This window comes from Lemur catta, chromosome X, assembly GCF_020740605.2.
Source record: "Lemur catta isolate mLemCat1 chromosome X, mLemCat1.pri, whole genome shotgun sequence".
NCBI classification, from domain to species: domain Eukaryota; kingdom Metazoa; phylum Chordata; class Mammalia; order Primates; family Lemuridae; genus Lemur; species Lemur catta.
Window position 1 is genome coordinate 43703521 of NC_059155.1, and position 223803 is coordinate 43927323.

At 36.7% G+C, this 223803-nt stretch overlaps 2 protein-coding genes across 7 annotated transcripts; one reads left to right on the forward strand and one right to left on the reverse strand.

Moving 5' to 3' along the window:
* Nucleotides 1-26925: 26925 nt before the first annotated feature.
* UPRT (uracil phosphoribosyltransferase homolog) lies at nt 26926-51530 on the reverse strand. Of its 2 annotated transcripts, XM_045538060.1 has the most exons (7): nt 50976-51530; nt 42121-42163; nt 39014-39083; nt 37410-37472; nt 35361-35522; nt 34243-34341; nt 26926-28133 (listed from the first exon to the last, which is right to left on the reverse strand). In XM_045538060.1, the coding sequence occupies exons 1-7, from the start codon at nt 51341-51343 to the stop codon at nt 28027-28029; spliced, it is 912 nt and encodes a 303-aa protein (XP_045394016.1). In that variant the 5' UTR covers nt 51344-51530; the 3' UTR covers nt 26926-28026. The 2 variants fall into 2 exon arrangements, with proteins under 2 accessions (XP_045394016.1, XP_045394017.1); XM_045538061.1 differs by lacking the exon at nt 35361-35522 and having other exon boundaries at nt 50976-51506.
* A 63209-nt stretch (nt 51531-114739) lies between these two features.
* Nucleotides 114740-214646, forward strand: ABCB7 (ATP binding cassette subfamily B member 7). Of its 5 annotated transcripts, none has more exons than XM_045538918.1 (16): nt 114740-114969; nt 159263-159343; nt 161393-161479; nt 170372-170491; nt 194713-194845; nt 195683-195951; nt 196581-196669; nt 196762-196849; nt 198918-199092; nt 200307-200464; nt 201035-201198; nt 201351-201480; nt 205115-205286; nt 208125-208228; nt 210167-210274; nt 214332-214646. In XM_045538918.1, the coding sequence occupies exons 1-16, from the start codon at nt 114802-114804 to the stop codon at nt 214545-214547; spliced, it is 2262 nt and encodes a 753-aa protein (XP_045394874.1). In that variant the 5' UTR covers nt 114740-114801; the 3' UTR covers nt 214548-214646. The 5 variants fall into 5 exon arrangements, with proteins under 5 accessions (XP_045394874.1, XP_045394875.1, XP_045394876.1 ...); XM_045538919.1 differs by having other exon boundaries at nt 114747-114969; nt 159266-159343; XM_045538923.1 differs by lacking the exon at nt 114740-114969 and adding an exon at nt 149458-149621.
* Nucleotides 214647-223803: the final 9157 nt, after the last annotated feature.

Sequence of the window (223803 nt, forward strand, 5' to 3'; positions counted from 1 at the left end):
ATAAACTGTTCTAATGTTTTTCTTTTATTAATGGTATAAAGAACATCTTTGTACATGTGTATTTAGGATTTGTGTATTTCTGTAAGACGGAGTCCTAGAAGTGAAATGTTGGATCATATGAGATGTGCATTTTTAAGTGATCATTGGTTTGTCAGGTCCAGTCACCCTAAACCAAATTCTTGAGCTGCAAGAAGAATTAGAGGGCTTGTGACCCAGTGTGCTTTATAACAAGAGAGGAAAATTTGGAACAACAATGCTCCGGTGGCAACTAGAGATAAAAATGGAAGTAGAACAAGAGGACGGGACTGAAGATGCTGACCTTACTCCCTCAGGGGTGCTGGTGTGGGCTGTGAATCTTCTAAGAGTACGCAGATCTAGAGGAAGAGCCACCCTCAAGGATTGGGAAGGGGAAGAGGAGCACTTGAGGGAATGAAGAGAACCAGGGCAGAGAGAGTATCCAGCATAGCATGGTGCCATCAGCAAAGCCAGGGGCTGGAAAAATGAAGGAGAATTTGGAACACCTATTTCTAAACTTTATTTTTAAATACTTTAGTCATAAACTTATGAAGTTTTCTACCGTTTATGCACCAAAAGTTTTGAACAACCTCAGCTCAGCCAAAGTCATCAGAAACAACTTTGCATTCATATGACTGTTTTCAAAAGGTATAGACACTACAGTCCTTGTTGATAAAAATGTATATATTATATGGAGTTTTTCTAGTGCTGCCCAACTAGCTTTTAAATCTACTTTTTCATGATAGTAATTCTCACTGCCATAAGCTATTGTAGGGGCCAAGGGAAAGCCTTTCCTTCACCCTCTGAAGGCTCACTGAAAAACCAACTGACAAAAGGCAGATTAATTGGAGAAAAGACATACATTTATTAAAGTGCACACGGGGAGAACCACAGAGTGACTACCCCAACCTTCCCAATGAGGTTCAGAAGGTTATATACCATCCTGAGGTTACAGAAAGAATGGGGGCTTGGATCTTGGCAAAACAAGTCATGGGAGGGGGAGAAGAGAAGACCTGCCTAGCAAAAGTGGTCTTGTTTTATAGATGAAATCTCACAGGTAGCAGCCCTCACAGAGAATAGATGGTAAAAGTTTCTTTAAAAGTGTCAGACTCTCAGTTAATCTTTCCTATATATGGACCAGGGAAAGCCTGCGAAAACTTGGCTACATCAATGCAAATTTTCTCTACAGCTGCAAATCTCCCCCACAAAAGGCAGCTTTGCAGGGCTACTTCTGTTTGTAGGCCCTCTGAACAGCCATCTCAAAATATGTCAAAGAAGTATAGTTTGAGGTGAAATATTTTGATTTCCTACACTATATCATCTCTGTGAACACTGTTGACACGAATGAAAGGGGGAATAGTAGGAAGGGAGAAAGAGAGGGACAGTGTTTGAACTCATTTGAGGTTGCCTTAAACCTCATTTTGGTCATGCACCCCTTTCAGAATCAGGAAAAAAACTATGGAAACTCTTCACATAAAAATATATACACACATAATTTTACAATTTCAGAGAGATTTAAGAAGCTCTGAAATATATTCACATACCCTAGTTAAGAATTCCTACCTTAAATTGTGTCCTGTCTTTATAGTGTGAACTAAAATAAAATTTTAAGGCTCACCCCCTTCCCCACTGGCTGACTGAATGGACCCCCTCGTGGCCAAAGGAATATCCTAAAACTAAATTCCCAGACAGGAGAAAACAGGTCAGACATGCCTCATCATGCCCCCCCTCCCTTGGGGACATCCTTTATAACCCATTAACAGGACTAAGGGTATGGGAGACAAACCTACAGGCCCTCAATTTACACAACAAATCTATGTCTGGTAGCTTATCTCTGATAAACAGCAACTATGTTAACACATTCCAAGCCTTTAGACAAAGCTTCATGTCTTTAACCAATTACAAGCCAAAAAATCTTTAAACGCACCTATTACCTGTAAGCCCCCCCCACCCCCCTTTGAGATGTCCCACCTTTTTGGGCCAAACCAATGTATGCCTCCCACATATTGATTTATGACTTTACCTGTAACCCCTGTCTCCCTGAAACATATAAAACCAAACTGTAACCCAGCCACAGCGAGTCCACTTGCTCAAGGCATCTTGGGCATGGCTCCGGGTCATGGTCCTCAAATTTCACTCAGAATAAATCTCTTTAAAATTATTTTACAGAGTTTGGCTTTTTTTCCATTGACAATAGACTCATCAAATCTAATAAGTGCATTTGTATGAGACCCTGTGCTACATTATCAAACTGGGCTACAAGTCACCAATTATTGCAGTCTATTACTGAGTTTATTATATTTTCAGAATTTGCTATTTCCATAATCCTCCACCCCATTACCTGAAGCTTTGGAGCAGTTGGATGAGCAGCAATATGGCCGTTGCTAAGGATATCAGAGACATGGGCTGTGTACACAGCAGGTACTATATAAAGTCTTCTCTTCAGACAACAGGGGACCAAATGTTTCTCATCAAATTAAAGGAGTCTTAAGATGACAGCTGTTGGAATATTTAGCTCATGTCAGTGTTATTTTTAGTGACATTGACATTGGTTTTTAAATGTCAGAAATGGATTTTTAAGGAGAATTTTCTATTATAAGCATTATGCTCATTTTTACTCTCAAACCCTCTGTCACTTATTGGATCTTAGAAATTGCATGCCTAAAGTTTTAATAGCTCTTTTAATTGTGTATGAATTAATACTACATGGAAGTTATTCTTAGAGTGGGGACCCTAAAGAACCACCCAAAAGAATCAGGGGAAACAATCTCTAGATCTCATACATGGCCACAAACAGTTCATTTTACCTTCAGTCAGTGTGGAAAAAAATCTGGTACTACATGGACGATAGGCTAGAATACGCAAAAGAGTTTTATGTAGTGCGTAGTAGGGAAACATGCCTAGACTAAAGGGTGCTCTGGACCTGCCCAGAAAAGCTTAAAAACAAACCTTATAAGGATCAAATTATTCACAATTAACTTCACTGCATCCTAGAACAAAACTCAAGAATATTAATGGCAACAAAAATATCTAGCACCGAACATGGTGAAATTCACAATATCTGGTGTCAACGGAAAAAAAGCCAAATTCTGTAAAATAATTTTAAAGAGATTTATCTGAGCCAAATTTGAGGACCATGACCCGGAGCCATGCCTAAGAGGCTTTGAGCAAGTGGACTCGCTATGGCTGGGTTACAGTTTGGTTTTATACATTTCAGGGAGACAGGGGTTACAGGTAAAGTCATAAATCAATATGTGGGAGGCATACATTGGTTTGGCCCAGAAAGGTGGGCCATCTGGAAGCAGGGGCTTGCAGGTTATAGGTGTGTTTAAAGATTCTTTGGCTTGTAATTGGTTAAAGACATGAAGCTTTGTCTAAAGGCTTGGAATGTTTTAACATAGTTTCTGTTGAGGACTGAACTCTGATTTTTTCCTTTTGCTCAAATTCCTTCCTAAGGAGGCCAGATGAGTCAGGCTCACAAATGGTAAAATCCCATGAAGCAGGTTTTTGTTAACCAAATATAGTGTGGTTTACTTCCCAACCTGATTCTGGTATAGCATTAACATCACCTAAAAGATAGAAAGCCCCCATCTTAACTCAAGCATCCCAGCAGATCCTTATCTTAACTTGAGAGATTCTCCTGTCTGGACCTCCTCGAGTGCTTGCACCTTTATCTTAAATTTAGCATTTCCTTTCTGGTCTTTTAGATAAAGCCTACCTCTCTCAGCCAAAGAATCTTCAAACCCACCTGTAAGCCTCCCTCTTCGAGATGTCCCACCTTTTTGGGCCAAACCAATGTGTAATTCCCAGGTATTGATTTATGACTTTACCTGTAACCCCTGTCTCCCTGAAATGTATAAAACCAAACTGTAACCCAGCCACAGCGAGTCCACTTGCTCAAGGCCTCTTGGGCGTGGCTCCGGGTCATGGTCCTCAAATTTGGCTCAGAATAAACTTCTTTCAAATATTTCGGAGTTTGGATTTTTCTGTCCACACTGTTTATCAGAGATAAGCCACCAGACATACATTTGTTGTGTAAATTGAGGACCAGTAGGTTTGTCTTGCCTAGCCTTAGGCCTGTTTTTTTTTTTTTTCTTTTTTTTTTAGACAGAGTCTCACTCTGTTGCCCAGGCTAGAGTGAGTGCCATGGCGTCAGCCTCGCTCACAGCAACCTCAAACTCCTGGGCTCAAACAATCCTCCTGCCTCAGCCTCCCGAGTAGCTGGGACTACAGGCATGCGCCACCATGCCCAGCTAATTTTATATATATATATGGTTTTAGCTGTCCGTATAATTTCTTTTCTATTTTTAGTAGAGATGGGGTCTTGCTCTTGCTCAGGCTGGTCTCGAACTCCTGAGCTCAAATAATCCGCCCACCTCGGCCTCCCAGAGTGCTAGGATTACAGGTGTGAGCCACCTTGCCTGGCCCCTTAGGCCTGTTAATGGGTTACAAAGGATATCCCCAAGAAGGGAGGGGGGAATGATGAGGCATGTCTGACCTCTTTTCTACTAGCAGGCAATTTAGTTTTAGGATATTCCTTGGCCACGAGGGGATCCATTCAGTCAGCCAGTCGGGGGCAGGGGTGAGCCTTAAGATTTTATTTTAGTTCACACTGACATCCAGTAAAAAATTCCCATGCATTCAAAGGAGCAGTAAAATACAACCAATCAAGAAAAATCAATCAGTAAAATCACACCCAGAAGCAACAGAGATAATAGAATTTGAAGAAAATAATTAAAACAGTTATTATATCTACATTCTATATCTTCAAAAATGTAGAAGAAAATATAAACATATTAAAGAGAAACATGAAAAATAATAAAATGAACTTCTAGAGTTAAAAAAAATGACAGAGATTCAAAAATATGCTGGATGGTATTAACAGATAATTAGACACTGCAGAAAAATGATTGGTGAATTTGATTGTTACAGCAAGTGTTACAGCAGGTGGTCCAGAGGACAAACCGAGCGGCACAAGGAGAGTCGGAGAATCAAGGTTTATTCGCTGGCAGGTTCAGAGGGGCCTCACTGTTATGGTACAGAGCGTGAGAAAATGACCACTTGAAAGCGGAATTGAGTCAAATTAGGAGTCTTTATTAGCTGGCCAGCGACTACCCCAGTGCTGTAGAGAGACAGACACAGAGAGCAGCCTGGAGCCGAGAAAGCAAGGAGGTTTTATACTAATTTGAGTTAGGACTACGTGACTTCTAACACAAGGGTTGGGATAGCATTACATCATATTTTCCATTGTTGTGAGGGCCAGGGATCAGCCTTGGACCACCTGTTTCAATAACAATCTTTAAGCAAGCAAGTTTACAGAAGCAGAAAGCATTAGTCTTAGTCAAAGTACATTCTTTCGTAGATTGTGCAACCTAAATGGTCCTAGTAAAATTTAACTACATCTACACAATATGGTTATACAGATTGAAGCGATTAAAACAATCAGTTAAAGGTTACCCAACGATTTTTCTATTGTCTCAAGGAACACACAGGTGAAGGGCAAGCTGAATGTTAAATTTTCCCTGGGGGTCCTTTACATCACCACCAAATTCTGAGCCCCATCTTCCCGATTTTTCCCACTTTAATTAAGCTGGGGTGGTCCGAGGGGTGGGGGGGTCTCAGGTGGCTAACGAGCCAGGTAATAGGTTAGTATTATGCTGATGCGGGTCTTCTGTGAGGGGTGGGGGGGTCTCAGGTGGCTGATGCACCAAGTAATAATATAACAGACGGGGTTTTCCTTATCAGATCACATAGCAAGTTTAGATAGTTTAGAAACTACCTAAAATTAAGCAGAAAAAAAAGAGAAATCAAAAAAACAGACAATCAATGAGTTTTGGGACATCCTCAAGCCGCTTTATATAAGTGTAATTGTAGTCCTCAAGGGGAGGGGGCATAAAAACATTTTGGAGAAATAATGGCCAAAGGAGACTAATTCCAGAATGGCAGTGAGAGGAACTCCATAGATACTCTCTCCAGAAAAAGAACCATAACTGGTGAAAATTATTTTTAGTACAACAATTTCAAGTCTCTGGGAATTGTCCTAAGAGCATATAGCAAATAAAGAAACAATGATTCAAGAAAATCTACCAAATCTTACTATGAACAGTGAAAATCCATAGCATTTAAAATGCACCCTGCTCCCTCCATTTGCCCTGCCCCTACCAGCTCAGAAAGATTCATGCTCTACCCCAATTGGACACAGGGGTCCCTCTTACCCCCAGTTACAAATGAAGGCTTTGATGTCCACCCTGGTGTGGCAAGCCACCAACATTTCTCCCTCTCCCCCTCCAGTTCCATGTGGCAGAAACTCAATCCAAGGCAAGAGTGACTCAGAACTTTGGGATTCTTCATTCACCAATTCACAACCATGGGGCAGAATTCTACCCCAGGCAAGGCAATCTGAGAATACAAGTGCCCCAACACCTTTCATGATAAAACACTCAGAACATTAGGAATGGAAAGGAATTTCCTCAACATAATAAAGGGGATTTATGAAAAACCCACAATATCATACTCCAAGGTGAAAGAGTAAAAGTTTTCCACCTAGGATCAGATACAAAATGAGTATTCCCACTTTCACTACTGCTATACAACATTATACTAGTCTAGGGAGCAAAGGCTTTTGCCCCCCTAACGTTTGCTGAAAAATCACTGACATGAGGCGGATTGATTAATAGGAGGAAGAAGATGCAAATTTATTTTAATGTGTATGCAAGGGAACCCTCAGAATGAAGATTCAACGCCTGAATAAGGTACAGAGGTTTTTAAAGAATGGGGGCTTGAAAGCAGAAAAACAGGTTTGGGAGGGAGGGAGGAAGAGGCTTGACTAGCTAGCAATTCTGGTCTTGATAGGTAAATGAAACCTTACAGGTAACAGCCCCCAGGGAGAATAAATAGTAAAAGTTTTCTTGTTTCAGATGCAAAGTTACAGAGTACAGGAAATTAAGAGAGCAATTCCATTTATAACAGCATCTAAAAGAATACAATACCTAGGAATAAATTTAACCAAATAGGTGAAGACTTACACACTGAAAACTACAAAATGTTGTTGAAAGAAATTAAAGAAAACCTAAATAAATGGAGAGACATCTTTGCTCATGAATAGAAATGCTTAATATTGTCAGGATATCAATGAAACTGCCCTTTACAAATCAATAAAGGGGTACAAGGTGAGAACTATGGTAAGGGCCTAAAACTCTTCAAAGGCACAGGCCTAGCTAAAAATATTGATGATAATAATCAGCCACTGTCCCCTTGTTTGCTTCTCTGTAATTGCTACTCTGGAGTCACATGGCTGGTGGTCATAAAGATTCTTAACTTTCTCCATAGATAACATCACCTCTTCAAAATAAAAAGGTAGTTTCTGAGGTATCTTTCAGGTCCCACATTCCAGTGGATTGGTTGACCCACCCAGACTGGTGGCCAAAACAAAGAAACTAACTCAAAACACAAGAAGATAATTTCTACACCCCTATAATTTTGCCCCAAACCTAACCAATTAGCAAATTGCCTAATCCTTTGCCCACTAAACTATCTTTAAAAACCCAGTCTCCCAAATTCTCAGGGAGGCAGATTTGAGGAATTCCTCCCATCTCCCCACCTAGCACTCTGTGGAATTAAACCCTTTCTCCATGGCAAACCTGACTGTCTCAGTGTATTAGCTCTTCTCTGTGCTGTGGCAATACAACCTGGTTGCATGGCAACAAATTGGGGGCTCCTCTGGGATTGCCCATGTGGATGTTTGCCTGCAGTTCGGTGACTTCTAACCGGTGGCATGGATTTAGAGGTGCACCCTAGTGGCCACTCAGTGAACTGAGGGCCATCCCTGGCACTGTCCCTACCAGAGGGATGTTGTCAACCCACAGTGCTTGGAGCTGTTTGGGGTGGAGAAATGGTTTTTGGAACTAGAAGATGTCCTGGTATTTGAAGTGCGCACAGCAAGCCCTTCCTTCTCTGGATTGCTTGGCCTCTCTGGAGGCATTGCGGCTCTTTTGTGGGTCTTGGTTGGCTTTCCCTATATTATAGGAAGAGTGGAGTCTTGTAGAGATTTTTCCCTAATTTGACAGAGAATAGGGAGTCTGTCTAGAAGAATACTCTTGAATTTTTGCTTTGACTTGTTTTGGAAGGATTTTTGCTTTGATATTCTCGTTTGGTATTTGTGTTGCATTAAAGTACATCATTAAAAAGTAATGGCCAAAACTGGATGCTTTAAAGGCTCCTCAATTTAAAAAAAATAGATTTTTAGAAATCTCTTATTCTAAACAATTACCTTATTTGTATTTATGAAAACATCAGAACTGAAAGAAGAACATGTTTCATGGTTAGTCCTAAAAATTCTCTTGACAAAATTGAAGAGCAAATATCTGACATAAAACAAAGATAAAAATCCTTTGAACACTACCCATGCGAGAATAATGGCAGAGGCCAATTTACCTCATAGCCTAATGATTACAGTTCTATACTTTTTCCTTGGCAGTCTATGTTCAATTCTTGGACAGGGAATGAGCCTGTTCTGGTTTGGTATTTGTGTAACTTGTATCATTTGTTGATTCCTTTCCCTTCAGTGCACAGCTTTTGATTTCGTGTACTCTGTGGGGACATATGAGGCTTTTAGACATTTCTGTATACATGTTCAGCTGAGAAGCTGAGACCCTAGAAAATAAGGCCAGACAGAAGTGTGGGGCACATCTGGTTTATACCTACTGAAATTTTCCATTCTTTGAGCCATTTTTGTGACCTTTTTTTGATCTCATAAAAACTGTTTTCCACCTCTTTGGAGACACCTCTTGCTTCCTTAAGTTATAACCTGGGTTAAGACTTACTGGTTTCACTTAGAAGGGTATGTTTAGTTAAAATGTTCGAAAGCAAAATTTCAGCTGTTTGTCTTGCCTAGAGTTGGCTCCATTTACTTTCACTCCTCCCTACTCCTTCCTCTTTGCTGATCACCAAGTCTTGGGCAAGCAAAGGCAGCCAATTGTTCAAGCTGTTTAAGGCAAATGCTGAACTGTACTGTCTGTGACTCTTTAACCACATGGCAGTACTGGAGTCTCTCTGGACTTCTGGTTTGGCTGCCTGATTCGTGAATTGTTCTTTGCTCAATTAAACTCTGTTAAATTTAATTTGTCAGAAGAGGGTTCTGAAATAGAGCTCCCAGAGACCGCCTGCCAGGAGCAACAAGTGGACAAGCAAGGTACCCACCCAGTCATGTCCATTACTCTCTCAACACAGCTGGGGCTCGTGGATAAGTTCTTTCTTGGATCCTGAAGCTCCACAGATTTGTGTTTTGAGCTATCTGAGTATGTTTGAGCAAATTTTTGATCCTAACTGGTTTGAAAGTTGCAAGGGAAACTGCACTGGGTCTGCGATCAGATTGGATCTGATTATTAACTCGCTTAGCGATCCTCCTGCCTCAGCCTCCCAGGTGGCTGGGACTATAGGTGTACACCACCATGCCCAGATGATTTTTCTATGTTTTTGTGGAGACAGGGGTCTCACTTTGTTCCTCTGATTGGTCTCGAAGTCGTGGCCTCAGATGGTGCTCTCACCTTGGCCTCCCAAAATGCTGGGATTACAGGTGTGAGCCACTGTTCTTGGCCCTTAATCAGGTATCTTTAAACCTTTTCATTAAAAAAAGTCTATGAAAACGGAAATTTTTGTTAATAAGAGTGTCTTAGAGGGAGGACTGAGTCACTCTTGCCATTGTTCTAAAATTACATGATACGTCTTACCTATTTTTAAGGTACTTTTCCTGTCCATCTTGTCTTAACTGGGAGTTTACATACAACTTTTTTCCTTGGTATGAGCAAATGATGGTACAATATTTAGGCCTAAAGTCATAGCTCTGGGCTTTTGAAATATAAATTTTCTGCCTTGTTTCACCTAGGAGTCATCTTTTTAAAAGGCAAATTGTTACCTAGCTAATGATTGCTTAGGGCAATAAAACAGGTAATTAAAAGATTGATAGTCTGACTATATATATTATATATATTTATTTAAAAGCCAGCAAATAAAAATTCTTTATAAAAGCTACAAGATCTGCTTCTGTCTGTATGTCTGTGTGTCTATATATGTCATGTGTATGTGATATTTCACTACCAATATATATAAAAGAGCTCTAATTAATTTGCTTAAAAAAATTAAGCACTTAAATCAAATATTTTATCAGGAAAATATGAAATAACTCAAATGCCTTTTAGTCCACATGACTTTGGTAATCTTTGGTAAATACAACTAGTTTTAAAATTGTTATCAAAGTTTGGATATTTTAAGGTCCTAAAACTGCTGCTTCTGTAATTTATTTTTAAAGGTTAATGGATTTGACTATGAACTTATGTTTTTGGTTTTTTGTTTTTTTTTTTTTGAGACAGAGTCTCACTCTGTTGCCTGGGCTAGAGTGTATGTGGTGTCAGCCTAGCTCACAGCAACCTCAAACTCCTGGGCTCCAACGATCCTCCTGCCTCAGCCACCCGAGTAGCTGGGACCACAGGCATGCGCCACCATGCCTGGCTATTTTTTCTATATAGATTTTAGCTGTCTGTATAATTTCTTTCTATTTTTAGTAGAGACGGGGTCTCGTTCTTGCTCAGGTTGGTCTCGAACTCCTGAGCTCAAACAACCCGCCCGCCTTGGCCTCCCAGAGTGCTAGGATTACAGGCGTGAGCCCCTGCTCCTGGCCTGTTTTTGGTTTTGAGCCTCTGGATTCCGGGATCTGGATAGGTGGCCATGGTGAGGCCGGGGGACATATCCTCAGTATCTAGACCAGCAGCTACAGGGCACAATCTAGCCCAATATGGCCCCTTCTTCCCTGCTCCAGCTTTGCCTCCTGGCTATTCTGGAAGGATTTTGATCCTCCAGGCATCCTGTTTTCTGTCGTGAACTCTGCGCTTGGTATATAAATTGACGACACAGATAGGCCCTGTCCTTCATAGCCACCTTTGATGCCACATGGCTACATGAGACCTAGGAAAACTGGGAAAGACATTAGGGATGGTACTTACGTTGTGGTTTTAAAATTCTTTTCAGTAACTTAAACCCTTAAAGTTTATGTTATGTTAATTTTTTATGTTAAAGAGGATAATCATAAAATATCAGTCATGTATTAATATAAAATAAAATACTAAAACATTAATTATTAACCATCAGTTTAAGTTTATATACCTTGACATCTTATTTTTATATGATATAGAAAACTAATATATTTAGGTGTGCTAATAAATAATAAAAATTGGGGACTGATAACAAAGTTACTTTAACTTCCTAGGTTTTTCTAAGAGTTGGGATTATGATTAATATATGTAATTAAAACTTCTAGACAGAAGGGAAATAACTATATGAAAGATATTTTTATAACAAAGGTTTTAAGACAAAGAGATACAGCATTTGTTTTTAATAAGATAATCTTGTCTATTTTATAGCTTTTAAAAACTATTTTAAATAAATAAATGATAATTAAAACTAAATGGATATAAAAGTTTAAAAAATGAAGGTTATGGCCGGGTGCGGTGGCTCACGCCTGTAATCCTAGCACTCTGGGAGGCCAAGGCAGGAGGATCACTCAAGGTCAGGAGTTCGAGACCAGCCTGAGCAAGAGTGAGACCCCGTCTCTACTAAAAATAGAAAGAAATTATATGGACAACTAAAAATATATATATAAAAAATTAGCTGGGCATGGTGGCACATGCCTGTAGTCCCAGCTACTCGGGAGGCTGAGGCAGGAGGATCACTTGAGCCCAGGAGTTTGAGGTTGCTGTGAGCTAGGCTGACGCCACGGCACTCACTCTAGCCCCGGCAACAGAGCCAGACTCTGTCTCAAAAAAAAAAAAAATGAAGGTTATAAATGGTTTATAAAAATCTTAACTTATGGTCAAATTGATTAAAGTTAGATGGATTTGTTTATAAGATTTTATTAAAATTAGCTTTACCATTAATGCACTAATGCAAAGGTAAAATTTGGTTTTCTCTTTTGAATAAGATGTTCATATGATATTAATAGGAATAACAGAAGATTTTTGTTTATCTTTTGAATAAACTGCAAAAAAAGGAGTGGGGAGAGGAGAGAGAAAGAGAAAAAGATTCAGTTTGCCTTCTTATTAACTTGTATTTCAGTTTGTCTATATTAGGTCTTATGATTGTTGAAGAAACTGAGTTTCCTCTCTATCAAAGAGTAACATTTTTTGCTTTTTAAAATCTTTGAATTGTCAGTTTGGCTAAATGAATTTATAGTAACCTGTGATCTTGTTTTGTGACAACAAGTATTTTATGACAGACAATTAATGACTTCCTGCTTCTTAAGTTATCACTAAAATTTAAAGTTACAAAAAATAAGAATTCTAGTCAGTACATGTGATTTTATATATAAACGGCATAAGAGAATAAGATATGTTTTTAATAAGAAAAATTGTACACCTGCCTGGGCCTCCCAGCGTGCTGGGATTACAGGCCTGAGCCACCACGCCCGGCCCTCAGTAGGTTTTAAAGAGCCCCCAGCTCCCTTCTCCCCTTTCTACCCTGTGTCCTGCCTGCCAGTGTTGCAGGGAGACCCTCACCCAGGCCCTGGGACCATGAGATAATGTGAAATACCGACTGTGGACCAAAAGCAATAAAAACCTCTCTTTTTAGGAAAAAAAAAAAAGAAAGAAAAATTGTAAAAGAGGTGTAAAATGTGTTCTTATTAAAAATATACATGCAATCTTGTCTAATTCACAGGTTATTTAAAGGTTGATTCAAAATATAGATTTAAGAAATAAAAACAAGATAGAAAGTATTTAGTGAAATAAAAGAAAGATGTAAAACAGGTATGAATATAGAAATATATTTTTGGTAAGAAAGGTTAAACAGAAAGGAGGATAATATTGTATAAGAAAGAATCTTGTATGGTAAATATTTGTCCTAAAAGAAAATAACTGGTTATTTAAGAAAAGGGAAAGTTAGGACATACAGAAAGTTTTAAGTATGTTGTAGATGGTCTGTGCAAGTCAGGATAAAGTTTATGAAGGAATTTTGTATGGGATACAGTTGGCTATAATTAAAAAGAAAAATTTTGGTCTAAATAAGGTTTTCTTAAAATATTAATTTGCTATCAATGGAATTACAAAATGTATTAATTTTAATTCTATAACCTGTTTCCTTTTTTAATTTAAAAAAAAACACACACTACAGAAGGTTTTTCTTTACCTTTTCCGTAACTGGCCTAAAGGAAACAAAGGTTATATACTTTATCAAGGTGATCCCTGTGTTGTCTTTATTAGGTTTTTGACTAACTAGAAAAACTAAACTTTAAAAGGGTTAAGGTTTTCACCCATATAACTTCCTAAGTCACCTTTAGAGTCTTTTGATGACTATCACTCTTGATTAAATAAATGACCATTATTTTATAGTGACTTATGATTGTATTTGAACAAATGTTTTAAGCCTTTGATATCTGACAAACTTTCCAAAATCCAAATTCTAAATCTAGTCTTTTTGACCTCAAATTAGCTTTTTAAGTATTAGGGCAACTGAAAGTCTAAGAGAGACATATTAGCCTTATTTGGTATGTTAAAACTGTACAGGAAGCATTGTCAAATATGAAATTCTGTTTAACTTTCTTTGGATTATATTTGTATAAACATGTTATTAATATGTTCCAATATTGTAAAATATTGATATGTCTTGGTGTATGTTATCAGTAATCATTATAGTTATTATGTTAAATTGCTCTATGCCACAAAATTAACCAACTTTGTCAATTGTCTCTCTACCCATAGCTATTCTAAGACTTTTGTCATTCATAGACAATTATTATTTTACTTTGATTCATCTCAGAAAGTGTTTATTTCAAAATATTATGGGGTTACAAACATTTTGGTTACATATAATGACTGCCTCACCCATGCCAGGGCTAGAAGCATGCCCCTCCCCCATACAGTGCACTCTGTCTCCATTAGTGGTGAGTTTACCCATCCCCACCCCCGACATGACCAGCACCCAATGAGTATTACTACCATGTAAGCACCTTAGTGTTGATCAGTTAGTACCAATTTGATGGCGAGTACATGTGGTGCTTGTTTTTCCATTCTTGTGATACCTCACTTCGAAGGATGGGCTCAAGCTCTGTCTATCCAGGATAATATAAGAGGTGCTAGATCACCATTGTTTTTTGTAGTTGAGTAGTATTCCATGGTATACATATACCATATTTTATTAATCCACTCATGTATTGATGGGCACTTGGGTTGTTTCCACATCTTTGCAATTGTGAACTGTGCTGCCATAAACACTTGAGTGCAGAAGTCTTTATTACAGAATGTCTTTTTTCCTTTGGGTAGATGCCTAGTAGTGGGATTGTTGGATCAAATGGTATTTCTATTTTTAGTTCTTTGAGGTATCTCCCAATTCTTTTCCACAGAAGTTGCACTAATTTGCAGTCCCACCAACAGTATAAGAGTGCTCCTATCTCTCCACATCCACACCACTATTTGTCGTTTTGGGACTTTTTGATAAAGTCAATTCTCACTGGAGTTAGGTGATATCTCATTGTGGTTTTGATTTGCATTTCCCTAATGATTAGAGATGTTGAGCACTTTTTAATATGTTTGCTGGCCATTATTCTGTCTTCTTTTGAAAAGTTTCTGTTAATGTCCTTTGCCCATTTATTGATGGGTTGTTTGATTTTTTTCTTGTTGATTTTCTTAAGTTCTATATAGATTCTTGTTATCAGCCCTTTATCAGATGTGTAGAAAGCAAATATTTTCTCCCATTCTGTAGGTTGTCTATTGCTCTAATCATAGTTTCCTTGGTTGTGAAGAAGCTTTTTAATTTGATCAGGTCCCATTTATTTATTTTTGTTCCTGCTGTGATGGCCTTTGGGGTCTTCTTCATAAATTCTTTGTCTAGGCCAATGTCTATAAGAGTTTTTCCAACATTTTCTTCTAGAATTCTTAAGGTCTCACGCCTTAGGTTTAAGTCTGTTATCCACTGTGAGTTGATTTTTGTAAGAGGTGAGAGGTGGGGATCCAGTTTCAATCTTCTGCATGTAGCTATCCAGTTTTCCCAGCACCTCTATTCAAGAAAATGGTTTTTTTAAACTGGCTTAGTCCAAAGTTTACTTCTTCAAGGAAAGTCATGGGAAGTACTCACAAGTTCTCTTGAATACAGGTTTCTGATAACTTAAGAGATGATATACCATTGGACTAAAACAAACAAACTTCCAGGACTTTAATTAAAAAGCTGAGATGCCCATGAGTATTGCTAACTTAACCTCAAACAGAACACAAATTAATTACATGGGACTGAACTAATATTATTATAACTTTTTGTATGAAACATTGCTGATTCTTTTTGTGTTTTGTTTTTCAGAAGTCAAGAAAACTTTTTTCCTTTTTTTGAGCTATTTACAGCGTACAACAAAGCATATATTTGTAAGCAAAATTTGAAGCATTTTTCTCTGCACTTAATTTCTCCACAATTTGAAAATTATTTGTGAGTATTCTTAATTTATGGCAATATTGTTATTTGCATAAGTTCAATAGGAAATCTGTTTTCTTCTGTAATAGGACACAATGAAAGACACTGGTTATTTTAGCAAGGCGTTGACTGGATGGCTTATTTTCAGAGGTGCCCAGACTGCTTAAGGAAGTAAGGTTGACTTTTTAAGGCCGATAAAAAGCTCTTTGGAAAAGCTGGCCAGGTAACTCATCAATAACATTTCCTGATCTCTGGTGAGTAAAGAATGTCACTTTCTGGCAGGTCCAGGACCCCAAGTTACTTTGGGACCTCGAAGGCTATATATCTATAAATTAACTGCAGCCTTGAAGTAATCTCCTGGTGGGGGTCTGGATTGTTTCAAGACTCAGTCTCTGGAATTTCTAAATGAGAACATAATTAGACAGGGGAAACTTGTGCAAGGGAGTGCCTGGTGGAAAGAAGGAGGGTAAAGTTCAGTATTTTCTCATTAAGAGCATAACGAGAAATAGGGAAGAAAATTTCAAAACAGGGTACTGAAAAACAGGGCACTGTTTACACACATACAAAAGAATGAAGTTGGACCGCTACCTTACATGTACAAAGTTAACTAAAAATATATCAAAGACCTAAATATAAAGCTACAACCATAAAACTCTTAGAAGAAACCAGGGCGATATATTTATGACCTTGGCTTTAGCAATGGATTCTTCGATATATCAAAAGTACAAGCAACAACAACAAAAAAACATAAATCGGACTTCAAATTTAAAAGCTTTGTCCATAAAAGACATTAACAAGAAAGTGAAAAGATAATCTACAGGATGGGAGAAAATATTTGCAAATCATACAACTGATAAGCGTGTAATATTCAGAATATATAAAGAACTACAACTACAAACAACCCAGTTTAAAAATGAGCAGGGGACTAGGATAAACATTTCTTCAAAGAAGATATACAAATGGACAATAAGTACATGAAAAATGCTTAAAATCATTTGTCATTAGGGAAATGTAAATCAAAACCACAATAAGATACTACTGCTAACCTACCAGAAAGGTTATAATATACATATAAAATTAAAAACCTAGAAAATTACAAGTGTAAGGAGTGTGGAGGAATTGGAACCCTTGCACATGGCTGTTGGGAATGTAAAATGGTGCAGCCGCTGTGGAAATAGTTTGGCAATTCCTCAAAAAGATAAACATAGGATTGTAATATTTCCCAGCAATTCTACCCTTACATATATACCCAAAAGAATTGAAAACAAGGACTTAGATACTTGTATGTCAATGCATATTGCAGCCTTGTTCAGTGTAGCCAAACTGTGGAAAGAACCCAAGTGTCCATCAATAGATGAATGGATAAACAAAATATGGCATATACATACAATGGAATATCATTTAACCATAGAGGAATGAAGTTCTGATATATGCTACAACATGGATGAGACTTGAAAACATTATGCTAAGTTAAATAAGCCAGACACAAAGGACATATATTGCATGATTCCACTTCTATGAAATATTCGGACTAGGTAAATTCATAGAGACAGAGAGTAGATAAGAAGTTACCAGGGCGTGGGGGAAAGAGAGTGGGGAATTATTGCTTAATGGGTACAGAGTTTCAGTTTGGGGTGGAAAAAGTTTTGGCAATAGATATAGTGATGGCTGCACAACATTGTAAATGTAATTAATGCCACTGAACTGTACAATTAAAAATGGTTAAAAATCACAAAACTGTATGTATATATATTTTATCACAATAATAAAACAGAAATAAAGACATTCCTAGACAAATAAAAATGAGAGAATATGTTGATAGTATACCTGCCTAATAAGAAATATGAAAGGAAGTTCTTTGATATGAAAAAAGTGACCCCAGACAGTAATACAAATCCACACACACAAAAAATGAAACACCACTAGTATGTTATTATGATTATATATAAATATATAATTATCATAAACATATATTATGTAATTTTAATTATATGTAATTACAATTATAATTTATAACATGATTATAAATGAACTTATAAATGCATATTTCTTTCCTTTCTTATCTTAACTGATTTAAAAAGCCATTGTACAAAACAATACATGTATGTATATAATGCATTGTTGGACCTATAAGATATAGAAATATAATACATTTGGCAATAACAGCACAAAGGAGGTGGGAGGGAGCAAAGCCATATCAGTCAATAAGGAAATGATGTAGAAATTACATAAAACAATGAAGAAAAAAACAGAAATGGTAAATAAGAAGGTTAATATAACAAATTCTGTGAATATATACTTGTTCTATTTTTTCATTTCTTAGATCTTTAAAAGATATAAAATTATATAAAGTAATAATAAAAGTATATTGCTGGGTATTTAACATATATAGATGTAATATGCATAATAATAGTGCAAATAGGAGGAAGAGGAAATAGAGCTATAAAGGAGTAATGTTTCCATGTCATTGGAAATAAGTATGAATCTGTGATATTGTGATATGCTGTACCTTGCCCTATGCATCTCTTTCATCTGGCTGTTCATCTGTATCCTTTATAATAAACCAGTAACCATAAGTATCTCCCTGAGTTCTGTGAGCCATCTAACAAATTAATTGAACCTGACGAGGGGGTCTTGGGAACCCCCAACTTATAGCTGGTCTATCAGAAACAAAGGTAAAACCGGTTGGTGCTTGTGACTAGTACTTGAAATGGGAGGCCATCTTGTTGGACTGATCGCTTAACCTGTGGGATCTGATATTATCTCCAGGTAGATAGTGTCATAACTGAATTGCATTAGGGGACACCCAGTTGGTGTCCACTGGAGACTGATTGCTTGGTGTGTGGGGAGAAATCCCCATACATCCAGTATCAGAAGTGTTGTGTTGAGCGTATGAGAGTAGGCAAAACATTTTTTCTATCATTTCCTATCTCTAACAGAATCTAAAGTAGATTCTGGTAAGTTGAGATGTATATGGCAAGCCCTAGCATCTAGAATAACCAATAAGAAAATAACTCAAAACATATAGTAAAAAATAAAATAATTAAAGTGCAATATTGTAAAATAATCACTTGATGCCAAAGAAAGTAGGGAAGGGGGAACAGAGGAATAAGAAATATATGAGATATACAGAAAAGAAAAAGTAAAATGGTAGACATAAATCCAACTATAGCAATGATAATATTAAATGTGAATGAATTAAGCAATTGAATCAAAAGTCAGAGGTTGTAAGAATAAAGTAATATCCAACTGCATCCTGTCTACAGGACAGACACTTTAAATTCAAAGATGAAAATAGATTGAAAGTAAAAGGATGGAAAAAGACATATTGTACAAAGAGCAACCATAAGAAAACTGGAGAGACTAGACTATTATCAGCCAAATCAGACTTTAAACAAAATATGTTAATAGAGATGAAGAGATATGTTTTATAATGATAATGGTGAAAGTCTAGAATTGTTTTCCCTAAGATCAGCTAAGACTGGTAGCAAGACAAGGATGTCTGTTTTAACCACTTTTATTATGCATGATAATGGAAGTTCTAGCTATAGCAATTAGGCAAAAAAGAAATAAAAAGCATCCAAGTTGGAAAGGAAGAAGTAAAACTATGTCTATATGATAATGACATGATCTTACATATGGAAAATCCTACAGAATACACACACAAACAAAAAAAACTGTTAAAGCTAGTAAGCCAATTAAGCAAAGTTGCAGAATACAAGGTCAACACAAAAAATCACTGCTATATCTATCTATACACTAGTAATGAACGATCCAAAAGGAAATTAAGAAAACAATTTCATTTACAATAGCATCAAAAAGAGTAAAATATTTAGGGATAAATTTAACCAAGGAGGTACAATGCTTTTACACTGAAAACTACAAAATATTGTTTAAAGAAATTTAAAAAGACCTAAATAAATGAAAAGACATCCTATGTTCATGGATTGAAAGACAATATTAAGATGTCAATACTACCCAAAAGGACCTACAGATTGAATGCAATTCCAATGACCCATTTTGCAAAAAGGAAAAGGCTGATCCTAAAATTCATAAAAAATTGCAAGAGACCCCCAAATAGCCTAAACAATCTTGAAAAATAAAAAAACAGGAGGACTAATACTTCCTGATATCCAAACTTAATACACAGCTATGGCAGTCAAAACTGGCATTAGGATAGACACATAGAGCAATGAAATAGAATTGAGAGTCCAGAAATAAACCCTTACATTTACAGTCAATTGATTCTTGACAAGGGCATCAAGACAATTCAATGGGGAATGAATGGTCTTTTCAACAAAATATCCACATACAGAAGAATAAAATCAAATCCTTTCTTATACCATATGTGAAAAATTGACTGAAATGGATCAAGTATTGTATGATTCCATTTATATCAAATGTTCAGAATAGGCAAATGCATAGAGACAGAAAGTAGATTAGTGGTTGCCAGGGACTAGGAAGGAGGAGTGAAAAATGAGCATGGAGTTTCTTGTTGGGTTGATGAAAATGTTCTGGCATTATATTGTGGTGGTTGCTCAACTTCGTGTATATACTAAAAATCATTGAGCACTTTAAAAGGATTATTTTCATGGTATGTGCATTATATCTTAATAAAAAAATTGGCAGGAGACAAAGGCATGAAAGCTTACATACCTTTATGAAAATGTGCTCATACTCGACATGAGGGGGACCAAAGAAAGGTACCCAATAGATAGATTCTTCCACTTTTGTGGGGGATTTGGGGTAGCAGAGATGGGGAGGGTACTGTTACAACTATACAATTATTTCCCACATCACCTCAACTTTCTTTTTTCCTACCTGATACAGTGGTTTTGGAACCAAGGCTACCATTGTGTCTGCCAGAAGCAGTGATAATCCCTAAGCAAGAAACTATAATCACACCTTTAAACCCTTATGCCAGAATTTCTAAGGGCCTTTTGGTATGAATTATACTTTCACCCAATCTTGCAAAATTTGGATTACCAATGACTTCAGCTGTATTGCCTAGTGGCCAAGAGAGCCTACTATATACATACAGTAGGCTATATGTACATCTGTGTAACTCTACACAAGTAGAAATGAACTGAAGGGGAAGCACTTCCTAGACTCATATTGCTGCTGCCAGCAATCTGGGCCAGCACTGTCACTGAATCTTCCTTCCAAAGGTGAAAAGGTTTAAGTTAAAGTCAATGACAAATACAAAGAAAGAAAAATAGTAACTGAAGGTAAAAGACTGAATAAATGGATTGCACAATGAGGGAAATCCAACATTACATTGGTTCCTCAAGAGAGGCTCGGAGAAAAAGGATAATACTCTCTCTTAGCACAATCATGCCAGAAGCCCAAAAGGGTGAAGCTACACATTTACCCCGAACACCCCTACTTTTGGACCTTGACAAGGTTAAATGGAAGCCTGCAAACCTGAGTGGTATTATGCTGGGAGACATTCTGGTCATGTGGTATGATGATGGACAGGATCAACTGTGATAAATGAATGGAACCCTAGTAATTCACCAGTATCTTTTGATTCTTAAATTTCAAATTACATCTACTATGAAGGGTATCATTTGGGAAGAAACTTCCAAGAATTAGTCCCTGCTGAATCATCAAACCATGCACAACTGGAAAACTGGTCACTGGGTAGTGGTAAACTTTGATCACCAAATACTTAGAAAGCTTCTTGGCTATTAATGAACAGAATGTAGCAGCTGCATGCCTGTGATGCCAAGTGTGCTGTCTATAAATACAAATCACCCTTGTTTCTGTGGGTATAAAGCTATTAAATAAAATAGAAACAATGGGTTTCTGATGGGCATAAGGTAGTAGGTATCATGTAGTGGGCTCAAATTTTCATGGGAAAGGACTCCACTTTGAGACAAGGAAGGCTAGGGGAAACCTTTACTCTGTATGACTCAGTAAATTACATCTAAGTTTGACTACTACCCATGAAGTCTTAGTATGGGTACCAAACATTTTTAAGTACAAAACACCTATCCTAATTGCACTCAAGCAATTAGTACATGATGGCAACAACATGCTCAGTGGATTAAACATTAGCCCACACAACAAAAGAGAGCTGTAGAAGAGACAGGTGCCAGTTTGAGCATCAAATGACAAACTGAATTCTCTTTTAATAAGTGGCATTCAGAGGAAAAATATATGTTTGGTAGAATAGACCAATTAGAAGAGACTCTTCCAAAAAAAGGAAAAGGATGGGAACCAGCCTGGAAAGACAGTGAGGCTTTAGTAAACTGGGTCAGGCAGATTCAATGAATAATGCTGGAAAATTCTAGGACTTGGTGTGGCAAAGGGCTTATACCCTGACCCAACACAATCTCTTGACTATTTTAAAACAGATGGAGCCTTACATAGCAATGGAGCAATGACCCTTCAACACTTCTGGAAACCTTATAGACCTCCAAACTTATATGCTCTCTGGGGGCAAGAGTAATTTATATTGATGCCCTCTGCCTGTCCTCACCCCAAGAATGGATCAAAATAAATTGTACCCTGTAGTGAACTTAGCAGGAATAGGAACCATTCTGATTACATCCTTATACTTGCCATAAGAAAGAGATGGGCCCTGCTACATAACACCACACAATGGAAACAGTTTCAGTAAAACCATGTGAATTGACAAGATGACTAGCTTTTCCCGCATGTTATGGACTGAATTGTATCTCCCCCCCAATTCATATCTTGAAGCCCTAACTCCCAGTACCTCAGAATGTGACTGTATTTGGAGAAAAGTCCTTTTTTTTTTTTTTTTTGAGACAGAGTCTCGCTCTGTTGCCCGGGCTAGAGTGAGTGCCATGGCGTCAGCCTAGCTCACAGCAACCTCAGACTCCTGGGCTTAAGCAATCCTCCTGCCTCAGTCTCCCAAGTAGCTGGGACTACAGGCATGCGCCACCATGCCCAGCTAATTTTTTCTATATATATTTTTAGTTGGCCAGATAATTTCTTTCTATTTTTTTAGTAGAGACGGGGTCTCGCTCTTGCTCAGGCTGGTCTTGAACTCCTGACCTCGAGTGATCCACCCGCCTCGGCCTCCCAGAGTGCTAGGATTACAGGCGTGAGCCACCGCGCCCGGCCGAGAAAAGTCCTTTAAAGGGTGATTTAGTTAAAATGAGGCCTTTAGGGTGGGCCCCAATCCAATCTGACTGGTGTCCTTATAAGAGAAACTTTGGACATATAAAGAGACACCAGGTGCAAAGGAAAGACCATGCCCACACAGCTAGAGAGTGGGCATCTGCAAGCCAAAGAGAGAGGCCTCAAAAGAAACCAAGCCTGCCAACATCTTGATCTTGGACTTCTAGACTCCAGAACTGAGAAAAAAACAAATTTCTGTTGTTAAAGCCATCCAGTCTGTGGTACTTCATTATGACAGCCCTAGCAAACTAATACACCATCTGACTTGGAACCCGGAAAATATAACCGAATCTTAGTCACTTGTGAGAATACCTGTCCATAAGAACATCTAGTTTATGGTCAAGGGCCAATTATGTTGGGAAGGTATAATAAATAGCTAATTTTTACTGACTTGTGCAATGAAACAGAACTGTACTATAACCATTGTATGATATGGTATAATGTTAGCATTGCTGGTAAGATTCAATTACCTTATGTAAATAAGTCATATAATACAGATATTGGTAATTGTATGTATTGGGAAATATGATTAAAGCTTCCTCAGGATGTGATATCAATGAAAATATGAATGGCTTGAAGAGGAACTAGATCTAGTAAACCATCGGCTAATTAATATGCTAAAAGTTCTACATAAATTTATCATAAAGCATAAATAACAGTAGACCAAGGGAAGAAACAATCAAATTAATACAAAAATACAGAGATGTATATAGGATGGATTAATTATTTCTTCCAATCTATCCCTATCTTTCACTGGCTCCTCCAAGTGTTAGACATACTCATGCTAACATTATTACTATATCTATCATAAAATACAATTGTTTTCTTCTAAGAGAACCCCAGCCTAGGGCCAGGAAAGTAGACTGTGCAGGAAAGAGTTGATTCAGCAGGTCTGAGTTTCTCAAACCTTGTACATTCCCAGAAGGGTCTGTTTTCATGAATAGCCCTTATCCAGCTACTGGGAATTGAGGTTTTGGAATGTTCTGGTAAGACTGTTTTGCATACTTGGAGCTTTTAACCACACTGTACCAATTTGTCAGACAGTATGTGTAAACAAGGTGATTTATGGGGAACATCTGCTTTTCTTGTGGTGGTCTATTTTGGTAACTGCAATCAACTATGCAGTTACCATGTGCCTATGTGACCAAATGCCACTAAAAAGTTGAGAATTTTAGGCTCAAGTGAGCTCTCGGGTAGAGCACACTTCACACATGTTGCTACAATTTATAGATAGAGGAATTAAGTGAATCCTGTGTAATTCCACTGGAAAAGGAATCTTGGAAGCTTGCACCTGTCTGGTTTCCTCCAGACTTTGCCACAAGTGCCTGTTTCCTTTGTTGATTTTACCTTGTATCTTTTTGCTGCAATATACTATACCCATGAATATAATGACTTTTGGGTCCTCTGAGTCCTGGAGGTGGTCTTGGGCATCCCCAACACAGGTACACTAGAAAACATCTAATTAACATAAAAGGCAGTAATGGTAATAAAAGGCATCAAAAACAAATACCAAAATGGCAGATGTAAATCTTGCCTTATCAGTAATTATATTAAATGTAAATGGAAGAATAACAGCAGACTTCTCATCAAAGAAATGCAAGAAAGACAGTGAAGCAATATTTTTAAAAGTACTGAGAGAAAAAAAAGCTGCCAACCTGAATTCTAAAACTGAAATGTCTTTCAAAAGAGTAAGTAAAATAAAGACTTTTTTAGATACATTAAGTTAAAATAAATTCATTACTGGGAGACTTACAGTACAAGAAATAGGAAGTCCTTCAAGTAGAAGGAAAATAATACCTGATTGGGAATCTGGATCTACACAAAGAAATGGAAAACACCAAAAATGGTAAATATACGAGTAAATAAAAACAAACTTTTTTTCTTAATGCTTTTTACATATCTTTAAAAGATCAGTGTTGAAAGCAAAAAAAAATAAGGATGTATTATGAGGGTTAACATGCAGAAGTAAAATGTATAATACTACCACAAAGGCTTGGTGGTGTGGGAAGGAAGTACATTAAGTTCTTACCTTATGCTTGGACTGTGGTAAGGTAAAACTGTATACTATAATATGAACCCTAAAAGAGCAAAGCACTGTATCTAATGTTATCAAAATGGAATCACAAATAATATTCAATCCAAAAGAAGGTAGAAAAAGAGGAAAAAGTGAATAAAGAACAAATAGAAGGCAAATAGCAAGGTGACAGATTTAAAACCAATCATATCAATAACTGCATTAAGTAAAATTGGTCTAAACATCCCAATTAAAAGGCAGAGACTGTCAAATTGGATAAAAAACTAAGACCCAACTCTAGGCTGTCTATAATAAACCTAGATTAAATACAAAAACACAAATAGGTTAAAAGCCAAAGATATGCCATATTAATACTATTCAAAAGAAAGCTGGAATATTTATATTAACATCAGCCAAAGTATATCTCAGAACAAAGACAAATAACAGGGATAGAAGGGGACATTTCTTAATGATAAAGGGTCAATCTATCAAGAGAATATAACAATCCTCAAAGTTTATATACCTAACAACAGAGTATCAAGACACATAAAGCAAAAACTGGTAGAGCTGAAAGGAGAAACAGACAAATCCAAAATTTTAGTCTGAGATTTCAACACTGTCCTTCCAATAACTGATAGAACAAGTAGACAGAAAATCAGTAAAGAAATAGAAGACTTGAACAATATTATAGTATCAACCAACTTAACCTAAGTGACATTTATAGAATGCCCAATCCAACAACAGCAGGATACACATACTTTTCTAGCACACATGGAAGATTTGCCATGAGAGATTATATTCTGGTCCATAAAACAAATCTCAATAAATTTAAAAGGATTCAAATAATACAAAGTTTATTCTCTGATCAACAATGGAATTAAATTAGGAAGCAATAACAGAAATAAATCTGGAAAATCCTATAAATATTTGGAAATTAAATGATATACACTCTAAATCAGGGGTTCCCAACCTATGGTGAGTTGTATAATTATTTCATTATATATTACAATGTAATAATAGTGACAGAAATAAAGTGTACAATAAATATAATACACTTGAATCATCCCAAAACTACCCTCCCCAGCCCCGTCTCCAATCCATGGAAAAATTGCCTTCCATGAAAACGGTCCCTGGTGCCAAAAAGGTTGGGGACCACTGCTCTAAATAATACTAGGTCAAAGAAGAAATGAAAAGGCAAATGAGAAAGTATTTTGAACTGAATGAAAATGAAAATATAGTATATCAAAATTTGTGAAGGACACGTAAATCAATATTTATAGGAAAATTTATATCATTAAATGCTTCTATTATAAAAGAAATGTCTAAAATCAAAATGTGGTCTGCAGAACAGCAACATTAGCATCACCTGGGAACTTGTTACAAATGCAAATTCTTAGTCCCTGTTCCTCTTGTGTCAAATTTAGAAAATTTACAAAACGTCCTACACCCAAAGAATCCTGCAAGTGATTAACCCTACAAATAATGCTTCATTTGCTAAAAAGACCCAAATTACAAAAGATGTAGGTACAGTTTTTCTTGAGATCTGCAGAAAGGTAGAGGACAAACATCAGTGGGGAATCTGACCCCACTGAATAATTTCCTTCTGTTTATGCTAGGCCCTCCATGTGAGAACCAATCATGTTCACTGATGAAAAGGAACAAAGACATGTTAAATCTAATTGGCTGATATAAAGATAATTTGCTGGAAATATAGTTTTATACCTACACTTGAATATGAATTTGTCTGATGTTGTGGAAAGTCACTTCAAACAAAATATTGAAGCCCTAACATAAGCACTAATTCAGAAGCACTAACTCCTATAGTGGTAGGCATCATCTTTCCAACTAATTCAATGCAACAATCTCAAGCAGATCTGGTCTCTATTGAAATTTGCAGGCTCACATTTTTCCTGCTAATCAAGATTAAACAAATTCCACATGGCATCAAAATAGTTAACTGACAAGTTATAGATGAGAATTTCAATAAGAACCTAAAAGCAACATTTGCCATGGAAGAAATATAATATGGGTAATCTATCCCGTTTAGTATATGACAGTCTCCAAAAATAAAGAGAAAAATATAGTGAAGTTCTTCCAGTATTCTAGGCTCCAGAGGAAAAATATAATCCATTCTACACCAGGTTTCCTTCCTCTCCTCCAATCTTTGCTGACTTTCATCAGCTTTGGTTCTTTCTAAGACACTGCCTTTTGCGCTTTTCTGTGCTTTTGAACAGAGGCCCACAACAGCTGCCTATGGGGCTATGAGAGTATAATTAATCAAGTAATCAGCCAGCCACCACTGTTAAAATGTTTTAATACCAATGCAAAATAAGATCGGGGTTTTACAAGCAGATTTTAGAATGCAAATATTGATTCCTAAAATGGTTTCTCTCCCTTTCAGAAGCTTAAAGATGAACACATACAAATCTCCAGGATATTTTTTAAAGCATGGTATGTTTTTTTTCCATTTTAATATATCTACAGTTGACAAACATGCAAAATAACTAATTTCCAAATCAAAGCCTCTAGTAGAAACATCAAAATTAAAATGAAGCATTTTAATTTATTTATTGGACATGAAATCCAGTGAGAAGCCTCCCTTTCCCCCACATCTCAGAAAAACCACCACCAATTCCTTTCTAGAGGATTGATAGCATTAACAGTACTTGGCTCTCCCTTGTCAGCATCCAGACATCCCTGGTTCAGGCTATGTGCATTAATATTACAGTTCCAGTTACTGAAAATGCCCTGCCATCTTCTTCACTGCATTTCAGCTTGGCAAGACACCTACAACAATGCACAGTCTGGAAAATGAGCCATGAAGAACATAACAGCCTGACTGAAGAATTAACCATACATCCTGCGTCTGCCAATTGAGTGAGGATATTAATGGAAATGTAAAATTCCAGGAGGAATTCTTTTTTCCTCCTCTCCAAGTTACTAGCACGTACATGCCAGGAAGTAAAAAGTAGAGGAAGGTGACAACAACTATATACATGAAACTTCCCTAGTGCTAAAAGCAAACTAAACAAAATGCATACTATAGTAGGACAAAGAACTGACTCTCATTTGTGTTTTATCTGTGGCTGCAAGCAACTTCCAAACTAAGAGGCTCATGAATTAGGGAATAATTTTAACACACTGAGGGTTCAGCAATTTGCATTAGGATATTATTAAAATTTCCATTTTTCTCCAAGAGTTGTATGTGCTTCATTGTTGAATTTGGTGCCAACAGTCAAGAAATAACCAAATAAGATAAACTTCAAATATACCCACTTCCAAAATTAAAAAGCATCTTTAATGCATTTTCTTTGCCATTCCTCAAGCAAATTAGTAAAACAAATAGAAACTCAAAACATAACTATAGTATTAAATAAGATAATTCATTTTCCTTCAATAACTTAGTCTGTTCCAAAGTATTTCTGTCCAAAATGTGTAGGTGCAGCAGGATGAACTTCAGTAGTTAAAATTGTGATCTCCGGAAACTCTTGAATGATTGATTTGGCACCTTCAAAAAATAAAGGAAAAATTATTTTTATGACAGGATATTTTTTTAACACCAGTCAGAATTCAGGGATTTTATAGTCATTGATCACTAGGTCTAACATTGACCAAGGGAAGAGAGTAATGACCTTTAGATATCTAGTCATACTTGGTTAATCTCTGTTCATATAATGTTTATATAATGTCTGATGTCTGAAAGGCTTTGATAGCAGTCAGACTATGTCCCCACCCTCTAGTACATTCTTAAAATCAGATTGTTTTATATCCAAGATTTGAAAAATACAGTTATTCTGTTGGGAGCGGTCTCTGATTACGGGTGAGCACATAGCCAATAGAATCATTGCTGGGAGCCTTGTCAGGGCCCTCTACCAATCACTTCCCGCCACGACTACCTGCAATGGTATATAAGCCCACGGTCCTTCCTGTTCGGGGTCTCTCGCCATGTAACTAGACTAGATGCCTCATTAAACTGCTGTTGGAAGAACTCCAGTTTGTTGCGTCGTCCTTGCAGGCGAGTGCGGCGCGACAAGTGGTGCCGAAACCCGGGAACTTCTCGCACCGGCGGAGACGACCTCTTTGGAGGTGAGTTCAGAACCACAGCAGCTGGGGCGGCTTTATTTTGGACCCCTGCCCTCTTCTGACGCCGGCACCGGGTGCTTGTGACCTACCCCATGGGGAACTCTCCTAGTTATCCCTGACCGTGTCCTGCGCCATTTTGTGCAGGACGTGGACCGGGTGGCCCCATGGTTTCTCCACTCGGGGTCTTTAACGATTCCGAGTTGGGATAAGCTAGAGCAGGACCTTCGCCGTGCCCGAGAGTCTGGTCCCCTTTGGGAGTGTGCTCTCCCTGTGTGGGCACTGGTGCGCTCCTGTTTAGAGGACGACCGTTGCAGCGGTCCGGTCCGGGAAGGTCAGCAAGTACTCAGTGATCATCAAGATAGTATGTCTGAGAGAGGCAAAGTGGGTCCGGCTCGGCCGGGGCGGCCGAGGAAAAGGCCGGAAAGGAAACGTAAGTCCGCGGGTAAACAGGAACGGCGGGGACGCCCGCCGCCTGAAAGGGACACGGAGGAGGTGGCTCTCAAAATGGCCTCCCTCCACATGTCGGCTTCCTCTTCTTCCTCTCGTCCTTCTTCCTGTTCTTCTTCATCGTCTCGCTCTTCTTCCCGTTCGCGTTCTCGCGAGGCGGAGGAGGGGCTGTCTCCGCAGGAGAAGGCGGAGCTGGAGGCGGCGGCGGCTAGATATGAGGCGGAGCGTAATCGCCCGCCCCCGTACGCTACTGCCCCTCCTTTTCCCGTTGCGGGATCCGCCCCTCTAAATATGGAGGGCGGAACCTCGTTTGTGCCTCCCCGAGCTAGAAAGAAGATACAGAGGGAGTTTGCTTTCCCCGTCTTTGAGGACGCTAATCAACATCGCTTTCACGAACACCTAGATTACCCTAAACATCCCCTTCTTCAGTTTGCACTTCGCAATCAGCTTATCTTTCCTCATCTGACTTCCCCTGAGCCTCTAATTGGGGCTACCATTGTTTATACTGACGGGTCATCCACAGGCACCGGTAGCTATGTAATCAATGATCAGGTGTTTACAGCCCGCTTCGCTTACTCTTCTCCCCAGCACGTTGAATGTGCTATCGTTGAATTGGTTCTCCGAACCGTGCCAGAGCCCCTTAATATAATCTCTGATTCTGCTTATGTTGTTCAGGCTGTCCGTCACTTGGAAACAGCCCATTCTCTTAACTCTCGCAGCACGGTGTTCTCCTTATTCTGTGCTATCCGTGCTGCCATCCATTCGCGCCGGTCCCCATTTTTTATAACGCACATTCGGGCCCATTCCCTTTTGCCGGGCCCCATGGCGCGCGGCAATGCCCTGGCGGATCATGCCACTCACGCTTATTGGGTTGGCTCTCCGTTGGAGGCAGCTCGCCAGTTTCATTCTCTATACCATACTCCTTCACTGACGTTACGTCTCAAATTTGGCCTCTCGCGGGCAGCCGCACGCGATATTGTGCTGCAGTGCGCGGCCTGTGCACCCTTTCGTCCAGCACCTCATGTAGGTGTCAATCCTCGTGGTCTTCGGCCACTCCACTTGTGGCAAATGGACGTCACTCATTACTCCTCCTTTGGCACTCTTTCTTATGTCCATGTTTCTGTTGATACCTGCTCTGGCATAATTCATGCCACTCCCTTGACAGGTGAAAAGGTAAGTCATGTCATCACCCACTGCTTAGAGGCTTGGGCTGCCTGGGGTAAACCTCAGGTTATCAAAACTGACAATGGCCCTGCCTATACCTCACAAGCTTTTCATCAATTCTGCACACGCCTAGGCGTGGAGCACCGCACGGGCCTTCCCTATAACCCCCAGGCCCAGGGTATCATAGAGCGTGCCCATGGCACCTTAAAGGCCTATCTCAAAAAACAAAAGGGGGAGACGGGGACGAGCCCTTTGGGCTTACGTACCCCTAAGCCTGTGCTCTCTCTCACCTTGTTCACTTTAAATTTTCTTTTGCTGGATGATCAGGGGCGCTCTGCTGCGGACCGCCACGCCAACCCCGGTTCCCCTTTATCAGAGCAGGTCTTGTGGAAGGATGTCCTGCTTAACAAATGGAAAGGCCCGGATCCGGTTGTGAGCCGGTCCAGGGGAGCTGTCTGTGTTTTCCCGCAGGACACTCCTGATCCAGTGTGGGTCCCGGCACGCTTAACGCGGCGAGTGCAGCGGTTGGCGGATGTGGAGGATGCAGATGATGGGGCATCCGCTGCCGGGGATGCTGCTGCTCCTGACCTTTCTGCTGCTGGCCGCATCGGTGACGACGGACCGGCGCTGGGCCATCCTGTCGGTGTTCCCGAGACCGATGCCGGTGACCCATGATGCCCAGATCTTCCCCCGGCTGTTCGCTACTAATGCCTCTTTGGGCCTTGCCAATCTTACATGGAACTCCTCCTCAACATTTGAGACGTCGGTCCACGCTATTCAGCAGCGTAATCTGTCTTTCCCCTCCACACCTGTTTGCCTCTGGCCCCCTTTTATCTGGATCACTGCTACTTCCTCTGGTCCTGGTGTTCTCAATTGCTCCACGGCAAACTGCTCCTATGCCCGTTGCTGGAATGCCTCCAGCCAGTCCATGGCAATTGTTGCCCGTATGCCTCGGCATATTCCTTGGCCGGTGGAGGCTCCTAGCTCCTTGACCCTTTTCCGACAGCGAAGAGATTTTGGCATTACTGCAGCTGTAATTTCCACATTGGCAGTGACTGCCGCACTGGCAGCCGCTACGGCTGCAGCGGTAGGCTCTGTTCAGACAGCACAGACGCTGAACAACCTATTGGCATCTGTGGCTACAGCTCTGGACACACAATCCGCCGTCAACGCGCACCTGAAGGGTGGTATCATGATACTGAACCAACGTGTGGACTTGGTCCAGGAGCAAATAGATGCCTTATGGCAGCTGGCACAGCTGGGCTGCGAATGGCGTTTCACAGGACTATGCATTACCTCAGTACCGTTTGATAATGCTTCCGCCGCGGCCAACAAGTCTCGTCAATTATCTGCTATGTTGACAGGACACTGGTCTAGTCAATTTACCGCCCTGACCCGGCAGTTGCAATTGGAGATCACCCACATTAACTCCACACGCCTGGACTTGACAGTGACCAATGGTCTCTTTCCTACGTTTCAGTCAATAGTCCGAGGACTTCGGGACTGGGCTGGCCTGGGGTCCCTAGGGTTCATGGGGATCCTGGGAGCAGGTTTCGTGATCTGGGGGTTCCTGCGCGTTCGTGCACAGCGCCGCAGGGACCGAGTGGTGGTTACCCAAGCCCTAGCCGCCCTCGAGTGTGGTCAATCCCCTGGCATCTGGCTACAAATGTTACGCTCCGAAGGTCAAGACCGCCTCCCCTCTCGCACAGCGTGACATGGCCCATGCACTCTGAGGGGTTTCCCCATTGCACCAGATTGTGGCGTGTCACCCCCTTACCAGCCGTTGCACCTCCCAGAGTCTCTGCTCATTGCACGGGAGACGGTGGCCTTTGCACCTGCTTCAGGGACTCCACCCCCTGGATCCGGACCTTGAGGTTGGAGTCCCCAAAGCTTGTGTTGCAAAACAAAAGGGGGAGCTGTTGGGAGCGGTCTCTGATTACGGGTGAGCACATAGCCAATAGAATCATTGCTGGGAGCCTTGTCAGGGCCCTCTACCAATCACTTCCCGCCACGACTACCTGCAATGGTATATAAGCCCACGGTACTTCCTGTTCGGGGTCTCTCGCCATGTAACTAGACTAGATGCCTCATTAAACTGCTGTTGGAAGAATTCCAGTTTGTTGCGTCGTCCTTGCAGGCGAGTGCGGCGCGACATTATTCAGTTACAAAAACTTTTCCCTTGAAAAGTCTTTTTTGTTTTCTTTTAAAGGCGGCTGAAATAAAGTGAATACAGGTCCTTTTTAAAATGAGGATCACACATAAAATGATGGTTTCCCAACAAGAGCACTGTGAAACAAGCACAGACTTCTTTGGTGTGTCAGAGCATGCTAGCTTTTTAGAAGTTAAGACTCTTTGGAGGAGGGAAACAGGCAGGGAAATGGAATTAAGACTAGCTGGCACCCCAGTCAAACTAAAAAGCCATAGCAAAGCTACCACAAGGTAAGATTTTTTCAGCTATAATGTCAAAGAATAGTATACTATTCTAATGTATACTATTAGAATTAAAGATATTATTTTTCTATTCCCAAAAGCAAAAATCTTAGTAATTAATTATTGGATTATCTCAATGTTTTCAGTGCCACCTGTATTATATATAAATGATGACCAAGAAAATCACCATTTGTCACCACCAACATTTGAACTACAGGTAATTTTTGGTTATGAAACAGCAAAGTAATCAAACAGGCCACAATTCCTATATAACAAAAGCTACTGAAAGCAGCCTTCCCAACTAGATGTCATGTAGCCTCTTCAGGGTTGGCTGAGACTTAGAAACTTTGGAGGTCAGAAAACACCTGACTAGAAAAGCCATATATTCCTTTCTTTTCAATTATGAAGGAAATACAAATTCATTGTAGAACATTTGAAAAAAATGCCAATAAAAAACTTAAAAATCAAATGAAAAACACTTAGACCTCCACAATCCTAAGACAACCTCTATTAATACTGTGTGCATTTTGAAACCAAAATTGAAATAGTTTTGCATAACTGTCTAGCCTCTCATGCTGAAGATTTATGAGGTTCCACGTCTGATTTTGGTAGTTAAAACAGTGGTAATTTGTATTATAGCCATTTCTAGGTTGGTGAGAACATTTTCCACTATTCTAACACTATTAATTTTTACACTGCTTTTTTACATTTCCCATGTACATTTTTTGATACCATTAAATATTTTCAAAAACATGATTTAACAGTTACATAATATTACATCCTTTAAAATATATATATATATACACATATACATACATATATATTATTTATTTAACCATTTCCTTACTGGGAGTCATTTATGTACTTTCAATTTTTTATTATATCAAATAACTCTACAATGAACATACTAGAAGCTAAATTCTTACATGTATCTATGATTATTTTCTTAGGACAATGTTCCCAATTGTCCTATACTATATGGCATTAAAGCCATGATCTTTAGTTAGGCACACCTCCCTCAGGAAATGGAGAACACAGGTTTCTCACCATGCCCTTTGAGCAGAAGTCTAACTTAAAAACCTGTCCTTTACTTCACACTGCAAAGCTCACTTCAGTAAGACCATAGGGCTAGCTAGAATCTTGAGTTTCCTGCTCTTTGGAAGCAGTTCTCAGGCTCAGGTGGGGAGCCAGAGGAAACAGGAATCTTTTAGCCATTTGTAGGTTCTACCCAAACAGGGCCACAGAGAAAATAATTGCAATTTTTTTCAATAGGTTAATTCATACTTCTCCATTTGAAATGAAACATTAGAATGGTGGAAAATGTTATCACTAAGCTTAGAGATGACAGACACAAGTTATGACTACCAAAATTAGATTTAGATTCAAACATGGAAGCAAATAAACTTTTCCGCAGGACAAATAGCTAGACAGGTACACAGTTATCCATCTCATGACCATCTGGAGCCTCAGTTACTCCCTCACGCTGAACTCACCATGAGGAGTGGAGAACAGACTGAGTACGATGATAACACTGGGTTGAACTCCATGTTCTATAAGAACCTTGACAGCTTCAATTACAGTATTTCCAGTGCCTGAAATCAAAAGACAACCAAATACATTAGCATTGTTAACATGTACTTCAAAATGTCTTTTAGTGTCTTTGAAGTAAGGTCAACATAGTAATCTAACATAAGATACCACTAGGTAAAGCTTCATTTGAAGGTGCTTGTTCTTTATCAATGTTATTTTCAATAATGGACATGACACATATACTTTTTAGTTATCAAACACACAACAAGCCCTAAATTCATTTAGTATTCGAGGTATTGTCTCTCCAGGAGACCATGCCATGTGTGATTTGAGTAAGCTTAGGAAAGAGGACAGAATAGCAGGAAAAAAAATATTACCTCCAGAGAGGATAAATTCTTGAGAAAATCACTGCTATACTCCTTAGGCTAGAGAGGGGTTATATTTTAATATATTTTCTGTGTTCTATATATTTTGCTTCATTAGATCCTATGCTTCAATGTGTTCATTTCTGGACATAAGGTCTTTGGAGCTAATAAAGTTTGACTAATGTATATTCTCTTATTACACAATAAAAATTCCCCAGTGAACTGCCCAGGGCAACTCCAAATCCAGCTGAGAAAAACACATTTAGAAGCTGTTTTTGCCTTTTATATAAGGGTACCTAGGAGGCAGGCACTAAGTTGAATTTATTTTATTTTTATTTTTTTTGAGACAGAGTGTCACTTTGTTGCCCGGGCTAGAGTGAGTGCCGTGGCATCAGCCTCGCTCACAGCAACCTCAAACTCCTGGGCTTAAGCGATCCTCCTGCCTCAGCCTCCCGATTAGCTGGGACTACAGGCATGTGCCACCATGCCCGGCCAATTTTTTTCTATATATATTTTTAGTTGTCCAGATAGTTTTTATTTCTATTTTTAGTAGAGACGGGGTCTCGCTCAGGCTGGTCTCGAACTCCTGACCTTGAGCGATCCACCCACCTCGGCCTCCCAGAGGGCTAGGATTACAGGCGTGAGCCACCGCGCCCGGCCTCTAAGTTGAATTTAAAGCCTAACCAAAAGTTACAAATTAAACTCAAGCCACTCACTGAGAATTGGATACATCAGAAGGACTTTTCTCCGGTAAATGTCTGGGGGAAACTTGGCATAATATACTTTGGCTCTTTGTGTGTCCTCATCACTCTGAATCAGGATCTTTCCAATTCGTATAGATCGACAGCAATCTCGTAAACCTTGTTCCATTGCCTCACCTTGAAGAATAAAAAAAAAAAAAAAAAGGAAAAAGGGTTGGGAGACAGACAGAATAGGTCCAAGAGTGGGCCAAAGCCGAGTTTGTGACTGTTAGTAATATAAAAAGGACACTGTCAAGAAGGAAACAATTCTTCTGAAGCTAATAGCTTTTATTTCTGATATGCTCATATTTCATACTTAGTGCAGGTCAATGAAACCAGGTTAAGGGCTGGTCAATGAAACTAGGAAAAGCTAGTTTTATTGCTGGCTTACAAGTTTTAGAGCTGTCATGTTTCCATGATTACAGAAAATAAAGTGTTTTATTCAGCTGCTCCCTGAGTTTTTTCAATGTCAGGAACATTTTTATTCCAATTATTTTAAAGAAGCCTTTAACCCACCTAAATTTGTCACTTTTATCTGAAAAAATACAAAAGATTTATGGAAGGATAAAGGCTGTAGACCAAAAGATCTCCTTTTAGATTGAGGTGGCATAAGGAGACATCACTTAGCTCAGCAATGACTTCACTGGCAAAGGTTTTGCTGTAAACAGTGAAAGAGCAGTATATTGTTCCCCTTCCTTCAGAGAACCACAGCCACCACCACCACCCCTTGGTTTCTGAACACAGAACTATTTTTGAGTCTGAATTTCTTTAAGGAAATCATTCTCAGGCTATCTTCAAGATTTTAGGCCATGTCAGAATTCTACTGATACTGGTATTTACTTAATATTTGTCTTAATTTAACTGTTTTCATTTAAATTTATTTTTAAGAGGAAACCTGATTATCACTAGTGTTAACATGAAACCAGTTTCTTCCTAATACATATGAAAATCAACAAATGGCTGTTAAGGTTAAAAACAACTCTGTGCATCACCCCAAATCATCTGATATACACTAGTAGTGCAAGGACCATGCTGGTGCCTTTAGGGAAGGAGCTGAACTGAAACAGAAGAAACTGTGCCTTAAAAGTTCATTGTCTTCTCTAATTTTAAAAAGTTAACAACATTATTCTGTGAACACTATCATTGCTTAAGAGCTACCTTCTATAAAAAACAAACCTTAAAGCTTCTAATTTTACTTGAGGTATTCAATTGTTCACAAACAGAACTTTATAGCCATAAGAGAAAAGTACTGTTTATATGTTTAAAAAATTAATCCACATATTTCCAGTGCAACTGAGTGGGGCTTCTACCATATATGCAAAAAAATGTAAATATTGTGCAAAAAAATTAAGCTTAATGGCAACAATAATCTCTATGTAACAGGTATAGGTTCTAATCATAGGCATGTGACTTTACTGTACAAAAATTGGTTTAGAAGGGTAATCAGTTGGACTCAAACACAAAGACAACATTTATAAGACCAACATATGGAAATATACAGAGTCAATGACAGTTAAGTGCTTTTGCCTAGATGGTCACATACTCATCAAACATAAAATTAAAAATATTGAACGAGTCATTCAATCCATCTCCTAGCAGGGTAGGACTTTTCCCTACAACAGAAATACAACAAAAATAGCACGAATATTTTTTTCCATTCAGATATTCAAAGTTCTATGGGCCTGAATTTATGCCATATTCCCTCAGTCTTCAAACTGTCGTGTTCTCCCCAAGACAGCATCATCATGTCCTCCTATCCTCCCACCCTCCCCTGATTCTCCTTGAAAGCTGGCTTGCCCATGGGAGCAGGCCACTAGACTAAGGAAGATGCTATGCAGTTAAAATTAGCCAAACATGGCAGCACACAGGCCAAGACTCTGAGGCACCACGAGGACAGACAACACAGGTGGTGAGATTTAAGCAAAGGCAGGTTGTAATTATGACAGACAAGCCTGCCTCTCTCCTGGAAAACAGCAACCATTTCTATGCATGCAAAGAGACAAAATCACACACACGCGAACCTACCACTTCTCATTATGCTGACCCCACAATTTCCCTTCTCAAATTTCACTCCTTCATACTTGTACCCTGTTGGGAAATAAAACCAAAGAATTTATCTTTCATCTTTTATTGGAGCAACCTACTTATTTTATAAAGTCCCTATGGTTTAAAAGCAGATGGGTACAGAGCAACCCTTGTCCAGACACACTGTGTAATGGTGAGGTTCCCTATGAAAGTAATGAGATGAATCATGATTTTCCATACTTATTTCTTAATTCTTCATAAGAAACCTGTGGGGATAATGGGGAGAGACAGACTTCATCGAATGGGAATAGGACTTATTATAGCATGATATTCATATACATGTTCTTCAAATTGAATTCAAAGGAGAATCACTATACTCTGAGAATGCTATATACCCCATCAATTCAAACTAGGACCCCAATGTGAGCCACAGCAGAAAGCTTATGCATTCCATCCCTTTTTATGAGCCTCCATTGTGCCTTAACACATTAACTGCCAGGTGAGTTGTATTGTGGCAACAATACACGCTAGTTTTGAGCCCGGAGCCTCATGAAGCATATGTAACTCACACATCTCTTTACCTTGGGAGCTGTGTGAACTATTTTTCAAGTTGCATATAACTCACACACTGAAAACAATAAAAAATAACAAATTTTTCATTAAACTAGAAAGGATCATTTTGTTTTTAAAGTTTTTATTCTATTTTCATAATAAAACACTACGGCCCCATGGAAAATTTTTTTTGTACTGTGGCAGTCAATGTGTTAAAAGTAGAAGAAAGAGGCTAAAGTAGTTATCAAGACATGTTTGATGCTTGGTCTCATCCTGAATTTGTATCAATTATGATATGCAACAAGCTCAGGGCCCAATTTTCATAAAGTCAACCCTTCAAATAGAACAGTTTTCCATTACTTACTAAAACAATATCAGAATTTCAAATCTCTGTAACAGAGATCTTTGGCTACTTTCTATTAAAAAGAATAGAACAGGCCAGTGCAGTGGCTCACGCCTGTAATCCTAGCACTCTGGGAGGCCGAGGTGGGTGGATCACTCGAGCCCAGGAGTTTGAGGTTGCTGTGAGCTAGGCTGATGCCATGGCACTCTAGCCCAGGCAACAGAGTGAGACTCTGTCTCAAAAAAAAAAGAAAAAGAAAAAAAAGAATAGAACAAAGTACCTTCTCCAATTCTCATCATTTTTAGTTTTCTTTTTCTTTTTTATTTCTCATCTTTTTTTTTAACCTGGAGTTTCACTGCCAAAGCAGCCTTGCCCATTTGTTAACACCAGCAGCTTCCCCACAGAGGTGAAGATAAGTTGCCAGCAATTCTTAACTCTAGTCCCAATGGGCCGTCATCAGAAGCAACACCTGCATGCTGAAGAATATTTATTAACCTTCAACTTGAATTGACAAGCAAGCCATTAACAAAAAGTCACCCACACAGATTTCTTTCCTAAATCTCTCAGACTTTTTAAAGATGTTTAAAAGAACAGCTCCACCTAGACTCTTCATTTTGCATATTGATTTTACTCAGACTGCCTTCCTTCCATCTTCTCCCATTCTGGCTCAGAATTTTTACAAGGAAAATTTGACAACAGCCCTGGTTACCTGTTGGAGTCGTCACCATGCATTCTTTATATGGCAGCTGATTCAATCCCTCTTCCACAACAAGTCTGATCTAGAGAGTCAAAGAAGAATAAGTTGAGAACCCTCTGAGAATCTCCTGCTAGCTGTTAGCCTCAGAAGCTGAACAGCAGGCAGAAAGTCAATAGCACACTAGGCAAGGGTTGAGCTTATAGAGGTAGGAAGGGGTCCTCTATCATGTGTTAGATACAGGGATAGCTCCAAATGCCAGGCTGCTTGCTGCTAGGTATCCAACCACAGTTTGGCACATGACTGCCACCAAAAGGCTCCAGTATGCCTTCTAATTCTCAATCAGTCCAGGCTATGAGGGATACAAAACTCCAGCAAGTGACAAGAGTCTTAGCAGGCACCCTTCCTTGGAAGTAATATACTTCTGATTACTCTGAAAATAGTGCCCACTGGGAATTTCTCTGCTTTGTTCAGTACCTTTAAATTGGTGAGTCAGATTATTTTTAACAAAGGTCCACCAGAATGTAAATACAGCCTGGAACTTCTTTTGAGAAAATAAATGAGTGCATGGATTGAACCAATTTACTGAGCTTGAAAGAAGATCCAGTAAAATGCATCAGGCCTCTCAGCTAAAAGAAAGGCTCATACCAATTGTAATATGTGGTATAAAGGAAAGAATCACTCAGAACTACTAGCAAAAACAAGATATGGCAATCCCATGAGCAATCAGGGCCTACTATAATAAAGGCAGTGCTGAGTCTGCAATGCACATTTTCTCCAATCAATATTACATTACTGATTAAGAATCAGGAACAGCAGGGAGAAGCACCAGGTCCCATGCTCCGTTATCACAACACAACACCCCGCTGCCATTAAAAGATCAATTCGAAATGAGCCAGGATTTTGTCAGCCTGCAGCTTCAGACAGAGGGCCCAGGAACCTCATGAATACTGCACATGCATGCATACTCACCTCTAGCCACCACCTTCTGTGGAGATTTATGCTTTTTATGAACAAATTACAAGAGTAGAAGAGGATTTTTTTTCTTTGAAGAGCCTAGATCTCCTCCTCCTAGTAACACTCCTCTAAAGAGTAACTCCTGCCCCATCCCCTGTTACCCTGGGATAGAAATTAGTATGTCCAAGTCTTACAGGAGAGCATAAACTAGAAGAGGGGCAACTAAAATATAAAGAACTCAAGGATCTGAGGGCCAGTGAAGCCAACCCTGACAAATCCAAGATAGAATTAATGTTCACTATGATGGGCCCCTTGTGCTAGAGGAGATAGTGTACTAGAAATCCTCAATAAGAGAAACATAAACAGCTCCAGTCTGTACCACAACCACAACCAACCCTCCCCCACCCTATAACAGGACCTTCAAAGCCAACCACAGAGAAAGAGAGGTCCAAAGTACCATCCCCTTAGTTCCTTATTTCATTTGGCTAATACATGCCTGCCCTTTAAGGGAAGCATCTTACGATAATCATGAACTTAACTCCTACTTTCTATAGGAAAAGAGCACAAGGAAAGCAAAAGAAAGAGGAACCACTTTCTTTTTTTTTCTTTTTTTCTTTTTTTTTGAGACAGAGTCTCACTCTGTTGCCCAGGCTAGAGTGCTGTGGCGTCAGCCTAGCTCACAGCAACCTCAGACTCCTGGGCTCAAGTGATCCTACTGCCTCAGCCTCCTGGGTAGCTGGGACTACAGGCATGCACCACCATGCCCGGCTAATTTATATATATATATATATTTTTTTTTTTTAGTTGTCCATATAATTTCTTTCTATTTTTAGTAGAGACAGAGTCTCGCTCTTGCTCAGGCTGGTCTCGAACTCCTGAGCTCAAACGACCCGCCCACCTCGCCCTCCCAGAGTGCTAGGATTACAGGCGTGAGCCACCGCGCCCGGCCCAGGAACCACTTTCTAACAGTGAACACCAAGACCTCTCTTCTCTCCACAGCAGCCATTAAGACGTAAGTTCCTTCAAACCTGTCTTTTGGTTTGATGAAAGCATAAAACACAGAATGACTTAACTATTGCCTCAGGAACATCAACCATATTTACCTTGGTACTATCTAAGGGTTATTACTGCCCCTGAAAGCTCAAGTAATTTTAAATAGAATTGGTCTCTGAACCAGGAATATTTAAAGCCAAAAGCAAAACAGAAGTTGTCTGCATTCTATTGGAATAAATCCTCCAGGGAAAATCTAAATGAAAAGTTTCATGCCTTTTTCCCTCACATTCCCTTTAATAATCTACCTACTACTATTTGATTATACATTTGGGGGTTAATAATCCACCTTTATTTCTTTTCCAAATGAAATACTGATAACAGTATTTAGATTGTAAATTCCATGAGATCAGAGACTATGTCTACCTTCTTCACTGTTTTATCTCCTCTCTCTCAACACACCCTAGCACAGTGTCTGACTCATATGAGTTCAGCCTATATTTCATGAATGGATGAATACTAATAACCACAGCAGAACATGTGTCAACCTCATTCCAAGCAATGAACACACTTAGATATTAACACAAGAAGGAAACAGTGCCTACCCTGAAAACAAACCAATTTGGCCTGAGATCCTCTCAGATCACAATAGCTAAACAGAATTGGACTTGGTCAATCAGTAATTAGGAGAAAGTGTAGACAGGCCAACTTAGTAATTTGCATGTGAGGATAGTACAGAAAGGAAGAGGCAAAATTAACATACTCTTCCCACGTAAAGTACAACAAATGTTATTAGTTTTTGTACACTAGCTGGATACCACAAGGGTAACTACTAGGTCTCTTTATATCTTAGGTTTTCTTTTAATGTACTTCACTTCCCTAAGATGGGGCACTTAAGAGTTGCTGAGAACCAGGTTCTCAATATCTACTTGAGAGGTAGTGATATCTCAGAACTACAGGGAATGAGTTCATGGGCAATGCTTGGAGGTGAAAGGAATAGAAGCAGAGCTTTAATGCAACAGTAGAAACAACACTTCAGAAGCCTAGCAAGATGGTGGTTACTTGGTACAATCTCTTTCACCCCCAGAATGCTCAAGAACAAAAACACCCCTTGGCCTACCCTGATCATATCACTAGGTATAACAATGAAATGAAAATGGAAAGCCTCCACTTACCAAACGATCCGCAGAAAACATGAAGTCCCCTCTACTGGCTGTCCTAAAAAATAGTACAAGTTTTAGTCTAAATTAGAGCTTTAAGGTAATATATTATTTAATACAAATTATTTAATACACTGATATTAAGATCTATTACATACCAAAAGCTTAAATGCTTACATGTACAGACTTACTGAGGCAAGATGCTTTTTACTAGGATACAGGCACCTAAATGGGATAACTTGATAAATATTATTGAATATGTTTATTTGATACCAACATTAGAAACTAGAACTGAAAAGATCATGCAGTCCTGCGCTGAGCTGCCCAAGTACATATTATTCAATCAGGAGATGAACAAAGTTACCCTTGGAGGGTGACAGCAAGCCCACAGCATAAGTTGAGAGAAAACTCTGTAGTAAGAAAAGCAGGTTCTCCCCATCCTTCCCCTCAATTCACCTTAATCTAAAACCCGTATTACCAAGATAAGTAACCCATCTACTTTCTAATCCTTTTTGGAATTAGAATGATACAAACAAATATTCCACTTTTGCCACTGCTTTAAAAAGCATGTAACCTAATTTCCAAGACCTCTTTCTCAAATGATTGACAATTTATTCCTTTTGCCTTTTTGTCAAACAAGTACTTTATTCCCTAGATCTTTCTGCCATTTTCCTGTACATTTCCTTCTGGTGAATACCTTCATATCCTAAAGTACCCAAGTAATAATAATCCAGGGTTGTGCCTACCCACAAGCTGTTAACCAGCCAAAAAGGGAGTGTTAAACACCTAATGTTTTTTTTCTGTACATAAATATCTAGCATTGTTCCTCCTCTTTCCATAAAAGTTAAACGTTCTGACTAAATGAACTAATTTCCAGCTTATGTACTTAAAAATTCCCATCTCCCTATCAATAGCATACTTAAAATACTCCCCAACACAGCATCAAAATGGCATATGCAAGCACATATTATCTCAGTATACCATTAATCATCAGTTTTTTTTCCCCTCAAGCTGCATTCACTTTCTCTGACATGGAAAAGCAATGAAATATCCCTGTCACAAATGATATTAGGTTTCTTGGAGTAACCACAGTTCTATCATATTACAGATATTAACTGTCTAAAATATGAAGTATAATCAAGCGATAGCAAGAATATAGGTCTCTATTCTTCATGTGTAAATATTCCCCAAACTCAGAAAACTCTGTCCACACATACCTAAACACAGAGAGCCCATCTGAACAGGCTGTTTCATGTACCGTGGTTTTTAAGTGGAACTGTATTATTACATCAGCACCTTTCATTTCTATAATTAATCTTCACAACGTGCTTGTCAAGGAAGTAAAAATCAATGAACCACAAAAAATACTAAAGCTTAATCCTGTTTTAGACTTCAGACCCATACTGTTCACTTTAAATCAACTTAGAAATTAAAGTAAATCTAGAATACAATAAGTTGACTGCATTTTTAAAAAATCCACAGTGGCCTTCAATATCACATTCAAATCCTTAACATTGTTAAGACTAGAGTTTTATAAAGCAGATATTTACTTATTGGATCAATAAAGCTGCATGTATTCTCTGAGCCCCGACTTTAGACCAACACTGGACTGAATTGTTAATAAAAATGTTTTAATATAAACCAAACCCCAGGTCTTATTCACTCCACACACTTTGTTTTAAATCATAACTCTATTCACTTTTGTCTTAAAACCATTAAAAACAAATCTCTCCTACTAGATAGAAACAAAGCTTTTAAAGACATATAAATCACCTTCTGATAATAGACTCAAATAAAATCTAATGTAATCACAATGCAAAAAACACTCAAACGTCCCTGGAATATGCTAAAATATAGCTAAATAATCAAATATCAAACATTTAAACAGACAGTGATATCCAGGCACTCGTAATCCAAATCATAGAAATCTAATTAATGTTAAGATGAGCATCTTTTAAACTGTACAAACCCCAAACAGGTTTAACAATGCAGACCTAACCATATTTGAGAATATACTTTTCTTGACACCTCCTCACACACACAAATATATCACACACCTGTAGTAACAAGATGAAAACCAAAGGCAGCCATTTTAAAAAGTGATATTCACACTGAAGCAACAAAAGAATGAGATTCATACTGGAAGCCAAATCCTCATTTTAATGTGGACTTGGTAAGCCTGACTCTTTTCTACTTGTTAAGTAAGACTATCTATAAAGCACTTTAAAATTTCCAGAGAGGCTGCAGCAATTGTGTATGTTTAAAAATATGTATGTCTCATAGCAAATCCAAACCAAAATGAAACCTCTTAAGAGTCTCACTGATCTTTCTTTCAAAAAGCTAATATTAACAGATACTTATTTATCATCCATAAAATACAGAAATATGAAAGAGATGAATTTTTTATAATATTAAAAAATTAAGAGCAGAGATCTTCTACCCTCTTCTTACTAGGCCTTACTACTACTACTACTACTGGAGTGATTCTCTAGCATGACATCTTCCTTCGGGATAACTGCAACTTCAATTCTCACAGAAGAAATCACAGCAGTGATCATTCTCTGTTGTTTCTCTCTATTCAGAATAAACTTGGCAAACTCCTACCTTCGTTTTTTGTTTTACAAAAATCAATTTAACAGCTATATAGATACACGTGTGTGTGTGTGTGTGTGTGTGTGTGTGTGTGTATAAGCCCAAATTCACAAAGACTTATAGAACTTTTCTTAAAAAGGTCCATAAGATACCTAATGTTATACACACATTATTCCCTTCTTTTCCAGAGGCCACCATTTATCAAAAGCTTCCTTGGTGCCAAGTAGCAGCAAGCACTTTTACTTTTGGTGCATTATCTCATCTACCCCTCACACAGCCTTAAGAGGTAAATTCTATCATCACCACCACTTTAGTGATGAGAACAGTGAGGCTTACAGAGGTGAAGTATTTCAAGGTTCTTCCCTGAAGAGAGCCTGAAGCTCTGATTCCAAATCCCTGAGTAAAGCCATTATTTATATTTTGCTTTAATAAGGGCATGTTTACTGAAAGGTAGGCAATTTTTCGATGTATTTTAATGATATTTCTTTCCCTGTGAATCAGAATGAGATATATACGCAAGGCAAACAATAAAGCAATGAAATAGACTGGCAGGCAAATAAAACATCATTAAAATGTTCCTTGTGAAGAGGGAGTTTTTATAATATGACTTGTAAAAAGTATGTACTAAGGTTATCATATATAAGAATGTACCCTTTTCAACAATGATTAAAGGAAGATCTTCTGACTCATAACTTTAAAACAACTTAATTTAAATAAAATCCTAGAAGCACTGAATTAGTTGTCATTTCAAAAGTTTAAATACATCATTTTTTTTCTGCAGGAGGATTATACACAAGGATTGTTTGTAGCATTTGAGGCAGGAGGAAACTGGAGTTGAGCATAGGGTTGCTAGATTTAGCAAATAAAAATACAGGATGCCCAGTTAAATTTGTATTTCAGATATTCCATACGATATTTAGGATATACTTATATAAAAATTACTCATTGTTTATATGAATTCAAATTGAACTAGGCACCCTGTATTTTATCTGGCAACCTAAGTTGAGAAGGAAGAATTAAATGGACTCAAACTCAGCTCTAATATGTTTTTGTTTAGTTTTGTTTTTTGTTTTTAAGCAACAGGTTAAAGGAAAAGTGGAACAAAAAAGCTTTTCTGGCAGGTTCAAACCAAAGGAATGTTTCATTTAAAGTTAATGTTTAGTGAAAGCATTGAAAACATAATCTTGACATCTGTAACTACTTTATTATGTGATCACTAAAATAAAGAATAGTCCCAAAGTTTGCCATGGTATACAGATGATTTATAAACGATTTTCCTTCCTTCACCTTCACAAAACCTAACTCTCAGTGAAGTACTTGGAGCAAACCTAATGCAATGTGAAAAGTAAAAAGAAAAAATAGCTTTTAATACTTGCCAGGTGTTAAGTCATAAAGGCCACAGCTCTTTAGCACCTTCTTAATAAGCTCATAAAATAGTGTCATTAATTATTGCACCCCAAAGCAGAGTTCAATGTAAACATTCAAAATCAGACAGAAAAATAAGAAAAACTATCATTTTCTCTTATTATTATGATTGCTACATTAATGCCCCTATGTGCCAGGCATTGTGCCAGGCCAGACCCTCCTTGGAGCCCAGACTAGCTGGTAAAACATTATAAGGATATGTCCAATAAATATTATAACAGGGGTCTGTATAGCTTAAAGAGGTGACTTCCTCCCTCTGCACTAAAAGTCTGTTAGAAAATTCACCAGGGAAACACACAAAAAACAAAACCATGTGCATGTTTTAAACAATTTGCAGGTCAGTTTTTTTCTGTGGTGGGCATTTTGGTTTTGTACAAGTTGAAGGGAAAAATTGTGAGAGTCCTCCAGTCTTGGGGTGATACCAGTTTCTCTAGGCTGGTTTTGTCTAGTGTGTGGAATCCCTGGCTTACCCTATACCCCAAATCTGAAGCCTGGCAAATCACCACACAAGGGAGACTGGCCATTCTCACAGGGGCAGTGGCCCCGCCTGAGCACAACACAATCACCTGTTCTCTTTGTAAAGCTACAGATGATCAGGTTCCAATCAAGATTACACAAACAACCTCTAAGGTTGGTGGTCAGGAACTTGTATTAAAAAATCAAAAGAACTCCACATACAATTCTGATACACAGCTTTGGTTAAGAACATTACATTACTAAGTCACATGACTCCAATCACATTAGGCTGCACTCACATTAGGGTTGCACAGGATGTTCATCCATCCTGAGGTTAACTGTCTCCTCTCTAGGTGACTTTAAAAAAAAAGTCACAAGGCTGACTGTGCTCCTTCTTTAGTGTTATTTCTTGGACTGAAATACTCGAAGATTACTCAACTTTCATCCAAGCAGCCTGCTGAGGCAATGCCAAAGCCCCTCCTAGGATAAGCGTACAGGAAACATTCAACAGCTCACAAAACAGCTTTACTCTAATGTTTTAGGAGACCAAAAAAAAAAAAAAAACCAAAAAACTGGGCAGCAAGGATGATCTTTTAAATACACTGCATTGCCTTAAATATGAAGTCATGAACTATGTTCACAGAAAAAGTGAATTACACTCAGATTTTGCTGGGTTTAGTATATAAAGGGAGTGAGAAGGGAAGGATGTGTAGTTTAATCCATTCCAACAGCAAAACAAACAAACAAAAAAAGAAACCACATAAGTGAAGGAGTCATTTATTTTCCCAAGTTCACCACTGACACATGTATGGCTGAGTAAATTATCTGCTCAATTGTGTTTAGATTACTGCACTTTCAAAGAGGGAGAAATTCATTTCCTTGAAATTCAATTAATATAACCAGCATACTATGTTTCAAATAATATGCATTTCAAAAAAATTTTTAAATCAGTACAATGTTCTCAATCTTGCCTGCTATATATATTTTATATATATACACACACACAGACACATACACCTACATACACACAACATGTACATGCAGTACTGCTTGCTCAACCCCCATTTCCCCATGCCAAAGTCAATTCACAATGCAATCCCTTCACTAGATATATGCTAAGGACCAGGAATAATGAAAGAAAAAAATGTACTCCAGTGGCTTCTATTATTAGACAGTTCCATAGTACACATATTTGCTGTCACATCAAAACAGAGAACAGCATAAGCCTGGAGAGAACAGGGTGTAACTGATGGCACCTTCCAGAACTAGACCTATGTAAATATAGCTCCTTTTACCATAGGCATCCTATACCAGCCCCTTAGAAAGGCTAAAACCCAGTATTTCTTTTTAATCAATCTCTAGACAGAATTAGATCCTGGCTTAAAGCTGAAAATGTGAAATAAATTTATTGTGCTTTCTGTCCCATGTAAACAATCTGAAGTAGAAATTTTAAAATGATTTTACTTTTTTTTGCTGTCAACATTGTTACAATTTTTCTTAATAAAAGCAGATATAATATCAAAAAAAAACAGGTATTGTTTGTGTGAGGGGATGGCAATTTTTTCAAGATAAAGAAACAGAAGATAAAGCCTCTGTCAACTGATTTGATTAACAAAAGCAAAACTAAAAACACTGCCCTCAGCCTAAATAAGCATAAATTCATTATCAAAATTTATAATGGGCCTTTCTATACTATAACAAAGCAGGATAAAAATTATCTAGGATTTCTCAGTATTGATTTTCAAAATAAGAATGCGAGTTCCATGTACAGTTAAATTCTTTTTACTGTATTCTGAAAGCTCAAGAAGACTGCACTTATGGATGCAATCAGAAGCATGCACAAACCCAAACATGAAGGTTTGAAATGCCTTAAATGTGCACAGCTCTTCACAGTTTATAACATATGTTCACAGACAGTATCTTGCTTTAGCTCCCAGGAGCTCCATGAAATATTACCAACATCCTCATTTTACAAATGATAAATCTGAATGAAGCACAGAGATGCTAAACATCTTGCCTAAGATCACTCATCTGGATCCTGCTGTCTGCTTCCAAACTCAGAAAAAAAAAAAAAAAAGATTCCACTTACACCCAGGGTTACTATGAACATATAACCCAGGCTTTTCTGATGTGAATGCTGAAAGCCATGCCCTTTCCAAGCTCTATAGCAACAGGTTTTAACCTTTACATTATCATAACCCTTTGTAAAATCTAATGAAAGCTAAGGGATCTTCACCCCATAAAAAGGCACATATGTGAATGTTCACAGCAACATTATTCGTTACAGCCAAAGAGTGGAACCACCCAAATGTCCATCAACTGATGACTGGTTAAACAAATTGTGGTATATCCGTACAATGGAGTGTCATTCAGCCATAAAACAGAATAATATATTGATATAACAAGGATGAACCTTGAAAACATTATGCTAAATAAAACTAGTCACAAAAGGACCATGTATTGTATGATATGCAATGTTCAGAATAGGCAAATCAAAAGAGATTAGTGATTGACTAGGGCTAATTGGGTGGACTGAGGGGAAATGGGGAGTGACTGTTAATCAGTATGAGGTTTCTTGCTGGGGTGATGAAAATGTTCCAAAACATTATGGTGACGGTCACATAGCAGTGAGCATACTTAAAACCACTGAATTGTATGAACACTATTTGGGTGACAGGCACGCCTAAAGCCAGGACTCAAGTATTACAAAAATGATCCATGTAACCTAAAACATTTGTTCCCCCTTAAGATTTGGAAATAAAAAAAAATGCTTATATGGTATGTGAATTATATCTCAATAAAGATGCTATTTTTAAAAACCATTAAAATGCACATACAAATAAAATTTCCCAGATAATTTCTGAGGGTTGATTAAAGCCCTGAAATCCATCTAACAGGTGCAGTGGAGTCCAAGACCCAAGCTTAGTAACTCCTGTTCTACAGAAACAAGAATCATCATCACATTTTCTTTATTTTACAGAAAAGTTTTATTTTAGCTGCCCCACCACAGCTAACAAGCCCATGCTTCCCATTTTTCATCTGTTATATCACATGACCACAGTAGTTTTCAATATCAGTACATTAAAAACAGTTAAATAGTATAGTTTCATTAATATAATTTTAAGAGCCAGAAAAAAACCTTTAGCAATCGAGTGTCTACTATTTGGAAGGCATTGATGAAATTCAAAATGTAATTAATGTACATTAACAAGACTGTAATGTGTGGGTACATGTGGAAGAGAGAAAAACTGCAGGCGGGGAAACAAATTAGAAGCCTATTACAACAGTATGAAGGAAAAGTTACTCGAGTCTGATTTAGGGAGTGGCATCCTGTCATTCAGCAGCCATTTTTAAAAGATCAAGGCATGCCCCACCACTGAAAAAGGGATGTTGTGACATGCTGCAGCTAGTCATTTAAAGTGCTGTCAATAGGCTGGGCATGGTGGCTCACGCCTGTAATCCTAGCACTTTGGAAGACCAAGGGCAGATGGCTATGACGCCAGGAGTTGTTCCAAACCTTGGGCAACATAACGACCCCCGTTTCTGCAAAAAATAAAGTGTTGCCAATAAAGAAAACAGTTGTTTCTCATCACGGTATATATTTCCCTTGAGAATACCTATCTACAACGTGGGTTTAGAAATTTCAAAATAGCATTTTAACATAAAGTTCCAGTTACACTGGTTTGTGAGATTTTGAGGGGCCAAAGGCCCCTTTGGGCTCCCTTTGACTCACTAACTATGTTCTTTAAGTTTACAGTAAAACAATCTTGGTAAGAATTGGATGATAAGCTTTCATATGACAAAGTAAACCTGAACTCTGAGACTAAAAGACCTTAGACGAAATGACATTTGCAGCAGCAAACACTAAAGGGTCAAAGGAGCACAAGAGAATTTCCTTGAAATTGCTTCATTTCTATTTGTAAGCCTGAGGTGACTGGCGGTAGGGCATAACCTTGGGTGGTAACCATTTCTAGGTTATAGATTTACCACGTGGACAGGCACTGGGCAGATAGCACAGGGGCGTTTATCATCCTGGAATGGCCAAGGACTCGTGTCACTTAGAGAGACAAAGAGGCCTCGGGCTACCTAAAAGGTTTCCTCCCTACACAAAGGGATGTTAAACACAGGGACTAGGAAAAAGAGGGGTGGCGGCTTGAGTCATATGACACCCCCTCCCTCCACACACACACACCTCAAGGAAAAGGCCCTGCCCCAATCTCCAAAGACGAGTTTGCCAAGTCCAATGTTAGGGTGGGAACTGACACGCGGGTAGAGAAGAATTTTCAACACAAAGCTTAAGCTAGAACACTACTCCTTAGCCCTTTTATTTTCAGTCCCCGCCCACTCCACGCTCGAGAGACCCTCCACTTTCCTTTCTCCTTCCGCTGTCGGCTTACTTGTCCCGGATGATGGTCTGCAACTCCCGGATCTGATCATTCATAGGCAGCAGCTTAAGCTGCGCCCCGATCTGCCGGGAAAGTTCGCAGCCCGCTGGTGCTTCATAGTTGGTACTGTCACCACTACCATTGTTGCTCTCAGACTTGAGGCCGGCGCCGCCGCAGGCCTCAGGATCCCGCTCGGCCGGCACGCTAGCACTGGCGTGCCCCGTGTGGAGAGTCAACTTGGCCATGGAGGCGCTGTTTACCCCGGCATCGTCCGGGGCCGGGTCTCCGGGTCGCAGTGACTCCGGGCTTGGGGTTGAGGCAGAGTTTACTTGCTGGTCGTGACAGGGCATGGAGTCCAGACCCCAGAACTCCGTGGCCATACACTGGGCCCCGGAAAGTCCCCGCTGCTACCAAACCCTAAGGATAACGGGGGGCGGGGGCGGGGAACGGGGCAGATTCTCACGTGCTCTTCCAGTCGCCCCTGCCTCCTCAGAGCCCCCAACCCCGGCTGCCCTCTCACCCCTGGGCCGCCGTAGGTTCCTTTTAGCACCCTGTATCCCACGCCCGCCCATACCGGACGCACGGCCTGCCTAGACACCCTATTGGCTTCTTTCCCTGCCACTCTGCCGCGCGCTGCTGGTTAACCCTTTGAGTCACCTCGGCTGAGTGGATGTCCACACGAAGCCAGGCTTATGTGGCGAGGCAAGGAGTGCCTGGTAGCAGGGTCTTCGGGGGGACCCCTAGAGCTTCTACGTTCAGATCTGTGGGTGATTGGTAGAGCCAGAAGAACTTGGGGGTGGCGGCTGATAACATGATTACACACACAAGGCCCATGTTTTCAGACTTTGTAACTTTATGGAGAAATTATACCTCCGTAACGGCAAATTCAGTTAGCTAGTCTGTGTAATTGGAGGAGGAAGTAAAAATGCCTAGCAGGCTGCTAAAGAGCCTGTCCTCTACTAGACTATTCCACAAGCTGCAGCTTCCCAAGTGTGCTTGACCGCTAAACCTTTTCTTATCTTCATTGGTTGGGCCCTACAGGTTACCATGGGGATTCTGAAAGCATTGCAGATCCACTATCTGTTTCTTTCAAATACTTGAAAAAACGCCTTTTTTTCCTTTCTTTCCTTCTTTTCTTTTCTTTTCTTTCTTTCTTTCTTTCTTTTTCTTTCTTTCTTTCTTTTTTTTTTTTTAAGTGTGTGGACTCACTATAACAGCCTGAGGTAAGAGTGTCTAGAGCAGTACTTTTCAAACTGATATGTATCAGAAAATTGTAGAGCTTAAGATGCAGGCTCTCATAGCCCACTTTAAGATTCTGATTCAGTAGATCTGAGATGGGACCCAAGAGTCTTTATTTTTAACAAGCAACCCAGCAATTCTGATATTTTAAAATGGTACTCTTTGAGAAAAAGTGACTTACAGGCTCCTTTTGAAAAGGGCAGATGGGAGTGGGGGGGAGGGGATGGGTATATACACACATAATGACTGTGATGCGCACCCTCTGGGGGATGGACACGTTTGAAGCTCTGACTGGGGGTGGGGCAAGGGCAATTTATGTAACCTAAACATTTGTACCCCCATAATATGCTGAAATAAAAAAGAAAGAGCTATCACCTGAAAATCAGAGACCTGCTAATTCTGCTAAAAAAATTATTGAGCAATATTTGACAAGTCCCTTCACCTCTCTGGACTTGACTTTCCCCATATGTAAAGTGAGATGCCTTAAGTATTTAACCCCTAAACGTTCTTCCAATTTTGACATTCTGTAATTCTATTTTGCCTTTTGAAAAGCCAATTTTTAAAATTTCTTATTCCATACAGAAACATAACCTACACATGCAGAGATTCAGAGAAATATAAGTAGCAAATAACAGTAATATCCAGGCCTTTGGTGGAACTTGAATGAATCAGGCTTTCTGATTTCCATTTTTTATTTGTCTGTTGTTTTGGTATCGGTATTAGTGGTATTTTTCTCGCTTTGTTTCTCTGCTTGTACCTGATCCTCCAGGTCAGTACACTATTAATAGCTGTAATTATAATGTAGAGTTTAAATTCGATTGGATGATAAGAATTGTAACCTAGACTTGGAATTCCACTCACTTTTGAAAGCCTGTGTATCTTTTCACCTAGCACATAATGCCAATCAAAGAGTCTCTGAGCTGAAAAGCTGTATCTGCTAACTTGAAGTGGGCAGGAACAATGGAATGGCTACTTTGCCAATGAATACTCTAAGGGAAAACACTGAGATACAACATTTTATCGTTAGCAGTAATTTAAATGCAGTAATGAATTTAAAATGGTATTGTAAGATATCTCAGGACCAAAACTGCATTATAGTTTCATTCAGTGTCTTATCAGACAAGTGGCCTTATTCTCAATGCCACAGAATACAAATTAGAACATTACAATTGCCAGTGTGTCTTGTGTTTTCACTCTCACAGGAAATGCTCATGCATACACTTACCTATATTAACCAATAAGCATTACCATGTGTATTTATCCAGTTTAATTATTTAAGGCTCTATTAAAGCAAAACTCACTAATGATTAATCATAATAGCACCTTAAGTTTAGTGTTTTATAATTTACAGAGTTTCACGTACATTCTCTTATTTAATTCTCCAAAACAGCTTGAGGATTACCAATCCTCATTTACAGACAATATCTGTGTAATTCTTTTTCCTAAAGTGACTTGCTCAAGGTCACATATCCAAAAAGTAACAGAGTCAAGACAGGAACCCTAGTCTTTTTTTTCTTTTTCTTTTTTTTTAAGACAAGGTCTCGCTCTGTTTACCAGGCTAGAATGCAGCACTGGGCCTGGCTTAGGAAACTTCATCTTTTAACTCTAAATCCAGTCCTCTTTACACATGCCTACAGATTTATGAAATAATTTAGTTAACAAATATTGAGCCCTTATTATAATATTTGCCAGGCATGTTGCTAGGTGCTAGAACAGACACAAAGAACAATAAGTGAAGATCTTGAAATTCTCCATGGTTATAGAGGTTATGGAGGTGGTGGATAGCATGGTTCTTGAAAACCAAAGGATAATGTTAGGCAGCATGGAAACCTTCACCATAAATATTCACAGTTAGCAGAATTGGCAAATTTGAGTTTAGCCCTCTTGCTTCCCACATTTTGACAAAGGTACAAAGTCACATAAAGCATAGAGTTGGAAAAATTCTCCTGCAATAATTAAGATGACTGTAAACTTCATTTTAGGATTTCAGCTCTAAATGTGAAATAATCCCTAAAAATTATGGGAAACAGCAAACCAATTGCATGGACTAGTGGAATCCCTCACATTCATCTATGTAGTGCCTTTATAAAACACTTTTATATAGGTTATTTCATTTGATATTGTGGAGTAGTTAAGTCTGGTATTATTATTCTTGTTTTACAAGTGAGCAAATTGAGATTTAGGAGCCTAAGTCACATCATAAGTAGTAGAGTTGGGAGAAGATGAAAGAGAATTAATAGTAAAGCCTATTCTCCGTGCAATGTGCTTTATCTCATTTAAAGCTTCCAACAACCTTAGGAGATAGGCCCTATTATTATCCCCATTTTACAGATAAGAAAACTGAGAGCTAGTGAGATTAAGTAACTTGATAATGTCACACAGGCAGTAAGTGCAGGAGCAGACATTGAATTCAATTTCACTTTGATGATTCTTAAGCCACTGCAGTATAATTTTAAATTTCTTATGAACAAAAAGACATTAATTAAAAGGAAGCCAGGTACTGTGGCTCACGTCTATAGCTATTCGGGAGGATCACTTGAGCCCACGAGTTCAAGTCCAGCTTGGGCAACATAGTGTAGACCCCATCTGTTAAAAAAAAAAAAGATAACCAATGCTCTGAACAAATACTGTGATTCACTTTTCTTTCTAAATGCATATCTGTATCTGTATTACCTTTCAGATATATACCTTACCTTGCTTCTTATCTTGAATCTCAAAATGTCTATTTGGGTATCTTTACAAATATATATCTTCTTTACTATTTACTCTCCCTGCTTTCAAAAATACTGTTTGTTTGCTTGCTTATTTCCAGCTTTATTGAGGTAATTGATAAATAAAAATTTTATATATTTATATATTTAAGGTATATAATGTGATGATTTGATATACATTGATATACATTGTAATTTGATATACATTGAGACATGATTACCAAAATAAAGCTATAACACATCCATCATCTCACAGGTACTATTTTTTTGTGTGTATATGGTAAGAATTCTTAGTATCTACTCTCTTAGCAAATTTCAAGTGTACAATACAGTATTGTTATAGTCACCATATTGTACATTATATGCCCAGAACTTATTCATTTTATATCTGAAAGTTTGTATCTTGACCAACATCTGTTCCACCCCCTGTACCAGCCCCTGGCAACCACCATTCTACTCTCTGCTTCTATAAGTTTGACTTTTTTGGATTGCACATGTAAGTATAACATTCTCTAGATTAATCCATATTGTCATAAATTGCAGGATTTCAAAAAATTTTTTATCAGTTTCCAAATACATATTTCCAGCCTTATGAAGTTAGTTGTGAGTACAAAGCAGCCTTCTCTAAACAATCCCTGGCAAGGTGTGTGAGGCAGGACAAACACATTTTATATAAAAGAGTATCCCTCGTATAAAAGGCATAAAAGAGCACCTGTAAAATTTATATATTAAGAACCGAGGTGTTATGGTTTCCAGCTTACAGCTGCTGGTCAGTCCCTCTCACTTCTTCCTGCCTGCAGATCTTAATTATTAACAAAAGCCATATTGCAAAACCAAAAAAGAGAGCCCAATTCTGCTGAACCCTGTGACAGGGTTAATAGTGCAAAGAGTAAGGCAAGGTATGAGTGAAGAAAGCATTTGAAGATAGTGGTGTGGGGAATTAGGGGGGCGCCAAATCTAAAGGACAGAAAGTGTGGTGGGTACTCTGGTGTGCCACCCTCATCCTCCATGAAAGACTCAAACACTCATTTCTGTAGCTGCCTGAAATGTTGCCTGCCAAGGTTCACAACTAATTCCCTCCCCAGGCCAAGGGATCTGCTCTATTTAATGTTGTATGTCCTTCTCTTCTTCAGGGGCAGACTGCATCATTGACAGGTCCATGTGAGGATACAAAGACCCAGCGCTCTTGCTTCAATTTGAAACAACTCTGAATGACCATCCCAACCTCAGAACTCCTCATGAAGTTGGCTAAGTCGGTTGCAACTGCTCCTTCTACTCAATCCTGCTTCTTTTACTCCCTCTCAGGTGTTAGTCTCAAGAGCACTCCTCAATAAACTTCCTGCACGCAGTTCTCTACTAGAGTCTGTTTCCAGAGGCACCCAGCCTATAACAGAAAGAAACATAATTCCAAATCACCCCACTATCAAAGCACTTGTGTAAACTTGAAGCTTCTGTTAAAAGGAAAAAGGTAACACTGCAGTTGATTAAACTCCTACTTTGCAAATTGCAGTATCATACCTACTTATCAGTGAATTGGATTGACAAGATTAATTATATGTGTTCTGGCTTTGATTTGTTAAAATTAAGCTAGAAGACTGTGAACTAGCATGTACCTGCTTGCAAAGTCCCAACACATATCCCTTAATTATTGCTGAGATGAAATTCCCTGGGTAAGTATAGGCACCACATATTATATTGCATTTGGCTTCTGTTAAAATATTTCTGCTGATTTTAGGGGTTCTCATCAGTTGGGGTACCCCACAAGAAAGAAATCACTATCTCCTACTTGAAAAAGTATCAGACTAGGATGCATGAAGCAAGCATTTCAATTTCTTCCACTTGCTATATGTAGGAACTTTGGCAAGTTTCTTCCCCTCTGTGGGCCTCAGCTTCTTCATTCATTAAATGTAGAAATAGGGCTTCAGGGTCCCTTGCAGATCTCAGATTTTATTTTATTATTAAGATATTTGTAGACAATTTATGTAACCAAAGCGTCTGTACTCCTGTAATACTCTGAACATTAAAAAAAGAGATATTTGTACAATGGCATGTCTGTAGAAGATCTCTGAGTGGGATATTGAAGTTCTGAGCAAAATAATGATTGGGGGCTGAACTCTGGCTCTTACTCCAGGCCCACAGCAGTTATATTCCAAACACCATCCCCACCAACCTCATCCTCTTCCCCTTAATCTTATACATACATGCGTGCAAAGTCATGTGACTACAACAGTTGGTAGAACATGGAGGGAATTGGAAATCCACTAATTTGTTTAGAACTGGTGAGTAGGGGCCTATGCCCATGGCCATTGGAAAGCACTGTCATGCCCCAAGTCAAGTGCTTTACAGATTAAATACCTAATTACTTGACTGGATGATAGGGGGAAAATCAGTACTGGGCACTAAGGCACACCTGAGCCCATATACATGCCCAAAGCTGGTTTGTGCCCAATTTGTGATTAAAATAAAGAGGTCATAAGCCTTTTATTTCTATGCCCTATTCTCCCATCCCAGAAATGCCCTTATGCTCCCTCCCTTCATTGAAACCTATTCATTTCATTCATTCAACAAATATTTATCGAGAATCAACTTTGTGCCAAATACTCTTCTTAGATGTTGAGTGGTGAACAAAACAGAAAATCCTTGCCCTCATGGAGATTACAGTTAATTGGCAGGGAGATAGACAATATACGAAATAGATAAGTGAAACATATATTATGTTAATTGTTGGCAAGCAAGGAAGGGGATTAGAGAGTGATGGCAGAGAGGACATCGGTTTTGAATAGGGATGTCAGAAAAGCCCTCATTGAGAAGACACAAGAACAAAGACCTGTAGGAGGTAAGAATGCAATCTATGGAATAGCTGAGGGAAAAGTGTTCCTGTTTTAGTATACATGCTGCCAAAGCGAGCACGAAAAAAATATTCCTGGCAGAGGAAATAACACGTGCAAAGGTTCTGAGGCAAAAGCAAGATTGGTGTATTGAGGAACAGAGTGAATAGCATGGAGCAGAGTGAGTGAGGGGCAACGGTAATAGCAGATGAGGTCACAGAGTAAATGGGGCAGGGTGTGGGCAGATATTGTGGAGTCTTTTAGGCCATTTTAAGAGCATAAGCCTTTTCTGTGAGATGGGAAGACATCATATGGTTTTAAGCAGAGGAGTAACATGATATACTTTAGGTTTTTGACAAGATCACTCTGGTGTGTTAAGAGGTAGAAGGAAGGAGACCCATGTTGAAGGTAGGCACAAGAGGACCAGTTAGGAAGCTATTGTAATAATCCAGGGGAGAAATAATAGTGGCTTGGACCTGGCTTGAGGGGGTGAGAAGTGGTCAAATCTTGATATATTTGAAAGATAAAGCCTGTAAATTTTGCTGTCAGGTTGCCTGTGGGATAAGGGAGAAAAAAAAGTCAAGAATGATGCCAAAATTTCTAACCAGAGTAAGAAGGAGATAAAAATTTCTATTTACTGAGATAGACTATGGATAAAGCAGATTTTAGGATGAGGTTCAGATCAAGAGTTCAATTTAGGACAAGTTAAATCTGAGATGCCTATTAGATATCCAAGTGGGGATGTTAACTAAGAAATTGGATACACCATATGACTCAAGTTTAGGGAAATAAGTTCTTGCAGGAGATATAAATTCAAGAGACAAATAGTTGATATTTAAAGCCATGAGACTGGATGGAATCAAAGGAGTGGATATAGACAGAAAAGAAAGAAGAGGTTTAAAGACAGAGCTCTGAGGAATTGACTTCTGGCATGACAGTGTGAGTAGTTCTGCTAACTTGCTCCCTGGTAAAAACTGGTGAAATAACTGGTGAAATTATAAAACAAAACAAAACAAAAACAAAAACAAGACAAAACATTTAAAGCCTCTGGAAATGGTCCCAAGGACAAACAGCAAAGGAAGGACCAAGACTTCTCTCTCTCTTCCCCCTCTCAGTTCAGCAAAATAGGAACTTCACTCCAGACTACTGCACCCAAGAACATAGGACTCTCTCTCCCCCAGCTCCCAACTATAGGATGTTCTTCACAGGAGTATGACTTCTGCATTTCTCATCCTGCCCCAAGCTGCCTGTTGCTGAAGCTAAGTCCTGGGCAACTGTGGTCAAGAGGTAGGGGCTCGCTTCTTCTGCCCACTCCCCATTTGTGAAATGGAGGCTATAACTTGGGCATGGTACTCTGAGAACACTGGGGACCTAGTAGCCCTTTCCCTGACTTATGAGGCAGTGGTTTCATATCAGAGAGGTAAGGTGAGAAGACCACAGACTACTGCCACCCCTCCACTGAGTGCTCATCTCCTAGAGTGCATGTGTCACTCGGAGAGAAGCCTGCCCTTGTTCCTACCTCCAGCTTTAGAGCCCTGGCTTAGAGAATCTGCCTGAGTTTGGGGAGATTGTGGAGAAGAAGAGGTAGACTATAAAACAGACAGCTCCTAAAGGAAGTGAATTCATTTGTAACAGAGTATAGAGCCATTTAAAACTAAGAGCCCTCTCAAAAACCGTGGAGGTTGTGGTAGAGGGAATTGGGAAGAGATTCATGGATCTAATGAAAATACAGTGTAGAATATAGCCTAGCAAGTACACAGGAGAGAACCAGGAAATAAAACAACTGTGAGGAACCTGTCTGGATTCAGAACAAATTCAAACACTGACCTTAGAAGGAACCACAATTTGATTAGATTAGTTTGCAGTGGAATTTATGCTCCAAGGCATTGTTGTAAAGATAGGAGTTTAACAACTGTGTGTGGTCAGAGAAAAAGAGTGAAGGAACTCTACCAGTACCATTGTCATCCCAAGGAAACTATGGCATAATCAAAGCTGTGTCATCCTGAGGAGGAACATCACAGACTTAACAATATGGGGAGCAGGGAAGTGGGAAGGGCAATAGACTTCACTGAAATAGTTCAGCCAGTCTCTGAATAAATAAAGAAACAAATAATTATAAAGTCTAAGTATGGGGGTGAAGTACCCAGACTTGCTACAATATTCTATAATGTCCGGTTTCTCAAAAAAAAAATTGAGGCATGCAAAGAAACAGGAGAATATGACCCATGCACTGGGGAAAAAAAAAACAAGCATCAGAAACTGACTGTAAGAATGACTAGATAATGAATTTAACAGGGAAAGATTGCAAAGTAGCCATTCTAATATATTCACAGAAATAAAGTACAGCTTGGTTAGAGAAATAAAGGAAGATATAATGACAATGTTGCATCAAATAGAGATTTTCAATTGAGAGAAATTTTAAAAAAGAACCAAATGGAAATTCTGGGGTTGAAAAGTACAATCGCTGAAATGTACAAAAAAAAATCACCATAGGAGCTCAACAGTAGATTTGAACTGGCAGAAAAAATAATTAATGAGCTTGGAGAGATATTGATAGAGATTATGCATGCCAAACAACAGAGATAAAAAAGAATGAAGAAAAATAAACAGAGCCTCAGAGAAATGTGGGGCACCATTAATCACACAAACATACACACAATAGGACAAAAAAGAAAGGAGAAAACAAAATATTTGAAAAAATAATGGTTGAAAACCCCCCAAATTTGTTGAAAAACAATAACCTACACATCCAAGAAGCTCAATGAACTCCAAGTAGGATGAACGTAAAGAGACCTACAAACAAACACATCATAGTAAAAATGCTGAATGTCAAACACTAGAAAAAAATCTTGGACCAGCAAAAGAAAAATCACATGTCACTTATAAGGGAACTTCAGTAAGATTATTAGCTGATTTCACAGCAGAAACAATGGAGGACAGAGGACATTTTGAAAATGCATTCAAAGTCCTCAAAGAATAAATTCAACCAATAATTCTATCTCCAAAAAGGCTATTCATCAAAAATAAAGGGGGAAAACGTTTAAACTAGGTAAACAAAAACTGAGAGAATTTGTTGCTAACAGACCCAATACAAGAAATACTAAAGAAAGTTCTTTTTTTTTTTCTTTTTCTTTTTTTTTTTTTGAGACTGAGTCTCACTCTCTTGCCTGGGCTAGTGTGCCATGGCGTCAGCCTAGCTCACAGCAACCTCAAACACCTGGGCTTAAGCAATCCTCCTGCCTCAGCCTCCCGAGTAGCTGGGACTACAGGCATGCCCCACTATGCCTGGCTAATTTTTTCTATATATTTTTAGTTGTACAGCTAATTTCTTTCTATTTTTAGTAGAGACGGGGTCTCACTCTTGCTCAGGCTGATCTCGAACTCCTGAGCTCAAACGATCCACCCTCCTTGGCCTCCCAGAGTGGTAGGATTACAGGCGTAACCCACCTCGCCCGGCCTAAAGGAAGTTCTTAAGGTGGAAAGCAAGTGACCCCAGATGGTAATTTGAATCCATAAGAACAAACAAAAAGCACTAGCAGATAATATAATTTTAATATGTACTATTAATGTATTTTTCTCCTTTCTTCTCTTAACAAACTTAAAAACCAATTGTAAAAATTAATATAAGCAGTGTGTATTGTTGGACCTATAACATATAGAAATGTAATATAGGTGTATTATATTTGCCAGTAACAGCACCAAAGAAGTGGGAGGGTGATTTTTCACGTAAATCTTATGAGAATTCACCACAGCTACAAGGTAAAGAAATCAATAATCCTTTCCTGGTCTCTGCAGCTGATGAACTGGAGACATCTATTATTTAACCAACCAATAAAATACAGAAACATTCTGATAGTAGAGTACACTTTTGCTCATCTAAAAGAGGAAGAATGTCTTGAATGCCAGAGGTATTATGGTTTATTTATTTTTTTATTTATTATAGTTTTAAGTAAGTTATTTCATAATTCAGGGCCACAACAAAGAACCATTGATGAAATCCACTTATCATCTATCTGTTACTGAAACCAAACAAAAGAGTTTTGTTTTCCTCATTTAAGAAGGATAGTATCCGGACCCTTCCATATGTGGGCCTAGCTTCTGTTTATGCACTTGGCCTAATACAGTATAGAAGCCACACCTCTTTACTCTATTATATTTCACTCTGGAGAAACTTAAATATACAGCCTGTGTCTGTGTAATGATGTCTTCCCTCTAATTACTTCAGCTTCTCCAAGACACTTATTGGCTGCTTATTGATTATTAATTATATTGAACTCCATTCAGAGGCAATTGAAATGGGCTGTTAGGCAGAGGATTCAATTAGAAGGCAGAAAGGCCTCTCAAAATCTCTAAGGCCTTAACCTCTTGTGCCACAATATCCAGGGGTTTTATCATGAACTCCCTCTATTTTAGTAATAAAACTCTTCATGCTGTTCAATACTTTAACCAAAAGGTATCCTCCCTTTCAGAATTCCACTCACAGGTACAAAAATGTCCCTAAAATGCTCCACTGGCTCCTGAACCAAGTCCTCTCAGATCAACATCACCATATCCTAATTTTTTTTTAAATTGACTAGGCACATTACATGCCTGTAATCCCAGTGCTTTGGGAGGCTGAGACAGGAGGATTGCTTGAGGACAGGAGTTCAAGAGTCTCTTTATCTCTGGTAATATTCCTTGTTCTCAAACTTAATTTGTCTATTGTTATCATATCACTAAGTGCAGAAAAAATATTTGACAAAATTCAACATCCATGATAAAAAATCACAGCAAACTCAGAATAGAGGGGAACTTCCCCAGCTTGATAAGAATATCTACACAAAACATATAGCTAACATCATACTAACTAGTGTGAGACAAGAACCTTCCCCTTTAAAATTAGGAACAAGGCAGGTATGTCCCCTCTCACCACTCTTTTTCACCATCTTATGGATGTCCTACTAATGCAATAAGACAAGAAATGGAATATCTTCCTTTAGCATTTCTTTTAGAATAGGTCTGCTGTTGATGCTTTCTCTTAGTTATCATCTGAGAATTTCCTTATTTCACATTCATTCCTGAAGGATATTTTCTCTGGATATAGAATTCTCAACTGACAGTTCTTTTCTCTCAGCACTTTAAAATTGCTCTCTTGTGACCACCATAGTTTTTAATGAAAACCCCAATTATTCAAATCATTGTCCCACTGTATCTAATACATCCTTTTTTATTAGCTGCTTTCTAAAAAGTTTTTAAATATATGGTTTTACTGGTTTGATTATGACATGTTTAGACATGGTTTTCTCTGAATTTATCCTTTTTTGAAATTGCTGAACTTCTTGAATAGGTAAATTTATTCACCAAATTCAAGAAGTTTTCAGTGACTATTTCTTCATACTTTTTTCTCTGCTCTCTTACTCCTCACCTCTGAGACCCAGTGACATGACTATTAGAACTTTTTTTTTTAAATTTCAGCATATGATGGGAGTACAAAAGTTTAGGTTACGTATATTGCCATTGCCTCCCCTCCCCGCCCCCCAAATCAGAGCTTCAAGCCTGTCCATCCCCTAGACGGTGCCCATAGCACTCATTATGTATGTATACACCCATCCCCTCCCCCTCCACATCTGCCCGACACCCGAGTAATGTTATTCCTAAATGTGCTCTTAGGTGATGATCAGTGAAACCAATTTGATGGTGAGTACATGTGGTGCTTATTTTTCCATTCTTGGGATACTTCACTTAGTGGAATGGGTTCCAGCTCTATCCAGGAAAATACAAGAAGTGCTATATCACCATTATTCTTATAGCTGAGTAGTACTCCATGGTATACATATACCACATTTTATTAATCCACTCATGTATTGATGGGCACTTGGGTTGTTTCCACATCTTTGCAATTGTGAATTGTGCTGCTATAAACTTTTTATATTGTCTCACTGGTCCCTGAGACTTTTTCTCAATTTTCTTTTTCTTCAAGTTGGATAATTGCTTTTGATCTAGCTTCAAGTTCATTGACGCTTTCCTTAGTCATCTCCATTCTGCTAATGAGCCCATCTACTCAGGTGGGGTTTTTTCCAGATATTGTATTTTTCAGCTCTAAAATTTACATTTAGTTCTTATTTTATCATTTTCATTTCTCTGCTAAGAACTTCTCTCTTTCCATTAATTAAAAATGTACTTAACTTTATCTCATGGAGTATAGTTAAAACTGCTGATTTAAAATCTTTGTCTGATAATTTCAATGTTTTGGTCATCTCAGAATTGGCATGTATTGGATTGGATTGCATTATCTTTCCTTTTTTAAATTGGTCATGTTTTCCTGGTTCTTTTTATGTTGAATTTTTTTTGATTATATCCTTGTCCATCTATTTCATAGCATTCTTGGGAAAATAGCATGAGATACTATATGTGAAGGGATTATTATATATTAAACTTTCTTCTACTGACACTGTTCCCATTCAGTATGACTGCTAAGTAATACAAAAATCTGAAAATAATAAATTTTAAACTTTTTATTTGGAAATAATTTTAGACTTTTAGAAAAGTTGTAAATATGGTACCAGGAGCTCACATATATCCTTCTCTAGTTTCTCCTAATGTTAATAACTTACATAACCAGGAGACAATGACCAAAACCAGGAAACTAACAGTTAATGTGGTTCTATTAGTCAAATTACAGATGTTGTTCCAATTTTACCAGTTTTTCTTTGAATATCCTTTTTCTGTTCTAGTGTCCAATTCAAAGTCCCACATTGCATTGGTTGTTGATACTCTTTTGTCTACTCCAGTCTGCAACAGTTGCTCAGTCTTTTGTCTTTAATGACCTTGACAATTTTGATGAGCACTTGTTAATTATTTTGTAGAATGTTTTTCAATTTGAATAGATCTGATATTTTCTCTTGATTAGATCAATGTTATGGATTTTTGGCAAGAATATCACAGAAGTGACGTTGTGCATCATATCACATCATATCTACATGAAGTTGGCATATTTTATTATTGGAGATGTTAACCTTGATCACTTTGTAAAGGTGGTGTCTACTGGATTTCTCCAATAAAAAGCTACTAATTTTCTCTTTGTGATTAATAAATATATTATAGCAGATACCTTGAGAATATGCAAATTTCCTATTTCTCCTCAAGTTTTCACCTGCTAATTTTAGCATGCATCATGTCTTTTCTATAATAATCATTTCTGCGGTGTTTGTCTAATTGTGATTTTCTATTTCTCTCATTCCTTCTACATTTATTAATTGAAATTATTCCCTAAAGATGAGCTTTATCTTCTTCCCATTTATTTATTCATTCATTATTCAATTATTTATTTATATCAGTATGGATTTGTGAATATTTATTTTATGGGTTATAATTCAATACTATCATTATTTATTTCGTTGCTCAAATGGTTCTAGTGTTGGCCACAAAAACGCCTTCGAGTTGGCTCCTTGTCCTTTCAATATGCCCCCATCCTATTTCAAACATTTCCCTATTTTCTGGCACCACAAAGTATGCCAAGCTAATCTTATACTTTTCCTGCTTCAATATTAGAATCAACTACTTCTCTAAGGAGCCTTGTTCCCTTGTTGGATGTTATTGCAATTTTACTAGTTTTTCTTCAAATGTCCCACATTGCATTAGTTGTTGGTATTTGGAAGCCAAGATGTTAGCTCTAGGTGTGCTTGTTGCTATTAGAATTTTATTGATTCTAGGCCCTTCAAATGGACAGAGCTAGGAAATAAATGTATGTATACTAACACACACACTCACACATTCCTATATTTATTCCTACATTTGTCTGTTTATCTATGTATATGTATACTAACACACACTCACATATACTTATATTTATTTATATATTTGTCTATCAACTATCTATCTAATCTATCTTAAAAAACATGAATTCCAATTGATATCTCTGATTCCAATCCAACATATTTGGTTCATTATAGCCTTCTGTCTATCTATATTTGTAACTTGTTTCTCTGTAGGAAATCTAGCTATTACTATCTATGATTTGTGACTCTTTTAACACATTGACTGCCCCACCAGAAAAAAAATTTTCTTTGGGGCCATGGTGTTTTATTAGGAAAATAGAATAAAAACTTTGACAACAAAACAATCCTTTCTAATTTAATGAAAAAATGTTATTTTTATTGTTTTCTGTGTGTGAGTTATATGCAACTTGAAAAATAGTTCATGTGGCTCCCAAGGTGAAAGAGACATGAGTTACATATGCTTCACAAGGGCCTGGGCTCAAAACTAGCATGAGTTAAATACAACTCACAGGACAGTTAATGTGTTAATCCTAGTACACACATAAAATATTGTCAAAATTGATAACCCTTACCCCTGTGAGAAACAAGTTTACAAAATAGAGTACAGTATTTGTGTATAATTCTTTTTTTCTTTAGCCTTACAATGTCCAAACTATTAATAATGTTTTCCAAAATTAGTTTTTTAGGGCTGCTGCAACAAAGTACAAAAAACTGGATGGTCTCACAGTTATGGAGTCTAAAAGTCCAAACTCAAAATGTTGGCAAAGTTGGTTCTTTCTGAGCGCTGTGTGAAGTAGAATCTGTTCCATGTCTGTCTCCTATCTTCTGGTGGTTTACAGGCAATCTTTGACTTGTAGATGCATCACTCCAATCTCTGCCATCATCTTCACATTTTCCTTTTTCTCTGTCTCTTCACATCATCTGTCTTCTGTGCATGTCTGTCTCTGTGTTCAAATTTCCCCTTTTATGAGGACATAAGTCATAAGAGAGTAGGGCCCAACCTAAGGACCTCATTTTGACTTGATTATCCCTATTTCCAAATAAAGTCACATAAAGTGAGGGTTAGTGCTTCAACATATCTTTTTTGGGAGACACACTCCAACCCATAACACTCACATTGTTTTTTTATTCTTTACCTGCCTCCGTTATATTGTGGTTGTATTGGGCATTTTTAATGCAGTCATGTACATTTGTTACTGTTTGTATTCCATTTTGGGCCCTGCCCCTACCCTACCCCCATTATGTCTTATTTTAATTATTTATTTATCTTGGAAGTATGTGAAACATTACTATGATACTAAGAGTCAAAGTTATACAAAAAGGCATACTCAAACAAAGGTGACTCCTCTTTCACCCTTTACTACCTTATTCCCATCTTCCCATTCTGTCCATGCCTTTCACAACTACCCCATGTAGGTAACAAATCTCTTTAGTTTTTGATTCATCTTTCCTACATTTCTTTTGCACAAATGATCAGATACATGCTTGTTTTCTCAGATTTTCTTTTCTTTCGGGAAGGGTAACATACTATAGATATTCTTTTACACATTACTTTCTTCACTTAATAGTATGTCCTAAAAATCATGCCAAGTCATTCTTCTTCATTATTTTTTACAGCTACATAATGCTTGTGACAGACAGACTCTAAGATTTCTCCATGATCTCTGCCTCCTATTATTCACACCCTTGTGTAATGCCCTGCCCTTGAGTGTGGGAATGGCCTGTGACTTGCCTGGAACCAATATAATACAGCAAAAGTAATGGAATCTCACTTCCATAATTATGTTGCATAACATTGTTACTTCCATCTTGCTAGCAGACTGTCTAAATTGAATCTCTGATGAAGGAAGCCAACATACGGAGAGGTCCATGTGGCAAGGAACAATGGGAGGCCTCTAGTTACCATGAACAGATTCCAGCTGATAGTCAGCAAGTAACTGAGGCCCTCAGTGTAACAATTCTCAAAAAACTGGATCCAGCCAACAACCACACGAGCTTGGAAGTCAATCCTTCCCCAGCAGAGCCTCAGATGACCTGCAGCCTTGGCCAACACATTGATTGCAGTCTTTTAAGAGATCCTGAGGCAGAAGACCCAGTTAAAATGTGCCGGGATTCCTGATCCACAGGAACTTTGAAATAATAAATATGTGTTTTTTAAGTCACTAAGTTTGTGGTCCTTGCTACACAAAAATATGTAACTAATACACTACTTCACTGTTTGGATATGCCATGGTTTATCTGACCACTCTATGTGTAAGCATTTAGGTTTTTTAATATTTTATAATTGCAAACAATATTGTAATGAATAACCTGTGAATATGTATTTTCATATTGTTGGAGGTGTATCTTCAGAGTAGATTCCAAAAAGTAGGATTGCTGGGTCAAATGCAAATGAATGTGTAGTTTTGTTAGATATTGTCAGATTTCTCTCTAGATTTGTTCCAATTTAAATTCCCATCAGTAATATATCAGAGTACCTGTTTCCTCACAATATCACAGAACATATTGTCATATTTTTAAATTTGTGCCCGTTTGTTAGGTGAAGAATGTTTAAGTATTGTTTAAGTTGGAATTTAATTATGGGTGATTTTAACATTTTTTACAATGTTTGAGGGCCATTTTAATTCCTTTTTGGAGATGGATAAATAGTATGCTGGGAAATCTGAGAGCAAATTTATTGAATTTATCAGGATTTCCAGAGCTCAGGATAAGTTTCAGGAATTATATTCAAGGTACCAAGAGTTTTAAATAAGCTCATTGAGTGAAATGTCTATTTGAATGAGTTGGTTAGCTCCTTAACTCTGAGGACCCTGGTTGTTTTTCACATTAAAGTGGTATGAGAAGAATGTCTTCAGTGAAACATGTTGGCTGGAAGTAGCATAGTAGTAAAAGGAGCAAAGGTTTTGCACTTAATTAGATCTGAGTTTGAGTCCCAGATCTGCCCCTTCCTAGGAAAGTGAACTTGGTGAATTTACAGAACTTCTCTGAGACTTAGTTTTTTTCATTTGTAAAAACTAAAATAACAAAGTCCTTTTCTGGTGGTTGTGTAGGTTAAATATGATACTATATATATAGTTCTTAGCATACAGAAGACTTTTCATAAATATAAGTTTTGTTCCCTCCTTTCCTTTTAACCCCTCACTAATCAAGGAGAAAATAGCAAGAATAAAAATCACAGAAATAAGTAATAAAATAATTATCCATATTCTGGACTTTGGGAACCATCTGAAAAATTTACCCTAAAACTCAAAGTTAGACATAGAAATGAGGTTCTTGGTTGGAATACCTTCCCCCTTTTCACTGCTTGTCTAAACCTTCTTTTATTTAAATTTCTTCAACACTTACAACCTATGCCACAAACTCAAGCATTTAATCATTTTTACACACTTAATAAGAACTTAGTGAGCACCTACTATTTTACTGGGATCACTATTATAGTCACATCCTATACAATGTCACAACATGAGAAGATTTTAGATATGACTTGGTCCAACCTCATCACTTTACAAATTAAAGGAACTAATGCCAGAGGGAGTAAGTTATTTCTGTAGTAAGTATATTCCATAGCAAGTTAGTAGCAGAATCATGATTAGAATTCAGGTTTCTTGATGCTCAAGTCAATGCTAATCCCACAATTTGTAGTGGCTTTTCTGATTCTTTTTATACAGTCCATAAGTTAACCTGAGAAGAGCAAAACAACCTAAAATTAGTAAGTAGCTAACAGCAGGCTGGCTGCCCAGGGCAACATACTGCTGATGGATTTCAACAGATGGATCTCTCAATCCTTTTCCAAATTCCAGCTAGTTGATAAATGAATCACTCCTTTGTCACTATTCTGACAGGATTGCTGTTGTTTCCTCTGGCCTCCCTGAACTTAGACTAGGCTCATTTAGAGAAAAGAGGGAACACAGAGATGTGGGCCTGAAACTTGGCCTCTTAACTTGTCTGCATGTCAGAGGCCAATAGAACACATTCTGGTTAAGAACAGCTCTCTGATGTAAAGGTTTGTTTAAAACCAAACTGTATCCTGGGGCCTGTAGTTGTTCTGGGAAGAGGCAACTAAGGATGAATCCTGTTCAATCTCTGGTCACCAAATTTGATTTCATTCAATTCAAAAGAGTATCTTCACTTTTGTGCACGTATGAAAGTAAAACTCAAGGGAAATCAAGTAGGGGGAGGGGAAAAGGGGATGGGTAAATTCACACCTAATGGGTACAATGCACACTTACTGGGTGAAGAGCACCCTTATAACTTTGACTCAAACTATACAAAAACAAATTATGTAACCAAAACGTGTGTACCCCTGTAAAATTCTGAAATTAAAAAAAGAAGAGTATCTTTGATGTTTTAGGTACTATTAAACCTCCAAGGATATAGCAATCAACACAACACTATTTCTGTCTTCAAGGAACTTATAGTCTAGTTAAGTTTACTGTCATGAACACAAATCATTATGATGTAAGGAAGTTTGAAATAGGTGCTATAAAAGAAGCTGAAGTAGTCTGCTGTGGGAGCAGAAAGGGAGGAAAAAGTTAATTGCCAGTAAAGCAAATAGGGTTGGCTTCATGAAAAAGCTGGTATTTTAGTTGGGCTCCAAAAGATAAGGATTTTAGTGACTAGAGAAAAGTGACAAGACATTTCAGGCTTAAGAATTGCAGGAGACAAAGGCCAGAAGGTGTGAAACAGACTGACCTAGCTCCAAACAGGAATTACAGAAGTGGAAGATAAGTGGCGGGATCTTGTAAAAGATGACTCTGGCAAGGCCAGATCATGGAAAATGTGAAAAGACATATTAAGTGTTAAGGCTTAAATCTATAGGCAGATTTTTGAAAAGAAATTGATGTGACTCAAACTCTGTTTTGAAAGAATAATTCTAACTGCAGTATGGAGCTTGCAGCACAGGATAACAAGACTAGAAGCAGAAAGTAGTTTTTGCAAGAGTTCCCAACCATTATTTTGTTGGAATTTGTCTCCCTCTTTACATCTAATAATATTTGCTTTATATATCTGGGTGCTCTAATGTTGGGTGCATATATTAATATATTTAGAATTGTTATATCCTCTTGCTGGATTAATAGCTTTATCATTACATAATGACCTTCTTTGTTTCATTTTATTGTTTTTGACTTAATGTCTGTTTTAGCTGTTATAAGTATAGCTACTCCTGCTCACTTTTGGTTTCCATTTTCAGGAAATATCTTTTTCCATCTCTTTACTTTTAGTCTATATATGTCTTTACAGGTGAAGTGCATTTCTTGTAGGCCTCATATAGTAGGGTCATTTTTCTTTTTATCTATTCAGCCAGTCTATATATTTAAGTGGAAATTTTAATCTGTTTACATTCATGGTTATTATTGATATGTAAAGACTTATTCATGTCATTTTATTAATTGACTTCTGGTTGTTTTTTATATCCTTTGTACCTTTCTTTCTCTCTTATTGCTTATCATTACAGTTTGGTGGTTTTCTGCAGTGGTAACATTTGAGTCCGTTCTCTTCCTCAATTCTGTGTTTGCTCTACCATTGAGTTTTATACTTTCGTGTGTTTTAATGATGATAGATAGCATCCTTCCACTTCCAGGTGTTGGACTCCCTTAAGCATTTCTTGTGGGGCCAATTTAGTGGTAATGAATTCCCTCAGGTTTTGCTTGTCTGGGAAAGACTTCATTTGTCCTCCATTATGAAAGATAACTTTGCTGGGTATAGTATCTTTGACTAACAGTTCTTTTTTTTTCTTTTAGCACTTTGAATATGTCATCCCATTCTCTTCTGGCTTGTAAGGTTTCTTTGGAGAAATCCACTGTTAGTGTGATGGAAGCTCCCTTATAGGAGAGTACTTGTTCTTCTTTTGCTGTTTTTAAAATTCTACTTTTTATTTTCAGAGACAGGGTCTTGCTCTGTCATCTAGGCTGGAGTGCAGTGGGTGCAATCAGAGCTCACTGCAGCCTCAAACTCCTGGGTTCAGGTGCTTTTCCTGCCTCAGCCTCCCGAGTTGCTGGCATTACAGGCATGTGCCACCATGCATGGCCAATTTTTTCTTTTATTTTTAGAGACAGGTTCTCACTATGTTGCTCATGCTGATCTCAAAATCCTGGCCTCAAGCAATCCTCCTGCCTCAGTTTCCCCAGTCACTGGGATTGCAGGTGTGAGCCACCATGCCTGGCTGTCTTTGACTTTTGACAGTTTAACTGTAATATGCTATGGTAAAGCCCATTTGCATGGTATCTGTTTGGGGTTATCTGAGCTTCTTGTATCTGGATGTCTCATTCTCTTGCTAGACTTGGGAAGTTTTCAGCTATTATTTCATTAAATGGGCCTTATGCCTTTGGGCATCTCTTCACCTTCTGAAACACCCAAAATTCCAGTTTGTTCATTTTATGGTGTCCCATATATCATGTAGGCTGTTTTCATTGTTTTTTATTCCTTTTCATTTTCCTTTTTTTTTTTTACCTGACTGGATTATTTCAAAAGACCTCTCTTCAAGTTCTGAAACTCTTTATTTTGCTTGATGTGGTCTATTGTTGAAGCTCTTGAATTAATTTCGTACTTTATTCATTGAATTCTTTAGTTAGGTTCTTTTTTATATGTATCTCTTTGGTGAATTTCTCATTTATATCCTTAATTGTTTTTCTGAAATCTTTGTATTGTTTATCTGTGTTCTCTTGTATGTCACTGAGCTTCTTTATTATCATTATTTTGAATTATTTTGGGGACATTTCATAAATTTCTTTTTCATTTTAATCTGTTGCTAGAGTATTATTATGTTCCTTTGGGGATCTCATATTTTCTTGGTTTTTCATGTTTCTGTGTTTTTATATTGATATATGCCTATCTGGTGTAATAGTCACTTCTAATTTTTTGGATTGGCTTTTGGAGGGAAAAACTTTTTTCCTCAAGTTGTGTGTATTCAGTTGGTTGTGTAGGGCACTTTAGGTTTGACTCTGGGTACGTGCAGTAGCATAGTCTCCATATGATTTCTTTGGCTGTAAACAGTGTCAGTAGTGTCTGATATTTCCTCAGTGGCTTAAGGTGCAGTTGTTACTGTGATGGAATTTTGCCAGGGCCAGTCCTCGGCCCCCAGTGGTGGCAGCAGCAGGCTGAGCATGCCTGTCCTTGGGCTCCTGAGTGGTGTAAGTAGGCACCAGTGTTAGTTGGTCCAAGTGACTTGATTTTGGGGCCTCCAAGTAGCTTGTCTGGGTACCAGAATTGGCAGTGGTGTGTTGGGCAGGTGGGCAGGTCCTCAGTACTCTGGGCAGCATGCTTGGCACGGAAATGGCTGTAGTAGTGGCAGTACAACCCTCAAGCTTCCAGATGGCATGCACTTGTGTTAGTGGTGGCTGTCATGGGCTAGACAAGCTGGTCTCCAGGCCCCTAGGTGATGCTTGCCAGTGGATGCCAGCTGTGATGGTAGCCACAGGCTGGGCGGGCCTGTCTTCAGGTCCCCAGCAGGAGTGCACCGATACCAGGGGTTGTGCATGAAATGGGGGGATTCTCAGGCCCTCGGGTGGCATGCTTCGGCACTGGGGGAGGGGTATGCCTGTCCCCCAGCCCCTCTGGGGTGTGGTGGGCAGGGTGGGGTGATCCGCAGACCCCCTGATAGAGTGTTTGTGTGGTGGCAGCAGCAACAGCATTGAGCAGGGAGAGCTTATCCTCAGGATGCATGCAAGTGCACTGCAGCCCTGCTGCTGGGGGGTGGGGTTGCTGTTAGTAGCCCTAGCAGCAAGCAGGCAGCTCTCAGGCTCTGGGCAGCATATGCTTTGGCCCCTGCACTGGTGGCCATGGTGGCAGCAGTGGCAGTGGCAGCAGCAGGGAGAGTTCATCCTCAGAGTGCATGCAAGTGCACAGTGGTCCTGCTGCTGAGGGGGGAGCGTGGGTTGAGGGGCTCTCGAATGGCTAGTACTGCAGGAGTGGGAATGCTGACTGCTGGAGATCGCTGAGTTACCCTTTCCTACACTGGGGAGCCTCTCCAGGCTCCCAGCCAATCTTGGCCAAGCTGGCTGCCTCTCATTTTTCTCCTTCTGTACCTCTGGTGTTTCCTGTCACTTCTCTGTTGAATTCCAGTATTCTCTCTTAGATTATCTATTCAAAGTGTGATTATCTACTTGCTATTTTGGTTCTTCTTTGTGGAGGAGGCGAGTGCTGGATGCCTCTAGTCAGCCATCTTCCAGAGTGGTGCTAGTTTTCCATTTTAATTCAGTTTTCATATATATCCTTTTTCATGCTCTATGAAATTCCATCAGTTTGATGTGCTATAATTTACATAACTATTTCCCCACTGTGCCAAATACTATTTCAAAAATCATCAGTAAGAAGAACTTGACTGACACTTTCCTTCATTCTCTCCTAAGGACAGTGGTGAGAATGAGAGATAATGCAGTTCTGAATGATTTAGGCCTACTAGTCTGCAAATCTTTTTATAGCCTAAAAATCAAAATAGTCATGATTCCTGGAGAAAACTGTTTCCATTCAATTACTGCCTGTGAGATAAAATTCTTCCTTCTACAAGTTTCCACAGTTCAAGTATGAGGTCATGCCTTGAAGTTCCCACAATTTTATACTTTATTCAGGGCTTATAAACAGCCTCCCTCACTATGTTCTAAGATAAGACTTCAGATAAGCCCTTGATCCATATCATCCTGAATCAAAACTAGTATGCCTAACTCTGCCCTTAGCTTCTAAGGTGGGCCCCTGCACACTCCCAAAAACCTTTGCTCTCCACTCTTGCATATGTTTTAGTATCATCTCTAGTTTTAGCTCTTTATCTATTTTTCCCTCTGGTTTTCAATCCACTCCTTCCATTTATGGCCTATCTCTTCTCTCCTCCCCATTTCCTCTTCTCTCTTGACTTTAGTGATCCTCAGATTGACTCCTCAGTTTTGAACCTCTCTGTTTTGGTCTCAGGACCATCTCAAGGATGATCCTCAAGTCCTCTCTGGCAAGTAAGGCCCAGCATTCCTGATCCCTGCAGGATCAGGTAGTGACTTCCTTTTAATAAATCAACCACTGCTTTCGTTTGACTTTTACTCCTCTGCATTGTCCAACTCTGAAGAACAATTTATAATGTCAGAGTAACAATGGCTGCTTGTCCATAATTGCAGATTCATATCAAGTCTAATAGATAGCACATTCAGATTTCAGTAAAAGGTATAATATCTAAATGTGGATTATTATTGTAATAATAAATATATAATAACAAAATTGAATATATTAACAGTCATAAGCAAAGATGACAAAAGGTCTAGGATGATATAATATGACCACCCTTGTGAGTTCAGGCTACCTACAGGAATTGATTTATTTTTCCATTTAAAAATTAAAAAATTTTTTTTTTTTTAGAGATGGGGTCTCGCTACGTTGCCCAGGCTGGTCTTGAACTCCTGCCCTCAAATGATCCTCTCACCTTAGCCTCCCAAAGTGCTAGACTTACACGTGTGTAAGCCACCATGCCCAGCTTTCTTTTTTCATTTTAAAATTGACACCTCTTTTTGAAACTATATTTGATGGTATTTGGACTTGCCCAGTCATAAACCTTCTATGCCTCCCTAGTGACTATAAAATAAGTCCCAATTCTTTAGCATGACACTCTCGGCCTTCCATGACCCGTACTGAATCCTTTCCAGTCTTATGTATTGTTACTTGCCTTCATATACCTAATACCAGACCCCTGATTATTTTGCTCTTCTACCTGGAATGCCATTTGTTAATGAGTGACTTTTGGGGCATTTACCAGGTGCCAGGTTCTGGGCTGAGCATTTCACATGCATTATATCTCAAATAATCCTTGTAACACTCTGATGTGATAGATATCATTATTACCTATTCTCTACCCCTATCTTTCTAGATGAGGAAACTGTTGCTTATAGAGGTGAAATGGGATGTGGAGGGTTTGCACTTCAGATGCTACACTGCTGTCACCCATGTCCATCACCATATATGACAGTAATGATTTTATTCTGAGCTCACAAGATTCCAGAATGATGGTTCATCAAGGGTTTCCCTGGTTATCTACTTCTGACTTTTGAAAGCTTTAAAGAAATTAAGCCTGAGGGGTTCAGTGACTTGTCCAGGGACACCCAGGTTGTGACAGAGCCAGGAGGAAAGCACAGTGCAGTTCACTCTCACAGCACTCCATATTCCTTTTATTGGTCTTTCTGTGAATTTTCTCCTGTGAGAGGTGGTGCTGCCTCTGCAGGTCCTCCCCAGGCCTCCCCAGCTGAGCTATCACAGTTCTTACATTCTCTTAAGAGCTGCCAAAAATGAACACATCTCAGGCATCAATGTCATTCAAGAATGTTACAGTGGAGTTGACCCAGGAGGAGTGGTGGCAGATGAACTCTGCTTAGAGATCTGTACATGTGATGCTAGAGAACTATAGTCACCTAGTCTCAGTGGGTGAACAGACTTTATTATATCATATCCTGTAGAATGCAGTTCTGTTTCTCTTCTCTTTCTCTGCCCCCAACCCCTTTTTAAATTTTAAGTCACTTGTATTTAGATATAATTAACAAAACTAAAAGTAATTTTCAGTGTAAAAAAAGAGATGAAGTAACTTGGCAAAGGATACAAAGGTAGTTTGTAGTGACACTAGAATTTCAGCCCAATTTATTATAGTCTTACTCTGGAGTCTATATACTTAAAGAAATTGTTATTATATCTATCATCATCCTCTAAGGCCCAAATTAAGTGGGAATCTATTCTTTACAAAGGACCCAGTTTTTCTGTGAATCCTGTAATCAGTGGCCCAGGAGGTCAACTTCAGCTCCCTGCTTGAGGAGTATGGTTGTGGGAAACAGACTGTAACATTTGCTTTGTCCTTTCTTTCCTATCCTCCCTAACACTGTATGTGTTCATGTTTGATATACAAGCACTTGGAGAAGCTGCTAATTTCCGTCCATATACTTTGCCTCCAATTAGGACATGCTGTCATCAAGGAAATGATGGTAATTTCTTTGCAGTCATGTGGTCTCAATATCTACACATGATTAAGTGAGGGAAAGAAAGGAGTATGGTTTTTTCTCAAATATGCTTTTCTAAGAAAACAGAACCATCTCTAGTATACACGTAAAGAGGGATTCATTCTAAGAAATTTAAATAACTTCTTTGTACCTCAGTTGCCTCATCTTTAAAATGGGCTAATAATACTACCTATATCATAGAGCTATTGTCAGGATTAAATTTGTTAATACATGTAAAGTAACAAGAATATGGTAATGGTTAATAGTTCTTATTTTAAGATATAACATTTATACTATAAATATTGTATGACATATTTTGGGGCTATATTTAAAGAAATACAAATACCTAGGTATACTTGGATATATAACTCATGAATCCATATGATTTTTTCATCTATGGAGGCCAGGTTGGATCTTGCAGGGTGGCTCCAGACTGAGGAGAACCTTCCTCCTCAAGTCTTCAAGTTTCAGACAGATAGCTACAGAGAAATACTAGAACCTGTCCAGACTCTGCATTTATAGACAAGGGTTCCAGATAACCTTCTGGACATGATTGTATCAACAAATATTTACTGAATATTTGTTTTCAACTATTTACACTGTGATACTGCCTTTTATAATTCCTTGACCCATGAGCTCATATTCAGCTCTTTAGGGAATAAGAAGGTAAAAGAAAGCCCTTTTTTATGTTACTACAAAAGCAAGGTTGTAACAAGATTAAGACAGCATTAGTTTCTGTTTTCATTCTGCTGTTGTTTTTAAAGATATTTAGATTATTTATGTGTTTTGTGAAAATACACCCAAGGCACTTTTTTAAAATTCTGAAATTTTGAAACTTAACAAGTAAATGTATGCAATTGAAACTCAGGATTTTCTAGTATCTAAGATAAAGGAATAAAATGATGTTGCTTCTCTGGCTCATTGTGATCAAGGGAAACCACGTTATTATAGGGAACCAATCCAGAGATCGTTGAGAACATATCACTGTCATTGATGGGATATTGCTACACCTTCTCTAGTCACTGTTGAGCTTTGTAACATTTATGAAAGTCAAATATAAAAGCAAATCACTGAGCTACATGATTGACTTCCATATTTTTTATTTTACATTGAATGACATTTTGTGAATAGCACAACCCCAAGCAACCATAAAATTAAGCAAGATATTTTTTATCTGAACCTGAAAAGACAGTCACATCTTCTGTTCAGTAATAGCAGCAGAGACCGAAGAAACAAATTTGCATCCTTTTACATGGAGCAAAATGAAATGTTGCATGTCCTTTGACTGTCTGCCAGAGTCACAAATGTTGGAGGCACTTGAAGTATAAGAAATCCTCAGAAGCAGCAGTCAGCATCAAATTGTTTTTTACTGTATACTTCCTCATTTTAAGGCAGAAGGAAAAAATCAGCTACCATTTGCCATTAACTACAAGTCTGCAATCATGTGCGTTGTTCCATGTAGTCATCTGCTATAATAATCATTGCCCTGTAATTCTGAGTGCATTAAGACAGACAAAATTTGGAAAGATATGACAGACAAAATTCTCTCTGCAGACATAAGAGTCATAGCGTCTTCATGTAAGTAAGGCTGAAGGCAGAAGTTGGACTTCTGCAGTTCTTACCTTTACCAATGCCTAGTTACGTACAGAATGAAAAGCATATCATCCCACCATCAAAATCTATGAACTTACCACACAAATCAATCAGTGAGTAATTTTTTTTTGAGATGAGGTTTTGGTCTGTTGCCCAGGCTGGAGTGCAGTGGCATGGTTAAAGCTCACTGCAGCCTTGAACTCCTGAGTTCAAGCAATCCACTTACCTCAGTCTCCTGAGTAGCTAGGACTACAGGTGCATGCCACCATGCCTGGCTCTTTTTTTTACATTTTTTTTTGTAGAGATGGGGTTTCACTATGTTTCCTAGGCTAGCCTTGAACTCCTATCCTCAAGCAATCCTCCCACCTTGGCCTCCCAAAGTGCTGGGATTACAGGCGTGAGCCACTGTGTCTGGCCCAGTTAAGTAATTATTATTATTAGTAGTAGTATTTATTTATTTATTTATTTATTTATTTATGTTTGAAACAGAGTCTCGTTCTGTTGCCTGAGCTAGAGTGCTATGGTATCAGCCTATCTCACAGCAACCTCAAATTCCTGGGCTCAAGCAATCCTCCTGTCTCAGCCTCCCTAGTAGCTGGGACCACCAGTGCACGCCACCACTCCCAGCTAATTTTTTCTATTTTTAGTAGAGACAGGGTCTCACTCTTGCTCAGGCTGGTCTCAAACTCCTAACGTCAAGTGATCCTCCTGCCTCGGCCTCCCAGAGTGCTAGAATTACAGGTGTGAGCCACCACCTCTGGCCATTCACCAGTTAAGAAATTATTAAACATAAAATATATGCTCAGTTTGTGCTAAGCTCTGTGTGTGGGAGATGCAGAGAAAATAAAATATAATTCTTGCCATAAAATATTTACATTATTGGACATACAAGTCACATGCATGGAATAAGAGCAAATAACAAAAGATAAAGGATTAAACTGTGTGATGTAGATTTGTGTTGACCAATACTAGTCCAAAGACCAGAGAGATTGCTGAAATCTTGAACTGGACTGGATAAGACCTTAGGGCCAGTAGAGGAGAGAACATCCTAGACAAGGAAAGTGGGATGCATGGACATAAGAAGAAAGAATGGATTAACAGGATTGATAAAAAGCAAAAAGACTGAAAACTAAGTCAAATTGAGAGACAATCTAGGGCAGTGGTTCTTAAAGAGTGGGCCCTAGACCAGCAGCATCAGCATCACCTGGGAACTTGTTATAAATGCATATATTGAGCCCTATCCAGACTTACTGAATCAGAAAATTTACAGGTGGGGGCCAGCAACCTTTGTTTTAACAAACCCTCCAAATGATTCTGACCCATGTTTAAGTTTGAGAACCTCTGACATAGAGGAATGGAGAGAGAATCACTGATGTAGAAAAAGAAGGTTGTAAGGTAGGGTAGAGGCCCCGAAAGCCAGGCAGAGGGTGTTTCACTTGATGTAGTAGGAAATAAGTTGCCAGGGGTTTTGGAGAAAGGGTGTGAAAATGATCACTGTGGCAATAAAGGACCAAAGAGGTGAAAGTCAGAAGGAGGCTATTACAGTAATTCAGACATAAAGTGATAAGGGCCTATCCTTATCCAGAGGCATCAGAAATGAAGAGAACTTGTGTGGCAGGCATTATGCTGAGCCCTTTACACATGCTAACTTATTTAAACTTCACAAAAATCTTATGAGACTAATACTATTATAATTCATATTTTGCAGATGAGACAAACAGGAAGCAGAGAGATTCTGGGTCTGAGGGAAAAGAGACAGTGATTAGACTCTAAGACAGGGCTTCAGATTTGAGCCTGGGAACTTTTCTGATCTCTTTCTTGTCCTCAACTCTTCACCACATTTTCCTCCTGTTTTTCTGAACGCACATGCCTCTTCCTACCAGCGCCACCTCAATTTCAGAGTTCTGGGGAAATATAGATGACCAATAAACATAAGATTGTCAATCTCATTAGTAAACAGGGACATGGAAATTTAAAACAAAATACCTTGGAAAGCTTTCTAAAACATGAGAAATGTTGATCAGAAATCTTTCTAATTCAGTTCGCTGTTGTTTGAGTCAAGATTTTAATGCAGCTATAATTATCTCAATCATGGGTACATAATAGATGGGTACATCTCAATATATAAATGAATCAGAGTTTATGTTTTTTTAACTAACAAACATACCAGAATTTCATAATATAAAAATAGTGCAAGGTGTAGGGGGTCTCATAACCACCTCCAGGTTCAGTGATTAGCTAGGACTCACAAGACTCAAAATATAGTCATACTTATGACTGAGATTTATTATAGCAGAATGATACAAAGCAAAATGAACAAAGGGAAAAAGTGAATGGGGTGAAATCTGGAGAAAACCAGGCACAAGCTAAAATAATCCTTTCCGGGTGGAGTCACACAGCATATGCTTGATTCCTCCAGCATTGAATTGTGAGGTGTTGATCAAGCTCACTAGACACCCAGTGCCAAAGGTTTCTCTTAGGGGCTGGTCACCTAGGTACCCACTGCCTAGCATGTGCCAAGATTCCAGATCTCAAGAAGAAAGGCAGGTGTTCAGCCCTTTGTTTGTACAGTTTCAGCACTGTAAACCACCCTTATGAGGTAAAAATTGTGGAAACCCTCCTGAACTTCAGGTTTCCAGACACAAACAAAGGTCCAGCCTTGCAAGCAGACTCTTCTAAAGATAGCAGTCTCAGGCCTGCAGTGTTAACTCTCTCCCGCACATGTGCTATGCTGGAATAACAGAGTATCAAAAACTAGTATTGCAATTACTATCTCATATTTAGTCTGTTTGCTTTTAAAGTCTTATAGACCTGAGTGACTGCAAGCATTTAGTGGATAAAAGAACTAAGATGTGAATGGTAACTCCATGATGCTACAGAAATAAGTTCATAATTGCCTTCTACCCTGCTTAACAATTTGTCTGGCACATGAGAACATTAATTATGGTCATTCTCTTTCTCATCCATACTATAAAGAAACTAACTTGCTCTGAAATAAAAATCCAGATTTGTCCATTTGTGATATTCTATTATGTTTATATAGCATGATTTCTCTGTAAATTTGATTATGGAATGTGCAGTGAGGTTTGAAGACAAAGGAAAATAATTTTTGGAACCTTTAACATTAAATAACACATTTGCCCTAGTGAATATGTATTATAGTGATGGATGCTATAGAGCTTCTGATAAATGGCACGTATGGATAAAGTAATCTATAATCAATTTCTTTCCACCTAGCCCATCATATCAATCTTTGGGAGACATTAAGTGTTAGGAAGATTGCCAACACTACCTGCTGTCACCAAAGCCATCTAAGGAAACTCTAAATGCATATTAATATCTGTGTTATCCAATAACTAAAATCATTGTAGCTCACATTTATAGCACATTACTTGACAATATGCATTTAGTGCATTCCCACTGTATACGAATCAAAGTAAGGCAAGTTACCTGAGGTATCTTGGAGACATTTCTATTCTTCCAGGCTGCTGATTCCAAAGTGCAACACAAACACCATAGAAATAGGAAAATGATATCATCATAAGTTAAAGATTATTATTATAAATGAAGCAATAGTGTCTCAGAGAGGTGAAACAATTGGTCCAAGGATATACAGAGCTGGGATTTCAACCCAATTCTTTAGTTTCCTAATTGGGCACCCAGTCTACTATCCTATGCTGCTGCCACCCACATTAGGCATATGTTAAGGAAATGAGGAGAAAGACATTATGCCAAGAGGCAATTTAGTAATGACTCAGGAAAAAGCATCACCTGTTTAATCACCAGCGTCATCACTTGATTCTTCTTTGGTCATTTCTGTTTATATTCTGATTATGTTGTATGTGATAGGTTCTGATGTCAGATATCCAAATACGACTATTTCTCCTAAAATCACAGTATAATATCCTCTCAATATCTGAGAATAAAAGATCCTTGTGGACAAAAAGGCGTTATTATAAAAACCCTAATTGTATTAAAATGATGCCAAACACTCAAAAGACACTTTAAATAATACCTGCTGATGAAATTAATTGGCAATTATTCTTACCAAATGATCTAATACAAAGTTTCATATCTGCATCAGGAATGAAATAGTGACTAAATAAATGTGACTTTTGGATATTTTCTGCACATGGACATTTGGTATAGAACACCTCTATTCAAAGAATTTATTTAAAGCAAAGATGGAAATAATTTTTAAACAGAAACAAAGATAATGATATTTACTTTTCAAGCTAGTAAATAGTTTTAACTGGACTTAATTTATATTCACTTACATTGGTGGCTTAAGCTATTTGACTAAAAGACTCTGAATAAAATATCATTATCAGTTTATTTTTTCTTATTTACATTTTATTGTTTGCCTGACATATTGCTATTCTTTGAAGTATCAGACTCTAAAGAGATTATTTAAGATTTTGTGGGGTGTGCATCTGCCAATGCAACTGTAGAGTAAAAGTATATTTTTTGCATCTAAAGAAAAGAGATAATCACAGTTGCTAATTCTCATTGAGATCCCATGACCAGAAATGATGTCATGCATACTTTGAACACAGTTATTTGTTTGCTTTTTCATTTGATAAAATACTCCATGACTCAATTCACTCTCAAAAGACCATTCTACACTTTTACAACACTATGGCTAAAACTAATTAACAGTTTTATTTCACTAGACTCTCCTAATTACCTGAAGCATAGAAATGAAATGATTAAAAATTCATTTTGAGACCACTCAATAGGAAAATGCTTTCTCTCTTTTCATGCTCTGAATTGACCACAGTTTTGAGTATCCAGCTGATAATGCACATAATATTCATGATACTCTTGCTTTCACTGTAAAGCATGATGTTAACCTTCCAGGTTTGTGCATTTTTATGATCTTGTTATTTTATATGTAAATCTCTGGATTTCAGATTCACATATATTTCAAGTACTTCTCTATCACTGCACAAATCTCCTGTGAGCACACAGCTGATGAATTTTTACAGATATGATTTTATTCTACTTACTCTGCTAAGTCATTTCAGGTATCTGTTAGAACTGTCTAAAACATGAATATCTCAATGAAGGCCATGTTGGTAACCTGAGGAAATATAAAGAACTTGGAGGTTTAAGAAAAGAATGGGGGAAATCTTCTTTATCCTCCAGAAATGCAGTTTTTATTTCTCTTTATTCTAGGATTGAAATACTTAAAAGTGAACCTTAGACATTGATGAAAAGGTATGTTTCTTTGAGCTTTTTTAGGTGTAATGGTAGAAAATGCAGACAAAGAAAAAAAAACTCTGCAATTTTTAATCCTCTTCCATTCCAGACAAAAATGAGACTTTACCAGAAAAATTTTAAGCATATTAACAAATAGGAACTTGAATTTAAAAAAATTTTTTTGAAACAAAGTCTTGCTCTGTTACCCAGGCTGGAGCATTACAACCTCAGAATCCAGGCCTCAAGCAATCCTCCTGCCTCAGCCTCCCAGGTGGCGAGAGTACAGGCTCACAGCACCGCACCAGGCTAATTTCTTTTTATTTTTTGTAGAGATGGTGATCACCCTATGTTGCCCAGGCTGGTTTCGAACTCCTGGCCTCAAGCAATCCTCCCATCTTGGCCTCCCAAAGGTCTGGGATTACAGGCATGAGCCACCTCACCTGGCTCCAACTTTTTTTTTATTAAATACTGAATGTTTAATAGGATTTTAAAAATGAAATATATGTAAGAATAGAGAATGACATACCTCTCAAACATCCTCAGTCCCTCTACCCAGTTTAAGGCTCATGAATCCCTGCCAGATTCCATTCCTTTCCTTCCCTCCTCAGAGGTAACTAATAGCCTGAATTTTGTGTTTATCATTTCTTTGCTTTCATTTATGGTTATGCCACATACATTGTATCTTTAATCACCTATTGTTTGGTTTTGCATGTTCATAAACTTTATATAATTGGAACCATGCTATAGATATTTGAGGGGACCTGCTTTTTTCTCTTAACATCATGGTCCTAAGATTCATTCGTGTTGTTTCAGGTAACTATATTTCATTCATTTTTCACTATTGAAAAATATTCCATTTTATGAATATAATACATTTTTATATCCAGTCCTCTAGTGAACACTAGAGTTGTTTAAAAATTTTAGCTATTACAAATAGTGATGCTCCATTTCTATTGGTACCTGTGTGTGAGAGTTTCTCTAGGGAAGTAGATTTCAAACTTTTCTGTTGGCAGACAGACTCTAGGATAGATGCTATGATATCATGATATGTTGATGTTCAGACCTTGTGTAGTCTCCTATATTTAAGTGTAGGTGGGAACTGTAACTTGATTTTAACCAGTAGAATACAGCAAAGGTCATAGATATACGTTATTACCTACATAAAATTGTAGCACTTGTCTTGATGGAGTCACTCTCTCCTTTACTGGCTTTGAGGACACAAGTGGCCATGTTAGTGAACCCCATGTTCCTTGCCATTTTCATGACAAGGAACTGAGGGTGACCTTTAGAAGCTGAGGGTGGTCCCTGGACTGTAGTCATCAAGAAATGGAAGTCATCAGTCTTTCTGCAGAAAGGAGCTGAATTCTGATGATAACCTGCATGAGCTTGAAAGCAGATCCCTCCCCAGTCCAGCCTCAGAAGAGATTACAGCCCTAGTCCTAGTCAATGCCTTGATTGCAGACTTGTGAGACCCTAAGCATAGAACCTAGCTAAGTTCTGCCTGGATTCCTAGCCCACAGAAGCTAAGAAATAACAAATGTGTGTTGTTTTAAGCCACTAAGTTCATAGTATTGTTTACATAGTCATAGAACACTAACACACACACAAAAATATATATTATATACACACAGTATGTAACTGAATCATACATATATGTGTGTGTGTATACACACACACACACAGAATATACAACTGAATCAAAAGTTTCACTAAATCAACATTTTCTACCTATGGTGTACTCTATTTTCTACACTATTCACATTCATTTTGAAAAATTCTGCTTGTGACCCACAAATTGATTATGTGAGCCATTAATGGTTTGTGATCCATGGTTTGAGAACACACCTGTAGAATTTTAGCTAAATATAAAATTGTTGGGTCATAGTAAATGCACATTTTAAATTGTATTGTATAGTGCTCAATTGTTTTCTAAAATGATTGTGCCAATTTATACCTCCTTGAGCAGTATAAAAGTGTTCCAGTTGCTATACATCCCTATTTCTAACACTTGATATTGTCAGACTTCCCCATATTTTGACAATCTGCTAACTGTAATGTGGTATCTTATTATATTTTAACTTGCATTTCCATGATTACTAATATGATTGAGCATCTTTTCATGTTTATTGGTAACTTGTATTTCCTCTACTATTCAGCTCTTTCTTTCACCAATCTTTCTTATTGAGTTTTTAAAGTTGTTCATGTATTTTGGACACCTTCCGTGTCAGTTAATATGTGTTACATATTCCCAGCTTAGCTTCTGGGTTTTTTTTCTTTATTTTTTTTAATGAAGAGTGTATTTTCATTTTAATGTAACTACACTTTTTATTCTTTTAATTTATGGCTTGTGTTTTTAATGTCTGGTTGATGAAGTCTTCCCTACTCCAAAGTCATAAAAATTTTCTCTTGTACTGTCTTCTAAAAGTTGTATAATTTTGCCTTTTACAATTAGGTTTTAAAATCACCCAAAATTAATTTTTGTTTGTGGTAAGAGGTAGTTGGTCTAATTTTATTTGATTTCATAGAGATAACCACTAGTCCCAGCATCCTTTATTGAAAAGTTCATCTTTTCTGCACTGATCTGTAATGACAGCTCTATCATAAATTAAGCTCACATATGTATATAGGTCTGTTTCTCAACCCTCTATTTTATTACATGGGTAAATTTGTGTCTTTCTTGGGCTAGTACTACAATGTCTGAATTACTATAGCTTTGTAATTTTTGGTATAGGTTAAGGTAAGACTCTCCACCTTGTTTTGTTCAAGAATATCTTAGCTATTCTTGGTCCATTGCATGTTTATGTAAATTTTAGAAGCAGCTTGTCACCTTGTATAAAATCAACCCACTAGGATTTTCATTGAGATTTTAGTAACTCTACAGATCAATTTCTGGAGACTTGACATCTTTACAATATTGAGTCTTCCAATCCTTGAATGGGATATATCTATTTATTTATATATATTTTTAGTTCTTTCTATAAGGTCTTGTATTTTCTCCATAAAAGTTTTAAACTTCTGTTAAATATATGCATGATACTTGATGCATGTTGGTGCTATTATTAATTTTATCTTTTTATTGCAAACATTTTTTTTCACTGTTTTCTGCTGGTAAACATGAAAATGCAACTGATTTTATTATGTATCAGTTTTGTGTTTATAAACTTTGCTATATCCTCTAAGTAAGAATAAAATTTTTTTCTGTAAGTAATTTTGGGTTTTCTATGTAGTCAATTATATCATTTGAAAATAATGACCATTTTATTTCTTTCTTTCCAATTCTTCTGTTTTTCCCCCTTTTTCTGCTTTATGGCACTAGCTTGGTCCTCTAGGGCAATGTTGAATACAAGTGATAGTGAGTACCCTTGTCTATTCCCAATTTTAAGTGAAATGTTCTTAGTGTTTTACCATTAAGCAGAATGACCATTGTAAGCTTTCAGTAGTTACTTTTTATCAAGTTAAGTATTTTCTATGTCTATTTTGGCAAGAGTTTTTATCATAAACAAAAATCAAACATTTTTCTGCACCTATTAAGATGATGAAATGACTTTTTTCCTTTAATTTGTTCATGTAACAAATTATATTAGCTGGTTTTCTGATGTTAAATCAACCTTCCATTCCTAGGTTAAACCCAACTTAGACATATGATTTATTATTGTTTAATACATTGCTGGATTCAGTTTGCTAATTTTTTTCAGAATTTTTGCATCTAAGATTATGAGTAAAAGTGACCCATAATTTTTCATTTTTGCCCTGTTCTTTTTTAGGTTTCGAAGTTAAGGTTAGTGATATCCTTCAGAAATGACTTGGGGAGTGTACTCTTCTTTTTCTTGTCAAAATTTTATTTTTCTATAGAATAGTTAATAAAAGAGTAGAATTAGTTATTTCATGAATGTCTGATAGAGCTTATGAGAAAAACATGTGGGCCTAAGTTTTTCCTTCTGAGATTGTTTTAACTTCCATTTTAATTTTTATAATTAATTTAAAAGCATTCAGGTTTTTCTGCTTCCTTTTTTTTTAAGCTGGCAAAATAAGGAGGACCATTTTTTCTTGAGTCAATTTATTACCTAATATTTCTTTAGGAATTTGTCCATTTTTTCTGTTTTCAAACTTTTTGGCATAAAGTTATTCACAATAGCCTCTTTTTTCAATGTCTTCATTTTTTATGGTAATGTCTAATTTCTAATTCCTGATATTATTTATTTGTATTTTCTCTATTTGTATTGATAAATCTCACTAGAGAATTTTCAATATTATATGTCTTTTCAAAAACTTTTGGCTTTGTTTATCTTCTCAGTTGTATGTATATTTTCTGTACATTAGCTCCTATTCTTTTCTTTATTTGATTCCTTCTTTCTGTGGCTTATTCTGCTGTTCTTTTTCTACCTAATGTGCTTTACTGGACATCTACTTTGGTTACTTAGCTCATTAATTCTTCCTTTATAATATAAGCATTTGAAGCTGTAAATTTCTTTCTATGTAATCCTTTAGCTTTATCCAATAAATTCTAACATATGGTATTTCCATATCATTCAAATTCTAAATATTTCGATTTTTATTAATATTTTTCTTTGATCCATGATTTATTTTGAGTTATTTAGAAGTGTACTTTTTAGTTTACAAATATATTTTTTCTAGTTTTAAATTAATTGACTACCAGTTAGATATCATAATGCCAATCTTTTAAAATGTGGTAAGACTGGCTTTATGATTCAGTAAATGGTCAATTTTCATATAAGTCACATGTGTGATTGAAAAGAAAATGAATTTGACATCGACTGGGTGCATCATTGAGGTGCATATATGTGTATATATGTTTAGATATAGATTAGATAGATCAAACTTATTAAATGTGTTGTTTAAATCTTCTAAATACATTTTGCTCACTTAGTCTAAAAATGATTGAGAGTGATATATGAAAATTTACCACTATGATTATGGATTTATCTAGTTTATCTTTCAAATATATTTTGAAGCCATGCTATTCATTGTTATCAAGTTTAGAACTATTATGTCTCCCTGGTGAATTGAAGTTTTTATCATTATTTAGGAACCATCCTTATACCAGATTATACTTTTTAACATAAAGTTCTTTTTATCTGGTATTAATATATGCCTAGCCCAGATTTATTTTGGCTAGTATTTCCTAGTATATTTTTCATCCTTCATTTTTAACTTTTCTTTACCCATATTTTAAAAATAGGCTTCTTCTGAACATCAGAAGTGGACTTTATTTTCCAGTCTGACAATTTTTACCTGTAAATATGGAGTTTGATCTAGTCACATTTATTGTGAATACAAATATATTTGAATTTATTTCTACTACTTGGTTTTGGTTATTTCTTTTTGTCTTGTCTTTTTTCTTTTCTTTCTTTCCTTTCTTACTTTATTTTAGTTTATTTGGTTTTTTTTCTCATTTCATTTTCCCCCTCGACTCTATTCCTATGCTTTAAAGGGGACCCTTTGAAATTTTACCATGCTTATTAACCTTACAAAATCCAAAATTAAGTAGTAGCATAGTCATCCTCTCAAACAGTACATAAACCACAGGAATCTTTAACTCTAATCATTCAATCCTGACTTAACATACATACTATTGTTGTTTATTATTTTAGTTTTGGTTTTCATTTTTACCTCACAAATTTTATTATTGTTATTATGGTTTTTTATTAGCAATTTATCTGTTCACTATACCAGCTTATATCTCAGTCTGTTTCTCTAGGATCTTTATTTTTTCTTCTCTAGGTACATCCTCTAGAAGATATAGAGGTGGTAAACTCTTTTCACCTCTTTTCACCATGTTTTAAGATCTTATGGAAGCTCTATCGGTGATAAACTCTATTTTGTTTATATTAAAATGTTTTATTTAATCATCATTCTGGAAAGATTATTATGCTAGATAGACATTTATAGTTTAAAAATTATTTTCTCTCAACATTTTGAAGACATTATCCCAGTGGTTTCTGGCTTCATTATTGCTATTGACAAATTGATCACTCTGATTGTCTTCCCTTTTTAGTTAATCTATCTTTTCACTCTGGCTGCTTTTAAGCTTTTCATTTTGTGTTTGATGCTTTATAATTTCACTAGTATGTGTCTAGGCATGTATTTATTTTTATTTATTTTGCTTGGGATATATGGTTCCAAATCTGTGGATTTATGTCTTCTATTCCATTCTGGAAAAATCTCAGCCACTACCCCTTCAGATGTCACTCTCCTTCATTCTCTTTAGTCATTCCTTCCAGAACTTTGATTAGATATAAGTTGTCATTATATTATCCATATCTTTAATTCCTCTTCTGTATTTTACTTGTCTGTTTGTTCTGTGTTCTGTCCAATTACCTAGAGAAACTATTCTAGTAACTTCTTTTCTCTTCAGCTGTGTCTTACCGGTTTAACTCATCTATTTATTGTTTTTAAATTTTTAATTGTTAAATTTTTTTATTTCTATGAATTTTTTGTCTTTTAAATCTGCCTAGTCACTTCTCATACTCTCTTTTTGCTTCTTTATCTCATAATTCCACCTTGTGTTTTCTGAACATTTGTTACATAGCTATTATATATTCTACATGTGACAATTTATATTTCTGCAGTCCTTGGGGGTGTCAACCTGACTTTTGATGTTTCTAAAAAATCACTCATCGTGGCTTGCCTCCTTTTATATTGAATGATCTTTGACTGTGACCTCATTACTTTGTGTTAATCTGAGGAGAATTCTGTGATATAGTCTCAGGGGTGATTTTCTCCAGAGATACTGTTTACCTGATTCTGATGAATGCCAGGGGTGCTGCTGACCTAGGATTACGCCCCAAGATCAGCAACCTGACTTTAACACAAGCTCAAGTGTAAGTATCCCTTTTATGTGTGGTTACCAGCATCTGCCCTTAAAACAAGCTTGTTTTCGCATGTTACTCTGCTCACAGCTTCAGCTCATTTGAAGTGGTGTCCTTGCAAACCTCCCTACCTCTTGTTGGCCTAACAATAAGTCAAAAATGTTGCCTATCCAGAATCTGATTGTTCTGCAGCAGAAGATTCACTAAGACCACCTAATCCACAATATTTCAAGAAGCAGAGTCCTATTTTTGCCACTTTCTTTAAGCTTAATTTTTAGTAACATCTTGGAATTTCCATCTAGTAAAATTTTTCTTTTGCCTGAGGTATATCTGATAGAATTTCTTTTAGTAATGATCTTTTGGCAGCAAATTTTCCTCTTTTTTGATTTTAAAATGCCTTTATTTTGTCCTCTTTCTTGAAAGATATTGTTATCAGGCAGAAATTCTAAGTGGACAATTATTTTCTTTCACTATATTAAAATATACCAGTGGTTTACATTGTTGCTATTGAGAAGTCAGTTGTCATTTTAATTGTCACTGTTTTTCCCCATATATGTGTATTAGTCACAGTTCTCCAGAGAAACAGAACCACTAGGATAGATACATATAGATATAAGTATAGATTTAGATATAAACATACAATGAGGACTTGGATTACAGGACTATAAAGGCTGAGAAGTCCCACAATCAGCCATCTGAGAGCTGAAGACCCAAGAAAGCTGGTGGTATCATTCAGTTCAAGTTTCAAAGCCTGAGAACCAGGGGAGCTGATGATATAAATCCCAGTTTGAGGCCAGGAGAAGATGAGATGAGATGTCCTATGTTGAGCAGTGAGGCAAGAAAAAAGTGGTAAATTTCCCTTTCTCTGCCTTTTGTTCGATTCAGGCCCTCAACAGATTGAATGATGTCTAGCCACATTGGGGAGGGCAATCTACTGAATCCACTAATTCAAATGCTAATCTCGTCCAAAAAAACTCTCAGACACACTCCAAAACAATGTTTAATCTGGGTACCCCATGTCCCATTCAAGTTGACACAAATTAACCATCACAATAAGCTTTTAAAATCTTTGTTTTGGCTGGTACCGTGGCTCACGCCTATAGTCCGTGGCTGAAGCAGGAGGATCTCTCGAACCCAGGATTTCAAGGTTATGGCGAGCTGTTTTGGGGCCACTGCACTCCAGCCTGGGAAACAGAGCAAGACTCTGTCTCTTAAAAAAATCTTTGCTTTTTATTTTGGTATTCTGATGTTCCACTACTTTTTTTTCATTATTTGATGCCTAGGTATAGATTTCTATCACTTTCTTTCCTTTCCTCTTTCCTTTCTTTCCCTGCTTGGGATTCATTTAGACTTCTGTCTTTCATCAATTATGGAAAATTATCAGCTATTATTTCTGCAAATATCACCCCTGGATCATCCTTTCTCTTCTATATTTCTGGAACTCCAATTGAAACCCCTGGATCATCCTTTCTCTTCTATATTTCTGGAACTCCAATTGAAAGTATGTGATATTTTCTCACTCTATATTCTGTGTCTTTTAAGATCTTTTTTATTTTTCCATTCATTTATTTCTACATTCTGTATTTTTATCATTTCTTCAGATTTGTCTTCTAGTTTACCATTTTTTTCTATCAAAACTGCTGTTATAGCAGTTCCAATGAATTTTTAAAGCTTTTTATTATGAAAAATTTCAAACATACACAAAGTAAACAGAATAGTAAAATGGATACCCGTATACCTATCACCTAGCTACAACAACTTTCAAACTTCTGCCATTTTTATTTCATCTATACTTGCCTGACTCACTGCCCCACCTGCAACTTAATTATTTTTATAGGTATTTTTAAAATTTATTTTTATTACGGTAAAATATACATATATAATTTACCATCTTTACCATTTTTAAGTGTACAGTTCAGTGGTAATATATACATTCCTATTCTTTTTTTTCCTAATCTCCCTCATTCCACTCCCCTTCCTGGTTCATAGGCATTTTTAAGTAAAATTTATCTACATTGAAATGTGCTAATCTTAACTGTATAGTTTTGGCAAATGGATACACCATGCAACTTGTGCCCCTGTCAAGTTATTGGACATTTCATTTCCATAATCCCAGAAAACTTCCTCATGCCATCTCCCGATCTCCTACTGGTATCATGTAGTATGTACACTTTTGTGTCTAGCTTCTTTCATTCAGCATAATATCTGGGAGATGCAGCCATGTTGTTTTAAGTACCAGTAATTCATTCCCTTCTACAGCTGAGTAATATTTTATTATATGAATATACCAAAATTTTTTAATGCAGTATATACATTCTTCTGTTGAGGCACATTTGATGTGTTTCCACTTTTTGGCCATTATGAATGAAGCTGCTATAAGAAATCTTCTAAAACTTTTAGTGGACATATATTTTTATTTCTTTTGGAAAAATACCTAGGAGTAGAATTGCTGGATCAAAGTAGGCATATGCTTTCCTTTATAAGAAACTGCCAAAATTTGTTTCAAATTTGTTGAACTATCTTACATTTGCATTAGTAATGTATGTGAGTACTAGTGGCTCCATGTCCTTTCCAATACTTGGTATTTTTATTCTTTTTAATTTTAGCCATTCTGGTGTACATGTACTAGTATCTCATTGTGGCTTTAATTTATTTTTCCCTGAAGACTAATGATGTTGATCACTTTTTCATGTGCTTATTTGGCTTTTCTAAGGTGTCTCTTAAGTTTCTTGCTCATTTATTATTGGACATTATTTTTGTCCATTTATTATTTAGCTTTAGGAGTTTTTATATATTCTGGATACAAATCTCATGTCAGATACATGTTTTGCGTAGTCACTTCTTAATGGCTTACTGAATTTTTAAACTTTTTATTTCAATTATTACAGTTTTTATATCTAAAAGTTTGTTGGATTATTTTTCAAAAACAGTTTGGACATGCCTTATAGTCCCTAGATTCTTATTCATATTTTGATTCTTTTATTTCTTTAAACATTATAAATATTATTTTAAATTCTATGACTGGTAATTTTAATATTCAACGTTTTCATGGGTCTGATTCTGTTGCCTGTATTTTCAGCTCTCATTCATGCTGCCTTGTGTCCTTAAATGTTTTATAACTTTTCACTGTGAATTCACCATTTTGGGGACTTAATATGTATTGATTCCTTGTGTCATAGGATGAAAGTTTTTTTCTCCAGAGAAATTTGTGTTTGCTACTGCAGACCAACAGTTTTGGTTTGAGGTATTTCAAATCACTAAGTAGTGTAAATTTGGGTGTGGTTACTGGCTTTTGCTTAAGAAGTTTCAGAGGAGTATTTTCTTTTCTTTTTACTGTGTGCTAGTGTTTGAGAAAATGTCCCCTATTCAGTGAGTGGGGAGGGAGACAGGTATATTTCTAATTCACTGTTCCTTAAAAGTACAGCCAGTCAGATCTCAACTTTACAATGGGTCTTCTTTTCACTTCCATTTGAGATGAACACTTGACTTTTTCTCCCGTCTCCCCACATCCCACCAGATTGTGAAAACTAAAGGCCAATTTAACTAGGGGCAGTAAATGCCTTCATTGTGAAAGCTAGATTCAGTGTTTCACTTTCCTCTCTTAGTTTCTCCCATCACTCATTTTTCTTCTTTTTTCTTAATATATTTTGAACCCATTTATGCATCTATCCAATATTAGCAGTTTTCAGCAGGAAGGTTGGTCAAGATACCTAATCTGCTAGACCAGGGATCCAGCACTTGACCTTTGAATCAGTAATTCACCTCTGACTTCTTGCTTGTATTCCTCAGATAATTAAATTTACTAATTTAACAAAACACATTAAAAATCTGTAATGTGTTTAAAAAGTTAAAAGTCAGAATTAAATAAATTCTAAATAAATGAAAAGACATCTCATGTTCATGCGTCGGAAGTCTTTTTTTTTTTTTATGGGACAGGGTGTCGGTCTGTCACCTGGGCTACAATGCAGTGGGATCATCATAGCTCACAGCAACCTCAAACTCCTGGGCTCAAACGATCCTCCTGCCTCAGCCTTCCAAGTAGCCAGGACTACAGGCATGTGCCACCACACCATGCCTGGCTACTTTTTCTATTTTTTGTGGAGAAAGGGTCTTACTCTTGCTCAGGCTGGTCTTGAACTCCCGGCCTCAAGGAATCTTCCTGCCTCAGCCTCCCAAAGTGCTAGGATTACAGGCATGAGCCACTGTGCCCAGCCAGACTGGAAGTCTTAATATTGTTAAGATGATAATATTTCACAGATTGATCTACAGATTCAATACAATTCCTATCAAAATTCCAACTGCCTTTTCTCAGTATAGAAACGCTGATCCTAAAATTCATATGGAATTACAAGGGACACAGAATAGCCAAAACAATCTTGAAAAAAGAACAAAGTTGGAGGACTCATACATTCTAATTTTAAAACTTGACACAAGTCTACAGTAATCAAGACAGTGAGGTACTAGCGTAAGGATAGACATACAGACCAATGGGATAGAGTTGAGGGATCAGAAATAAATGCATTTCTGGTTAATTAATTTTTGACAAGGGTGCCAAGGCCATTCAATGGGGAAAGAATAATCTTTTCAATAAATGATCCTGGAAAACTAAATATTCAGATGAAAAAGAATGAATTTGGACTTCTACCTCATACCATATACAAAAATTAACTCAAAATGGATCAAAGATCTAAATGTAAGAGCTAAAACTTTAAAACTCTTAGAAGGAAACATAGGTGAAAATCTGTATGACCTTGGATTAGGCAACATTTTTTAGATATGACACCAAAATCACAAGCAATCAAAGAAAAAAATAGATAAATTAGACTTCATCAAAATTAAAAACTTTTGTATTTCATATGACACTATGAAGTAAGTGAAAAGACAACCCACAGAACAGGGGCAAATATTTTCAAACCATATATCTGATAAGGATCTACTATTCATAATAAATAAAGAACTCCTGCAAATCAACAATAAAAAGACAAATACAATGAAAAATAGTCAAAGAATTTGAATAGATATTTCCCCAAAAAAGACATACAAATGGTCAATAATCATATGAAAATATGCTCAACATCACTAGTCATGGGTAAAATGCAAATCAAAACCACAATGAGATACCAATTCACATCCACTAGTATGTCTATGATAACAATAATGAATGATAACAAGTGTTGGCTAGGATGTGGAGAAATGAGAACCGTCATACATTGCTGGTGGGAATGTAAAATGGTTTAGCTACTGTGGAAAATACTTCCTCAAGAAACTCAACATAGAATTACCATATGAACCAGCAATTCTACTTCTAGGTATATATCTAAGAGAAATGAAAACATATGTTCACACAAAAACTTGTACATAAATGTTTTATATCACCATTATTCATAATAGCTAAAAAGTAGAAAAAAACTTAAATGTCTATCAGCTGATGAAAGTATAAGCAAAATGTGGTATATCCATACAATGGAATGTCACTCAACTATACAAAAGAGTAAAGTACTATTACATACTGCAACATAGATGTACTTTGAAAACATTATGCTAATGAAAATAAGTCAGACACAAATGGCCAAATATTGCATGATTCCATTCATATGAAATTTCAAGATTAGGCAACTCCATAGTGATGGAAAGTAGATTAGTGGTTGCCAGGGTATGGGAGGAGGAGGGTGTTGGGCCTAACTGCTAATAGGTATAGGGTTTCTTTTTGAGGTGATGGAAACACTTTAGAATTAGTGGTGATGGTTGCACAATGTAGTGAATATACTAAAAACCACTGAAATGTATACTTTAAAATGGTGCACTCTTTGTTATGTGAGGTATATTTCAATTAAAAATTCTATAAGAAAAGAAAAACCTAGCGTGTTCAAGAATAACATTTCTTGCCTATTACGAGGATTAATATGCAGTGTATAAAGACTAGGTATTATTAATTTACTTAGGAAACCTGGTTTATTCCATCATGTATTGATTCTTTCTTGATCATCAAAACTCTACACACACTTAATCCACCTATCATTTATCTTGGTAACAGTTATTTCATTTTGTCAAATTTATTGCACATTATTTAGGTGGTCTACCTTTATGTTTTATTGCATTAAATACAGACATCTTTAATAGCTATATATCAGTTCCTTAGGCAAGGTATTGCAGTAAGGATTATAGGGGAAACTTCTTCAAATATTTTGCAATTACAATTACTGAATCTGCTTAAAGAAGAAAAGCCTCTAGGAGAACCCATGGAAATATTAAAATTCAAACTCATCATCGTCAATATCATTGCCAACACTTGAGGAGTTTTATTAGGCAATAGGAATTGCACTGTGGATTATGTGACACTGCAATCACTTGGACACAAGTTGTAGCTGATGAATGTTGGGGCCTTTAGATAGTGGCAGTCATGACATAGTAGCCCTTCATGGTTTAAAATGCTAAGTAAAATGAATGAGCTATCATCTTGACTTATATGGAGAAGTTTTATGATGGAAATGTTGCATTCTTGTGTGGTTTTTTTTGTTAAAGAACTTTAAAAACAGTTACCTTACTTCAGATGTCAATTTCTATCTGTGTGTTCTGACAGAACCTCAATTGCAACATGTTCCAGACAATAATCATTACCTCCTTCCATCTTCCTCTCCACCATGTACCTCAAGATCTATTCCTCTTTCTGTTTACCCTCACTTGTTTAAATGTACCACCATCTTCTCAGTCATCGTGATTAGAAATTCTTGTTTTCTTTCATACCTCCCATCTAAGCAACCACCAAATGCTATCCATCTATCCCCACAATATTAAATTTGGCCCCTTCTTCTCATTTCCCCTGCCACTACCCTTTTTCAGTCCTTCATCATCTCTCAAATGAAACTGTTGCCATAGCCCACTAACTGGTTTCCTTGTCTCTAGTCTCTCTCCCTTCCAATCCGTCCTTCCCACTATTGCCAGTTTGCTTCCTAACACTAGTTGAATCATATTCACTCTCCTCCTCAAATGGCCTTCCCCTGCTTACAAAATAAATTCCAAATCTTTAAATTGTAGAACCTAGTAGTTAAGAGCTCAGGCTTGTGAATAAAGTAGATTTGGGTTTGAATCTTTGCTGTACCACATTCTTGTTGTTAGGTCTGAGGCTGTTTCTTAATCTCTCTGAACCTCAATTTCCTCATCCATGAAATGGAACTAAGAATAGTACCCACCTCAAAGAATTGCTGTGTCAGTTAATGAGATCATACTGTGTGCTTAGTATAAGAGCTCAACAAAAGTTATTATTAATATTATTATTAGACTTCCATAACTTACCTTTCTTACTTCTACAGCTTCACTTGTCACTATATTCCTCTTACTATATTGCATGAAATACTGTACTCTCACTCTTGTTGGTTCATTAACCTGGAATGCTGTCCTCCAACTTTTCCTCTTATTGGAATTCTATCCTTCAAAAGTCAGTTCAAATGCTTTTTATTCTGTGATATTTTCTCTGATCGGTGCCCCTTCCCTTCAGTCAGAAATATTTTTTCCCCTTTCTCACCAATACCATTTTGCTTATCCTTCAATTTGGTACTTCTTGTATTCTGCTTTGCATTAGTTATTTATTTATGTTTCTGTGCCCTTTGCTATACTATGAGTTCTTTAAAGGGAAAAGATCCATTTTTGTGGCATTTCATTTTTGCACCTATTACAGTGCTTTCATAATGTCACAGTGCCTTGCTATACAAATCTGCTGAGTGAATTAAAGAACACATAACGTGCATTAAGGGAAAAGTGAATATTTTCGATTTATCTTTTCTTCCCCTGTTCAAGTTGTATGCTGTCTCTTATAATATCAGAAAGCTTAGAAACCCACACTTCAACAGCATTATCATCCAGCCTTCAAGAGGAGTAAGTAGCATAATTCCTAGACATCCAAGTCGCACAAAAAAGAGTAAGGTATGGAAAGTCAAGAGGAAAAAATAAACAAAGAATAACAAGGTAAGCTCTGTTGCTGCATTGGCAAATAGAGAAGAGGTGGCAGGGGATGTCTGAAATATGGAGAAGGGAGCTGAAAGATAGTTTTTAAAAATCACATTTATTTTAATTATTACACATCATCAATACAAAGGAGAAAAATTCATACAAGAAGTTCATTCTGGACAAAATGATTATAAGACCAGCCATCTCATTTTGCTCAGAGTTGTCCTAGGTTTAGTATTTCCAGTCCCATTTCTTAGAAAACTGCTAATTTAGTTCAAACCAGGATGATTGGTCACCTTAGAATCCCTCTGGCTTTAATATAATGGTTACTATCAATGTGAGCCCTTATTGATTTGTTAGATGTATGTAGCTCTTGATAGAAATAGCATTTTATTTCATCTGTGCTTTATGTGTTGTTTCTTCTTATTCTTTCACTTGAGGACTCAATCTTTCCAGATCCAGAACCATTATTCACCCCGAAGACTTAGACAATTCCTCTTTCAAAGCCTGTGGAAATAAAATGTGGCATAGCAATGTTCGACAGCTATCTTTGAAATTATAAAATTAAATGCATATGCAAAGTCAAACATAATATTTAAAAACTATACAGAAATCAATTCACCATGTTCTTCAATGAATTAATTCAAATATTGCTTGAACCTCCATTATGGGTCTAATATGATGCTTAGTTGCTTAAAGATTATAAAGAGACCTATATGGCCCAGGTCCATGAATCATTTAAAGAGCAATACCAAAGTAGTACAATCAGAGCTGTACATACAGTTTCAGAAGATTCAGTGTGGGAGAAAATTTTCATAACACATATAACCAACAAAGAAGTCATATAAGAACATATAAACATGCTTGCAAATAAAAAAGAGCATAAAAATGAGCAGAAGCCTTGAATAAGTATTTCACAAAAAAGGATATTCCAATTGCTGATAAATACGAAAAGGTGTTAAATTTCACAGAGAAAGTGAAAATTGCAAAAAGAAAATACAAATGGAAAGTTTAGAGGTACCACTATATATCAGCAGAAAGTCTAAAATGAAAAAGATGTGCAATGTCAAATATTGGTGAGGATACATGATTCAGCAATTCTATTCCTAGGTCTATTCACAACAGAAATGCATGCACATGTACAGCAACGGATGTATATTAGAATATTTATAGCAGCATTATTCATGAAGACCCTAAACTGGAAACAAACCAAATGTCCATCAACAGGAAAGTGGATAATCACAAGTAGTATATTAAGACCACCAAGATGGCCAACAGAGACACAGCTTGTTGGACTCTCCCGGCAGAAGAGTAGAGGGTTGGACTGAGGAGAGTGGAGAACAATTACTGCTCAGAAGTGGACCATAGGGAGAGACAGCAGAGGAATCTGGAGATCCCACCAAAATGAGCTGTAAAGCGGAGAGAGAGCAGGTTAGATCGGCAGCACGGCCCAAATCCAGGGAGCCGTGGAGCCCAGCGAAAGGGTAAGGGGGCTCCCCTCTGCCACCTGGGTGTCTCCAGCTAGCAGTGGGATACAGGGCTCTCATCCCACAGGGGACTACACCTTGAGGGACCAGAGAGCCGGCATTCTTGCATCTGGACACCTCTCCCTCTGCACCTCCCCCATCCCTGGGATCCCAGAAAGTAATTTTGGCTCCAGCTGGCTTGTAGACACCCCCAAATAGCCAATGCAACCTTACATAAGAACAAATTAGGAGGCATCACTTTACCAGACTTCAAGCTCAACTACAGGGCCATAGTAACCAGAACAGCATGGCACTGGCACAAAAATAGAGACATAGATCTATCTATCAGAACAGAGAACTCAGATATGAAACCATTCTCATATTGTCATCTGATCTTAGACAAAGCAGACAAAACAAACACTGGGTTAGAGAATCCCTATTCAATAAATGGTGCTGGGAACATTGGATAGCCACATGTAGAAGACTGAAACTGGATCTGTACCTCTTACAACTCACAAAAATTAATTCACAATGGATAACAGACTTAACCTAAGGTGTGAAAGTGTTAGAATTCTTGAAGAAAACGTTGGAAAAACTCTTATAGACGTTGGCCTAGGCAAAGAATTTATGAAGAAGACCCCAAAGGCAATCACAGCAACAACAAAAATAAATAAATGGGGCCTGATTAAATTAAAAAGTTTCTGCAAAGCCAAAGAAACTGTCACGAGAGTAAACAGACAACCTACAGAATGGGAAAAAATTTTCACATGCTACACATCTGATAAAGGACTGATAAGCAGAATCTATTTAGGACTCAGGAAAATCAGCAAGAAAAAATCAAACAACCCTATCAAAAAGTGGGCAAAGGACATGAACAGAAATTTTTCAAAAGAAGACAGAAGAATGGCCAAAAAACATATGAAAAAATGCTCAACATCTCTAATCATCAGGGAAATGCAAATCAAAACCACAATGAGATATCACTTAACTCCAGTGAGAATGGCCTTTATCAAAAAGTCCCATAACAATAAATGTTGGCGTGGATGCAGACAGACAGGAACACTCACACACTGCTGGTGGGAATGCAAACTAGCATAACCTCTGTGGAAAGCAATATGGAGATACCTTAAACAGATACAAGTAGACCTACCATTTGATCCAGCAATCCCATTATTGGCCATCTACCCAAAAGAACAAAAGACATTCTATAACAAAGACATCTGCACTCGAATGTTTATAGGAGCACAATTCACAATTGCAAAGATGTGGAATCAACTCAAGTGCTCATCAATACATGAGTGGATTAATAAAATGTGGTATATGTATACCATGGAGTATTACTCAGGTATAAGAAATAATGGTGATATAGAATCTCTTATGTTCTCCTGGAAAGAGCTGGAACCCATTCTACTAAGTGAAGTATCCCAAGAATGGAAAAATAAGCACCACATGTACTCACCATCAAATTGGTTTCACTGACCAACACCTAAGTGCACATATAGGAATATCATTTATTGGACAGATGGGAGGGGGGAGGAGGGGATGGGTATATACACACATAATGAGTGTGATGTGCACTGTCTGGGGGATGGACATGCTTGAAGCTCTGACTCGGTGGGGGGGAGGTGGGGGGCAAGGGCAACATATGTAACCTAAACATTTGTATCCCCATAGTATGCAGAAATTAAAAAAAAATTCTTTTACTGATTATGTGCTAAGTTAATGATTCTTTACCCTCAACTTACTAATAACCTATCTCCTGAATTGCATTATAGAATGAGTTATATTTCAGGAACTTTTCATGATATGTGAATTCTTCATTTTTTTTTTTTTTTTTTTTGAGACAGAGTCTCACTCTGCTGCCCGGGCTAGAGGGCTGTGGCGTCAGTCTAGGTCACAGCAACCTCAAACTCCTGGGCTTAAGCAATCCTTCTGCCTCAGCCTCCCGAGTAGCTGGGACTACAGGTATGCGCCACCATGCCTGGCTAATTTTTCTATATGTATATTTTTAGCTGTCCATATAATTTCTTTCTGTTTTTAGTAGAGACAGGGTCTCGCTCTTGCTCAGGCTGGTCTCAACTCCTGACCGCCAGCGATCCTCCTTCCTTGCCCTCTCAGAGGGCTAGGATTACAGGCGTGAGCCATCGCACCCGGCCAAATTCTTCATTTTTTATATTACATTATTATTTAAAGAACAAGAAATAGTATTACAAAATCACTAAACTGGTAAAAAATGAGCAACTCTCTGTTCTCACTTTTTTTTTTTGAGACAGAGTCTCACTTTGTCACCTAGGCTAGAGTGCAGTGTCATCATCATAGTTCATTGCAACCTGAAACTCCTGGATTCAAGCGATCCTCCTGCCTCAGCCTCCCAAGTAGCTGGGACTATAGGCGTATGCCACCACGCCAGACTAATTTTTCTATTTTCAGTAGAGACAGGGTCTTGCTCAGGCTGGTCGCGAACTCCTGAGTTTAAGGGATCTTCCCATGTCAGCCTCCCAGAGTTCTAAGATTACAGGTGTGAACCACCGTTCCTGGACTATTCTCACTTTTTTAATGTTATGCCATTATGTCAAGAAGTAATATTCTGGATAATTTTAATCTAAGTTAATTTATACTTGCTTTATGACCCAGAATATAAACTATCTTGGTAAATGAGTGCATGAACACTTGAAATGCTCTAAAAATATCAATTAAGTCAGGTTGGTTGATAACATTGTTCAAGTCTTCTATAGTGGTCCTTATTTTCTTTCTACTTTTCCATCACTATCAAGAAAAGCGTTCAAATTTAAATATTGGATTTGTATTTTTTAGTTTTGTCAGTTTTTACTTAAATTATTTTGAAACATTGTTACTAGGTGCACACATACTTAGGAGTGTGTCTTGATAAACTGACTCTTTTATCTTCATAAAATGTCTCTCATCTAGAGTAATATTCTTTGATCTGAAGTCTAATTTGTAAGATACTAACATAGCCATTCAATATTCCTTATGACTAATGTTTGCATGGAATATTTAAAATTTTTTATTGAGGTAAAATATACATATATAATTTACCATCATTGCCATTTTTAAGTGTACAATCAGTGGCAATAAATACATTGTTACTCTTTTTTCCCCTTCATCCTTCACTCCTCCCTCATTTGTTTTCACTTTTCTTTTCAATTTTTCTCCACATAAATATACTTTATCTGATTTTTTTTGTTAATCTAGCCTTTGCCTTTAGTATTATATTGCAAACATTTTAACGTCATTGACATGCCTATCGATCTTTTCTTTTGTGATGTCATCTGTGGCTTCAAACCTTAGAGAATTGTAGTCCCTGTGGATTCTTCTTAATTTCAGTTAAATAACATGTCTCTTCCAGTCCCCAATATCTTATTCTTTCCTTGACCTTTTTTTTAAGCATTGCTTGTTATATATAGACCCCCCCAAGGTTGATCTTACTTAAGCCCTCAGCCCTTGTTTATCTCTTATGTGTAGACAGATTAGATGAGTGGCAGCAGTATTTCAATTTATGAGGATTTGTGAATAAAGGTTAAAGAAATTAGGCTTATTTAGCTTTAAAACTGCATTAGTTTATTGATGTGGGGGAGAATGATTGATTGAGAAATTTTAAATAAAAGACTTCAAGTAGATGAAAGGATTGATAGTATTGAGCAATTGTTCTCCATTGCTGTTGAGAATGAAATAGACATACTAGGACAAGAAGAATTTAGTCTTGCTTGGAAATATAGAAATTATACTTAACTATCAGAATTAATATGTTGGGTGCTGTTATCAGGACAGCCTGAAAAAAGAATTAAGTTGATCTTAACTTGATTGCAAAGTTACAGACTATATAATAATAATTTTTAAAAATTTGTATAGCATTTTGAAGTTTAAAAAATAATTTCTCATAATTATTTCATTTGAACCTCATAGCAACTTTGCAAAGTAGGCATTATATCCACTTAAGGATAGTATTATATTCACTTTTATATTCACTTAGGGATGAGGAAACTGAGTTTGAATTACCAAACTTCAAAGAAGTTAGCAAGTAGTGCAACTTTATTTTTAAGATAGCTTTATTAGATATAATTTATGTGTCATATAATTCACCCATTATAGTGTGCAACTCAGTGGTTTTTAGTGTATTCATAGAGTTGTGCAACCATTACCACAATCAACTTTAGAACATTTTCATCACCTCAAAAAGAAAACCCTGTACACATTAGCAGTCATTCCCCCATTTCCTCAGCCCTAGGCAACCATTAATCTACATTCTATCACTATGGATTTGCTTATTCTAGCCATTTCATATAAATGGAATCATGCAATATATGGTCTTTGGATTTTTCCACTGAGCATAATGTTTTCAAGGTCCATCCATGTTGTAGCATGTATCAATACTTCATCCTTTTGTATGGCTGAATAATAATTTCTTTCTTAGTCCATTTTGTCCTGCTATAACAGAATATCTGAAACTGGGTAATTTATAAAGAACAGAGATTTATTTCTTACAGTTCTGGAGGCTGGGAAGTCCAAGGTTGAGGGGCTCACATCTGGTGAGGACCTTCTTGCTATATCATCCTGTGGCAGAAGGTGGAAGGGCAAGAGAGCAGGTGCATGCATGAGAGAGATCAAACTCTCAGCCTCAAACCCTTTTTTATAACTGACATTAATCTATTCATGAGGGTAAAGCCTTTATGATGTAAATACCTTCCATTAGGTCCCAATCCCAACACTGTTGCACTGGGGATTAAGTTTGCAACACATGCTTTTTGGGGGACACATTCAAACCATAGCAATTTTATTATATGGATATATCACATTTTATTTATACAGTCACCAGATGATGAACATTTGGGTTGTTTTCTACTTTTGGGCTATTATAAATAATGCTGCTATGAACATTCATGTACAGGTTTTTGTGCAGCCATGTTTTCATTTACAACTTGATATTAAACCCCAGGTTTTTTGTTATAGGCAGAATTCTAAGATGCCTCCATCATTTCCACTCCTTAGTATATATGCTCTATATAATCCCTTTCCCTTGAGTGTGGCCAGGACTTGTGAATATGATAGGCTATTACACCCCTGATTTGATTATGTTATATGGCAAAGGTGAAGGAATTTGTGTATGTAATTAAGGCTCCTAATCAGTTGACTTTGAGTTAATCAAAAAAGAGATTATCCTGGGTGGGCCTTAATTAATCAGGAAAGCCCTTTAAAAGAGGGTCCAGGCTGCTCCTGAAAGAAAAATTCAAAGCAAAAGAGATTCTCTTGCTGGCCTTGGAAAAGTAACCAATCATGTTGTTAATTGCCTATGAAGGGGTCTCATGGCAAGGACCTGAGGGTGTCTCTTGGAGCTGAGAGCAGTCCTCAGCCAACACTCAGCAAGATAACATGGATTTAAGTTCTATGACTGCAAGAAAGTTTTGAGTTTTACTGGCAACTAACAAACTTGGGAGAGGGACCCCAGGTCTAGATGAGATTGCAGCCCTGGCTGACACCTTGGTTTTACCTTGGTGAGACCCTGAGGAAAGAATGCAGCTAATCTGTACTACATTCCTGACTCAAAGAAATTGTAAGATAATAAATGTGTGTAATAAATGTATGTTTTAACTACTAAGTTTGTATTAATTTGTTATGCAGCAACATAAAGCAAATTCAATGTCGTACAGATGCTTTTGTCAGCATATGATCCAATACTGCCTCCACGTACCTTAGTTCCCATCCTTCTCCATGATTATTAATACTGTCATAATTATTGCAGTTACCTGAGTAATAACATATCTTTTAAAAAAACTTGATTCTGCCAGAGAGCCTTACTCAAACATAAAAGAAATAATGATTGTGGTTAACAAGAAATGACACAACCATGGGGTTTTATAGCCAAAGGGATCTTAGATGTGTTACATTAATAGTCTAAAATGAATCTTTATCAGGTTCACCCTATTAAAGATTGATGTCATACTCAAGCAAATCAATTCCTTTGTAACCTGTCTCATTAAAATAATTTTCCAGATAACTCTCTCTTATTTTTCTCATTCTCATTCTCTCACTCCACTTTGCTGTCCTTTAGAACTGCGGTCCGTCCCAACCCCCAGGCTGCAGACCAGTACCTGTTAGGGATCAGGCCGCAAAGCTCCCCCACACCCCATCCTTGGAAACTTGGCGGGGGCACCGCATAACAGGAGGCGAGCAGCAGGCAAGCAAGTGAAGCTTCAACTGTCTATACAGCAGCTCCCCTCTCCATTGCTGGCATCACCGCCTGAGCTACGTCCCCTCCTCTCCATGGAAAAACTGTCTTCCATGAAACCAGTCCCTGGTGCCCAAAAGGTTGGGGACTGCTGCTTTAGAACACCTTCATGAAGCCACAACACTCCTTTAAGGGAAAGGTTTAGATGAATACTTGAAGTGAGCTCTGACAGACTAAAAGCATCATGCTGAGTCATAGCTTTATCATGGGCCTGCATGACACACAGATAAGAAGATAAGTTTTCACAGTTCACTGGCTCCTTCATACTAGAGTAAAACCATGGAATTATAAAACGGCAAGCTAATTAGATCTTTAAGAAACTTGCAGTCAGGTTATACTTAGATACATTTCTAAGGGATACACTAGATGAGCTTCTGAGCAATGGTATGCATTGTGTTCAAGAAGAGATGATTCTTATTGTGTCATCTGCATAGGGTCCCACAGTCCCACAAAACTTCCCACAAGATCATTCTTTGTCAAGAAAAAGTTAGGTCACTGCTTTATAATACATAGGATTGCCCACATTATTAGAGATTGAAAACAGTTTTGGCATGCCCCCTAAACTCTGTAAGTGACATTGATAACTACAAGGAGAGGCAGCACAGTTTAGGTTGGCAGCACAGACTTTAGTGTCAGGCTTAGGTTTGTGTTTTGGCTCTGCTGCTTATTAGGTAAGCAATCTTGAGCAAGTTCCTTAATCTCTCCAAGTCTCAGTTTTCATCAGCAGAAAAAAAAGTGATTATAATGTTACCTACCTCGTACAACATTTGAGAGGATTATATGAGATCATGTAAGGAAAGCAGTAGCAAGTCCCTCTTACAGATTAAGCACTCAATAATTAATAGCTGTTATTATACATAAGAAGTAAGATATTATTATTTTGTATGACATGAAAATGAACCAGCTCATTTACAACTTTGTAAAAGATTTTTTCCCCTGGAGGCTAATTAGTAAAATTGACTAAAATCTCTAAACTTTTATTAAGGTAAAATAACTCAAACTTGGAATGAATTTTAAAAATTTAATTTTTATGCAAACAATTATGATTAAAACACTCTTTATCTAGGCTGATGTCTAAAAGAGTTTCCTACATTTTCCTCTAGAATTTTTATGGTTTCATGACTTACATTTAAGTCTATTATCCATTTTGAATTAATTTTTATAAGTGGTGAGAGAAAGCGGTCCTGCTTCATTCCTTTGCATGTGGCTATCCAATTTTCCCAGCACCATTTATTGAATAGGGCTTCTTTTCCCCAGTGTATATGTTGTCTGCTTTGTTGAAGATCAGTTGGTTATAGGTAAATAGTTTTACGTATGGGTTTTCTGCTCTGTTCCATTGGTCCATATGTCTATTTTTGTACCAATACCATGCTGTTTTGGTTACTACAGCCTTGAAAAACTCTTCTAGACATTGCCCTGGGCAAAGAATTTATGACTAAGACCCCCAAAGCAATTAATTATAGCAAGAGCAAAAAATAAATAAATGGGACTTGATTAAATTAAAAGGCTTCTGCACAGCAAAGGAAATAATCAAAAGAGCAAATAGACAACCTACAGAATGGGAGAAAATATTTACAAGCTATACATCCAATAAAGGGCTAATATCCAGAATCTACAAAGATCTCAAACATTCTGAAAACTGGAGAGAAACAAGCCTGAGGAGACTACACAGAGTCCAGCAGAGTAGAAAAATGAGGGCAAATTTGTCCTCAATGACACCACTGAATTGCTGCCTTTAATCAACCCTAGAACCACCAGATGCCTAGACTTATTCTAGTGTTTAAAAAAATCAGCAAGCAAAAAACAAACAACCCCATTAAAAAGTGGGCAAAAGACATGAACAGAAGCTTTTGAAAAGAAGATAGACAAATGGCCAACAAACATATGAAAAATGCTCAATATCACTAATCATCAGGGAAATGCAAATTAAAACCACAGTGAGATATCAATTTACCCCTGTCAGAATGGCTATTATTAAAAAGTCTAAAAACAATAGATGCTGGCATGGATGCAGAGAGAAAGGAATACTTATACACTGTTGGTGGGATTGCAAATTAGTACAACCTCTGTGGAAAACAGTATGGAAATTCCTCTAAGAACTAAAAGTAGACCTACCTTACCGTTCAATCCAGCAATCCCAGTACTGGGTATTTACCCAAAGGAAAAAAAGACTTTTCATCAAAAAGACACCTGAACTAGAATGATTATTGAAGCACAATTCACAATCACAAAGATGTGGAATCAAACTAAGTGCCCATCAATTCATGAGTGGATTAAAAAAATGTGGGATATAACATGGAGTACTACTCAGCCATAACAAGAAACAAATTAATGCCTTTTGCAGCAATTTGGATGGACCTAAAGACCATTCTCCTAAGTGAAAGTATCTCAAGAATGGAAAAACAAATACCACATGTACTCTCTAATAATTTGGAACTAATTGATGGGCACACATGGGCACAGACAGAAGCAAAACTCATTGGAAATCAAGCAGGGAGGAGGGGGAGGAGGAGAGGGGTAAAAACCTACCTAACAGGTAAAATGAACAGTACTTAGGTGATGAGCACACTAATAGCAAGACCCTGTCTCTAAATTAATTAATTAATTAATTAATTAATAAGCAAGCCCAAACATGTTTATAATTCACATATAAATGTAAATTAATCATAAGTGTCTATTAAAAGAGACTCAGATTGGGTAGAAAAATAGAATCTAGGAGTATGTTGTTTACAAAAGACACACATAAAACATAATCACACAAAAAAGCTTAACAATAGAGGGGTAAAGAAAGATAACTGAGGCAAAGACATGGCAATATCAGTATCAGACAAAAGAGAATTTATGGTGAAAATTATTAACATATATAATAGGGAAATGACTTAATGATAATCTTTTATCAACCAAGAAGATATAATCATGAACCTGTATGCACCTCATAATATCAGCTTAATATATAAGATAATAGTTGACCAAATTACAAAGAGAAACTGACAAATCCTCATTAACAGTGGGGCATTTTAACGCTGAGAAAACAAGCACATTAATAAGCAGTAAACATGTAGAAAATTTGAATAATTATGGAAATTTTTATATCTTCTATAGAGTAATGATTATTTTGGGTTGATCTTCTTCTATTAAGCAACCTTGTTTAACTCTCTTATTGCTTTTTATTAGTTCATTTATAGATTATCTTTTCTTTCTGGAAAATTATATAATCTACAAAAAACTATTTTCTCTCTTCTAATCCTCATTCTTTTTGTTTCTATTTCTTATTACAATGACTACTGCTTCCATGCAATACAATGTCAAATAGTAGTGGGCTAAGTGAGCATCCTTGGACGTATTTCCACCTTTAAGAACACTAATAAAGTATTGTCATTAGGTATAATACTTGAAATAGATTATTTGTGGCAGGAGAGATATCCTTTATCAGATTAGAGAAGATCCTTTCTATTCCTAGTTAACTAAGAATTTTAAAATCTTAAATGGGTGTTGAATTTTATTAAATATCTTTTCTGAATTATATGTTTTCATATATATATCTGTTCTTTAAAATTTGTCCAGCATAGGGACAGTTAACAACCTTGATGTAAGGGACATACACGTAAACCACTCCTAACAGCTATAGAACATTGAGTCAACTTTGCATTTCTGGGATAAAAGCTTTCATGGTCATGATATACTTTTTTTTTACACAATGTTAATTGAGTTTACTATTTTTAAATAGTTTTTCATTTATGTTCATAAGATCGACCTATAATTTTCTTGTACAGTCCTTGTTCATGTTTGGCATTAAGTTTGTACTAGCCTCATAAAATATGTAAGACATCCAGATAATTATGGTGAATTAATAAAACCTATTTATCTCCTCTTCTTTACAGACTCAACCAAAATACTGTAAAGGAATCAAACAGAAATAAATCTATAAGGACAAAGAGAATAGGATTAGAGAGGGGTAACACAGGGGTGTTCAACTAAATCATTATTTTTAAGATCTAAAGCATGGCTCACACCTGTAATCCTAGCACTCTGGGAGGCCGAGGCGGGTGGATTGTTCGAGCTCGGGAGTTCAAGACCAGCCTGAGCAAGAGCGAGACCCTGCCCCTACTAAAAAAATAGAAAGAAATTAGCTGGACAACTAAAAATACATATAGAAAAAATTAGCCGGGCATGGTGGTGCATGCCTGTAGTCCCAGCTACTCGGGAGGCTGAGGTAGGAGGATTGCTTGAGCCCAGGAGTTTGAGGTTGCTGTGAGCTAGGCTGATGCCATGGCACTCTAGCCTAGGCAACAGAGTGAGACTCTGTCTCAAAAAAAAAAAAATAAAGTTCTAAAGCAAACATAGTAAAATGTTAAGATATGACTAAGCTGGATTGTGGGTATGTGGTGTTAATTACATTTTACGTGGTAATTTCCAGTTATGACTTAATATTTCCTAATGTTAAAAGTACATGAAAAATAAAGAAGTTAGTTTGAGAAAGTGGTAGATGCTCTAAAAGTGCTGCTCAAACTTTAATGTGGGTATGAATAACCTGGGCATTATTATTAAAATCAGATTTTGAAACTTTAGGTCTGGTGTGGGACCTGAGATTCTTCATTTCTGTTTTTTATTGATATATAATCTTTGTACATATTTTTGGGATACATATGATATTTTGATACATATGTACAATGTGTAATGATCAAATCAGGGTAAGTGGGATATCTGTCACCTCACACATTTATCTTTTCTTTGTGTTGGGAACATTCCAATTTTTCTAAATGTGATACATACACACAATGGATTATTCTGCCATAAAAAGAATGAAATCCTGTCATTTGCTGCAACATGGATGGAACTGGAGGTCATTATGTTAAATGAAATAAGCCAGGACTAGCAAGACAAATATTGCACATTCTCAGTCATATGTGGGAGCTAAAAAAGTTGATTTCATGGAGGTAGAGAGTAGAATGATGGTTACCAGAGGCTGGGAAGGGAAGGAGGGGGGGAATGAAAAGAGGTTGGGTAATGAGTACAAAAATACAGTTAGATAGAGGGAATAAGATCTAGTGTTTGATAGTACAGTAGGGCAACTGCAATTAACAGTAATTTATTGTATAGTTCAAAATAGCTACAAGAGATTCTGTATTTCTAAGAACTTCCCAGGTAATGCCAATGCCATTGATTCGTGTATCACACTTTGAATAGCAAGGTTTTAAGGGAAATAACACAAGGAAATGTGATAGAGAGTGGCAGGGACAGAAGACGGCTCTTTAGATAAGGTGCTCTTGGAAAGTTTCTCTAAGCAGGTGACATTGGAATTGAGACCTGAATGACAAGAAAAAGTCATTAAAAAATCTATATGGAAGATGTTCCAGGTAGAGGGGAAAGCAAGCGCAAAAGTCTTAAGGTGAGAATAAGTTCTGGAATTTTTTTAGAAACAGAAAGAAGACCATTGTGGCCTTCTCAAATTGCTCAAGTGTTTCTTCTACATCTCCATCCCATTAGTTCTGTGGTCTCTGTCTAATCAAAACCTATCTTAGTCTCAGTTTCCTCATTAACTTGGGATTATTAATAAATAATACCTATTCTCTAGGGTTGATATGAGTATTAAATAAGATAAGGTATGAAAAAGCATATTGTAAATTACAAAATATTATATCCATTTAGGTATAATTATGGCTTATATAAAGTGCTATCATGTGATCTGTGGCTATAGCAGCTACTTATAGCAGCTTTTATTGTGTGTACCTCTCTCTCTTTAATGTATGTCAGAAATTTATGTGTCAAGTTGCTGCAGGCCAAGTTGGCCTGTCTGTTGATGCTGTTCCCCAGCAGTGTGCAACTCTTACTATGCTTCATGCTCTATTTCTGGGAGCCCTGGAAATTTTCCTTTGGCTTATTTGACAAATGTTTGTTTCACTTCAGCTCATCATAGAGTAGCTATTTGGGTATTTCAATGTTACTCACATTTTTTCTTTTCTTCTTTTTTTCCTTTTTTTAGAGATGGGGTCTCACTCTTTTGCCCAGGCTGCAGTGAAGTAACATGATCATAGCTCACTGCAGCCTGGAACTCCTGGGCTCAAGTGATCCTTCTGCCTCAGCCTCCTGAGTAGCTGGGACTACAGGCAAGTGCCACCACACCTGGCTAATTTTTAAAAATTCTTTGTAGACATGGGGTCTTGCTATGTTGCTCAGTCTGATCTGGAACTCCTGGCCTCAGATGATCCTCCAATGTTGGCTTCCCAAAGCACTAGGATTACAGGCATGAGCCACTATACCCGGCCATAATTCACATTTTTAAATCAGAGGAGTTGGCTTACAATAAGTAATACTTTGATAAAAAATATATCGACTCCATTCAAAGACTTCACAGCTACTATTCCATATCAATAATGCCTGTTGGTGATTCTAATAAAACTTCTCAAGAATTTTGAGAAATCATCTGTTGGGTCAGGTGTAGATGTTTCAGAATTCTGAGGTCTTTTCTGATTTAAAATTTTATGATTCTATATGGCCTCTAGAGACTTTCATTAAATTTTATGTTTAAGTGTAGACAACATCTCCTAGTGGATAGAGCAGTAGAATAGGAGCCAGAATACCACAGCTCTAGTTCTGGTTCTGGTCCTCTTTATCTGCTATGAACAGCTAAAACCTATAGAAAACTGTTACTAAGATTCAGAAAGCTATTATTAAGATTCAGCAAGATAACGTGTTCCTGGAAGTATAAACATTTAAGATATTATTGCATCACCTTGTATGTATCTGACAATTGCTCACAAAATATGTATTGTATGGGTTCTTACATTTTTTAAAATTAGAGCATCATTAGACAATGCCTTACCTGGGTAGTAAGATTCAGTGGCAATATTCAGACCTAACGGAAATCATTGGTAGGGTCTAGGGTTTCTCTAATGTAGACTGTTACTGTCTAACACAAAATAGATGGTGAATAAATATTTATTGATGATGACATAGTCATTAATAAAAGAGGCCATTACTAATCTACTGTCAACAAGACAATAATAAGCTAGAAACATCCAATTAGTCACCAAGTCCCATCAATTCTATCTCCTTATTATCCCTGGAATTGATTTACTGTCACTGCTACCGCCAGGTTCAGGCCTTTATTTTATGACTGAACTATTGTATTAACTTCATGACTTCAATCTGAACTCCCTCCAATCCAACATTCTCACTTAAGCCAGAGTGCCTTAATGGACATATAAATTTGATCATGTTACTCTCCTGATTAAAACCCTTCACTGGCTACAGGATAAAGCATTAACTTCATAGAATGAAATAGAAGGCCCTTCACCATCAGGGTTCTGCTCACCCAGGCTCATCTACTACTACTTTGCCATATACTCCATTGTGAACTAAAATAAAATCCTAACCCCCTCAGCTGACTGAATGGACCCCCTCTTGGTCAAGGGGACTCCAGAAATACCCTAAAGCTGAGTTGCTCGCCATGAGAAGGGAGGTCAGACATACTTCGTCTTGCCCCCTCTCTTCTTGGAGATATATTTTGTAACTCATTAACAGGCCTAAGGCTATATAAGACAAAGCTTAAGTCATACTCACAGGTCATCAATTTACTTAACAAATCATGAGTCTCGGTATATGTCCGGTGGCTTGTCTCTGATTAACCGACTTCCTTATCTTAACTTAAAACATTCTAAGCCTTTAGACAAAGTTTCCTTTCTTTAACCAATCACAAATTAAAGAATCTTTAAACCCACCTATAACCTGTAATCCTCTGCTTCAAGATGTCCTGCCTTTTTGTTCCAAACCAATGTATGCCTTTCCATGTATTAATTTATGACTTTATATGTAATTCCTATCTCCCTGAAATGTATAAAACCAGACTGTTTCTGTTGACACCATAGACTCCCGAGCCTGAAAATGTTTTCTTATGCCTTCTTGCTTTTAACATGTCATCTTCTATACATGAAATTTTCATCAACCTTTTCAATAAATTCTATTTTTCTTTAAATAAACTAGCTCAAGCATCCCCTTCCCCGGAAAGCTGTGGTGTAATATGAATCTCAGAACAAAATAAAGCTAACTGCACGGGTTATGCATATCCTTTGTCTTTCTTCATCAGACTTACCAGTTCACAGTGCCTCTTCATAAGACGTTCATAATTATTCACCTGTCTTGTGTGAAAGGTTTGAGAATGCAGCAATGAATATAAAATTGGAACTGCATTATTATCTCTGGGATTTCAGGTAACATATACACTTGCAAATGCAGTTTCCCAGATAACTATAAACATATTTTGAAATTATTTTATTTTATGATAGTGTGACAAAAGAATATAAACCTGTCTTAAACATGGACTTCTATATATACATTTCACTTTACGACCCCTCAGCCAATCTAGCAGTTTTTTAAATAAGTAAGAATGCTGCAGAAACCAAAGTGAAGAGCTAGAAAGAGAGAGGCAAATTAGCAGAGTAAAGTCTGTGGTGTATGTATGAGCAACTGTCCCAGGAGCAACAGACCAAAGCAAGAGAAAACAATCAGCAAAGTAAAAGCGCTTACAAGACAGAGAGGCAGTGAATCTCACAGATGAAGCCTCCTCCCAGGGGAAATTAATGTCTGTAGTTTAATCTACCCTAAGTGTTAGTGCACAGGAGAGTGGAGATAAGAATATGCATAGGGAAAATGGAAAGAGTGGAGAGTAGCACAGAGTAGGAGGTGGTAAGGGAGTGGAATGATGGACAAGATAGGGTTGCCAGATTTAGCAGATGCAATATTTGGTACATACTTATACTAAAAAATGATTTGTTGTTTATCTGGAATTCAAACTTAACTGGGCATCTTGTATTTTATCTGGCAACCCTATGAAAAGAGAGAAAGACAATGTTACTCTAATATTCCTGGCTCTGTAAGAAAGACAATCAAAGCCTGGCCCTAGAAGAAAACAGGTGTCTACGCCGAAACCTTCGAATCTTCTAACACAAGCTATTTCCGGTCTCAGGCCCTGGAGAAACGAGGGGGAGGGGAGAGGAGATTAAGGCAGCCGAGTTCGGTCCGCCAGCGTCCCACAATCCTCTGCTCTCGGTTCCGCTTTCCTCGCTCAAGATGGCGCTGCTCGCGAGGTATTCTTGGCGTTGGGCAGCCGCGGCGGCTGCTTTCGAAAAGCGCCGGCCCTCCGCGATTCTGGTCAGGCCGCTAGTCTCTGTCAGCCGCTCAGGTCCGCAATGGAAGTTATATCAGCTCGGCGCCTTGGGAACCGCTCGAATCTACCAGGTGAAATGTTTATGTGGAAAAATAGGGTGAAGGACGAGGGGGCCTATAGGGAAAAGATTGCCCTCGTGACCTCGGGTCACCGAGAGCACCAAGAAGAAAAATTGTCAGGGCTAACTCCGAGCAGCAGTAAATGAAGGAAATTAGGGTTAGTGAGTTGAGGAAGGGGCGAATAAAAACCTTTGGGGCCAGCCAAGGGGAACGGGGCAGGAGGTTCCGGGCAGAAGGCACCTGGAGCCCTGGAGTCTCTTGTAGGATTTACAGTTTTTCTCTGTCGTTAACGTATGGGGCATTCCCAACCTGCTTACCTTCCTAAATGCAGGGAAGACTGGGCTACTTTTCTGAGTTAGTAATGGAATTTGGGACAGTTTGCCTATGGTTCAGATTTTACTCAGTCGGAATTAGCAATTTGGAGGGCACTGTAAGATGCCAGCAAGCTATCTATAAACAAGTGGTATGAATTAACTCCCTTGCTGACCGGCGTGCTCTTTGATAGGCCAAAACCATAATTATCTTTCCAAAACATAGACTGCCCTAAATTCATATATAAACATGATTGTCATTTCATTTGAAAATACAGTGGTGTTCTGTGTGCACAGGTCACATTGGAAGCCATAGGGCTGCTTATCTTGTGGTTATAGTACTTCTTGATATTTGAGTCCATTATTACCTCTCACTCAAGAACAGTTTTTAAAATAATTATCTGTACTTGCTATACTTCAGTATATATTTTTATTTCCTATATGTTGACAAAAAAGTTTCATTGCAACAACTTTTTCATCAGTATTGCTCTAAAGTATTGTCAGCCTTGTGATGAGAAATAGCCTCTTAAATTTTGATTCTTTGTCAACAAATATTTAACATCTACTTTGTACATAGCACTGTGCTAGATAATGGGGTACCAAGAGAAACAGTTATGCCTTCAAGGATTGTATAGTTTAAGGAGAGTGGATCTGTGCATTATGAGAATAACTGAATAACAGAATAGTAGGTTAAATATCAAATGAATGTTATGAATAAAGGCTATAGGTATCCAGAGGAAATAGTGTTAATTAAAGACCAGATTATACAAAGGATCTCATGCTGGTGATAGAACTGGGGAGAACATTCCCAACAGGGAGAATAGGGAATGGCACTAAGTATGTGGAAGGCTGATGGAATTAGATTCATCATTCATTCAGTAATTATTGAACACCCTTACAGAAGTGAATAAGACAAAATATAATCCCCTTAGAAAACTTAAAATCTAGTAGGGGAAAATAGATAAGTTAAGTTAATAGACAATTAAAATACAGTAGAACTGTGCAATGATGGGGAAGGTACAAGGTACTGAGAGTATACATGAGGAACATTAAATCTAATCTTAAAGTGGGGAAGATTGCCTTGAGTAACTGATATCTAAGCCAAGACCTGGAAAATTAGAAGTTAAAGAGGGAAACGTGCAAAGGCCCACAGGTAAGAGAGAGCATGGACCTTTTGTACATCTGCATATAGTTTAGTCTGTAGTAAGAAGTTAAAGATAGGAAGTAGCAGATTAGCCTGGAGAAGCAAATCTAGATTGTTTTATTAAGGTTTTTAAACAATTTTATAGTTGAAAGTTTGTTAACACATGATCTCTTTGTTCTACAGTCTCCAATAATGCAGATGAAGTTAAGATAAAATTTTTAGGACTTTCTCAGGCTGAAAGAATGATGGAGAAGGGGGGAAGAAGTCATTAGGAATTTCAGAGGAAGCAATGGCTTTCTTTCTTTCCATGAACACTGTGCCCCACAACTATCCCCCAAACTCCATTTCTGAAGTGTTAAAAACAAGGGAAAGATGTTACCTTTGTATACTACTTCTTAAAGGCTTGGAACTCTTGTCATCTTTTTGTAAAATATGGATTTGACAGGGAGATGAAGGGATGATTATAAACCTTTCAGAGTAGAAACTGATGTAACCTGAGGTACCTGCAAATTAATTAGTGACTTGTGATTGAGATTACAAAATAAATATTGAATGCATACTTTTAAGGCAATCATTAGTTTAAAGCATAATGTTTTAGAACTGAAAGGAACCTTAGAGAAGTGTTATGAAATCATGTTAGTAGTTTAGATTAACCCTTTTTTGGATGAAATTCAGAATAGAAAAGAAAATATCAGTGCATTTTATACATTAAGGGATGTATTGTATGAACTTTTGTTTTATGTATATATATACACACTCCAACATGTATGTGATTACTGGGATTCATTGTAAAATGTATTTTTCACCGAGGATCATGCCCTGCAGCTGTGCTGTACGATATAGTAGCCACTAGCTTCATGTGGTTAAATTAAATTAAAATTTTAATTCCTCAGTTGCATTAGCCACATTTTCAGGGCTCAGTAGCCACATGTGGCTAGTGGCTATTATACTGTACAGCATAGATATGGAACATTTCTTCCATCATTGTAGAAAGTTGTACTGGATAGTGTTGCTTTAGAGAATATCATATCCACCACTTCTAATTTTGTAGATGAGAAAAGTAAGTCCCAGTATGGATAAATGACATCCTTCAAGGCCATTCATTCATTTATTGCCTTCTGTATGTCTTATATAAGACATACTTATATAAGAGTAAATAAGACCCTGATAGACACTAGGCACACAATAAATGTTCATCAAATTCCAAAGATACTTATCTAATAATTAGTAAAGGGAAATACCATAAACAAAAATTATTCTTAACATTGGAAGATTTCATATGATAAGATTTAAACTGTATGATTTTTTTTGTGAGACAGGGTCTCACTCTGTTGCTCTAGCTAGAGTGCCATGGCATCAGCCTAGCTCACAGAAAGCTCAAACTCCCAGGCTCAAGCAATCCTTCTGCCTCAGCCTCCCAAGTAACTGGGACTACAGGCATGTACTACCATGCCCGGCTAATTTTTTTCTATATATATTTTTAGTTGTCCAGATAATTTCTTTCTATTTTTAGTAGAGACGGGGTCTCACTCTTGCTCAGGCTGGTCTCGAACTCCTGACCTTGAGTGATCCTTCCACCTCGGCCTCCAAGAGTGTTAGGATTACAGGCGTGAGCCACCGCGCCCGGCCTAAATTGTATGATTTATTATACCATTGCCTCTCTACTACATTAGTTAATAGTAAAAGCATTTATGAATATTAAATGATAGAATTTTGGGTTTATTTCTTTAATATTTAAATGGTAGAAACTGAGGCATTACGTAGTTTCTCCTAGGCACCTTTTATCCAAGTTTAGAGAGTCCTTGACTTCATTTGATTTTTTTTAACATCTTTATTGAGATGTAATTCATATACCATAGGAATATACCATATTCACCCATTTAAAGTGTACAATGGATTTTAGTATATTCAATGATATATACCACCATGCCACAATCAATTTCACATTTTCATCACCTCAAAAAGAAAGCCTCTGCCCTTTGACTGTCACCCTCCTGTACCCCTCCTCTGTCCCCTAATCAACTACCAATCTATGTCAATCTCTACATATTTGTCTATTCTGGACATTTCATATGAATGGAATTACATAATATGTGGTCTTTTGTGACTGGCTTCTTTCATTTAGCATTGTGTTTTCAAGGTGAATTTGTGTTATGGCATGTACAAGTAATTTATTCCGTTTTATGGTCAAATAAGTGTCTATGGTATGGATATACAAGATTTTCTTTATGTATTCAACAACTGATGGACATTTGAGTTGTTTCTGTCTTTTGCTATTATGAATAATGCTGCTATAAATATTCATGTGCAAGTTTTCATTTTTCTTGGGTATATATCTAGGAGTAGAATTTCTGGATCATATGGTAACTCTATGTTTAATTGTTTAAGGAACTGCCAGACTGGTTTGCAAAGTGGCTACACATTTTACGTTACCACCAAAAGTAAATGAGGGTTCCAGTTTCTCCATGTCCTCACTAACACTTGTTATCTGACTTTGATTCTAGCCATGCTAGTGAGTGTGAAGTGGCATCTGGTTGTGGTTTGATTTGTATTTCCTTAATTACTAAAGATGTTGAACATCTTACCATGTGCCTATTGGCCATTGGTATATCTTCTTTGCAGAAAGAGTCTTTGTCCATTTTTTAATGGGGTTGTTTGTTTTTTTAATTATTGAGTCGTAACAGTTCTTTATATATTCTGAGTACAAGTCCCTTATCACATGATTTGCAAATATTATTTAAATCTCTCATGTGGGTTATCCTTTTAGTTTCTTGATAGTATCCTTCGAGGCACAAAAGGTTTTCATTTTGATGAAGTCAAATTTATCTATTTTTTCTTTTGTTGCTCATACTTTTGGTATTATATCTAAGAATTCACTGCAAAATCTGAGATCATGAAGATTTACTCATATGTTTTCTTTTAATAATTTTATAACTTCATTGTAGTGCGTTACAGAAACATTACTCATGTGTAGTTCTAGGTCCTTTTCCCCCTTTGTTGTCTTATTTTTTTGTATATAGTGCATCTGTGTCACAATTCCAACAATACTTGTTCATAGTTATTACTTTATATAATTTTATGCCTTATAAAGAAACTGAGAGAATAAAGGAAGGCAAGTATATATTTATAGTTTTTATTAAGTTAACCTTATCATTTCTGGTCTGTTCACTTGTTCTCATGTATTTGAGTTACTTTGTGGAGTCGTTTCCTTATCCCAATATGGCTATGCTCCTACCCATCTCCTTTGTGATGTCATTGACAAATATATTATACCCATATGTCATAGGTGCAATAATACATTACATACAGATATAATATAGGTATAATTGTTTTATGCAATTGCCTTTTAAGTCAGTTCAAAGAAAAAAGGAAAAAATTATGCATTTATACTGTCTTTTGTAATTACCTATTATAATTACATTTTCTGATACTCTGCGTTTTTTTTTTGTGTGGATTTGAATTATAGTCTGGGGTCACTTGCTTTCAGCGTAAAGTATTGCTTATGCGGTGGTTCTGCCAGCATTAAATTCTTCCAGTTTTTGTTTGGGAATGTCTTTATTTCGCTTTCATTTTTGAACAGCATCTTTTCTGGATATTGGATTCTTGCTTGACGGGTTTTTTCTTTGAGCATTTTGAATATGTTACCTCACTGCCTTCTGGCCCCTGTTGTTTCTGCTAAGAAATCAGCTGTTAATCTTGGGGTTCTCTAGTTGGTAAAGAGTCGTTTTTCTCTTGCTGCTTTCAAAATTTTCCCCTTGTCTTTGGCTTTCAGTATTTTTACTCTAATGTGTCTATCTTTTCACATTTTTCCTACTTGGAGTTTGTTGAGCTTTCTGAATGTGTAGGTTATTGTTTTTTAAAACACACTTTGGAAGTTTTCGGCCATTATTTCATTGAATTGTTTTTCTTCCCCTTTATCTTCTCCTTCGGGTACACTTGTTATGCATAAGTTGGTACGCTTAATAATGTCCTACCTTTTTTTTTGAGACTCTGTTCATAATGGTTTTGGCAGAGTTCTCTTTGTTTCTTTCCCAGTTATGTTCCTGCTAATTCCTGCTACTGTTGTTTCCAGCATGCCCTGGGACATAAATTATCAGACTAAAACAATTAAATTTGGGTTCCTTTGAAGGAGTGATTGCTAAGGTCAGTGTTTGAGTTTTTTTCTGATCCTAGGCAAGCTCTTCCCAGCTGTCCCCACTCCTTGTTTTGTGGTTCTCTGGCTCATACCTGCTAACTGACAGTTTAGCCTCTATGTCCAATGATTCCACCAATTTCTTCCCCATTGCCTTTCACCACAACCTCCACTGTTTTTGAGTGCAACCTTAGGCTTGAACTTTTTCACACCCCGTTGCAAATGAAGTCATTTCTTCTGGGAAGAGGTTAGGGGCTGTGTGCCGCCTTCTCCCCTCAGGCCAAATCTCCTAGCCACAGCTCTGGAGCTGGAGGTGGGGACAATGGTGCACTTTTGAGTAATATTCTCACTTTGGGAGCTGAGTGCTAGGTGGAGTTGGGGGAAGTATCAATTGCCTCAGGTCTTTTTGGCTTCCCTCTCCTGGTATGGAACCAAGGTCTTATGACCCAGGGCCAGGGTGATTGGGGCCTCAGTAGTCTCAAGCAGCATTACACCAAGGTAGATCCTTTATCCTATTAAGGGAAAAAAAGCCAAACTCTGTAAAAGAATTTTAAAGAGATTTACTTTGAGCCAAATTTGAGGATCCTGACCCGGCTAATGCTCAGGAAGTGTTTTGAGCAAGTAGACTCAACTGTGGTTGGGTTACGATTTGTCTTTTTTTTGAGACAGAGTCTCACTCTGTTACCTGGGCTAGAGTGCTGTGGCGTCACCCTAGCTCACAGCAACCTCAAACTCCTGGGCTCAAGCAATCCTCCTGCCTCAGCCTCCCGAGTAGCTGGGACTACAGGCATGCGCCACCATACCCAGATAATTTTTTTCTATATATAGTTTTAGTTGTCCAGCTAATTTCTTTTTATTTTTTTTTTAGTAGAGATGGGGTCTCGCTCTTGCTCAGGCTGGTTTCGAACTCCTGAGCTCAAACGATCCACCTGCCACAGCCTCCCAGAATGCTAGGATTACAGGCATGAGCCACCATGCCCGGCCTTACAGTTTGGTTTTATACATTTCAGGGAGACAGGAGTTACAGGTAAAGTCATAAATCAATATGTGGGAGGCATACATTGGTTTGGCCCGAAAAGGTGGGCCATCTTGAAGGGGCAGGGCTTATAGGTTATAGGTGTGTTTAAAGATTCTTTGACTTATAATTGGTTAAAAACATAAAGCTTTGTCTAAAGGCTTGGAATGTTTTAACATAAGGAGCTGTTTATCAGAGATAAGCCACCGGACATATATTTATTGTGTAAATTGAGGACCTGTAGGTTTGTCTTGCCTAGCCCTTAGGCCTGTTAATGGGTTACAAAGGATGTCCCCAAGAAGGGAGGGGGGCATGATGAGGCATGTCTGACCTCCCTCCTCCTGTCAGGCAATTTAGTTTTAGGGTATTCCTTTGGCCAAGTGGGGGTCCATTCAGTCAGCCGGTGGGGGGTGAGCCTTAAGATTTTATTTTAGTTCACAGTCCCTCCCATGCGGGTGTGTGGAAGAAGAGAGCCACACTCACCTATAACTTAGTTTCAGCAATAGGTCACTGGTGACAGAGTGAGAATAAATGTTATTTTATTTGCTATATGTCCCCAGGACCATTTCTAGGGACTGTAAATGGTTGTCCTTTTATAATTTTTACCAGTTTTGCTGGATAGTAGGTTCAAGGAGCCAGATGTAGAACTCTCTTCATTTGTTTTTGACTGGCTCATGCCCTTTGGTTTATTACATGCAGCAAAACAGTCTGTTCGTTTTCTTGGTTTATAGGAGATATGCCCAGTATGGTTTGGCACACATTTTATTTTAGCATGATTACCTTGTATTTTCCATTTAGTAGTTCTTTTGGATAGCTACTGTTTTGTTTTCATTTGTTGACTCTGACCTCATGGACAAAGGATGGGAGCTTTAATTTCTTCTAGTATTAAGTTCCCCCTTCCTACTCTCCCACCGTTGACAGGCTGCTAGTAGTTAACAAAGTAGATAAAAGTTAAAAAGCTTTACTTCTGGCCTTCGTATTAACCAAAGTGGGAAACAATAACACCACCAGGGAACTAATCCTTTTACTTTACTTTTTAGAGAACTCTAGTTCACATTTAAGTTTCACAATGAGATGCATATGGAGAAACTATAGTAATTACTGAGCAGACCCTAAATGTACTAAAAGAATGAAAAACAGAACTTGTTTTCAGGATAAAATAAGGATGCCTTTAAGTGGATTATTTAGCATGGAACTAAAAAGGGTGAAGAGTGATTCAGTGACATTTAAAGTACCTGAAGGATAAGTATTTAAATAAAATTAAAAGTTATTTTTCTAACAGTTCAGTGATACCTGGACTCACCTGGAATATTAGGATATACTGCAAAGACATGGACTTCATTTGCAGGAAAAGGGATTTAATGTGCATATGAGAAAGAATATCTTAGACTAATAGTCTATTTTAGTACATTTGGGCTGCTATAACAAAATAAGATAAACTGGGTAACTTAGAAACAACAGAAATTTACTTCTCACTGATCAAGGTGCTGGCAGATTTAGTGTCTGGTGAGGGCTTGCTCTCTGGTTCATAGATAATGCCTTTTACCTGTGTCCTCACATGGTGGAAGAGTTAAGACGGCCCTCTGGAACCTCTTTAATAAAGGCACTAATCCTATTTCACCTCTTAATACCATTACATTGGTGATTGGGCTTCTTTTGTTTTTTAGAAACAGAGTCCTGCACTCTTGCCCAGGCTAGAGTGCAGTGGCACAGTCAGAGATCACTGTAACCTCAAACTACTGGGTTCAAGTGATCCTCTTTCCTCAGCCTTGCAGAGTGCTGGAATTAACAGGCCTGAGCCACTGTGCCTGGTCAGTGATTAGGTTTTGATGTAGGAATTTTGAGGGGACACAAACGTTCAGACCATAGCATAGTCCTTTTATTAGGAAGCCAAGAAAGACTTTTTAATGAACTTCTAAGAGGCAGAATAAATAACCAGTAATCATAATTTAAATAGGTAACTTCTTAAAGATAGAACTGACTTAAATTTATATCATTCAGGATCACAACTTGCTTTAAATATGGGTTAATGTAGCAGAAAGAACATTGGTAAACCAGTAGTCATAAGTGCTGGATTCTAGTCATGGCTCCGGTGTTAGGATACACTAGGACAAATCACTAAACAATAATTTGCAGTTGTTAGGAAAATATAAGCTATTAGAAGGTAGCCATCTTGGTTTTGAGAAGAGCAAGACATACCAAACCAATCCAGTTCTTCATATGAGAGAGTGATAGTCTATCTTGGTTTCGGTAAGGCTTTTAATTGTTGTCTCGTGTATCGTTCTTACCCAATAAGCTAAGAAGGAATGATATGGAATACTATTAAGGGGTCTTGAAGTAGTAGTAAGTCTTACTGTAAAGAAAATATAGGTAATTTAGAGGATTTTGATTTGTAAATGTTAAAGAGGCTGAAACAACTAGTGTACCAATGGCATAACATGGTATGATGAATACTGGACCAGGACCCCTGACCACCTACCTGAGCTCTATTTCTGCTCTTTATTATCTTGGACAGATCACTTGTTTCTTTGGACCTCAGATTCTGTAAACTGAAAACATTTGACAACCTTTTGTTTCCTCACTGTAATCTGTTGGGATGGGCCCTTTGTATGTGGTGCCTCTACTTTGTGAGCTTAGTTTATTACTAGGAGTAATATTCAAGAGCAACATAGCTAAGTTTAAGTTCACATGAATTTTTGATGGGACAAATTTGTATTGTTCTTGTACTACGTGTAGATCTAAGAGTAGGAGTAGAAAAGTTGAGATTGATGATGAGTTTAGCATTTGCTAGTGTTGAGATGGAAGTAGAGTGGAGGAAAAAGTAAGCTAGGTTCTGAAATCATCTAGGGAGGTAAAAAATAGATTCTAAGGGGTGGTGAGGAACAGCAGCAATGATATAAAAGTTGTAAATAAAGATGAAGCTTACATGGGCTATAAATGTAAGGAATGGAAATATAAAGGTCTTAGTTGAAAGTGGCACTGGGGATTCAAAAGAGGAATTCAGAGGATTCCTCATTCAGAGATAGTTGAATAAATAACATTCTCTAAGCCATTGACACAGTGGTTCTAATTGACTGTTGAGATTAGTAGTAGGAGGAAAAAAAGTTCGTAATAGTGCTTCTAAACTTCTTTTAGAATGCTAGGCCTTTTGAGAATTTGATAAAAGCCATGGACCGTCTCCCTAGGAAAAATACACATACACACATGCTTCATTTTGCATGCAGTGTCAGGAGGATCAGAAACATAATCACCCCAGTTAAGAATCCTTGATAAATATAATATTTGCTGGCTGATGGGTCTGTAATGGAGTTCCTGAGTAGCCGGTGGCAAGATAAAGGGCACTTGTCATTGGGCAGTGGGGGTAGAAAAAGAATGGAAATCTACATTAGAATTTTGATTGAATGATAAATACAGAATTATATTGTTCCTCAGTATTATCTTAAAGTTTTTGCTTTTTTGAAGAGAAGTATGTTCTTTCCCGTATTGTAAAATAAGATATATAATAGAGGTATGATTGCCTGTTCTATATATATGATTCTTATACTCTACATTTCCCCCTTTTTAATTGTATAAAACCACATCTAATAAAAACATTAGAGAAATATCTATAATCCTACCTCTTAAATAATTTTTTCTTTTTCCTTTGAAACTCTGTTCTTATATGTACATAATTTTTACATTGTTGAGATAATTTAAAATTGTTTCTTTTTACTTGTAAGCATTTTTTCTTGGTGTTGAGTCTTTACCAAAATTAGGTCTTGTAATTACTTAAGATTTTAGTAAATTTAACAGTATATATTTAGTTGCCTGCAAAAGGTGATATTTTTGTTGTTTTGGTTTTCTCCTTCCTTTCCTAAAACCTGTCACCCCTAAAGTCCTCATCTATGCTCTTTCGACCCCCTTTTAGGATTTGCCAATAGTAAGTAAATATACTTTTCAAGTTTTTATTATGTTATTTGGTCTTCACAGTAACACTTTGAGGTAGGTGAACATTTCATATTAATGGCAATGGCCTATTCTGTCCTTTTCAGTCTCTTAACTTCTGCCCTAGTTTTAGGCCCTTGTTACTTTATGCATGACTTTTCTCCGTGCCTTCACGGACAAAGTTTCAGTCCATCCCACACAACACATCTAGATTATTCTTCCTAAAGTATAACTTTTGTCATTTCATTTCCCTGATTATGAACTTCAGTGTGCTCTACACCATAGCCTGATATTCAAGGCCCTAAAAATTTCTACCTAACTAGCTTGCTAGCCGTATTGTTAACTATTTCTCTACAGATACCCTGCCCCTCCAATCATCCTGAGTTGCCCCCTGTTCCTTGGACCTTGTGCCTCTTTGTTTCTGTTCCATTATTTATACTATACCCTATACCTGAAATGCCATCTTTCTAACTCCTGTTTTTCAAATCTTAGCTCAAGGGTCAATCTATTCCATGGAACTGTTACCGGCTGCCCCCCAAATCCCTCGGTTCTTCTCATGATTGAAGAATGGAAGTGAGCTACAAAGAACCTGTTGCAGACAGAGAAAGAGAGAGTTTCTTGAAGTCAAAGTGCACTTTCCAAGGTTAAGAACGGGCACACATCTGAGTGGATCATGCCCCCAGTGTTTCTGTGTCCTCCCTTTTTCTTCCATGTGACCTCTCCTCCTTTGTGACATTGTCTCTTCCCCTTTTTCTTGACCAGTGGGGATGTCATCTCCTCCCTGCCATAGGGCTGTGGAGGTTTTCACCTTATATGGTTAGGCCCACATGTGTCATGGCACCCAAAGACCACTGGGCAGGGGGCAAACCACAGTGTCATATAATGTGCCCTGTGTTGTTTCTTTTTTTTTTTTTTTTTTTGAGACAGTCTCGCTTTGTTGCCTGGGCTAGAGTGAGTGCCGTGGCGTCAGCCTAGCTCACAGCAACCTCAAACTCCTGGGCTTAAACGATCCTACTGCCTCAGCCTCCCGAGTAGCTGGGACTACAGGCATGTGCCACCATGCCTGGCTAACTTTTTCTATATATATTTTTTAGTTGGCCAGATAATTTCTTTCTATTTTTCAGTAGAGACGGGGTCTCGCTCTTGCTCAGGCTGGTCTCGAACTCCTGAGCTCAAGCAATCCACCCGCCTCGGCCTCCCAGAGTGCTAGGATTACAGGCGTGAGCCACCGCGCCCGGCGTCTGTGTTGTTTCTGTTACATTTCTTGTGACACTTGCAGTTATCTTTATCTTGTTATTGTTACAGTATGCTCTCTTAACTCAGCGTCCTGTTTGTTCACACTGCTTGCTCCATACTTCTCTGCTCATGTCTTACTTTCCTACCTATGCTAACATCCCCCCCCTCAAGGATTTGGAACCCTGAATTCTTTCAGGGCATTGACTCGTTGTCTGTAACTATTTCCTGCTGGATGGAGGTGAAGTTGGGTCTGGGTCCCATAATCCTTGCTGCCTGTGAGAGGAATTAAGGTCAGAGCATCTGTTGGTAGAAGTGTTGTCTGGCTAAATCTAAAGCATTTAGGGACTCATCACTTGTGGGAATTGGCTGAAAACCCTGCATAACCAGAAGTTTTGTCTGGAATTACTGTAGTCTGGAAGAGACAAACTTAACAAGAAGATTAAAAACACAGGGGCCTAAGATTAGGACCGTCACTACTATAGTTGCAGCTGATATAATTGGTGTTAGCCAAGATCCCAGCCATCCCCTGAGGGTCCCAAAGATTAATCAATACTTTAAGAGAGTCTTGTTGTTTTAGCCAAATTTTTTCAATTGTGGCCAACTTGATCACATACAAATTTTTTTCATAAATTCTCTTTCAAAAACCTTATCACAAATTACACAGACCATCTACGACATGCGTGGACTTTGTTTTGTCCTAAATTTTCCTTTCTTAAATAACCAGTCAGTTTGTTTTAGGGCCAAAATTTACTATATAAGATTCTTTGTCACTCAAAATTATTCCCTTTGGTTTTACCTTCCTTATCAAAAATACATCTTTATATCTTTGACTTTCTTCACATCTCTCTCTCCTACTTACTGGTTCCTTCTAAGTTTTCATAAAGATTAGGTTCCTTGGCTGGTAAAGGGGAGTGCCTTGTTCAGGTTGGAATTCTTGCTTCATAGCAAATTCTTTTATGGCCTTTTGGAATTGGGCTACTTCTTTCACGTACTGTGTAAGCTTGTTTGTTTCAGAGTCCAAAAGTGAATCAGGATGAAGGAAAGGCCTTCCATACAGCATTTCATAGGGACATAGTTGGAGGACCTCCTTAGGGGAGACCCTCAACCTGAGAAGGGCGATAGGGAACATTTTGGACTATGGTAGGGAAGTTTTCCTGGCAGTTTTCCCAGGGTACATTTTAGAGCTTGATTAGCCCTTTCCACTTTATTGGAAGACTGGGGCCGTTAGGCTGTGTGAAGCTGATAGTAGATTTCCATGGCTCTACTTATCTCCTTAGTGACCTGTGAGGTAAAGGGTGGCCCATTGTCACTTTGTAAGGAATGAGGCAGTACAAACCTGGGGATGATGTCCTTGTTTAAGTGTTTTACCACCTCAGAGGCCTTTTTGGTTTTAGTAGGGAAGGCCTCTATCCATCCAGTAAAAGTGTCTCGGATACCTAACAAGTATTTGTAGCCTTTATGAGGACTCATTTGGGTAAAGTCTGTCTGCCAATCTTGTCTTGGATAGATCCCCCTTCTCTGAACTGGCTTAACAAGCTTGGGGGGCAGAGAGCCTTGGGGATTATTTTGAAGCGGGCAGGCAGAGCAAACCTGCTTAATAGTTTTGGACAGCTTCTTCCCTGAAAAGAGTCTCTTACAAAATAGGGAAAGTCTATATCTGCCTATATGGCAGGTATCATAAAGTCCCTTAATAACTTTCTATTGCTTGGCATATTTGAAGGGTAGCAGCTGGGTTTTCTAGTAATAATACCTGGTATTTGAGAATTCTAGAATCAGTCCAGCAACAGGGCCCCCTGAAGTTTAATAGTTCCTTTAACTGATGATTAGTATAAGTCATCAGGGGGTTTCCCCAGGTGAACTTGGAGCTTTCTTCTAGTAGGAGAGCTTAAGTGGCCAGGGCCCTGAGGCAGCTGGGCCGGCCCTGAGGCAGCTGGGCCAGCCCTGAGCCACTGAATCTAACTTCTTGGACAAACATCCACTAGGTGTTTGGTAGGACCTAGGGCCTGGGTGAGTATTCTGAGGGCTATTTCTGATCTTTCTGTTACAGCCAGGTGGAATGGCTCATCCTACAGTATCCCATGATTCCCAGGAATATCTGGAGTTGTTTCTTGGTGTTTGGCAAGGGGATTTTCTCAATGGCAAGCACTCAATCCTGGGAAAGCCCCTCTTCCCAGGGGTTAGTACCAGCCCTAGATATTGGACTTTCTGGCTGGCTAACTGAACTTTGACTCAGGAGATCCTATATCTGCAATTTAGAGGAAATGGGAGAGAGGGGTCCTGCATAGGAGGTCAACACAGAGTAGGTGGCCCCTATATCTACAAGAAAACTAACAGTCCTACCTGTCACCTACAGAGTTGCCCTAGGCTCCAACTCCCTGGTGTCAATTGTCCTTGGGGAGGCTGACCGGAGGGGAGGGGCCCTTCAGTCCAAGTACATCAGAGGGGAGGGCTCTGATCCTGGTCCCCTTCAGGGCTGGGGGGAGTCCCTTTTCCAATGTGTGAGCTCTCCAGAGGCTGGACAAGGCGTCCTTGGGTAGCATTTCTTTTTTTTTTTCCTTTGTGTTTCTCAGTAGGTAGGATTTCTTTCTTTGAACCATGAAGTCTCCTTCCAGTTGAGTTGGGGCATTCGCCCTTTCAATGCTCCATCTCTCCCAATGGGGACATGCTCTGATGGGATTTCCCTTTGGATAACCTGGAGGGGGCTGGAAAGCCTGGACCAAAGCCAAAATCTGTTGGGCCTCTTTCCTGTCTCTGTGTTTCTCCCTGTCCTGCTCTTCTCCCAATCTCTCATATTCCTGATTGTTAAACACCTCATATGCCTTCTCTATGAGCTGGTTGGTTGGTGTTTGGGGTCCCATAGCTAATTTTTGAAGCTTCCTTCAAATGTCAGGGGCTGACTGGTTAATAAAATGCCTTCCCAGGAATACCTGCCTCTCTGGAGATTGAGGGTCTGTATTAGTAAACTTCCTGACTCCTTCCACCAGTCATTCATGGAAGAGGACAGGGTTTTCTGTGGCCTCCTGGGTTATTCCCCTTACTTTGTCATAGTTCATTGGCTTAACTATACACTTCTTTATCCCTTCGTTTATATACTGAAGCATGTAGTTCCATTTCCTTAAGTCTGTATGTCCTGTCTGATAATGCCACTGGGGGGTCCTCAGAGGGAACTGCCATTGTCCCAGCAGCATACTGGCCAGGCCGGGAAGCTGCCAATCCATTAGTATATACCTGGGCAGCATTCCAAATGTGGTGTTTTTCCTCTGCTGTACAGCAGGTTGATAAGATTATATGAATGTCTGCCTAGGTAAGGTCAAAAGATAAGGTCAGGTTTTGGAACTTATCTAGAAAATGGGAAGGGTCCTTCAGGAACCTCCCCAGTTTCTGCATGTAAGTGGTTAGGTTTGTCATAGAGAAGGGGATATGTACCCTATGGTTCCCATATCCACACTGGCCACCTACCTCAAAGGGTATAATCCCAAGGGAGAGTGGAAAGAGACCCCTTCTCCGAGTAGATCCACCTGGGCTTGGCAAATTGGGTGGGGAGTATCAGGATGCTTGCTGCGTGCCATCCAGGGACAGCCTGCATGAGGGGGAAGAGATCCTTCCTATACTCTACCCACTGCTGATGTTATGTGCTGTGGTGGAGCAGCCCCCAGCAGTGGGTCATCTAGGATGTCGGGCTCCTGTGGAGGGGCTGGAGAGGGCCTGGTGATCACCGGCAGAAGGGATGGGTCTAATGAACAATCCTTACATAGACGCACGTTATCTCTTAGTGCCATAAAGGCCTGTACATAAGGCACCTCAGATCACTTTCCTAATCTGCGGCAAAACAGGTCAAGTTGTAGGATAGTGTTAAAGTTAAGGGAGCTGTTTGCAGGCTATTCCTCCCCACCTTCCAGCTTACACTGTGGTCAGGCTGTATTACACAGAAAGATTAACCATTTCTTCTTTAGGGACTGAGGGTCAAATTGATCCCAATGTTGAAGAATATACCCAAGAGGTATTGTCCTAGGAATACTGTGCTTACTTCCCATCTGAAACATAGAAGAGTGCACAGAATTATTGGGGCATCCCCTTACCTGTCCCATTGCCCTGGGAGGAAGTATCCCTCCTAGCACAGGCGCCATCCTGGCCTGTCGTGGGCCTCCAGAGACATAGACTATGCATGCTTAGTGTATAAGTAAGCTCCTTAACTTTAACACTATCCTACAACTTGACCTGTTTTGCCGCAGATTAGGAAAGTGATCTGAGGTGCCTTATGTACAGGCCTTTATGGCACTAAGAGATAACGTGCGTCTATGTAAGGATTGTTCATTAGACCCATCCCTTCTGCCGGTGATCACCAGGCCCTCTCCAGCCCCTCCACAGGAGCCCGACATCCTAGATGACCCACTGCTGGGGGCTGCTCCACCACAGCACATAACATCAGCAGTGGGTAGAGTATAGGAAGGATCTCTTCCCCCTCATGCAGGTCTCCCTTAATCTCCATGGGGGATCCCCTTTGATTATTCCCCCTTTCCATGGATGCCTTGGCAAGACCCATTATTTGGTTGTGTATTTAGCCTTTCCTTCTGCAGCACCACTTCCAGAATAGCCAAGGAACTTAAAAGTTGTAAGGAGGAAGAATGGCCTTTATAAAAAAGTCCCAAAACAACAAATGCTGGGGTGGATGTGGAGAGATAGGAACACTCTTACACTGCTGGTGGGACTGCAAATTATTACAACCCCTGTGGAAAGTAATTTGGAGATACCTCAAAGTGCTAAAACTAGGAATACCATTTGATGCAGCCATCACACTACTAGGCATCTACCCAAAGGAAAAAAAAGACATTCTATAATAAAGACATCTGCACTCAAATGTTTATGGCAGCACAATTCACAATTGCAAAGATGTGGAAACGTCCCAAGTGCCCATCAATACATGAATGGATTAATAAAATGTGGTATATATATACCATGGAATACTAGTCAACTGCAAAAAACAGTGGTGATCTAGCACCTCTTATATTATCCTGGATAGAGCTTGGGCCCATCCTTTGAAGTGAGGTATCACAAGAATGGAAAAACAAGCACCCCACGTACTCACCATCAAATTGGTACTAACTTGTCAACACCAAGGTGCTCCCATGGTAGTAATATTCATTGGGTGCTGGTCAGTTGTTGGGGGTGGGTGGGGAGGTGGGTAAACTGACAACTAATGGAGGCAGAGCACACTCTATGGGGGAAGGGCATGCTTATAGCCCTGGCTTGGGCGAGGCAAAGGCATTACATGTAACCAAAATGTTTGTACCCCATAATATTGTGAAATAAATAAATAAATAAATAAATAAATAAATAAATAAATAAATAAATAAATAAATCATAGTAGGTAATGTGATTGTTAAAAATAAAATAAAAATAAGGTTGTTTTTTTTTTTTTAAAAAAAAGGTTGTAAGGAGGATGGTCTCCCAAAACTCTCCCACACCTTTCCTCTGCAACGTCTCAACCTTTACCACCTGGTAGAACCAAGGAAATTTCCAGACGTCCCCTCTCTAGGCAGGATGTATAATGCCCTCACACATTCCCAAGTGCTTAACCAAGCAAGACACAAAGCACATATCAGATATCTCAGGGTCCTGCGTAGAGTCCAGCAAATCTGAAGGCTGGATCTCTTCCATGCAAAAACAGCAAAGACTCTCAGGAAAAGGGCGAAAGCGCCATACTCCACCAGCTACAAAAGCTCCAGAACTCTGGATCAATGTGAGAGTGGAAAGTCAGAGGCAATGTCTTACCTTAAGTGTGGAAATCCAAGTCACAGCACCAAATATGTTACCGGCTGCACCCCGAATCCTTCGGTTCTTCTTGTGATTGAAGAATGAAAGCAAGCCACAAAGAATGTATTGCCAGCAGAGAGAGTTTACTGAAGTGAAAGTGCACTCTCAAGGGTTAAGAATGGGCACACATCTGAGCGGATCATGGCCCCCGGATTTCTCTGTCATCCGTTTTTCTTCAGCCTGACCTCTCCTACTTCCTTACATTTGTCTCTTCCCCTTTTTCTTGACCAGTGGGGATGTTGTGTCCTCCCTGCCATTGGGCGGGGGAGTTTTTCACTTTATATGATTAGGCCCGGATGTGTCATGGTGCCCAAAGCCCACTGGGCAGGGAGGTGGAGGTGGAAGGCGAACTGTGATGTCATATAATGTGCCCTTTGTTGTTTCTGTTATGTTTCTTGTGACACTTTCAGTTACGTTTATCTTGTTATTGTTATAGTATGTTCTCTTACTAAGTGTCCTATTTGTTCACATTGCCTGTTCCATATCATGTCTTTCTTTCCTACCTATGCTAACAAAACCATTCCTCATAAACTCACAAGATACTGATTTCTTCCTCCTCTGAATTCCTACAGCACCTTTTCCTACAAGTAGTTATCAAGTGTGTCTTGTGGCGGAGATAAGATTTTATGCATCTAAAAGGCAGATATGTTCCACTCTGTTTTTAATCTTCCATGGAACTGGGCACGTATCTTACATTGTAGTAGATGCTCAGAAAATATTTGTGGAATGGATAATTAAACCCTATAACAAAACCAAAACAAAGTCTAACGTAAGAATAAATAATATTTGCTTCAGTGCTATACATTTGAAATCGAAGCCTCACTTTCTTGAGGGCAACCTCATAAATTTGTCCATTGCATTTTGTCATTAGGTATATGGTCCTATGGTGCGGTAGCATCAAAGAATGTCAATTTTTAGTTCAATAACCAAAGCACACATGCATTTTTATCCTAAAATTTTTGAGTTACTTTATTTATGGGCATCTTTTGTTAAGGAAAAATGATGTACAGGATAGAGTTCTTTGAGAAATAAGATATAAAAATTTACCTTCTGTAGAAATTTTAATAGCAGGCTGTACTTTGGCATGTTCATTAGTCCTCTGATTACGTTTTCTTTATGTTATCCAGAGGGGAAAGTGATTAGTTACAGTGCATGAATATTTCCCAAGTATGAACTGTTTCTTCAACTACTCTAACTATAGTGACTGACCAACTCAGTGTGTGTGTGTGTGTGTGTATTTGCTATGGTTGTCATAACAAAGTACCACAGATTGGGTGGCTTCAACAACAGAGATTTATTTTTTCATAATCCGGGGGCCTAAGAAGTCCAAATTCAAGGTGTTGACAGGGTTTAATTTCTTCTCAGGCCTCTTTCCTTGGCTTGTAGATGACCGTCTTCTTCTGTCTTCACATGGTCTTTTCCTCTGTGTGTGTGACTGTGTCCTAACCTCTTATAAGTACATCAGTCACATTGGATTAGGGCCCTCGCTAGTGACCTCATTTAACCTTAATTATCTTCTTAAAGGTCCTGTCTCCAAATACAGGCACATTCTGAAGTACTGGAGGTTAGGACTTCAACATATGAATTTGGGGAGGCACACAATTTAGCCAACAGAGAGAGAGAGAGAGAGAGAGAGAGAGAGAGAATATGCAAATGCATAGAAAATTGGAAGTATATCCTCCAAACTGGTAACTGTGGTTACCTCTGGGAATAGGATGGGTTGAGAGGCTAAAAGACAATAAAAAGGAAATTTTACTTGCTATTATAGATACTTAGGCATAGTTGGATATACTGTACTTGTTTTTACAATGAGAAAAATTTTGTATTTAAGCTTTTCAATTGGCAAACTGACCTTTTTGAATAGGTTGTATTAACATGTTCATTTATTTGAAGTCTAATTTGTTTCATCTACTAGTAATGCATTTTAGCATCCCCATATATGACTCAATGATTATTTCATGTAATGTAAAAAAAAGTCTTTAACATATTTAAGAAGCTTTCTTGGAAGTATTTGCTGCTTTTAGATTTAACCAATTTCGGGTTGTTACTTTATTGGGGAATTGAGGAGATTCTTTGGAGATTGAGTCCAAGTGTTTTCCATTCACTGTAGTCTTCTACTATGTAACATAGGCTTTCTGCACATTTGATTTTGCCTAATAAAGAGCTATGTATAGTTATTTTTCAAAATCAAGTTCTTATATTTTAAAAAATTCCCCAAACAGTACAAACCCATTCCTAAAAGATTAGAAAAGCAAAGAAAAAAAAGGGAAGCTATCCTAACACTTTGGTATAAGTTACAATAATACCAGCTAATATTTTTATAGTGTTTTTAGTTTGCAAAATGCTTTAGAATTTTACTTCTTCTTGCCTCTACTTATTATTCAGTGGTTTTCACCAGGATCAGAAAAAAAGGTTCCCAATTGACTTAGAGCTTCACTGTCCAATACAGTAGACATTAACCACATGTGGCTGTTTAAATTTCAATTTAAATAATTTAAACAAAATTAAAGATTTAGTGGTTTAGTCACACTACACATAATTGAAAGGTTCAATAGCCACATGTGTGGCTAAGTGGCTATTTGACCACACAGATATAGAATATTTCCATCATCACAGAAAGTTCTATGGGACATGGCCAGCCTAGAAAGTAATTTTAAGTAGGGGAAGATGTTATCAAATTTGTTTTAAAAATATGATTCTGGGTACAGTTTGAAGGATAGATTAGAAATAGGCAGGGATTGGCTGGGCGCGGTGGCTCATGCCTGTAATCCTAGCCCTCTGGGAGGCCGAGGCAGGAGGCTCGCTCAAGGTCAGGAGTTTGAGACCAGCGTGAGCAAGAGTGAGACCTCGTCTCTACTAAAAATAGAAAGAAATGATCTGGACAGCTAAAAATATATATAGAAAAAAATTAGCCAGGCATGGTGGCGCATGCCTGTAATCCCAGCTACTTCGGAGGCTGAGGCAGAAGGATCGCTTGAACCCAGGGGTTTGAGGTTGCTGTGAGCTAGGCTGATGCCACAGCACTCAAGCCCGGGCAACAGAGCGAGACTCTGTCTCCAAAAAAAAAAAAAAAAGAATTTATTAAAAATTTTAAAAAAATTAAAGAAAAAAAAAGAAATAGGCAGGGATTGGAAATAGAAACATCAGTTAGGCGGATATTGACATAATATAAGAGAAGCGATAAGGTCCTGTACTGCCTGTCATGAGGTAGGATTTTTATCATGAAAAGAGGACAAGGTTTTGAAGCAGGAGAGTATCATCTTGTCTTAGTTACTTTATCTCAGTCTCAATGTTTTTAGACTGTAAAATGGGCATTTGAGTAAGATTTACTTTACCCATCTCCCACAGTTCTGGGGAGGATAAAGTAAAATATATGTATAAGTACTTTATGAATTGTACAGTGCTTTAAATTTTGCTGTTGCTATTTTGGCTTATCATGGTTCTGTAATAAAATGCAGACTTTGGTATTGGATTTTGTGGGGACTGGCTATACAGCACATATGGTCAGGCTACCATTAGGCTACATCATTGTTTCTGTTTTGAATGCTTCTCAAGCTGTATGATTATACCACAGGTAATTAGTGATGGAATTGAAACTACAACCGTGGTCTTTTCACTCATCTTTTACTCCTTCATCTTGGTAGCTTTCCTTTTCACAACTCACACTGATTAATTTTACTTTCTATTTAATTGACCTTTTGTGCATCTGTGATATTGTGGTGTACATATTTGGTCTTCGACCCCAAAATTCTTAGAATCTCTAAAGTGATGTCTCTGTATGCTAATGAGTTGACTGATGGCTACCTCCCTGCCCCCTTTAGCTTCAGGATGAGGGCTGGTCACCAGAAAGACCTAGACAGGATTAGAGGGTTGGGACTTTCAGCCCCACCCCCCAACTTCTGGGGAGAGGAGTGGGGCTGAAGGTTAAGTTGATCACCATCAATCATGCCTATGTAATGAGGCCTCCATAAAACCCCAGAAAGACATGGTTTGGAGATGTGGAGGCTTACAGGAAGGTGAACAAGAAATCATCCATGTGCAGGGGAGGGTGGCACACCCCAGCTCCTCAGACACAGAAGCTCTTGTACTTGGGACCTTTCCAGACCTTGCCCTATGTGTCTCTTCATCTGGCTGTTTATTTGTATCCTTTAAAATATTGTTTGTAATAAACTGGTAAGCTTAAATGTTTCCCTGAGTTCTGGGAGCCACTCTAGCAAATTAATCAAACCCAAAGAGCGGGTTGTGGGAACCCCAACATGAAGCTGGTCAGTCAGAAGTTCTGGAGGCCCAGACTTGCAACTGGTGTCTGAAGGTCAGTGGGAATGGCTGAAGGAGGGGTGGCAGTCTTGTAGACAGAGCCCTCAACCTGTGGGATCTCACAGTACTTCCAGATAGTGTTGGAATTGAATTTGAGGATACTCAGCTGGTGTCAGCTGCAGAATTGATTGCTTGCTTGCTGGTGGGGAGAAATCCCCACATATTTTAGGGTCACAGAAATCTTCTGTGTTGATTGTTGTTGGGAGTGAGAGAATAGAAAAAAGCACTCTGAGTTTGTATGATTTTCTGCTCACAGCATCTGTAATCTATTGCTTTGATAAATAGCTAGAATAAATCTATTTAAATAAACCTATTGTAAAGCTATCTTTGAAACAAATTCTTATATATTATTAGCTTGGAATATTGTCATACATATAAAATTAGTAAAATAATACTATACTCTGTTTCTAGAGTTTAATCACCACCTAATACAGCTCTACATTTACAAAAAGAATATGCTACCAGTCTTTTAACAAACATTTGTTGGGCACCTGCCATTTAACAGACATTGTACTAGGCACTGGGGCTACAACCATGAAGGAGACATAGCCTTGCCCTTCAGAAAGTCACAAATTAGAGGACAAGACAGATCAGTAAATGAACAATTTAAATCAGGTGTGATAACTGCTGTCATAGAGCTATGTGCCAGCTTTTATGTGATCCCAGAGGTGGGGAACTATCTTCAGTCTGGAGAGATCAGGGAAGATTTTCCAGATGAAGAAGTGATAAATGAGTATTGAAGACTTGTAGGTAGCTGTTGGCCTGGTGGATGAATGGGGAAAGGGCATTTTAGAGCGAGAAATACTAAAAAATTTATCTTCTTTGGAAAAGTTGTAGTTTGCAGGGTGGATTGGAAGTGGACAAAAATGGAGGTTGGGAAACATATGAGTTGGATGGAATATAAAGGTTTATAGGAATATTGGAGAGAAGGGATGGTGGCTTCAACTAAGGCTATGATAGTGATTATTATAGAGATATTTAGGAGGTAAAGTTGATATTTAGGAGGTTAACTATTTTTAAATGTGCACTTGTGTGACATTAAGTACATTCACATTGTGCAAACATTCTCACAGTCTGTGTCCAGAACTTTTCATCATCTTGGACTGATACTTTGTATCCATTAACCACTAACTCCCTATTCCCCCTTTTCCCCAACCACTAGCAACCACAATTATGTTTTCTGTCTTGATGAAGTTGACAATTCTAGTACCTCATATAAATGGAATTGTACAGTAGTTGTCTTTTTGTGACTAGTGTATTCCACTTAATGTCTTCAAGATTCATCCATGTTGTAGCATGTGTCAGAATTTCCTTCCTTTTTTAAGGCTGAAGAATAGTCCATTGTATGCATATACACATTTTGTTTATTCATTTGTCAATGGACATTTGGATTGCTTCCACATTTTGGCTATTGTGAATAATGCTACTGTGAACATGGTATACAAATATCTGTCTGAGTCCCTGCTTTCAATTCTTTTGAGTATATACCCAGAAGTAGAATGACTAGATCATATTGTAATCCTATTTTTAACTTTTTGAGGAACTACCATAGTGTTTTCCACAGCCACTGCCCTCTTTTATATTCTTACCAGCAATATACAAGGGTTCAATTTTTCCATATCTTTGCCAATTCTTTTTATTTTCTGAGAATAGCCTTCCTAACCAGTACGAAGTGGTATTTCATTGTGGATTTTTTTTTTATGCTCAAGGCATTTGATTTTTCTTTTTTTTCCTCATTATGGTTTTGATATGCATTTCTCTAATGATGTTGAGCATCTGTTCATATGCTTATTGACCATTTGTATGTCTTTGGAGAAATACATATTCAAATCTTTTGCCTATTTTTGAGTTTTTTTTGGTTGTAGGAGTTCTTTATATATTCTGGATATTAATTCCTTACAGATAAATGATTTGCATATATTTTCTCCCATTCCTTGGGTTGTCATTGCATTTTGTGGATTGCTTCCTTTGACGTGCAGAATATTGTAAGTTTGAGGTAGTCTCATTGGTTTATTTTTGCTTTTGCTGCTTGTGCTTTTGTATCATATCCAAGAAATCAGTGCCAAATCCAGTGTCATGAAGCTTTTCCCTATGTTTTCTTCTAGAATTTTTATAGTTTTAGGTCTTAGATTTAGTCTTTAATCCATTTTGAGTTTATTTTTGTACATGGTGTGAGATAAGAGTCCAACTTCATTCTTTTACATATGGATGTCCATTTTTCCTAGGACATTTTGTTGAAGAGACTGTTCTTTCCCCATTGAGTGGTCTTGACACTCTTGTCAAAGATTATTTTCACCATATGCACAAGGTTTATTTCTGGGACATCTGTTCTGTTTCATTGGTCTATATGTTTTTATGCCACTACCACATTGTTTTGATTACTGTAGCTTTGTAATATGTTTTGAAATCAAGAAGTGTGAGGCTTTCACCTTGGTTACTTTTTAAGATTGTCTTGGCTATTTGAGGTCCTTTTAGATTCTATATAAAATTTATGATTTTTTTCCTATTTCTGCAAAACATGCCATTGGCATTATGATAGGGATTGGATAGATCTCTATGGGTCATATGGACAGTTTAACAATATAAAATCTTCCAACCCATGAGAATAGGATGTTTTTCCATTTATTTGTGTCTTCAATTACTTTCAGCAATGTTGTATAATTTTCAGCGTACAAGTTCTTCTCCTTGGTTAAGTTTATTCCTCAGTATTTTATTCTTTCTGATGCTATTGTACATGGATTATTTTCTTTACATAATCATTGTTGGTGTGTAGAAATACAATTGACTTTTGCATATTGATTTTTTATCCTGCAACATTACTGAATTCATTTGTTTTCACAGTTTTTTTTTTTTGAGAAATCTTTAGGGTTTTCTGCATATAAGATCATGCCATCTGTAGACAGAGATAATTTTACTTTTTCCTGTCCAGTTTGGATGCCTTTTTTTCCTTGCCTAATTGTTCTTGTTAGGACATCCAATACTATATTGAATAGAAGTGGCAAGAGTGGGCATCCTTACCTTATTTCTGATCTATAAGGAAAAGCTTTCAGTCTTTCACTGCTGTGTATGATATTAGCTATGGGCTTTTGATACATCACCTTTATTATGTTGAGGTAGGTTTTTTCTATTCTTAGTCTTTTGAACATTTTTATCATGAAAGGGTGTTGGATTTTGTCAAATGCTTTTTCTGCATTAATTGAGATGGGCATGTGGTTTTTGTCCTTCATTCCATGAATGTGATGTGTTTTATTGATTGATTTTCATCTGTTGAACCATCCTTGCTTCTAGGAATAAATCCAAGATTATTGGATTTATAACTAAACTTGATTATTTACTCTTCTCTGAATCTACTTAGTTTATTTGTAATATTTAAATTCACCTGTATCTGAGCCATCACCATATTAGTGTTTTTTTTAAATCCTTCACTTTAACTTTATATTAATACTTTAATAATTTAGGTTGGCACATATGATAGAAAAACTCTGTGAGTAGAAAGTAATAATTTTTTTAGAGCTAATATGGTTTCCAGGTTATTAGTCATAGGACCTCCTGTCCTATGACTTAAATTCATTACAAGGGCTGAAAACGTGTGTATAATTATGTAACGTAGTTGTCTTTTAATAAGTTTACTTTTACTTTTGATTTTCTAAAACTTGAAATTGCATGAGGACTTTATGTGAGAATTTTACTTAAAAAATAGAATTTTAGTGAATAAAACTGAGATTTCAGTGGTAGTCATATGGGAAGGCCAAATATTGTATTCAATCCAAATTTCATTTAAGTAAACTTTGTTTACTTTTGGATGGCATTTCAAATGGCTTGTTAACTAATGTTTTAATTGCCAGCAAAGGCAGTTGCTTTTTTTTAAGTACGTGAAGTGATTACACATGAGTCATAGATTTATCAGATTTGGCATTAGAAAAGACTTCAGGAGTAAGCTATTCCATTTTACTAATTTTACAAGTGAAAAACTGAAAAATCACATGGCTGATAGCATAACAAGATAATGAATGAAACAGGATTAGAATCAAGCTTCTAACTTCTAGTAGAATGTCGCACTATATCATTTTAGAATTTTTAAATTCAGTTCACTTTAGACTTTTATTATGTATGTTAACCCTTGCTCAATTCTTCCTGGGATTCTTACCTAAGAACTGAGAAGTGAAAATCCAGAGAGAAATTCAGGAATAGATGGAGCTGTCATTCTCTTCTTTCCTGGGGTTTTCTGTCATCAGGACATTTAAAACCAACTGAAAAGTTGAGCCAATTTTGAAAAAGAATTGCTAGTAACAGAAATAACAAGTTACCTCAGATTTACTATTTGTTCTTTTAGCTGTTTATTTGACAAATACAGGCTGGGCGCAGTGTCTCACGCCTGTAATCTCAGCACTTTGAGAGGCTAGGAGTTCAAGACCACCTGGGCAACATAGCAAGACCCTGTCTTTAGAAAAAATAATAAAATATTAGCCAGGTGTGGTGGTGGGGCACCTGGGGTCCCAGCTTCTTGGGAGGCTGAGGCAGGAGGATTGCTTGAGCCTAGCAGTTCAAGGCTGCATTGAGCTATGATTGCAGCACTGCACTACAGCCTGGGTGACAGAGTGAGACCCTGTCTCTAAAAAAAGAAATTTTGACAAATACTCATAGAAAGACTATACTGTGAGCCAGAAAGTATAGGTTGTGGGATCACAGAGAGAAAACGACTTGGTCTTTCCCTTCATGGATCAAATGGATGGGGGAGATAGGGATTCAGATATTAAATGATGACAAAAAATTACAGTGCAAAATTGAAAAGGTGACGTGTACTATACTGAGAGATGCATGCTGTCATGAAACTCACTAGTAAGGAGATTTGACTTTATCAAGAAAGTTAGGGATAGTGATGCCTGAGCTAACATCTGGAGGATGAATAAGAGTTAACTAGGCAAAGACGAAAACGAAAAGAATTTTAGGCAGAGGGAAACATATGTACAAAAACTCTGATGATTGGGAGTATAGGAGCGCACAGTAAGGTGCTATAAGATAAGGCTGGAGAGGTAGGAGGAGGCTTAATTATGCAGGGCTTTCTGGGTCATGTTAGGAAGCCCATAATCTTAGTAATCATAGCAACCTATTCTTAGATACTTATGAGGGATTCAAGTGTTTCAGGAAGGAATATTGCCTAGGGCTGGGAGTGGGGGCAGAATGTATTCTTAAAAGGCTCCTCAAGTGATTCTTATAGATGGTATCTGGGCAGATTTATACAGATAAGCTATTAACACATTGACTGCCACACTAGAAAAAAAATTTTCCTTGGGACTACGGTGTTTTATTACAAAAATAGAATAAAAACTTTGAAAACAAAACAATCCTTTCTAATTTAATGAAAAATGAAATTTATTGACTCCTATTAATTTAATCCACGTTTTTAGCATTAATTTGTTAATATTAATTGTAACAATAAGAACATCAACAAGCAAGATTTTCACAAACCAACTGCAGGGTTTTGCCCAGGTTTTGCTTCATGAGGCTCCAGGCTCAAAACTAGCATGAGTTAAATATAACTCACGTGACAGTTAATGTGTTAATCTATAAGTTTATAATCTATAGGCTAGTACAAAAGTTCTACATACTTTAATGCATTGTGACGATGCCCCTTAGTTTGTAGGAAATATAATACGGGGGGAATCTCACAATGTACGTATACATATTAGCAATAAATTTATATAGAATTTTTAAGATCCATATGACCAAATCTACAAAAGTTTACCAAAGTACATAAAAGAAATTTTTAATAAATGGAGAAAATTCTAGATTATTTAATATTATATTAATATTGGTGCTCCCCAGATTAATTAATAGATTTAATGGAATCCAATCAATCTCTACAGGATTTTTTGAGGAGACCTTGACAAAATTATTTTAATAGCGTCTCTGGAAGAATAAACTGGTGAGAGAAGCCAAGAAAATTTTGTAGAAGAGTACTGCAGGTGTGTTTGGAAGGAGAAACTTATTCTATCCAGGTATTAGACTATATTACAAAGTAAACAATGTGAAGCTGGGTGTGGTGGTACACACCGGTAGTGCCTGCTACTTGGAAGACTGAGGTGGGAGGATCCCTTGAACCCAAGAGTTCGAGTCTAGCCTGGGCAACATAGTGAGACTTTGTCTCTAATAAAGTAAAAATAAAATAAACAGTATGGTACTGGCATATGAATCGACAGATTACTGAGACCAAATATCAAATGTTGAAACAGACCCAAATATAAATTTGATGTTTGACAGATTCTTCAAATTTCAAATCAGTAGGGGAATAAAGAAGAGTTAGATCTTTACTTAATACCATATATCACAATAAACTGTGAATGGATTAATGATTAAATATGATGAAATTCAATCTTAATGAAAAGAAATGATATGACCATTTATCTGCTCCCAGGGTAAGAAAGGATTTTCTAAGCATAAGAATAAAGGAATATGATGTAAAAGTACACGTCTTTGTCAAAGATGACATAAAAAGATAAACGTTCATCACATATAAGGCCAATAAAGATAACCTTGTACCCCCATAATATCCTGAATTTAAAAAAAGAAAAAAAAAAGAAATTGTAAATTGAAATTTAAAAAAAGGTTAAAACTGTGAGATATGGAAAATGTTGTAGGGAGACAAATTTGGCTTGTTATAAAGAAATATATATTACTAAGTTATAAATTTTTAAAATTATAAAAAAAAGAATTTATACAAAGGAATTTTGTTTAGAATCACCAAAAACCCAATTGAAAGATAGACGAAGAGGTGAACAGGCCATTCATAGAAAAAGAAATACTGGATGAATAGTCAATAAGTATATGAAAAAATGCCCAACTTCATTTTAAAAATCAAAGAAATGTGAGTTAAAAACAGCAGCAAAATCTTTTTCAATCTGTTTGTCAATAGTAAACACATTATACACACTCTTACTCCAGTGTTGCTGTAGTGAAATGACACTTATTCACTGCTACTGGTATTGCAAGTAGGCACAGCGTTTCTGGAGGGCAATTTGTCAGAATGGATCAAAAACCTTAAAAAAAATACATTCCCTTTGACCCATCAATTCTTCTAAGAATTTCTCCTAAGGACACAATCAGGAGAGTGTATAAAAGTTTATAAATTAATGCAAGGATATTCTTTATTATATTATTTGTAATGGTAAAAGTTGAAAACAACTTTTATATCTAACAAACACTAGGAGTGGTTAAAGAAATTATGGTTTTGCCATCAGTTCACTGATGCCAGAACGGATGTTTTCCAAAAATATTTAATGATGGGGAAAATACATATGATGTAGTATTCAGTGTGAAAAGCAAGATACAAAATTCAATAGGCCAAATAACTGTAATTTTTTGAAAAAAATTGCAGGAAAAAAGATTAAAAGAACGTACACCCAAATGTAAAAACATTGTTTATCTCTGGGTGGTAGGATAATGGGTGACTATTGTTTTCTACATTCATCTCTGTATTATCCAAATTTTCTACAATGAACCCCACTTTCATTTTTGTGGTGCTCTATTACAGTAAATACATAGTTTAAGAACCCAGTTTTTGTTTCTCCTTTGTTATAGCCTTTAAGTTTCTCAAGGAAGCAGCTGTCAGAACCTGAGCTGCTTTCTGGCTGTGAGGCTTGGCTTAGAATTAAAAGATGCTAACATGCTGGCAAGGGGTGACTTTAGCTTGTTTCTCCTGTGCTCTGCTCTACATCCTGAAGACATGAGGGTTAAAGTGGTTTTTTTAACCTTATGAGATTATGCCCTGGTGATATAGCTTCTACTTCATTCCCCAACTCTGATAGCTCATGGGTAAAGTTAAGAAGAATATGGGGATTTGGTGGTAAAGAAGGAGAGAGGATGAGAGAAGCACCTTGGTCTTGGTTTCTGTTCTCTTCTAATTTTATTTTTGACTCTCGATGCCTTTTCTTATCTTTTCCACATCCTGCCTTTAAAGAAGGTATCAGAACAAGGCCAGAAATGTGATCTCATGGAAGCTAGAAGTTTCTCCCACCTTCATTCCCAGTCTTATCTTAACCTTTTATCCTAGTTATCTATAGAAGTGAGAGAGATTTCCAGGCAGAAAGGAATTAAATTAAATCAATGTTTACATGTGCATTTCCTCTGTGAGACATTACAAAATTTGGTATGGTAGATATAAAGAAGTATAAGACATGCTACCTGCCTTCATTGAGTATATAGCCTAATTAGATACAATTTAATGCAAATTTAAACCTAAATTAAAATACAAAAGATTGAAAGAACAGTTCAGAACCATAGTAGAAGAGATTACACAATTAATTGATCAGTGACTTACATAAACAGGTACTCTCAGGAGGCAGAGTTACTTTAGGCTTGGAGAAGAGAGTGATGTGGAAAAGATTTGGTAAAGAGGTATAATTTTTTTAATTTTTAATTATGGGTACATAATAGTATATCTTTATAGGGTACATATTATGTTTTGCTACAGGCACACAATGTGAATTAATCAAATCAGGGTGATTGGAGTATCCATCACTTTAGGCATTTAACATTTCTTAGTGTTGGGAACATTCCAATTCCACTCTTTTAGTTATTTTCAAGTATACCCTAACTTATTGTTGATTATAGTCACTTTGTTGTGCTGTCAAATATTGTTCATTCTACTGAACTATCTAACTATATTTTTGCACCCATTAACCATACCTATTTTATCCCTTCTTCCCCGCTACCCTTCCCAGCCTCTAGTAACTGTCATTCTATTCTCTGTCTCTGTGAGATCAATTGTTTTTAATATTTAACAAGGTGGTAGAATTTTGAGTGAGGTGTGGAGGGATGAATTGGATTTAGATAAAGAGGAAGGGAGGAGACATTCTGGGCAAGAGAACTGATGTCAGAAAAAAATACAATGTTTGAAGGATAGTGAATATATCAGTTTGAGAGTTTGACATAGAGCTGGTGGAGTCAGATCAGCAAAGAACTTGAATACAATTCCAAGGGTGTTGCAGTTAGTGGGGAGATATTAGAGGATTTTGAGCAGGAGGACCAAGGGTTTTAAGGGTTGTTTTAGGAAGAATTAATCTTCAGCGGTGGATAGACAAGTGGTTCACAAATGTGAACCTGGGCTTAGGTGCTGGTCTAGTTGCATCACAAACACTTTTGGGTCTTTAAAAATAGTTTTAGATCCCTGTACCACATCCCTGAAGATTCTTATTCAGCAAGTCTGGGATAGTGTCCAGGAGTCTGTATTTTTTTAAAATCTCCCAGAGGATTTCAATGTGTACCCAGGCTTGGGAACTACTGTTGTATAGGAAGGAATTTGGTGACCAGTTAAAAAGCTGTACTATATGTCAAATTACTTGCTAATAGCTGCAAAGTGATATAAAAGGTATTCCTTATTTCCTTCCAGTATTAATATCTGGTTTGGAAAATCTTATAAAGAGCTTTTATTAAGGCTTAATTAAAAATAAAAAATTTAAAGCAGCCAAAACCCACAAATACAGATTTGAACAATATATTGATAATTATGAAGTTTGATTTTGTGTGTGTATATCTATATGTGTGTGTACATGTATATGTGTATACACATTGTGTATATGTACCTAACAACTGCAGAATACATACTTTTTTTCTTCTGTTGGACTGTGTGTGTATGTGTGTGTGTGAATATGGGTTCCAACTTCACATCCTTGTCAACACTTGTTAATGTCTGTCTTTTTTTCTTTTAGCCATACTAGTGGATGTGAAGTGATGTTTTGTTGTGGTTTTGATTTGCATTTTCCTAATGACTAATAATGTTGAACATCTTTTCATGGCCTTTTCTGGAGAAGTGTTTATTGGATCTTTTCTAATTTTTAATTGGGTTGTCTTTTTATTGTTGTGTTATAAGTGTTCTTTATATATTTTAGGTTCAGGTTTCTTACCAGAGATATCAATATCATTTGCAAGTGTTTTCTCCTGTTCTGTGTGTTGACTTTTCACTTTTTTTTGGCTTTTTTTAAATTTCAGCTTATTATGGGGGTACAAAAGTTCAGGTTATGTATATTGCCCATCCCCCCCTCATCCCCCCCCAAGTCAGAGCTTCAAGCCTGTCCATTCCCCAGACAGTGCACATCGCACTCATTATGTAGGCATACACCCATCCCCTCCCCCTACCCCTCACATCTGTCTGACACCCAATTGGTGTTATTCCCAGATGTGCACTTAGGTGATGATCAGGGAAACCAATTTGATGGTGAGTACATGCGGTGCTTATTTTTCCATTCTTGGGATACTTCACTTAATAGAATGGGTTCCAACTCTCTCCAGGAGAACAAAAGAGATTCTATATCACTGTTATTTCTTATAGCTGAGTAATACTCCATGGTGTACATATACCTCATTTTACTAATCCACTCATGTATTGATGGGCATTTGGGTTGTTTCCACATCTTTGCAATTGTGAATTGTGCTGCTATAAACATTCGAGTGCAAGTGTCTTTTTTATAGAATGACAGTATTTTTTGAAGCACAATAGTTTTAAATCCTGATTAAGTCCAATGTATCTTTTTTTTAACTTTTATTGGTAATGCTTTTGTTATCTTCTCTAAGAAGATTTTGCTTAACCAAAGGTCATGAAAAAATTCTCCTGAGAGAAATAACTCTTCAGGAGTTTTGTATTTCATATTCTTACAATTTGGCATGCAATCCATTTTGAAGGGGATTTGCACATGGGTATCCAGTTGTTGCAGGATAATTTGTTGAAAAGATTATTCTTTCTCCCATTTCATTTTCTTAGCACCCTTGTCAAAAATAAGTTGACCAAAAATGCAATTGTTTCTCTGTGGACTCTCAGTTCTATTCCATTGATCTATATTGCTATCTTTGTGCAAGTACCACCCTGTCTTAATTACTACAGTTTTGTAGTAAGTTTTGAAATCAAGAAGTGTACTTTACTTTTCTTTTTCAGTGACATGTATTAGCTATATGTTGGATCATCTTTGCCTATCTTTAATTATGTCACTTTCTTGTGAATCCTTTTTTGTCTTTCTTTTTGATTTTTAATGTTTTCTTCCTTTTCACCTTTTTTTCTTAAGACATCATTTGTTGAATTTATTTGCTCTTGTTTCTTCTAATTTGAGCTTCATTCCTCAGAATTTTGTTTCTTTTCCAATTCTTTGAGTTCTCTCAGCTTATTTCTGAGTTTATCTAATTTTGATTTGTTTGTTTCATATTTTATATCATTTTCTTAATTGCTTTTTAGTTTATTTTGAAATAGTTTATATACTTTTGATCTACTTTAAAAGCATGCTTTTCTGTTTTACTTTTCTTGTCCATAGGGCTGTCATTCTCATTGTTTTGTATTTTGTATACTAACTTTATGTGGGATTTGACCTTGATACTTTTCTGTTGCTCATTTTTATATAAAATGTCTTTTCTTGAACTTTTAGACAGAGACTTGGTTCAAGTACCTTTTCTAACTTCCCAGAGCTTCCCATTGTGTTGTTTTCAGTTTGTTTTCCCTGATAGCCTATCTCTCTTTCCTTCCCTTACTTTTTTTTAGACCTTCTTTTCTGTTATCGTTGTCATGCCTTATTTTAATTCCATTTCTAGCAGTTTCTCATTAGTGTCCTGAAAGGGAGCCTTCACTAGTCAATTTTGAGAGTTCATGGAGCTAGACTGTTCCGGCTCCTTCAGACCTTATTATCTGAGACCCCTTGCTTTCATCCACTGTTGGGATGGACAGAAGCTCTTCCAGTTTCATCTACTGTTCCTAATTTGACCACTATGTTTTCCACTGAGTACTTACTGGCTATTTGGGTACTCTCCTTGTCTCAGGTCCGCATATGCCTTCTGCTTATTACCACAGAATTGCTGATACTATGTAGATCATGTGGGTGTTTGTGGTTTCTCTCCATGTGCTTGCATTTTGAGATTCAAGATGATTTCTTATATCCTGATTTTGTTGTAAATGTTGTTCATAGATTCTGTTGTCAGTTTTATCTAGTTGTGCTGTCTGCTGTTAATGTGAGAATTTGGAAAAATGAAAAAATTATACTTCTATTGCCCTGCCATGTCCCCCATCATATGCTTTTTAAATGCCTTTATTGATATATGTGTCCAGAAGAATGTAAATATCATAAGTATATGACTTGATGAATTTTTACAAACTGAACAGACCTATGTAAAATTGTAACCAATTTAGTTGGATATAAAACTGTAGGTTCAACATTCTTTTCTTTCAGTGCTTAGAAAATCCTACTCCATTTTCTTTTTGCATCCGATGTATCTGTTGAAAAGTCCAATGTCCATCTGATTCTTTTTACTTCATATGTTAATTTGTTATTTTTAGATTCTTTTAGAATATATTATTTTACTTTGATGTTTTTAAATTTCAGTGTGAATATGCCCAGGTGATAGTTTTTTTCTTATTCCTATGGCAGTCTATGGGCTGTTCCAATATGAAATCTTTCATCTTTAATTTTGGCACATTTAATCTCTTATTTTTGTTAATATTTCTTTTTCTCTTTTAATTTTTTCTCTTCCTCAGCCTCATATTATCTAGATGCTATGCTTTTGTGTTCCTTTATTTAAATATTATTCATTTTCATACCTAATATTTCCATTTTCAAAGCCCTTATTCTCCCATGTATCTCCTTCCCCAGCCTCTTCCTAGGCGTTTTACTCTGTCTGCTGCTTGCCTGTCTTGCCTATTATCCCTTGCCCCAGGCATATGCCTTTATATGCTTTCAACAAAGGACCCAGTGGAAGGCCATTCCAGTTCCAAGAGAGTTCTGATGGGCACAAAACAAGGTAAGCCCCTGAGCCAATCCTTCAGAGAGCTACCAGACAAGTCAAAATGTACAACTACAGTTCTTTCAGAACAAGATCCACATTTCTCCCTTTTTGTACCAGCAAGCCATACCAAGAATGCGGGACTCCCATCCCCATGGAGGAATGAAAGGATGGCATGTTAGTGAGCACAAGTGTCCCAACGCTCTCTTCTGAAATTTAGCAACTTCTTTTTTCATTATGCATTCCCTTGATTGTTGTTAGTTTTTCATTAGATTCCAGAGTTCTGAAAAAATTGATTCAGATCTGACCATTTTTGCCAGCTTAACTGCTTTAGTGGAGGGCTGAATTTTTGGAGTTCCATACTCTGTCATTTTTGGTGACATCACTCCAGTATTTTTAACATCACTATTTTATTGATGCTTCTACCAAAAACCAAACAAAATCATGTGTGCCTTGTTAACAATAAAAATCAACTTAGACATTTCAAGGTTATCAATCAGCAAGATGACGGTTAGTAAATTCACTAGGTTCAGTGACATTGTTAATATTGTTAGTATTGATAGTGTTAGGAATGGATAGTTCCATTCCACCACCTACGGCTGTGTGAACTTGAGCAAGTCAGTCTCTCTGAGTCTCATTTTCTAATCTATAAAATGGGAATAATAATAATAATAGTAACAGTACCTACCGGGTAGGGTTGCAGTGAGAATGAAGTGAGATAATGTACTATTGGACGTTAGGCCAACCAAATAGTAAGTGTTCAGTGAATGGTAGCTGCTGTTCTTACTAAACATAATTATAGAATAGCTGTTACTAATCCACATTGCTGTATAATGTAAAAATACCTTAGCAAAACAAGATCAAAATGAAAACATGAAAAGTGGTAAAATACTAACTACCCTGACCTTCAGTGAATCTGGTATACTGTTCTAGACTAAGCGTCTACAGGAATGAACTAAAGTTGAAGGTTTTTTGGGGGTGGATGATGGTAGGAAGGCAGTCAAGATATTATTTTACTATAGCATTTGTCTTGATGTAACTTTTATGCCTGCATCTGTCAGTTTTGGATTATAAACTTCTAAAGCATAAGGATCAAGTATTTAAAATTTTTGTTGTGTACAGTGTGTGAGGTAAAACCCTTTTTGTATTGCAGCAGTTGAGTGCAGTTTAAAAAGTTTGGTAAGAATTTAGAGCAGAGTTTCTTTACTGTTGAAACATTCTAGAGTGACTTGAAGGCTCTGGGTGCAGCTTTTTTAAAAAAGATGACTCTTAAAATACTTCTAGGAGAGCTATCAGTTTTCTTCCTGGCATTATGTGAAAACAAGTATTCTAGCTATCGTATGAATTGTGGTCACCTTAGGAATTTTTGAAGTATAGTTGAAAAGAAGATTAGATATTTTTGGGAAAAAACTGATAGGTTTTTAGGGCTGAAATAGACCTGAGGAAAAATGAGAGGGAGCAAAATTCAGACTTTTTTAAATGTGTACATTTTGATAGGGGAGGATGGGTTTGCATTATCTTTTGAAAAAGTCCCTTTTTTCCATTTGAGGAGCTAATTCAGTTGTTTTGGGCAATAATGGTGTTATCAGAAATAAACAGTTGCATTCTATATCATGTCTGTTCAATTAGACCGTGAGGAGATAATGGGATAGTGGTTAGAAACCTTTCAGGCTTGAGTACTATTAGCAGTACTAAACTAACAATTAAAAAATAGGCAGAAGAAAAAGAAATGAATGAACATATAAAAAGAGAAAAGCAAAAAAGGGGAAGCAAGGAGATAAAGAGAAAACACCCATGTTGAGGAGAGTGGCAGGTTGCTATCAGAAATTGCCTGAAATGCCTGTGTTTACCTACCTCTATAGCAGAAATTAATTTTCAGCCTGCTAGAAGGATACTAGATATGGATAAGCTGAAAGGAATTTAAAATTTACAAAACCAAATATCTTCTTTAAAATACCTTTTCCATCTAGTGTTAAGCAGGAACTCATTAAGTATCATTTGTAAGTCCCAGAGTTGAGTTTGTGTTTACATCAATATTCTCTTTGTCTACACCTCTGTTATAAGTAGATTATGTCTAGTGTGTCCTACCAAAGGACCACCTGTGATCAGACTTTACTGGAATGCTTATAAAAACAACCAGTGTGTTTGGGATATGACCTGCATAGTGAGCCTTCTAGAATAATCCAAGTAAATGAAAATGCTATTTTGTATGAGTTTAGGGTAATTTTCCAGGTAATTTAGTCTTCAGTGGCAATTTGACACATACATAAAAAGCAACAAACATAAACTAGCATTATAGAAAAATATAATGAAACAAAGTGGCAGGTCTACTACTAATTCATATTGTCCAGGTATGGAACTAAGAATTAAGAAATGTGATTTGAGGGTTCTCTTCCAAGTCCACATTAGTGAACATAAGAGTAAGGCTATTAAATTACCAAAAGTTGAAACTGTAAAGTAGCAGAAAATAAGTCCAATTCTACTTTCTCGATTTCTTTTACATTATCTCAGCATTCCAGCTGCAGTGTGAAATGTGTGATAGCGTCTCCATTCTATGCACAAACACAATAGGACTAGGAATCTTAGAAGTACTGAGAGATTCATACCAATTTTCTAAAGTTTTTAGGTTCTAATAAACCAGGCCAATGAAATAATTCACATATTAAATATGTCTAAAATGTTTCCTTGGTAAATTCACTCTTAATATGATAAAGCTCTCTTTATGCATTTGTCTTCTAATTTTATGATTTAAAAGGAGTTGGTTCTGAAGTTTTTTCTTAACTTTTAATATTCAGTCATTGGTTTTTATTGCTCTGAATTTGGGAAATGCTTTGTAATTCTTTGTTACTCTATTAGAAAGCAGTGTGGAATCTCACGCTACTTAATTAAAACTTACGAAGCAACGCTTAAGTTTCATGATGACAACAATGTTATGATAAATGAGCTTCTTATGTGAATGGGAACAAGGAAACTTATTTCACAGAAGTTGCCTGAACAGACATAAAAAGCTCTATGAAGAGTTTTTATGCTGTCTGCTAAATAGGCCTTGCTGCTGGTGTTATGCCCCCAGAGATGTGAAATTTTGGTAGATAAAAGGAAAACTGAGCAAGAAGGAAGTTCTGTGCATGTTTTTTGTGATGGTGGTTGTAGAGATTTTTTGGTGGGGGTGCTTTCTTTTGCCATGTCATTCTCAAAATCCTTGGAGGTTGAAGGGATTTTAGAAATTATCTAGAGGCAGAGGTCAGCAGTCTATGGCCCTTGGGCCAAATCCAGCATGCCACCTGTTTTTGCAAGGCTCCTGTGCTAAGGACTTATTAAAATCCTTTTTAATGTCTGGGAAAACAAAAGAGGAATAATATTTTGTGATAGATGACAATTATATGAAATTAAAATTTCATTGTCCATAAATAAAGTGTTATTGGAACACAGCCAGACTCATTATTTACATATAATCTATGGCTGTTTTCATGCGACAATGACAGAGTTGAGTAGTTGTGACAGAAACTATTTGCCTGCAAACTCAAAAATATTTACTTTCTGAAAAAAGGAACTGAATGAAACGATGTCATTTACCATAGTATCAAAAAGAATAAAATACTTAGGAATGAACTTAACTGAGGAGGTGAAAGATATGTATACTGAAAACTGTAAAACATTGATGAAAGAAATTGAAGAAGACAAATGGAAAGATATCCCATCTTCACGGGTTGGACAAATTAATATTATCAAAATTTCCGAACTTCCCAAAACAATAGCAGATTTGACACAATCTCTATCAAAATTCCAGTGGCATTTTTCACAGCAATAGAAAATATGACAATAAAATTCATTCAAATCACAAAAAACTCCAAATAGCCAAAGCAATCTTGACAAGGAGGAATAAACTCAGAGGCATCACATTTCCTAATTTCAAATTATATTACAAAACTGTGGTAATTAAAACAGTATGGTGATAACATAAAACCAATGGAACAGATGATAACATAGACCAATGGAACAGAATGTAGAGCCTAGAAACAAACCCACACATATACTGTCAACTAATCCTCCACATGGGCACCAAGAATACAAAATGTGGAAAGGATAGTCTCTTCAATAAATCATGTTGGGAAAACTGGATATCCACGTGCAAAAGAATGAAACTGGACCCTTATACCATACATAAAAATCAACTTGAAATGGATAAAAGACTTAAATATAAGACCTGAAGCCATAAAAGTAGAAGAAAACATGGGGGAGCGGCTCATTGACATTAGCCTTGGCAATGACTTTTTGGATGTGATACCAAAAGTTCAGGCAACAAAAGCAAAAATAAACAAGTGGGACTATATCAAACTAAAAAGCAGAAGGCACAGCAGAGGAAACAATTGACAAAATGATAAGGCAACCTATTGATTGGGAGTAAATATTTGCAAGGCATATATCTTTTATGGGGATTAATATCCAAAATATATAAGGAACTAACACAGCTCAATAGCAAAAAACCCAAATAACCTGATTTTAAAATAGGCAAAGGACTGGAATACACATTTTTTCAAAGAAGACATAGAAATGGCTGACAGGTATCTGAAAAGGTGCTTAACATCACTAATTATCAGGAAAATGCAAATGAAAACCATAATGAAATACCACCTCATACCTGTTATGATGGCTTTTATGAAAAATATGAGAGATAACAGGTGTTGGTGAGGGTGTGGTGAAAAGGGAACCCTTGTACTCTGTTGGTGGGAATCTAGATTGGTGTAGCCATTATGGAAAACAGTATGGAGGTTCCTGAAAAAATTAAAAATAAAACTACCATATGATCCAATAATCCTTCTACTGATTATATACCCAAAGGAAATGAAATCAGCATGTCAAAGAGATATCTGCATCCCCATGTTCATTGCAGCATTATTCACAATAGCTAAGATAGGAAATAACTAAAGTATCTGAAGATGGATGAATGAATAAAGAAATGGTGGTATATATATATATAAACAGTAGAATATTATTCAGCCTTAAAAAAGAAGGAAATCCTGCCATTTATGACACCATGAATGAACCTGGAGGACATTATACTAAGTGAAATAAGCCAGGCATAGACCAGTACAGCATAATCTCACTCATGGGTAAGTCATCTAAAAAGGTTGAATACATAGAAACAGAGTAGAATATCAGTTACCAGGGATGGGGAAGTGGGGCAAATGGAGACACATTGGTCAAAAGGTACAAAGTTGCAGTTAGGTAGGATAAATAAGTCTAGAGATCTAATGTACGGTATGATGACTATAGTTAATAATACTGTATTGGATGCTGGAAAATTGCTAAGGAGATTTCAGGTGCTCTCACTATACACAAAAATAACTCTGAGGAAATGGATATGTTAATTTATTTGACTGAAGTAATCATTTCACTATGTGTGTACATACTAAAACATGTTGTCCACCTTAATATATACAATAAAAAACAAGTACAGTCATGTGTTGTTTAACAATTGGGATACGTTCTGAGAAGTATGTCTTAACAGTGGGGATACATTCTGAGAAATGCATCATTAGGCAGATTCCTCATTGTGCAGCATCATAGAATGTACTTACTCAAGCCTATATGGTATAGCCTACACACCTAGGCTATGTAGTGTATATAGCCTATTGCTCCTAGGCTGCAAACCTGTACAGCATGTTCCTGTACTGAGTATTGTAGGCAATTGTAACACAATGGTAAGTATTTGTGTATTTAAACATTTCTAAACATAGAAAAGGTACAGTAAAAATACAGTATTATAATCTTATGGAACCACCATCATGTATGTATGTAGTCCTTCGTTGAGAGAAATGTTGTTATGCAGAGCATGACTGTAAATATAAAATATAATATATATTGTGATAAGTACTATTAGCAGAAATAATGTAGGATACTTGGGATAGGGAATGTAGGGGAATTGCTATTCTTATATATTATACTTTTATGTAATCTTCTTCTTAAAGTTACCTTTACCTTTGTTAATAAGTATTCTTCTAAAAGAGAAAAAAAAATATTTACTATCTGATCCTTTACAGAAAAAAAGTTTGCCAACCCCTGTTCTAGAGTCATCAAATTTTATAATGACAGAATTCAACCTGATGATTTTGTGGTCTAATAAATGACGACTCAGGTGAATTGAGCTATCCAAAATCCTTATGCTATGCTGCCATTTATCCATTCATTCAACAAGCATTTATTGAATACTTAACACAGTAAAGAAAATCCTTTATTCCCCCAACTTTCAGCTGAGAACTGTAATTACAAAATCTAGGAAGACAGCCTACCATTTCTTTCCTGCTTTTCCTCCCTTTTCCTCTCACTTTCCCTATACCCCCACCCCTGGTTTCTAGGCAGGTGGGAAGAAAACCAAGTTTTGTGTCAGACTTATACTTTTAAAGAAGGTTAAATGTAGTTTAAAATCACAGTAGTTTCTCTTTAAGAATGTATTGAGAGCTTAATTTTATTAATAAATATTTTAAGTTTTGATCACAGATGATTAATGATCAGATGACAACAGTATTCACACATGACTGATACTGTTAAGCATTACATGCATCAGGGATAGATAGTTGTAAACTTCGTTTTGTTTCTGAAGCTTCAGGAATGCAGAATATATAATTGACTCCAAAATTCCTGATGGGTTGACAATTTATAAATTAGTTTTTAATCTCTTTTTATTATTAGGTAATTCTTCAAGTGTCATAAACACTGAGCATAACTTGAATTATGAACGTTAACTATTATAAAAAAGGATGCAATCATTAGTAACCACTAAAAAAATTTATTAATAGATTGTTTTTGGTAAAGGTTGAATTTTTACCTTAAATGAAGAATGCAATTGTAACATGAATAGGTTTCCAAGTTTATTAGCCTCTTCACTTGAGTCTTAGTTTCATTTACATGGAAGTAGGTCTGTCTTCTAGATCGATGGTTTTAGTGTTGATATTCATTTTATAAATACTTATTAAATGTCTACACAGAAAAAAGCATTATGCCCATGCGACTGTTTTTTGAGGATTAATATGTTTAATGATTAGTGGATGAATAGTGTTGATCTAAATGAGAGCATACATTATTATGATTGTAGGTCATGGACTCTTTAACTTTCAGGTTCTTTCAGAGTTTCTTGTTTTTTTAGGTGAAATAAACACAACCCTCTAGTGTAAACATTTTAACTTACCTGCCTCGTAAAATGGACTGGCAGACTGTCATTTTGAGTATACTGGATTTACTTGGTATCTGTGCATATAAGTCATGTATATTATCTTCAGTAGTACATGGTTTATTATTATGTATGTCTTTGGAGGGATAGTGTTATAAATAAATTCAGAGGCTAGATTTATTGAAGAAATAAATTATAATCAATTAAGTTTTTAAAAATTTAGTTAATAACAGCAGCCTTTTCATTTCGTTGTATAAAAATCATAGAATTTCAGAGTTGGAATAGATCTTAGAGGGCATCTAATCTAACCCTCTAATTTTCAAATCAAGTTTCACAGAATTAATCATTTTTCTCCCGTTGCCCTCCTCAATTTGTAAGTGGTAGATGTTTTGCTATAAACCCTTCCGTCCGGGTTCTAAAAGTAGGGTAGTATCTAATTTATAAATGAATTATGTTTCAGAAATATTTTTAAGTCTGTTGTTTGAAACTCAGAGCATTTTTCCATAGGGACAATATTATATTTAATAAATAGTGCTAGGGTTTCAAGGTGAGTCCTCAAAAGGTGTTAACCCATTATGTGACTGAAATTTTTATCTTTGCAATAATCAGTGCTGGTTATCTCTGGGCAACAGGGAGGTGGTGACATTGTAGAAGAGTATGTCAAGGGCTCTCTTTTTTATCTGTTATGTCTTAGGTTTGGTAGTGCTTATACATGCATTCATTATATTGTTTTCTGAAATTTATATGCCTGAAATATTTGATAATTTTAACAATGCTGTTTTACTGCTAGAAGTTCAGTTTGAATATGAACATTTAAAATTTTTTACCTTAAATACTGATGCTTAAGGATAAAATGGTTTGATTAGAGAGGGATAAAGAGGTAGCTGGAAATTCTGAAGGGGACTTATGTGTACTTTCAAGGGCTTGGATTTGATGGTAGTTGTCATTATTTTGCACAATATCACTTCAGAATGTATGTTTTTGCTGTTAAGTGTATCACCAATATCAATCTTTTATCTAGTGGCCATATAATAGGCATGGTTTTGAGAGAGAAGAAAGGAAAGAAAGTGGATAGTCCTTTACTCGAGATAACTGGGCAAGATGTGAAAGGCAAAGAAGATTACATTGCATGTGCATGTGCAAACGTGAGCAAGATCTTGTTTGATGTGCAGTTACTTGAATTAGGAGTTTCTGAAAAACATGAAAATGGAGTAAAGCTTGTAGAAGGTCTGAATATGGAGAAAGGCAGTAGGGAAAACAGCGGAGATAAGTACCAGAAGGGTATCATTTACAGTACATGGCTTGGTTACTATGGCGAAAAGATTGGAGGGTACATGGTACAGTGTAGGAGCTTGGGTTCAGCAAGAAAGTGTGCCAACAGCCGTTGGTATTTTTGAAATTGTCATAGTTCAAGGAATGCCTTATATGTTTATAAACATACATAAGCAGAAATCATCTATTGTTTATTACATTCTAGAAAACAAATGAGCTAATTTTCTCAGTAGTTTGGTTACATTTTTGTGTATAGAGGTTGGTTTTTGTTTGATTTGGTTTTTGGCAATTTTACAGTGTACAACATTGATTTTTATATTTAGACATTAGTCCAACTGTACATTTACAACTCATTTACAGCTTAGGGAAGGCCTAAGTATTTCTTGTCTGTTGGGAGAGACTTGACCTAAGAAGCAAATTTTTCCTCACTAAATGATGGTGCATTTCAGAAAGATGTGTGTCCATTTTACAGATGTGTGTGTGGTATTACCATGAAGAGGTTCTTATTCTGCCTTCTTTCAGCTCCATTTTTGGAGCATTATGAGAAAAAATACTGCCCCAGGGAAACTTTGATTAGAGTCTATTAGCTAGTTACATAGAAATGTTTGTCAAAACTGATCTTGTGACCAGTATAAATTTGGCATTCAGATTAAGACGAAAGAGAGAACAGACACAAGGCAGTGCATAATAAAATGCAGTGAAGGGAGTTAGAACAAAAGAGGAGTATTTGAAAAGAGCATAAAAGCCATTTAAGAAAGAAATGGGGTTGAAGACTTTGGGGGATTTAAGAAACAAAGACTATTAAAAAAGTGGAAAAAAGAAAAGAAACAGCAACCTAGAGAGAAAGGGGCTGAAAAGAAAATATAATTTGACATTGTGGGGGGTGGCAAACCACTTTATTGAGGGAATTGGGGGCAGGGAGCAAAAAAGGGCAGTAGGACAATGAGATCCAGTGTCTTCAGCCAGACCCGGACCTCACCTCCAAGGCTTTGCAGTCACGGAAACCAATTTTGACATTTTAAATGAGTAATATAATTTGCTTTATACCTGAACCCCAAATTTTATGTTTTGAAATCTTTTGGGGCATGTGTTAAAAGCATAACCATCTCTCTAACATTGGCTATGGTTTTAATTTTATATATGTTTATGAACAAAGGAAATAACCTTTGAATATTAACTGTCTACTCTGAAACTCTTCCCCTCCTTTTCTTCTCTTCAGCAGATCCCAGAGTCATTAAGAAATACTGCATGGCAGAGAGTGAGAAAATGCAATTCAAGACAATTATTAGATGCTGCCAAGGTAAGATTAAGCAAACACTTTTATATATAGCTAGGAAAAACGTACAAGCCCTTGGAGCATTTCCCAATTTATACTACATATTTTACATTTCCCGAATAATTTCCCTTTTCATGTTTTTCTGAATACTGGCAAGATGAATAAGAAGGTATGTTTCTGCTAGAAATGCAGAGAGAAGTCTTGATATTTTTCTACCCCTGGAGAAATCTATCTGAATCTCTTGAGATCAGTGCCAACTAGAGTAACATTTTCAGAAAGCTTTTATAAATGTAATGGCAGCATGTTGACACTTAAATTTATCCTGCTAATTTATATCTGATGTATGGAACTTATAGTTTTTCAAGTGAGTGAAGTTTCTTTACCTTAGAAGATATTCAGATAGCAGAATACCAAGGGGGATTCTAAGCTTATTAGAGCCCATGAGGTAAGAGATGCTGAGTTTATATGTTGATGAGGGTTTTTTTTGTTGCTAATATAAATGAAAGACATCTTTAAAAATTCCTAGTGCTTTAAAATGAGAGATGTAAATCTCCGTGATAGAAAAAGACTAGAAAATTAGAAGACGGTCTAAATCCTGGATACTTCCTTTATTTTTTTCTTTCTGATTAATAATTATTTGCCATTAAGGTACAAGGCATTGTTCTAATTTATGCAGAGACTGTAGAAATGAATTTTATTTTCCTTCTTAAAGTTTTAAGGGGAAACTGTACTTAATATTCTCATTGTCCATGACACCACTAAATTTATTATATTTTAGTCTTTTGCTTTGTTGAAGACCTCATTACCTCGTATGTTATTCACTAGACCCTTTAATAAAATTTGTTGCTTAGTCGTTTAGAGGAAAAAATGTCACAAAGAGACAATGTCAGACAAACAATTACCTTTTGATGTTTTCCTTTTACAAAATGCTTTAACATTGTTGATCCAAAAATCAATAACCCATTTATGGCAATTACTTTTTGTGTCTCAAATAGTGAGAGCAAGAAGGCACTTTTGCTTTTTGTAATTCCATTTTCACAGCTTGACCCAGAGTTGATACTGTTATGCTATGTATGATGTTGATACACGTTTGTGTTTGTGAAGAACTGTGTCCTTGTTCATTAATTATTGATTATTATGGCTACCGACTGAAAAAATGTCTTTAAATCCATGTACTTCATTAAGTATTTTTAATTGTGAAAACACTTTCAATATTAGCAAGCCTAAATTTTGAGCCTAATCTTTACTGTCTTGTTGAATATTATATTTTCTCAAATGATTTTATATTTTTCTAACTTAAGCAGTAATCTTAAAGCTTTTTAAAAATTTTATAATAGGTAAGATGTTTGCATATTTTCAAGGCTAGTTAGATTTATAGGTAGCTTTATTTTATAAGTGAATCCAATAAGCATTGAAACCTACCTTGCTCATGTGTAAGACACTGTGGTATGTGCCATGGGAGATACAAAGATAAAAGATGCTGTCCCTAATCTTAAAAACTTTACCTTGTAATAGGAAAGACAAAACATGTATGCAAATGACTACAGGATAAGACAGACTATGAAGTATTAAAAATACTTTGTTTCTGAATGTATAATGTGAGCTAGACTAATAAGACTCAGTTGTGTAAAATCAACTATATTAATTATAAAACAAAAATGTACACACAAGGAAAGCAAGTGAGATATAAATTAACTGTATAATATACTTGCTTGCCAATAGTGGAATAACAGATTATCAGCACTATAGTAGTGAATGACATCAAGAAAGCCCATATAAGTCAAGTAGAAGTATAATACAGTGTTTAAACATTAGTAATGTTTAATTAATGTTTAAACATTAATTTTAAAAGCTATTTAGAGAAAGTGACTTCTGTATGAGTATTTGTTATATCTTAATATTCCTTGTATAAATTTAGCTATAAGCTAATTCTGATGGTGTTTAGCCAAGCTAAATGCTATGCTTCTGAATTTGTTTTGGGGACATTCATTAGATTAGACTGTCTAAGCCAGATTTTTAAACATCTTAAATTTTGTAATAGCTAATGAACTGTTTGGTATCATCTTCAACTAGACTCTCCAGGCATGGCCACTGATAGAAAAGAGGACATGTTGGCATGGTCACGCAGGAGGAGGGCTCCATACAGACCCAAAAGAAGGGGTAAGAGCCAATAACAAGTAACTGGAAATTCTTGTTGATGATTGTGCTTTCATGGAAGATACATGTATTTAAGATGATCATATTATAGAATATTTTGATTGACTCATCTAGCTGCATGTTCTTTAATGCAAAACCATATGAATTTACCATAGTTACATAGATGATATTTTCTCAGGCTTAAAACAAACAAAAATTCATGATTGACTGAAACAGAAGAGATTCATCAACCTAAATGCTTTAGTTCTTTAAAGTAGCATTGATTGAGGTTATTTATCATGTAATCTAGCCTTATAAATAAGTAGGTAAATAAGATGTAGCACTTATAAGTAATTTGTGTGTGTACTCAAAGGTTAATGTTCCCCCTTCTTTACACTTAGAAGGATCCTAAAATATCCCCTAGCTTCGTGGCAAATTCTCTGTATACCTGATCCATCTAATTATCCATATTTTTAATCATTATCATTATTATTATCATTGTGCAGGGATGCTAAGCAGTAGAGCCACTGAAATAAAAAGATTTAATTGCACTACACTTTTTCTAAGTGAGTGAAAATGTCATGGAAGTACTGATACACATACAGTTCTCTGGCCCTTTCTCTCTGAGCTTGCCTTTATTTTCTTCCTCTGACTTAATCAGTATATATATGGTATCTCTGGGTAGAAATTATATTTTCATGATTGTTGGTCAAATGAACAAATTTTTATATAAAAATACTCTTTAAATTGTAGAGAGATAAATAACTATTAGTTATTTTATTGGTAGGAAGTGATTGGCAAGAAAAACTTTTCAATGCTTTTTCCCGTCTCTTTCCTAGATTCCCAGTGTAGCTCTTTTCTTTCAAAGAACTCAAAACACTTAACATTTATGTTTCTGTCCCATTTTTATATTACTGTCCTTCATGATTATCTTTAGAAACAGCAAAGCACCATCATAAAGTAGAATTTTTAAAAATTAAGCGAATGATGAGATTTCTTTATCCATGCATTATTAGTCTTTGATGTGCTGTTTGACAGTTTTCAGGATCATCTGTCATCAAGGCCTCTTAAGGATAGTTGCTCATAATGCTCTAAACACAACCAAAAATATGTTGACTAATAAAGGAGAAGCAGTCAATTCTCTTAGGCTCAAGCAGTATAAACTTGAAGATAGTTTCTTTTCTTCTCTAACAAAATAGAACAAAGCAAAACTCATCATAATACTTTATATTTGGTCTTTACTTCTTTATTCTTTTTCCCCTGTCATCTTTATATTACACTAGCCTTGTTAGCTAAATAGAATCATAGAATAATAGAGCTTGGAGGCTGTATCAGAAAAAAAGAGAGCATGAAGTTGTAGTTAAGAGCCTGAACTCTGGTGCCAGACTGCCTAGATTTGAATTGTGGCTCCATCACTTCCTAGTGGAATAAACTTGAACAAGTTGCTTAATCTTTTTGCGCTTCAGTTTCTTCATCTGTAAAATGAGGGTGATAATAATACTGAAGGGAATTTAAATTAGTTACCTCTGTACACCATGTTAAAGCTCTTAAATAGTGCCTAGCACATAAAAAATGCTCAATAAATATTAGCTACTGTTGTTAAAATGTGAGATTGTAAGGCCTGTCCTCTACTGTAATCTATTCATTTAAAAAGTATGTACTGAATACCTGCTTTCTGCTAAACTCTGTGCTAAGTACTGAAGATAAAATAGTGAACAAGACCAAGTCCCTGCTGTCTAGAAACTTAGTTTAGATGGCAGAATATCTAAACTGCCACAAAGAAGTTCTATCACTCTGACAAGTAATAGATTTTACCTTATAACCAGCTGAACTCTCTATTGCTTTACTATTTATTTATTTAGTTAGTTAATTAGAGGCAGGGTCTCACTATGTTGCCCAAGCTGGTCTTGAACTCCTAGACTCAAACAATTCTCCCTCCTCAGCCTCCCAGGTAGCTGGGACTATAGGTACGTGTCGCCACACCAGGCTTTGTTTTACTTTTTATTCATTTGCACTTGTATGTTCTTAACAACTATTAATTTTACATTACTAATATTGCTCAGAAGGTATTTAAAACATCTGTTTATCCAGTGTGGCTATCATAAAGGGTTTGTGAAAAGGGAATGGCAATTTCAGTATTTGAAAACTTCTGTTTTAAAAAGATGAACTAAGGAATTATTTGTTTTATAATAGAATCTTCAGATTTTTTTAGGGATTTTAGAGCTTTACTCCTATATTTACATTTTTATTTATACGCTGCTTTTGAAGAAGCATCTGTTACTAAATTCAGTTAGTTCTGTGCTCCTAATAAGAACATGAATAATACAGAACTTAATGAAAGGACTACTTCCCAGACTTTGCTTGACATACTCTTTTTTTTAATGTTAAAAACACATTCTCATTGATTGGATACAGATACAGCTAGTAGTTTTAGAAGAGAAATTAGTATTTACTAGAGCAATCAGTGAGCTTTGTGTAAATCTTGATGTGATCAGAAGTAAAACAATTTAGAGTATTAAAAATTGGAGGATTGGGGAGATAGTGAGATAGTGAGTCTCTAGGCTTGTTAAAATGAGTGGGCACTCAGACCAGTGGACAAGAATACCTGGATGACATGGGGTAGCTGTTTTCTAGCACTGATGTCATTTGATCTTCATTTGATTTCTCAAATTGTCTTCCTTTTGGGATAGAAAATTCACTGACTGGCCAATTGTGAATATCAGTCTGGTTGGTAGTTTTTTTTAAATTGTAAATTATTAAATGTACTGTTGGGTACAAATCCATCTTATGTGTAGCATAATCCATTTAAGAAAAGGGCCTAATCACCACTGTAATAAGCTTGTAATTGAAGTTTCAGACCAACAGAGCTTAGAAAACAAACCCTGAGATACAGAGAAAGTAACAATAATTGCAAAGCCTTCCTGACAATTTTTTTTCCTTTCCTGACAATTAATACATATTTTCCTCTCCCATCCAAAACTCACTATACTTATGTCCTCAACAATATGAGAAAAAATTTCTAGTTACCCTCTGGATTTTTCAATTAGACATCTACTGAACTTCTTTGTCTTCTTTTGACCTAGCTTTTATCAAGCCACTGTTATCCCTAACAGTTTTGAAGTAGTGGTTTCAATTATTCCTTTAATTGCAATTGCTGGGTCAAAGAGACAGTTCTCTTCTCTGGACAGTTTGCTTATCCCTTGAAGTTGTGGGTACTTCCAAATTCTCTGCCAAACTGGTTCTTTAAGGAGAAAACATTTAGTCTATAGCCCATTATTTTTACAAAACTGATAGCATTCCGAAATTTTTTTGTATATATTTTTTCTTCTTCACCACAAGTTTTGCCCCCAAGTAGTTTCTTTCTAAATCAATCCCTTGATTCTGTGAGTTAGTACATTTCTTGCTATTAGAATTTAGGAAATATTTACAAGACCAGAATTCTTAGATAAATTAATTCCTCATTAGCTTAGAAAAAGGTGATTCTGCTGTCTTTACCAAAAGATCATTTTCTTTTTTCTTACTCTTTCATTTTCTTATCAAAGCCCATTGGGCTTCACTCCTTTGAAAGGAAGGAGATTCTGGTAGAAAAATTTGCTGTTGTTTCAGTGCTTGACAACCTTTTCTGGTGAGAAATATAAAGTTACCCACCTGAGGAGCAAAGCGTGTATTCAACTTATTAATATATAGTTATCTTTTTTTTTTTTTTTGAGACAGAGTCTTGCTTTGTTGCCCAAGCTAGAGTGAGTTCCATGGCGTCAGCCTAGCTCACAGCAACCTCAAACTCCTGGGCTCAAGCGATCCTATTGCCTCAGCCTCCTGAGTAGCTGGGACTACAGGCATGCGCCACCATGCCCGGCTAATTTTTTTTTTCTATATATATTTTAGTTGGCCAGATAATTTCTTTCTATTTTTAGTAGAGATGGGGTCTCGCTGTTGCTCAGGCTGGTCTCGAACTCCTGACCTCGAGCGATCCACCCGCCTCGGCCTCCCAGAGTGCTAGGATTACAGGCGTGAGCCACCGCGCCTGGCCTTACAGTTATCTTTAATATCTGAAAATTCTACCAAATGAGCTGCTCCAGATGTTTTGATTTTTTTATTCTTCTTGTGCCCTGTCCACATGATTATTAGCAGTAGACATTTACTTATACCGCATTTGGCCATGAAGCACTACTTTTCTCCCTCAGATCATACTGTTGAATTGAGCACTGCTGTATATAAATAGTATGATTAATGGCTTTCCAATTGTACCCTATTGAGTGAGTCAGGTATTTCCAGTTTTATTTATATATTTGTTTTTGGCCAATTGTGTTATGATTGTGTTGTTTCATCTTCCTGTGTACAAGTAGATGTTTCTTTCAATATTTCTTCTTACCTATCCTGCGTCATGAAGCTTATGAACCTATACATTAATACCAAATAAGTAAGTACTTAAAAATTTGTCAAAAGTTGTGGTGATTTAGTAAATTAAGTATTGGGTATACTTCCAGGATATTAATAGGAATTTTTCTTCCCCAGTGCTTTAGGAGGCTGAGGTGGGAGAATTGCTTGAGGCAAGGAGTTCAATCAAGACTAGCCTGGGCAACATAGCAAGACCCTGTCTCTAAAAAAAAAAAAAAAAAATCCCAGTATTGTAGCTTGCACCTGTAGTCTTAGCTACTTGGGAAGCTGAGGTGGGAGGATTGCTTAAGACTGGGAGTTCAAGGCTGCAGTGAGCTGTGATCACACCACTGCACTCCAGCGTGGGTGACAGAGTGAGACCTTGTCTCTTAAAAAGAAAAAAAAAATTATCCTCATGTCTTTGAGAATTGATACATTAATTAATTAATTTGAGCATTGTTTTTGATATCAGTGAAGTTTTTTTTTTTTTTCCTCATGTCTGCTTTTTTCCTCTTGGACCACCTTGTTTTCAGTTGCTTTAATCTTTGGCAGCTCTCCGACATTTCTAAACTTTTTCTTTTAAACTATAGAGAAAAGTAAATACAATTTTATTACTATTCAAAGATCTTAGTAAGCCAATTTGAATTCCTTCTTTTGTTACCCTTGTGGTTTTTTTTCCCTGAATCTAATTGCTTTTCTTTAATTATGACTATCTAATTTCAATATATAGTTGAGACCTCTCTAAAACTTTTATTCCTCATACTAACACAGTACTGGCTTTACATTGTAATGGGGCTTAAAATGTCAGTTCTGTGTTCTAAATTTAAAGCTATTTATAATAACTACAGCAAGGAGACCACTTTGTACAATGCTCTGTTAGCAGAGAAGGAAAGTAGATTTGCACTTACTTTTGCAGGCCTTTTAATGCTATTTCTAGAGCATTCAATCTTAGCATCTGTTGTCATAATATAGTCATCACAGTTTTGTTTTTAAAATAACTTTAAAATTCTATTTACTGTGAAAATGATAAACAGAAGAGTTAAAGAATTTTATGCTTTCTGTTTATGTGTAAGGGAGGCCTAAAGAAAAGCTGTTATGATGTTATCCATTAGTTACTTCGGGAATTTTGACCTTTGAGAAAGAATTTCAATTTCCTTAAATCATTGTTTGATTTTTTTTCCGTACACTATCATGTGATTACTCTTTCTAGAGTGCTTTTTTAAATAACCCAATTCCTTGTCATCGTCCTTGACCATTTCCTACCCTTTAAGAACATGGTCTTAAAAGGGTATATATGCTCTTTGTATTATCTACTTACACCCTATTGAGTCAGAGGGAAAATGAATAGTTGATGTGAAGATGATGTCTAATTCAGTCTTAAGTTAGTGGTTGGTCTCTTTTCAGCCTTAGATAACCCTTTTGTCTTTCAGGACTACCACTGAGTGTCCAGTATGAATTAACTATGGTGGTTTTGAGAGGTGGTTTTATATTGTCTTTCGGAGTCTGTGTTGAGGCCACCAATTTTATTTTACTCCTGTGCAGCTGGAATAAGTTGGTTTCCAATTCTTTGAAAATGTGCCTCAGCCTCTGAAATGCCTCTTTGACGTGGCCTCCACTTTTAAAAAAATGTTATTTTTCAAACTTTATCTAAACTAACTGAAGTCATGTACTTTACAGCTTAATGGACTCATAATGCATGATTACGCAACTTCGGAACTCATTTTGCTAAATGAAGTGGTGACATTTTATGCACTATTAAGCCAACTAGAATAATTTTCTTGCTCTTAGCCGTAACTTCTGTGTCCTTATTGAAAAAATTCTGGGGTATGTTGTAGAAGGTTTTGATAGGAGACAGTGTTTCTAAAGATACGTGGAAATAGGGCCTTTTTTCCATTATTCCATCAAGAAAATAAGACAGACAAAACTCGTGAAATGGGAAAGTGGTTGAAATGCCCCAGCTGGTGTTATAATGCATTAAATTATTTTGTAATAGTTCGATTGGGAAAGTGAATTTTAAAATTGCTGCCTTACTCCCTTTTTTTAAACACCTTACCAGTTACAAGATCACGTGTAGGTGTGTGTGTATAAAATAAAGTATTAAGAACTATCCTTTTCAGCATTTCATATTTTTGCTATCTTATGTATTTAAAGCAGCTTAGGAAGGTACTCCTTCTATTTTCTGTACAATATCAGCAATTTTATTTCTGCTATTCTGTATGCAATAAACTGCCTAGAAGACTAGAAAAATAGTTTGCTGAGCCCTAGGGGGAATAATCATAATATAAAACTAACCTGTATTATATAATGTACTGTCCTGGGTCTTATATGTTGACAATTTCCCCCACTTTTCTTGCTTTGCAAATCTGCTTGAAATTGTGTAACTTTCCACCCCTTGAATATATTTGAATTACGGAAAACACAAGCAAGCAAAAAGAAGAATATAAAAAATTATTGATGATTCCACCTATTCATAGCTATTAATGTTAACACTTTGGGGGATCTTGCTTTCCACATTCATTAGCATGCACATGTGAACTCATACATACCTCACATTTTTCCCCACAAAAAAACAAGTTTTTTACTCTATTTTTTTAATTTAACATGTTTCTGTGTCACTACGTATATCTCTGAATGGCTGTATTTTGTTATGTGCGTACATTCTGATTTATTTATGCTATTCTCCAATGTTGATCATTCAGGCTGTTTCCAATTTTGTTTCTATTAAAACAGCTTGGACGTAAACATCCTTATACCTACTAATAAATTTTCATTCCTTTATTCAGTAAATATTCATTGACTACCTACTGTGTGTCAGCCACTATATTTGGTATTGGGTTACAACAGTGAGCACAAAACAGAGAGTTACTACTCACATGGAATTTAAATTCTAGCAGGAGACCAGATGTTAATCAAATAATTGTACTGCTGTATATATAGTTTATAACTGAAATGGATACTCTGAAGGAAAGAAGTCCTGTTGTGTGAGAGAATACAGCAAAGGATCCTGACTGAGGGGTTAGGGAAAGCTTTATTGAGGAAGTGCTGCTTGACCTGGAAGTTAGTTGAAAGAGGTTGGGGGACTGGAGGGGGAGGTGTTACAGAGAGAAAGATTATTCTAGACAGAGTGAACACTATTGTGCAAAGGCCCTATTGCAGGAGGCATTACGGTATATTTGAAGAACTAAAAGAAAGCCAGTGTGGCCTGAACACTGAAAGCTTTGGTATTAGACATGGAGTGACAAATAGTCAGGGGCCAGGCTTAGCAGGGCCTTATAAGCCATGTTATGGACTTTGGTCTTTGTCCCAAGAATGATAGGATGCTGCTTAAGGGTTTCAAGCTGGAAATGGTATCTGATTGCAGGGTGAACTTATTAGACACAGAACAGAGTGGATACAGGGAAATCAGTTAGGTTGTTGCAGTGGTTTAGGTGAGAATTGATGATAGCTTGGGTTAGGTTGGTGGTTGGAAATGGAAAGAAATAGACTTAAGAGATTTTTAAGAGGTAAAATTGATTCAACTTGGAGCATATTTCAAAGGTTTTTTTTTTTAGCATAAATTCCCAGAAGTGGAATTCTTGAGACAAAAGGCAGAATTATTTTAAAAGCTTGTAATAGATATCAAATTGCTTTCTAGAAAGATTGTGTCGGTGTATTATAGTGCTCGTTAACAGTATATTAGAGTGCCCATTTCCATACACCCTCACCAGCAATGAGCATTATCTTTTTGAGTCTTTTTTGTTTTATTACCTTTTCCAGAAATTGAGTTAATCTTTTAATTTTTAAGTGGGAATTGTTTTGCCAACTATAATAATATAGTAGCTTTGGAATATATATGTATTGATCTCTTTATTTTGGTTTTTAAAAGTACAGTTTTGATTCTTAATATTCTACCTCTAAAGTTGAAACTAAAACAAAAGGATTTAATGAGAATGTTGCCTCAGGAACATGGGAAAAAGAAAAATGTGAGATTGATTTAGGTCAGATTAAGCATGACTGTAAAATTGTGTTTTTGTTGAAACTTTTAATAACCCAGACTCTGTTCGATACAGTTAATACCAAACCCCTACTTTCCTAAACAGAGTGTTGTAACTCTGCACTACTATGAGTTTGGACTTAGGACTTCAAAATATTTTAGATAAAAATACTGAAAAATAGCCCAAAAGTATATAAAACTTTTGACTACAAAGATGAAAATATGGAAATGTTTTTAAAGCTTTATGTGATGTTTTTATAGTTTAATAAATAAATGTGTAGCGCCTGTCCCTTGTTACCACCAAATACCTTTTAGTAATATGAGAGTGGCTAAAACTGAAAGTAAGAAATTTAAGAGAAATGAGTAGCTTTTTAAAAGTAATTGAAATAGTTTCTTTTTCTCCAAAATATTGTGACTTTGAAAGATACTGGCCTTAGATCCAGAATAAAAGTTGTGTTTGTAATGTTTTCATGTATTTCTCAAATATTTATATAACTGCATTATTGAAGTATGGTTACATTTGAAATGGCATATTATTCACTGCTTTGTTTTCTCTCTTTGAACAGTTAAAAGATGTTGATACTCGGAAAATCATAAAAGCAATGCTTTCTTATGTGTGGCCTAAAGACAGGCCAGACCTAAGAGCTAGAGTTGCCATTTCCTTGGGATTTTTGGGTGGTGCAAAGGTAAGAATAAGAGAAACTATACATTGTTGTGTTGCTATAACTAAGAAATACTACAACATTTTCTAGGTGTGAATTCTGTACTGCTGTAAACCACTTTGGGAGGAACATGGCCAACTTTCAGGACTCTCATTTAGTTTACATAATTATTTTATGCAGTCAGCAGAAATTACATGGCAATGCCCAATTTATCTCTGGATCAGACTTCTGAAAGCCTCAACTTAATGGAATTCACTCCTGAAGCCAGTGTAATAAATATATAAGAACATTGGTTGTAACAAAGCATAAGCAACTTTATAAAAGAAGCTCCTCAGAGCCTCATTGGCTCCTTTTTGGTATATATTATTTCTGATAAGCTTGGTTCCCAGATCTTGGTAAATTCAAAATAGCATAAAGGCATTTTAGGCACATTGATGGCCATAAATGGTAAGCAGCAGCTTACTATCAAGGGAAAAATCAGAAAAACTAAAAAACAAACGGAAACCACCAGCCACAAAAGCTGGGCATTTTGGTACATTCAGTATAAGGGCCTTCTGCATTTCAGCAGCTTTCTCACTTTGTTATTATACTATAAAGCAATATAATGATTACCCTAAGTTTTCAAGAACAAAACCGTATTTTCAATTTGCTTGGATTTTAAAGTCAAGGAAGTATATAGGTAGAATATAGTCATGATGAAGTCTTTCTCTGGAGTCAGTCTGCCTGGGCTCTGCCACTTACTAATCTTGTAACCCTGAGCAAGTTGCTTAGTCTCCATGCCTTAGTTTTCTGATTTGTAAATAGAGTTTTTATAAGGATTAAACAAATTAACATATAAAAGGCTTAGAACAGTGCCTGGCAGGTAGTAAAATGCAATATAAGTGTTAAAATAAAAATAAATAAATTTAGATTTCCAAAAATATAATTAAAAGTTTTTGCTTAAAACAAGTATAAATGAAATTTGGCTGTAATTTGGTTACTCCTCTTACATAGAAGGATTAATATTTTGTTTTAGAACCCAGTTCTTACCACTTATTTCATCCTTATACCATGTATGTTCCCTTTTATTTACTCATTCTTTTCCCTAAAAATATTTATTGAGAACTTATCATACAAAATATTGTTCTTGGCAGTGCAGAGTATTCAAATTTGAATAAATCAAAGTTCTTTCCTCAAATCATACAGGATAAGGCAAGTTTTATTTTATTGCCATAATACAAGGTAGGTCATAAATGATTTAAAGAAGTACCAGTCTGGTGTTGTGGAGTTTCAGAGAAAACGTAAGGAACCACTATGATGGGGAGTCAGGAAAGGTTTCAGAGATGAGATGGCATATGAGATAGGCCTTGATTGATGAGTAGGGTTATTACAGGCATAGGAATAGCATGAACAATGGCCTAGATGTGAGAGAGCATATATTATAGTATGTGTGGAGAAGTGAGTAGGCTGTTTTGAGCCCAGTGAGGGGGAAGTGTTTCAGAGGAATTGGCAATAAGCTTAGAAAGACGGATGGAGCTCTTAATGTGAAGTATCTTAACTGTGAAACAGAAAAATATATTATGTGGTAAGTAGTAACTTCTATTTTGAATAGAAGAGCAATAAGGTTAGAGCTGTGTTTTAGGAAATTAATCTGGCCCTGTTGTAGAAGATGGACTAAAGTGGTAAGAGACCTAAAGCAGGGATACCATTCATTTCCTGCATTCATTCAGCAAATATTTACTGACCAGTTATGAGACTAATGTAATAGTCTAGGTAAGAAGCAATAGCACCCACTAGAGTGGTGGTCAAAATAAAGATGCAAGTGATATTGTAAGATAACAGTTAACAGACTTTGCAATGGATGGGCTATCAGAGTTTTAAAAAAAGGGATAAGATTGAAAGATGATACCAAGGATGAAAGAATGATAATGCTTTTAACAGAAGTAGATAGTAAGTCAGGAATTCTTGATTGGGAAAATGAAGATCTAGGCTTTAGATATGTTAAGTTTGAGGTGCTAGCAGAGCATCCAGATAGGGCTCAGGAGCCTAGGACTAGAGAGATTAAGAGGTGATAGTTGAAACAGTGTAAATTAATGAGTTCACCAAGGAAAAGAGCAGAAATAGAAGGAAATAGAAGACAAGTGGGGACAGACCTTTGATTAATGTGTTCCTCTAGGGAAGTAAAGTAAACAGTAGAGGAAATTGAGGAAATTGGGAAGGAGTAATTGAAGAGTTAAGAGTAAAACCAAAATAATTCACAATAAGACTCCATTTTTGTGTCTCCTTTCTCATCTAGGGGCTCTGCTGAGTAATCTCCCAATGAATCTCACCGTTCTTGGGGTGAGATTCAAGACCCTGAACAACAGATCGAGAATCCATACTTTATTCTATTTGTTTAAGCTGAACAGAGAAAACAAGTATTATGAATCGAATTTTGGTAGCTAATGTTGAAATTTTTTTAACTCTCATGTTCATTTTTCACCCAGTACTGGTTGCTGAATTGTCTCTTACATACAAATTACTTAAGGATAAAGGTGATTCTGAGCTCTTATGCAAGGCATAATTAGCAAATTGGCCTTTATTCCTTTATTAGTTGAATGCAAGTACCCTGCTGACAAGGTAAAGGCAGATTGTTTTCTGGACTTTCTTTTGAATTGAAGAAAACTGGTCAGAGCATGACTAATTAAGCTAGCCAAAGGGAAGAGTCTTAAGTAATGGCATTTGTGTTAGAATTTATTTTTAGAGTGAGTTCCAATCCTTCAAAATACAGATTTCTGTTGCTTCTTGACAGGTAAATATCATGGTATGAAATCTAGATTTAAGTTAACTTCCTTAAGGACTGACATATTTTTAGAAGGTTAATATTTGGTTCTTCAGTCAACAAATACTGACTGCCCATAGAATAGAAAGTGGTGCATTAAACTCATGTAAATGAATTGCAAGTAAACAGAAATGAATATAGAAAATCCTCAGAAAGTATGTTTGATTTCTTTTGAATCAGGAAAAGGAAGAAATTGCCAGATGTTATGATGAATGCCTGCTACTACTTCCAAAGCATATAGAAAACAATTTTCTTTTACTAGACAGGAACTAGACCATAGAATAATTTTAGGCATGTAGAACATAGTAGTAGCATTTAAGCATTCCAAACAACATTTTTCTAGCTTTGTGGACTTCCTTGTTTAAAAGTGATCACTCTTCCAACCTTTAAAAACGGATCATTGTTTATTTTTGAGCAGTATCACAAGTATGCTTTGTAAGTGGTGTGCAAAGGTGAACTATTATCCCCTTTCATTCCTTGGCTTCCTATTTTTCTTCAAACCTGATTAAATGCTTTGTTGTGTAAACATTTTGGACCAATCTAGGCCCCTTTATACTCTGGTCTTTCCTACTCTTCCACATATTCTGGGAATTTTCGTGCAGGGTTCAGGAACCTTCTTAGCTCTAAGTGCCACCCAACCAGGTATATGACTGTGGTGGTATCATGACTAGCCTGAGGTATAGGTGAGAAGGAGGAAAAGAAGAAAGGTCAAGTGAGAAGAAGAAAAGGGGAGGAGGATTTCATGCTTAATGTTTAATATGTTTAGGATTATGTATGAGATATTTTAGGGGTTTTGCATGCTTAATGTTTAATATGTTTAGGATTATATATGAGATATTTTAGGGGTTTTACTACCAAGAGAGAGAGAGACATAATACAATTTGTCTTCATTCCTTAAGTCCCTATAAATTGTGTGCAATGTCTTTACTGAACATCTGTGCATATATCATAGGAATATTTCATCATCATTAATCTGAGGACTTTGAGATTGGAAGATCTAAGGTTTTTTTAAAAAATTCAACCTTTCTATTAGCATTTTACATATAATCATGCCAGGATTTAAGGACAATATAAAAAATATTTATTGAAATCATCTGATTTTATGAAATAGGTGTTACCTTTACTATTAAAAATAGTTTATTTGTATTTTCTAACCACTGCCATCTTAGAAGTCACTTAGTTGACAAAGAAATTGGGATCAAAGGAAATTAAAGTATCAATTTCAAAAAGACACTCAGTAATCTGTTTGAAATCATAATAAGCTATCTTTAAAATTATAAAATAATTTTAAGGGAGAGCATGATTTATAAAAATGAAATCAATACCCGCTTTTCCAGAAATGCATGTATTATATAAAGTAAGGGATAATATATGTATTGAGTATATATTTATTGAGTAACTACTAGGTACAAGGTACTGTACTAGGCAGCTAGAAATACAAAAGTAATGAATAAAACATGTGCCTTCCCTTCTTGGAGTTGCAGTGTACAAAAGGAGAAAAATATATAAATAATTATTTTATATATTTTTATATATATATCATGTCATAAAAGACATGATATAAACATTCAAAGGGAGACACAAGTGGAACTCTATGAGAGTGCCAATGGTTAGGCACTTAGAGAAAGCTTCATGGAGGAGCTAGCATTTTCCAATAACTAATTTGACATTTGAAACTTCAAAAAAATTATACACTTCTTGCTTGACTTTGATATTTTGAAATTTTTCTGAAAAACACTTTAAAATGAAACAATGCTACCCAAAGCCTTTAATTAAGTTGAGAAGTATGATTTATACCCTAGAGTACTTTTTTAAATTAAAAGACTATATTTTAGAGAAGTTTTAGGTTTACGGAAAAATTGTACAGTAAGTGCAGAGTGTTCTTACATACACTTCTTTCTTCCCAGTGCAGTTTCTTATATTATTAATATCTTGTACTAGTGTGGTATATTTGCTAAAACTGATGAACTAGTTATTTTAAAAAGGTATATTATGATTAATTAAGTCCATAGTTTACATTAGGATTCACTCTTTGTGTTGTACAGTTATGTGGTTTTTGGAAAATGTATAATGCCATTTATCTACCATTATAGTATCATATACAATAATTTCTTTGGCATAAAAATCCCATGTTATCCACCTATTCATCCCTCCTTCCTTCGTCCCAAATTCCCAACAACCATTGATCATGTGACTGTCTCTCTAGTTTTGCCTTTTCCAGAATGTCATATAGTTGGAGTCATAGTATGTAGCCTTTTTAGACTGGCTTTCTTCACTTAGCAATATGCATTTCAGGTTCTTTCGTGTTTTTTGTGACTTGACTTTCTATCACTGGTTATATTACATTGTATGGATGTACCATACAATTTTATGATGTACCATACAATATTACATTGTATGAATGTACCAAACCTTCACCTTTTGAAGGATATCTTGGTTGCTTACAGATCTTGGCAATTATGAATAAAGGTGTAATAAACATTTCTATACAGGTTTTTATGTGGACATAAGTTTTCAACCCATTTGGGTAAATAACAAGGAGTTTAATTACTAGATTATGTGGTAAGACTATGTTTAGTTTTGCTAAACTGTCTTTTATACTGCCTGTACCGTTCTACATTCCCACCAGCAATGAGTGAGAGTTCCTGTTGCTCTACATCCTCACCAGCATTCAATGTTATCAATGTTTTAGATGTTAACCATTCCAATAGGTATGTAGTGCCATCTCATTTTTGTTCCAATTTGTAAGTGCCACATGGCATATGATGTTGAGTATCTTATCATATGCTTATTTGACATCTATATCTTCTTTGGTGAGGTGTCTGTTCAGATCTTTGGCCCATTTTTAAATTGAGTTGTTTGTTTTCTTATTCTTGAGATTTAAGAGTTCCTTGTATGTTTTAGATACCAATCTTTTATCAGATAAGTCTTTTGTAAATGTTTTCTCCCAGTCTGTGGCTTGTCTTCTCATTGTCTTGACAGCATCTTTTGCAGATCAAAAGGTCTTAATATTAATGAAATCCTACTTACTAATATTTCATGGATCATGCTTCTGTTGCTACATCTCAGAAGTCATTGCCAAACCTAAGGTTACCTAGATTTTTATCCTGTCTTATCTTCTAGAATATTTATAGTTTTGCATTCTACATTGAGGTCTATGATCAATTTGGAGTTAATTTTTTTTTTTTGAGACAGAATCTGACTCTGTTGCCCGGGCTAGAGTGCCGTGGCATCAGCCTCGCTCACAGCAACCTCAAACTCCTGGGCTCAAGCAATCCTACTACCTCAGCCTCCCGAGTAGCTGGGACTACAGGCATGGGCCACCATACCTGGGCTGATTTTTTTTTCTTTATATTTTTAGTTGTCCAGCTAATTTCTTTCTATTTTTTTAGTAGAGATAGGGTCTCGTTCTTGCTCAGGCTGATCTTGAACTCCTGAGCTCAAAGGATCTGCCCGCCTCGGCTTCCCAGAGTGCTAGGATTATAGGCATGAGCCACCATGCCTGGCCTTTTTGGAGTTAATTTTTATGAAAGATTTTTCTGAATGATGTAAGGTCAGTGTCTAGATTTTTTTTTTTCATGTCCAATTGCTCTAATACCATTTATTGAGAAGACTATCCTTTTCCCATTGGATTGCCTTTGTTCCTTTTGTCAAAGATCAGTTGAATATATTTGTGAGAGTCTGTTTTTGTGCTCTCTATTCTGTTTCCATTGATCTATTTGTCTACTCTTTCACCAGTACCACACTGGATTACTGTAGCTTTTATAGTAAGTCTTATGGTCAAGTAGTTCAGCCATCCAGTGTTGTTTTCTTCTTTGGTATTGTGTTGGCTATTTTGAGTTTTTTGCCTTTCTATATAAACTTTAGAATCAGTTTGTCCATGTCCACAAAATTACTTGCCAGGATTTTGATTGGGATTATATTGAATCTGTAGATCAAGCTGGGAAAAACTGACATCTCAACAGTATTGATTCCTATCCATGACCATGAAGTATCTCTCCATTTATTTAGCTTCTTTGATTTCTTTGTGTTTTGTAGTTTTCCTCATATAGCTCTTGTATGCATTTGTTAGATTTATAACTATTTCATTTTTTGGTACTAACTTAAATGGTGTTGTGTATTTTATTTTAAATTGTATATTGTTAATTGGTGGTATATAGGAAAGTAGTTGGCTTTTGTAAATTAACCTTGTATCCTGCAACCTTGCTATAATTACTTATTAGTTTCAGTAGTATTTTTTTTGTTTTTTTTTCCGATTTTCTACATAGACAATCATATCACCTGCAAAGACAGTTTTATTTCTTCCTTTCTAAAATGTATACTTTTATTTCCTTATCTTATCTTATTGAATTAGCTATGACTTCCAGTACAATGTTGAATAGGTATGGTAAAAGAGGATACACTTGGCCTATTGACAGTCTCAGGTGGGGGGAAACATCTTGTTTCTCACCATTAAGTATGTTGTTAACTTTAGAGTTTTTTGTACATTTTTTAATCAAGTTGAGTAAGTTTTCCCCTGTTCCTAGTTTGCTGAGAGTTGTGATTGGTGTTGGATTTTGTTAAATGGTCTTTATCTATTGATATCATATGATTTTTATTCTTTAGCCTATTGATGTGATGGATTACGTTAATTGATTTTCACATATTGAACCAGTTTTAGCCCAAGATAGGGCTGCTTGATCATGTTATATAATTATTTTTATACGTTGTTGGATTTGATTTGCTAATATTTTGTTGAGGATTTTTTTATCTATGTTCATGAGAACGAGTGGTCTGTAGTTTTTCTTTCATGCAATTGTCTGGTTTTGGTATTAGAATGATGTGGGCCTCATAGAATGAGTTAGGAAGTATTCCCCCTACCTCTGTTTTCTGGAAGAAATCATAGAAAATTTGAGTCATTTCTTCTTTAAGCATTTGGTAAAATTCACCAGTGAAATCATTTAGACCTGGTGCTTTCTGTTTTGGAAGGTTATTAGTTATTGATTCAACTTCTTTAAATATATAGACATATTCAATTTATTCCTCCTTTCATAGAAAGGGATCTTTTAAGGAATGTCTCCATTTCATCTAAGTTATACAATGTGCGGGCATAGAGTTGCTCATGACATCCCTTTATTATCCTTTTAATGTTCATAGAATCAGTAGTGATGTCCCCTTTTCTGATATTAAAAATTTATGTATTCTCTTTTTTGTTTTTTAGCCTGACTAGAGGCTTATCAATTTTATTACTCCTTATTATTAACTTCCTCTGTTGATTTGCTGTTTTCAATTTCATTGATTTCTGTTCCAATTTTATTCTTCTGCTTACTTTGGATTTAATTTGCCCTTCTATTTCTAGTTTACTAAGGTGGATGCCCAGATTACTGATTTTAGGTATTTCCTCTTTTCTAATATATGCATTCAATGCTATAAAATTTCCTCTAAGCACTGCTTTCACTGCATCTCACAAATTTTGACAAGTTGTATTTTCATTTCTATTTAGTTCAAAATATTTTAAAATTTCTCTGGAGACTTCTTTGACCCATGTGTTATTTAAAAGTGCGTTGTTCAGTCTTTAGGATATTCTAGCCACCTTTATGTTATTGTTTTCTAATTTAATTCCATTCTTGTTGAAGAGCATATTTTGTACCATGTATATCCTTTTAAATTTGTTAAGGTGTGTTTTGTGGCCCAGAATGAGGTTTATCTCGGTGAATGATCTGTATGAGTTTGAGAAGAATGTGCATTCTGCTATTATTGGATAGAGTATCCTGTAGGCACCATTTAGAATCAAGTGATTGATGGTGCTGTTTATTTCAACTATGTGCTTACTGATTTTCTACCAAATACATCTGTCAATTACTGATGAAGGGATGTTGACGTCTCCAACTGTAATACAGGATTTATCTATATATATATTTTTTGCCTGTTCTATCAGTTTTTGCCTCACACATTTTTGAGATTTTGTTGTTAGGTACATACACATGAAAGATTATTATATCTTTTAGGGGACTTGACCTCTCTATCATTATGTAATGCTCCCTTTTTAATCCCTGTTAATTTTCCTTGATCTGAAGTCTGCTTTGTCTGACATTAATATAGTTACTCCAGCTTTACCTTGATTAGTATTAGCATGGTATATATTTCTCCTATATTTACTTTTAATCCATCATGTTTTTATATTTAAAGTGGGGTCTGTAGTTGGATCATGTTTTTTAATCCGATCTGACAATCTGCCTTTTAATTGGTCTATACTATTCACATTTAAAATGATCAACTGATACTATTGGATTAATATTGACCATATGTGTAACTGTTTTCTATTCATTGCCCATGCTCTTTGTTTTTTGTTTTTGTTTCAGTTTTCTTTTAATCTTTTTCTTCCTTCTCTGGCTTCAATTAAACATTTTATATGATTTTGTTTTTTCTAGTCTTAACGTTCCAATTAAACTTTTCAATTTTTTTAGTGGTTGACATAGAATTTGCAATGTATATTTATAACCAATCTGAGTTCACTTTCATATAACATTATGCTGCTTCATGGGTAGTGTGCATAACAGTATTCCCAATTTATTCCTCTCGTCACTTATACATTGCTGTCATTCATTCAACCTATTCATAATCTCTAATTACCCGATACATTGTTGCTGTTTTAATATGAAGAAACTGTTATCTATTAACAGATCAATTGAGAATAAAAAATAAATAATTTTATTTTACATTAATTTACTCCTTTTCTAATATGCTTCCTTTACTCATGAAATCTGAGCTTTTGTTCTGTATCATTTTCCTTCTCTCTGAAGAACTTTGTTTTAAATAATGTTCTTAGAAAACACATGTATTGGCAACAGATTCCCTCAAGTTTTGCTTTTTTTGGAAAGTGTTTATTTTTCGTCACTTTTAAAGGACAATTGCACCGGGAACAAACAGAATTCTAGATTGGTAGGTATTTTTTTCCCTTTCAACAGTTTAAATATTTCAGTCCAGTCTCTATTTGCTTACATAGTTTCTGAAGAAAAGTCCAAATGTTATTTTTTTCTTTCAAAATATTAAAGGAATACAAATGTTTTCGTTACATGGATACACGATGTAATGCTGAAGTCAGGGCTTTCAGTGTGCCAGTCACCAGGACAATGTTCATTGTGTCTGATAGGTAAATTTTTATCTCTCACTCTCTTCCCAACCTCCCCCCTCTTAGTTTCCAATGTCCTTTGTGTCTCTTTCTGCCCATGTGTACCCATCACTTAGCTCCCACTTATTAGTGAGAACATGTGCTGTTTGTTTTTCCATTCCTGAGATACTTAGGATAATGGTCTCCAGTTCCATCCAAGTTGCTTTGAAAGACATCATTTCATTCCTTTTATGGCTGAATAGTACTCTGGGGTGTGTGTGTGTGTGTGTGTGTGTGTGTGTGTGTGTGTGTGTGTGTGTGTGTGTGTGTGTGTGTGTGTGTGTGTACACATACATACACACCACATTTTCTTTATCCTTTCATGAATTAACGGGCACTTAGGTTGATTCCATATCTTTATATCTTTGCAGTTTTGGATTGTGCTACAAGAAACATTCAAGTGCAGGTGTCTTTTTGCATAAAATGATTTATTTTCCTTTGAGTAGATACCGAGTAGTGGGATTGCTGGATTGAATGGTAGGTTTACTCTTAGCTCTTTGAGGAATCTACATACTGTTTTCCATAGGGGTTGTACTAGTTTGCAGTCCCACCGACAGTGTATAAGAGTTCCTTTTTCTTTGCATCTATGTTAGCATCTGTTGTTTTTTGACTTTTTAATGATGGCTATTCTGACAGGGATAAGGTGGCATCTCATTGTGGTTTTAATTTTTTTTCAAACATTAAGGGGGTGTAAATGATTTTGTTACACAGATACCTTGTAACACTTAAGTTGGGGCTTTTAGTATGCCCATCATCATAATCATGTTGTACCCAATAGTTTTTACCCTTCATCCCCTCTCCTATCCCCCTTCTTGTTTTACTTTGTTTTTTACATCTCTTTGTGCCCGTGTGTGCCCATCCTTTAGTTCCCAATTATTAGTGAGTACATGTGGTTTTTGTTTTTCCATTCCTGAGATAACTTCACTTAGGATAATAGTCTCCACTGTCATCTAAGTTGCTGCAGAAGACATTATTTCGTTCCTTTTTATGGCTGAGTACACACACACACACACACACACACACACACACACACACACACACACACACACACACACACACACACATCACGTTTTCTTTATCCAGTCATAAATTGTTGGGAACTTAGGTTGATTCCATATCTTTGCAATTGTGAATTGTGCTGCAATAAACATTCGAGTGCAGGTGTCTTTTTGATAAAATGACTTCTTTTTCTTTTGATAGATACCGAGTGGTGGGATTGCTGGATTGAATGGTAGGCCTACATTTATTTCTTTGAGTAATCTCCATACTGTTTTCCATAGAGGCTGTACTAATTTGTGGTCTCACCAACAGTGTATAAGTGTTCCTTTCTCTTTACATGCACACCAGTATCTGTTGTTTTTTGACTTTTAAATAATGGCCATTCTGATAAGAGTGAGGTGATATCTCATTATGGTTTTAATTTGAATTTCCCTGATGATTAGTGATATTGAGCATTTTTTCATATGTTTGTTGGCCATTTGTCTATCTTCTTTTGAAAAATTTCTGTTGATATCTTTTGTCTACTTTTTGATAAGATTGTTTTTTTTTCTTGCTGAATTGTTTGAGCAATGTTATTTTTATCCTTGGTCCTTTATAGGTGTTTTTTCCTCTGGATTCTTTGTTATTTTTTTAAATAATTTTTTTCCTGCCCAGATGTTAGTATGTACTTGATTCCTCTGGCTTCTTTTAAGATTCTTTCTATTTTTTTTTTTTTTGTAGTTTGAATGTGATATGCCAAAGTGTAGTTTTTTTAAGGATTTATTATACTCAGTGTTCTCTGAGCTTCCTGGATCTATGGTTTGGTGTTTTAATTAATTTTAGAAAATTCTCAGCCATTATTATTTCAAAATATTTCTTCTGTTTCTTTTTCTCTTTTCCTTCTGGTATTCTCAGTACACATATGTTACACTTTTTATAATTTTCCCATAGTTCTTACATATTCTTTTCCATTTTTAAATTCTTTTTATTCTATGCTTTTCATTTTGTGAAGTTTCCATTGACATAAATTGTCAAGCTTACTGATTCTTTTCTACTGATGAGCTCATCAAAGACATTCTTCATTTCTCTTATGGTATTTTTGATCTCTTATATAACCTTGTAACCTTTTGATTCTTTCTTAGAGTTTTCCCTTTTTCTACTTACATTACCCTTCTGTTCTTGCACACTATCCACTTTTTTATTAGAGCCTTTAGCACATTAAATTCCTGGTCTGATGATTCTAAAATCTCTGCTTTGTATGAGTCTGGTTCTGATGCTTAGTTTGTCTATTTAGACAGTTTTTTGCCTTTTAGCATGCCTTGTAATGTTTTTTGAATGCTGGATGCAATGTTTGGGGTAAAAGGTACTGAGATAAATAGGCCTTTAATGTGATTTATGTTACAAAGGCTAGGAGTTGGCTATCTCTAATGTTTGTTGTAGCTGTAGGTGTCAGAGGCTAGAATTTCCTCTAGTATCTTTGTCTCCCCTATAGTGTTTGAGTTTTCCTAAAGACTCCTTTTTAAATATGTTCTGAATCTTACAGTCCTTTCAGTTGTAATCTTGTTATTATAGAGGAGCCTTATTAATGTGATGGTAAGTGGGGTGGGGAGAGTCCTTCTATAATCCTATGATTAGGTCTCAGACTTTTGGTGAAGCCTTTGCCCCTAGGATATGACACAAGTGCTTCTCAGCTTTCCCCTCTCCCCTTAGAGGAAACAGGAAGGCCGGAGGAGGTGGAATTGGGTATTTCCCTTTCGCCATGATTGTCATACTCTGATAAATTCCAAGTCGGTTAGGCTTTGGTAATATAGTTTCCCTTGAGGGAAACCCTTTGTTAATGAAAACAGAATACTCTGGACATATTTCAAAATGGTTACTTTTCTTCTTTCTCTGCTTGAAATATGAGGGAATTTTTCTTATATATTTACCCTAAGAACTTGGTAAGGATATTGGAGGTTAAACTCATGAAAGTTTGTACCCCCAGAAGTCTTAATCTTTAGGTGTAGTCCTTGCTTATTCTCCAGCAATTAGTCAATTACCCTTTAGGTGTTCCTACCTACCATTTACTGATTCCAGCCACAGCTGCTTCTCCCAGTAAGCTGTGATTCCATATATTTATGTTTCTCCAGTTTTCAGGGTGGGAGCTTGCTCTGTGACCTCAATTCTCTGTTGGATCCAAGAAGAGTTGTTGGTTTTCAATTCAGCTGTTTTCTTATTCTGAGCATGGGAGTCATGATTTCCAAGCTCTTTACAAGTTAGACAGGAAATTGGGAGTCCTACCCTATAATATATTTTAACTCATTACCAATTAATCTAGATACCTGCTAATTTTATTAATAGGTCAAACAAATTTTAGGGTACAAGGCCATATTAAAAAAAATTAATGACAGGACGTTGGTACTTTGAGACAGGAGTCTTTCTACCTCCTCATTTGGTGGCAAATTGATAAACTCCTCTTTCTTCCTCCTCAAACCACTTGTCCTCGTTCTTCTGATTTGGCCTCTGGGACAAGTGCTGAACTTTTGGTAACAGAATTTGCCATCCCTGGGTGGGCCCATCGATGCCCTGGTGGAATAGCACCCCATGACTGCTGGAAGAGGCAGGGAGCAGCCCCAAGTCAAAGCCATGGGTATTCACAGGTAGGAGTAACTTCTTTTCGAGGTGAGAGAGCAAGGGACGGCCCCAGCAGCTGCCAGAGCCTGTTTTAGCTCTGGGGAACCCCTCTCTCTGTCTCCCCTAAGTAGATGCAGCTCCTCATAACCTGAATTGAGGTGAGGAGAAGGAAATGGATTTGGAAATGTCTGGACAGCCTCTGCCATTTGTTGAGTAAGTTCCTCAGGGTACACCCTGAGACCTTGATACCACCCATTTTGGTTGGGGGGGGCAGTTAGTGTTCAGACCTCCTTGTTGGCTTTGTTTTGAGGCACCTTTTGGTGGTGGAAGTCATGAGTTTGAGTGGAACTATGGAACCTGGTTTGAATTTGGAGCTCATTTGTGGTTCCCAGGGAACGGGGGGACTAGGCCACCATTTGGGGAGGGTTTCCCAGGAAACAGAGGGATTAGAACACCCATTTGGAGAGGGGTTTGAATCTTCCAGCCCTGTGGGGCATTTGTTGGAGGCCCAGGGAATAGGGGAATTAGCCCACCCATTTGGGGAGGGTTTTGAACCTTCCAGTTTCGGTGATGTTTGTCTCCTTTGAATTCCCGTGGCCATTTGTGGTGGCATTTATCCCTTTTGGATTTCCATTTTTGAACCTTCTAGCCCTGTGGTAGGGCATTTGAGGCACTGGTTGAGGGTGCCATTTGGGGTGGCGTTTGTCCCCTTTGGATTCCCGTTTGTTTGATAGGCCCTGGCATTTTTGTATCCTCTGTATTGTCTGTTATTTGTGCATTTTGTTGCAACATAAGGAAGTTCCATCTCAAAGTCCCCTGGGAAAAACTTTGGCTGAATGGTTAACTTATAGCTACGAACTCATGTGTAAAGAGAACGGTGGTATTGTAATCTAATGTACATGATGGAGTGTGAGGAGAAGTGGCTGTTAAATGAAAAATCTCATTTGATTGACAAGCCATGGCATTTTAGATTGTTTTGGGAATTCCCTATATTGTTTGTGTGTGTTTGTGAGTTTTTGTACCACTTGCCTGGTGAGTTTTTTGTACTGTGGTACTGCTTATATGGAGTGTGAAGAAAAGTGGTGGTTGGTACTGCTTGAATGGAGTGTTAGAAAAAGTGGTGGTTGATTGGGTTTATTCTGAGCTGTTGGTTCTTTTCCCAGGAATTTGTTATTTGGACCCTAATTTTGATTTAGAGGTACATTCTAAAGGGTCTTCTCCATTGCCTCTTAAATCCTTTAAAAATAAAGAAAGACAAGGAGAATGACTGCCTTTGGGCGCCCCAGTTGGTTTATGGCACCTCTACTTGCAAGTATTTGTATAAGGTTCAAAGGCATGCTAGGTTTTCTAGGATGGCCAATTCTTGTGCACAAGTTTTTACTAAAAGGCAAATTATATCAAGGAAAATTCAGAGCTCAAATGGTTGACCTGCTACTACAGAATTAAAATGTTAAGTCTCAAGGTCTCTGCTTGAGATAACCTCATTGTTTATGGTATACAAAATGATCTGTGTTTGTAAGATTTTTGAGAAATGAGGTCCTCCCCCCCCAGAACTACACAGCTGGCTGGAGTGAGGAGCCGGGCAGGGCCACAGCTCAGGGGCGGGCCTGGCAGGAGGGAGGACTGGTGCACACAGCTTGTCACCAAGCGGAGCTCAGCAATGAGGAAGGAACGCCTGCCGCCACCACCATCCTGGCACCATGGGAGGGGCTGGGGAGGACACTGCCTGAACTTACTCTTCAGTCCCACACCCAGTAAATTATGACTCAGGGTTCAGAATGGTTTCTCCTGGCAGCAGACTCAGTTTGGGCCAGAGGGAACCCATAGCTATAGCAGGGCAATTTTCAGCAATATCAGATAGAGGGCTTGAATGTGCAAGAACAGCTTCTGGCAGGGTCCTTTGAAACAGTCAAAAGGAAAGCGCGAAAAAGCCGCCCCAGACTGACTTTTTGTAAAAAAGAAGGACCTTGAAAGGAACATTGCCCAAAATTGCAAAGGACTCAGGTGGCAGGAAGCCTCCAGGAAAGCAAATCGTTTTGTTTTTTTTTTTAAGTTCAGGACTCAGACAGCAAAGGAGGGACACTGGAGCCCCCTGCCTCCAAATATATCCCCACAGGAGCCCTGGGCAAAATTGACAGTGGGGAATTGATTGGCACTAGCCATGTGGACAGAAGCGGTCCAGGGGGGTCCCTCCCCCCAGCTGCCACCCCAGTCCCTGGCACCAGCCATGCCTGGTGCTCTGTGAGCCAGGCAGGTGGTGGCGGGGGAGAGGGCCAGGGGGTAGTGAGGCAGCTGTAGACAAGCGGAGGCTGAGAAACTCGTCACAGTGGGCCCAGGAGGCGGACCTGGGCGAGCAGCAGGATAACCTGGGTTGTTTCAGAAGTGGCGGAAGCTTACCTCCATGGGGGGGTACCACCAAGCTCCTGCTGGATGAATACCAGGGCCTGATAAAGTATACAGGAGACTTGCCATTGCGCTTTGAAGTTCAGGCCTCAGCAAGCCTGCACATCATTCAGTCCAGGGAAAGAGGCTGAGCAGATAGAGAATGGCATGCTGGTGATGGATGTCGTGGACAGATAGCTACAGAGACGGCTTAGCAGCTCCTCCCTCCTACAGCAAGGATGTCAGCAGGCCACCCATTGTCAACAGGACCCAGGATCACACTCTGCTGAGTGCTGGACATTTCACAAGAGTGATAATGGACCCTCCTTTGTAGTAGAGGTAACCCAACAAGTAAGCAAAGCCCTACACCTAGAATAGAAATTATATACATCCTGGAATTGGTACAAAAAACCCATCTAAAATGAGATAGGTTGTTGCTGATTGCCCTCCTCTGGATAAGGGTGGCCCTTTAGAAGCAGGCTTAAGTTAAGCCCCTAAAAAATAATTTATGAGAGACCCTTCCTAGTACCCTGAAGTAAGTATGGTAATATAACCGTAAGTAAAAGAGAATAGAGTAAAACAATATGTCAGATGAGTGGGTCAGGTGCTAACCACTATACATGAGTTTGCCTCTTTCAGGTCCCTGCCCCAGTTTGAAGCGGAGAAGTGGAAGGGACTCTGTGCAGTACCTCTAACAACTCAAACCTTGTTAAAATTATCAGAAGTGAAAACTTGGGTCCGTACTGCCAAAGTAAAGAGGTGTAGCCACCAATGGAGGGGCCAGCCTTTACGCAATCTAAAGTATCTGAGAAAAAGAAAAAAATGAATATGTTGATATTTTCACTAAAAAAAATGAATCAGGTTTACACATCATGTAACTTCTACTGGTTACATTGAGGTTGTTCATTAAATATTAATCTGATGTACTTTTCCCCTCCAAATTTATCTCCTAGAGGTCTTAGATAAAAGGACTTATAGGTTAGATTAGTAGAGTTGACACTGTATAAATCAACTGCTTGTCCATGTTCTTTAATTTGGTTTCAGTTCTGAGGGCTTCAGCTGTAAAGTAAAACAAGTTTATTTTATGAATATTTTGGCTTCTTGATCTTCAGTTTGCCTATACCATGTTTTAGGTGTCTGTTATTTGACAGTGACATACAGTTCCTTTCTATTTATACATCTCAGCTCTGTTATGTTTATAGTCTCCTGATCAAACTATTATGTTAAATAAAAACAATGAACAAATTTCTTACAAATATTATGTAACAGTCTTGCATATGGAGTCTTCAGTGTATATTTTATTCATGTAGGTTAGTCATACCTCTTGCTTCACTTTCTCAGAATCCATATTCAACTATGTTGCAAGAATTGGATTAAGCAGGCTGTTTTATGCTCAGGTTACTCTCTAATACTCAAAGTAAACTTTATATACAAACCAGAAGCATTTATTTTATATGATGAAAATCTTTTATATCATTTGTTTTATTACCCAGGACTAATTTTCATGAATTAATACTTATTTTATAAAGTATAAAAGAATTTCCATTTGATAAACTCATGTAATTGTTTTGTTGTTGTTGCTTGTTTTTTTTTTCCTTTAAAAGAATAGAGACTTCATTTCTGTGAAGGTCCTACCACTACTTTGAGGGTCTTTACAAATGGTCTAAGTACCTTGTCCAGTTTTCTTTCCTCCTTCTTTTGCTTTGCTAATCAAGTCTCCCTTTAGTGTTCTTGGTCTTTATTTTCTTTATCTCCTTCTGATTCTTTTGTGACTATAGAGACAATTAAAGAAACAAATTTCTCTTCTACTTGTTCAGATATATTGGACCCTTCTTGTCAGCACTACTTACAGAGCCCCTAGTTAACAGAAGCCACTCTGAAAGAGATTATTTATTGAGGGGTTTGGGTATTTAAAAATCTGAAAGAATTGGGTTCCTCAGATGACCAGTGATAATTAAATCTGGAATTTGAGACTCTCAGCAAGCTGACCATATTGACCAGTAGTTTTGGCATCATGTAGATATGGCATACCTTTGACTGTCCTTTATGCTGATTTTACTTTTCCCTTAACTCTATTCTTTAGTGTCCCCAAATTATATATTTTTGTGCTAAAAATTGAGTGAACTCAATTTCTTAATGATATACCAGCCTCTAAAAATTCAAGAGTTTAGCAGATTATATGTGTGAGTTAAGCTTTTGACCTGGGGGTCTGGAAAGGGTAAAAGTTTTACAAGGATAAATCCCTTTATTTCTCTGGTACTTAATGTGTACATTGCAGTCACAGATTAAATATACCTTTTGTCACAGGATTATAATCTAGTAAAAATAACCATTTTCTTAATTTTTAGAAAGTAACAGGTATATGAAACTTCATATTGAATCAATTTTGACTGAAATACTCTGTCATCTAGCCTTATTTTTAGACATCTCCTATCCCTAGGGAACCAGGTCTGTTGTGACCTGAAACACTAACTTAATTTTTTTAATTAATTTTAATGTATAAGCAGTGAAAAGTGCTCTTTCTGTTACACATTTCTATGATTTTTAACGTATGTATATATTCATGTGATTATCACCACAGTCAAGATACAGAAAGGTGCCATCACCCCCCAAATCACCCTTGTGTTACACCTTTGTGGTCATATCCTCTCTAGACCCCTAGCTTCTGGGAAACATTGATTTGTCCACAATCACTGCAATTTTGTCATTTTGAGCATACCATATAAATGGACTCCTGTGGTATATAATTGAGCTGACTCAAGTCATTGAATATTGTCAGTTTCTTTTCATTGCTGAGTAATATTCCATGGTATGGGTATAACAGGGTTTGTTTATCCCTTCACCTGTTCAAGGACATTTGGGCAATTATAACTAGAGCTGTCATAAACATTCAGGTACAGGGTTTTGTTTGACATAAGTTTCCATTTCTCTAGGATAAATACATAGGTGTGGAATGCTGGATCATGCTAATTATATTTTTAACTCTTTAAGAAACTGCCAAACTGTTTTCTAGAGTAGCTGTTTTTGTATTCTCACCCACAATGTGTAAGAAGAGTTCCTGTTGATTTGCTTCTTTGTCAACACTTGGTATTGTCAGGTATATAGTGGTATCTTGTGGCTTTAATTTGCATATATCAAACATTTGTGAAGTATTTAAGTGTTTTGTCCATTTTTTAATAGGGATGTTTGTTTTTCCTCTTGACTTTAGCAAATTCCTTATATATTCTGGCTGTGAAACCTTTCTCAGATACATGATTTGCAGAAATTTTCTTTTAGTCTGTAGCTTGTTTTTTAAGTCCCTTAATAGCGTCTTATGTAGAACAAATGTTTTTAATTTTGATGAATTCCAGTTTATTTTTTTCTTTATGGATTATTCTTTTGTTGTCGTGTCTAAGAACTATTTTCCTAAGTCAAGGTTATTAAGATTTTCTATGTTTTCATCTAAAAGTTTTATATTTTTATCTTTTCCATTTAGACGTGTGCTCCAGTTTTTAAAAAATTAAATCTGAACTGGCAGAAGTGCTCCATTTTGAGTTAATTCTTGTATGAGGTTTAAGTGGAGGTTCTTTTTTTTTCCAGCACCAGGGCTATCCTTTCCCTATTGAATTTTCTTTGTTTCCTATAGCTGCTGTAACAAATTACCACAAACTTAGTAGCTTAAAACAACACAAATTTATTGTCGTACATTTCGGAAGTCAGAAGTACAAAATTAGGTTTCATTGGATCAAAATAAAGGTATTAATATTTGGCATGGCTGTGCTCCCTCTGGAGGCTTTTGGGAGAAATCTGTTTCCTTGCCTTTTCCTGCTGCTAGCGTTTGCCTGCATTCCTTGGCTCATGGCCTCTTGCTCCATCTTCAAAGGCAACAGGGTGTCCTTCATTCATTTGCTGAGACATCTATTTTTTTCACTTATTTCAAGCATGTTCATAAATGTTCCTTGAAGTGCTTTTATTATGGCTGCTCTGATTTCTTTGTCAGACAGTTCTAATATTTGTGTCCCCCCCAGTGTTAGTACCTATTGATTATATTATTCAAATTGAGGCCAGGCACGGTGGCTCAGGCCTGTAATCCTAGCACTCTGGGAGGCCGAGGTGGGTGGATTGCTCGAGGTCAGGAGTTCGAGACCAGCCTGAGCAAGAGCGAGACCCCGTCTCTACTAAAAATAGAAAGAAATTATATGGACAACTAAAAATATATATAGAAAAAATTAGCCGGGCATGGTGGCACATGCCTGTAGTCCCAGCTACTCGGGAGGCTGAGGCAGTAGGATCGCTTAAGCCCGGGAGTTTGAGGTTGCTGTGAGCTAGGCTGACGCCACAGCACTCACTCTAGCCCAGGCAACAAAGCGAGACTCTGTCTCATTTTGAAATGATAATTTTTTATTGAAATCTGGACATTTTTAGTATTATGTTATAGGACTCTGGATCTTATGTAAATCTTCTGTTTAGCAGGCCTCCTTATGATACTGCTTCAGTCGAGCAGGGGTGCTGCCTCATTACTGCAGCTGGGGATGAAAGTCCAGGTTCCCACTTCAGCCTCCGTTGACTCCAAGGAGGAGGGGTTCCTCATTACTGCTGAGTGGGGTGGGAGTTTGGGCTCCTTGGTAGGATAAAAGACAATAGACTGGGAGAAAATATTTCTAAACCACATATCTAACAGAGTCCTTATATCTAGAATATGTAAAGAAATCTTAAAATTCAACAGCAAAAAAAATCCAATTAAAAATGTACAAAAGACTTTGAACAGATATTTTACCAAAGAGGAGATACAAATTATAAATAAACACATGAAAAGATGCTCAACATTATTGCCATTAGGGAAATGCAAATTAAAACCACAATAAGATATTACTACACACCTATTAGAGCAGTTTCAAAATAAAAAAAAAATGATAACACATGTTGGTAAGGATGCAGAGGAGATCACTCATATTTTGCTGGTTATTGTAAAATGGTACAACCACTCTGGAAAGGGTGTACCAGTTTCTTAAGAAATTTGACATAGACTTTCCATATGACTTAGCAATTGGACCCTTGGGAATTTATCCAGAGAAATGAAAACTTATGTCCATCTATATGAGAATGCTAATAACATCTTTACTCATAATAGCCCAAAACTGGAAACAAACAAAATGTCCTTTAGAGTGAATGGTTGAATAAATAATTCATGGAATAATAGTCAGCAATAAAAAAGGATGAGCTCTTGATACATGCAACAACTTTGATGAACTTCAAGGGCATTATTCTGAGTGAAACAACAGCCAGTCTCAAAAGATTAGTAATACTATATGATTCCATTTATAATATTAATAATCTCAGAATGACAAAATAAACTATAGAGATCAAGAACAAATTATTGGTTGCCAGGGCACAAGGACTAGGATAAGGCAGGATAGAATGGGAGTGAATATAAAGTGGTAGCACAAGGGAGTTCTTTTGTGGTGATGGAATAGTTCTGTATCTTGATTGTGGTGCTTACACAAATTTGTACATAGGATAAAATTGCATAGAACCATATAAACAGTCATACCCCCCTCCACACACACATGGGTACAGGTTTAAAAATGCTGAAAACTGAATGAGTTCTGTAGTCAAGTTAACAGTAGTGTGCCAGTGTTAACTTTCTGGTTTTGATACTGAACTACAGCTATATAAGATGTCATTAAGGAGAGGGTCCATGGGTCTCTGTACTACTTTTGCAACTTTCTGCGAGTCTATAATTATTTCAAAGTTAAAAGTGTTAAAAAAATACTCTCATTTGGATGGCTTAAGTCTAGTTCTGCTGAAGGTGGAATATTGGGGGAAACTAGTATTTGCCACCCCTGCCCCAAAATATCACAAGGCCAATGAAACCCACATATACATATTAATAAGAATATCTACATGTAATATAATCCTATTTCTTTAGTGTATTGTATTTCTTTCCTTTTTTATTACACATGGTATATTTCTTTCCTTTTTAAAATTACTTTTATGGTAAAGCTGACAGTATTCAGTTATTAATAGAGGTAGCACCATGTTTTAGCACTGTGCTAATTGCCCTTTTTCTGCCAGTAACGACACAGGACAGATGACATTCACATATTCTGTATACAAGGATGCTGTCAAATTTGACTAAACTCAAAAACATTTTCAAGAAAGTAAAATTGCACAACTTTATTGGTGATACATTAGTTTTAATCGTCACTCACTTATAGCTGTGGTTACAGTGTGAGTTATGAGAAGTGAATTGAATGCTAGTTGTAACTATCATTTTTTCACCTACTCAAGAAAGTGTATTGGAATGCAGGTGAGGGAATATGGACGTATGTGGAAAACCAGGAATCTGCTCAAATTATTTAAATTACTTCTGACATTTTATAACTGTAGCTGGTTTAAACAGTGCAGTTGAGACCATTTTAGGGTGCAAAAGAAGTAAAATGTATGTAAACTGCTAATATGGCTATGATATACTAGAAAAAATTCTGACTTCAGGTATCAGATCTGGATTTTATTTTGTTGTTTTTAAGACTAGTCAAGTGCAGTAGTGAGGAGTGGGGGGAAGGTAGTAGAACAAGGAGTTCAATCTGTAACGGACTATGAACAATCAAGTGAGATAACTCACTACCTTCAGACCAGCCAGATCTGGATTTTAGTCTCAGCTCTGCTGCTTACCAGACAAGTAACTAAACCTCAGGGAACCTGAGTTTCCTCAACTATAGAGATAATACCAATTTTGTAGAATTACTATTTCTTTCCGACCTCACCTTTATGAAAGGTACCTAGCACCATACCTGACTGATACAGCTGTTCACTAAATGTTTGTTTTGTCACAAAAGGTTTGTACATTAGGAAGGTGGTATATCCATGCATATATACATATAAAGTGAATGAGAAATATATCATAAAAATGATGAATATTGAGGCATAAACTATAACCAAAAGATAAGAGATGGAAAATAGAGAGTGTCAAATTGAATACAAGTTTCAGAGAAGGCATTATGATAGAAATGAGGTTCAAATTGGGCTTTGAAAAGTGGAGAGTTAGATAGGGGAGGGGAGGCCATTTCAAGCAGAAGCAAGAGCCTGAGGTTATATGGTTATAAGGGAATTAGAATTGAGACATTTATGCTATTTGGGACCTGCCATATATTCTGTTAGGTTATATTTTGAAACATTAATGTTTAGGCAATTTGCCTCCTAATATTATATTCTTAAAAGCATCCCAGTATCTTCTGTGTATTTTAATGATGTTGTTAAATGTTAGAACACCTGCCTGGTTGCTAAGACTCTGTATACCTTACCTTGAAATCTTGATTGGTAAGAGTTACATAGCTTCTATCAGTTGTAGCTAAACTTAGACTTGTTGGCAGTAAATTCTTATGTTTAACAAAAATGGATGGCTTAACAATGGAACAGTAATAAGAGCTGAGATTTCAGTGTTTTTATTAAGCCTTATAGAATTGTTTTCCATGCTATTAATGTGTATCAGTTTAATTTCTTTAAGGAAAACTCTGACATCTAACAAACTTCCTGTTCCTAAATGATGGTTGATGTTTTCGATATTATCACTATAGAAAATGTAAAATGTGAATGATTAAATATTTGCCTTGACTGTATGAAAGTATGTATTTAAAATTTTCTTTTTAAATTTTCTTTTGATGTATTCTCATGGAAAAATAGGTTCTTTATTGAAAGCTTAGTTTGGGCTCTTTTTGGTATGTTATTGGGCAAAGAATCTTTTTGTGGTACAAATAGATGTGCTTTTTTTTTCCAATGGTGAATCAGCCACAGATACTTGTAATTTATCTGCATTTGCAGTCCTTTTTGCTATATAATTTCAGTTTTACCATTATTTTGGTGAATAAATCATCTTAAAACTATTTATTGAATACCTACTGTATACAAAACATTATGCTCAGCATGGGTGGAACAAAAAGAGTAATATGATACAGACTCTCAAGGCTCTAGTAGGAAAAGAAAATGCATACACAAACAACGATAAGACAATTTGTCATAAGTTCCATGAGCTCTGTAGGATTTCTGATAATGGAGAGAGCATTTTTGAGTGGCTGATCAGGGATGATTTCTTGGAAGTGGGAGCATTTGACTAATTGACATAGCTTGTAAATGAATATTAACATAGCCATGTGATATAGAAATTCTGAAATGATAGCTCTCCAATCCCAAAGATTTTATCTATAAATCGGGAAAATCATTTTAATACCAGTAAATGGTAAATACCTAAATGTTACCATACATACTAATTTTAAGGTAAATATTTGTACTTTTACAAATAAATATTTTACATATAATGAGTAATTGATGTTGTTATTTTTTTAGGCCATGAATATTGTGGTCCCCTTCATGTTTAAATATGCTGTAGACAGCCTCAACCAGATGTCGGGAAACATGCTGAACCTGAGTGATGCACCAAATACAGTTGCAACCATGGCAACAGCAGTTCTGATTGGCTGTATGTGTGATTCTTTAATCTGTCTACAGGTGTTGACTTTCTTCAGGAAGGTTTCATATTTGAGCAGATGACCTTTTCACCACAAATACAACTTAGCATTTTGGATCTTTGTTGTTTTATGTGAGATCTTTTTTGATATGATTTTTCTTAATTTCTTTGTATGGTATACTTTTCAGAAATTCCATAACAGTAGCATTTTCTAAGTTCTAGGAAATAATAATATGAAATAAGACATTAAATTCATAACAACCATTTCTAATAGTTAGGCTTTTTATAAGATCCCTTTCCATAACGCCAGTTATTTTATTGCTCCTATTATTAGCTGTTAAATAGGAAATAGCTAAATAACATATATATACATTAATACTTTATTAAAATATATTCAGCCATGAAACAAATCTAGAACAGAATATGAATGCTGTGTGTTCCCATGCATTAGAAAGGACACTTTATGAGATTTAGGAGACATGAGAGGGGGCACTTGATTTTTTTTTTTAGGATCTTAATTTTATCATCCATAACTTGGGGGAATTAGATTAAATCAAAAACCTTAATAAATACCATATGTTTTTCCACAATAAGGCCATATGGGCTATTATTTAAGTATTCTAATTGGAAGAAATCTTTTAATATCTGAAATCTAGGGAAAAATAACACTGAATGAGATTCATAGTGGTGGAAAGGTTGGTATTCATTAGGCTAGATGATTTCTAGGTTTCTTTTAGTGTAAATATTCTGTTACATATTCATTTACTGAATTATTCATTGTACAAACATTTTCTGAGCCCTTGCCATTTTTACACTCTTACATTCCATTTTTTTTGAATGTATCATTAGATGGTGTATCAAGAGCTGGAGCTGCCTTTTTTAACGAAGTTCGAAATGCAGTATTTGGCAAGGTAGCCCAAAATTCAATCCGAAGAATAGCCAAAAATGTCTTTCTCCATCTTCACACTCTGGATCTGGGTTTCCACCTGAGCAGACAGACAGGAGCATTATCTAAAGCTATTGACAGAGGAACAAGAGGTATCAGTTTTGTCCTGAGTGCTTTGGTATTTAATCTTCTTCCCATCATGTTTGAGGTGATGCTTGTCAGCGGTGTTTTGGTAAGTAAAACATTTTTTCATAATAAGCTTTTATCTTAAATTCTCATTAGTAGCATTGAATATTTGAAGCTATTGTACTGTTGCATGCCCATGAGTTTGAAAGCAAAATTTCATGATGTCAGAAAGATTATGCAGTTTAATTATTTTGCCACAAGCTTCAAGGTACTGTCTAAATTCTTTATCATGTTATTATAAAGAACTGTTCAGTTCTGCACTTAGATCGTCATTAACTAGTACTTCCAAGGTTTTTTTTTTTAGCAGAGATTTCTGTGTGTGGCATTGGACTGATATATGCTCAGAATATCTATGTTTCTATTCACCATTCATAATACTTTAGGCAATTTCATTATTTATAATGAAAAGTAGATTTTTAAAATTCTTCCTTATGCTTATTATTCTATTTTATTATTAGCATTTGATGGTAGAATCAATGTGGCAAGTGCAGTTTGGCTTCCTTCCCTTGTTACCTAAAGTAGATTTTCTAAGGTATTTGATTTTTCACCTATTATTCACATATCTAACTTCCCACCATCATATTTTTATGAAAATATTTTGACCGAAATTTGCTGTTGTGTATTATAAACTGTTTGGCAAGAACAATGACTTTTTCTTTTGACATGTTTTTCCAGTATTACAAATGTGGTGCCCAGTTTGCTTTGGTAACTCTCGGAACCCTTGGTGTATACACAGCCTTTACAGTTGCAGTCACACGGTGGAGGTAAGGTATTCCCCAGAGGCTAGCCAAGGTTTAGAAACTAGTTATGTTTTTATAACATATATTTAATACCTGTACACATCTTTGCCTTACAGAACTAGATTTAGAATAGAGATGAATAAAGCGGATAATGATGCAGGTAATGCTGCTATAGACTCACTGCTGAATTATGAAACTGTGAAGGTAATATGTTTAATTATACTTTCTTTGCCTTTTACACTGCACTAAGATTTGTTCTGCCATTTAATTTAATAGGTGCTGTGAGAGCTTCAGATTAGGATAGGATTTCTAGGTGTGATAGAATAATTGTTTAGAAATTACCCATTTTCCCTTCTCAGTTTTTGTTTGGCACCATCAGAATTTTACCTTCTGAATTAATTTATAAGTGATCATAAATACAGTCATGTATCACATAAGAACACTTTGGTTAACAGCAGGCAGCATGTACAATGGTGGTGGTCCCACAAGATAATAATGGATTTGAAAATTTCCTATCACCTAGTGACATCATAGCCATTGTAACATCGTAGCTATTGTAATGTCCTAGTGCAATTCATTATTCACGTGTTTGTAGTGATGCTGGTGTAAGCAAACCTGCATAAATGCCAGTCATAAAAGTGTAGCACATACAATTGTGTACAGTGCAGAATACTTGATAGTGATAATAAACGACTGTATAACTGGTTTATGTATTTACTATGCTATACTTTTTTTGTTATTTTAGAGCGTACTCCTACTTATTAAAAAAAAGTTAACTGTAAAACAGCCTCAGGCAGGTCCTTCAGGGAGGTATTCCATAAGAAGGCATTGTTATCATAAGACATGACAACTTCATGCCTGCTACTGTCCCTGAAGACCTTTCCAGTGGGACAAGGTGTGGAGGTGAATGATAGTGATATTGACGAACCTGAAACTGTGTAGGCCTAGGCTAACCTGTGCATTTGTGTTTTAGTTTTTAACAAAAAGGTTTAAAAAATAAAAATAAATAAAAAATTTTAAAAAGAGAAAAAGCTTATAGAATAAGGATATAAACGAAAATAATTTGTACAGCTATATAATGTATGTTTTAAGCTGTGTTATTACAAAAGAGTCAAAAAGTTTAAAAAAATTGGAAGTTTATAAAGTAAAAAAGTTACAGTAAGCTACGATTAATTTATTGTTAAAGAAGGAAAATATTTTCTATAAATTTAGCATAGCCTACATGTACAGTGTTTATAAAGTCTATAGTAGCGTACAGTAATGTCCTAGACCTTGACATGTACTCATCATTCACTCACTGACTCACCCAGAGCAACTTCTAGTCCTACAAGCTCCACTCATGGTAAGTGCCCCTGCAAGTGTACCATTTTCTATCTTTTATACCATATTTTTACTGTACCTTTTCTATGTTTAGATGCACAAATACTTACCATTGTGTTACAGTTACCTACAATATTCATTACAGTGACATGTTATATACAGGTTTGTAGCCTAGGAGCAATAGGCTATACCATATAGCCTCTGTGTATAGTAGGCTGTACCATCTAGGTTTGTGTAAGTACACCATGATGTTTGCACAACGAAATCACCTAAATGATGCATTTCTTAGGATGTGTCTCTGTAGTTAAGTGATACATGACTGTATATGGATAGCATCTTGATTCGGAATGAACATTAGCTAATTAAACTGGCATATAAATTCTTGACTATCTCTCAGAGTGCTTAGCATAGTGTGTCTCATTGATTCTTTCCTCTATTTGTTCATTTTTCCATTTAACAAATAATTACTGAATGCCTCTTATATATAAAGCACTACGGTAAGTGCTTTGACAGGGGAGGGTGATAAAAAAACATGATTACTGTGTAATCCCTGCACTCCCAGAATTTTATAATCTGCTGGGAGAGTTTACGTATGCAGGTGACTAGACAAGAAGGTATAATGTACTAAAGGCAGGGGAACTGTCAATTCAGAGTCCCAGGGGAAGGCTTTTTGAAGGAAGTATCATTGAAGACTTTTTTAAAATCTGGGTTTGAGTTAGCTAAGCATTCAGTAAATGTTTGTTGGATGAATTTTGTATACTTTTCAAATACAATCTATTGTGGAAAACTGCAGGTGTACCATAGTCTGATATATTGAAAGTTAATTTTTAAAATATAGTTTGCAGTACAAAGTTGTATGCATACATGAAGTCTGATGAAAAGTGTACTAATCACTTAAGAGAATAAATTCCAATAATACTTGTGATAGTTATCATTTTTATATATTTTGTAGTATTTTAATAATGAAAAATATGAAGCAGAGAGATATGATGGATTTTTGAAGACATATGAGACTGCTTCATTGAAAAGTACCTCTACTCTGGCTATGCTGAACTTTGGTCAAAGTGCTATTTTCAGTGTCGGTTTAACGGCTATAATGGTGCTCGCCAGTCAGGGAATTGTGGCAGGTAATGGATCTGTGGTTATCACATTTATAGGCTGTTTAACCTAATTATTAATAAAGATTAATGAAAGGAATGTGTATATTAATCTTAATTATAAAGGATGTTCAATAAAATGCTTTAATGTCCTTGGAATACTTTCTTTTTTGTATCAGAATGTGTTCTCTTGATTGTTTGATAATGGTTTTTACTTCCATTTGTTTAGCACTGGCTGTCTCATTGAGTAGGATTACAGTTTATACATTTTATGGGTCTACAACCTGATTCTTTCAGGAACAACTTTTTTTTTAGTGTCTGGTATTTCTAATTTCTCTTGTAGACCTGGAAAGCATTGTAATTAATTTTGTGTTTAGTCCAAAGGACTAAGAAGCAGTCTTGTTTTTTAGAATTACCAGTAACCTTTTAATTTTTCTACTATTTTTTTCATTTGCAAAACACCAAAAGCAAATAATGTCTGTGCCTGTAAACCTCCCCACTCAGTTAAGATTTATTCACCATGACCTGAATATGTGGTATATCGTTCTTAGTCATGACACCTATTTGCTCCACTTTTTTTTTGAGACAGAGTCTTGCTCTGTCACCTGGGCTACAGTGCCGTGGCTTTAGCCTAGCTCACAGCAACCTCAACTCCTGGGCTCAAACAATTCTCCTGCCTCAGCCTTCTGAGTAGCTGGAATTACAGGTGCATGCCACCACACCCATTTAATTTTTTTATTTTTAGTAGCAACGGGGTCTTGCTCTTGCTCAGGCTGGTCTCGAACTCCTGACCTCAAGCAATCCTCCTGCCTCGGCCTCCCAGAGTGCTAGGATTACAGGCATGAGCCACTGCACCTGGCCTCATTTGCTCCAATTTTTAACGTATACTCTTGTTTCAAATTTCTGTTTTACACTACAAGGAAACTGTTGCTAGTGTCTTAGGAAAGAAAGGAGAGATTTTTAGCCTTCCATTTCTATCCTCACTTAAGCCATTCTTTTTTGTGTATAACATATATAGTATACTGATGGGCTTTTCCATCCCACATAACATATACCAAGTTCCCTGTTTTACCTAAATCATGAATTAGAATACTTTGAGCTTGAGTACACCTAAGGCTTGTTGTTGATTATGTATATTTTGAACTGTATTCCGTAATAGGCTATAAACTCCTCTTAAACTGGAAAAATTTATAACATTCATTTAAAATATACTTTTTTCCCCCCTCTTTCAAATGCATGTTAAGGTACCCTTACCGTTGGAGATCTAGTAATGGTGAATGGACTGCTTTTTCAGCTTTCATTACCCCTTAACTTTCTGGGAACTGTATATAGAGAGACTAGACAAGCACTCATAGATATGAACACCCTATTCACTCTACTCAAGGTAGACACCCGAATTAAAGTAAGTAATCTATATAGTACCTTTTCAAAAATATTTGAGCATCATCCTATTAATAGGATTATTCTAGGGAAATATTCTTATATCACCATGTTAGCAAACCAGTTTCTTTCTTGCAGGAATTGGGGCTATCATGTGTATTAATAGGTTGCTATAGCTTTCACATCTGTGTTTAAAAACCTTACAGTGTTAGCAAAGAATATTATATCTAGAAACCAAATTTTGTTAAATTGAATTATTTGTACTTAAACTGAATTTACTTTTGCTAATAATGATACAGAATGTATGATTGCCTCTCCTCATTTACTCCCCTTTACTCCCTTGCCCATAATCCCCATGATCTCCCCTAAAAAAACATTTGCCCAGAAACTAAAACATTCAGGAATTTTTACCTTAGCAGTGAGGAGTGAAAAAACAAATCTTTAAAAGCATGCTTGGAAATGGTTTAAGTCGATTTATAAACCTCCTCCTTCCCCATTATTTTCCTTTTTCTCTCTGTGAATTAGAAAGTTGTCTGTATAGCTGTCCTCTAGATAGTGTGTAAAGTGGCTTTTTTTTTCTCTTCCCTGCTAGGACAAAGTGATGGCACCTTCCCTTCAGATCACACCACAGACAGCTACGGTGGCCTTTGATAATGTGCATTTTGAGTACATTGAGGGGCAGAAAGTCCTTAGTGGAATATCTTTTGAAGTCCCTGCAGGAAAGAAAGTGGCCATTGTAGGAGGTAGTGGGTCAGGGTGAGTAATTCAGTTATTTATAAAATTCTGTATTGATCGATGATTCCTAATGTAATATTTTTTTATTGTAATAAAATGATTGTTGTGGTTTAAAATGGGGGTTCTCTAATGCCAGTAGGAGCTAAATAACCTTTCCTTATCTCCAATTCCAGGAAAAGCACAATAGTGAGGCTATTGTTTCGCTTCTATGAGCCTCAAAAAGGTAGCATTTACCTTGCTGGTCAAAATATACAAGATGTGAGCCTGGAAAGCCTTCGGAAGGCAGTGGGAGTGGTACCTCAGGTATTTAAAAACAGAAAAAAATCATTTTTTGGTATTGGATTGGTGGATCTCTAACTAGAATAATTTGAATCCGTGGAGTCAACATATGCTAATGAAGTAGGTAGTATCAGATCCTATAGGGAAATTTTATTACCAAAAAGAATTTTTTAAAAAATGGAAAAGAAAACAATTTGAATGGAAAATATGTATGATGGGAAGATGTCAAAGCCCTAGAATGATAGCATAATAGAATGAAAAAAGCACAGCCTGGATTCTAACCCTTATTAATTCTATGGCCTTGGGCCTCAGTTTCCTCATCTGTAAAATAAGCATACCATTTATCTTATAGGGTAGGATTATTATTATGGATTAGAAATAATATATGTAAAGCACCAAGTGCAATGTCCATTACATAATTGTTAAGTAAATGAAAACTGTTATAATTTGGAACAGTTTTCAACACAGGGAATTTATAATAGTTACAAAGTAATTTGGCTGCCAACCTCAAATTTGTAGGCCGTGTTCACTATTGTGCCCTCAGTACCACGCACAATGCCTGACCCATAGTAAGCACTTGATAAACATTTGCTGAGTGACTTTAGAGGGAAAATAAATTCGAAATAAGATCTGAGAAGATATGTAGTAGATAGCCTTATAGAATGTGAGCTTTTTTATGTTGAAATCTTATAGAGAGACCTGGGAACTAATTACCACTAATATTTATTAAAAGTTGACTTCTGGAACCAGAATCAAATCCCTGGCAGAATAGATCAAAATACAGGGGAGGAGAGGGGAAAAACTGTTAGAAAGTGATTGGATGGGAATATGTAGGTTATAAAAGGTCCCCAAGTGATCCAACTCATGGCACTCTTCTTGGTCCTGTCTTTCACTGAGAATCCCAAATGTTAGCTGGCAAATTCCAGTTCTTTTTCACACAGCCTAGTTCTGATTTTGGAGAGGGCTATGTGGGGCCTAGAAACCTGCACTTTTGAAAATACATCTTGGTGATTCTGATATAGATGGTTCATAGACTTTATGTTGAGAAACACTGACCTAAACTGTATATCAAGTGAACTGGATTCTGGGCTGTGACTACTTACGGCTCAGTGTCCTCATCCATGTAACTAGATTCCTGCCATTCTTTTGGGCAATATAACAATTATCCTCATTCTTTTGAGAAATAAAACATTACCAAAGGAAAAATATACATGGTCAGTAAACAAAAGAGAAGATGCTCATGCTTATATTGGAGGCCTTAGCAATACAAATTAAATCAACAATAGGATACCATTTTTCACTTAACAGATTAGCAAGGATTTTGAAATTCACAATATCCAGCTTGGGCAAGGCTGTGTAAAACAGTCTGTTGTTTTGCTGGTGAAAGTATACAGCTTTCCTGACAAGCAAATTGGCAGTTTGTATCAGGTGCCTGAAAAATACTCATATCCCTTTATTCTGATAATTCTGCCTGTAGGAAATTTTAGTTAAGAAATGAACAGAGATGTGAACAAGTCTTTATATGCCAAGATATTCATTACAGCATTATTTATAATAGCAAAATTTGGAAACAATATATAAATGTCCAACAATAAGTAGATTAAATTACCATGACAGGATCAAATGTCATGCAGCCATTTATAAATGTTCTTAAAGAATATTGAATATTATGAAAAATACACAAAGTTTATTGAAAAAGAGGATACCCACAAAATATAATATCCTAATTTTATAATACTAAATAAATGCATTTAAGTAGAAAAAAAGATAGGAGAAAATATACCAAAATGTTAATAGTGGTTATTGCTGGAGGATGATATTATGGATTATTTAATTTTTAAAATGTATAAATATTATCATATATATTTAAGGTATACATGTTATGAGATACATATAAATAGTAAAATGGTTACTATAGTGAAGCAAATTAACATATCTGTCATTTCACATAGTTACCCATTTTTGTGACAAGAACAGCTGAAGTCTATTTAGTGAAAATCATGAAAAAGTCCAGTATTTAATTTTTATTTTACTTTATTTTTGCTAACTTTTTTCTGAATATAGAATATTTAAAAATAAGTAGCTTGCATTTATAGAATGAGCTTATTGAGTTTAAGTACTATCTCAATATGCGAAATTTTTTATATTAATAGTAGGTATTTAAGTGATTTAAATATTGTTTTTTCTTTTCTTTTCTTCTTTTTTTTTTTTTTTTGAGACAGAGTCTCACTCTGTTGCCTGGGCTAGAGTGCCATGGCGTCAGCCTAGCTCACAGCAACCTCAAACTCCTGGGCTCAGGCGATCCTCCTGGCTCAGCCTCCCAAGTAGCTGGGACTACAGGCATGCGCCACCATGCCCGGCTGATTTTTTCTATATGTATTTTTAGTTGTCCAGATAATTTCTTTCTATTTTTCTTAGTAGAGACCGGGTCTCACTCTTGCTCAGGCTGGTCTCGAACTCCTGATCTCGAGCGATCCTCCTGCCGTGGCCTCCCAGAGTGCTAGGGTTACAGGCGTGAGCCACCACGCCCGGCCTTATTTGAAATAATATCTGAAATTCTGGGTCTGATTATGATGTTAAACAAGATTTTAATTAATTGGATATCCTGGTTAATGTGAACTAATGGAGTCATTTTATTTCACCTTACTTACAACCATTTAGAGACTGAAAGAAAAATGAGTGATGCTCACTTCAAGTAGATTAGCTTAAGTGTGCCATGTCAGACTAAGCTGAAATATCCAACGAATGCTTACAGTGTACTGTCTCTCTGTGTGTGTTTGTGTGTGTATATCATGTATTTTTTATTTTCTGTGTTTTAAGTATAATGTCAAAGCTTCTTAGAAACATAGGAAAACATATACAAACCTTGTTAGTAATTAGGGAAATGCTAATTTAACAAAAAATACATTTCTTTCCTAAAAGTAGCAACGACTAAAAATTATCAATATCCAGGGTTGCTGAGATGAGGAACTAGCACCCTCATATATTGATACTATTGGTTACAGTGTACTCGCACATTATTGGTTGCTGATAGAGCATTTTTGGAAGACAGTTGGGCAACACTATCAAAGGATAAATTTATGCTCACCTTTTAACCGATCAGTTTACTTCTAGGAATCCTTATGGAAATATATGGGTGTACAAAGTCATATATATAATGTTTTATCCCAACATTGTAGCATTAACAGCAAAAATTTGGAAGTCACATTAATGTCTATCAATAGGAGAATGGATAAATAATTATGGTATATCCATAGTATGGAATATAAACTGTTAAAAAGAATGAGGTATGTTTCTGTTACTGACATAGACAATCTCCAGGATATGTTAAGTACAAAAACAATTTGCAAAATAATATGTATAGAATGGCCCCACTTGTATTGGGGGAAAGAAGCATATGTTTAGACATATAAACACATAGAAAAAAGTCTGGAATGATGCATAACAAATTATTTATGGTGATTAGTTCTAGGAAGGGAAATGGAATTGCAGAGATGAGTGGTGATGGAAGGGGCTGTCATGTTTTACTCATTATGCCTTTGTGTCTTTACTATTTGAATTTTTTATAATGAAATACATATATATGTGTGTGTGTATATATACATATATATGTGTGTGTGTGTGTGTGTATATATATATATATATATATTTGCCTTAGGATGCTGTCCTCTTCCATAATACTATTTACTACAACCTCTTATATGGAAACATCAGTGCTTCACCTGAGGAAGTACATGCAGTGGCGAAATTAGCTGGAATTCATGATGCAATTCTTCGAATGCCACATGGATATGACACCCAAGTTGGTGAACGAGGACTCAAGCTTTCAGGTGATAAAAGATTTTAGACCTGCCCCTTACTTGTATACTGCTTTCAAACTCTAATTTGTCAAAGCCATTTTTAAGAAAATGTAACAACAGAGTTCAAACCTAGTGTTCCATCTAGTCACATTTGATGGGGTTCCTAATCTCCTACCCCTTACTGTCAACAATTCAACATCATAGAAGTAACTGTTCTCAAGTCATACAAGTCTCTTTTTTTAGCTGCAAACATTGTAGGTGCTTGATATTAAGTTATCAATATATGCTCAAATCAATGTTAACTTATTATCCATGATCTTCATATTAAACGAAAGCCAAGATCATTCTTCACCTGGGAAAGTGTTAATAGGGAGAAGTAATTTGGTAGTGAATAGTGTATTTGTCATCATAACTTCCTAGATCATTAGGGGATGTCTCCAATGCTTTAGCCCTCTTTACATTTGATCCTGTTACCTGCTATACTTTCCTTATAGCCAACTTCAGTTTCATGTCCTTGTTGATTCAGTGGTCAAGGAAATTTGGGGGCTTATACATTTCTATTTAAGTGTTTAATTATGAGATTGCTAGGTTTAAGAATGAATTACCCTAAAATGACTGGATTTTTTTGGAATATCTATAAAAAATATTTCTCTGCCCCAAACTATTTGGATTTCAGAAGTATAATGAAAGCTAGTTTAGTGTGGGAAGAAATCGTATAGATTAGGGGTAGGGGCAAGGCAAAAATAGAGTGAAGAATACTCTGTGTGAATTTTAAGGATCCCCGTTCCTCTTCATCACAAACTGGCTTCATTTATTCACATTTATTAGATACATACTGTGTACAAGCTACTATGCCAAATGATTTGATAGTTAAAAAGATGAAAGATAAACAGGCCTCCTCTCAAGTAATTTGCAGCCTATTAGAAAGTTTTGATCTAGGTTTAGAAAATCCTAAGCAAAGATTATTTTCAAGATTAGTTGATTTGTGGTAGTTATTTGGTCATTACCTGGTAATATAAGATGCTCGTGTCATTCCAGTCCATCTTTACACTTTATGGCTCATAGTTGGTGGTAGTTTCCAATTAGCCCATCCCCCAATTATGTATTCATTTGGCTAATTCTGATGATCTCCAGTTTATTATGTAATATAGACTAGCCCTCTCAATATATGACATTGCCTCAGCCAGCTGTGTCATCTTCCATTTTCTAATCTTTTTTCTCCTCTGTGCATGCCTGTGGGGGTAGGAATGGATAAAGATATTTTATTCTTATCTAATACGCATTTACCTAACAACTAAACCTCTGAAAATGAGCGACTTATTATTTAGAATCCATGCTAATAATTATGTTAGAGAATAAACAGACGTTTCTTCTCCAAGTTTCAAAATACTATTGCATAGAATTAAAACTGAGTTGGTTACCACTTGAAATTTGAGAGGCATGTCAAAACTAATCCTTCTTTTGAGTATCTACTTCTTTGAGGAGCTTTCTGCTACTGTGTTGATAGGTGAGTGGGAAGATAGTTCTTATGATACTTTGATAAGAGTTTTGATCTTAGGAGATAGGGAAGGATATGGCTAGCTTGAATATGAACTTACTAATATTAGACATAGGGAGCCCCCTTTACAGGTTGAAGATAATAATTGTGGAACAAGTACAAATAAAATAATGCTTAATATAACAGATAATCAACAGGTATAGCTTGTTTCCTGAAGAGGTTACTGAAGCTGAAAAATACAAGTTTTTTCAGAAATTGGTAATATTAATGTATAATAGACAAGAAAAGAAGCCAGAAGGGGCATATTCAAAGTACCATTTCCTATACTACCAACTATACTTCTATGTAAGATTAATGAACTTAGACTTACAGAAATCCTAGTGATGAAAGAAAGATTTCTTTATATTTTAGTAAGTATTTTCACTGTTTAAGAAATATTTCCTAAATATTCTTGTATTTAGGAATAAATGTGGGCATGTACATTATGATAGAAAGAGCATTGGACTGAGACAGGTCTAGTTCAGATTTTGCTGGAACTTGCTCTGTGACCTTGAGTAAATCACTTAACCTTTCTAGGCCTCTGTTTCCTTTCTACTTTAAAAATCTGAGCTGGGTGTGGTGGCACATGCCTGTAGTCCTAGCTACTTAGGAGGCTGAGATAGGAGGATCGCTTGAGCCCAGGAATTCAAGGCTACAGTGAGCTATGATCATGCCACTGCACTCTAGCCTGGGTGACAGAGAGGGACCTCATCTCTTAAAAAAATCTGTTACGCTAGAGACCTATAACAAATAACTAAGGGGAAATAAGCGGTATCTAGTATATACCTTCAACTTTGAAGAATGCTGTGAAAATAATAGCTTTCTGTCAAAAGAAAAATCCTTGACAATACTAGGTGAATGGTACTTTTTAATGTTAAGATATAAATTTAGATATTCATAGTTTCGTATCTTCAGGTTTTCAGGGTTCAGATATTGAATTTGTTTTTGGCATTGTCAATGCCTTTACATTGAAATTTTTCTGAGATTGCCGTTTATTAAAAATTATCTGTAATATAAAGTAACATATGTAATGAGCATACTTCTGGTCAGAAGAATAATTGTGGAATCAAAGTTGTTAGCTCCCTGTCTTGTTCTCATTCTTTCGCCTGCCTCGAAGTCAGAATTCAGTATTGCATGTATGTTCCAGGGAATTTAATTTGTCAAAGGATATCATATATGAACTTATACTCTACAACTCGGTAAAATGAACAGTGATCAGGAGTATAGGTAAATGTTGAAGGTTTTAGTTGGTGGTTATAATCAATGGAAACTCTAGAAACATAAAATATGTCTACACTACGCTTACTTAAACTAAAATTTTTCTTTACCAGGAGGAGAGAAACAAAGAGTAGCAATTGCAAGAGCCATTTTGAAGGACCCCCCAGTCATACTCTATGATGAAGCCACTTCATCATTAGATTCAATTACTGAAGAGGTAAATGATAATGAAAATATAAAGCTCTTTAATGTTTAACTTTTTCCTTGAAAGTTTTAGTAGAATGGTATTTTGCTCTTTGGCACCTCCTATTGAAGTTCATTGAAGCAAAATGCCTAGCCCTTTTTCCCCATATGCCAAGTGATGATGGTTAAGAATGCCAGGTTGTATTGAACTAGATATCATAATGTTAAGTCCATTAGCAAATATGGTTCCTTTTGGAACTGTGTGATACCTTATGCTGTTATTGTATTACCCTTGTATCTTGCAAAGGAACTGCCTAATGTGCTGACAGAGGAAGGAGGTTTTTTTTTTTTATTCTCTCTCTTGTTGCCACTTAACACTCATTAAAACAAGTCATGTAAGTGATTGTGACACTTGTGACACAGTACACACCAGAAAGCCTTTCACTTATCATGGAGCAACTCGCAGAGGTGCAGATCAGGCATACAGTCTGCAGTGCTGGTATCAGTTTGTATGCACTCCACAGGAAGTGTGAGACGCCCAAATGTTGTGACACTGACTTCATGACACTAACCCAGCAACTGCATTAGACTTCATAGCAATATCTTTATATTACATATAAAAGTCTCAACAACAATGACAATTTTATAAACAAATCCCCTTAATCTAGAACTGAAGATAGGCAGATTTTGTCAATGCCTTCAGTCACCTACCTTTTAATTTAATACATTGTATAAATCTGGTATTGAAGGATAGGCCTAATTTGGCTTTAAAGGGTATATGACATAATATTTGCATATGGAGTTAAGTCTCAGGACACATTATTTGATCAATATATTTAAAACAATTTAATTTTGAAGTAAATTGATTAGCACGAGGGTTTCTTATATTTAAAGTGAACTTTATGCAGGACCAGCCCAAGTCATAGGGAAAGTAGGAACATGCTTACAAGAACTTTGTACCTAAACTTTGTCATACTACCACAAATTAAAAGTCCTACTAACAGTTATCATTTGAGTCACATAGCTTTATTATGTCAGAGCATAAGCCATTAAGAGCCAGCATAGAACCCCCAAGGGAAGGAATTACCAGAAGATTTGGTCAATTTTAATGGGCCTTTTTAAAAGGTCCAAAGTCCTCAGTAGGATGTCAGAGTTTAAGTTCTTAAGGGTAAAGAAAGGGAGTCCCCATAAACATCATGGTTTTTCTTAGGATTGACCCTGTACTTGATTATCAGTCTGCGCTAGTAAAATAAAAGGTCTTCTCTTGGCAATCTTATACCTTTAATAAATAAAATGTTTAGAAATATCTGTACGAAGCCATTGGTTGTATTCCCATCCCCCACACTGCTATTTCCATCTAGCTAGCTGTACTTAGACCCAGGTTTCCAAGTATAGCTGAATATATATACAACTCTCTTATACTTTACAGGTGTAAACAAAATGTATTTTTCAGGATGCATTAAGAAGTCAATGCTTTTGAAAAAGAGATTTTCTCATTTTAAAAATAGCCGTTGTCTTTGTCCTGTGAGTTTGAACTAAGGGAAAGCAAATGTTCCTGTATCCTTCTCCCTCTTTCTTTGGATTATTTTGAATTTCTCTGAGTCTTATCACTTGAGTCTCTCCTCATTTTAGTTTTGTTCTCACTGATAAACATCATATCTGGCTATGCTCCTGGTATCACTGGAATTGTTTATTTGTTTTAAAGTACAGAAAATATCTACCTTCTCCTAGACTTTGTAATTTAGAGTAATGTCACCACCTATCTTAAAGAATTTTTTTCCCATGATCGTGTGGTCATATTTGCCTCTTTTTTCTTGATTTTTGTCTTCCTCTTTTTAATAATTATCATATTAAGTCAAATATTTGATACTGATAGGAAGTTTACATAATAAAAGATTAATTGACATTTTAATTTACATTTACCTAATGAGTAGTTCTGTTTTTTCTCCTGTTTTTCTTGTCAAACTTGTAGACTATTCTTAGTGCTATGAGAGATGTGGTCAAACACAGAACTTCTATTTTCATCGCACACAGATTGTCAACAGTGGTTGATGCAGATGAAATCATTGTCTTGGACCAGGTAAGAGATTTAATTTTCAAGTTTAGTATTTCAGGAGCATTGGAAATTGTTATAGATACAAGAAACTTAAATACTGTTTCTAATAAAATATAGAGAATTTGTGTTTTTTAGATGAGATTGAATCCTGATAAACATTCTGGTTTTAGCCCCTTTTGATTGGAAATAATGCATATCACTTCCAAGAAGGAATAAACTGTATTAATTCACTTTCTATTAAAGTACTACAAGGAAAAGTTTGATCATGAAAGCATTAAATCTTCATGATAGAAGCGGGTTTACAAGGATATATATATATATATATATATATAATTTTTCTGCATTCATTTTTGCTCTGAATAGAATCTTTGCTCAATGTCTTTGCTATATTATTTATTTTCATTTTTGTAATACCTCCACACACCTTTGATGTCTAAAGGAAAATTACCATAAAATAAAGCAGTCATTTTCAAACAAGGCCATTTTTATTTTATGTTTTTTCTTATGGACAAAGTAAGAAAAAAGACAGCCCACTTCATCTCTTCTAAGGGAACTACAGTATGAGTGTACTGTCTAAATGTTCTTAACAAACCAGAGTTACCACTATTGTGATTGATAGATTTGAAAATTGTAACAATTTTCCTTTTTTCCTCTCTATAAGGACCTCTTCTCCCCACCCCCTAGTACTTGATTATTTCTAATATTCTTCAGTTTTCCACCTTGCATTTAGCCTTTTCTCTGATTATCTTCCCTTCTAATAAGTACATCTTCAATTCTTTATCATTTTGAAAACCTGCATACTGAGAGTTCAGAGAGAAGCAGCATTCTCAAGTACTGGCTATATATTTAATTATTGAGAGAGACTTTTTCACTCCACTAAAATTTCTTGTAGGGTATTCAGTGCTGTGGTGTAATACTGTTTCCTTTCTAAGTTACATATACACTTGTGACGATAGGCCTTTCTGTTGGTTTGTTCATAAATGTTTACATTCATTAGAAAATAAACTGAGTTTTCCAGTATGATTGTACCAGAATATCTTAAATGGGAAATTTTGTAAATATACCTTATTATATCATTGATATTCATGAATCAGAAGTAAAATCTGCTTTGTGCTTTTTATTAAGCTTTCCAATTCTATGCAGTCATATAGTTAAAGCTTGAAAACAAGTATAAAATGTCAAAATACTTTAGTAGGCACTTACTTACCTGCCTCATGCCATGATATCCATAGTATCTATACAGTTATATCACATCATTGCCACCTGGGTTTTGGATTATAATTGGAACTAAATTATTAATGATCGTAGCACCTGTATCTAAACTAAAATCTCTTTATGTTTATAATTTGATGGTTCTGTAGTCACTTGATTGTGAAGATCACAGATTTTCATTGCCTAGTGAAACTAACGTGACCTTTTGTTAAGTTGAAGGCTAATTCATACTGCTAAGCAGTTATGGTTCTCCTTGAAAGAGGCAGTTTTAGTCTTTTGAAACGTTATTGGGGTCTAAGTATCCTACACCTTCAACAATGCATTCTTTCACAGTTTCTACATCACTGAATGGCTTCCGTTTTTTCCCAAGTATCTAAGCTACTTTATAAGTTGTCTCAGTGGCATTATTTCCAGGTCTTTTTGCTGCTTGAAAGAATTGTCTTTGATTGTACTTTTCACCTTTTATTTCTGCAGTACAACCTTTTGCGCCTCTCCCTCTAATTTGAAATATTTGTGGTCCTTATGAGTGTTACAATGTTGATGAGCATTCAGTTTCTTTAATGTTGATATTGCAGCATCACAAAGCAACCAAATCATCTTATCTTTAGCAGAAACAAGATAATATTGCAATTCTCAATCCTCATTAAAAAATCTATTTTCTTCCTTCAGCATTCTCTTGGTCTTCTTCGACATGATGGGTTGTTAAGCAGACAGAATTAAAAAATACTGTCAAGCTGTGCAGCTATTCACAAATTGCACTTCAAACAGAAACATAGTACACCATTGTCAAAAGCTGATAACAGACTGGTGTACCCGACCCCCATAAACTCTTGCCAGTCAGCCTCGTGCGGTAGTGGCGCCAGTCAGGTGGGGGCAGTTAGAACTAAATCATGAGCACAGCAGCCGTCAATTTAGCCCTTATGGCTTACTAATGTTCTAATTGTGCCCATCAACCTGGGAGGATTATTTCGTTGAAACTTATTTTATTCTTTGGTATTGTAAATACATTCATTTAAAAAATAAAAAATATAAAAGATGAACAAACGTGCATTAATAAAAATAAAAGGATTTGCTCTATAAAATTTAGATTCAGTCAAAAGGCTACACTTGAGGACCTAGAAGGCCACAGGTTCCCCACCCTGGTCTGTGACGTCTAAGGTCTGACTAATGTTAGCTCTATGGAGGACAAAAAAGAGGAGAGGAAATTATCAAAGGAATAATATAATACCAGAAATGTGTCCAGAACTTCAGAGCAAGAGTTTTCAGATTGAAAGGGCCTACCAAGTACCCACCACAATGGGAAAGGAAAAGAAAAAGCTGAAGCTACACCAAGGCACATTATCATAAAATTTCAGAATTAAGAATATAGAAAAGAACCTAAAAGCTCTGAGAGCAATATCTCCAGGGAGTGGGAGGGGGGAAATGAACTAATCGATTACCTAATATAGTTGATTATGAAAAAAATTGTATTCAGAAGGGTTTTATAATTCTCCAATAAACTTTGGAGAGATTTCCAATATTGACATAGAAAAACAAGCAAATGAAAAAACAAGACAGTTACTAAGTCTAGGAAGAATAAAAAACTATATGAGAAAATATGGATAAAATCCTAGTGCATACTTGGCTCAGCAGGAAATACTTACCTAGTCATAATAATGTAAACAGTGAACCAAAATTTGTGATATAACTGATGTTATTAGGAAAGGGAAGAATGGAGCAGTGGGAATGTGGGTAGTATAAGTGCTGAGTCTCCATCTTCCACAAGATGAAGACAGTAGATAATGCCAGAAATTAATAAATCAAGAAATAGGCCGGGCGCGGTGGCTTACGCCTATAATCAATCCTAGCACTCTAGGAGGCCGAGGTGGGTGGATCGTTCGAGCTCAGGAGTTCGAGACCAGTCTGAGCAAGAGCGAGACCCCGTCTCTACTAAAAATAGAAAGAAATTATATGGACAACTAAAAATATATATGGAAAAAATTAGTTGGGCATGGTGGCGCATGCCTGTAGTCTCAGCTACTCAGGAGACTGAGGCAGGAGGATTGCTTGAGCCCAGGAGTTTGAGGTTGCTGTGAGCTAGGCTGACGCCACGGCACTCTAGCCTGGGCAACAGAGTGAGACTCTGTCTCAAAAAAAATTAATAAATCAGGAAATAGCAGTATAACCTTATATGTAAATGCTCAGACTTGGGCATGGACAAATTTTAGTTATTTTGCTTGAGGGTATATTGTAAAAGTCCTATCACCAGGAGTACCAGTAAAAGTGACAAAATTCCTTTTTCTCCCAGCATGTTTAACAATAGCTGTCAAGAGACAAATTAATTGTAGATCAGAGTTTCGAATCTATACCAAATCTGTGCAGTGTTAAGTTTAATAACCATTGTTAACAAAAATAGCTACTGGAAGAAGTAAACTTCTCGTTTTCATGAAATCTTTTTTATTTCATGAAATCTTTTTTATTTTAAAGTACACATGAGGATTTCAGGATATTATTTTTAAATCCCTGTATAAATAACAGTGCTTTTGATTTGAATATTTGCAGATTACAGAAAATATCACCTTTGTATACCTTTAACTTTCCCTTTCTGCCCTCCAGAATTAAAAATAAAACATTAAAATTTCATTTCCTTTAAGTAAAATGGTGTTTATCGTATTAGAAATTTCATAGCTTTTTGTTTGTTCACTGGGACTGGGTAGGTCAACAGTGAAGAAAACATTCCTACCTAAGTTTTTCCCACTTATACTGTGGATGAGGACTTGGGAGAGGTATTTTAATGAATGCAAATCCTTTAGAATTCTTAGTTAAAAAGTATTACGTATTTGCAGTTATTATGCTAGTTAAATGACCTTTCTGTATGTTTGCTTTTTAGGGTAAGGTAGCTGAACGTGGTACCCACCAGGCCTTGCTTGCTAACCTTGGCAGTATCTATTCAGAAATGTGGCATACTCAGAGTAGCCGTGTGCAGAACCATGATAACCCCAAATGGGTTGCAAAGAAAGAAAATGTGTCCAGAGAGGAGGAAAGGAAGAAACTACAAGAAGAAATTATCAACAGTGTGAAAGGCTGTGGAAACTGTTCCTGCTAAGTCACATGAGACGCTTTTCTTTTTTTGTTGTTGTTGTTTTTGTTTTGGACTATACATTTGCACTGAAGCATAATTGTTTATTAAAAAAATCATACATTCCCATTTTCTACAGTCCTTCTTTTAGATGAGATTTTCTTAAGAGGGGATTTGAGTTTTACATCTTTCACAAGCTATTTAATGTGGTATCTGTATTTATCCCCAAATTATTTTCTTGTTATTGCCCTGGTTGTGCTCAATGCATAATTTTTGTTAGCATTACCCTTTTTGAGGCCTAACGTTCCTTTGATACCCATAACCAGATAAATCAGATTGGTTTTCAAATTTTTGTAGTTGGTAAAACCTCCTTTATCTTAACAATTTAGAGGGAAAATGTTTCTTAAAGAAAAAGAGGATAGTGTAGGTTCATTGTTTCTTTTCCCTCCTCCCTCCAAGTGAAATACTTTATTGATGTTAAAATGAATTTATAAACACATTTAAAGTTAGAACATGTCAGAAATAGACATGCATTTATAATTCAGTGTCTTACTTGATAGATACATATACTTAGATTTTTTGAAGTATTTGCAACTGTGTACTTTTTAGAGGAAAAATCTTAACTGTCATGTTGGTATGCAGAATATTCTTCATCATTAAGCAGCACCATAACTATCATCTAGTGACTGGAATTTTATGTTTCCACCAAAATGAGGCATTGTTTTTGTTTTGGACCAAAGTTTATACATTTTCTTTATTTTATTTTATTTTTTATTTTATTTTATGTTATGTTATGTTAGAGACAGGGTCTCACTCTGTTGCCCAGGCTGGAACCTCGAACTCTTAGGCTCAAGTGATCCTCCTGCCACAGCCTCCCAAGTATCTGGGACTGCAGGTGTGTGCCCTTACACCCAGCTAATTTTTAAAATTTTCTTTGTAGAGATGAGGTCTGTGTTGCCCAGGCTGGTCTCAAACTCCTGGCCTCAAGTGATCCTCCCACTGTGGCCTCCCAAAGTGCTGGAACTACAGGCATGAGCTGTCATGTCTGGCCACATTTTTCTTCAAAGACTTACAAACCCTGATGTAATTTGAGAGTTGCTATACTGGGAGGGATCTAAAAAGCTTAGGAAGTTAATGTCTTTTTCTATTTCTATCTTAAATTCACTGCTTTTGCTATCTAAAGTTATACAAAGAAACAAGTAAATGGGATGTTGTACATGCACATGCTCACATGTGTATAAATCAATGTCCACTTAAAAAATCATTAAAGACCTTTAGGTAATTAGGAGAGTATTACATATATATGTACCCTTTTAGATGATCAGGACTCTTTATCTGTGTTGATGCTTCAGAATCGCTTTGTTACAGGGTCTTACCTTCCTTTTTAGTAATCTGATGAGTTTCTTTAAGCCTGACATAACAACGAAGAACCCAAACAATATAATCAAGTTTTAGCTGGGAAAATAAAACAGGAGAAAAAAAGTTTTATCTACTAGAAATAACTAAAATATTGGTGTATGTTCACTTAGAAAGTTCCCCTCTTTTTCAGTATGAATTTGCTTTAATTTGTTTGGTAGTAATCATTTGGCTTGAAAATTTGTGCATCTCATAAATGGCCACCTAATCATATATATTGAGGTTTTGTTTGTCAGAAAAGGTCCTAGAGTACTTATTTTACTGGTTTATGGTTTTAAGGTATTTTAGGTGATAATTTGATATGGAAGAGATTTTTTTTTCTGTTTTGTATTGTTGACATTGATGAATGGATATCTAAACTTATCTAACTTGGATGTCCACTTTTGTTATATAAAGGCAATTTGATAAGTAACATGAAGCCAGTATTTCATGGTCTTTGATAACCAGAGTAAGCAATGTAGGATCCTGCTTTTAAAGTAGGAGTTAACACTGAGATGCATAATCAGCTGCAAAATGGGTTAGGCTTTTGTTTTGTTTTGTTTTGTTTTGTTTTTGACATTTCTTACTCTGAAGAAATTGTTCTTCTGAGGGAAAAAAAGCACTTCCTTTGAATAAATCAGCTGCATTACTGGAAATGTGGTTAAATGTCTAATTAGAAATTTTGCTTCTCTGTTAATTCCTTCTGTATTTCCAATGATGCTGATGGAAAAGATTTAGCTTAGTTGCATAAACAAGCAGGTAAGATTGAAGTAACTGTCAGTAATAATTCATTTTGAAGTGTGAATAGTAGTGTTCAAAGTAAGTTATTTTGTAATATGAGGAGCCTTTAGTCCTAGAAGTGTAGGAATGTTTTCAGGGTGTGAATAATTTCCCCACTAAGATTTAAAACTATTTTATTTTCATATGATTGCAGGTGATCCCTAGTTCATTGTGGTCATTAACTATTATTTTCAGCTAATAAAAACTTAAATTGCCTGAAAAAAAGTTATTGTATGGGCCATAACTGAGTCTTAAAGATATTTCTCTTAACCACATCATATTAAGGTGGTTCTATACAGGGAAATATAGACAAATTAAGATGAAAGAAAAGCCTCCTAGGATGATTCATTCAGAGGAAATGCCAAGAAAAGGGCATTTAATTATAATATACTAATTTTACATTACAATATTACATACTCATACAAAAGGATAAAGTTTATAAATTTCCAAATCAGTGTTGTAACATAATATTTTTTAATGTATTGGGATGAATAAGCTACAGTTTTAGAATATAGGCTCTGAAAATGGAACAAGGTGACAGGGTTTTGTTTCTTACATTTCTTTATTTTAAAGATTGAAAATTTTACTTTATTCCTAAGGGAATCCCAGTTTACAAAAATTAAAATTGAAACCAAGGTAATTTGGGATTATAAAAACTAGGCCAGATGCCTTACTGAAGGTTCTTAACATAGAAATATCTTGGTGAGCAGATGGGCTCATTTGGAAATTTTTTAACAGCTCAAGTCTGAGGGTCACTTTTGAGAATCAGAAAGAGGCCTTAGCATTTGGACATGAACAAGCTCAAGATATGCATTTATTTTTCCTCTACAGGGATTTACACCTTTTATATATCTTAAGAAAAAATTTTGTCTTTCCCTTAGATGTTGACAAAGCTCAGTTTGTGAAGATGATTGTTTTAAAAATATATTTTGCTTTAAAGGCAAGGTATTTAAAGATTGTATGATTCCTTGTTTCTGGATCACTTTGTCCATACTGCCATCTTATTCTTATCCTTCCTACTTGCTGAATGTGTCAGTGAGTAGCAACTTTTGGCAGTGTATATTCACAATTCTCTTACCTGGCAGCTTTATTACAGGATATTCTATTATAGATTAGTAGTTGAAAGCGTGTAATTATGTTTACAGTTGCAGTTTTCTTAAATTATAGAAAGGTTCCTTCTTTCCCTTCTTTGAGTATATAGATTTTGAATGTAAATTATATAGTAAATGACAATATTTAGTCAAATAAACTTGTTAAACTGGTTAGTTAAAACAACCCAGCCAGGGGAGGCCCTTTACCACAGTTTTATTGTTTATAGCAATCTGTGTAGATAATCATTATTAAATAAATGTGTCTTTGTGATTAGAAATGGGTATCCCATTGAAGCAACTCTTTTCTTCAGTGCCCAGGGAGAACTAATATTTTGTAATTCATGCATTCAGAATAAGTACAGATAATTAATGGTTACTCTGGGAGTATGGCCTTATAGCCATATGCAGAAAGTGAAAACTTGGAATTCTTTCAGAGAGAAAGTAATTGTTAGCAGAGCTCATAATGCGGGTAAAATGGTAGCAAATTATAGTGCTTTCAGTTAGCATTAAGCTGTCATATTTTTGATGACCAATCATTGAAAGGCAAGTTTCTATTGCTCCCAGTTTCTCAGTTCTAACGATTAAGAAGGGTAGAGAAATGTCTTGACTGCACGCTGTGCAATAAACTGGCATTTTGGTTAGCTAGAAAGAGTTGGAAATGAAGTGCGTGTTCTAATTAAAAACAGGTTGGAACATTTTTAGTTAAAAAACATCAGTGGATTGTTCTCATTTTTTTGTGTTCTTACACAGCTACAGTTGAGTGTTTTTCACTGATGACTTTCTGTTCCATTTCTATTTCATAAAATTATAAGATTTTAAACTTGGAAGCAGTTTAGGGGTTATTTAATACAATTCCCTCATTCTACAAATGAGAAAACTGAACTTTAGGAAAAGTACTGAGGTTGCTAGAGATCAAGTTGGAATGAAAACCCTGGCTCCTGACACCCAGTCCATTCCTCCTGTTGTACCACATTTCCACTCAGAAATTATATTAAAAAATCAATTGAAGGGTGGGACTTCCAGAATGGCAAAGTAAGGAGCTCAGTAGACCCTTTCCCTGGCAAAACAACACTTTAACTGGTAAAAATTGTTTTTAAAAAACCAATCATTTAAACTCTCTGATAATTGTCCTAAGGGCATATAGGAAATGGAAATGGAGAAACATTCATTCAAGATAGTCTATTAAATCTTGATAAGCACAGCAAGAGTTGTGGCCTTTGAGAAACAACCTGTGCCATACTCCCCCACCCCCACCCGGTGTTACCTGAGTGTTCCACCCTGCATGCTCCATTCTGGGCAGGTATGGTGAAGATGATAGGGGTAAGTAGGGCTTCCTGTTCTCTCAGCTCCCAGTCTGGGCCTACAGTTTGACCCTGACAGGCAGCTTTCTGCCTTATCCACCGCCAACCCTGTGTTGCAGAAACTCTATTCCAGGCAGGCACAGCCAAAAAGACTGGAGATCCCTTCTGCCACCCAGCCTTCCCCCACCCACCGCCTTATAATAGAAGCTTTATTCCTTACACAGGCCGAAAATAATGGAACCCTGATTTTTTTCAACCCCATCTTGCCCATAGGTTCGAGGTTTCACTCAAAGAGAGGGAAACTGGTAAATACTAAGGTCTTACACTCCACTCCATTGCCCATGAGTAGAGTGGTGATTTCATTTCAGGAAAATGAGCCCCACCTCCAGCTCCAGTTCAGTGATGAAGAGGTTCTGCCCAAGGGGAAAGAAAGGCATGCAATAAAGATAAAGAACTCCGCAGCTCTTTCTGTGGGGACTGACTTCATTTGGAACAGAGCAAGGAGAACTCCATCCCTACCGGTGTTGTCAAAAACAATGGTCATCTTGGTGGAGATCAATTAGGAGGAGCTGGCACAAGCAAAGCAACCAGAAGTTTAATAGAAAATGAAAGAGGGAGCCAATCAAAACCCTTCTGGGGGCACAGTCAACTCGGGGGGTCAAACAGGCTGTGTGCACGTGCTGGACTGCACCCACTGACAACATTCAGAGCAGAACATGGGACAGACTTAAAAGCATTTTCCAATACATGCAGACCCATCAACACTGGGCAAAAGCTTCACTGACACAAGAGCTTAAAGGCAACCTTTGTCCAAACACTGACTGAACAGTAAGCTTCTCTGACCTAGGGGTGACTCCTAAGAACACCGCCTTAAAAATAAAATCACACTTATCCCGGGCAATCTGGAAGGCTGTGTATATGTCCAAAGTTGTGCCCTCTTAGAATGATCAGAGAGGGAACCTCCAAGCTAGGAATCCTTAGTGAACATGGGTCACATGTAAACTTCTAAACTATTGATAGCAGCCTCCAAGCACACACACACCAATGGTAAAGAGTAAAAATCCTACTGGACAGTGAATGCCTTGTGCTAACCCAGGGGCAACCCCTAGATAGCTGAACTAAAAGGTAGAACATCAGGCTGTACACTGCAGGGGAAATAAACAACAAAGCAAACAACAAATGCCCCAGGGGAGGGGAATCAGAATCCAGAATTGCTGTAAGATGCTATCTAAAATGTCCAGTTTACAACAAAATAATTACAAGACATACAAAGAAACAGGAAAGTGTGACCCATTCACAGGAAAAAAATCAGACAATAAACACTGCCTTAGAAGGAGCCCGGAGGATGGATGTAGCAGACAAAAGATTTATCAACAAAGAGAGAGAATGTGTGCGTGTGCATGTGTATGTGTGCGTGTGTGAGTGTGTGTCTCCAAATGTAAGTTCTGAAGTTGAAAAGTACAATAACTGAAATAAGAAATTCACCACAGGAACTCAATAGTATATCTGGGCTGGCAGAAGAAAGAATCTATGAACTTGAAGCTAGATATCAATAGAGATTATGTAGTTCTGAAGAACAGGGGTAAAAAACAATGAAGAAAACCTGAGAAATGCGAGACACCATTAAGTGTACCAACATATGCATAATGAGAGTACTAGGAAGAAAGGGACAAAAAAATTCAAAGAAATGGACAAAAATATCTCAATTTGATGAAAAACATTAATCTACACATCAAAGGAGCTCAGCAAATGCCAAGTAAGATAAATGATGAGATCCACACCCAGACACATCATAATCACGTTACAAGCTAAAGATAGGAAGGAGAAAATCTTCAAAGCAGTAAAAAAAAATGGCTCATTCGTATACAAGGAAACCCCAATATGGATAACAGGTGAAGTTTCATCAGGAATAGTGAGGACCAGAAGACAGAGTGATGACATTCAGATTTCTGAAATTTACAAAAACTATCAGCCAAGAATATTCACCAAGACTAGCATTCAAACATGAAGGTGAAATAAAGATGTTCCCAGACAAATAAAAAGAAAATTCATTGGCAATTGACCTGCATTACAACAAGAAATACAAAGGAAATTTTTCAGGCAAAAAGCAAGTGACACCAGACAGTAATTCAAATTCATGTGAAAAAACAAGAAGCACCAGTAATGGTAATCATGTAAGTACTTAAAAAGACAGTATAATAGAATGTCTCTTTCTTCTCCTGACTGCATGAAACAACTACATAAAACAATATGTATATTATTCTTTTGTTCGGGGTGGAAACAAAGCTTTCTTGGAGTAAGGAATGACACCAGATGATATCTCGAGTCTATAGTCAGAAATGGTATATAAAAAGGTTAATATAACAAACTATGCATACATATGTGCTCTCACCTTTTTTAAAAGACATAAGATCATATAAAGTAATAATTATAATGTATTGTTGGGTTTATAACATAGATATAATACATATAACAATAATAGTATGAAAAATGAGGGAGAGGAAAGGAGTAGGGTTTCTATGTTTCTCTGGAACTAATTAGTATAAATCTGAAGTAAATTCTGGTAAGTTAAAATGTATATTGTAAGCCCTAGAACAACCACTAAGAAAAGTAACTCTAAAAAATATGCTTAAAACATCATTAAAGGGATTAAAATGTTACACTAGAAAATATCCATGTAACACATAAGAATGCAATAAAAGAGGAATAGAGGGGGAAAAAAGACATGAAGCATATAGAAAAAAACAAAATAGAAGACATATATAGATGTATACCCAACCACATCAATAATAACATTACATAAAAATTAACAATCAAAAGGCAGATTGTCAGATTTAAAAAATCAAGGTCCAGCTAGATTCTGTCTATAGGAGATGCACTTTATATTCAAAGATACAAATAGGTTGAAAGTGAAAGGATGGGGAAAAAGATACACCATACAAACACTAACCACAAAAGAGTTGGAGTGACTGTACTAATATGAGACAAAATTTTAAAGCAAGTAAAAGTTACTAGAAATGAGGACATATCATAATGATTGAAGGATCCATCAGGAAGATATAACAATTTTAAACATATATTCACCAAAGAACATCAAAATAGATAAAGCAGAAACTAAAAGAATTGAAGAGAGAAATAGACAATTCAACAATAACAGTGGGAGATTTCAAGGCCCCCGTTTCAATAATGGATAGAACAACTAGGCAGAATATCAATAAGGAAATAAAGGGTGGGGAACCTGCAGCCTCAAGGCCACATGTGGCCCTCCAGATCCCCAAGTGTCACCCCTGAGCCAAATTCAAACTTCACAGAACAAATCCTTTTATTAAAGATTATAGTAATCCTTTATTAAAAAGATTTGTTCTGTAAAATTTGGATTCAGTCAAAAGGCCACTCAAGGATCCAGAAGGCCACATTCAGAAGGCTTGATAAATTTTAAATAATTGAAATCATACAAAAAATGTTCTCTGACCACGGTAAGAATAAAATTATAAATCATTAATAGAAGGAAACTTGGAGACTTCAGAAATATATGGAAATTAAACAGCATGCTTTAAATAAAGGTCAAAGAAGAAATTACAAGGGAAATTAGAAAATACTCTGAGATGAATGAAAATGAAAACACAAGAAAAACATGGAATGCAGCCAAAGCTGTTGGTAGAGGGAAGTTCCACAACTGTAAAGGCCTATATTTTAAAAGAAGAAATATCTCAAATCAATAACCTAAACTTCCACCTTAAGAAACTAGAAAAAGAAGAACTACTATACCTAAAGCAAGCAAAAGGAAATAAATAATAAATATTAGAGCATAAACTAATGAAATAGAGAATAGAAAATCAGCAGCAAAATTAACAATACCATGAGGGTTTTTTTTTTGAAACATAACAAAATTGTCAAGTCTTTTAACTATACTAACCAGTAACAAAATGGTGAAGGCTCAAATTACTAAAATCAAGAATGAAAAGGGGGACATCACTACCAATCTTACAGAAGTAAAAAAGATTGTAAAGGAATGCTATTAACTGTAAGCCAACAACTTAGAAAACTTAGATGAAATGGACAAATTCATAGAAAGCCATGAACTACCAAAAATGAGTCAAGAAGAAATAGACAATCCAAATAGATCTATAACAAATAAAGAGATTAAATTACTAATTTAATCACACAAAGAAAAACCCAGGCCTAGATGGCTTTCCCACTGAATTCTACCAAATATTTTAAAAAGCATTAATACCAATACTTCACAAACTTTTCCAAAAATAGAAGAGGAGGGAACTTCCCAATTCATTCTATGAGACCAGTATTATCCTGGTACCACAACAGACATCACAAGAAAACTACAGAGCAATATCTCTTATGTATATAGATGCAGAAATCCTCAGCAAAATACAAGCAAACTGTATCCAACAACATTTTAAAAGGATTGTACAGCATGACCAAGTGTTATTTGTCCCAGAAATGCAAGGTTAATTTAACATCCAAAAATCAATCAATATTAATAGAATAAAGGACAAAAAACATACAATCATTTCAATAGATGCAAAAAAAGCATTTGACAAAATGCAACATACTCTCAAGATAAAATGGTTAATAAATTAGGCATAAAAGAAAACTCTGATGAAGGTCATTTATGAAAAATCCACAGGTAACATCATACTCATTGGTGAGAGACTGAATGCTGAACTCCTAAGATCAGGAATGAGACAAGAATGTTTG

What these genes read in the sequence shown, in the direction of transcription:
- ABCB7 (XM_045538918.1), top strand. Translation starts at nt 114,802, where the DNA reads ATGGCGCTGCTCGCGAGGTATTCTTGGCGTTGGGCAGCCGCGGCGGCT. An exon ending in AGGTAGACACCCGAATTAAA is followed by an intron (nt 200,465 to 201,034) that starts GTAAGTAATCTA and finishes CTTCCCTGCTAG; the next exon opens with GACAAAGTGATGGCACCTTC. An exon ending in ACGAGGACTCAAGCTTTCAG is followed by an intron (nt 205,287 to 208,124) that starts GTGATAAAAGAT and finishes TTTCTTTACCAG; the next exon opens with GAGGAGAGAAACAAAGAGTA.
- UPRT (XM_045538060.1), bottom strand. Translation starts at nt 51,343, where the DNA reads ATGGCCACGGAGTTCTGGGGTCTGGACTCCATGCCCTGTCACGACCAG. An exon ending in CATGGTGACGACTCCAACAG is followed by an intron (nt 37,473 to 39,013) that starts GTAACCAGGGCT and finishes ATTTCCCAACAG; the next exon opens with GGTACAAGTATGAAGGAGTG. An exon ending in GGTCAGCATAATGAGAAGTG is followed by an intron (nt 35,523 to 37,409) that starts GTAGGTTCGCGT and finishes TTATTCTTCAAG; the next exon opens with GTGAGGCAATGGAACAAGGT.